We start from the raw sequence: 265,164 nt of genomic DNA on the forward strand, positions 1-265,164 counted from the left end.
TGTATTGGTTAACTTTTAAATTTATTGGTTCATATTTATTTATGATTTAAATGTGTTTTTAAAAAAAAAATTCTTTTTTTTATATATATATATAAATGCATTTATTGATTGAATTTTGAGTGGCAGTAATCAATTAAATAACAATAAAGGCAGTAATTCGCTCTCAGATGAACGTGCTTTTGTTAAGATTCAGAGTTTTTGATGAGCAACCGGCAGAATGTACTGTACTCCTCTGATCATCATATTACAATTTATTACTGATGACCATTAGAGGGCGCTGTGACCCATGCTATGATCCCTGTGGACGGACCGAGCAGGACAGTGAGATTTAACCCACTTTTCAAACTTTCTAAAATTAGGAAAAGATATTGTAAACAGATTTGTGATGATTACCTGTCCATGTCAATATGTGTATTATTCGACTAGATTCAACCAAGAAATAGACTTTGACTGGACACATGACTTTTGTTCGTGTGTTGTTAATATGTGGTTGCCAGGGTGTTGTTGTGTGGTTGCTAAGGTGTTTTTTTGTGGTTGTCAAGGCTTTGTCATGTGGTTGCTAAAGTGTTCTGCACGGTTGTTGTGTTGCTATGTGGTTACTGAGTGTTGTGGATGGTTGCCAGGGTGTTAATATGTGTTGCTAAGGAGTTCTTTGTTTTTGTTGGTGTGTTGCTAAGTGGTTACTGTGGTATTTTGAGTGGTTGCCAAAGCATTGATATTTGGTTGTTAGTATGTTGCTAATGTGTCTTGAGAATAATTTTGTGTGTTGCTAGAGTATTTGGTTTCTAAGTAAGGTGTTGTTGGTGTGTTGCTATGTGGTTGTCAGTGCTCTGCCATGTGGTTGCTAAAGTGTTCTGAGTGGCTGTTGTGTTGCTATGTGGTTACTATGGTTTCCTCGGTGGTTGTATACATATCAAAGAACGGCAAACTCCTAGCCTGACTACGTCAGACTTCCTACTTCCGCTCAATTTCATTTCGCTTCTGTACTTCTGTCTACGAAGCAAAGTGAAGTAGCAGAGTCTGGTATTACCAGGCTAGCAAACTCCAGCTGCAAGATAGAAATATGAATCACAGGAATTATGATGCGCAGAGAGACACAAAGTCTGATTTTTATTTGAACTTAGTACACTTAGTAAACAAGCAAAACATTAATGATTATAATGAGGATTCTCACTGCACGCACATCTATTTTTCAAAACCAATCTTTAGGACTGACTAATGAAATATATATATACTAAATATTAAATGAAAAATATTTTTGCACATTTACACATTTATGCTTATGGTGGGACTGATGCTATTTGTAAAATCCAATCCATGATTTCAGACAACTGATTTATTATTATTTTTTTATATATATATATTTATTTATTTTTTTCATGGAGAAGGCATGTCCTGCTGTTTCATTATGAATCTATTGTGAACTGATGAAAATGACTGAAGATCTCACTGTGCTGTTGATGGGAAATGTTGTTCTAATCTCCTGTGCAGTTTAGTCATTGTTAATCATTTTGCAAGTAACTCCCAGGGCAAAGTCCTCCTGAAGCCACACAAACACACACACACACACACACACACACACACACACACTTTATTCTGGGCGTCCTGTGTTTGTCTCCAGTCTTAGGAAACCTTAGAAAAAATGTATTTGGTGTTTGGTGCCATGTGGTTTCTAAGGTGTTGTTTGTGGTTGCGTGTGTTGCTATGTTGTTGCCTAGGTGTAGTTTCTAATGCCCTCTGTATGTTTATTTTTAGTTGGTGAGTTGCCAGGGTGTTGCTATGTGGTTTCTAAGGTTATCTTTATGGTTGTTGTTGGTGTGTTGCTAGGGTGTTCTTGAAGGTTGCCAGGGTGTTGCTATGTGGTTTCTAAGGTGATCTTTATGGTTGTTGTCTGTTTTCATCTTTCAGATTTCAACTTCAGCAGTATTATTAGGGTAAATCTCACAAATCTGAATAATATTTTACCTTTCTTTGCCGAAAGAATATATTCTTTTAATATATTTTTTTATTATTATTTAATATTTCATGTTTTTGGTGGTTTTTAAATGTAAAATGTAAAAAGTAATTTTTTCAGCAATCTTATATATGTCCATTTGTCGTCATTAAATTGTTTTACACGAAAACGGGCTTCAGCCACCCTGCTCCCTCCGTATTTGCATTAATTATTTGCATAACAATAAAGCATATTTCAACCCCACACATTTTCATTAACATAATGCAAAATTACTGTAATGTGAAAAAATATGATATAGTATTCATAATTTAAATAATGTATACATAATGATGGTTTTGATGTACTACCTTTAATTTATAATGATTTAAATATTAAAATACTTTGTGTAACCTACAATTACTGTATTAAAAATAATCTCATGAAAAATACAGAAATACAACAACAACAAAAAAATACTGTTTTAAATTGTCATGAAAAAACACAATATATATATATTTTTAATTAGAAATTATTATTGTAATTATTAGATTTTTTTTTCCTATGTAAATCCTTTTGTAAATCCTAAGTAATTCCCTCCTGCTCGTTTAAAAATCATTGGATCATTGGAAATGAATCATTGGAAATGAATAAATTGTGTTTCTTGCATTGCATTTCTCAAATTTCTATGATTTACTTGGCTTCTATGAGCTCTTGGTACAAATGCAGAAAAATCCTTTAAAATGATCCCGCCAGCTTCTTCTTTAACTACATCGTGTTGCACAGTGCTTACATTTTTAAACAGACCTTTGCTTTTGTCTTCCGTCTCCCTCTTTTCTTCTCTGTTCCAGGAGGTGGATGGTTTCAGAGAAGCATATAATATGAAGAGGCCTGCCACTATTATGATTACGGCTGTAATGGACTGTTTTTTATTCAAATAACACCAAAGACATCTCGTTTGCACATCTCTCGCTTTCTCATGCTGATGCATGGAGGAGGAAAAGGTTAGCGCTGACCTGACATTGCTAATTAAAAGGGACAGAATTCAGTGTTAATATAACAAGAAAACTGACAGTTGGCATGGAAATGTGCACACCACCAGACATGTGCCGCTTTCTCACATCCTTTGTTAAGACAATATATTGTTTGCACACACAATGACAAGACAGATTTTACTCGTCTTGAAAAAGGTGGTTGTTGACAATAATGTCTAAATGGGACTACAGAGGTTGTTGGGGACATTAAACCCTCTGGTGCTCTTAGGTCCTTTTTTGGCATTACGGTTTTTAACCAATTTTTTACTTTAACGGAATGGTATCTGTTTCACTGAAGTAAAAAAATAATAATAATTTTGAGCACCATTCACAGAGGATCAGAGACGTCACTTCAAAAAGATAAACCCATCTATTCACAAGTCCACATTTACAGTTTATAATTGTGCCCATGCAAAATATTCTTATTAAAATAATGATTCAAAGGTTGTCAAAGCTTAATGGTGCTGACGTCGAAGTCATGTGATCATGGAGTAGTTTGTTTATAGCCAAAGTTTAGCTTTTTACTTCCGCAGATTGTGTTTATGTTTTGTTCATCCGTGAAGATTATCACGACGAACGAAACACGCAAGAATCGTAAACTTCTGTTGCTCCCAGATCTTTTCTGTTCCCTCTGGATTGTTCTACAAAAACACATAACTGCAGAGTTCTATAGATATCATATATATGCATACAGATACAGCTAATCAGGACATGTTGAAATGTCTCAAACATTTTCCGCTCGCATCTGCTCTTTTTGTTTCGTTTGGTTGAGCTAAACTGATTATTGTTTCCTAACAATTGTGATTCTTTTTCCTTTTGTGCTGTTCTCGTTCTCTACCGTCTCCGGCATGGCCTTGATTTGTGAGCATGCTCCAATTATCAGAGCCAAAACCAGCAGGACCATTAAGAAGGCCGCCCTCTGGAGGAGCCACGGAAGGAACCGAGAGGCTGCTGGGTAATACAAGTCCTGTGATCCTGCACTCATTCGTCTTGTCAAATCAACACTGCCCTCGCTGTTTGCTGGATGATATGGGTTTCCTTAATGGAGCATTCTTTCTCAGGTCTTAATGTTGCCTGACAGAAGCCGGAGATTTCCCAGGGTCATTTGATAACACTTGATTCTCACAATGGCTGGACTGTTCTCTTGATTTGGAAGATTAAATAGGTTGCTTGGTCTCAATATTGTTCAGTTGTGTGTGTGTGTGTGTGTGTGTGTGTGTGTGTGTGTTCCCAGGTAACATTCTAGCAACCTTCTCTTAAAGTTAAGAACTTCCAGTAGGGTTAATAGAATGTTTGTTCAAAGTTATCTGGTCTTTAATAATGTTCTCACAACATAATCATAAAAACATCATTAAAATTGTACATTGTTCATGGAATGTTTTTTTTCTTCTGAAAGGTTTTAGTTGGACTTTCATCGTTTCATTTCGTTTCGTTTTTTTTTTTTTTATCTTCTTACAGATTAAAGAACAGAGAACATTCAAAAGTAACAATCCCATAATGTTTGCAAAATGGAATGTTAAGAATTTTTTTTTTTTAAAAATAAGCATTTTTTTTATATTTAAAAAACCTGGACGTTGTGAACATACAAATATAGAATAGCATTCAGAAATAATATGTTCATAACTTAAGGGGAACATTTTTGAAAAATAGATTTTTTTATTATTATTATTATTTTCAGCTGCCTTAGTTTTCCATGGAAAAATGAAACAAAACACTGCTTTCCAAAATGGATTCAGTTCTGGATTATATATTTAGAAATATAATTGCATGCATCTTGATTTAAATATCATCCACCAGTGGTCACTCATGCTTTTTGCTCTCAAATAATACACTGTAAAATGTGGCAATCTGCAATTGTTACTTTAATAAAAGCTATTTCTACTTGATTTAACCCATACAAATTTATTAAATGTATTAAGGTGAATTCAGTGATGTTGAATGCTATTTTTAACTTGTTAGTATTTTAAGGTTACACATTTTTCAGTGTAAGATCATTTCATCTGATGATTTATTTAATTGTTTAGTGCATTTGGGGCCTGATCAACCTTTTAGTTTCTAACGATGACCGGCTGACTGTACATTCTCTTACAGATCATTACAGTTCGACATTTCTGTTCGTATTACAAGGTCAGAATCTGTTTCTCTGTGTTTCACACACTGTTTTGTGTAATATAAATGAGTAATAATGTTATTTATCAAACTCAAAAAAGTATTTTTTCTTTTAATGCTCATCCCTCTTTGATGCCCAATCAAAATGTACTGTTTTTTGTTCGTTTTCAAATGCATGAATTATTAATATGCATACGTAAATTGTGCAGTGAAATAAAAGGGTATTTTTTATTTATAAACGCAATCTGACAGTAATTCATTCCTGTTGCTGTCAGATTCATCTGCACTAAAAGAGCAATTACTCTATTTAAGAGAACATTACAAAGCCATAATTAATCTTTCTTTAATTTAATGCAGGTTAATAGCATGATCGTAAACAAACAGTTTGATTGTGGGTTTCCCTTTTTGGGTCAAAATTGTAACAAATGAAATCCAATTTATTCCAATCAAAACATGATTTCCTGGGAATATTGTTTTAATTCCTAGAAATATTAGAAATATGCATTATTATGGATTATCGACTCATATGTTGGCCTTAATCATAGATTTGTTTCTTACAAACACTCAGCTTTTCACTTCACTTGTGGATTATTGTGATTTTTTTTCCAGCTGTTTAGACTCTCATTCTGACGGCACCCATTCACTGCAGCGCATCCATTGATGAGACACTGATGCAATGCTATTTCTCCAAACATGTTCTGATGAAGAAACAAACTCATCTACTGCTTGATGACCTGAGGGTGAGGACATTTTCATCAAAGTTTTATTTTTGGGTGAACTACTTCTTTTAAGGAACAAAGTCTTGTGTTAACCAGTATCATCAACATCATGTGAAATATTGTCAATGAACTTGATTAAATATGCAATCATTTTAGTGTGAGTTGTTTTGTGCCTGTTATTCAAATTACTTTTCATAAAAGGACAAAATGTTTGGAACAAGAATAATAATTTCCCTTTTTGTCGTCTTCCTTTTTTTGTGCTGGATGGCTCTTGTTTTTGCAGGAAAGAAGAGATTGCTCTCTGCATTCCCTTGATATGTCTACAGAAAATCAATAACTCTGACTGCATGGGCTCTGGTGGACAATGATGACAAGTCCTCAGGATGCACCGCAGACTAATGTGGGAAAAATAGGAATTAAAACAAAATAGCTACATTAATTTGTTTTCCATCTGCCTCTGGAGAGATAGTGTGCAGTGTTGCTCTCAATCTCATTATACTTTCTAATCAAGACTCTTTTAAAAATCCTTATTATATTAAGGCGACAGGCAGATCTCACTGCACCTCGCTGTCATTGTGCTTCTGCTTATTACTTTACAAATGACTGAGGTGTGGATGACATTTTCACTGCATGCAGAAAAGCTCGGTATGCACGGCTTCTGCGGTAATGAATTTGCTTTGAGCTTTCACTTCCCCCTCTGCTTTTCCCAATCAAGATTCCCCAATACAATCAAAATCACAGCATCTCACAGCTGTGGCAAATGCATCTGAAGAAAGGCGAGCTGGTCCCCGACGCCACTCCAGAAGCAACACACAAACCTCAGTGAAAAGCATATGAACTCGCAGGACTGTGCACAGCCACGGAAACCTGCTTTCAATTCTGTGAGCTGAATAAGGATTTTTCTTTTTTATGTCTTTAATTCAGGAGTGACTTTCAGTAAATTGGTCTCTTTCTGTTAGCAGGAGCGAGGTGTGAGATCACAGGCCCCGTGGATAAAAACACAACATCAATAATATTTTAACAGTTAACTTGGTCACCTTTTCATAAAAATATATCGACCAAATCATTTTGTGCTGGTAAAAAGCAGTCTAAATTTATGTAGGTGTTCTTGTGGACACAAATGATATTTTCTCTCCAAGCAATGGTGCTTTTTATTAATAATATTTTTATTAATTCACAAATCCAACTCCCAGCTTGACTATGGTTTTAGAGGGGTTTTAGACACTTGTCAGCTGGTCAGGTTGGTTTAAGACATGTAATCTCAATGCATGACTTTATGACATATCACATCCAGTGCTGAAGTCAAGTATCTGACTGATAGATTTATTTTATTTTATTTTATTTTCTCCATGTGAACTTAAGCATGTGGCAATTTATTAATTTATTATTATTATTAATTTTTTTTTTCGTTATCTGAAATCTGTGGTTTAGGCATACACACAAAACTAGCAGGCTGTAAGTGTGCCACTCTGCCTAAATGCAAATAAAAAAAATGAAATATTTCAGTTTAAATGCGTTTGTAGTGCAGCAAATTCATTTAAATTAAGGAATAATTATTCACCAAAAATGAAAATTCTATTAATCGTGACCACGTTTATTAAGCAGTAAAAATACTAGTTATATATATATATATATATATATATATATATAAGCGTTGACTTTTTTTAAGTCCGTTTGCTAAGGAATACACGAATCAGATCCATAATGAATTTTCTTTTTCTTCTTTTTCTATTTTTTTTTTTTTTTTTTTTGCCATTGCCGTTTTTCTTTTGTTTCTGAATTCTAATAATAAAAACCTAAGAGTTAAAACTAAAAATAAAATAAAAAAATTTAAAGAGCTATTTATTCTGCTTACTCATAAACCAGTAATATCAACCTATCAAACGGAGAGACTGTGATGGTGGCGCTTCCGGATTTGTTCTACATGTAACCAAAGTGAAAATGACACAAATGTAGCGCTGAAACGCTGATCAAAGCGCTTTGGTGACGTCACGCCGCTGCCGTCAAGCGCGACCGTGAAGCTTCTTCACTTCTTCAGATTCACACACACTCACACACTCACAAGTCACTCAGGCAGCGCTGCTGTGCTCTGCTACGGCTCCTCAAACTGCTGTCGGACTCTAAGAAACCTCTCGGAAATCTTCCGTCTCCTTTTACGAGGTCTCTGGATGATTTATCTCAAAGTGAAGGCAGAAGGTGAGGGAATTATTTCACTAATCTGAAAGAGACCGCGCGCGCGTCCGTCAGCGTGCTGGTGTCCACTTGCTGTTTGTTGTTTGCTCGCTCGCTGAATCAGGTCGAAAACGGTCACAAACTCACCGACAGACGCGTTTTTTATTTTAATCTGTGGTCAAAGCCATCAGGTATAGAATGCATATGAAAGCGGCTTTTCAATCTTAAAATCGTGTGTAAAGTAGTTTTCTGTCATGACAGTCCCTTTGTGTACACTAGCATTACCTGGTCAGTCGGTAGTTGACATATTAATGAGGTTTTTCTTATTCAAACCTGAACATTTATTAATAAAATCTATATATTTTATAAGGAACAATTTGATGTTGGACCGTGAACAGTTAAAGGGTTAGTTCACCCAAAAATGACAATTATGTCATTAATAACTCACCCATATGCTATTCCAAACATGTAAGACCTCCTTTTATATTTGGAACACAGTTTAAGATATTTTAGATTTAGTCCGAGAGCTCTCAGTCCCTCCATTGAAACTGTGTGTACGGTATACTGTCCATGTCCAGAAAGGTAAGAAAAACATCATCAAAGTAGTCCATGTGACATCAGAGGGTCCGTTGGAATTTTTTTGAAGCATCGAAAATACATTTTGGTCCAAAAATAGCAAAAACGACGACTTTATTCAGCATTGTCTTCTCTTCCGTGTCTGTTGTGAGAGAGAGTTCAGATCAAAGCAGTCTGGATATCCGGTTCGCGAACGAATCATTCAGTTCACCAAATCGAACTGAATCTTTTTAAACGATTTGCATTTCTAATACGCATTAATCTACAAATTACTTAAGATGTTAACTTTTTTAATGTGGCTGACACTCCCTCTAAGTTCAAACAAACCAATATCGTATTTCGTATTGCTTGGCGGGAAAGTAACATATCCTACAGAAAAGCATTAAAAACTGCTAGATCCGATAACTTTTATTCTCTTTTAGAAGAAAACAAACATAATTCCAGGTATTTATTCAATATAGTGGCTAAATTAACGAAAAATAAAGCCTCAAAAAGTATTGACATTTCCCAACACCACAGCAGTAATGACTTTATGAACTACTTTACTTCTAAAATCGATACTATTAGAGATAAAATTGCAACCATTCAGCCGTCAGCTACAGTATCACATCAGACAGTGCACTATAGACCCCCTGAGGAACAGTTCCACTCATTCTCTACTATAGGAGAGGAAGAATTGTATAAACTTGTTAAATCATCTAAACCAACAACATGTATGTTAGACCCTATACCATCTAAGCTCCTAAAAGAGGTTCTTCCAGAAGTCATAGGTCCTCTTCTGACTATTATTAACTCCTCATTGTCATTAGGATATGTCCCCATAACCTTCAAACTGGCTGTTATTAAGCCTCTCATAAAAAAAAAAAAACACAACTTGACCCCAAAGAACTAGTTAATTATAGACCAATCTCGAATCTCCCTTTTCTGTCCAAGATACTAGAAAAGGTGGTATCCTCACAATTATATTCCTTCTTAGAGAAAAATGGTATATGTGAGGATTTCCAGTCAGGATTTAGACCGTATCATAGTACTGAGACTGCTCTCCTTAGAGTTACAAATGACCTGCTCTTATCATCTGATCGTGCGTGTATCTCTCTATTAGTTTTATTGCATCTTAGTGCTGCGTTTGACACAATTGACCACAGCGTTCTTTTGCATAGACTTGAACACTTTGTTGGCATCAGTGGAAGTGCATTAACATGGTTTAAATCGTACTTATATGATCGCCATCAGTTCGTAGCAGTGAATGAATATGTATCATATCGATCAGTGCAGTATGGAGTACCTCAAGGCTCAGAACTAGGGCCACTACTCTTCACGCTTTATATGTTACCCTTGGGAGATATCATCAGGAAACATGGTGTTAGCTTTCACTGTTATGCTGATGATACTCAGCTCTATATTTCCTCGCAGCCCGGTGAAACACACCAATTTGAAAAACGAATGGAATGCATAGTCAATATAAAAAATTGGATGACGAGTAATTTCTTACTGCTAAATTCAGAAAAAACAGAGGTGTTAATTATAGGACCTAAAAACTCTGCTTGTAATAACCTAGAACACTGTCTAAGACTTGATGGTTGCTCTGTCAATTCTTCGTCGTCAGTTAGGAACCTAGCTGTGCTATTTGATCGCAATCTTTCCTTAGAAAGCCACGTTTCTAGCATTTGTAAAACTGCATTTTTCCATCCCAAAACTATATCTAAATTACGGCCTATGCTCTCAATGTCAAATGCAGAAATGTTAATCCATGCATTTATGACCTCAAGGTTAGATTATTGTAATGCTTTATTGGGTGGTTGTTCTGCACGCTTAGTAAACAAACTACAGCTAGTCCAACATGCAGCAGCAAGAGTTCTTACTAGAACCAGGAAGTATGACCATATTAGCCCGGTCCTGTCAACACTGCACTGGCTCCCTATCAAACATCGTATAGATTTTAAAATATTGCTTATTACTTATAAAGCCCTGAATGGTTTAGTACCTCAGTATTTGAATCAGCTCCTTTTACAATATACTCCTCTACGTCCGCTACGTTCTCAAAACTCAGGCAATTTGATAATACCTAGAATATCAAAATCAACTGCGGGCGGCAGATCCTTTTCCTATTTGGCGTCTAAACTCTGGAATAACCTACCTAACATTGTTCGGGAGGCAGACACACTCTTGCAGTTTAAATCTAGATTAAAGACCCATCTCTTTAACCTGGCATACACATAACATACTAATATGCTTTTAATATCCAAATCCGTTAAAGGATTTTTAGGCTGCATTAATTAGGGGAACCGGGAACACTTCCCATAACACCCAATGTACTTGCTACATCATTAGAAGAATGGCATCTACGCTAATATTAGTCTGTTTCTCTCTTATTCCGAGGTCACCGTAGCCACCAGATCCAGTCTGTATCCAGATCAGAGGGTCACTGCAGTCACCCGGATCCAGTACGTATCCAGACCAGATGGTGGATCAGCACCTAGAAAGGACCTCTACATCCCTGAAAGACAGCGGAGACCAGGACAACTAGAGCCCCAGATACAGATCCCCTGTAAAGACCTTGTCTCAGAGGAAACAGATGATTCTTCTGCACAATCTGACTTTGCTGCAGCCTGGAATTGAACTACTGGTTTCGTCTGGTCAGAGGAGAACTGACCCCCCAACTGAGCCTGGTTTCTCCCAAGGTTTTATTCTCCATTCTGTCACCGATGGAGTTTCGGTTCCTTGCCGCTGTCGCCTCTGGCTTGCTTAGTTGGGGTCACTTCATCTACAGCGATATCATTGACTTGATTGCAAATAAATGCACAGACACTATTTAAACTGAACAGAGATGACATCACTGAATTCAATGATGAACTGCCTTTAACTATCATTTTGCATTATTGAGACACTGTTTTCCTAATGAATGTTGTTCAGTTGCTTTGACGCAATGTATTTTGTTTAAAGCACTATATAAATAAAGGTGATTGATTGATTAATTGATTTTCATGCACTTAAACAATTAAAATCTACTTTATTCCAGCGACTGTTTGATTGAAATTATGGTTACTTTGAAATTATTGAATATTGAAAATATGAAGTTTATATTTTCCAACCTGACCCAACAAACCTGTTTTTCGTGCTGTTTGTGTTGTAGAGATGTTGACTGGCTGGTGGAAGGTGACGGACATCGAGGAGTTACACTCCCTAGAGAAAGCGTGCCATTCCCGAGGGATCCGAGAGAAACCGCTGCAGAAACACATGGGTTACATGGGGCAGGTCTGCAGCAGGAACAGAGAGGGTAGGTGCTCGTCGTGTCTCTTTAAACACTGTTTAATATTCCTAGAGTGCAGGGCTTTCAGCTTGCGCTCTGTGTCCAGTTTCTGTGATTGATGTCTCTGAGCTGGAGGAGAGTCAGGTCTCCGAGGACACCGTCCAGAGCTGGTGTGTGGAGGAACAGGCCATGGACATGGACATCTGTGTCCTGCATGTTTAAGCTTAGCTCATTTTATTAATGCTTTTCAGCAAGAGAGATTAAAAAAGGAAAAAGACAATAAATCAACATTTTATGTTAACAGAAATATCAAGATTGAATCTGACAAAAATATTTCTTATTCTTTGAAACAGTCACACATTACAATTAGTTTTATATATATATACACACATACATTTACATATATGTATGTATATATGTATATATATATTAGGACCGGGACTTTAACGCGTTAATTGAGATTAATTAATTACACAAAAAATTATGCGTTAACTAAGATTAATTAATTACAGAAAAAAAATTCCCGCATTTTTAATAACTTATTTTTGCACCGCGGAACGTTTCTCACTTTATGAGTTTCGGCGGACCGATTATACTGGAGCACCAACTAGCGTTCGCATATCACCCATAGACAGTAAAAGATATCACCGCAGCACATCGAGCCTCAAGTATCACCTCAACGCAAAACATATAGCAGCTAGCGTGGACTTTAGCGTGAACTATGTATTATTTTGTTGGTGCAACAGTTTATGTTGAACTCTTTATTGTTTTGGCCAAGGTTATTGAGAGTTGGACTTAGTATGTTATGGCCTCTGAAGCAACAGAGAGATGTTTTCTAATAGTCATGGTTTCCAATGTTCTGAATGTAATTGACAGTATTGTGTTTTACTTAAAAAAAAACACTTTACAGAAGGTTCCAGCACCTATAAGCTTCCTGAATTTCTGAAATGTACTATTTCTAAATTGTTTCTAAATATGCTATTGCTACACTTCATGGCAAAAATTGCACTGGTCTGCTAGACTTGGTTGAACAAAAATAAACAATATTTTGTTGCTTAAGCTTATGTATTCAGTCATTATTCAATGGTGTACTATAAATCCATGTGAAAAAAAATTACTTCTCAATGTTCTCAGGTCAAATATTTATATGCGATTAAAATGCGATTAATTTCGATTAATTAATTACAAAGCCTCTTATTAATTAGATTAATTTTTTTAATCGAGTCCCGGCCCTAATTTATATATATGTGTGTGTGTGTATATATGTGTGTGTATACACATGTATGTATGTATGTATGTATATGTATGTTTGTATATGTATATATACACGTGTATATAATGTGTGTGTGTGTGTGTGTGTGTGTATATATATATTTGATCCGATTGATCTTTTTCAGGATACTGTTGGCTGAGCTGGAAAGCCATCAGGATGCCGGACCGTTTCTGACACCCGTCAACCCCAAATCTGTCCCGGGATACCACAAGATCATAAATTTTTTTACCAAACAGTCATTGTTGTAAAGTTGAGTAAAACCAACCAGTAGCTGTATTTTTTTTTTTTTTTTTTTTTGTATCCACATTTTTTCCCGTTTCTTGCAATGTTTTTCTCTAAATGAACAATCTATATGCAGTAATATAATCGCAGGTGAACCACAATATTTACCAGCAAAATGGAGTACAGGGACAACTGTGAGAACAGGAATGTTTTCCAAAATAACCTGTAAATATGAGTTTCTTTTTTTTTTTTTTTTATAAACGTTAACATTATAGTACTGTGTTTAAAATTGCTTTAAAAATCTCAAAGAATGTTTTTTTTTTTTTTACAAATAATGGGTTTACGTAATTCTGAGCTCCTAGAGAACATAACATCCATTATCGGTTACGTTATAAAGCTGCATTTATGTAAATGTGTATGTTTAAAATCACAAACGCAAAAACACAGTCCATCTTGACACATATAATCATTATTATTGCTTAATATCGGTTCTAAATATTGTATTCTGTGCACACAAGACTAGAGCATCGGTTATGCCTTTTTAATAGTTTCTTTTTATGTGTTTTAATATGACACATTCTGACATTTTTACAACTTCTCAAACCTCAATCCATCTATTCTGATGCACAAGCATTCATCCAGTGTTTGCTGGAGTTTTTACACCATTATTGCTATTGCACATAGATGATGCAACAATAAAACCGAAGTCTAGAAATCAGAAATGTTTTTTTTTTTTTTGGACTTGGCAACCGCATAGCAAACATTCTTGAATTGTAGCAGCAATTTTGCATGTGCAAAAAAATGCTGTTGCATTAAAGAAATCTAGTTTACATGATAATGCAGTGGTTTTTATGGTACTAAAGTCAGAATACTTGAATGATATTGCAATAAAGGTGTAGCGTTCTGTTTTGTAGGAGTTTTATTTTTCTCTAGTTTGTCGAATACTTATTAATGTTTTCAAGCAGTCTGGTTGTGTTTGTACTGTTGATGCTGCGTCTTATGCATGAGAAGATCTTACCGTTTTTATGTCTAAATGACTTTCTGTCATTTATTACAGCTGTATTTCTGTCAATCTGTCTCTTCTTTTCAAATCTACTCTTGCAGTAGTCTCCCCATTGGTTCACTCAGTGATTCTTTATTCTTGTGCCCATTTATATATATTTTTAGTTTTTATTTTTATTTTAAAACATCAACATTTGCAAAAAAAAAAAAAAAAAGCTATTTCAATTTTATTTTATAGTCCCCTATAGTTTTTATTTAAATCAATAAATATAATAGAAATAATATAATCAAATAATATTCTTTAAACAATAATTCTTATAAAAAATATTTAAAGTATAACGTTGAAATTAGGTATTTCTACTAGTTGTTTTTATTAATAATTTGAATTAGTTTTTATTATTATATTATCCCTTTCGTGTGTGTGTGTCTGTGTCTGTGTCTGTGTGTGTGTGGATGGGAGTTTTCAGATGGCGAGACAATCAAGTTTGGATTGGCCTCTGGTGGACTGGATAACAGACTGAGGATATGGATTATTTCCCAGCATGCAACAGCAGGTACTCACACTCTCTGTCTCTATCACTGCACCCATCATTCAAAGTTTAAACTGAGGGAATCACTGACTGAAAATATCCTGCAGCAGGACTGACTGAACTAATATCACATTCAAAATGGATCAGAAGTGAAGCCAGTGTTAGTGTATTGGTCTTATACTCAAAAGTCGGACAGTTTTTTCACGGGATGAAAAAATTAAAAGTGTAACTTTTTGCGACTTTCTTTCTCACAGTTATTTTTGTCTCACAACTCTGATTTTATATCACAATTTATTATTTTTTTTTTTTCGGAAACAAAGTCAGAATTGCAAATTATTATTATTATTATTATTTTATTTATTTATTTATTTAGTTTTTTGGACAAACTGTTTATGCAACCGAATACAAATTAAATAAAGGATGAATTCAGCTGTTTATTTCACAAGTCTGACCTTTTTTTCTAGCAATTGCGAGTTTATATCTTGCAGTCCCAAAAGAGAAAAGGTCAGAATGTTTAGATAAAACAGTTGCAATTACTTTTTTCATCAGTTCACTCATTCAACTTTATTTCCAGACTTAATGTACATTACAAAAATCACTAAAACAAGCCATACAAAACAGTACACTACACATTCACAGAGACAGATATCCCAATACACATTACAGTACATTACAGTACACATTTAATAGACTATTGACTGAGAACTTTATTTTCTTTGGTTCTGTATATCATGGCAACACTTTATTGTATTGTATTGCACATCATATCTATTCTCATAATCAGAACAAATATTTGGCAGCTGTTGAAAAGCAACACTACTCGGGGAAAAAGCAACTAGATCATCAGCATACATAAAATGATTGACTATGGTATTACCAAGCATACATACAATACATACGTCTTAATACTTAAAGATAAAAACCTAATCGATATAATTGGATTCTTTCCAGGACCTTTGATAAAACACTAGCTGATGCAGTTGGCCTATAGTTATCCAAACGTTATGTCTTTAATAAAGTCAACAAGGTTACCGACAGCGTAGACATGTCTCATAAAACCAGTGAAGCAAACTGTGAGAAGAACTGCAAGCCTAGGGCTCGCAAATGTTAAATGTTCAGCTCTAATTAGATCTAAATTGGATTATGTGAGCGGCAGTTTTCCTATCTTTGAGCTGCATTATTGCTTGATGTACCTCATTTGTTTAACGCTCACTCATAAAACCAAGCAGAATAATGTTGTCTCCAGGGCTCTGCTATGTTCTCCGCTCCAGAAACACACTCTATAGAGAACGCTATTGTCACATTGCTCCTATTTGATGATCTTACATCATTTCTGAAATCATTCACATTTCTTTGAAGCAGATTTTCCACAACCCTCATCACTTGTTCATCTTTACAGATATAATGAACTGCATATTTAGATTTAGCATTAGTTAACTTTTTCTGGTCCAGAAGTGTCCCATGCCTTAAATGCTTCCTTTGCTTCATTGTGAAACGCTGACACATGCTTTATCCACCCTGGATTACTGTTATATTTCTTGTCAAGGCGTTTAAGATGAGGTCTGCTGGCCTCTTACACTGATCCCACAATATCATCCAATCTAATTTGACCAAGCCAAGTCTAATTTTACGCTCATAATTCATCTCAGACAGACTTTCAGAATCAACAATCATTAAAACTGGTCCATGATCAGACATCGATGCCCAGTAGATGGATGAGTCTCAGCTTTACTAACACACGAGGTTCTGTGCAAGGCTTCTTTTATACAAGTACAGCTATCCATTGATAACAACAATTTACTAGATAATCTAAGATTATTATCCTGACTAACATTCATTCAAACGTTTTCATTCACTCAAACATTGATACATTATTTTGCTTATTCAAACATGCATTCATTCACACATTCATTGATTCAATCATTCAAAAATTCATTCATTCATACACTCACCTACATACATTCATTAATTCATTCAAATATTGATACATTCATTCATTCACACATTCGTTCATTTATTCAAACATTCATTCAAAAATTAATTCATTCATTCAAACATGCATTCATTCACACACACATTCATTCGTTCATTCATTCACGAATTCATACGTCCATTCATTCATATTCAAACATTCATTCATTCATTCATTCATTAATACACACGTACATGCATACATTCATTAATTCAAATATTGACACATTCATACATTAATTCAAGCATTCAAACATTCATTAATACACATTCGTTCATTTATTAAAAAATTCATTCATTCAAACATTAAAGATTTATCAGTAATATCTGCATTTATATCCCCAACCACAAAATCACTTGCAAAATGATTTTCATTAATAAAAGAGCTAATAAAAGCAAGTCTATTCAAATATTCATCGTCATTTTGTTGAGATTCATATGGTGTGCAAACATTTAGGATAATTAACTCTTTATTTGAACAACTTATCCGTGCTGTGAAACACCAGTCAGCTTCAACCTTAATGATAGTAACCACTGAGTCCAATGTTTTCTGTCACAGGGTAACACTTCCTCCTGATATCCTTCCTCTCACTACACCCATCCTAAGATCAGTTGTGCATGTGCCAGCCCCAACAAAACTGTCATAAAAGAGTTCAATTTCCCCCGAGTTTAGATAGAAAAATCTTTTTATATATAATGTGTGTGTGTGTGTGTATATTGGTGTATATATGTATATATATAGTTATATATAGTTATATAGTTATATATAGTTATATAGGTGTATATATAGGTATATAAACACATCTTAAGCATTGTATTTACATGATCTAAAATGTTAAAAAGTTGTTGAAATACTCCACTTTAAAATTGTTTTTAATTAATTTAATGTATTTTTTTATTTTTGCATTACTTGTAAACATCTCTCTGCTCAGTCTTCTGCTGTCCTCTGATGTGTGCAGTTCTCATTTGATGGACAGCTGCTCGTCTCTGGGTAAGCCCCGCCCACTCGTTGCATCTTTGCTGCTACTGGCTTACTTTAATAGAATAGAATGAATAATTAATGCTTTTGTCATTGTATTTGTTTTATGTATTTATATTTTTCCATTTAGCTTTATTTGTATTTATTTTGGCACTTCAACATAAACTTGTTTTAATTAGTTGACTAGGCAAAATTAATCTAATTTCTATATTTTTTGTAATTTTTATTTTTTTATTTTTTTAATTTAAAGTTTCTTTCACTTTTTTTTTTTTTGCACAGTTTGTCCAGCAGGTGGATCTGTGGTGTCAGATTCTGATCTCAGTGTATGATACAGCAGTACATAAAAAATAAATCCATAACCTGCTGGATCTGAACAGATTTAAAGAACAACAGTCTGTCTGGGCTCAGATGCTAGTTATATGACACGGTGAGTGATTGACGTCTTTATTTTGATGTTTTGAGATTATTGCATCGGAAATATGCTTTACAATATGGTTCTTTGGTTAACATCTATTAATGACACTGAAGAAGAAATGTGACTTGAACAGTTCTTTCTTTCTTTACCCTGGGTATAGAGCATTTTAAATGAGCGATCATGCATATTCATTAACCACCAGTGCATTGATATATGAACCAGAGTTCAATTAATGGAAGATTATTTATGATTAGGCTTTGGAAAACCATGCGATTTAGCGATCCAACATGTATGCTTTGCCAAACTGCAATTAAGATTTGTATTTAAATCATTTAATATCAATTGTATGGGGTGATTATAGATGACATATATGCGCTGACAGGTTTATAAATCAAAAATCCATCGGTCACACCACATAATAACTGAAATTAACTAGTGAAAAGAAACGGCTTGTTAACCGTCTAAGCAAGACACAGTAGCTGTTTCTGAAAGAACAAATCAGTCAAGAATTTTTGAATGAACTGGCTGAACGAATGATTCAGTGAGTCTTTTGATTCGTTCTTGAATATATTTGTGTTTTGAACAAATTGTTTGAGTGAACTATTCAGAGATTCTTTCAGTAGAGTGACTCTTTTCAGACGTGATGTTCGGCATTGAGGATGATGATAATAAAGCTCTTCCTGTTTGTGTGTGCGGACAGGAAGGAAGTCCCCGGGTTACTCCAGAACACTGCTCAGCGATTGGTCAGAGGAGGATGTGAGCGAGTGGCTCTGTGATGAAGGATTTGAAGCTCTGATGGACACGTTATCATCTTAAACACAGAGACACTGAGCATTGAATCAAACACTGGTGAGGAAACACTGACAAACCTGCTTCAGACGATGTCCTTCATGATTTATTAGGAGTTCTAGAAAACTAGAAATCACATTTTTATTAGTTATTTTACTATTATTATTACTATTATTATTATTATTACTACTAAATAAATTTACCATGCAACATGCTTATAACCTTTCAGAACAGCTTACAAACCATGTAGCATTCAAATGATACTTTCACTCCTGAAGAAGAGCGTCATGGACACCTACATATGATTATCTTTGAGCAAGGGACCCCCATTCTAAAATGTAAAATTTATATATTTATGTATAAAAAAATAAAAAAATAATATAATGAATATTCTTATTATTTAGAAAATATGTCATTTCTGCCACATATAAATTTTTTTAAATCTATTCTCTATAGTACTGCACTGTGAAGACGTATTATGTAGATGTCATTTTTATTATTTACACAAATGATTTTATTATTTGTTTATATACAAATGTATGCAATTAATTTTTCATTATTTATTTACAAATTTTATTTATTTAATATTTGACAGTTTGTCTTTAAATTAAATAGTTAAAATCAAATAATTTAAAATATAAATGTAAAATGCATATATACATATATATATGTATATGTGGCATGCAAAAGTTTGGGAACTACTTGCTTAGAAAAGATTTCTATTTTAAATAAAGGCTGTTCGTTTAAATTTTCTATTCATCAAATAATCCTCCGAAAATTATCTCAGTTTCCAGAAAAAATATTAAGCAGCAAAATCTATTTCCAACATTGCTAATAAATCAGCACACGTGAGACAAGACTGGAGTAATGATGCTAAAAATTCACAGATCACAGAAATAAATTCTATTTTAAGGTACATTAAAATAGAAAAACATTATTTTAAATTACAATAATATTTCTGTATTTTTTATCAACTAAATGCAGCCTTAATGAGCAGAAGAGACTTCTTAAAAAAAGAAAAATAAACTGCATATCTTACAGATCCCAAAATTTTTAAATGCAGTGTGTGTTATATATACATTTTGAATGCATCAAATTGCCTGAAACAGCGTTTGGATGATCCTGACTGTCTGTAGGGAGCTGATTGATTGGCTGATTATTTCGATGAGTTGAGTTTAACACCTGTGGGTGATGCAGCCTGCGGGTCGAGCCAATCAGATGCTTTTGTCAGTCTGGTGGTGTCACGAATGTATTTAGAGTCATCAGAACCTGCTGATGCTGTGATTATTAGATTGGAGAGTCACGGATCACACACGAATCCCGGGCAGCGTCTGATTGAAAACAGGATTCTCACGTCTCTCTCTTCCAACATCCATCATGCGTGAAGTCCAGCTAGCTGCGTAATAAAATTAATCCTCATGCTGTATTTGCTAAAAATAAGCCTATAACAATATCTAGATATTAAAATAGCACTGTCAGCTGCTTCAAAGTTATGGAAATTAAAGGAATAGTTTAAAAAAGCATCATATGACCCCTTTAAAACTAGCAGTTATTTTTGTATTCAACATAGATTTATCTTCAATTTAATGTAACTGAATAAAAAAAAAATGTCCTGTCTTATTTAAATTTTGATTAGCTAGTAAAAAAAAAAAAAAAGTGTTCAGCACACATGGAAAGTTCAGTTTATGACGTTAATATTGTTTGAGAAATAAAATGCGATGTTAAATGTGGACTGTATAACATATTTGATTTTGGAAGTTTTATTTTCTTTTTATTTCCTGAAATGCAAAATGTATTTTAAATACAGAATGCTATGAGACATAAAAAGATTTTTCCAATTGCTATTTATAAAAAAATAAAACCAACTCCATAAAATGTAATATTAAATGTAATGCTCATGTGTCCAGACCTTTCTCATCCTTTATTAAAGGATGTTCTCCAGATCATGACAGTTTATCTTAATTAGCGTGTCCAAATTACAATCTAACATGTAACAGTGATTAATAATAATGAAGAAATACTTTTTTTCCTGTGGGATTTTTTTATTTCCCATAAACGGATCATGGCAGAAATGTATTTTAATACAGAATGCAGTCACAACTCTGAAGGCACCAATTGCAGAAAAAAAATATATATACACATTTCAAATACAACATCTGCCCATATCAAACTTGATTTTTCATATTTTTTCTCCACTTCCTTCACATAAACTTTAGCAGGCGCTCGTATCAAGATGCCTTCAATAGTTTTGCAAAACATCTCGGTTTCATATTTCTTTTAAAAGTAGCTGTGCAAAAATAACTCTATAAAATATATTGCTTTGACAGATACCAAGCAGGAAGCGCTGTGAATAAATTAATCTAGACAGGAATAACAAGCAGGAAAGAACAGACTTCAAATGTAATGTACAAACAGACCAGCTACGAGTTTAACAACCGCAAACATGACATAAACCAAAAATGCATGAAAAACTCAATCCTCTTTCCTTTTTTTTCTTTTTTTATAAATGCTCAAATACACCATCTTCACACACAAGGTGGTAAATACACATTGCAATAATATTTACAGTACATAGTGGAGGGTCTGATCTGGCAACATTAACCCTTTATGCACAGGATCAGTTCTCAATGGGATCCTCAGATTCAGTGTGACGCAGTGATCGAGCCCCGCTTCAGGTGTTTACCATCTGTTATGGTCTTCAGAAGGGCTTAAAAAAATCAATAATAATAATCCTGAAATATTCCATGTTCAAAGGGCTTAAAGAAAACACGAGTAGGAACAGATTCATAATCAGTTTGAACTTAACTTACAGAAGTCTGAACTTCAGAATGTACATTTAATATATTTCTGAGTGAATATTGTGTTTATAAATGCTCCAAATCTTTTTAGATATAAAAGCTATATATATATATATATATATATATATGTATGTGTGTGTGTGTGTATATATACGTGTATATACATATATATGTGTGTATATACATACACATATACATACACATATATACATACATACAAACACAAATACATACACACACACACACATATATATTATGTATTACATACATATATATTTATAGACAAATGTAAATTGTCCTTACATATGAATTTCTTTATAAAACTTACATTTTAATGAAAATGGGTGAGTTGAAACTATTATTCTACAACATGGAAAATAGAGATTAAATGTGTGTAAACGTTTTTGACACTGTATTTTGTATCATGAACTTTTTTTGATTGATTGTGTTGTGTATTGTTTTTAATATCTATGATTTATCATATTCATACAACTAACTTTCAAAAGTTTGGAGCGCCAAGGATTTTTTTATTATTTTTGAACGAAGTCTCTCCAAAGCTGCATTTATTTGATCAAAAATACAGTTAGGATTGTGAAATATTATTACAATTTAAAACAACTGTTTTCTGTGTGAATCTCTATTTAACTCTAATTTATTTCTGTGATGCTACACTGTATTTTCAGCATCATTCCTCCAGTCTTCAGTGTCACATGATCTTCAGAAATCATGAAAATATGTTGATTTACTGCTCAAGAAACATTTCTGATTATGATCAATGTTGAAATCAAAGGACGTGTGTACATATATATATACAGGGGCTGGAATCGTCCTCAGATCAGATCCCTTCATCTGAAGGGTGTTTTCTAGGGTCACTGCATATAAACGTCCTAAACATTGGACTCTATAAAGGATCTCTTTGGTTTGATTGCCACTACATGACTGGAGTGGTTTTCTCGAGTTAAGCTGGGCTGTTTGCTCACACTGTCCATGTATGAATGTGTCATGGCCGGTTTGCTTTCTTTATGGCAGAACTCTTTAGCATGCAGACTCCCGTTGTGCAGGGCCGGACCCTTGAGCGGCTCGTAATAAGCTCCGGACAGTTTGCCGTACACGATGTCACCCGTCAGACCCGCAGAAGTCACAAGTCCTTCAGTGGAGTGACTCTGCCAGCCTCGAGACCCCACCGGCTGCTGCTGCTGCTGCTGAAATCGAGCCGTCTTGTGCATGATTCCCATGAACGGACGGGGTTTGTACTCCACAGAGCCGGTTTGGCTGATCTTAGGCTTGTCCGATGTGGTTCTGGTGCGCACGTCCGGGCCTTGCGCTTTCCCGCTGTCTGATAAACTGCTGCTGGACGCCAGGCTGCTGGTGGAGCTGGAGACCCTCATGCTGGGATCTTTTCTCAGCTCTTGACTTGGAGCTCCAGAAGTCGTGGAAAGCGTCTCTTCTAGAGACTGAGTTTTGGAGGAGTGCACTTGGATGTCTGTGTGGTTGTTTGCAGGCAGTAAAGGGCTGATGTCGATGCCTGGTCCAGCCTTGAGCACAGTGGATATGTGGCGGCTGGGAATGGGGCTGGACGGAGCATACTGTGATTGGTTTTTTGTGTGTGTTGGTCGTGTGGATCCTGCTTGTAAGGAGCCCAGATGCTGATTGGTTTTGATGATCTGTGCCTGTTTGCTGGGCTGCAGGACGAGGCTCTTCTGGTGTCTGTGAGGCGGTGAAACCGAGCGGCCGTTTGATGTCCGGTTTAGTGAGTAGATGTTTCGAGACCAGGCTTCAGAGTCGTCATCCTCCTCTTCCTCGTCATGGATGCACTCCGTCCTGTCGTCCTGCTCTGGATCGGCGTGCTCTGGGCTGCTCAGGTATTTGCTCTGCATCTGTTTACACTCGTCCTCGACGCGCGCCAGCAGACGACTGATCTCGCGGTTGTTGGGACAGATCTTCGTGGCCTCGTGCAGGTCATCTAACGCTGCGCTAAACTGTCTGAGAGTACAGCGTTCATAAAGAGATGGAGAGAAAATCACAAGAATAACTGAGACTGGAAACACTAACAATTGTGAAAGGAAAAAGAACCATAACTCAAATCAAAACTCTACGGACATTTTTTCGAGTTTTGTAAAATTATTCTATACTTATTTCTCTATCATTATTTAGAAACTACCAAAGAAATTTTACAACATTTAGCATTATATTTCACCCTCCCACTCCAGCCAGGGTCTTGTATTTGCTGAATTACATATAAAAAAAAACCTTTATATATATATATATATATATGTATGTATGTATGTGTGTTTGTATGTATGTGTATTTATATGTATGTATGTGTATGTAAGTACGTGTGTGTATGTATATGTTTGTGTGTGTATATGTATGTATGTGTGTATTTATGTATATATGTATATGTATGTATGTACGTATGTATTTATATGTATGTATGTGTATGTATGTGTAAGTGTATGTATGTATGTGTATGTATGCACGTGTGTGTAAGTATATGTGTGTGTGTGTGTGTGTGTGTGTGTGTGTGTGTGTATGTATGTATGTGTATGTAATGTATGCACGTGTGTGTAAGTATATGTGTGTGTGTGTGTGTGTGTATGTATGTGTATGTATGTATGTGTATGTATGGCCTAATGGTTAGAGAGTCAGACTCCCAATCGAAAGGTTTTGAGTTTGAGTCCCGGGCCGGCAGGAATTGTGGGTGGGGGGAGTGCATGTACAGTTCTCTCTCCACCTTCAATAATGTATGTATGTGTGTATGTGTATGTGTGTGTGTGTATGTATGTATGTATATGTATATATATATGTATGTGTGTGTACGTGTGTGTGTATGTAATTATGTATGTATGTATGTATATGTACGTGTATGTATGTATGTGTATGTATGTATGTTTTAGTGGTGGGCCGTTATCGGCGTTAACGCAAGACTCTTATCGGGCGATAAAAAAAATATCGCCGTTAATCTATTCTAAAAGTTGGGTTGGGAGCTGGGTCCATACTAAGCAAGCTATGGTGACTTTCACATTTTATATAACCGACTGGCTGAGGCCAGCCTAAAAAGATGCTCAGGACAGTTGACGGGCCACTGCTGAGAGAGAGAGCCGCGTATCACGGACAGTGACACTGAACCGAGCTCTCTTCTGCGAAGAGAAAGGCGTCTCAAAACACTTGAACATCGAATTTGCTTATTTTTGCTCTTGTGCCGACAAATACATACAAAATATGTCAAAATATCCACCTTGGAAATTATGCTCGAAAAAATTTAACGTTATTTCTTAAGTGAAAGTAAACAGTTGAGGAAAAAAATGGGATGTGTATTATATTGGATGCGTTCACCGTCTCTTAAAGTGACCACGCCTAATTTAGCGACTGGCTGCTGTAATGTTAATCCAAGAAAATGAAAGAAAATCACTCACTGCTCTTGACTGCATTAACAGTCAAACCAAAAATTATTCAGACACCAGGTATAATTTTTGATATATATAGCAAAACTGTAATAATGTGAGAAATGTTGAAGGTGTCTGAATAAATGTAGGTTTGTTTGTATATTTCATTTTTACATTGAAGACTCTCCAGTGCTATTATTTGGTTTCTGTACCTTGACACCTACAAACTTGGAAAAAACTTAAACATTGGTGTGAAACAGGAGTAATGTTGTTTGCACCTTGTGCAATGTGGAATTAGTTTACAGCTTTTTCAAGCACCTAGCTTGATGAACCCATTCTCAAAGACTTACTGTTTGTCAATTTTATTTGGGTAACACACATATTCTGAATGCCTTCGGCAGAATTCGAATGAGCCATTTTAATCTAGATTAATTTCAAGATCAAAGTGAGATTAATCTAGATTAAAAAAAAATATCTATGCCCACCACTAGTATATATATGTATGTATGTATGTATGTATATATATATATATATATATATATATGTATGTATATGTGTGTGTGTGTATGTATGTATATATATGTGTGTATGAATGTGTGTGTGTGTGTGTGTATATATATATATATATATATATATGATTAGAAATATAAGTCATTTAATTAAAATGATATATACATAAGAGATTACAAATAAAATTAATTTGTATAATTTAATTTAAATTAAAATATAATTGTAATCAACCAAATTAAATAGGTGAATGATGTTTCAATATATTTTTTTAAATAACTTCTTATAGATTTGAATTATTTTTTATTGTTATAATCAACATTTAGCATTCAGTTTGATATTTAATGCAATTCTGACTTGACCAGAACAGTCTCTGCATGTAAAGTGCACTAGTGATGCCTTATAATGCTGCCTAAGTAGGCGGCTCACTAGGTTTGGAGCAGATGAAAGTGCATCCTGGTCTCACCTGCTGCTGCGTTTGGCTCTGGCTCGAGCATAGTACGCCTCATATGATCTGGGTTTGAGCTCCAAAGCCTTGGTTGCGAACTCCTCCGCCAATCCAAAGTCCTGTCAGAGAGAGTGAAGTGAACATCAGAGAAGCAATCATCCACTCAGACAGAGCTGCACGGCTGAATAGCTGTAGATTGGTCCAAGTAATTAATCAACTCTTCAGCTCTTGTTCAATGTGTCATCAGTCAAAGGTGATAAAGACTGGAAACTGGCTCTGGATTGTGTCGGGAGACCTTTTGGAGCCGGGCTATTACTTCTGAACAGACCTTCAAATCAATTCGAGCCCTCGGAGTAATCTGCATCTTTCTCTTCTTGCCGTGTTTGACATTTTGAGCAGAGAAAAACCACAATCTGATTGATCCAGATCAGCAGAACCAGCTCTAAACCCTCGCTAAAATCACATTTAAATATTATAGAACATATATTATGAATTGACAATTAGGGATATCAAGTATTTATAGTCTCGATCATGATTTAAATAGGGATCAATAAAAACTTAGCATCAATAATAACAAATGAAATAAAATGTATGTGCAAATTTGTTAATAAATAATGTGATTAATGTAAAAATGTATTAAAAGGGAAATATTATGTGTGCAGTACTGTTGACTAAAATAAATCAGGAAAAAATTTATATTTATTATATAATTAGATTATAATATACACAGTAAATCCAGAGAAACTTAAATTTGTCAATAGCTAAGTATGGATTTGAGTAAAATATTAATATTTGTTTTATTCTGAAAAGGTATGATAACATTTTATATTAAAAATATTAGTCATTAATGTTAAGAATTTAAAATAAAATGTTTTCATTTGTTGAGATTGAAAATCAGTGTTATTCCACCAAATATTTATTAGTTAAATCATTGGTAAAAACTGAAAATGTAAAATAAAAGCTAATTCAGAATATGAATAAATTGTGTATAAATAATCCTAAAACAATAATGCCAGTCTGTTGTATTTTAAAACTATGGTGTGGATTGTAAAACCTTTTTTGATGCACGATGTTAGAAAAACCTGGATATCAACCATTATTAATAGATGAATTCAAAATCTGACCATTATACTGTATGTGTCCAGCTCCTGATGGATTTCTATGTCACAGAATGCTATCTAAATCAGCTGACTGTACAGAAGAGGCAGAAGTGAAAGAGAGCACATTACGTTGGTTTTCCGGCGGCAGCGGGAGAGATTGAGGTACAACGACACACGCAGCTCCTTAAAGGCCTTGAGTTCATCAGCGAATCCCTCTCTGGGAAACTTCCGGAGTGCGTACTGATAGCGCTGAGCCGCTTCCTTCATCTTCCCCCTCTGAGAGAATCACACACACATCAAGTCACTCAGTAGTGATACCAGGACAGTCAGGCACAAGAACAGTTAAATGTTCCCCACTTACGCAATAAAAATGTGCAATATCCTTATATTTATTTGTTACCCCTCCATCCTAGTACATCCCTGCATCTTACTCAATTCTATTCCATTATCATCTATAGCACAATCGGTTATACAACTTATTTATTTGCTACTAATTTTTTTGTCTGTGTTGTCTTCTGGTTTTATACTTGGCAATAAAGCTCTTTCTGATTCTGTTATGTCATTATTTCCTCCCTGGATTCAAGCTCAGTGATTTGATTAGGCGTTTGGAGATAATAATTCCCATTTTATTTTAATAAGTGTTCAGACATTAATATCACGTATCAAATCTCCAGAATTCTTGATTATTATTAGTCAGACTCAACACTGATCTCTCACTCTCTCTATATGTGTGTGTGTGTGTGTGTGTGATATATATATATACACACACACACACAGGTGCCGGTCATATAATTAGAATATCATCAAAAAGTTGATTTATTTCACTAATTCCATTCAAAAAGTGAAACTTGTTTATTATATTCATTCATTACACACAGACTGATATATTTCAAATGTTAATTTCTTTTAATTTTGATGATTATAACTGACAGCTAAGGAAATCCCAAATTCAGTATCTCAGAAAATTAGAATATTGTGAAAAGGTTCAATACTGAAGACACCTGGTGCCACACTCTAATCAGTTAATTAACTCAAAACACCTGCAAAGACTTTAAATGGTCTCTTAGTCTAGATCTGTAGGCTACACAATCATGGGGAAGACTGCTGACCTTACAGTTGTCCAAAAGACGACCATTGACACCTTGCACAAGGAGGGCAAGAGACAAAAGGTCATTGCAAAAGAGGCTGGCTGTTCACAGAGCTGTGTCCAAGCACATTAATAGAGAGGCGAAGGGAAGGAAAAGATGTGGTAGAAAAAGTGTACAAGCAATAGGGATAACCAAACCCTGGAGAGGATTGTGAAACAAAACCCATTCAAAGATGTGGGGGAGATTCACAAAGAGTGGACTGCAGCTGGAGTCAGTGCTTCAAGAACCACTACACACAGAAGTATGCAAGACATGAGTTTCAGCTTCACATTCCTTGTGTCAAGACACTCTTGAACAACAGACAGCGTCAGGAGCATCTCGCTTCAAAAAGGACTGGACTGCTGCTGAGTGGTCCACAGTTATGTTCTCTGATGAAAGTAAACTTTGCATTTTCTTTAGAAATCAGGGTGCCAGAGTCTGGAGGAAGAGAGGAGAGGCACACAATCCACGTTGCTTGAGGTCCAGTGTAAAGTTTCCACAGTCAGTGATGGTTTGGGGTGCCATGTCATCTGCTGGTGTTGGTCCACTGTGTTTTCTGATGTTCAAGGTCAACACAGCCATATACCAGGAAGTTTTAGAGAACTTGATGCTTCCTGCTGCTGAAGGCAGAACAGCTGAAGGCCACTATCAGAGTAACCTGGTCTCTCATAACACCGGAGCAGTGCCACAGACTGATCGACTCCATGTCACGCCGCATTGCTGCAGTAATTCAGACAAAAGGAGCCGCAACTAAGTATTGAGTGATGTACATGCTAGGGCTGTAGTACTCGAGTCCGGTCTTGGACTCGAGTCCGGACTCGAGACATTTTTCTGTCGTCTCGGACTTGTCTCGGACTCGTTGAATTTGCACTCGGACTTGTCTCGGACTTGGCCATTGGACTCGCCAAGTCTTCTAGTTGGTCTTGACCGAGTCCAGCAAAAAAATAAAATAAAAAATTTATCCTTCATAACAAAACCACATTTGCATGATGTCGCGACTGAAAACGTGTGGAAAACGCTAGGCGCGCCGCTCTCCTTATTTCCAAAGCACTCTGTAGCCTGCACTTGCGCTCCAGTGGCGTCTGCTGTTGCTGGGCAACCATGACCCGCTCTCCATGATGACGCAGAAGTTTCAGCAAAGAATAAATGGAATTCCAGCACTTAAAATCACTTGCAGTAGCTCTGCTAATAGATTCATTTAAAAAATGGCTATCCTTGTACAACTATGATCATCTGTTTCTCCATCTTGCCTTAGCTTTCAGTATTGTTCCGGGAAAGGATGTGCATGACCAGCAGTGCACTTACTGCGACCTGAAAAGTTTAGATGTTTCTAATTTAATTTTCTACCTGTTAGATTGTGTTTTATTTACGTCTACACCTAGATAGCCTTTTTTTATCAATAAACGCGTATTAATGTATAGCCTTATGCAACAATTACATATGTAAATTTTAAAAACTTTATATATGACATTACATATTTACATTTTCATGTAACAGCCAGTATTTGTATCTGTAACAATCACAATTGTTTTCCTATCTGCATTCGGATACAACATCGTACAGTTACTTGATAAGACTGTTATGACTTTTTATATATTTTTTCGTAGTTATCACTGAACAAGTATGTCGTGTTAAACTGAAATAATTATTAATTTCTAAAATAATATTTATCATGCAAGCAGAGAGATGTCATGACAAACGTGTCATAGTGATCATTTGAACACGACTGAATCCATTCAATGCACACATTCTCATTACGCAGAACACTTTGAGCGAGTCTTAATGTTAATGAACTTCACTAAACAGATGTGTGTGTTCCGCGCAAACCAGCAAAAGGTAAATATGCAAACATGTAGGACAAGTAGACAATGTATCCGTATCTAAGCTGATTATTAGCCTACTCTTGAGAGAGAACTGGTTTGGTTTTTGAGAGACTGAGACACGAAACGCTGCTGTTTGATTGGCGAGCGCGCTGTGCTTATTCCATTCATTCGTATCATGGTAGCCTAAGCTTTCAATATTTGCCTTTTAAATATATGCAAATAATATAACGTGTAGCTATGATGTATTATTATAGGTAAAATTACTCTTGCAACGCTCTGATTTCTGAGAGATAAACAGAGAGGTGACAACAATGCGGTGTTTGATTTGCGCTCTTTTCACTCATAAAGTTTACATTCATTAACTTCTGGCGCTGATGCCCTGGCTCACCTGTTATCTAGGAAACACCAGACTCTGTCAGCTTTAGCCGAGTATTCAGGCAGAATTATTCCTTGAGCGTTATTCGTTTTTTAAGCCATTATCCGTGCCATTCCGAATAAGGTATTCGGCTTCAGGCACAACCCTAATTATTACATTACGTATTTTATTTTTACATGCAACATAGATAAGGTCATATAGTAACAGCGCCACGCAATATTGTAATTCTAAAATTCACGTGTTACTTGCAATCACTTTGTATTCATTATGGTTAATGCATGCTGGAGTAGTCGATTGTTTCCGACAGAGCTCGACTAGTCTATGCAAGCACTAGCATAGTATGACAAAAATGTCGCTGTATTTATGTGCGCATGTCCAGTAGAGCCAAACGTATCCATTCTAGCCTTGCTGCGCGCATTTGTCATATATCCCGAGCTTTGCGTGTGTCTGTGCACTGTGCCAATTAGGCATCTGTCATATACATTTTTGACCACAGATATAATGTCAACAAAAAATAAAGTACATAAAAATTATTTGACCTTACAGTTCCAAACTTTGTTTATCCAAGTTTAGCTCCCAGGGTCGGACTGGGGGTAAAACCAGTACTCATTACCAGGGCCCCAAAGGAAGAGAGGGCCCTTGAAAAGTATGAATCTGAAATATATATTTTTTACCTGGATATTTTCATGGGTGGGGGCCAAGGGGGCCCATCAGGACTGCCTATGCATAGGGCCCAGGATCTTGTTTAACGCCCCTGTTAGCTTTAACCCTAATTATACACACTTGAACCTAATCAAGCTCTTACTAGACACACTAATCTTCCAGGTGTTTTAAGGCCAGTTGGAGCTAAATTTTTCAGAGTTGTTACTTTGTACATGCTTTTTGATCATTACAAATAATAATGTAAAATGATTTTCTTAGAATAGGAGATATGCTTTCTCTTGCATCACAAACATTATCAGTAGTTAAGTATGTGGTCTTGAAGAGGACCCTTTTTTCTTTCATTTGGACTCGGTCTTGGACTTGGACTCGAACCTCTTTGGACTCGGTCTTGACTCGGTCTCGACTAGTCCTGGACTTGGACTTGACTTGGACTCGACAAAGCCGGACTTGACTACAGCTCTAGTACATGCTCATACTCTTCATTTGGCCAAGATTTCAAAAAATCCTTTATTTTTATTGGTCTTAAATAATATTCTAATTTTCTGAGATTTTCCTTAGTTGTCAGTTATAAACATCAAAATTAAAAGAAATAAACATTTGAAATATATCAGTCTGTGTGTAATGAATAAATATAATATACAAGTTTCACTTTTTGAATGGAATTAGTTAAATCAATTTTTTGATGATATTCTAATTATATGACCAGCACATGTATATACACAATTTATTTATTATTAATAAAATTTTTATAATCAACATTTATCTTGCTTCATCCACCCTAAAAAAATGCAATAATTTTATATATTAAAAATGCATAGTACATTTACTTATTATAATTTATAATTCTAATCCACATATCCACCCTACCCTCGTTTTGAATAAATTATATTTATAATTATTTATATTTATATATCATTTTTCATTTAAAATGTTAAATTGATAAGGTATGTAATAATTATATATTATCTTGTAAAGAATAAATTACATGATCCTGTATTTAACATATTTTATATATATATATATATATATATAAGTTTAAAAATTAAAATGTTATCTCTCTCACTCTCTCTATATATATATTTAATTAAATGGATGGACTGAGTGAAATATTGAATGTTGGTTATAATTGAATGTTGAATGTTGAATGTTGGTTATAATTATAAATTAACATAATTATAAATTAACATATAATTATATAATTATTATATATTACCTTTTATTGAAAGGTAAATATATAATATTTATAGATAATATTTATATATGTATATTAATACATTTTAATTAAAGTTATATGCATAATAATATAATTAGAATATTAGAAGATTTATATATCATTTTAATGATAATATATATATATATATATATATATATATATATATATAATATTATTGAATTAATAAAAAACATTATATTATGAAATATTAAATAAAATTATCAAATATTATTTATAACTGTAATCAACATTTATTTCATGTTAATCATTCCCATGTTTATTTGAATAGGAATTCAGTGATTAATATATCACATATCAAAACTTCCCTGAAATATTCTTGAAGAATCTCAACCTTGAGGTGTTAAGTGTCTTCATATAATCACTCTGAACTTGAATCTGTCCTGACCTTATACAGCAGGTTGCCTTCCTCCATCAGCTTCTGCAGGAGGATGAGGAGGATGTCGGGTTTGGAGGTCGCCATCGCCCAGGCTGCGTTACCTTGAGAGAGAGTGGGGGGGGGGGGGGGGGAGATATAGAGAGAGAGAGAGAGAGAGAGAGAGGGGGGAGAGAGAGAGATAGAGAGACACACAGAGAGAGAGAGAGAGAGAGAGAGAGAGTGAGACAGAGAGATAGAGAGAGAGAGAGTGAGACAGAGAGATAGAGAGACACACACAGAGAGAGGGAGAGAGAGAGATGGAGAGAGAGAGAGGTGGAGCGTTACAACTGATCCTCAAGACACAGCTGAGCAGAAATATTGAATTGGTGTAAAACAGAGTTACCTAAAGAGTGTACCTGTTCGATCATAAGGTGATGTTCTGTAGCCTGACGAGGGTTTTAATGAAAGCAGTTCAAGAGAGAAGAATGAAAAAGAGAGCAGAAAGAGACATGCAGAGAGGACATAGAGCATCACACATCCACAGCAGACACACAGCAGCCTTCAGACCTCACGTGTTTCTCTCGGCTTGCTTCCACTGAAGAAAAGAAAGCTCCGGACCCAAAAACGGGCTCATTTTTAATACATTTACATCTTTTCATTCTCTCCCAAGCTTTAGATTGGGAACGCCTGCTTAATATTATTGAGACCTTTGTCACACTGAGGTGTTTGTCTTCTGCATGTTATTTTTGCATCATTAGGATATTATTATATTTAAAAAAAAATATTCTGAATCAATATTTTTTTTTTTAATTCTTAACATTTTTATTTAAACTATTTTAAGACAAGAAGTTAAACTATTTCAAAGAAGTTCAGCAGGAGAAAAAAGTCTGAAAATCACTGATAAATAAATAAATATGGAAACAACTTCAGCCACTTTATTTTCATTTATATTTTGATGACTATGATTATTTGGTTATGTATTTTAGTTGATATATGTGAAGTGTAGTTTGTGTCATCAGTAAGACTGAAATTAAATAACTAAGTAATGACTTTTTAAACACCTTTAAATAATGTGTGCATCATCAAGGCAAACTTTGGATATCAAGAATTTCTGAAAATGAATATGATTCATAAAGATCATGACACTATGGCACTATGTGTGCAGATGATGGGTTTAATCAGCTCAAGTCAGTGGAAACACACACACACACCCACACAAACACACACAACCTGTTTTTTTTAATGGTTTACAGGGACTCCCTATAGGTGTGTTGGTTTTTATACTGTACAAACTGTATATTTCTATTATATTTATTTTATTAGTATGTTTTTTCAGTTTTGAATTATGGGGACACAGGAAGTGTCCTCTTAAACCACCTTCACATTGTAATACCTATGTCATTATACAAGTATCCTCATAAACCACATAAACACGCACACACACACACACACACACAAGGAGGAGGCAGGAGGGTCTATAATGTAAGAGCTTCAGGAGAAAAGAACCGATTGGCTAATGCTCTATTTTCAGTGAATCAATTCAGAAACCACATGTAGTCTACTCAGACTGAAAACCCCATCGTGCAAACACATGAAGATTTAAATATGAAAAGGCATGGTTTTCATCCACAGGATCTCACCTAGTTTGGCTCCTTTCTTCAGTAAGGTCAGCACCACTGAGGTGTTTCTGCAGCCGATGGCTCGATCCAGCGGCCTCATGCCACTGTAGTCCACATGTTCAATCACAGCCCCCTTCTCAACCAGATAATGAACCTGCAAACACACACCTCGACTCATCAGTGACCGGGACTCTGAACTAGAAGGACAAAGAGGAATTTCCTACACTTTGTGCTAAAATACACTGCTGTTCAAAAGCTTGGGTTAGTAATTTTTTTGTTTTTTTTAAGAAACAAAGTCTTTAATTCAACAAGAATGCATTAAATTAATCAAAAGTGACAGTAATGACATGTATAATATTTCAAAACATTTCTATTTCAAATCAATGCGGTTCTTTTGAGCTTTCCTTTCATCAACGAATTTGGAAAAATAAAATATTGAATGTTTTCTACAAAAATATGAAGCAGCACAACGGTTTTCAACATTGATAATAATCAGAAATGTTTCTTGAGCAGCAAATCATCATATTTTCATGATTTCTGAAGATCATGTGACACTGAAGACTGGAGGAATGATGCTGAAAATGCAGCTTTGATCACAGAAATAAATTATATTTTACAATATATTCACATAGAAAACATTTCATTTAAATTGTAATACAATTTCATAATTTTGACTGTATTATTGATCAAATAATTGCATCCTTGTTGAGCAGAAGATTAAAAACCTTATAAGTAGACATCTTTAATTTCCATTTATTGCCTTTATTTCCTGATTTGTTATGTTTTATGCAATCAGTTTCTCATTTGATTAGACAAATTAGATATTCAACAAAGTCAGTGTCCATAACATTATTTACCGTAAACTCAAATTATGATTCTGCATCCAGTTTATTAACTCAATCTAAAAGCATCAAGCTACAGTGCCAAAAACTTGCCAAAAACCCTTCGATCTCTCTCATGATCCAATGCATCAGTCCTGCGACTTCACACACCGATCTACATCAGAAAGAGTCCTGCTGAGCTCTGTCTACAAAACACTCTTCACTCACGATGTCTGCGTCTCCGTAGAAAGCCGCCAGGTCCAGCGGAGTGCGTCCATTCTTGTCCGAGTGGTCAATAACTGCACCCTTCTCCACCAAAAACTGAACAACGTTCTTGTGTCCTTTTAGACACGCCCAGCTGAGCGGAGTTAACCCTTCCTTATCCACCGACCCTAAAGAGGCTCCTGGGAAAAGCAGAGGAAGTCTTGCTGGAAACCTGCCACTTTTATACTCCTCTACTTTGTTTGCATTATAAATGGCAAAAGATTACGCTGATAAATGAAATGCATTAGTGCATGTCACTCACCTTTAGACAACAGGAAGTCGGCCGTGCTGAGATGCCCCTCACATGCGGCCACCATCAGCAGCGTTCGGCCCTGCTTGTCACTTACATTCACATCCGCCCCATGCTGCAGCAGCAGATCTGCAATCTGAAAGAGGGACGTTCCTACATTAAACATCTTTTCTGATGAGGAAGTATTGCTGTTTGTGTTGTTGGGGTGGTTTGCAGGGTCTCACCTGCCAGTGTCCCTGACGGACGGCGCAGAACAGGGCACACGCTCCTCTCCTGTTCACCTGCTGAACCTGCGCCCCCAGCTCCAACAGAAAGCTGCACACCTCCATCTTCCCCCGTCCTGCGGCCGCAGTCAGAGCTAAGACGATAAAGAGAAATGCAAAGACGCATTATGAGTTCTCATTGAATGTTACAAACTATTTAAAATAAGTAATAAAATGAGGCACATATAATGCATGCTATATTATTTTGGGAGAAATTCAAGATGCAAGATATTGCAGATGTGATTTCACTCACAAAAAAGTACAGAAACCATCTTGAAAATATTTAATAGAACCATATAAAGGAATTACATTAATAAAACTGGACAAAAATACATTCATCAGTCATTAATCACAAAATGAATTCAACGGGTCATCTTGTTAATGCTATAAATTAAATGCAACAGTAAAATAAAATTTCATCATGAACTAGGAAATGAGCAACAATATCACATTAGACCACAGAAATTCCAAAATGACATTTCTCTTACATTCAACTTCAAAAAGTGCATTCATCTTTGCCATGTTACATTCATTTAGTTGACTAGTGCTATGTGCTGTATTAACAAAAAAATAAATGGCATTATAAAAACACTAACACTGACAAGCTACGCAATATTGCGTTCATAATCGAATGTGATTAGTCTGCGAGCATGAACGCAATATTGCGTAGCTTGATCTACGACTCTTTGTAGTAAATGCTGCTCCATCTGAAAGCACATGATGGAGATTTACTACTAATCACAGAACCGGCTTTACTGACGAGATGTGCATAACAATCACATGCCATTCATCATGCAGCACTAATGTTTGTTGATCACAAAGTACAAAGTAGATGAGGAAAACTAAGATGCCGCGTGTATACAAAGCGCCGTCATTATGGTTTATAATGCGTGGAATGGTGAGTTGTGATTGGTTGAGCGGATGTTTAACATTCTGCAGAGAAGGGTGACTGGTGCGAAAAGATAGGGAGAAAACATGCCAGAATAACAGTGTGGGTATCACATGAAACTATTCAATACTTTAAAAACAGATTATGTATATATATATATATATATATATATATATATATATATATACACACACACACACATATACATACACATATACATACAGTACAGACCAACAGTTTGGAAACATTACTATTTTTTATGTTTTTGAAAGAAGTTTCTTCTGCTTCTCAAGCCTAATAATACAATATATTATTACAATTTAAAATAATTGTTTTTAAATGTATTATACTTTAAATGATCATTTATTTCTGTGATGCAAAGCTGAATTTTTAGGATCATTATCACATGGTCCTTTAGAAATCATTCTAATATGATGATTCATTATTAAAGTTGGAAACAGTTCTGCTGCTTAATATTTTTTTCAGAAGTTGTGATACGTTTTGAGGATACTTTGATGAATAAAAAGTAAAAAAAAAAAAAAAAAAAAGCTATGTTTTTAAAATAAAAATATTTTGTAATAACAATATACACTACTGTTCAGTAATTTGGGGTCAGTAATTTTTTCTTTTTTTAATAAAATCAATACTTTTATTCAGCAAGGATGTGTTAAATTCATAAAAAGTGATAGTAAAGAAAATATATTATTAGAATTTTATTTTATTTGGAATAAATGCAGTTCTTTTGAACCTTTTCTTCATCAAATATATTAGACAGCAGAACTGTCTCCAACACTCATAATAAATCAGAATATCAGAATGATTTCTAAATGATCATGTGATCGACTGATGCTACATGTGACACTGAAGGCTGGAGCAATGATGCTGAAAATTCAGCTTTGCATCAAAGAATAAATTATTTTTTTTAAAGTATATTCAAATAGAAAACTATTAATTTAAGTTGTAATAATATTTCACAATATTACAGTTTTTTTCTGTATTTTTGATCAAATAAATGCAGGCTTGATGACGTCTTTCAAAAACATTAAAATTAGTAATGTTTCCAAACTTTTGGTCTGTACTGTATATTATTTATATATATATATATATATATATATATATATATATATATATATATATATATATATATTCAATTTTAATTGATTAACAAAATTAAATAATATGTATTAACTATAAATATAATAATAAAATGATACAAAATATGAATATTTAAATAAATTACAAAATAATATTACAAATATCATTATATTTAATATATTTAAAATATATTATATACATTTAATTGTAATATTCAAATTAATTATTTATAAATAATAATAATTATAAAATATAAATAACATGAAATAATAAAAAAGAACTGCTCTGAGTAGAATCTCATTTTTAAAGTGATTCTAACACAATGGTAACACAGCATCATTGTATTTTGTTTATGGTTGCCTAGCAAAATGGCAACTTGATGTGTTAATATTCAATGTGTAAAACTAAGTTTTAAATTTCATCAAATCAGAATTTAGCACTTGATCTATTAGTTTTATAATCTAAAATACATAATTAAAAATAATACATACAACATAATAATTATACTAACAATATTAGTAATATTAGTACAGCAAAGGCTTTAATTAGAGTGGAATATTTGTGCTCTCATAACGGACAGACTGTGTTCAGGCTAGAACTATCATCCACACAGCGGAGCAACAGCATCCATTTGGAAAAGATGCCAGAGCCATTAGAGGAATGTCTTCAAGAAGCTCAACATCCATCTGGAGTCAAGGGTACTGATTTCTCTCACTTACACGAAAGAGTGACACAGAAACATGGAGAAAGAATGCATCCTAAACTAATCAAAAACATGTTTTTAAGGGGTTTTAGTGTTTTCAGATAAAAGCTCCATTGTTATTCTCACAGTTTCCACACTAATTTCACAGAGCTGAAGGCAAATCATTTCATCCGTGTTTTCTGGCTGGGGTGTTTTGGTCATGTTTACCTCCAGCAGAACCTGTGAGCTCATACACTCGCTTGTTTTCTGCTCGAGAAACAGGACAGAAAGGAGCACGGACGGCTGCTTATTATATCCGTCTGAGTCTGTGCATGCCCACAAACCCTACAGTGATCATCACAGCTCAAGAACATGGCTAGATCACTTTTGACATCAAAAACAAGAAAAACAACATCAACAGATTAGATTTTATAACCCTTCAGTAAATTATGACCCTTGTGCTGTGCTGAAAATCCAAATCCAAATCCAAATTAGCTCTTCCCAGTCAAAAATGACTTCTACTACAACATTACAAATATCCTTGATGGCAATCTTTTTATGAACTTTTTTTTTTTGGTAGGTGTTTTGTTTGGTTTTTGCCATATACTCGATAAAGTCAAATCACACATAGTTTAAACAACAATTATGATATAATCGTAGACGTATTTATATGTATTGTATTTATATATATTATATATATCGTATGTATTTATATATATTGCGTAATGAGCAGAACCACACGATCCCCCACAATGCATCTGTAAACCCTGTGAATTTGCAGTCTGGATCCACACAAAACATCTGACACACATCAAAGAGTGTTGATTGTGCTGAGAAACAGGAAATCTATCCATCCATCCATTATCATCTATCCATCCATCCATCCATCTATCTATCCGTCCATTCGTCCGTCCATACATCCATATATCAATCCATCCATATATCCATTCATCCATTATCATCCATCAACATCCATCACTCCATCCATCCATCAATCCATCTATCTATCCGTCCATTCGTCCGTCCATACATCCATATATCCATCCATCCATCATCATCCATCCATCCATCAATCCATCTATCTATCCGTCCATCTGTCCGTCCATACATCCATATATCAATCCATCCATATATCCATCCAACCATATATCCATCCATCCATCAATCTATCATCTATTCATCCATCTATCCATATATATATATATATATATATATATATGCATCCATCCATCCTTCCATCCATCATCTATCTATCTATCTATCCATCCATCCGTCTGTCCACCCATCCATCTATATATAAATCCATCCCTATATCCATCCATCCATCATCATCCATTCATCCATGCATCCATCTATCCATCCACCCATCCATGTATCTATCCATCTATCCATCCATAATCCATCTACCTATCTATCTATTAGGGCTGGGTATCAATTCAGATGTTCCAGATCGATTCAATTTCGATTCAATTCGATTTTCTATACTCGATTCTCGATTCAAGTCAATGAATATAGATTTAAAACAAATACTATAAGTATAAAAAAGAACAGTGAACATAAGTTTACAATTGGGTAATTAATAAAAAGAAATTAAGAGCCACAAACCTGTATATTACACTCTTTTATTTTAGGTGCACTTGGGTACATTAAAACAGAACCCATCTCTAATTTTCAAATGCATACAATTATGTTAAATAAATACAAGTTTGATGCAAGATGAAAAATGCTTTGTTCTTGTCCACGACACTATCGTCGTTGTCTTACTTACGAAATCTAAAATGCTTCCATACCTCTGACTTTTTACGTCGACAAAGCACCTGAAACCAAGCCAGTGGTTCTCAACCTTTTTTCCCACCGGGCCGCATTATGGTCCAAGTACAAGTCTCGCAGGCTGCACGCACATTTCGTCACCAATACAAACCAACCTGATTTATAACATTATAGCCTAAATATTATGGTATCTAATTGATTAGATTCATTGAAATAAATAATTCTACTCCCCATAAATAAAACACATGATTCTGTCAGGAGCTGAAAAATTTGTGAAATTCGGCTCGATGTAGTAACAGCACAATGAAGTTGCGATTGTAAAGCCTGTGTTATACTTTCCGCATGAACGATCTGGACGCAGACACGGCCAGCGCTGACGCGGACTTCTTCCATTTATACTTCCGAAAGCGCACGCTGATGGTCCGCTCTGCAACAAACATGTGAACAAACAATTGCCCAGAATCATTGCACATCGCTGTCTTTATATTCTTTATTGACGGATTGCACAGGTTCGATTGGCAAAGGGCTTCTTCACACTGCCTGAACATGTGCAATTGTGCACCTGTCCGCGCGGTCATCTGCTCAGAGCCTCGGCACACACTCTCCGATGGTGATTTTTACGTCAAGCTTACCTAGCGGTCCATAGCAGACTCGCGGACGCAGAAAGTATAAGAGGCTTTAAGATGCAGTCTGTAAGACGCACACGGGAGCATGACTTGACGCGCGTCATTGCAGAAAATGTGCGTTCACAAATGTAGCCTATGTTGATGCAAAAAAGGAAAGCACTTTTGAATTTAATAATATGAGGTTCTCTCCAGAGATGTTTTGCCACATTTCTTCAATTAACGATGATTGCTGCGTAGTGTATGGTGTTTCTATTTGCTTGAACTTCCTCAAGTGAGTTGCGTGCGGGGCAAACCGAAAATAATCCTTCACTACTGATACTGCGACTATTCTTGTTTGTATGTGTTCATTCGCTGGCATTCTCCACATTTATTTTTTTCTCCCTTTTATCGAACTAATGGCTGTTGATGACTATTTGAATTGAATTCTGCCAAAGTGCGCTTATATGTGTTCGTAATGTTAAGTCTGCTCATGTCTGAAAATAATTTATGAAAAACTAAATTTCACATAAAAACATTAAGCTATAGCTTATATTTCTTTAGTAGCCTACATGTGACATCTAGTGGAGAAGATTTGTAATTAGATTAACGCTAATCTTACGTTCAATGTCTGCGGAAATAAATATGGAAAAAAATTGAGTCATGGCCTTTGAGAATCGACTTTGAATCGACCACATTTTAAAAAACGATTAATCGAAAAAAATTTTTACCCAGCCCTACTATCTATGCATCCATACATATCCATCCATCTTAGCAGCCAATCAAATGTCCTAGCATCAATTTAATACATTAGAAATATTACAACTTTATCTGATGACAACACAGACACTCAATTAAGAAACACAATTATGGGCTTGTTGATCAATAACACAAAAACAACTGACAAAGTTCACTCAGGGAAATACACATCTGAACAGAGGAAAACAGGAGGGAAAAAAAGAGATAACTGCTGAGATGCACACAGTTTGTTTTTAAGATTCAATCTATGATTTTTTCACAGTCTCTTCTGGATAATAAACAAAATCTCCCTCTATCTCACAATAGATACAATACAGCGGTATCTCTTCCTTTACAGCCTCACATAAAGCCACTGAAGGTCACACCGGATGCAGAGATGTGTAATTAAATGAGATGAATGTCCACATCTGACCTTAATGGACTCGTGACTGCAGCCACATCTCAAACTCTCAATCTACAGCAAACCTTCAATTGGGCCGGGCGAAGCATTGAATAATCATAATGTAGAGCGGCATCAGACTGATGAAGACAGCTGAGTCACTCATCACAGCGCTAGACTGTCACAAACCCCTTCAAACAGCACCTGAGATCACAATAACAGTTTATCCGACAAAATCGCTCCTTCCGATCTTCCTATAAAAGATTGTGCATTTTTATATGATTTGACATTTAATGACAGATTTTGTGAAACGCCAAGATTGTGCAGCCTTATCCCATCACTCATTTCTGATGATGTATGTATCTACAGACACCCACAATCAGTGGTGGACGAAGTACACAAATCAAGTACTTGAGTAAAAGTACAGATACATATGGTAAAATATTACTCCAGTAAAAGTAAAAGTACTCCTTTTTCAATTTTACTCAAGTGAAAGTACAAAAGTACTAAATTTTTTATGTACTTAAGTAAAAAAGTACTGCAAGATAGATGTTTGCAATGTTATATAGACTACTTAATTTAATTTTATATTAGCACATTTTTTTTATAATCCTACTGCTCAAAATACCTGGGATTTTTTCCAAAATAACCACTATATGGAGTCAAGATATTTTTGTTGTTGATATGGACTACGCTGATGAGAGTAATGTTCACTGTGAAGCTTACACTGTGATGTACCCGAGAGAAAACAGAGATGACCATCTGATCTTCACCAGTAAGAAAAAAGTATTTTAAAGTTAGTTGTTTTACAGAACATCAAAGTTACAGTACAGACCAAAAGTTTGGACACACCTTCTCATTCAAAGAGTTTCCTTTATTTTCATGACTATGTAAATTGTAGAGTCACACTGAAGGCATCAAGGGCTATTTGACCAAGAAGGAGAGTGATGGGGTGCTGCGCCAGATGACCTGGCCTCCACAGTCACCGGACCTGAACCCAATCGAGATGGTTTAGGGGTGAGCTGGACCGCAGACTGAAGGCAAAAGGGCCAACAAGTGCTAAGCATCTTTCAGGGAACTCCTTCAAGACTGTTGGAAGACCATTTCAGGTGACTACCTCTTGAAGCTCATCAAGAGAATGCAAGAGTGTGCAAAGCAGTAATCAAAGCAAAAGGTGGCTACTTTGAAGAACCTACAATATGACATATTTTCATATTCACACTTTTTTGTTATGTATATAATTCCATATATAATTCCACATGTGTTTATTCATAGTTTTGATGCCTTCAGTGTGAATCTACTATTTTCATAGTCATGAAAGTAAAGAAAACTCTTTGAATGAGAAGGTGTGTCCAAACTTTTGGTCTGTACTCTATATATGACATGATAATAAGGCCTGAAGTTAGGAAGAACATTTTAAGGAAAAAAATAATAAAACAAATTTCATAATGATTTTTTCCTTCTCAAATCTTGTCTGTGGTTTAAAAACACCCCTAGCCAAACGGGGTGCATCTCTTCCCACTGATAATTACTGTAGTTACCATGTTCTGAACATCACATCCTTTATGTGGCTGAATAAAAATATTTGGACATTATAAAAATTACATCAACTTAGCACTAACAAGCTTGTTAGCTAGACAGTTAGCATCAGCTAACAATATTTACTTATTTTCAGTACAATGAACATTCATGTCTGTCTACTCGTCTAGTTAATCCAAACAATATACGTATAACGTTACTGTCGATAAACAATATAAAAACAGACGTAACATAGGACATTTTAATAAAACTGTTAACATTGCGGCAGCGGTGAATTTGAACGTGCATGAGTTATTGTATTTAATCTGTGTTATTTTATGGGGTTTTTTTTGTTGTTGTTTTTTTTTTTTACCTAAAATTGATGTGTCTGCATCGTCTGCACTCGAGCATTTCAGTGGGCTTAAATAGATCACTCTTTACAACGGATTTAGTTCCCAAACAACTGACAGTTTTGACCTAAATATGATTTTCAGTTACAATAATTCATCCAAAATTTCGACATAACTTACTTTTAGCAACATCAGACGCACGCGCGCTCACAAGATCTCCCGGTTCTTACTTCTGGAGACTCGCACTAAACGGTTCATTTGAATCAGTGAGTGGTCGACTCCAGAACAGCTGCAATCGGATCATTCTAATTCGTAAACGAATCGTTTGTTGCGATTCGCGATCCGATTTAAAAGTTTATTTTGAAAGGACTCACTTCGTTCATGATGAATCAGAAACCGCTTCTGCGTGTCGGAGCACGTGATATATTATAGGGAGTAACGATATGTTTTATGAAATGTAGTGAAGTAAAAAGTACGATTTTATGCTTTGGAATGTAGTGAAGTAAAAGTAAAAGTTGCTAAAAATAAAACTACTCCAGTAAAGTACAGATACTTGAAAAATGTACTTAAGTACAGTAACGAAGTAAAGCTACTCCGTTACTGTCCACCACTGCCCACAATTCACTACAAGCTTCCCACTGACTGCAATTCTGACACACTGTGAGAGAGAGGAGAGATAAAAACATTAAGAAGAATTGAACATACCTGTTTCGCCCCACAGTGTGTCGTGGGCATCAGTCTGCACCTCCAGTTCATTATTCAACGCCAACAAGGCTTCCAGCACCTGCCAAAAACACCAGCTCACATCAGTCAAACGCAACACTAGAACAGATCGGCAAATGAAGCCAGGGTCATTAAATGCCACATGTGGGGAAAAACTGGCTTTGGTGAAGTTATTCTCCAGTGACTTAATTTAATGAGGCACTACAACATGGTAAAAACAAATTGATTTTAAGAATGAAAGTCTGAAGGAGTTATTATATTTAACTAAAACTTAAACTATACAAAACATTTTTGTTACTTGAAATAAAATCTTTAGCTGAAATAATAATAATAATAATAAAAAACTTTACCCTTATTTTATTTTATAAACATTGATCTTTCTTTTTACTATAACAAATAACTAATAAACTAATAATACCAATACAAAATTTTATACAAAATGTTAAAATTATAAAACACTAAGAAAACAACAATACAATAAAATTAGAGGAAACCGAAAATATAAAATAAAATAAACTTAAAATTATAAAAACACTAATAAAATTGTTTAATTAAACTAAAATTAGAGAACACAAAAAAATATGAAATAAAATGAACTTTTCAAATGATAAAAGGACTAATAAAACAATAAAATTAATATTTAACAAATTATAGAGAAAACTAAAAATAATATAAAATAAAATAAACTTAAAATGATAAAAACAACAGAATTGAAATTAATTATAGAGAAAACAGAAAACTGATACACATAAAATGATAAAAACAATAATAAAGAAACAAGATTAAAATAAATTAGAGAAAACTGAAAACTAATAAAACATTAAATTATAAAAACAATAATAAAGAAACAAAATTGAAATAAATTAGAGAAAACTGAAAACTAACAAACATAAAATTATAAAAACAATAATAAAGAAACAAAATTGAAATAAATTATAGAGAAATTATAGAGAAAACTGAAAACTTAAAATAAATTAACTTTTAAAAAATGTAAACGTTAATAAATCAACAAATTAAATTAAACAAATTATAGAGAAAACAAAAAAATTACAGATATTAAAAATTTTAACCAAACAAAAAAACAATAGTAAATCAATGGTAATAAAATAACACTGCCATCGATAAAGTGATTAAAATTAAAAAACATTCATGCTGGGTACAAGGAAAAATGCAAGGAAAAAACTGAAAGTTTGTCATAAGGACAAATAAATGTGAATGTTAAATGTTAAAAGTTAGCACCAGCAACAAAGAAAACTATCTGGGTCAATCAACAGGAAGTTGAATGAACAAGTTCAGACTGAAGCTCAAACAGCTTGACCTCAGAGACCAGCGTGTTGCTATGGCTGTTCTTCCATGGCAACCGCATCCTCACAGCATCTTAAAGATTCATTATTCTTCAAGGCCTGGGTCTCGTGTTCACTGCACATACATCCACTTAAACTCCTTTTATGTGAACAAATACGGGAGCACACTAGGGTCAGAAAATAACCAGGACTTGTGACCCTGAACCACAAAACCAGTCATAAGTGGCAAAGGTATATTTGCAGCAGTACGTTACAATACAATACACTGTAAACAATGCTATATGATACATTGTGTGGGTCTAAATGATAGATTTTTCATTTATGCCAAACATTATTAGGATATTAAGTAAAGATCATGGTTCCATATTTTGTACATTTCTTACCGTAAATATACTTTAAAAAAAAAAATAAAAAAATATTATCATTAGTAATATGCATTTCTAAGAAGTTCATTTGGACAACTTTAAAGATGACTTTCTCTATGTCGTATCCTAACAAACCATACATCAATGTAAAGCTTATTTATTCAGCTTTCTGATGATGTATACATCTCCATTTCATAAAATTGACTCTTATGACAGGTTTTGTGGTCCATGGTCACAAAAGACATTGATGGCGATGGAAATGTGTCCGATTTTGTAATAAATTCCTATGGGTTTTAAAAAAACAATCCATATTTGGACATTTTGTTATATTTTAGGTTTAATTATGGGTTTAGTGTGGTTGTTATTCGCACATGCTACTGTCAGACAGTTAAAGAGGAACAACTTAATCTAAAATCAGCTCTGAAAACACTGAATGTCAAGAAGAAATGTAATAAATCAAAATCAGCTGCTATGGTTGACCGTATCGAGCTGTATTCTAACAGATGATTTATTGTGCATCTTGTGCATTATTTACTCCTGCATTTGTTTTTGAAGCTGATTTGATTTTATGAGTGCCAGATGCAATTTTTCTGATTATTTATTGTTAATTAAATAACTGAACTGAATCATTTGACAAAAATTGATGACACAGTACGCTTTTAGGGGGTTAGTAAAACAGTTAAAAGCTAAAAAATGCCCCTGTAAATTTCGCACCATAATAGAAAAGTTCTGACAGCAGCACGTGTGTGTGTGAGTGTGTGCATGAGTGTGTGCGTGAGTGTGTGTGTGCATGAGGGTGTGTGTGTGCATAAGTGTGTGTGTGCATGAGTGTGTGTGTGCATGAGTGTGTGTGAGTATGTGTGTGTGCATGAGTGTGAGTGTGTGTGTGTGTGTGTGTGTGCATGAGTGTGAGTGTGTGTGTGTGTGTGCATGAGTGTGTGTGTGTGTGTGTGTGTGTGTGTGCATGAGTGTGTGCATGTGTGTGTGTGTGTGAGTGGGTGTGTGTGTGCATGAGTGTGTGGGTGTGTGTGTGTGTGTGTGTGAGTGTGTGTGTGTGTGTGTGTGTGTGTGAGTGTGTGTGTGTGTGTGTGTGAGTGAGTGTGTGTGTGTGTGCGTGTGTGTGTGTGTGTGAGAGTGTGTGTGTGTGCGTGTGCGTGTGTGTGTGTATGTGCGTGCGTGTGCGTGCGTGTGTGTGTGTGTGTGTGTGAGTGTGTGTATGTGAGTGTGTGTGTGTGAGCTCACATGAATGTGTCCCATACTGCAGGCGGCGATGAGCCCCTGCTGCAGGGCTCTGTTCTTCAGGCTCAGGTCGTGTTGACCCTCAGCGCTCCAGCTCAGCTCCAGCAGACACTCGATGACCTCTGAATGACCCCGCAGGGCCGCATGCACCAGCGCACACTGGCCACTCTTATCCACGTGATCCACCTGAAAACAAAAGACAACATGTGTAACACTGTGTAAGTGACTCCACATGCACATGAGCGTGGTTTTTACAGCAAACTGCATTTCAAATATTTTTTTTTTTCAGGGTTATTATAGTAAACCTAACCTATCAGAAAATAGATTTCTGTTAGTTGAAATAAAAAATGTTAGCCACACACTGGTCAAAGACAATCTTTTTTTAATTAGTAGATAAATTAATAAACTATAAGTTCCATGTTGGTCATCTGCTGTTTAATTATTTTATGTTTTGTAAAAAGGGTTTTTAATGACACTTCATTCTGACTTTAAATTGTACTTAAATAATCATATAAAAAAGAATTTTTAAATATGAATAATACTAATTGCATAAATTAAACATATCTGTATAATTTATATTTATATATATATATATATATATATATATATATATGATAAATAAATATAAAATAAAAAAAATTATAAACGTATTACTATATATATATATATATATATGTAAATACTGACCGTGGCTCCTCTCTTACAGAGAAGGCTGACCAGCTCCAGATGACCAGCGGCTGCTGAGTAACACAAGGAGCTCATGCCGTTCTCTGAAACCACATCCACGTTTGCTCCGAACTCCAGCAGCAGGCTGACCATTTCCTGATGGCCCAGGTGAGCCTGGACGCAGAGGACCGGGGCGTTGTTCAACACCTCCGTACGGTAATTGACATTGGCTCCACCCAGCATCAGCAGACGGCTCACCTACAGACAGATACCAGACCCTTCAGAGACAGACCAATGATGCTAGAGAGCCTCTTCAGACTCTTCAATCAGGTCCTTAAAATAGAGAGTGATCTGCAGCAATGAGAGCTGCCAGTTGTCATTTATCTTCCTCCAGCCCTCATATTGTGTCTTTCTTTGAAAGAAAGCCTCATCCTGTGTTTAAAGTTCACTAAGAACAAACTGCTGATTGGTAAAGCATGCTGATCACAATTCACGGCTCATTAAGAGCTCTGGCGCGCGGCGGCACATCGTGTCCCGGTCATTAATCAGCCTGGATTCGGCTTTTGAAGAGCGAATGAATAACAAATGTTTAATCAGCAGTGGCTGCGCGGCTCCAGAGGCCCGGGAACGCCTGGAAATCAAATCTGTTTTATTTACCAAAACCACATGAGAATGTTTAGATACCACCTTGAGGGAGAGAGAGAGAGAGAGAGAGAGAGAGAGAGAGAGAGGGGGGAGGGGAGGGATGGAGAAGAAGAGGCGAAAGATAAATAGAAAATACAGCTGCATGCAGAAATCACAGGGCCAAACTCACTGAGAGCAATTTAAAGAGTTCAAGGACGACTTGTTTACTCTGAGAGGAGAGAAAAACTGTTAACTGTCAGTGCAGACTGAAAACACCCCGTTTAATCCACACAAGATGAGGAGAGAAAGGAATCAGTTCAAAGGTTATAAGCAAAAAATAAAGAAAAAATCCATTCATCCATAGCTGCTTATCCAGGACCAGGTCCGGAGATTACAATTAAAATAAATAAAAAAACTGATGACTTACTATGTTTTATATATATTATTTTCTCATTATTTTTTTATTGATTTAGGAGTGAAATTAAAAATAAATAAATAAAATAAATAAAACAATATATATCTCATCAGTGTAGATACAGTTATGCATCTACACCATGTTCCATTTGAGAAAAACAGCTACAGACGGTCTAAATGCATTAAAAAAAAGACATTTTGAAATATCTATGGAGAAAATAGAGAAGGAAAACATCTGAGAGCGAGACGACTGAAAACACTAAGTGCTGACCTTGACATTGGGTGTGTAGAGGTTTCTAAGAGAGGCCAAAGCAGCAGAAAGACCATCAGTGCTAGAGCTGATCCATAAAGCCTGAAGAACACTGGACGACACACCGCTCTTCTTACTCAGACCCTGCACAAAAGCACACACATATACAGTATTACTATGTAGCGTCTGGACCAGTCAGACACACAATTTCTTTAGCTAGATTTAACAAATACTCTGTACCATCCTTCATTTAACAAACCAACTATGAGGGTCTATGGACCCTTCCCCTGAAATGCATCTAACACCTGATTCCATTGCAGCCGATGATGATGATGTCACTGGTTTTATTGCCCAAAGAAATGCGGGCAGAGCACAACTCACAATTGATTTAATCTTAGGAAAGACACAAAATGCCCATAAAAATGGACTCTTTCCTAATTAGGTGACAGGAAACCTTACTTTGAATGAACACACATATCCTTCAGGTCACTGTGTATAGTATTGCTGTTCTTGTATAGTGTATTTTGTATTGTATACGAATGCATGCTCATTCATGTTACCTTACATATACCTTGTTTGGTCTCTATGAATTCATCTTCTGATGATCTAATTGAGAGTGTATATTACATGTTTATACCTATGCAACATATTCGTACTAAAGAACCTTTAGTAGTTTATGCATCAACACCTAATCAAGTTCTATATGCAAATTACCATGTCCTCACACAAAGGGTCTTAAAACTCTCCTGTGTTTCCAAACTCCCGCTGGGAATTTCAGCATTTCTCATTGGACAAGCCCATCCTAAGAGGTGTGAATGTTCTCAAACCTTAAAGATCTGTCTCCTCCACGCTGTGCGCGCATGTTAATCTGAGTGGAGGCGCGTGAAGTGACAAGGTTTCGCGAGAGATTGAGGATCCAATGGCGTTACGAAGTTTTACAAGCTCCTGTAAATACTAATCATTGGTTAAATATTTCTAAAACCCTGTGATTTAAAATAATAATAACGAATTATAATAGAGATATGAATTTTGGATAGGTTTTCACATATCTGGCTATTCTCTGTCTGCCATACTGAAACGCTGCCCCTGGAGGAGGGGGATCCGCCAAAATCAGGTGCCGGATCGGATTTTGGAGGTTCCGGATTCAGATCCGGCTTGTTCTGGCACAAATTGAGCCCTGCTAATAGGCCTAATATAAAAGCAATCGTTATAATACTTTCTGTATACATTATTTTCTTTGTTTAACCATTCTATCTGAGTATTAGACAGACTTCTATCAGTATCAGACAGAACTGTTAATGACAACGACAAACAAGCAAAAGAATGTGAGCACTGTGTCAAAATAAAAGTCCGGTCTCGAACACATCTGCCAAGCAGAAAAACTTATCGGCCGATAATCTGAAAAATGCAAATATCGGCCGATATATCGGTCTTGGCGATATATTGGCAGACCAATATAAATAATTGTAATTAATCATAATTAATTGTAATTATTTATATACATTTCCCTTAATTTACTACAAGCATTATTATATCATAAATGCATATTATAGATGTATACATTTGCACTATATTTAAATGCATATAGACATAAATAAATAAAAATGACATGCCAAGCATCTTGTAATGAGACTCGTTTAGAAATCTGTAGCTGTTTTCAAGCAAGAAAAATTATCTTTGATTTAATGACTAAAAGCAAAAAATAAAGCAGCCAATCATTTTAGTACTGTTAATCGATGTCATAAAAACATTGTACATGTTTACAGTACAAATGAATTACAGCTACATTATCGATTTGATAAATGTGCATAATTTAAGTGAATAAAAAATAAAAATGATCCTACTGATATAATCAATACAAGTATTAACATTATTTGCATTATTATTATAAATATTTTTTATTTCTTATGTTTGTTTTTAAATTATAATTATATTTGCTATTGAATTAAAAGTACTATATTAAATATGGTTGATCAGAAGGTGAACTGCTTTGTCATGATTAGTCCCAGTGGTGTAAATTAATTTGTCATACGCTCTGTTTCTTTGTTATATTTCAACAGTGCTCCTAATTTTTTAACTGTTTTATTAATATTTTATTAAACTTATTTAGCTGTACGCATAGATCTCTTCAGACAGATGCATCAGGTACCTTGAAGATGTGTGCTTTCAGGATGTGGTGTCCCAACTCCATCGTCTGCTGCCTGTTTAACTTTTCCTCCTGCCTTGACAACATGAAGGCCATCAGTGCATGTCCACTCCTGCAGAGAAACACATGCGCTTACGAAGGAAGAAGACGAGAAACAGTACTGACACACAAAAACTGACTGCAGAAACACTCCTTCCTTTATATCATCTGCTCACTCTTGGTGTTCATCACACGGGATTTTCAGCAATTTAATCTAGCAATTATTCCCATTCATATCCTCGCTGACAGCAGACGGGTGAAGGGTGAACTTGAACGGCCTGTAAGCTTTTCAAATATAAGAGTTGTGGTTTTTAACATCAGGTTCACTTTTCATGTCAGTTTCTGCCTTTATAAATTCAGATTTCTTTTAATGAAGGATCCATCGTATGTAACTAGGGTCAAACATTTTCATCTCTGAGACCAAATGAGCTTCTTGTGAGGTAAACCTCTGATTAAAAATCTCTGTATAATGTAGTATTTGATGCAAGGCGCTGAAAGCTGTCTGGAACGGCGCCCTTGTAAAACACAGGAGAAGGGTGGAATAGACTCTGTCGACTGGTGTTAATTAACTGAGCTTCATTAAAAGGCCATGCATGAATGCAGCTGGCTTTGATCAGCACCGCATCTCCTCTACATTAAACTCAATCCGTCGCCTTTCTTTTCCCCCTCATTCAGCAGCCGAATAACGAGGCAGGGAACTTTTTAGAAGCAGAGCCAACTTTTCTAGTCTGGACTGCGAGACGGTTCAGAGAGGAGAGGGATCAATAGGACACAGATGGACCAATCAGAGCAATGAGAACAGGAGAGGAACAGAATCCCAATGAGTTTACGATCACCATAGCTTATCAGCACCTCTAGAGAATGAGTAATGAGTGCAGTTTCTTATTCTGTGTTGACATTTTCCAGCAGCAACAAGACTTTTCTTTACTATAACATAAAAAAATTACATTTATAATGTTAAATATGTGCACATTTATAATTAAAAAATGTGCACATGCAAAAACATTTATATAATGTGCATGTGTGTGTGTGTGTGTGTGTGTGTGCATATATAATTGTAATAGTATAATTAACACCCAATGTAATCATTGTATTATATCGTATATACATATATGCATTATATAATAAAAATTATAATAAATAATATAAAATTATTGTAATGCTAATTTAATGGTAATGACCAATAAAAAATAAAGATAAAGTAAAAATCTTTATGGTTTTAAAAACTGCATTGTGTTCTTGCAAAATATTTTTATTTTAAATTAAAAATGTTTTTGTAAGATTCACCTCTTTTTGACTATATGCATTAATTTATGCATTACTGCATATAATGTATATTACATATATATGTAGTAAATAATTATATACATATGTAATTTATATACAAGTATAAATTATAACAGTATACTTTATCCATTATTTTATGCATTAGCATTACACACAAACATACAAAACTAATTGTATATAATAAGTAAAAAATAAGTAAAAATATATACATAAAATAAAAAATACAATTTTAAAAATGGAAATTGAATGACAAAAAGCTAAAAAAAAATGTAATGAAAAAAGGTAGTTAAATAGTTAAAAAAATCTGGATTTTTGTGTTTTTTATTTTACATACCATTTATTTTTTTCAAGGATGGTTTTTCTAAGTTTGTTTTACCTCCTTCTGTCTGTTATCAAAACTGGAGTAGTAATATATTTCAAAGTAATGAAATGAGAGGAAACTGGATGTTGCACAGGAATCTAAAATCAGCACTGGCTTTCATCATCTCCTCAAGCAGATCATGATATTTCATTAGCTGACTGTGAAGACAGATCTGGCATCTCTCTCTCTCTCTGTCTCACACACACACACACACACGCACGATCTGGTTGTGTCCAATCAGGAAACTCCTGCTCTTATTTTAATGAAGTCAGTAAATTCAACTGTGTGTCTGGAGCTGAACAGAGATAAAAGAGAACAACATCATCTTATAAATGTCAAACATATGAAAGAAATGAAATAGCTTTTTGTAATTTTTCAACTTTATCGGGGGGGATTTGATCTTTAACTTGTATAAAAATGCAGACCTGAACACTCAGTAAGACGTAAGCTTCTAGCTCTTTATTAAACTTCATGTCATTAGATCCTTCACAGTGTCATTTCAATGATTCTGCAGGTGATGTCAAATTAGGCAGCATCGTGAAGATTGTAATGATTTTAATGTGCTTTCTGTCTTGTCTTTGAGTTGTCGAAAGACTTTTTCATTAGACTTATGAGTACAGATTTCAATTTAACCTCAGTAACACAGACAGCATTAGTTTAATTCATTAATGAGAATCAGTTTAAACTTCTACAACACTTGAGTCATCAATCATTTAACTAGATTCATCTATTTGGCTACAATGACTTTGATATGATGTGTTTTTATTTGTCAGTGTGTGTCTCTCTCTCTGTGTGTGTGTGTGTGTGTGTGTGTATATATATATATATATATATATTACCATATATAACAACCATGAATTCATAATTGATATATATCAAAACAATATCATCATCATCATAATAATTACTATTAAAAGTATTTCAGTTTGAAATTATAAACTGATAGTTCCTATTAAATTGTATTAATTGTATTCAATTATTTATAATATATCTGAATTACTTTTTTGTTTTTTACAAACATTCATTTATTTATAAACTTTATAATATAAATAAAAATATATATATACATGTAATCAATATAATATTTTAAATATTATAACTTCACATTTATTAGTTTATATTATTCAAATATAATATGAAGTTACAAAACGTCAACATTACTGTAATTAACTATAATCTAGATGCTGAAAACTGTACTCAGTTTTTTCCCTCCACTTTCTAAGACACTTGTTAAAGGTAGAGAACTAGGTATTGCAGTCCAAATTAAAAATATTGGAGGGCTTTTTTTCTTTCACCCGTCCCCTCCTCCTCAGACTTTACACACAGGCAGTTTGCCAGATCGACAACACAAACAGGAATGAGTGCACTCGACGATGAATGAAAGGAAATAAGATGTGTTTTCAGCCAACTGGTGACCTGGGGTGCTGAAATACAATTGGGTGAACTGGCAACAAAAACAAAGACTGACATTCCGGCCCAGAACGCACACTTTCAAAGCTGAATAACTGACTGTAGCATTGTTTTTCAGCTTAACAAGTATGATAACCTAGCATGTTTCTGAAATATCTGCAAACATATTATCAAAAGAGTCCAAATCTTCTTTAAGACACAGGACTGAAGCTCACCTGGGGTCACACAGGAAGTCGGAGCTCTCTCCATCCGCTCTCCACACCAGCCACTCTCTGAAGGACGGGTGGCAGAACATCCGCGTCTTATCCCTGCGTTTGATGAGGAAACACGAGAGCGTCTCCATCCTCTGCTGGAAGTCGTCCCACAGCAGCTCTCCTCGCTCGCTGCCCGCGTTCAGCGCCTGAAACAGCTGCTCGTCCGTCATGGGGTGAAGGGACGCCAGCGCCACGTTGAGAACGGGAACGGCGCGCTCGAACGCAGAGATGCTCATGAACTTCATGTTGCACTGCAGCAGGTAGAGCTCCGACAGAGACACGGGCACCACCTTGTAGCCGGCGCTCTTGATGACCAGATGACCCTTCTCAATGAGGTCAAGGGTCAGTTTGAGGTACAGGTAGGAGCCCTGGCTGCGGGAGATGAGGTGGGAGCTGACTCTGCCCACGATGACGGGGTCTGCTTTGGCGTTGAGGGAGATGTTGTTGAGGATGTTCTGGCTGGTGTTGATGCGGTGCTGGATGTAAGCGTTCAGGTCCGTCCCCATCTCCTTGTTGTCTGGGAACTCGTCCAGACTGATCTTGGAGAAGGGCAGCAGACTGGTGATCTCCTGAAAAGACAAGACGAAAAACTCTTCGTCTTACTGGTTTTCTCTAAAGAGGACAATGCTGAAGGTTTGAATTCAGTTGAATTCGCTTTTTTTCTCCCAAGAAAGTAGTAATTTCAGCATATTAGAATGATTTCTGATGGATCATGTTACACTTTATACTGGAGTAATTGTTTGATGGAAATTCAGCTTTGCATCACAAATTAAATTTGAAAGGATATTAAAATAGAAATCATTCATTTACATTGCAATAACATTAATAATTTCTTTCAAAACAAATGAAAACTTAATGAACCCAAACTTTTGGAAGTAGTTCATGCAAACATTTGTTTATTATATGTATTGTAATATCCGTGCACATGAATAAAAATATGAGTAAATATGAATCTTGCTTGTCTTTATTTGGTTAAAATAAAACATTTTTAAATATTTTAACTATAGTAGTTTTTACTCTATTTAATTATTTTAAATCACTAGTCTCCAGTAGCTGACTGGATATAAAAAAATGTGAATTTTAAATCATTTCAGAGCATATACATTAATCTCAAGATATTTATATAATATAAAAAATATTGTCAAAAGGATGAAAAATATTGTAAAGCCCAAGAACGCCAGACTAACTCTCCTCACTCAAAGTGACAGCTGAAGCAGAACGCATTAGGAGGCTTTGACGAGTACACACACACACACACACACACACACACACACACACACACACACACACACACACACACACACCAATCTGTCGTCTGACACACATCAAACACTAGATGATTGTGCTCTGCTCGTCGAGCTCTACCTTTCAAACTGACAAAACACACAAACTATAACAATGTAAAAAAAATGCATTTATAATGTAAACATTTTATGGATCATTTCTATTTTGGGGTGAAATATGACAAGAAAAAAAAAGTATCTTAGAGTTTCAATAATAATTCACTACGGTAAAACAAACCATATTTACCCTTACTGCGGTCAAAGCTGTATTTAATGTCATCTAATTTATCATATCATCCATCATGTGTAGTTTTGAGGATGAGGTTGTCACTCAATCTGTCCATCGCTCTGATTGGACTAGACTCTCTTTTCAAGTCAAGTCTATTATTTATCTCCATGTGATTTGGTGCATTGTCACTTGTGTTTAGGTCTCACCTGAAGGCTTGTTCTCACAGTGACGATCAGTTTGAGCCAGTTGGGGAACTTGGAGACGATCTTGATGATGAAGGAGGCGACGGTGTCACCATAGTCTGGTTTGTGAAACTCCGCCTCGTTCAGCCCATCAATCAAGATGATGCAATCTTCCTCCGCAATCTTCCTCTCTGATAAATACATTCAGACACAGGATTTGAAAATATCCGTTAATAAATGGTCAAATGCCAAGAAAGAGGGGCAACAGCTGGTTATGTGCTTATTATTTCTATTCTGCAAATGCTAAAACTCAAGGAGGTTTTCCATGCAGATCAAAATTACATATTCAAACGAATCCATACATTATGAATCGCCATGCAACATGATACGAGGGAGACTTCACCATTAAACTCTTCAGATGAGGCACGTCTTTTGTTTGGCCTCACATGAAACATCACCCTCCAGATCTGTCAGGAGTTACTTTAATAATTCATTACACACGGGATCTGTCGCAGTGGAATAACAGAGACAGAGAAAGAGTTCTGCAGCGAGCAACACATCACGAGCTGCACTTCTTCAGCTTTGAGATATTATCAGAACGAGGAGCATCCATAAAGCATCTCTGCTTTTAAAGCTCCACCACAAATCTCTGCGCTGACTTCTTCATGGCATGAGAGAGAGCTTCAGACAGAACACTTCCCCCACAGACAGTTTCAACAAGAAACATTCAGAAAATAATAATAATAATAGTTCCTTATCAGTAACACTGGCTTATTTTCCAGTCTAAAAAATCTTAAAACCAGATCCATTTACTTGAAGCAAAATTGCATGACATATTAAGGCTTGTTTTTAAACAATTAATCAATAAATTATAAATTGATTTACTGAAAATTGTATTTTTACCTTGTTATTAGCATAGCTATTATATTATCTAATATGTTGATAAATAAATATGACTATGTAAATATATAAACATATCAATAAGGATATACATTTTCTATACTGTCTCTTAAAATACTAAACTTAAAATATGAAAAAAATTATATATATATATATCTGTATTGAGCTGTAGATTGGTTCCTGTTTTTTTATTTTAATTTTAATATATATTATAATATGTGTATTAGATTTAAGGCAAAAAATCCCAATGGAGAAAAAGAAAAAAAAACTTAATACAAAAATAAAAATTACTTAAAAAAACATATATTATATACATACATATCAATAATAATATATATTTTCTATACTCTCTCTCTCTTAAAATAATAAACTTAAAATATATATAAAAAATACATAAATGTATTTATTTTGGGGTACTGAGCTGGAGATTGTTTCCCTTATTTATTTATCTATTTAACTATATATTATGAGTATAACGTGCGTCTAATGAGGCCAAAAATCCCATTGATGAAAAAAAAACAACTTAAAACAAAAATAAAAATTGCTGAAGAAGTTTGGGGGTGGGGGGGGGGGGGGGCAGAAGAAGGTTTCCATTAGATTTGTCGTCTCTTCTCTTGAGGCTGTATTGATCCGAAGCATCTTCCATTTCCCTCACACAAACACAGGGTTTGTTTATCTGCGTCTGAAAAGCACGCTGCTACCATAAAATATTGATCAAGCCGAGCTAAAGACTGGACCGCCACATAAAACAAACCACAATGACCTTGAGTTCTCAGAGATTTACAGAGAGCCTGAAAAGAAATGCACAGATGATGGAGGAGAAGCATTTAATTCATCTTCATTAACAGGTGAGAGATGGCAATAATTAAGATTTCATTCTGTCTGCATGACCTTCTCTGAATTGTAATGGACACCAAAACATTCATCACTCAATCATGGAAATAAAATCAACAAGAAATGACATTCGCAACCTATTTTAATTCCATAATGTGATGCATTTCTGAGTGAAATGTGTGCAAGGACTGTCTGGAGGCATTGTTTTCTTTACAATATTGAACAACTGACATGGGGGAAAAAGAGTGAGAAACTAGCTTAACTAGAAGATGGAAATAACTTTAACTGTTCCTTCTGATCACATTGCACAAATGATGTTCTTCCTCAGCAGTTTTCTCTTGCTTTCCAGTGTACAGGTTCTTGAATCAAGATATGAGAAAATGATAAATATCCGCCATCGGGCTCAGAAAAAGCTACTTCATTCAAAGGCAAAAACCCATTGACAGATACTTGTTCTTGTTTTACAATTTCTCAGAAAACTGGACTTTATCTTCATTTTGCATCTCAGGTAAATGTATATTGTTTTAAGGAAGCTTAGATATTTGTACTGGAAAATGGGACAAAAATACTGAGGAAGTGCATTCAACATGTAACTAGGAATTTAAGACATTCTGCTCCAATTTAAGACCTTAAGGAGGAAGAATTAACACTTTTATACCTGCAGAAACCCTGTAATATTAATTCCAATAAATACTAATTACATTCATGTTTTTCTATTAAAAAAACAAGATGTTGCACACCTGCATTTATTTGGCAGCCACAACTGCAACAACATAGTCGAGATGTGTTTTTGGATTTATTATTATCTCAGTTTGTCACCGAGAAGGTTTGATGGCAGATTTCTGCAGCAATCAGCTCAAGCAACTATGAGAAGGAACACAGACTGGCTCTTTCACGCTATGACGTTTGTCGGTCATCAGTGCTCTTCTGTATTCATTTCATCTCAAGCATGGAAAAAAAGGTTGCCAACTAATATTTTTAGCCATAGTTTTTGTTAACGAAATAAACACTTCCCATAACCTAATCTGTAAGCTGTTTGAAGCAGGTAGGTGGGGTTGGACTGTGTTTGTGTACCTTTGCGCAGGTTGACGAGGGGCTGCAGGATGCCCCTGCGGAAGGCAGCCATGGGGTCCTGTACACAGGAGCGCAGACTGAGCATGCTCTGCAGGTGAGGCTCTTTCAGCAGCAGCTCTCTGTATGCGCTCAGCTGATGCGCTCGGCACAGGAGAGCAGCCACGCTGTGCACAAACTCAGGAACCAGACACGTGTACGTGTTATCAGCCTGACAGTAATGATATGCCACCACCTGCACAGAGAACCAGAGACCTTAAAAACCTCACATGCATCTAAATTACATTCAGAATCATGCAACAGTTCCAAGCATGCAATATTTGCTGTTATTTATATACAATATATTGCCATTTTTACTTTAAGCATTTTCTCTGAAATTGAGAAAACAAAATAAACAATGCATGCGCTCCACAGTTTCTCCACAATGTAGTGTATCATTGCATAGTAAAGTGCAGTGAAGTATAGTATAGCATAGTATAGTATAGTATAGCATATGCTATAGTATAGTATAGCATAGCATAGCATAGTAAAGTGCAGTGTAGTATAGTATAGTATAGTCAAGTGCAGTGTAGTATAGTGTAGTATAGTATATCATAGTATAGCATAGTATAGTAAAGTGCAGTGTAGTATAGTGTAGTATAGTATAGTATAACAAAGTGTAGTGTAGCATAGCATAGCATACCAAAGTGTAGTATAGTATAGTATAGCATAGCATAGTATAGTATATTTGTTCACCAAATGAAAAAAGGAGATTGATATTTCATCACTGCACAAAATATTCAGTATATTCAAATTTTATTATATGCTAAAAAACAACAATTATCTTGTCCAAGTAAGAAAATAAAATAAAATAATTATGTAATGTTTTAATTGGTACCATATTTTACTTCCAAACGTGAAGACGTTTTTCTTTTTCTTTTTTTAAATCAGAGGAAAAATTATTTTAACCAAACAGAAACTGTAGTCAAATAGATTCAAATGAATATTTAATGTAAGAGTTGTAGTTAAAATAAACAATGCATGTTCTCCACAGTTGTTCATGAAATAAAAAATAATTTCCTGTATATGCACAAATACAGCAATACATGGTCAATATAGCAGACAATTATCATGGACCAAGTTTATGAGCACACTGACAAGAATATCTTTAAATAAGTGAATAAAATAAAATAATAGAATAAAACTTTTATGGAATTTAAATAAAAATGAAGCAATATCCGCACTACATTTTACTTTCAAAATGTATCTTTGGCTAATATAAGTTACTTAAAATGAGATAAAAAATGCATGGAATAACTAAATGGAAAAAATAATATAATGTATTAAAATGTATAATAATATAATATAACAATCAATATACTGTAGTTGATGCACAACTTTACAAATAATAAAAGTTAACAAAGGGAACATCTTAAGTAAATTCAGATGAGTTCACAATGATTTTGCATTGGTTTTCTTATTCTGTGGTAAAATAAAATATGAAAAATACATAAATGAAAAAATAAATGATAATAAATAAATATCGAATGAGGTTCTAATCAATATAAAATAATATAATATAATGTTTGGGCTACACGATTGCTGTCAGGAGCAGTGCAGTATAGTGGTTGATAGATCAAGCTCTTTTTCAAACTTTTGGTTTTTATAACAGGGCTGCCATCATTGGCTGCTGAACTCGAGCTCATAACAGAGCAGCAGGAGGCTTTGAGCCCTTGAGGAGCTGCTCTCAATCCATGTTGATCTAACACTGAAGCCCAATATCATGCCGCTGTTTGAACTTGATAAATAATGCAAATGAGAGCTTTTCTGACCCATCCAGTCATCCTGGAGTTATAAATGATAAAAGTTCAGCATCTTAATGGATAAAAACATGAGGATCAGAACACAGATGGACAGAGAAATGGACAGAGATCATTAAATGAGGAATATCTTAGTTATACACAAAATAAAAACCGGGAACAGGGAACATCTTACGTGAATTCAGATGAGTTTACAATGCCCTAATTTAATTTGCCCTAATTTATTACTGAAACCTCTGTTTGACAGATGGGGATGTTTTCCATTTGGACAGGTGGGGTTAATAGGAATGGCACACTCCTCACCCTGATATGAGGTCTGAGAAGAGAGCATCAATCTAAAGGGACAAACTCGCACGCTTTGAGTCAACACTCCAAACTCCAAAGCGCACATTAACTGACTCAATCTCTTGATTGCTGTGTATTTCCTTCGACCCTTCGACATGCTGATTAGACCATCATCACGAAGGATTTAGACAGCAAAATAAATCTTTGGTTTGAGACAATGAGCAGCAACTAAACCAGGAGAAGAACTGTATATACTTTTGGACGAAAAAAATCTTACCACAAAGTCTAAACAAATGTTCAACTACTATGAATATGATATAATATAATAGGACATTCAAAAAAAAAAAAAACTATGCCTGATGGAAGTATCATAGAGAAGAGTATATAGCATAGTATAGTAAAGTATAGCATAGTAAAGTGCAATATAGTATAGTTTGTATAGTATAGTATAGTATAGTAACATATCATAGCGTAGTGTAGTATAGTATAGTATAGCATAGTAAAGTGCAGTATAGTATAGTATAGTATAGTATAGTATAGTATAGTATAGCATAGCATATCATGGCATATAATATAATGAATATAAAATAATATAATATAATAGGACATAAAAAAAAAAATTGCCTGATGGAAGTATCATAGAGAACGGTATATAGCACAGTATAGTATAGCATACTAAAGTGCAATATAGTATAGCATATCATAGCATAGTGTAGTATAGTATAGCATATCATAGCATATAATATAATGAATATAAAATAATATAATATAATAGGACATTAAAAAAAACTATGCCTGACGGAAGTATCATAGAGAAGGGTATATAGCATAGTATAATATAGCATACTAAAGTGCAATATAGTATAGCATATCATAGCATAGTGTAGTATAGTATAGTATAGTATAGCATAGTAAAGTGCAATATAGTTTAGTGTAGCATAGTATAGTATAGTACAGAATAGCATAGCATATCAAAGTGTAGTGTAGTATAGTATAGCAAAGTGTAGTGTATCATAGCATAGTAAAGTGCAGTATAGTATAGTATAGTATAGTCAAGTGCAGTGTAGTATAGTGTAGTATAGTATATCATAGTATAGCATAGTATAGTAAAGTGCAGTGTAGTATAGCATAGCATGGTAAAGTGTAGTGCAGTATATATTATAGCATAGTATAGTATAATAAAGTGTAGTGTAGCATAGCATAGCATACCAAAGTGTAGTATAGTATTGTATAGTATAGTATGGTATAGCATAGCATAGTATAGTATAGTATAGTATACTATAGTATAGTATAGCATAGTATAGTATAGTATAGCATAGCATAGCATAGCATAGCATATGCTATAGTATATTATAGTATATTATAGTATATCATAGCATATTAAAGTGCAGTGCAGTGTAGTGTAGTGTAGTATAGTATAGTATAGCATAGCATAGCATAGTATAGTGTGGCCTAGCCTAGCCTAGCATAGCATAGTGAAGTGAAGTGCAGTATAGCATAGCATAATGGCAGAAATAAAATGAACCTAATATCCGAGTGCAACAGATCATTAAAAAAATGTAGAATGGAACAAATATATAATTAAATTACTATATAAAAATGATGAAAGGAAATGTAATATAATGTAATGTAGTATAATTGAAGTTAACATGAAACCACCCATTTTACTTCAGAAATGTGATTCATTTAAGTGAAATTACTATATAAAAAAATTATGAAAGGAAACATAACATAACATAACATAACATAACATAATATAAAATAACATAACATATAACATAACATAACAATGTATCTGTCTAAGTGGGCAGAATATATTGAAATTAAATAGTCTGGTGTGTCTAGAAGATTTACTGCCTGTATGTATAATGGCAAAAAGGTATTAAAAAGATAGTTAATCAATCTGCATCAGCACACCACCAACTGCAAATATGTGAATTAATTAGTCAACAAACTAATGGAGAGAGCTTTACTAATCAGCTTGCACTTAAGTGACAGATGCATGCAGGGATTGATTGGAATACAACCAATTTCGTTTCCAAAACATCACACACTCATTTGTTAAAAATGTAGCGATATGCTGTAAACTGATTAGTGATGAGCCTCTAATTAAGTGTTTTGTCTTATCTATGGATGTGTAATTTGCCGCTGTCTGCTGCGTGTTTGCCGTCCCTAAGCCTCGGTGCCCATGTGGGTCCAATTTTCTTTAAATGTGACTAAATGACCACCCTGCTCACCTGTTGCCATAGTAACTCGCGAGGGATGGCAGGTCCCCCGGGAAACAAGGTAGATACATCATTTAGCTCACATTGTGTTTGACAGAGGACAGCTTGGCCTATTAAGACAGAGACTCACGGAGCTCGACTGAAATCAAAAGCACTTTGCTTGTACTATGCCTCTACACACTCTGTCTGACGCCACTGGAGAATCTCACATCAGCATCGCAACAGTCTGTTTATCACAGTGTCTTTCATAAATAATGCGTTCCTTTACCTGGGATGACATAGATCTATCAAAATAATAATATTGTACATGTTGGATATACTAAAATAGGTAACACCAAATTGTCAGCATCCATCCAGCTGTATAACTAAAAGGTGCTTAATCAGATGAATGGATGCTTAACCTCTTAATTCACAGCCCTAATCGTATGTCATATATTTGGCATTTGTTGATAGAGTTTTTTAATAAAAAAAACATAGATTTAAACTCTTGCTCCAAGTTTGTAAACAGAATAAAAAGTCAACTTAAATAAAAGGAATTAGGGTTGCACGATCATGATTTTTCATGGCCGATTCCGATACTGATTTTTTACGAGCAAACTGGCCGATTCCGATACCGATTTCTTAAAATCTTTAAGCAACAAACAAGAAAGAAGGAAAGTGTGCATAAACAATGTGTTTATTTGGTATTTAATAGGCCAAACAAGCTTTTGGCTATTGAAAACAATAACCGTAACCATCTGAAATTAACGTCAGTACCTAGACTAAATAAATGTATGCTATATAAATACATAATTCCAAAATGTTAAAATCATATAATGTTGGCGCGAATAAAACAAAGATGCAAACTGTTTCATTCATCCAGTAAAAAAATAAAATAAAATTTGGGTAATGATTAACATCTATATTTTTTTTTAATTGAGCCAATGAAAAATAAATAACTATTTTCTCAAGTAAAAAAATACAGATGTTAATCATTACCCTAAAATGTTTTAATTGGATGAATGAAACACTTTTTTGCAGTGTGCTACAGCAGGTGAATTTAAATCAAATTAAGTCCATGTAATTTTAAGGTTTACTTCTGGCTTTTCAAACGTGTATGCAAGTTCTACTTTACAAAAAAAAAAAAAAAAAAACATTTCAGTTTTGTCACAGTTTAGTCCGTTTCGTTTCTCATCCAGCTCGCGAGAAGATGATCTGAACATCTCTTCACATTCTATTTGTGTTCAGGGTGCGGACCGGTACATTATATCCTCGCGCAGCTTCAGTACGCCAAGGAAAGGCTTTTATTTGTGCGTCAGTACACCAGGGGCTGATCGCTTCCTGTTATCTGTGCCTCAGACATGAAACTCTGCACTTCCAGTCCTGAACAGCTGCCCGTGTCCTGCTCCTGCGCACAGATTTCGAAATACTTACACACAAATGACATAGTGAAGGATTACATTGTATTCTGTGCATGCGGGCGTACTTCCGGAAAAATCGTCTGAAAAAATACCAAAAACCGGCCAATTGCCGATCGCGTATTTTAAGCAAAAACCGGCCCGTTTCCGATTTATGACCGGTCAACCGGTTCATCCCTAAAAGGAATGATACATTTAAAATTATAGAGGATCTAAACTCTTGGTTCAAGTTCTACATATAATATAAAATTCATGTTTTTATTATTGAAGAAAAATAAAATATTTCCTTTGCAGAGTATCAGTAAAGGTCAGGGGTTCTAGTCCCAGGGAATGCAAACACTTATAGCGTGTATAATCAAACGAAAGCAACCTAGGCTCATTTGAAATATTTGACTCTATAAATATATTTCTGCAGTGCCGTTAATATGTACCTTACTGCACATTTCGTGGGGGTTTCAAAGCGAAATGTCCAGTGAGTAGCACTAAAACATGCTTTCAATACGTGAGCCTGGCACTTTTTTTCCCCCACTGATAAAACTACTTAATATTGTGTTTTTATTACGCTGCTTCAGGCACATATTGTGGCGGTCCATAATTCAAATATCCGGGGAGTGTCGCTAAAGGTTAATGATCTATTGTGTTGGAAATATGCCCTACTACACCAAACTCAACCCTAAACCTACCCGATAGTGTTAACAAATGCAAAACTGATATAAAAATGCATTTGTTGATGCAACCGTGCTGCTAACTTATACGCAGTTTTAAACTGATTTGACAAAGCATAGTTTTCATGGGATTCATACCGGAGCTTTCAAGTGCAACTCCATACTGCATGATCTACCGATTAAACCTACCGAATATGAAAACCCATACATATGAAGCTGGATATGTGGCACTAACGTTCAAAAGTATCAGTTTTGAAATCTCGCAGCATGTTAAAATTGTCTTGAAAATAGAACATAATATTCCTCAAGCAATTAAGCAAAAATTAGGCTTTATGAAAAAAGGGGAAAAAAATGTTGGAGTTTAAATGCCACTAGTCTTTATTTCAACTGGAAAGCTATTATTATGCATAGGTAAGTTTTTTTCAGTTTTGAAGAAATTTATTTAGTGGGACGCATTTCCAATGTTGGCCAAAATAAAATTATAAAATACAATAATGTTGCAATTGTTGGAAAATTAAGCATAATGTATGTTTTTACAGTTTAAAGTGTTAGTTCACCCAAAAATGAAAATTAGGCTGTGTTTTACTCACCCCCGAGGTATCCTAGGTGTATATGACTGTCTTCTTTCAGACGAATCAAGTCGGAGTTATTTTAAAAATCGTCATTGATCTTTCAAGCTCTATCGTTGCAGTCAGCAGGTGTTGCATTGCTTCAGTCCAAAAGAATCAATGTGTTTTTTTAAGAAAAATATCCATATTCAAAATGTAATAATCACTTGAATCTAGCTTGCACTCACTGAATGAGGTATGAGCTCATCATGTGCCGGTGAGTCTTGTGAAAACCAAAGTCTGTTTATACAGGATCAAAATAAGCAAAGTATCCTTATTTCATTAAAGGAAAACCAGTCTCCTCTTTGGCTTTTATCGAAATCCTCCGATATTCTTCTACAAATCCTAGTTTTGTACTTCTAATTAGTGGCCGTTGTTTTGTTTTGATCTCTCCGCTGCGTTTCCTCATGCGTCACTTCTGAGCTGTGAATGTGTAATTCCCCCAGAGCTGCTTCTGTTTACAAAAGTGAGCGCAAGCTAGTTTCAAGTGATTATAACAATTTGAATATAGCTCTTTTTTTTTTACAAAACTCTTTGTTCACTCCCCAGAGCGGTGTAAGACACTTTTTTTTTTTAATGGAAGGGTGCTTTTTATTTCACGTCTTTTGGACTGAAGCAATGCAACACCTACTGACTGCAATGATAGAGCTTAAAAGATCATACAACATTTTTAATATAACGCCAAATGGATTCGTCTGGGGTGAGTAAAAACGGTATTTTTGTATTAACAAAGCCCTTGGCAATAAATCCTGTAGCTCATTTGCATAATGTTTAGTGTGACTGCACCATTAGAACTAGATGAAGAACGTTACACAAAACAATTTTCAAAAAGCTGGATCAATATGGAGGAGGTCATTGCACCAGAACTAGTTTAGTTACTCAGAGATTTAATGCAGAGGTCGTGACTTCAGCAAGAGCAGAAGAAAGCAGGTCTTTGGGTTCATGGCATCTCAACTTCAGTGCTCTGCATTTCAAAAGGGTGAAACCCGGCGTTCCAAACAACAGCGCTGGCATCGCTCCAGTCCCTCCTCTATGAACTTCAAAAGCAGAAGCAGACATATTGAAGCAACGCACATCCTAAGAAACACAAGCTGCCATCGCCGGGATTCTCTCGCTTCACACAACCAACACTAATGAGGATCCTGAGACTGCATTCACACTGCAGGATCTGCTTCACAGTTATGATATTTTTCCATATTAGTGATTCTTTTCAATCAACGGAATAAGATGACCTTCCCCACATGATCAACAGACGAGGGACGCAAATAAATCTGCTCGGATCTGTCTGATGGGGACTGATGAATTGGCTTCCTTTGAATTCATCAGTGTTAATTTGAACTGAATTTGCCAAAAAAAAAATACATATTTGAACTGTAATGATGGGAAGAGGAATTACAGCACTGAAATTCAACACAGGTAATGCATTATGGGAAATCAAGTGTCTTCCACAAGTTAATTTCAAATAAAGTTTTATATACACTATCACTGAAAAGTTTGAGTTTTTGAAAAAAAATTATACTTTTAATCATCAAGGATGCATTAAATTGGACAAAAATAAGCGTAAATACTATATAACTTTATAATATATTACAAAATATTTATATTTCAAATAAATACTGTTCTTTTGAACTTTATATTTATCAAGAATCCTGAATAAAATAAAAGCGTCATCGTTTCCACAAAAATATTAAGCAGCACAAAACATTAGCATATTATTCTGATTTCTGAAGATAGTGTGACACTGAAGACTGGAGTAATGATGCTGAAAATACAGCTTTGCATCATAGGAATAAATTACATTTTATAATATATTCAAACAGAAAACGTGTTGTTTTAAATTGTAATAATTTTTCACAATACTATTGATTTTACTGTATTTTTGATCAAATAAATGCAGCCTTGGTGAGCAGAAGAGACTTGAAAATCTATCAATATTAATCAGTGCTCAATGCTGGTGTGCAGATCTCAACACTTGTGTTGCTGTTTGCACAAATCTGTGCCAGAAGTCTGTGATAACAAGCTGTAAATGAGACCTGAAACACAGACACAAAGCAACACCTGACTGATTCTGCATCCTCCACCATAAACATGTCAGTCTGAGGGGAAATAGATCATAAGACTGCAGCATGGGTCCTCCATTAAAACTGTGACATCACCACATATTCATCTCAGTCCATTAGCAGCCTTGTGTGCTCTTCATACAAGACACATGAACACGAGTCAGTCTACGCCAAAACAAGCTGCATGTCTGTCTGAGGCCGTCTGCAAAGAAACAAATCCCCAAATCTATCTGAAAGCAAAAAACAATATTTAATTACCAGTTAGTCTGGTCTTTGCAATGCGCACGGAGAAACTTTGGTCTAATAAACAGACAATATGCTAGTAACATGCATGCTGGTTAATAGAGAGATCTGGTCCTTAAAATTTAGAGATCAAATAAAGAAATTGGATACACTGTCTCTGTTTTAGTCCACTTGTTGAGGAATATTATTGTCCAGCTATAGTCTGATAAATCCAACTATAACAAATTAATATATTTTAAATATTAACTTTATAAACTTAAATGATACAATGTTATTGTGAAAGCACTATATAAATAAATGTGACGATGTGAAAAAGCATTCTAGAAGGCCACTCACATTTAGTATTCTCATTAAAAAAATACGTTGCGTGCAAAACATTGATGCAAAAATTTAGTAGACGGATTGAAGCACCTGGTTTTCTTTGAGATGCTCTTAAAAACATTCAGTTGACTTTTATTCCATCTTCGGTCACAAAGGAAGCCCAATAATTTTAAACGCATCAATATTCATTGATGTTAAAATTAGTTTTTAAATTAACTGTATATAGAAAAATATACTGTATGTAGAAAAAAGGCAAACTATGAAAAACCCACCCAGGTAATCAAAGAAATAATCAACATATGCATCTTACATAAGGCACAGGTGTCCACACAGTTTATCTACTAATCAACAATCAATGCTGGAATGTGTCCGATCATCAAGACCTGAACCAGGAAGTTGGTCACCAGATGACACGGTAACCAGTTAAACTGTAACACCGGAGAGCGCCAAGATGTGTTCCTCTGAGGTGCTCGCGCATCGCAGTTGTGCTGCCGTGGTACACCATGTCGGTTTTGCAAAGGGAACAAAGGGCCATTTTATTTGTCCTCTGTTTAAAGTATTCACATACTTTTGATAACAGTGGTCTCTGTTTTTGTGATAGAATGCAACTTTCTCCATTCCCAGTATGCCGTTACGCAAGATGTAAACAAACAGTGTGGATGTGCACATCGATGCTGCAGTATCGATATAACGATACTCAGAAGCTTCTATTTTGGTATCGATATTTTCTGCAAAGTATCGATACTCAATTATATTTAGAATTTCTTTATAACTAAATGTTCTAAGCAGTGTGTGCAGGCCAATCGGGATGGTGTGTGTATGATATAAAAAGAAAAGGTCTCGCGGACGTGGTGGTATGACGTTAACACCGATTGGTCTGCGGCTGCACGCAGTGCAATGTGCCATTCACCATCACAACACGGCATGCACGGTCGCGACTTGCGTGAAAGTTAACTGCAGTACCGCCGCTCCCTATATGCAGAATACACAGTCTGCATAGGGCACCAAATCCCAGAGGGGGCACCATCCCAGTTGCTCAAAAAAAAAAAGAAATCCTGCACCATTCTCCCATCTGCGCTCGCAACCGCTCGCACCTCATGTTTGCGGCTGAATGTTCATAATTGATGGATGGACATCTATGCCTGGGTAAAGGGCTCACATGGGCTCAAACACTAATTTGAAGCTCAACAGCATTTGAGGAGAATATTAAATATATATTAAAATAAATTATAAAACATTTAGGTAAAAATCAGGCCTGTCAATATATATATATATATATATATAATTTTGAAAAATCACATACACTTTTAAAATTCTAAGCAGTATCGATACCGGTATCGGTATCGTTAAAATTGTATATTGTATATTGTATAAAATTGTATCGTTAAAAATATCGGTATCGTATCGCATGGAAAAAAATTGGTATCGCCCATCCTTAAGTGTGACGCATCGACGTGTATTTTTGTAGTCGACATCATCGATGACGTCGACGCGACGTTGCAGCACTATGATGCAGTGCTACATTTCCCTAAATCTGATGAAGAAACAAACTCATCTACATCTTGGATGGCCTGAGGCTGAGCATCATGAGAAGTGTGTGCATGTACCTTGGCAGCCAGGCGTGTGACGGCCTCCTCGCGGCGCCGCTGTAGCTCAGGTGTGTCGGGACAGCTGCTGGATCGCAGGGTGTTGGTGGTGCTGGGTGAAGGGGTCGGCTGAGGCGGCTGACTCAGAGGCAGATCTGAACTCAGCTCCCCATCTGGACATATCCACATGAACACAAATATCACCAGCTGCTGGGATTCTACTGAGACTATCTTTGAATATACAAGCATCAAAGCCCTTTTCCTCTCAATTATGCATGCATGTCAATATTTAAACATGCAATTTAATGTTTCTTGCATTTAAAAATTAAATGCACAAATGTTAATTAGATACAAAAATCTAATATGAACTAAAGATTTTTATTTGTTTTTTTATTTATTTATTTCAGAACTTTGGAGTCCGATTTTTTTATATATATATAAAATGATTCTATTCAGCAAGGACATTTTAAATTGATCAAGCGTGACAGAGAATATATATGTAATGTTACAATAGATTTCTATTACAAATAAATGCTGTTCAGTTGATATTTCTGTTCATAAGAAATGATCACAAAACAATGTTTTTGCAAAAAAATGAAGCACACAAATGTTTTCAACATTGATAAATGTTTCTTGAGCAGTAAATCAGTATATCAGAATGATTTCTGAAGATCATGTGACACTGAAGACAGGAGGAATGATGCTGAAAATACAGCTGTGCATCACCGAAATAAATTACAGTTTAACAGATATTCAATTCGAAAGCGGTTATTAAAAATTGTAAAAATATTTAACATTACAGTTTTTATGTATATTTACAGTATTTATGATCAAATAAATGCAGCCTTGGTGAGCAAAAGAATGCATTAATAACTCTTACCGACTACAAACTTTTGACTCTCATTTTTTGAATTTAGTGAATGCATAAGAAAACTGGAAAATTGTTCATAAAACCATTCTTTTTTAACAAATCTTCGATGCAACAATTAACATAGAATGATTTGATGAACATTTTACACAAGCCTTCGCTCTCATTGTGTCTCATGCCTCTCATTCCAGATTCAGTCACGTGTTGAGAAACAGTGTACCAAACTCACTTTTGGGAGATGCGCTCGGGCTGTTGGATGCGATCTGTCGCATGCGGCCGCCATGGCAACTGAGGGCCACCAGGCGGGAGATGATGGCCGTTTTGCCGAAGCCAACATTGCCTACAATGATGGACCCTAGGCTCTCGCCCGATTCGCTGGGCCTCAGGTCATCCTCCAGCTGCTGGAACAGCCAATCACGGCCCACGAACACAGAGTCAGTGGTGATGCTGGGAACCTCAAACAGCAGCGGCTTGAGCATGATGTCAGTGGGCTTGTACGGAGCAAAGCGGGCTGCAAAAGACAAAAAACACACATGCAAACAAATCAAACAGAACTTGTTTAGAGTTTAAGCTTAGATTTATAGGAATAAAGTAATACTTAACAATAAAGCTATTTTACTTCAGAAATTGTGATAAAAGATTGTAAAGTATGCTTTAAACACCTTCAGCATCACCCCAGAGTGAGTTTTTATTGTGCACGGGACAAAATATGTGTGAATAATTCAAAAAGTCATAATTGGATGCTGGAATATAGTGCTGTGACATTAAATCACAGACTTTCATCACTTTTAGGAGCTGTGAATATAAATAAACACGGCTGTGTTATTTGGATTTAAATATTTTTATCATATTAAATCTATAACATAAAATAAATATATTGTGCTTGAAAAGTAGCTTTTTTGGGTTAATCTCACAAAGGACAAAGAGAAAAAATATTAATTGAATTTTGCATAAACGTCATATAAAATATTGAAGAGCATTTTAAATCTTCTCTGGATTTTTTTTTTTAGAAATAAGATATAATATTTAATAGTTCTGCTGCTGATCATGCTTAAATATGACTTCAATAAAATACTGACATGTACAGTACAAAGAGTGATATTAACTATGTGTACACAAATAAACATGTCAGTACTGCATTTCAGATTAAACTGACTCTCTACCCTCAGACTCCTGAGACATGGGCTGCAGAAATGAGCTGATCAATCTCTGCTGCCACTGGCTGTGATTGAATCAAACCTCTGATGTTCCTCATTATTTATCAGAACAAGATCAGAAAAACAGCTCAACACTGACACACACACACACACACACACACACACATCAGCTCGACCCTGCAGCATTTATATTAGAGAAAGAGACAGATAAACAGAGAGGACAACATTTAAACACACACCTACATGTTTAATACCCTTAAAGAAAATCTAAAGATGATTTAAGAAGATGATGATTTTTTACATAAAGAAAATTAAGCTCAATTTAAACTTTTTTTTTTTCGCAAGAATTTGAGGTGAAAATATCATGCAAATTATACCAGACTAACAAAAAATATTTAATATTTAAATGAATATTTTCTTTATGCTTTTTAGGGGGTTGGGATGTTTCATGAGGTTCCTGCATCATTAAAGAGCAAAACTAAGCACATAGACACAACTGCATGATGGGATTGAGGATGTACCTTTGTCGTGAGGAGCTCTGCCCCCGGTGTTGTGCCAGGGCAGGCGGATGGACGTACGCAGGGGGGTGTTTCTCTGGTCATCAAGATAGCTCAGATCCTCCAGCTTAGTGGAGCTCGTCGCTGCACGAAACAGAGAAAAACAGGAGCTTTGCATTATGGGTAGAATCAATGCATAACAATAAGATCAAGATCAAGCGTTCAGTAGTGCTATCTTAGTCTTTTTTATTATCTACTGTATATGTATATATATGTATATATATATATATATATATATATATATATATATATATATATATATATATATATATATATATATATATATATATATATATATATATATATATATATACACACACACACACACCATTATACATATATTTTTATTTTATGCTTTTATTTTAATTAAGTTTCAGCGATTATTTGCATGCTTTTTTAATACTTCTTTTTTATTTATTTTTTCAATTTTAGTAATTTTATTACTTAAACTATTTTAGTTAGTTGCCAAAGCCCTTTTTTTAAATTTGGTATATATGTCATTTTTATCTGTTATAATATAAAAAGATTATAAAAAGATTCTTTAAATGATTGAGATTTGAAAACTTTTTATTAGTTCTAGTTAACAATAACAAGTAGTAAAATCATGAGCCCTGCTTTTTAAAAGTGACCACTAGTGGAAAAACTGAACTGTAATAATTGCTTAATTTCTTAAAAAAAAAAAAAAAATCTATATTTAGCTTAATTTTTATTTGATTTTTTTAAATTTGATATCAGTTTTAGTAATTTTAGTACCTCGACATAAGCTATTTCAGTTAGTTTCCAAAGTAATATTTCTATTTCTAATAAAAAAAGATTTTAAGCATTATTTCAAAGGCCAAACATTTATTTATTTACTTGGTAACTGAGATTTGAAAACTATTTTTTTTAGTTTTAGTTAAGTAGTGAAATCAACGGCTCTGCCATTTATACAGTCTTGTTCAAAATAATAGCAGTACAATGTGACTAACCAGAATAATCAAGGTTTTTCGTATATTTTTTTATTGCTACGTGGCAAACAAGTTACCAGTAGGTTCAGTAGATTCTCAGAAAACAAATGAGACCCAGCATTCATGATATGCACGCTCTTAAGGCTGTGCAATTGGGCAATTAGTTGAATTAGTTGAAAGGGGTGTGTTCAAAAAAATAGCAGTGTGGCATTCAATCACTGAGGTCATCAATTTTGTGAAGAAACGGGTGTGAATCAGGTGGCCCCTATTTAAGGATGAAGCCAACACTTGTTGAACATGCATTTGAAAGCTGAGGAAAATGGGTCGTTCAAGACATTGTTCAGAAGAACAGCGTACTTTGATTAAAAAGTTGATTAGAGAGGGGAAAACCTATAAAGAGGTGCAAAAAATGATAGGCTGTTCAGCTAAAATGATCTCCAATGCCTTAAAATGGAGAGCAAAACCAGAGAGACGTGGAAGAAAACGGAAGACAACCATCAAAATGGATAGAAGAATAACCAGAATGGCAAAGGCTCAGCCAATGATCACCTCCAGGATGATCAAAGACAGTCTGGAGTTACCTGTAAGTACTGTGACAGTTAGAAGACGTCTGTGTGAAGCTAATCTATTTTCAAGAATCCCCCGCAAAGTCCCTCTGTTATAAAAAAGGCATGTGCAGAAGAGGTTACAATTTGCCAAAGAACACATCAACTGGCCTAAAGAGAAATGGAGGAACATTTTGTGGACTGATGAGAGTAAAATTGTTCTTTTGGGGTCCAAGGGCCACAGGCAGTTTGTGAGACGACCCCCAAACTCTGAATTCAAGCCACAGTACACAGTGAAGACAGTGAAGCATGGAGGTGCAAGCATCATGATATGGGCATGTTTCTCCTACTATGGTGTTGGGCCTATTTATCGCATACCAGGGATCATGGATCAGTTTGCATATGTTAAAATACTTGAAGAGGTCATGTTGCCCTATGCTGAAGAGGACATGCCCTTGAAATGGTTGTTTCAACAAGACAATGACCCAAAACACACTAGTAAACGGGCAAAGTCTTGGTTCCAAACCAACAAAATTAATGTTATGGAGTGGCCAGCCCAATCTCCAGACCTTAATCCAATTGAGAACTTGTGGGGTGATATCAAAAATGCTGTTTCTGAAGCAAAACCAAGAAATGTGAATGAATTGTGGAATGTTGTTAAAGAATCATGGAGTGGAATAACAGCTGAGAGGTGCCACAAGTTGGTTGACTCCATGCCACACAGATGTCAAGCAGTTTTAAAAAACTGTGGTCATACAACTAAATATTAGTTTAGTGATTCACAGGATTGCTAAATCCCAGAAAAAAAAATGTTTGTACAAAATAGTTTTGAGTTTGTACAGTCAAAGGTAGACACTGCTATTTTTTTGAACACACCCCTTTCAACTAATTGCCCAATTGCACAGCCTTAAGAGCGTGCATATCATGAATGCTGGGTCTCATTTGTTTTCTGACAATCTACTGAACCTACTGGTAACTTGTTTGCCACGTAGCAATAAAAAATATACTAAAAACCTTGATTATTCTGGTTAGTCACATTGTACTGCTATTATTTTGAACAAGACTGTAAGTGTCCACTAGCGACACCAAACTTAATTGCAATAATAACTGTTTTCAAACGGGTTTCCCTCTGTCTGATGTTAGAGGGAAAAATAAGACATATTGATGCCATATAAAGAGGATGAATGGAAAACAGATGCCAAAAGCAGTTCTCTTCAGATTCAGATCTGGGTTAAAGGTCTCTGAACGAAACGTGGAACTGTGGCGAAAGAACGATGACATCATCCCGAATGCAAACTACCAACAGCCAACGTGATTACCACAGTAAAGAATGAATGGGGAACAGAACCAGGTCACTGAGCAAACACACACACAGACAAACAATTAGAGACATTTCAAAAGTAATACAAACCATTTAAATCAAAGAGAAGTGAAAAACTCGAAAAAATGCCAAAACCAAATCCTGCGATATTTCACTTTTTTCAAGCTGTGTGTCAGAAACATGTCATTTCAGCGAACTGCCTCTAATGTGCATCCATGCATCACTACTGAAACTAATGCACCAGCAACCTGTTTGCTCTGAAACTTCTTTTCCCAGTCGCACCGAAGCTCTTGATACTCACAGACTGACGCGTTCTTCAGGCAAAGCAAATCTTTGCTTTCCTCTCTCTCTCTTCAGGGCACCTCCATGTTCATCCACCGCGCTTTCATTCGCATTCAACTGGTGAACGGCACCACGGACCGAGTCTCTCTCTCTGGCTTCACCGCATCGCTGAACACATCCACAAAGAATCAGCGAAAAATCACAACCGCAGCGCTGCACTCTGCAATCCCAATGAAAGAGTGGACGGAAAAAAGTAGAGAGATAAAACGGAGGAGGATAAAGAGGTCTCTATCTCTCCTCTCCTACACAGAGGCTGACTGCAGTTCGTCAGAGAAATAATCTATGATCCTCCCAGAGAAAATGATAGAAAGCTAATAAATCAGAGCTGAAGGAGAGTTTGGGCAGGAGGGAGACGGGTGACGGAGGGAGAAGCAGAGCGAGCGAGTGAGTGAGTGAACGAGTAAATCAGCTGCTCCCCTTTCTGATATCAGTGAACTGCTGTATTTCCCAATCACTTTCAGCTTTAAACAACCTCACTGTGTCACACGCAATACTACAGACTAGGGTTAGGCAAAAAATAAAATAGTCAGAATATCTGACCTTTTCAAAGTTTCGATTCATTTTATTTCATTTTTTACATTTAAATAGTCAACTTTCTAGTTAACAATCTAGTTAAAGAAAGTTCTATTCCAGGTTCACCACACATTAAGGTGTCAACATGGTGTAAATATAACACAAAATCACTTGTTAAATATCTTTGCAGAAGAGATGTATGAAATATGAAAGCATGTGTTGTAGAAACTTGTCTTAAACCTTCTCACTTTCACTTTATTTAACATGTCAAACGTTCAGAAATAAAACAAGAAAATTGCTTTAAAAAAAGTCAAATTAAAAATGACTACAAATTAATAAAGATACAATGGAGTTTCCGGTTGAGCAACTGCATCAGTATCATCCTTAGACTCGGACTCGGATTGATTAAGATAATTGATGCAATTTTTGTAACCTTATAGCATCTTTGTTTACAAGTAACCCTAATAGGTGTGGGATGGTCGGCTGAAATATATCGAACTGTTCAGATCGCCACGTTTGTCAAATAACACGTAAAACAAACTGGGTTCAGCTAATATGTGTTTCTGTTGATGGATGCGCATTCTGGCTACCCAGACATTACACCAACAGCGATGACAGATTTTTATTTTAACTACCACATTCCTATTCATGATCATTCTGATAGCATGTGAAGCCAGCATTAGTGAAAACAGGCCGAGACAATGGTAGCTTTAACATCATTAGCCTTACAGAGAGCCAAAGCTTTTTTAGAAAACAAAATATGATGCGTGATGCTTACTTTGTCTGGAGTCTGGACGTTTGCGCACGGCGCGCTGCTATCGATCCCTCTTTAAGAAGCAATCTTTGCATAACTCCAGTGCTGAACTGACCCTCGTTTGTGAGGCAGTCGAGACCGGCATAAAATGTAAGCACAAACGTATAGGACTTTTCTGTTTTTGTTCCACAACATTTACTTCGAAAATGAAATGTAACCACTGTGTCCTCAGCGGTTTATGGAGACTCCTATGTTCATTGGTGCATCCCAACACATGACATTTTGAATGGCTCTTTGGCGTTGACATTGTACCTCCATCAGCTACAGCAAGAGAACAGTAATGACGGACCGCAGCTTCTCACTTTTAGGGATATTTATATGCTAACAGGGCAGAGAGCGTCACAAATGGACAGGACTTTCCCTGAGTTTGACATCAAGGTAGTGAGAAATCTGGAACTGCTAGTGTGGAGAGACTGACAAAACTCCATCATTGGGAGAAACCAGGCTTTGTCGGGGGTCTCTGTGGTCTAAAAGATATTTAGATTGACAGGGACAACATACGTCCGTCAACGTCTTCTCTTATAAAAGGGCACATTGGCTGCAATTTGGAGAAGGTTTTTAAACGTTTGTGTTGCAGAACCGATTGCTGTCAAATGTCTATAAAGTTGTTTTGCACATTTACAGTCAGCCAGTTCCTATAACTGAACTAAAGCCAGTTCTAAGCAGCCAAAACCTTCACCCATGTGTTATCCGTTTGTCAACAGCACTCATGAATGATGGCGTTTCACAACTCTGAGTCCTGGGGGTCTGGCTGTGTGTTTGTAAGATCGATTAGCGTCATCCCAACGGTGCAGTGAAGGAGCATCTCAACATGAATCAAGAGTGTTAGCTAACATCACCCGCTTCAAAAGGCCCACTCATCTGACCTCATGAATATTCAAGCCATGACATCATCTGAGTTTTGCATATTCATCGGTGGGGTCCTTTATTTAAGTAAACAGACAGCAGATTACTCGGCGAACGCAGGGGAATAAAACAAAATCTGTCCAGTCTGCTCCTAAACCTGAACTGATTAGGTTTCTCTCTCAACAAGGTTTAGCTCTGCCACTGAGGAATGATTGTCTGCGCATCAGCCATTTGCACTGGAGCTCACACACACACACACACACACACACACACATGCATGCAGATGTACATCAGACATCAGATACACACTGCTGCTTTGACAGGTGGAGTCACTAGGAAAACTATACTGATAAAGTACATTTGAGATTCAGTCTTTGGTTCTGTGTAAATGAAATGCTGTATCAGAGACCCTCGTTGTCTAGGAGCATCTTTTCACCCACGTCTCTGTCGGACGATATTTAAATATGTACAGTATCGGTCTACTGTACTTTTCTTGGCTCCCTGTAAAACCACATTTATTGATGTTATTTTCCTACAATTAAATGAAGACAAGACTGAAGTTATTTGAGAAAGATATGGTTAAAAGCCACTGGTCATTCCCTAACGATTCATGTGGTTATGTGAGGAATTTGGGAGTAATTATTGATTCCTGAAAACTGTCTTGGCCAGTGTTGAAAAAACATCTCTTTTTCAGTTAATTAAAATGAGGGAACTAATTAGCACTAACCCATTATTTACTAAAGCAAGGGAATGAATTGATACAAGGCAACAATATACTAAAAACAGGAAACAAATGTGACAATGAAGCACAAAAAAATCAGTCTTCAGTTGCACAGGTATGTTTTTAATATATTTGTAGCAAAAGTAAAAAATTACACTGTATGAGTTTTCTTTTATGCCAAAAATCATTAAGATAAAGTAAAGATCATGTTCCATGAAGATATTTTGTAAATGTCCTACTGTAAATATATAAAATAATAATTGTTGATTAGTAATATGCATTGCTAAGAGCTTCATTTGGACAACTTTAAAGATGATTTTCTCAATATTTCGATTTTTTTGCACCCTTAGATTCCAAAATTCCAAATTTTCAAACAGTTGTATCTCGGCCAAATATTGTCGGATCCTAACAAACCATACATCAATGGAAAAATGATTTATTCAGAATAATTGACACTTAAGACTGGTTTTGTGGTCCAGGGTCACATATGAGTAGGCTACAATTTGGCCACCATTTACAAAAACGAAGGAAACATCTTAATTTGTTGCCACAATATAGATACAGTATTTTTTTTTTTTACATATTTCATAGCGTCATACTATATAATTAAATGTGACTTGATTTCTTCTACTCAGAGCTTCAGCTTTAAAGAAGTACTGAAAAAAAAGCATGACAGGAGAAATGTTAGATGTTTCTTTTCCCATTCCTGAATGTGTTTAGATACTGATTTTTAAAGAAACTATCATCCGCCATGTGTGGAAAGATCTGCACAAAATATTCCTAGTTTCTATAAGCACTGTTTTAGACACTGTTATCATGTCTGCTGCTTCAGTGCTTGTTTTGCAGAAGGTAAGCACACTTGGCGTTCTGCAGACGTGCCCTGCTGTGTGAAAATACACTTATAGATTTATGTCCGTTATATTTGGAGGCTAACTGGTATTGAGATGGCAATTGAAGTGAGTCAAACGACCTCCTTCAAGAGCAGACACGACAGAGCATGCCGTTATCTGACAGCACGTCCAGCTGCAGTGTGCTCATCCTGTAAAAGACTTTATTTTTCATTTTCCATATTAAATAGCAAATCGGCTTAATTAGTTTGAGCGCTATGCTTTCTGGAGTCTAATTAAACTCATGCAGCGCCGCCAGTTGGTGTGTGTATTCTCTGTTTAAGCTCATTAGCACTGTTTGCAAAAGCGAGAATCACTGACTATTGCTCATACGAGAGGTTACAGGGTTTCTACAACAGCCGATGCTAAATATTAGACTTGGGCTTTTCTCTAAGACTTAGGATTTTCTTTTAGGATGCATTAAATTGAACAAAAATGACAATTTCAAATAAATGTTGTTCTCTAAACTTTCTACTCAAAGAATCCCACAAAAATATGAATTGGTTTTTTAACACTGATATATTAGAATGATTTCTGAAGATCATGTGACACTGAAGACTGGAGTAATGATGCTGAAAATACAGCGGAGCATCACAGAAATAAATTACAGTTTACAATACATTTACATAGAAAACAGTTATTTTGAACTGTAAAAAATATATTTTACAATATTAAAATTTTTACTGCATTTTTGATCAAATAAATGCAGCCTCGGTGAGCAGAAAAGACTTCTTTCAGAAACATTAAAAATCTTGCTATCCTAAAATTATTCAGTCTTATGATCTAAAATGGCTCAGAGAAATAATCGTAATAAACGAACAGCAATCAATCATTGATTCGTTTTAAATGGACAGTTTTGAACTGACTCACTGAATCAAACTTACCAATTCCAGAACTGTTTCTACAACTGAAGCTTCAATCAGAGACACGAAAACTGTTTCTTAAGCTATAAACACACTCCACACAAGCACACAAAGACAGATGAAAATGTTAAGTCATTATACAGCACGTGCACTAACCTGCTGAACAGACTTATCATGCATTAGAGCCCGACTGTGGCGGTAAAAAACTTCCGTCTCAAGGGAAGATGCAAACCAGATGTGCTATTATTCAGGGAATAAACTGGTACCTGTTAATGCTGACAGCTTAATTAATTTTAACTAACTTGCACAGCAACATTCTTTTCAAATTTGCTTGAGCTGAAAGACAAAAATGACAGCAGAAGCAATGAAGTGTGACTATATTGCCAAACTTTACATTAGATAAATGCATTTTGTACACAAACTCAAGTTCTCATCTGTAAGATAAAAAAATCACATGCAAAAAACAAAACAAAACATTTGCACATGCTGCAACATATCTGAGATTTCTGCTGGATAGACACGGGTGAGATTTTCTGAGCGGTTGAAATGGGGTCTTTGTTTTCTACGAGAGCGAGAGACAGAGAGTTCAGTGTGGTCTTAATGAGCTGTCCAGTTAATGGATCGGTTGCCTGGACACAAATGAAGTCTCAGAAATTAAATGCAATGATTATTCACTGAGGTGGAGAATCCCAGACAGACTGAAGACTAAAGCGGCAGCATCTCCACTGACAGAACCATTTACTCCACAACACAAACATGGATGATGACTTTCCAAACTGGATGCTGTCAACCTCCAAAAAGGAAAATAAATGAGATTAAAATGGACCAAGATATATAGATCAACGATTAAAATACAGTGCGGATGGAATTTAAAAACTTCCAGGGAACTGTTAATTGGTTCAACCAATTCAGCTCAACAGAACAACGTGTTTACAAATGACTCATTTGAGCTGATTTGTTACCTGGTTCAAACAACTGAAAAGAAATGAGTCAAAAGAATCATTCGTTCACAAACCAAATACCACTATGGCTTGTGACTCCAAATATAAGCAGCATATAGTGGACAAAATATTAAATCAGACAAATTTGTTAATTAATAATTGTTTTTGATTTTTGATTTGTTACTTGGTTCAAACAACTGAAAATAACAACTTGTGCAAATTTTAATAACTTATGTTGATTAGTCAACTGCGTTGATTATTTGAAAGTAATCAATTCAAAAGAACAGTTCATTCAGAAATGAATCAATGAGGATGATTTAGAAACTGGTTTAGCTAATGAATTAAAAAGAATCAACAAAAAAAAAGAACAATTGATTCAGTTAGTTCATGAATCACTTAGATTGATTCATTAACTGCTTAACTGGTTCAACCAACTGCTGCAATGTGCAATGTGTTTTGCACACATACACACACACACATTTGCTTCAGAAAATACATTAAACAAAGTTCACTACATGCATGTTTGGAAAAGTGCTCTATCATGCTGTTTTAGAAAACAGTAAGCATCCCGTTGAGTGTGTCTCACTCTCTGGTTCATTTACATAAATTCGGCACACATCCAAAGTGTGCAAAGCAAGTGGAGACTGTGAGACACTGCGTCCCGTACCTGTCCTCCGAGAGCCTCATCTAATGATGCATCATCTAATGATGCTCCACGAAAACCAACAGCAATCCAGCAGCAGAACTATGATTGACTATCATTACGCCAGGAGTCAAACAAGCTAATCAGATGGATCGAGAGGGTTTAGGAAATATCTGAATGAATGAGTGAATGAGGACTGTAGATTCGATCAATCAGAATGGCATATTACAATACTCAGACAGTCTTTACTGAAGCACTGGATCTACAATCAATCAATGCTGAGTGCCATTTGAATCAATCTAATGATTCATTACTGATTGAATCATTCAGACTGGTTCTGCACTATTTCAAAACAAACCAAAAACTATTTCAAGCAAACCAAAAACTATTATGTTGAATTTAAGAGTTAAAACAATATGGCAACAGGTTGTTCATATTACAATGCGTAGTTCAAGATATATTTTCAGAAGAGGGCTTTGATAATACTTTTAATAATTAAATTAAATGTAAAAAAAAAGAAAATAAATAAGAGGAGAGCTTTAATGGTACTTAAAATAAAATAAAATTCAATTCACTTAATTTAAATAAAATAAAAAACTCTGCAACCCAATATTTTTAGAGGAAAGCTTTCTTTTTAACATACATAAAAGCAATAAATACTTTTTAAATTAATTTAAAAAAAAAAAGTTTTTGCAACCAAAATTATTTTAGAGGAAAGCTTACTTTTCTACAAAAACAGAAATACTTAAAAAATAATAATAATTCAATTAAATGAAAATAAATTATGCAACCAAATATATTTTGATAAAATAATAATTAACGGAGATATTACAGTTTTATAATCTTTAAGCAGAATATAAATTGGAAGCGGAATCTTAAAATTCCCCAGTTGCCATCTGTGGCTGAATTGTGTGTGTGTGTGTGTGTGTGTGTGTGTGTGTGTGTGTGTGTGTGTGCAGCTGTGACAGCAGTGAAGTTACAGATCTATCAATCGCTCTGTAAAGATTAATGCTGTATTCACCGAGGCCAAACAGAGTGTGAAATGAGTAAAAGCAAGCAGGTGTACAAAATGAAAATGCAAACACACACACACACACACACAGTCTAAAGAAAACCTACTCTAACCTTGACAACTGCACATGCATTATAATGCCAACTGGTTTTTATTGTTTCACCTCAACTCACTTAGTTTAATGACTGGCGGCTTTTTATGAGAAGTGTTTCTGGACTTTATCTTGCACAACGTACACACACATCACAATAAACCAGAACCAACACACACACACATTCATCTCTCACACAAACACCTCAACAGCTTCTGCACACTTCAAATCAAAATCTTCAAAAACATGGTTATGAAATCCATCAACAACACTTCAAGGTCACATCAAAATAAAATTATTATTAAGAATAATAGATAAAAAAAATATTGATTTCAGCCTTTTTTATGATCATTCAATTTGTGAGAATTGTGACATTATTTTCATAACAAGTCTGCCTTGAATTCTTATTACTACAATGCATAACTTTAAATATATAGAAACTGCCTTTAATTAACAAGCATTTAAATAAAACAGAGTAGAATTTCTATTTTTGTAGTTATTTCAGTGCAACTAATCAGTGCCTGGTAGATCTAATTCACATTTAAAAAAAAAAAATTCCTGGTCCTGTTCCTTTGAAAAAGACAACAACTTCTTAATACTTCATAACATTTGTATTGTGTATGTACTTAAATATGTAAATAAATTAAATTAAAATATGCAATTTTTTTGTTTTGAATAAAAATGTTCAATATAATCATTTTCTAATGGTTTATCATGTTGAATTTAAAGGTATTACAATGAATACTACCATGAAATATACAATTTAAAGCATATATATCAAATTACAGCAAAGAAAATTAGATTTCCTTGCATTACAGTAATGACAATTGTGTTTAATTGTCATGAAAGGAATGTCACAATGCGAAACCTTAATGGTCAAAAATGTCTTGTTTCTTTCTCGTTTCAGTGTGAAATACAATGCGTTTGTGTTAGATTCACCCGACGGACAGAGAAGTGGGAAAGATCACGTGACCATGTGAATAGACAACGACCAACACACACACACACACACACACACACACACACTCAACAGCTGCCTGATGTATCTGCTTCCTTAAGGAGCAACAGGAGAAAGAATGTGCTTCCCGATAATGAGCTGTTTTACAATCTACATCACACACACACACACTCTTGAAGTGGTGTGATGTCTTCCCATGAGTCTCTGCTCAGCTTCATTCCAGCGATCACGTGTCAGTCACCGCCTCAGGGATCACTAGACGATCCTGAAGGTGTGTGTTCTGCTGGTAAATGCATTGATTGCTCTTACCTGCCACTGAGTTCGGCCGAGGCATCATCAGACTGGACGAGTTCTGCATGTGATACAGGACAGGGCCCTCAGATTCTGTGGCTCCTGAAGTCTTCTTAGCCGTGGAGATGCTCCGTACCCCTGTCCCGGATGCTGACACTTCCTCCTCGGCCACCGGAGAGCACGTGTCTGGCCGCACATGCTGAGCGCAGCTCCTTACACTGCCCTCTTTACCCCACTCCAGACTGGAGCCGCTGCGCTCCTCATTCTCTGAAGAGCTGGTGACGGTGGCTGGAAGAGAGGGAACTGGATCACTGACACTGTGTGCACACATGATTCTGATGCATTCATTTAAACTGATTCTATTCAATTCAAATCAACAGTGTACACTAGATTTCTGACAAACAATATCACAGTCTTTCATCTTGTCTAGTTAGAGATACAACATATACTCTCTATTTTGAATTTACATGACATGTCTAATATGTAGCACTCACACACGCTCACACAAACACACGCTTACAGTGTGAAGATGCTTATGCATTGCATTCATGTCTGCATTATAAATTAGATGATCTCTATTTTGAGTGACAAGCGTGTCAGTATTTGGTCTCGTCTGCTGTAATGACAGCATCACTGGAGCCATATGAACTAAACCTGATGATCATGTTCTCCAGCATGATTTCAGATGATCCAAAGAGCATCAACAACATCTGACCATCTCTACAAAGACACACGATCGAAGCACTCATTTACTTACAAATACAACTAGGGAACACAATGAAACGATCACATTTTTTAGGTTTGCTTTTATGTCCCTGATTTTTCCAGGCATTCTTAAAAGCCCAGGGTTTTCGTGTCTTCTTCATAGTTTAAATGTTTAAAAATGTTCTTTCTGGGTTTAAATAAAAGAGAAGCAGCCAGATGTTGAATGCTAGTGTCAGATGTATCGGTGCACACGTGTCTCAGTGACTGCATCTAAACAGCTTTTCACAGCAGCATTACACTCTTTTCTTATTCATTCTGCAGATTCTTCACAAACTTTAAAGTCATGAGAGCATTCATCACATCCTAAGTGGACCAAACACACTCCTCTACATCAAGGAAACATGTTCTCTGATGTAAACAATTTAACGGTAAAAGACTGTAAAAATGTTACAGTAAAAACCTATTAACTGGTTAACGGTGAAAAACTGATTTCAGAACTTCAGAACTCAGTATATTAACATTAAATCAGCTGAATCAATAAATGTAGAACCAAAAATGCTGCTACTGTATTTTTTACAGTAAAATTCTGGCCATAAATTTTACTGCATTTTTTTCAGCAAGTCTGCTGCTTTCTCTCATCCTAAAACTCTGCGTTAAGAGTGCATTAAACACCAACTGAACCCATTTCTGTGTAACCTGTTCTTGCAAGGATGGCCTTTACAAACAATATATATATATTTATATATATATATATATATATATATATATATATATATATGCATATTTTCCCTACTTTTTAAATTCATATTTTTGTTAATACTACCAAATACTATCATGATGCATACTTACATCTTTACTTTACAAAATTAAATAAAAAAAATCTCACACACATACACACACACATATATATATAGAGAGAGATATTTAGCTTTTTATAAATATTTTATTTGCATATTTTCAATTTTCATTTTAAAGTTTTAGTAATCTATTGTGTTTTTGATATTTTTTGTAGTTTTTGTATATGTCTACAATATAGAATGTCTATAATTTACTGTATATTGTTGATTGTGTAAAATTGTCTATTGTGAGAAATGTGTATATTGTGTAAAATCTTCATATAGTTATTTATGTATATTGTTAATACATAACATTAATCTTGTGCTTGAGTCTCGTACCTAAGATTTTCACCATCGTTACACGTGTACACAATGTATGATAAAAAAAGAGATTTGAATGGATCTGTTATTTTTTATTTCAGTTTTAGCTTTAAGTTAAATTAAATAAATATTTGAAATGTTGCCTTGGCACCTAGGAGCATTAAAAGTTTTTTTTAATATATTTTTTTCAAGAAATGGAAACTTTGTTTTATGGTTTTAGTTTCCGTTAACTATAACAGTCCTGGTCCAGATTGGATGATGGTCATTTAAAGAGTTAGTTCACTCTCAAGTCATCCTAGGTGTATATTACTTTTATTTTATTTCTATTTTTTTAGATGAATCCAGTCGGAGTTATATTAAAAATAGTCTTTCAAGCTGTTTAATGGCAGTCAGCAGGTGTTGGAGTGCATCAGTCCAAAAGAAGTGAAATAAAAAGCGCCCATCCTTAATCAGAAGTGACGCATGTGGAAACGCAGCGGAGAGATTATAACAAAACAACGATTAGCAATTAGAAGTACAAAACGAGGATTTGTAAAGAAGAATGTCGGAGGATTTCGATATAAACCAAGAGGAGACTGGTTTTCCTTTGCTAAAGTAAGGAAACTTTTCTTCCTTTGCTCTTGTAAACAAACGTTGGTGTACAGCCGTTGGCGCAAGCTACATTAAAGTGATTATTATGATTTGAATATGGATATTTTTCTTACAAAAACACTACAGGAGGCCTTTGTTCACCCCATCAGAGCCGTGTAAGACACTTTTTTTTATTAAAGATGGGCGCAGGATCTTTTTATCTAACTTCTTTTGGACTGATGCACTACAACACAGGCTGACTGCCATTAAACAGCTTGAAAACTCAAAGACCATTTTTAATATAACTCCAACTGGATTCGTTTGAAAGAAGAAAGTCATGTACACCTAGGATGACTTGAGGAGGAGTGATTTTTATTTTTGGGAGAACTAACCCTTTAACTAGATTTTACAGTACTGAGTTCTTTCTCATTATTCTAATGAGGATTTGTGGGGAAGATGTGGATGTTGAGTGTGTGTGTGTGTCTCACCGATGATACCGCTGTCTTTGCTCTCGAGGGTGGAGCTGGTGCTGATGATGGTTCCACACACTGGACGGCCGCTGTTACTGTTTAAGGTGGAGCAGGGACTGTCCGTACACGGAGACGCTGTGCTGCTGGTCAGAGTGGAACATGGACTGATTCCCTGATTTATTACTGGACACTGTAGAGAGACAACCGAGAGACACGCTGATGTGCTTCAGCAGAAATAACAAGAAAAAACTGTTACCTGGATTATATGACGAGTCTGATGTTTCTCTTCATACAAATAAAACCCACCAGCAGAAATAAACAACTAATGAAGCAAGAAGCCTTGACATGTCACCAAAACTTCATCAAATGACCCTTCACATGCCTCAAGCCAGATCTCGGTCTTTCTCTCCTCTCCACCTGTAGCTGGTGTGTGGTTGAGGAGAGACCCCTCATACGACTGGAAAGTGCTTTGGGTGTACATCAATAGGGGCCGTTCACATATCGCGTCTTTTGCGCGCTCAAATTAGTTATTTCCAATGTAGGCACGCAGTATGCACGCTCATAATGGAAGCGACACGGTCGCGACACGGATGCGGGGCAACGCGCCAGTTTTTCCAGGTGCGTCCACACCATATCGAGTTAAAAACATTTAAACTTTTCAGAATGCCGCAAGCGCACCGTGGGTCATGTGACAAGAACTAACCAATCAGCTTCATCCTTCACCGTAACAACATTAAAAGCTCAGCCAAGATGAAAGGAACAGCTGATTATAGTTGTATATGGATTTCCATTTGGAAATAAATTTAGTAGCAGAGCTACTGCAAGCGATTTTTAGTGCTGCAAATCCATTTATCCTTTGCTGAAATTTCCGCGTCTTCATGGAGAGAGCACATCATGGTTGCTTAGCAAAGGCAGACGCCTCAGGGGCGCTTCTGCCCGAGCGCTTTGGAAAGAAGGAGAAAGCGGTGCGCCTAGCTTTTTCCACGCGTTTTAGGTGCGATATGTGAATGGCCCCATACACACACATACAGTGCTGCTATATAAATCTCTCATTCATTCATTCATTCATCATAGTGTTTGTGATCTCATTCGCCGTCTTTGTCAGGGCATACTTGGTTTTACTGGCTTCATGCTTCTTCACCATATTCATAAAGAGTGTTGGGGAAAGATACTTTTAAAGTAATGTATTACAATATTGCGTTACTTCCTAAAAGAGAATCTAATTACGTTAGTTACTTTTTATGGTAACTAATGCGTTAAGTTACGTTTGCGTTACTCTTTCTCATCTGCCTTGGCCTCATTTTTCTTTTTAAGAAACAACAACCATAAAAAATTAAACACAAATATTATGTTTATCTAAAGTAAGGCTGCATGATTACAAAAAAATATATATCTTAATTGTCGATTATTCCCTTTGAGTTGTAATTGTGATTATAAATAACTATTATCACAATTTACATTGAATGATGTTTATACCATTGTATGATTTGCTCATTAGTATAGTTGAACATTGAATAATTCCACTAAATAAAATGGAATGAAATGCGTAAAGGATATTTGTGTTATTTAACATGTTTGTGTCATGTCCTGCGCTTGCATTTGAAGGTTTTTATTCATTCGGAGGAATACTGAATCAGGTTTTGTGTGAATGAGATGAGTGAATGAATGCATGCATGTTCACATTTAGTCTAGAACTACAGTAACATGTTCTCACAGCGAACACAACAACTCTGCACTCACTCCTGATTTCACTCAACATGAGGACAGGAGAGCTGTCAGTTAATATATGGAAAATCTTGTATATTAAAAAAGTAATGCATTGCTTTACTAGCTACTTGAAAAAAGTAGTCTGATTATGTAACTCGTGTTACTTGTAATGCATTACCCCCACCACTGTTTTGGAGCTTGTCACTATTGCACTCAAAGTATTTGATAAGGCAGACGATAGCGATGTTGTGTAAGCCCGCTTCTATTGACGTACAATCGGTCCGTGTCTGCTTTCGGATGCTAGCAATTTATCGTTAGCAATTTCCTCATCGTTCAATCTTCCTGATCTCTTCCAGTCCACCACGCTGAAGCTGTATGTGGGGACAGGGACTGCTAAACTGTTGATAGCACTGATCTTGTTCTTGGCATTGCACTTGCCCCTAAGTGCCAGACAGACTCGGCAGCAGTACTCCTTGGTGAGATTACTCTTCATTTCATTGTGCTGAATACCATCACCTTCATTGTACACTTTGTCCTCCTCGAGGTTCTTGATGGACGAACCTCTGCTCCGCTGGATGTTCTGGCTATTGACTTATACGCCTCTCTTGAATTTATTGATTAATTATTATTATTATTATTATATTTAAATATAAAACTGCTTCACTGTAATTAATTATATTAGTACTACTAAGTTTTTCAGATTTTAAATGGTGATTATTTGAAATGTATATTTTTTTTATATTCTTTACTTTAAAATCAAATAAAAAATATCAATATTACTGACCCATCACATGACATGATTACACCACACTGATATTTACATTTTAACCCCTTAACTGTCACTCACGTTTTTGAAGATAGACTTGAATGTGCATGATACAAACCTAAATTTTTATAATTCATGACTGAAAACATTTTGTAACATGATTTTGATGTACCATTTACATGGTAATGCAATGTCTGATTTTAAAATGGGTTTTAAAGGATGAATTTTGAGATTTTATGTTTTCAAGTGATATATAACTTCTGATGATTTCTAAAATATGATAGAGAAAAAGGCAACGAGGAAGTCTTTTTTTTAAACAAAGGTCAAAGCTCCTTTTGTAATGTAGATTTCTGAGGGTACACTCTTGTCATAAATTCATCTATTACTTTTGCTACATAATGTTTAACAAAAAATATTGGTAAAATATATATTTGGGAGTCTTAGACCTTTCCAACGATATATAGTTTGTCAAGATTAGATTAGATTTGATTGTAAAATAGTCAACGTAGGCATCCCGAACAGGTTAATACCTCAATATAAAACTGCTGAACTGTTATTATTATTATTATTATTAATACACATTTAAATATAAAATAATTCTACTGTTTATGATGATGATGATGATTATTATTATTATGCCAATAATTATGCATTTTTTAAAGCATTTTAGCTTTTAAATGTTAATTATTTTCTGACACCCAGACATAGACATTTTTTACATATAGACCCACAAAAATATCAATTTCAATTTAGACTTTGAAAACATGTTCATCATAGGAGAGTTGCTTTCATTTCACTGTCTGGGTGAATTTATTTCTGAACACATTTTTGAATAACATAACAGGCCTAGACAAAATAAAATGAAACGGTCTGAATTAAGCAGATTGTTTCTATCCCTTTCTCTCAGACCCCAAACAGCAGCAGCCCCTCTGAGTCATCGCTGGTTTTTGAGTCAGTCAAGGTCACAAAACCAGATGAAAGTTCAATTAAAACAAACTTCCAGACGGCAGCCTGATGAAACAGATTAAAGACCTTCACCGAATCCCACTGGAAGACGTCGTCCAAGAACACACGACGGAGATCATTACCAACTCTCAAAGACACACATTGTTGCTTCCCTCTTCATGCAATTCCCACAGACACTCAGAGCGACGAAGAATTATGTTTTATTAAACAAAAGCATTGCAGATGAAGAGCGTTCGGACCACAGCCTCAGCTTAATTATCTCATCATCTGAAACCCAGACAGAACTAAACTATTTCTGGAGCAGACCTCAAGTTTCTGATCATCGACTCGGGAATGACTTACTGTGGTCGCACACAGACACACTCCTCATCGTGTCTCACACTGACAGACGGCAAACACGCGGCTTTAATCCTTGAGGTTTTCTCCCGTCTGTCTCACCGTCTCGCTCTCTCACTCTAGCAGCCGTTTTGGAAAATACCTTTTTTTCATTCTTGTCGTCCATAGGTATGCGTGTGGAGCCCGGGATGCCTTCGCCCAGCAAGAACCCCAAGCGTGTCATCAACTCCTGAGTGGCGGGGGAGGGGCCTGAGAGAGAGAGAGAGAGAGAGAGAGAGAGAGAGAGACCTTACAGGATCTGCACAGATACACACCAGCGACTGCAACACATTCATTCACAGCCATTGACTGGAACAAGCACACGATGGGAATCACAAGGAATGTCATGATTCAGGACTCAAACTGACTCCATGTGCTCCTGACTACAATAGAATTGAATAGAGTAGGTTTTTTGTCATTGTTTTTGAAACAACGAAAGGCTGTTTAGCAGCACACAAGGTTTGGCATAATAAAAAAAATGTAGATACAAATAGAGATATTAAATTAGAATAGAGATAATCCAGTAGGTAACAGTGCACTATAGAATATATACAATGGCTTGTACCAGAAAGAGTACTTTGTGCAAATGAACAATCTAGAGCTGTAATTAATATACATGTGTAAACTAAATATTAAGGATATATATATATAGTACACTCACACCCTCTCTTACACACACGCACACACACACACATATATATAATTTCCTGACAAATAAAATAACATCCTATCATACAATTTCCAATACAATTACATTGAATGAGACTGTGCACACAGAAGAGAAGCGAATCTGGTAACAGCATGTTGTCATTTTGTGAAGCCAAAAGCTGCATGTTTGTAAGAAACAAATCCATCATTAATTAAGACATTTCAACGTTGCTTTCACCCAAAATAATCCATAATAATGCTTCTTCCAGTGAAAAAGTCCGTCTCCTGTTGTCTCTCACATCAAAATCTGTTTAAGAACGGTTTTAGACTGTTGCAGATCTGTGCAGACTTCTCTCCTGATTCAATATTTTGGATAGAGGAGTCATACTTTAGCTGGAAGCAAAGGCTTGATTCATCATTTTGTTTTCAAACATGCAGCTTTTCACTTCTCCAGATGTGAACTGATGGACTGGAGTGGTGTGGATTATTGTGATGCTTTTATCAGCTGTTTGGACTCTCATTCTGACGGCACCCATTCACTCCATTGGTGAGCAAGTGACGCAGTAATACATTTCTCCAAATCTGATGAAGAAACAATCTCATCTATATCTTGGATGGAGTCATTTTTCAGCAAGATTGCATTTTTGGGTGAACTATTGTTTTAACAGAGAGAAACACCGACGAACAAAACAAAACAGTGCAAAGAAATTAAAGATAGAAGTGTCTATAGAGAGTTTATGAGCAAATAATGACTAAAATGTCAGTCTCTTCCTCAAACAACTCACACGACTGAGAAAAATAAACACTGTAGCACAGAAAAAGATAAAATGCATGCATGAAGAAAAAAAATAAAATAAATAAATAGACAAAATTTTCAATGCCAGCGAACTATTTCTTCAGTCTGTATGGAGTGAAAGCAGGTATGAATATGTGATCATGGGAACGAACAGATGAAGGGGTTTGTTATTAATTTCCATTTTCTCATTACTCTTTCATCTCTCTCATCTCAGTGCCACACATATTAATAACAAGCATTCCTGCTCACAGAAAACTCTCTCTCAGCACACAAGTCTGGAGCTAGAACAGCCTCAAAGTACATGTTTTAAAGTTTGATTCCTAAACCTGAAAGCTAATTCACATTCACAAACAAAAGCTAATTTTTATTTATTTAACTCACATCTGATTTGCTAAAGAGAATGTTTAAAAAACATAAACTTGTAAATCTGTGCCTGGCAAGAAAGTCAGCAAATACACACGTAAATTTGCAGGCATCAACGATTCAATGATTCAAAATACAAACATTCAGAAATATTCAAACATACTTGGATTTTCATGAATTGTTTTGGCATTTGAGAATCCTATTTGTGGTATTTTGTTAATATGAATAAGGTTTTGAGTTATATGCAATATCTAAACGTTTGTTTGTGAGTGTGAATTAGCTTAAACATCACCCATATCCGCACATGAACACACGTCTCCATTATTGATCTGAGCCTCTGCTGCAGGATTTACCCAGAGATCCACAAACACCATCACACACAATACAACAGCCATGCTGAGCTATTTCTGGAAAAACACCCCTTTAGGACATCATGGCCTGAGATTCATTTCACAAAACACAAGGTATTTCAGTTCTTTAGATCGATTCACTTTGGAGGAAAAGCAGCACTTGTGATACTAAGGCCTGGGACACACTAGACAACTTTTAAATGTTAAAAAACTTTGGGTGACCAGAGAGATAATCATCTGAATGCACACAGAGAGCATCCTGTTGATCGTAGGAATGGTTTTACAGTGACACAAGATCTCACAGAGACTCGCTAGATCAAACGGGATTTAAGAAGAAAAACACACAGAGGACAATCGACATTGTTAGATGGCTCTCCTGGCGCTCGTTCTGTACAGTGAAAAACAAAGGAGGAAAAAAAAGAATATCTGTGATATTCTCTCAATACTCCACTGCCAAGTTTCAGCTACAGAAGCATGCAACATCTCGCTCTCACTGGCAACCGCAGGGATCACATCAGAGTCAGCCCCACAGGATGTGAGATGTGTGAACATCTCTTGGGATCATGAAGGGTCTGATGTGATCAGGAGCATTCAAGTAATGTTAATTCATGACATCACTCAATTGAGGATATTTTGCACAAAAGGTTGATTGCGACAAGCCTCGATTATCCAAAACATGCAACATTTATAGTTATTAGCTGATTAAATCTAAGTCAATTGGCCGTGTTATCGTGAAAATAATCTGAGCGTAAATAAAAGATTGAAAAAAAAAAGTTTATCAAATCTAATTGAAAGATAAAACCACTACCACAATGATTTCAGTCATTTATAGTTATATTGAGACTAACATAACTAAACTACTATCCAAAAGTCTGGGATAAGTTATTTTTAAATTATTATTATAGTTATTTAATTTTTTTTTTAAGAAAGAATTTAATATTTTTATTCAGCAAGGATGAATTAAACTTATCAAAAGTAACAGTAAAGATATTTATAATATTAAAAAAGTTTTCTATTTCAAATAAATGTATTTTTTTTTCCAAAGAATCCTGGAAAACAAAATGTATCATGGTTTCCACAAAAATATGAAGCAGCAAAACTGTTTCCAACACTGGTAATAATCCGAATTTTTTTCTTTAGCAGCAAATCGGCATATAAGAATGATTTCTGAAGATCATGTGACACTGAATACTGGAGTAATGATGCTGAAAACACAGCTTTGATCACAGGAATACATTTTACATCATTTTTTATCAATTAAATGCAGCCTTGGTCATTCAGAAATCCTACCGACCTCAAACGTATGAACTGTAGTGAAAGTCAATGGGATTTTTCAGTCATGTTTTCATTCATCTTCACAAATCTTACTAAAGGATCAACCAAAACCAATTATAATCAGTCAGGTTTTTTTTGGTTTTTTTTAAATGACTAAACAATAAACAATAGTAGTGCTTGTCATAGTGTGGTTTGGTGATGCTGACCATCAGTAAGAGGTTGAAGAGCACAATTACTTCCACAGATGTCATCTTGACATTCAAAACCAACACTCGAGCCAACATCCCTCTCCAACATGTATCCATGTCTCTTCACCTCCGTCTGCTTTCATTCATGCTTGAGCATTGATTGGGCTCATTTACATGCTCCCCAAAACCACAGCTCAGCGCCAGGGGAAATTTCAGCGCCGCTCTCGCCTTCCAGAGAAGAGCCCAACAAACGCTCGCTCCTCGTTCATTCAGGCAAAACATCTGTTACTGTGAATGCCAGTGTCACAGCAACAAGCTGTTAACAGGTGCCATTTCCACTGCCCGCGGCGGCCCACACCCAACATCCCAGCAGACCGCCATCTTCAGAATCAATAATTAACACTAAACTCATGTGCTTTTCTTCACTTGTTAGCTGTGAGGTCTTACAATGACATTTAGTTCATATATCCAATTTCTAAGTTGATTTCTGCTGGGTAATATACATAAAAATTCCTATCAAACATTTCAAGCATAGATTTAGTCATTTTGCAGACTCTTTTATCCAAAGCAACTTACAGTTGGGGGGATACAATTTTTCTTAAAGAGGCAAACAGACACAGGAAGTAGTTGTAATACCAAGATTTAGAAATATAATTAAATAAGTACAAGCTAGAAAAATAACTAGAGTTTTTTTTTTTTTTTTTATGATGAAGCCAAGTAGTTTCTAAAGAGATGAGTTTTCAACTGTGGCTTGAAAATTGTCAGTGATTCATCATTCCGGATAGGGGTGGGAAGATCATTCTACCAGCCAGGAATGTTGAATGAAAATGTTCTGGAAAGTGATTTTGAGCCTCTCTGTGATGGTACCATGATGTGTCGTTCACTAGCGGATCTCAGACTTCTGGAGGGGATGTAGATTCGTAATAGTGAGTGGAAGTAGGTGGGTGCTGAGTCTGTGGCTGTTCTATATGCAAGCATCAGTGTCTTGAACTTGATGCGAGCCACAAACTGGTAGAAATTGCAAAGAGATAAAGAGAGGTGTAACATGGGCTCTTTTGGATTCATTGAAGACTAGTAGTGCCGCTGCATTCTGAATCATTTGCAGAGGTTTGATGTAGAAGAGCCTAGCTGGATGGAGAAATCGTACTGTAGAGTTGGAGTGGCAGGGAAGACAAGAAGCTCAGTCTTTGCCAGGTTGAGCTGTAAGGGATATTATTTCATCCATACCAAGGCAGTCTGAGATCCGTGCAGCTACCATTGGATCATCTGGTTTAAATGAAAGATAGAGCTGCGTGTCATCAGCATAGCAATGGTAGGAGAATCCATTTGCCCCTATGATGGGACCCAGTGATTCTGCATATACGGAGAAGAGGAGGGGTCCAAGAACTGATCCCTGAGGGACCCCAGTGATAAGTTGATGTGCTTTGGACACCTCCCCTCCCCAAGCCACCCTGAAAGACATATCAGTAAGAAAGGATTCAAACCAGCCAGGTGGTGATGCCCAGTGATGAGAGGGCAGACAGGAGGATTTGATGATTGACAGTGTCAGAAGCAGTAGACAGATCCAGCAGAATAAGAACTGATGATTTGGAATCAGCTTTTGCAATCCGCAGGGCTTCCGTGACTGACAGTAGCGCAGTCTCCGTTGAATGGCCCTTCGTGAAACCTGACTAGTTAGCATCCAATTTGTTGTTCTGTCAAAGAGACAATGATATCTGGTTGAAAACAACTCTTTCGAGGGATTTCGATATGAATGGTAGGAGAGAAAACAGGTCTGTAGCTAACAGTCACTGTAGTTGAGTGTATTCAAAAGAATTACTGTAATGTAAGCCTATTCACATAATTAAGTCATGTTTTTCACTAAACTGACACAAGGAAGAATCATATTTAACCATTTTCATTTATATATACAACAATATAACAAATCAAACAGCAATATTTACGGAGATATCCATGACAACTAAAGTGATGGTTTAAATGAATCAGATATAAAAATATAGGAAATAAGAAAAACATCACATTTAGAAAAAGGTTTCTGAAACTATAAATATAACTAACATTTTGGCCTTTCAAGTTTAAAAAACCTTAACATGACCAAATTCTTCGTAAAACACAGTTGTATGAATTGCTTGCGATCTTATTACCAATGGACTAATGGTGTTTGATGTGGATTAATGAAGCTCTACAGAGCACAGCTTCACTTCCAGGCAGAAGCCTACAAACAACTGCTAGTAATCATGGGAGAAGAAGCAGGATAATCTATCAGAAACCTTTGAACATGGAGGTCTGAAGCAGCTAACATTTACATCTTAAGGAGCATTTGCTGCCGCCATGATGGAGTGGCTAAAATCTTCATCACATCATCAGCACTGAAGAAGCTTTTTCTGTCTCTCTTTTACAGCGGCTAACCTGATTAGGTCTGCAGCGCTGACTTGGTTTAATTTCCACCCATGTGACACGACTCTGTCTGTCTCTTTGAGATTCCTTTGGGCTGATGGCAAGACAGGCAGAGCCGTGCTGGGTGTGGCAGAAACAGGAGAGAAAACAGTCAGTATATACACCTCACTCGACCAGAAAACCACAGCAATTTACTGACACTAAACAGAAAATGAAATGAGCTGCCATCAGACCTAAATACTACACACGCTTAAAAATAAAAGACACAGAAGCAGTTTCTCATTTCTAAAGTTCTTTAAACACATCAAATATTATCATAGCCTATCAACAAAGTCCGGCCCACAATGGTTTAGTTTTACATGCCATTTAGGGACAGGTTTATCTAAAAGAGATGAAACCCCAGTAGACTGAACAAAAATCTTCTGTAGATCTGAAGCTACTTTCATTCAGAAATCCTCAGTTAATTTTAAAAACAATTACAAAGAAATGACAAGTAAAAAAGCCAAAACTGTGGAGTAGAAAGATTTTTAAAGGATTTTTCTTGAAAAAAGTACTCCTATAATTGTTGCTTTATTTACAAATTAATATGCATTTTGGATGAACCTTAAATTAATTATAAACTAATTCTAATATAAACTTTTTACTAAATATAATAATTATTATTATATTATTATTAATATTATGATATATAATAATGGTTCTTTTAATTGTGATGATTTTGGCTCACATTTAACAAAAACCCACCAATCCAATCTCAACAAATTAGAATATGGTGACATGCCAATCAGCTAGTCAACTCAAAACACCTGCAGAGGTTTCCTGAGCCTTCATAATGGTCTCTCAGTTTGGTTCACTAGGCTACACAATCACGGGGAAGACTGGTGATCTGACAGTTGTCCAGAAGACAATCATTGACTCCCTTCAGGAGCCACTAATATTCATTGCCAAAGAAGTTGACTGTTCACAGAGTGCTGTATCCAAGCATGTTAACAGGAAGTTAGGTGGAAGAAAAAGATACACAACCTACCGAGAGAACAGCAGCCTTACGAGGATTGTCAAGCAAAATCGATTTAAGAATTTGAGTGAACTTCACAAGGAATGGACTGAGACTGGGGTCAAGGCATCAAGAGCCACGACACAAAGACGTGTCAAGAAATTTGGATACAGTTGTCGTATTCTTCTTGTTAAGCCACTCCTGAGACGTCTTACGGAGAAGAAGAACTGGTCCATTGCCCAGTGGTCCAAAGTCCTCTTTTCAGATGAGAGCAAGTTTTGTATTTTCTTTGGAAACCAAGGTCCTAGAGTCTGGAGGAAAGGTGAAGAAGCTCATATCCCAAGCTTCTTGAAGTCCAGTTTTAAGTTTCCTCAGTCTGTGATGATTTGGAGGTCAATGTCATCTGCTGGTGTTGGTCCATTGTGTTTTTTGAAAACCAAAGTTACTGCACCCGTTTACCAGGAAATCTTGGCCTGACCAGCCTTTTGAAGATGCTGATGTCATTTTCCAGCAGGATTTGGCACCTGCTCACACTACCAAAAGCACCAAAAGTTGGTTAAATGACCATGGTGTTGGTGTGCTTGACTGAATCTATGAGCTATTGTCAAGAGGAAAATGAGGAACAAGAGACCAAACAATGCAGATGAGCTGAAGACCACTGTCAAAGAAACCTGGGCTTCCAGACACCTTCAGCAGTGCCACAAACTGATCACCTCCATGACACACTGAACTCAGGCAGTAATTAAAGCAAAAGGAGCCTCTAGCAAGTATTGAGTACATGTACAGTAAATTAACATACTTTCCAGAAGGCCAATAATTCACTAAAAATGTTTTTTTATTGATCTTATGAAGTATTATAATTTGTTGATATTGTGAGTTGGTGGAAATTATTTCCTAATTTGAGTTGAATTACTGAACTTTTTCACGACATTCTAATTCATTGAGAAACACCTGTGTGTGTGTGTGTGTGTGTTTGTTAATATATATATAAATTACATATTTTCAGTTGTTTCACACTTTTTTTGTTATGTATATAATTCCATATATAATTCCACATGTGTTAATTCATAGTTTTGATGCCTTCAGTGTGAATCTACAATTTTCATAGTCATGAAAATAAAGAAAACTCTTTGAATGAGAAGGTGTGTACAAACTTTTGGTCTGTACTGTGTGTGTCTATATATATATATATATATATATATATATATATATATATATATATATATGTATGTATGTATGTATGTATGTATATGTATAGCCCTTGTCATATGCATATTGGGTGAATGGCTCAGTTATGTGCAAATGTGCAGTTATGTGAATGGACTGTGGGTGGTCTGGGACGAGCCGCCTGAAACTGAGACACAGTCTCCACATCACTACTCCATATTCTAAACAACTGACACTCATACACCAAATTTACTTTGAAAAGCCATATGAAGAACACACCATTACTGTACAGGGTGAAACAGATTCAGGATTTACTGAAGGAACATTCACTCATCATTTACTTACCTCGTGTCATTAAGAAGTGCACTTATTTTTCAATAGTGACACAAAAAAAGCTTTTCTATAAAAAAAAAATTATGAGGATGCTGTCAAGCAACATAATGGCAAAAAAATCCATTAAAGTTTCATAGAAGCAGTCCATATGAAACCTAATCAGGTTTGGAAACAACATTAAATGATGACAAATCTAATTTTAAGAGAACTATTTCTTTAATACTCTCCGTTTGCTCCCGGGGACCCGCTGTAAAATGCTTTCATCAGACAGACGTATTAATATACAAACATCTTCATAAAACAGGACTATTTCTTAACATTATTAACACAGAGTAGCCCATAAAACTAAGCACACAAGAGCCATGAACAAACCACACGTTTAACCTACCGCAGGCCCCTGGAGCATTTCGGGACGGGGCTAAAAATAGTATATTGTGCAGCAGAGAAAGCAAACGCGTGGCAGGTACCAGTCATGGCCTCGGGGAATGTGACAGTCAATGACATCACACATGTCCACCGGCCCGCAGGCAAACAAGGACCTAATTTATCCACATCAGATTTATATGAATGTACTATAGGGAGGACTGGTGGAGGACATACAGTATAAAGATGCAAATGCAACTCTCTTACTCAAACATCACTTGTGTGGGTTTTTTTTAACACAGTATCCCATTGTCATAAATCACTTGCATTCACTGTGCATAACTTGATCACAGTGTCTCCACACACTTTCATTCACACAATCTTCCTCTCTGACCATTTTAAGAAGGCAGTGCCGTTAAAGGGTTAGTTCACCCAAAAATTTCATTTAGCCCATTATTTACTCGCCCTCAAGTCATCCTAGGCGTGTATGACTTTCTTCTTTCAGATGAATTCAATCAAAAAAATTTACTTTGATCTTACAAGCTGTTTAATTACAGTCAGCTGGTGATGCAATTCATCGGTCCAAAAGACATGAAATTAAGTGGATGCATCCATAATAAAAGTTGCCTCACACGGCTCCGGGGGGTGGACAAAGGCCTTCTGTAGCAAATCGATGCGTTTTTGTAGGAAAAATATCCATATTCAAAACATAATAATCACTTTAAATGTAGCTTGCGCCAACAGCTGTACACTAGAGCTGTAATCGGGCCTTAAAAGTTAGGACCCGATAGGACCCGAGCCCCACAGGTTTTGGCCCGAGCCCGACAAGTACATTTTGATTGACAGCTTTTTAAAAGCCCGAACCCGTTTACAGCCCGACATTATTCAAATGTGCGCACACACACAGCTCTTTTGCCTCTGTTCAAAATTAGTCATTTATTCATGTTTTAACATAATTTACTAACGTAGACTACACCACTTGGAAGTTGGAATAAAGAAATAAAATAAGTCCTCTGTAACATCGTAACATCTCAGCACTCTAAATAGACATAGGCTCCTTTAGCCTATAGACCAACGCACCAATAAAAACGAGTCTTTTTTAACAAATTAAATTAAGATACATTTTTAATTAAGATGGGTATTTGGCAATAACGAAATTAAGATAAAGGCTCTGGATTTGCTTCGCCACTATCAGCTGACATTTAATAAAAGAATAATGCCAACATTAGCGTAAATACTCTGTCCACATTATGCACTTTTAAGACTCAATGAATATTTAGTTTTAATTTTAAAAAACTTTATTACTCACAGCGATTAGGCTAAGCCTACATGTTTTTGGAAAATTATTGAATCCACTGTAGATGGCTTCAGCGTGTTCCTGCGCTCACTGATGGTGCGTCATTATTGGCTCATTATTCTCATTATAAAAATGGTCAAAACATTTCCACACCTCAGACTTTGCTTTAGTTGCTGGTGCAACCAAAACTTAATCGCCAGAGGCAGGCCTCCGTTACACCTACTCAGCATACATTTTCGCATCTTTCTCACGCTAATCGAAACAAATCACATGACCGCTCGTTTACCTCGCAAACCTGAGTGCAAGCCCGAGCCCGACCCGAGCCCGCGTAAGATGATATAAATGAACACCGAACCCGTCGGGTCCCATCGGGTCCCGTCGGGTTCGGGCAAAGATCTTAAGCTCTACTGTACACTGAAGTAGCTCTGGGAGGATGAAGTAAGATGTCAGCATTGGTGAGTCTTGTGAAAACCAATGCTTGTTCATAGGAGCAAAGGAAAAACATCAGTCTCTTCTTGGCTTATATCAAAATCCTCCGACATTCTTCTTTACAAATCCTCGTTTTGTACTTCTAATTCATGTCCGTTTTTTTTTTCTTTTTATCTCTTCTGCGCTTCCATGTTAGTCACTTCTGAGCTTCACATGCGCAAAACCGACCTCATACGTCAATCCCATGGATCTGCTTCAAGGGATTATTAGGTTTTAAATATGGTTATTTTTCTTATAAAAAAACAATCCCTACAGGAGGCCTTTGTTCATCCCCCAGTGGCATGTGAGACACTTTTTACTATGGATGGGCGCTTTATTTCACTTCTTTTGGACTGATGCACCAAAACACTAGCTTAATGCCATTAAAGAGCTTGGAAGATCAAAAGACAATTTTTTTATATAACTCCGACTGGATTTGTCTGAAAGAAGGAAGTCATATCTAGGATGCGTTGAGGGTGAGATATTTATGGGCTTATTTAAATTTTTGGGTGAACAAACCCTTTAACGTAGGTTAATTAACGAGCTGTGTGAGGTAAATGGTGGGCGGCAGCTGACTAAGAATTCATAATGACACGGCTCTGTATGTGTAGAAATATTCAGAACAGATAAGCAGTGTAATTTCTATGTAAATGCACTTTCTTTCAGCATGAGCAAAATATTGCTAAGCAATAAATCTCAACTACTCTTGCTTTAGGACATAAAGTGGACGGATTCAACAAAATGTCCTAAAAAAAGAATGACATTTTATAATATTAATATTAACAAGCACAGCACTGGCCCAGCAACATGCAAATTGATTAACCTGACAGACTGAACAGAAAAATCTCTTGAATGATGATAGTTTCATGCTTTTTTCATAAAATAAATCACTGCATTGTGCTAAATAAGTCCATTAACTATAATTGATAATGTAGTGTTATTATTTGTATTTTCTTATAGTTTTTTCTGCTGTCTGTGACAAATTAGAACACATCTGAACCTATGTTTGGGTCACGACTAACCGGTTAAGAATCAATGAACTAAAGAATTAAAGCAGTAGAAGTTTTTGATTATATCTGGGGCTGCTCATTATGAAAATCCTCACGTTTATGACACATTTCAGCATTGAAATGGTTTCAAACAGCCCTGAAACACAGAGAGCTTCATAACCTTTTGAAGCTCTTACATAAATATTACATCATCTGAAGGACATTGTCAGATTTTAACAGGAGTTTTCAAGAAAACGAACACAGTCTACCTGCGGGACAGGAGTTTGAATGATAAACTTTGTTCTGAAGCATCGCATGAAGCCTTGGAGGTTTCATTTCAAGATCTTAAGAGGCAATCTCAACTTTGTAAACAATATTTATGCCCTTCATTGGATTGTTTTTGATGGTGTACCTCTCAAAGTAAATCTTCTACGCAAGAGCAGACCACACAAGAAACTCAATTACTGAGCTGAAATTAAGTTTCAGCACAGATATGAGGAAATCAAAGTGACCCAAACTTTTTTTTTTGTATAGCACTGACAAGAACGCATCTGCGCTACTTCCTGCCTGGAGATGCCGGTCAAGGAAACCTGTAAATGTTTGTGTATGATCAAACACACAAACCCTTGTATGAACTACAGTTCATCATTCAAAAACAAGAGGATTAGGAAATTACTAGAATATTAAAATAAAATAAAAACAGTTAAAAGCCCTTGAATGCCCTTGAAGTGACAGACAGACAGTAGGGGTGGAACTGTACACAGATGACATGGTTCGGTATGTATCTCGGTTCAGGGGTCATGGTTCAATACGATTTTGGTACAACAGAAAAAAAAAATCTACTGTGCTTGATTTCTTTTAATTTGTTTTGAACAGACAGTGGTACAAATTACTATATTTTCCACCTCGATGTGAAAATACTAAATATTATTAAATTATGTTAAATATATATAATCTGCAGTACATACATGCAAGGAATACATTTATGAATATATTTGTTTTCGTTTACAGATAAACAAGGGAAAAAATGATATATCCTATATATGCTCAGTTTCAATACATTTTTGTGACAGGCTTCATTTGTTCACAGAAAGGAAACTCAAATGGAAGAAAGCAACATCCTATTTGTTTTCTTTATTTTACAAAAGCACAATGATTTGTTTTCATTGTGAGTGTACACAACTACAAGCAGAGCTTTATACAGTGATGCATTATTAATAAGACAATACGTTGATCCTGCTGGTATAAGAAAACAATTGAAGTGATCGCGCCAGTGCTCACACACACAAAACAAACCAGTTCCAGCATTGCTAACTTGACAGCGCAGTTTTTACTTTATCAAAATAAAATACAGTGTACCAAACATCAGCACGCCTGCCTCTGTGTCACCACTGGAACTGAAGTAAAAGGCCTATAATTTACATAATAAATAATAATTAACAGCGTCGCATTACTGCAGGCACTTCTGGATTGGGGGTGGATTGCGTATATTCGTTGTAAGGCCTCATGCATCGAACAGAGAGTCTGTACCGTGATGGTTCGGTATGAATAGATGTATCGTTCCACCCCTAATAGATAGACAGGTAGACGGATGGGCGGATGGATAGATCCGACATCTAAAACATCAGACATCAGATATATAAAACAATCATCACAAACATGGGAACTCCACAGGGCTGCGTATTGAGCTCTGCACACTTTTCACCAACGACTGTGTAGCCTTTATTACACACTGGTCACTTTATACACTTATATAAACTCACAAATTGCAAATTGTCCTACAGTCATTTTTAGAAGGTGGATGATCCTTTTTCCAAGGTTTTTTTGTTTGTCTTTCACTTGGATGTTATATACAGGTAATACAGCTGGTGAAGAACAAAAGCTGAGTCTGTCTTTATTTCAGGCTGCAAAGCAACAAAATCTAATTATTTTAAAGGGGGTTGATTATTTTCTATACACACTGTATGCATGGTAAATATCTTCCATCTGCAGAAATCTCCAGTTAGCCGCTGGATATACATCAATTGACTCTGAAATAACTCTGCGGTTTAAATAATGTCATGACCGAAGGGCAAAAACCAAAGCAACATCCTCACCCTTAAGAGAGATTTACAGGCCATCAAAGCCCAACAGGACATGTGTGAGATCTGCTGGAGTGTTTACAGAATGTGTGTGTGAAAGCTGCTCTCATTAAGAGCTGAACTCGCTCACACACACACTGTGAGAGCTGTAATGCACACTTGATGAATGCAGACCTTTCCACTTTAAAGCGCTGGAGCAGAAAACATGCACAGCTTCAGCAAGAGTGCTCAGAAAGAGTCCAGACATAGCTCTGTTGGCATTTCTGGTCCTAGTTGGAATCAGTGTTGAAGTTTTGCTTGTGGTTTTAGTCTCAAGACTGGATCTGGACTGTGAACACAAGTGCTTCAAGCTATAAACAAGCTCATTTTGGGTTGTTGTGTTGCTAAATCTGTCAGAGAGCAAAGCGTAATGCAGTCCGTGTTCAGGGATGAACAATATTACAATTCTGCTTATAAGCCAATAAATTCATAATTTTTATCAATAATTATGGTGGCGTATTTCTACCCTATTTTGTTTTAACTTTATTCAAATTAATAATCATTCACATAACATTGATAAACATACACATTTAACAGTGTTTTCTATTAAATAGTATTAATGATTAAACAGTACTATTACATTTTATTTTATTAATAGTACATTCTAATATTAAAGTTTTTAAGTCAGTTATGCATAACTCAGAATATAGCATTTAAGTAAATATATAAAAAATTTATAAATATTCATTTTGAGATTTGCTAACGATCACATCTAACAGTAGTTCTTCTCGATTAAACATCTAATGATTTATTAATATTAATAAACATTAAATTATGATGGTTTTAAATGTGTCATGCAAAGGTGAATGTCAAAATTTGTACCAAAAAGATCCAAAAAATTAATGAACGAATTAATTAATAGTTCATTTTGAGATTTGCTAAAGATAACATTTAACAGTGTTTTCTAATACTTTTAAATTAATATGAAATAATTTGTGTTTTAATTGTGTGATGCAAAGGTCAGGTAAACTATGCTGCATCTCAGTAAAAATATGCAATAATAAATACAAATAATATACATAAATATGTATATTTGGGATTTGCTAAATATCACGTCTAACAGTGCTTTCCTATTAAACATTTAATATGTTTTGTATCATTTAATTATGACGTCATTCAATTTAATTATTAATTATTTTATTTTTAAATATGTTACACAAAGGTAAATGTCTAAGTAAAAAGCAAAAAAAAGACTGAAATAATTAATAATTAATGTCTAATATCATACACCATACAACCAATCTGATTCTAATAAACAAAAAACACAAAATCTATAATATCAAACAAAAACTAGTACAGCATCTAATATATTGGAGCAACAGTTTGTAGAAAATGCACTTTTCTTCACTGCTTTACGGACACATGATTTGCTCTTGGCAGCAGTTTTCAGACTCAACTGTTTTTGAGCGCTTTGACTTCAGGTGATGAGGAAACAAGTGCGTGTTAATAACTCTTTCAGTCAAGAAGCTGTAATTAACAATCATTATGAAGTACACACACACTGGGGTTAATTATGTGTTATTAATGCTATTAGTGAAGCATGCTGACTAATTCCACATGGCACTGTTTGCTTTCTTCCTTCAACTACACTTTTACTGAATGTTTGGGAGATCAGGCGTGAGAACAGGACAGAGCCGCCACATTCCCGGGAAGGTTGGGAAGTCTTGGGAATGCCGGGAGCTGTTTTGTGTCCCGCTGATAACCATGAGTTCAGGAGTTATAAAACTAAAAGAACTTTTGAAAACAATTAAAGCGAAAAAGCTAAACCTAAATAAAGCACTAATAATATAAAGCCCTAGTAATTTCACCAGTGCATGTGTTAACACTCCTCTCCTGCAGATGGCGATATGGAGTTAAAGTGGCGATAATGCAAATACACAACGCTTATGAATTGCTTCTTCATTGGGATTCTATTGTACATTATTACATTTAAACATCTGTGTAAATGCAATTAAAGTGTAAATAAGGATTTAAATTCAGAAGGTTTTGCTAAGTTTCAATGTCAAGCTATGAATGCTAACTCCTCAACTGCTTTTAAACAATACAAACTAAAACTTATAAAAACTATATTTTTAAAAATCATAGTGATTTGTATCTAAACTTATTAAAACTAAAATATGAAATATACATATACACAAAAAATATAAATGAAGCAAATCTTTTTACAAAATATATACAAAAACGCTCATGAACTGATGAACTGTAATTGCTTAAAAAAGTATGTATATATATATATATATATATATATATATATATATATATATATATATATATATATATATATATATGTATATATATATATATATGTATATATATATATAATATTTGTATAATTATTAAAATAGAAAACAATTAAATACCTGATATATAATAAATATATAAATATAAAATAATATATAAAAATATTTATTACGTTAATGAACTGATTGTTATGTTCATGAACTGATGTATTATAATTGCTAAATACATGAAATGAAAAATTATAAAATCTAATTATTAAATTACTAACAATAAATAAAATATTTCGATAAAACTTAAAAAAAAATTTAATGAACAGATTCTTAAACTACAATTGCTAAAACTAAGACTGAAGCTAAAACATTGACATATAGATACATTTATAGATACTGCAATTATCTTCCACCATGCAGATTTAACTGACATAAACCTAACTTTGATAGTCAGGGCTGACAGAAAATCTTGTGTTCATGAATATGATCATTTCAACATGACTTGAAGGCGATGTTAACCTGGAGCCTGTGGGAATGAATGGAGATGCTGCTATATATAAACTCTCTCAGGGTTAAAATAACATGTGACAGACCCCCATGTAAACAGTGTTGACCCTTATATGTGTGTGTGAAGGTATAGTTGAGCTAACTGGGCTGTGATTGAGATTTGAAAGGTATGCAGCACATAAACCAGCTAGAAAACAAGACCTACTTCAACACCCTTAACTATTCACACTATCTAAAGCATCTCACTTACAACAACTAACCAACACAAACAGCATGCTCAGAATGCCACATCAAATATTTCCCAAGGAACGAATATGTGTTATGCAAACTGCAAAAAAGAATCACTTTTTTCCCCTGAGATGAAAACTGGTTGGAGCTTGCTAAAATTACATTTATATATAAATGTAAAGGTCAGGGTGGCCAGTAATAAGTTCATATATCAATTAATTATTTTAATAATGCAAATTTAATGCAAAAAAATTAATAAATTTATATGAATAATAAATTAGTTATATATTTATACATTAATAATAAACTTTAATGATAGCAAATGTAATGCAAAAACATTGCTTAAATGTACCCAGTAGTCATTCAAATGTCAATACAATTATATACAATTATTTTATATATTTTAATAATATTATATTAATAATGATTGCTTGATAAAAAATAAAAAATAATAATAATAATAATAAAAATCCTAGTGCATCATTAGTTGTGAGACATCAATGTGAATGTCCAGCACCACATCAAGAAGAATCCCATGTTATACGCTACTTTAGTTTTTTTTTGGAAAACTCTGATGTCTCACGCTCTCCTGTGACCAACACAATCCAGTGTCCAGTGATATGATCTAAAGATACACACAGACAACACTGTTAACTCTGTGTCCGCCCAGCACAGAATCTGCACTACACACTACTGACAACACACGAGCACACTCTACACACACACACACACACACGCAATTATCCCATGAAGCAATGCATGAAGCAGATTTAATGACACACATACTGCTTTGCTTACATACATAATTTAACATAAAAACAGACAAAACATGACATTTAAGTAAATAAATGAAAGTTTCTCAAATGTTTGACCAACGAATTATGACTGCTCCAGAGTTGTGTATTTACAGCAAAAGGATTTCGACAATGGCACTATTTAGACATCAGGGAGGCCAATATTATGATCATATATCAATAATGCAATTTAATGATACCAAATGTAATGCAAAACATGTTTAATATAACTGAAGAGTAGTTTTATCCAATAAAAATAATAGCTTGGAAAAAAATAGATTTTTATTATGCATTTTACATAATAATAATAATGATAATATATTACACAATAATAATAGATTTTAATAATATTAAGAATGGATTTTGCCAATTTAACTCATGAAATGTGTCATTTTCGAGTGAAAAAATAAAAATAAATGGACAAAAATATATATTTAAAGATCATGTTGGCCAATATTATGTTCGTGGGTCAAATATGTTAAGATGTCCACATCAAAATACATTTATAAAAGTGATTTTATGTCCATAGATGTAAGTAAATTCTACTTTTAAGGTTTCAAATAAGTTTTTGGAGAATAAAATGTCAAGATTTGGTTTAAATAGACATTGTCATTCAGTGTAAAACAATATTTATGTAAAAATCAAACAACTTGCTTATTCTGATGTGTACATATACATAAAACAATAAGGGGGCATATTAAATTTGATTGTGTTTTAAATTAGCAAAAAAAATGACTGAGCAATGGGCAAAACCCAGGATAGTGGCAAATGTAAAAAAAAAAAATAATAATTAATTAAAACTAATTAGTATTTGGGGTGAAAGTAATTAGTCTTTTAATATGTCATAAATGTATATTTGTTGTAAATAGGCCTGCAAGATTATTACACTGAAAGATATTTTAGTTGGTCTCTTCTGTAAATCATAGCAAATGTACTGCAAAAAAAAAAAAAAAATTGACTTCAAATAAAATATTATAATATTATTTCGTTTTTTTATAATAATAATAATAATGTTCAGAAATGAATTATTAAATTATAGCAAATTTAAAGAAAAACTGCATTTTACCCAATACTCAATTATTATTATTTTTTATCATAAAAAAAAAAACAAAAATCACACAATATTATGATAATATTTAGAATAGATAATGGAACCAACAGAACATTTTAAATCTGAGCCTAATTAAAAATATGTATGTATTAAACCAATCTCCTGGTCATCTGTGACTGTGGGAGCACTGACGTCATCAACAATCTTCTACGCTATCCAATAAAAACAAAGGTTGATTCTGAAACACACACATCTCTGAGCTGAATCACAGCATGTGTGTTCACTCACCAGTCGCACCGTCGGGAAGCTTCCTCAGCGACGGCGTGATCGCATCTCCAGGAACGCGAGGACTCTCCACATACTTGGGCTTTCTGATGGGTCCTTCACAACAGAAAGAGACGTATGGAATCAGTCCAAGCTCAATTAGAAAGAGTCTTATGTAAAGAGTAAAGAGCGGGTGAATTCAGCAACAATCTCCACAGCTCGGGGAATGTGAACTACAGCAGGAAACCAGCGCTATTTAACTCTGAAGAGACGGGTGTGAGATCTTTGTGTGATAATGAGTGCGTTTCTCTCCGTCTACTCGTGCATGCACACATTATAAACACATTCCTCTACAAGAGACTCTATTTAAGGCCTTGAAACTGCAGTCCCAAACTATTTTACTTACATAATGTGAAGCAGACTTGATTTTTATTAATTAATAAATGCAAAGCTTCATACCAGAATGGAGACAGCTGATTGGAGGCAAGGGTTGGAAAAATAAACCGTTGTTTAAAAGTTTGGGGTTTTGAAAGAAGTCTTTTCTGACTGCATTTATTTGATCGAAAATACAGTAAAAATTTTGAAATATTATTACAATTTAAAATAACTGTTTTCTATGAGAATATATGATAAACTGTAATTTATTTCTGTGATGCTCCGCTGTATTTTCAGCATCATTCCTCCAGTCTTCAGTGTCACATGATCTTCAGAAATCATGCTAATATACTGATTTACTGCAAAAAAAAACAAAAAAAAAAAACATATTTGATTATTATCGTTTTATTTTTGATGAAACTGTGATACATTTTCTTTCAGGAGTTTTTGATGAATATAAAATAAAAAATTAAAAAACAATGACTAAAATTTTTTTAACAGTAGTCGTATGATGGAATTAAATATATTTTAAAAAGCATATTTTGGAAACAACATGCATAGATAAATCGAGCACAATACAACCAGAAACACATATTGAGTATGTAAACTGGGACCATTTTCATTTCATGTGTTAGCTACTGTACATTGTTTGCAAGCTGCAGCTAGTTGTCACTGAAACACTAATGTCGCTAACACAAATAATGTGTATAAAAAACAGCCTCAGGTTTGAGATGAAAGGCATCTGACACACAAAAGGTCATGCCATCCTGAAATTCCTCTCCGAAAGCGTCCTTCAGATCCCGCTCGAGCCCCATAAAGCTTGTAGGTTTTGATCAGGAGATCACAAATGAAACAGACACGTGTGTAAAGACAGACAGAAATCAGAGCTAGATGAAGGGATGATTCAAGCGAAGAAGTCCACATGAAATCATAACTGACCCGGTTTATTTTCTTCATGCACATCGCTGCTCTTATTGTGAATATTATGATGCAGTGAGATCAACAGTCTTCGTAATCATTTATCTCAATGCAATTACTTGCTTCATCTTTCGTTTCAGATGACAACCAAATCCTCAATTCTGATATGAAACACTCACTTATCAAGATCCAATAATAAAAATCCCAGATGCAAATGAGATTAAATAGAGAAGTTTGCTTAAGACTTCTTAGCAGGCTTCTTACCGTTTAATACAATTTAAACTGAGAAAAAAAAAAATTAATAATCACTTGAAATAAAATAAACATAAACAGTAAAAAAAAATATTATTCAGCAAGTTACCAAACATTTAAATTTTTATGTTAGTTTAAATTTAAATTAAATAAAAATGATACAATAATATAATAAAAACACAATGAAAACAAATAATACAAATTAAAACAAAAACTATAATATTGTATCAATGATAGTAAATTAGCAGCCCAAAAAACTATTTTAGAAACAACCACTATAAATAAATATTGGTTAAAATAAACACATAAATTTATTTATAAAATTAATTAACTACATAAATTAATGCATGCATTTATGCGTTTATACATACATTAAAAAAAAGAGTAAGTAACATACAAGTGATGCTTGAGTGTTCAAATATGTTTTGGGGCTGTATTAAAGCAAATTATGTTCCTTTTACACACTAAAACATTTAAAGACAGATTTTTACTATCAAAATCACTTTATATTTGAACATAATGTTAGTGGAAACAGTGGAAGCTGTGCATCTTGAGTAGCCTTTAATGCATCTCTACTGAAACACACACACACACACACACACACACAGACTGATAGTTAATGCTCTAATAGCTCTCTCACAGTGATGTACACTGCCATCTATTGACGCCTGCAGTGAAATGCAAACAAATGTTAAACCACATGACACAGAAGTCCATTTCTGTTGGTAATTCATATGATATTCATGAAAACCCTTTTAAAGTTGGCATCAGTGGCAGTGTGACAATTCATATATTAGTTCTGCCACTGAGTTGAAAATGGCACGGCTGATTCATGTATTCGTGTGGAAGAAAATACTCATATATTTTATTCCATAAAGTTCTTGAACAGGTTTTGGCTTTAGGGGAGAGATAGTAAATCCACACACACACTAACATCACCGATCAACATGAACCCAGCCGGATCATACTGGTTCTGCAGGACCTTCTGGACTCTGAAACGCTATTTCTTTAAAAGGCATGATCAAATCATGTTCAGACATGTTCTCATCAAACTCATCTAAAGATGAGGACATGAGGATCATCCTCAGATTTTAAATCAGTTTCTGACATTTTTGTTCAGACCAATGTGAAAACTGGACCAAATCTTTTAAGCAGATAAAATGCCTAATTTATCATTTTGACTCATTCTTTTCTTAACGATTACTGAAATGTGAGGTGTGTCATTTTATAAAACATTACTTGAACATGTGGTTCATGTTAGTAGATAATATATTTAGTTTGTTTTAAAGTTATTTTTCATTTATATGCAAACAAAGAGTGCATGGAGTGCTTCATTAATTGCTGTTTGTTAAATTGGGTGAAATGATTTCAGTGTGAGTTTTTGAACACTTCTAGCACATCATTTATTAGTTAGTTAGTTAGTTAGTTAGTTAAAGGGCTTTTACAAAGAAAAAAAAAAGATGTTTGGTTTAACATATTTTGATTAGACAAAGTAACAATTATGAAAAACCTAGAATATTTCAGAATACATTGTCAGGTTAGCACCTGTAAAAACAACAAAAACTTTTAAAAAAATCAACCCAGTGTTCAATTCATTGTGAAAAGATGCTAACTAATATTATTGCCATCTTAACAGATTTATATTTTATAGAGTAAAAGACTTATAAACAGGATATTTAGATAATATATTTGTCAAGAAATATATAATAAATATAAATATAAGATAAGATTCACAATAAACAAATACAAAAATTATATGAAAATGAAAAAATATATATTAAAATAAAATATTATTAAATACAAAATATAAGAATACAAAACAATAATAAAACTATTACACAAATAGAATACATTCTATTTTATATTAAAACAAAAATATTATAAAATTAATACAAAATATAATATGATGCTAAAAAAATCTAAGAATAAAATGTAAAATACATTTTATTTTATAATAAAATATAAAATACAATTCACATTAAAAAACATTAATATAAAAATGTAAATAAATATAAATTATATTTTATATTAAAACAAAATATTATAAAATAAATATAAAATATACCAATACAAAACAAAACAAATATTATAAAATAAATAAAATACAAGACCATATATAATCTAAGAATAAAATGTTAAATAAATGTTATTTTATAATAAAATAAAAAATAAAATTCAAAATAAAAAATTATAAATATAAAAATTAATTAAATCAAATAAATTATATTTAATATTAAAACAAAATATTGTTAAATAAATATAAAATACAATACAAAAGAATAATAAGAAATATTATAAAAATAGAATACATAATATTTTATATTAAAACAAATTATTATAAAATAAATATAATAAATACATAAATAAGCTAGGAATCAGCTTCCCTATAAATCTCTCTAATGTACATCTGTTTTAGAAATTGGGATGGAAATGCATTTCTGGATCCGTCTCAAAGTACACATGATAGCAGAACACGTGTAAGACATGGTAAATGGATTAATAGCTAGACAGATGGTTTTAGTGTAAATGTCGACAGGGCATGAGGACCTTCAGGACGTTTAAAGTGAGACTAAGATCATTGCCCTCGATTACAGTTTAGAGCAGCGTTTAGAACGCTTCTGTCACACACATTCATATAAAAACACAAACACACATTAAACACTTTAAATCAGATCTGTCGTGACAGTCAAACATGCTTTATTAATCCAAGCTTTAAAACAAAAGAGTATCTTAAGGCACTGAACCCAACATCCTGAAAGATACTCCATCTCCCATCTCTCTGAAGACATCTTCGTCTCAACATCTGCTAACACCATCTACACTATATCACTGGACAGCCTCGCTGTTACTGAAACAACTTCAGCAGTGCGCCTGACCTTTGACCTTGAGAGGTAATGACACAAAGTCTCCAGTAGAGGTCAGTTATGAGGCAAAGTGTCGCTCTCTCTCCTGATTAAAACAGCACATAATATGTGTCAGCGTCATGTGACAGGGCTTTAATAGGATCAATAACCCGCTGGTTTGAGGAAACAGTGCTTTAGCTCAAAAGGAGACCGCCACAGTTCGGTGTTATTCCTTCAGCATTTACACTCTGAGTTTTATAAATAAATATTATTATATATCTAAAAAATGTTTGAACTAAAAAAAAAATACACACACACACACAGACACACTTTTCTCACCATATGTGGCTGCTTTGAAAGGAATAGTTTCTGAACAGTAACTGATTGGTTAACTTCATTACCTGTTCTTTTTTAAATGAGCTCATATCATATTTTCCTGTGGTCAGCAAAGACCACACACTGTCCACACGAACCTCATCACGCTCCGAACAACAACAAGCATCCCAGAGTCCCTTCGGCACAGTCGAATAAGGATCATTCGGTCATGATCATCCAGGGTTTAAGACAATAACTTGAATACTATCCATGTTATTACTTCCACAATCTAAAAGAGGGGGGTGTCCATGTATCAAGTCCACCTGAACCTAATTCTGATCATTTCTATAATTCCTCCATGTGAAGATTTTTCCAGAAAATCCTCTGCTTGAATAGATAAACAGGTTACATGATATAAACACTGATGTTTAGAGTAAGTCATGCATGACTAAGATGGTTTGAAGGGTTAAATTATAGATTCATTTTAAAATGACAAAGTTTTTGATTCATCAGAATTAATTATTTATTTTTTGAAGAATTCTTACTCTTTTTTTTCTTTTTTTTAAATGTTTTTTTTATGAAATTTTAAATGTTTTTCTAAAAATACATGAAAAAAAACTATCACTGTTAATGGATATCTATTGTTATAGGTGATATACACTACTGATCAATCGTAGAAGTCTCCTCTACTCGCCAAGGCTGCATTTATTTAATCAGAATTACAGTTAAAATTATAAAATATTATTACAACTTAAAATAGCGGTTTCTACTTGAATATATGTTAAAATGTAATTTATTTCTGTGATGCACAGCTGAATTTTCAGCATCATTCCTCCAGTCTTCAGTGTCACATGATTTTCAGAAATCATGAAAATATGATGATTTACTGCTTAATAAACATTTATGATTATTATCAACGTTGAAAACAGTTGTGCTGACAGATATTTGGGTGGAAACTTGATTCTTTGATGAACAAAGTAAAAAAAAAAAATTTTATTTGAAAACGAAATCATTTGGGACATTATAAATGTATTGACTGGCACTTTTGATCAATTTATTGCATCCTTGCTGAATAAAAGTATGAGCTTTTAAACAGTAGAGCAAAGGAAAAAATGGTTAAATATAATTTTTTACTTTAGTTCATTTAAAACTACATGCAGCTGTCCCAACCAACATTTTTTGAGATTTGCAGAGGTCCAAACAAACCCTCAAATCTCAATGTTTCCCACATCTGTAATAAATCCCTGCTTGAGGCTCTGGTACTCCAGGCAGATCTCATTTGGACGTTTATCCTTCTTTAATTGTCAGACTAATGAAATGTGCAAAGGGCAAATTCGTCTGAGTGTGTCGTCTGTTTCCGGTGCCTTCAAAGCATTGATCCCTTCTTCAAAGCGAGCTGCTGAATCCACAAACACGAGGAGCAGATGTGAGCGAGAGGCCAAAGTGACCACTGAAAGGATTTCAATCATCTGTGCTAAATCCTCCAAAAACAAAGTCCAGAGACACACTGCAAACTATTTGAAGATCTCAGCTGCTCATGGCCTTGCCCTTAACACAGGGATGGTGTGAAAACACACACACACATACACACACACACACACACACACGTACACACAAACTAAATCAACGTGCAAATTAACTTCAACCTTACATACAAAATACAAGGAGTCAAAGCTAAACGAATGCACGAGAACACACAATAATACAACTTGACGAACTTGAAATTTGAAATGCAGAAACACAAAAGAAAACAAAAGTCTAAATCTAAGATCTCAGTATGAACCTAAATGATTTTTTATGATAATTAAGCACATTTTCCAACAATTTGTTATCATAGATATAAGGAAAAAATCTTGTTACTGTGATACCAAAAATAAATAATATAATATAATAGTGCTGTCAGTCAAAAAAAAAAAAAAATCAGAAATTAATCACAATTGAATTGCAATATTTTCACATTCAATCTTCAAATTCATGTAGAAACAATATAAAGACAGTATATTCGTTATATTAGTTTAAATAGGCGTTAGGGCTGCACGATATTGGAAAAAAAAGACATTGCAATATTTTATTTTTCTGCTATATATATTGAGATATGAAATCTAATCTAATTTTTTCTTACAAACAAAAATGGGGTGAGCACACTTACGTTCTCATTTTAAATGATTGAAACATCGACACCATCGTGTCAACTGATTAATATGCGCGAGGGAGAGAGAGCAAGACAGCGCTCGTGTTGTTTGAAGACGGTGAGTGTGCGGCCGGGGCCTCGCTCGCTCGCTCTCTCTCTCTCTCTCCCACTCTCTCGCGCTCTCTCTCTCTCTCGCGCTCTCTCTCGCGCTCTTTCTCTCGATCCCTCTCTATCTCCCGCTCTCTCTCCCTCTCGCACGCTCTCTCTCTCTCTCTCGCACGCTCTCGCGCTCTCTCTCTCTCTCGCGCTCTCTCTCTCTTGCGCTCTCTTTCGCGCTCTCTCTCTCTCTCTCGCACGCTCTCGCGCTCTTTCTCTCTCTATCCCTCTCTATCTCCCGCTGTCTCTCTCCCGCTCTCTCTCCCTCTCGCACGCTCTCTCTCTCTCTCGCACGCTCTCGCGCTCTCTCTCTCTCTCGCGCTCTCTCTCTCTTGCGCTCTCTTTCGCGCTCTCTCTCTCCCTCTCGCACGCTCTCTCTCTCTCTCGCACGCTCTCGCGCTCTCTCTCTCTCTCGCGCTCTCTCTCTCTTGCGCTCTCTTTCGCGCTCTCTCTCTCCCTCTCGCACGCTCTCTCTCTCTCTCGCACGCTCTCGCGCTCTCTCTCTCTCTCGCGCTCTCTCTCTCTTGCGCTCTCTTTCGCGCTCTCTCTCTCCCTCTCGCACGCTCTCTCTCTCTCTCTCGCACGCTCTCGCGCTCTCTCTCTCTCTCGCGCTCTCTCTCTCTTGCGCTCTCTTTCGCGCTCTCTCTCTCTCTCTCGCACGCTCTCGCGCTCTTTCTCTCTCTATCCCTCTCTATCTCCCGCTGTCTCTCTCCCGCTCTCTCTCCCTCTCGCACGCTCTCGCGCTCTCTCTCTATCCCTCTCTCTCTCCCGCTCTCTCTCTCCCGCTCTCTCTCTCCCGCTCTCTCTCTCCCGCTCTCTCTCTCCCGCTCTCTCTCTCTCGCTCTCTCTCTCCCGCTCTCTCTCTCCCGCTCTCTCTCTCTCCCGCTCTCTCTCCCCCGCTCTCTCTCCCCCGCTCTCTCTCCCCCGCTCTCTCTCCCCCGCTCTCTCTCCCCCGCTCTCTCTCCCCCGCTCTCTCTCCCCCGCTCTCTCTCCCCCGCTCTCTCTCTCTCCCGCTCTCTCTCCCCCGCTCTCTCTCCCCCGCTCTCTCTCTCTCTCCCGCTCTCTCTCTCCCGCTCGCTCTCTCTCCCCCGCTCTCTCTCTCTCTCTCTCTCTCTCTGTGTGTGTGTGTGTGTTTGCGCGCGCATGCATGAGCGTCTGAGCTGAACGAGCGTGGAAGGCGAGAGCGCTGGCCTGCGGGCTGTGTGAGTTTTTCTATCTTTTCTTTGGCAAAGTTTTTTTGTGTGTATTTGTGGAGGTTTTTGCTTGGAGCTAGGGAGAGCGTTCAGCGTGCGCTGTCGGAGATGGCAGCAGCGGAGAGCGTACAGCTTGATAAGCTAACGCGACGGAATGGCATTAAAGTCATCTCCGCGGAGCGCTGCTCTATAGAGGGCTGCAGTATAGCAGTTGCTCAAGTTGTGGGGTATAACAGTATCTTGTCGGCATCTAGGATGAACAGTGCATTTGTTTTATTCCTAGATGACGTGAACAAGGTTAATGAGATAGTCGCTAGTGGAATTGTGTTGAATGATTCGTACACACCGGTAATGCCTTTGATTCAACCGGCGAAAAAGATCTTGTTGTCTAACGTTCCACCTTTTATAAAGGATGAAGTGATCCAAAGAGAACTGGTCAGGCACGGAAAAGTTGTTTCGCAGTTTAAAAAAATCAATTTAAATTGCAAATCGGCACAGTTGAAGCATGTTGTTTCTTTCCGGCGGCAGGTGTATATGATTCTGAATAATGAGAGTGCGGAGTTGAATCTCGCTTTAAAGTTTAGAATTGATGATTTTGATTATGTGATTTACGTTACATCGGAGACAATGAAATGTTTTAAATGTGGACAAGGAAGACATCTTGCTCGTGAGTGTCCTGAAAATGTGGAACACGATGCAGGCCAACGGAATGGTATTGAAGGTGAGGGACAGAAAATTAATGTGGAGAATGGGAATCAGGAAAAAGGAGGGGGAGTGCTTGAGAGTGGTGAACAAACTAATCAAAAAGAAACTGTAAATGGAACTAATGAGAAAGAAGTAGAAGGGGAAATTGAAAAAGTAAATGATGCTGCTGGACCTTATGTGAATGTAGAAGTCTCAGGAGACATCGATATGGTGGAGGATGACAATCTGTTTAAAACACCGACTTTAAAGAGAAAAACAAGTGAAATTAAAGCTGCAAGCAGCGATGAACGGGCCCTCGCACACGGGCTCACCGGCAGCGAGTGGCTTTAGTAAATAGGTGAACGGTGAGAAACATGCTTTTAAACTCATAAATATAAGTGGAATATATCAAAGTTAACTCCATATTTGTGCCAATCTTTGTGTTGCCAGCAGGTGGTGCTCTCATTATAATGGACTATTGGCCTTCAGATGTGTTCAGGGCAGGACTCTTATCGAACATGTGAAGTTTGGGGAAGATCGAACAAATTATGCCTGAGTTACAACAACTTCTCTTGCTGTGGCGAGACATCAAAAGTTGTCATGACCCCATAGACATGCCCTTTAACAAAAACTCAAGATCTCCACAAGTAAACATTGCACAGGCCTTTAGATTAGACTGACTACAAAAAATACATTAATCTCAAAAAAATTCTAGGAGTAGTTTGTCACAGCATACAACATGTCACTTCCTGTTGCCAGCAGGTGGCGCTATGACTATAACTGAATATGGGCATGTAGATCTGTTAAGGGCAGAAGTCTTATCTAACATGTGAAGTTTGGGGCAGATTGGACATTGTAAGTCTGAGTAACAGCAACTTCCTTTTTCATGGCGAAACATAGAATTTTGTCAGGCCGCCATGGACACGCCCTTTAACGAAACCTCAAAATCTTCGCAATTTAACATCGCAAACGCCTTTAGATTTAACTGACCAAGTTTGGTGTTGATCTGAATATAACTCTAGGAGTAGTTTGTTAAAGTACAACCCCTGAAAATGGCAAAAACAATGCCAATTTTGCAGAGAAAATTCTAAATAACCGACTTCCTGATGGGATTCGGATTTCGTAACATGGGACTTTTTTGTAGGTATTGGTGTGTTACATGTGTGTACCGATTTTTGTACATGTACGTGAAAAATAGCTCGAGGCGCACTCCATTGAATGTGCATATGCACTCCATTGAAAGTTTATAGGTGGCGCTATCGAGCCATTTTGCCACACCCAATGGAATATTGGCCTTCAGATCTGTTCAGGCCATGACCCTTATCACACATGTGAAGTTTGGGCAAGATCGGACACTTTATGCCTGAGTTATAACATCTTTTATTCCCATGACGAGACATCGAACTTGTTCATGGCGCCATGGACACGCCTTTTAACAAAAACTCAAGATCTTCACAACTAAACATCACACAGGTCTTTAGATTAGACTGACCACATAAAAGACATTGATGTCATAAAATTTCTAGAAATAGTCTGTCACAGTGTAAAATATGTCACTTCCTGTTGCCAATAGGTGGCGCTATGACTATAACTGAATATGGGCATGTAGATCTGTTCAGGTCAAGAGTCTTATCCAACATGTGAAGTTTGGGGCAGATTGGACATTGTATGTCTGAGTTACAGCAACTTCCTTTTTCATGGCGAAACATCGAAATTTGTCAGGCCGCCATGGACACGCCCTTTAACGAAACCTCAAGTCCTTCGCAATTTAACATCGCAAATGGCTTTAGATTACACTGACCAAGTTTGGTGTTGATCTGAATAAATCTCTAGGAGGAGTTCGTTAAAGTACAACCCCTGAAAATGGCAAAAACAACACCAATTTTGCAGGGAAAATTCAAAATAACCGACTTCCTGTTGGGATTCGGATTTCGTACCAAGAGACTTTTTTGTAGATATTGGTGAGTTACATGTGTGTATCAATTTTTGTACATGTACGTGAAACATAGCTCGAGGCACACTCCGTTGAAAGTGTATAGGTGGCGCTATCGAGCCATTTTTGCCACACCCGATGGAATATTGGCCTTCAGATGTATTCAGGCCAGGATTCTTATCACACATGTGAAGTTTGGGGAAGATCGGACATTTTATGCCTGAGTTATAACATCTTTTATTCACATGGCGAGACATCGAACTTCGCCATGGTGCCGTGGACACGCCTTTTAACGAAAACTCAAGATCTTCACAACTGAACATCGCACAGGCCTTTAGATTAGACTGACCACAAAAAAGACATTGATGTCAAAAAATTTCTAGGAGTAGTTCGTCACAGCGTAAAATATGACACTTCCTGTTGCCAATAGGTGGCGCTATGACTATAACTGAATATGGGCATGTCAATCTGTTCAGGTTCAGAGTTTCATCAAACATGTGAAGTTTGGGGCAGATTGGACATTGTATGTGTGAGTTATAGCAACTTCATTTTTCATGGCGAATCATCGAAATTCGCCAGGCCGCCACGGACACGCCCTTCAACGAAAACTCAAGATCTTCGCAATTTAATGTCGCAAAGGCCTTTAGATTAGGCATACCAAATTTGGTGTTGATTTGAAGAAATCTCTAGGAGGAGTTCGTTAAAATACAACACATGGAAATGACCAAAATTGCACAAAATTTGCTCATAATATTAAAAATAACCGACTTCCTGTTGGGTTTAGAATTTTGGTCCAAGAGTCTTTTTTGTAGGTATTGGTGTGTTACATATGTGTGCCAATTTTCGTGCATGTACGTGAAACATAGCTGGAAGGCTGTTGATTTTCTTAGTATAGGTGGCGCTGTCGAACCATTTTGCCACACCCTCTTCTGAATCCTATATCAGACGAAAATTTTCACCAGGTTTGACGCGTGTGCAAAGTTTCATGACTTTTTGAGCATGTTAAAGCCCTCAAAAATGCGATTCATTCGGGAGAAGAAGAAGAAGAATAATAATAATAATAATTAAAGCTGCAAGCAGCGATGAACGGGCCCTCGCACCTGGGCTCACCGCAATCGTGTGGCTTTAGTAAAAAGGTGAAGGTGAGAAATATGCATTTCAAATCGTTAATATAAGTGTAATATGTCAAAGTCACTTATATGTGCCAATTTTCCTGTTGCCAATAGGTGGCGCTATCATTATAATGGAATATTGGCCTTCAGATGTGTTCAGGCTAGGAGTATTATCGAACATGTGAAGTTTGGGGAATATCGAACATTTCAAGCCTGAGTTACAACAACTTCTCTTGCTGTGGCGAGACATCAAATTTTGTCATGGCGCCATGGACACTCCCTTTAACAAAATCTAAAGATCTCCACAATTTAACATTGCAAAGACCTTTAGATTAGACTGACCAAAATAAAATGTTGATGTCATAAAATTTCTTGGAGTAGTTCTTTGCGGTGTAAAACATGACACTTCCTGTTGCCAGCAGGTGGCGCTATGACTATGACTGAATATGGGCATGTAGATCTGTTAAGGGCAGAAGTCTTATCTAACATGTGAAGTTTGAGGCAGATTGGACATTGTATGTCTGAGTTACAGCAACTTCCTTTTTCATGGCGAAACATCGAAATTTGTCAGGCCGCCATGGACACGCCCTTTAACGAAACCTCAAGATCTTCGCAATTTAACATCGCAAAGGGCTTAAGATTACACTGACCAAGTTTGGTGTTGATCTGAATAAATCTCTAGGAGGAGTTTGTTAAAGTACAACCCCTGAAAATGGCAAAAACAACACCAATTTTGCAGGGAAAATTCAAAATAACCAACTTCCTGTTGGGATTCGCATTTCGTACCAGGAGACTTTTTTGTAGCTATTGGTGTGTTACATATGTGTACCGATTTTCGTACATGTACGTGACACGTAGCTCGAGGCGCACTCCATTGAAAGTGTATAGGTGGCGCTATCGAGCCATTTTGCCACACCCAATGGAATATTGGCCTCCAGATGTGGGCAGGTCAGTACTCTTATCAAACAGGTGAAGTTTGGGCAAGATCTGATATTTTATGCCTGAGTTACAACAACTTCTACTCCCATGGCGAGACATCGAACTTTGTCACAGCGCCATGGACACGCCCTTTAACGAAAACTCAAGATCTTCACAGTTTAACATTGCACAGGCCTTTAGATTAGACTGACCACAAAAAAGACATTGATGTCATAAAATTTCTAGGAGTAGTTCTTCGGAGCATAAAATATGTCACTTCCTGTTGCCAATAGGTGGCGCTATGACTATAACTGAATATGGGCATGTCAATCTGTTCAGTTCCAGAGTCTTATCAACCATGTGAAGTTTGGGGCAGATTGGACATTGTATGTCTGAGTTATAGCAACTTCATTTTTCATGGCGAATCATCGAAATTCGCCAGGCCGCCACTGACACGCCCTTCGATGAAAACTCAAAATCTTCGCAATTTAACATCGCAAAGGCCTTTAGATTAGGCATGCTAAATTTGGTGTTGATCTGAATAAGTCTCTAGGAGGAGTTCGTTAAAATACAACTCATGGAAATGGCAAAAATTACACAAAATTTGCTCATATTATTAAAAATAACCGACTTCCTGTTGGGATTCGGATTTCGTACCAGGAGACTTTTTTGTAGCTATTGGTGTGTTACATATGTGTACCGATTTTCATACATGTACGTGAAACATAGCTCGAGGCGCACACCGTTGAAAGTGTATAGGTGGCGCTGTCGAGCCATTTTGCCACACCCACTTCTGAAACCCATATCAGATGTAAATTTTCGCCGGTTCTGAGGTGTGTGCAAAGTTTCATGACTTTTTGAGTATGTTTAGGCCCTCAAAAATGCGATTCATTTTGGAGAAGAAGAATAATAATAATAATAATAAACGGAGCAATTCCAATAGGGTCCTCACACCATCGGTGCTCGGGCCCTAATAAACAAAGCAGATACAAGAGGGTCCTCACACCATCGGTGCTCGGGCCCTAAAAAGTAGAGGAAAAAAAGCTAGGAAAGAGCAGGTTCAAGAAGATCAGATAAATGAAAAGATGGTTCAAGAAACCATGCCTGACATTGAACAAAATAACTCAGATGACTCTGTGACAGAAAGTGATTGTGAATCCGTAAGTTCAGTTGACTCAGTTTCTCAAAGAAGATCTGGGAGGAGTGCTTACACCCTTGAAAAAATTAAATCTTTTTTGCAGAACACAAAAGGCATGAAGGGTGTTCAAGTACAAGAGTTTTTTCCTGATACTGAAATGTTCATAGAGGCTGCAAAAATGTCAATGAAAGAAATTGGTTTAGGGGGTCTCACAGAGCAGGAAGTATACAGGTTAAAGAAATTTGTTCAAAAGGTGAGATCCAAAAGATTAAATGATGAAAAGGAAGTGTTTTAATTTTTCTTTTTTCTTTGTCAATTTCTTGTTTTTGTTTTGCACAGTTTCTTTTTTTTCTCATTTATTTATGAGTAATTTAAGACTGGGCAGCCTGAACATGAATGGTGCAAGAGATTTCAGAAAAAGAGCAATACTTTATGAGTTGATAAGGCAAAAAAAGATTGATGTCATGTTTCTTCAAGAAACACATAGTGATTTAAAAAATGAAAATGAATGGATGATGGAATGGGAAGGAAAGGTGATAGTGAGCCATAAGACTACCACTAGTGGAGGTGTAGCAATTTTACTAAGAAATAATATAAATCCAGTCTCTTGTGAAGTAGAGCATGTAGTCGAGGGACAGTTACTGAAACTACGGCTTGTGTTTGAACATTTTTCTGTTGTATTTATAAATTTGTATGCCCCAGTATTGGGAGGTGAAAGAGTGCTGTTTTTAAACAAAGTTAGAGATATGGTAAAGAGTTGTAAATCTGAAGAGTTTTTATTTTTAGGGGGTGATTTTAATTGTACAGAAGATGATAAAATTGATAGAAATCACAAAGAACCACATATGCCTTCGCAGTGTGTCTTAAAACAAATTCTGAAAGAATGTGAATTGTATGACATTTGGAGGGTTCTAAATAAAACACAAAGGCAGTACACATGGACACAAGTGAGGGAACTTTATGTGACAATGGCTAGACTAGACAGGTGGTATTGTTTTAAACATCATTTTAATATTATCAAACAATGTGCAATTTCTCCTGTGGGCTTCTCAGATCATGGTTTAGTCAGTTGTAATGTTTTTATCACTAATGTAAAGCCAAGAAGTGCTTATTGGCATTTTAATACGGTTTTATTGCAAGATAAATTTTTTTGTGAGGTGTTTGGCCATTTTTGGCAACAGTTTAAGAATAAGAAGTCATCCTTTGATTCCTTGCAACAATGGTGGGACATTGCAAAAATAGAGATACAGCAACTGTGCCGTATGTATACACTCAATGTTTCGAGAGACATTTCCCGATCCCTGAAAGATCTAGAGAAAGAGATAATTGAAATACAAAATTTAGTGGAATCTGTTAGAGACAGAGAATGTGTTAAAATTTTAAAAGATAAAAAGAAAATTTTAGATGATTTGTTGGGGGTTAAAGCACAGGGTGCTCTGGTACGCTCGCGTTTTCAGAGTGTAGCACTGATGGATGGCCCAACCAGTTTCTTTTTTGGACTTGAAAAGAAAAATGGCCAAAATAGAACTATGCATTCCTTGTTATCTGAATCTGGTACAGAAATTACAGAGGCTAAGGAAATAAGAAAAAGAGCAGTAGGTTTTTATTCCGAGTTATATAAGAGTGGTCACGTGGAGGTGAAGGATATAGCCAGTAAGTTTTATGTGAGTCTGCCTAAAGTTTCGGATGAAGCAAACACTGAGTTGGAAAAACCTTTTACGAAAGGTGAGCTGTACAACGCCCTAAAGAGTATGGAGTGCGGGAAAGCTCCAGGGATCGATGGAATTCCTGTTGAGTTTTATAAATCACTTTGGCCAGTTTTGGGTGATGATCTTCTGGAGGTGATTAATGACAGCTTGACTAGAGGGTCGCTGCCGACAAGCTGCCGGAGAGCAGTGATCACCCTGTTACCGAAAAAAGGAGACCTCAGAAACATAAAGAACTGGCGACCTGTGTCACTCTTATGCTCTGATATAAAAATCTTATCTAAAGCCTTAGCGTTTAGGTTGAGAGAAGTGATTGGTGGGGTCATACATATAGACCAGACATACTGTGTTCCCAATAGATCGATCTTTGATAACATTAGTTTAATCCGAGATATTTTGGACGTCTCTGGATCATTGGGTTTAGATTTTGGCCTTATTTCCTTAGACCAGGAAAAAGCTTTTGACCGGGTTGAGCATAAGTACCTCTGGAAGACTCTGAGTGAGTTTGGTTTCAGCCCAGGTTTTATCAAAATGATTGGGGTGTTGTATGCAAACATTGAGAGTATACTCAAAATTAATGGAGGGTTGAGTGTTCCTTTTAAAATTACAAGAGGTATTAGACAAGGGTGTGCACTTTCTGGCATGTTGTATGCTTTAGCCATTGAACCTCTGCTGTTAAGGATTAGGGCAAACATTGATGGGTGGAGTATACCGCAATCTGAATGTAAGATTAAGTTATCAGCTTATGCTGACGATATTGTGGTTATGATAAAAAATCAGGAAGAAGTAAACACTTTACAGGTAATTTTAAATGAGTTTGGTCAACTGTCTTCAGCTAAAGTAAACTGGTGTAAGAGTGAAGCCATTGTAGGAGGAAAATGGGAAGGTAGATGTCTTCCTAAACTACCAGCTGGTCTTGAGTGGAAGAAAAGTGGTTTTAAATATTTGGGTGTTTATCTTGGAGATGATTCAATGTGGCAAAAAAACTGGGAAGGGGTTTTGGAAAAAACAAAAGGACGTCTGGAAAAATGGAGATGGTTGTGGCCAAAAATGTCTTTTAGAGGACGTGTGACAATTATTAATAATCTGGTGGCTTCGACGTTCTGGCATCGTTTGGCTTGTATTGAGCCACCAAATGGACTTCTCGCAAAACTGCAGACAGTAATAGTGGATTTTTTCTGGACTAAACTTCACTGGATACCGCAGAGTGTACTCTATCTCCCTAGAGAGGAAGGGGGACAAGGACTGATACACCTGGTCAGCAGAGGAGCAACCTTTCGTTTACAGTTCATTCAAAGACTTTTAACAGGCCCAGAGGATCTGGTTTGGAGAAATGTTGCTGTATCTATTTTAAGACAAGCTGGAGGTCTGGGATTGGACTTTAGTTTGTTTTTAATGGATTCTAACAGAATTCCACTGAATGGACTGACACCTTTTTATAAGGGGATTTTTAGAGTGTGGAGCTTTTTTGAAAAGAGAAGAGTGGTTTCTGGGTCTTCTCTGTTTTGGTTACTAGAAGAACCGACTGTGTTTGGAGCCAGGTTGGATGTATCCAATGAAATTGCGTTTGGGTTTGAAAATGTAATGTGTACTTCAAAAAAGGTGAAGTTGTGTGATCTGATAGCTGAGGGAGGGACTGACTTAAATAACTCGCAAGGGGTAGCATCTGGTCTAAAATTAAAATCGGAAAGATTGGCAAGAAAATTTTTGAAAGTTTTAAAACAGAGACTTACGATAGAAGAAAAATTTCTACTTGTGAAGTATGGGGAAGGGAAAATTTCTCCAAACAATAAAGATCCTTTTCCTGAAGTTTTCTTTTCTCCTGATCTTAAAGGAGCTAGTGGGGGGATGTTGGAGAACTTGGAAGATTCAAGTATTCACGAGGCTGACCGTAAGAAATTGTATCGAAACTGTGTTAAAGTTTTAAATAAGAAAGTGTTAAATGGAAGAGTAGACACTGTTTGGAGAGACAAATTTGGCTTGGATCAGAGTATAAAACCGGTGTGGAGAGTGTTGTATAAACCTCCTTTGGGAAAAGGAGTGGGGGATCTTCAATGGAGGATTTTACACGGGGCAGTTGCTGTTAATGCTTTTATAAGTGTTATTAATCCTAATGTGTCTAATGGGTGTCCTTTTTGTAAAAAAAGGGAGACAATCTTTCATTGTTTTATGGAGTGTTCAAGGTTGGGTTATTTTTTTTATTTTCTTAAATTGTTGTTTAACAGTTTAAATGAAGGTTTTACTGTTCAGAGTTTTATTCTTGGTTACCGATATGTAGCAAAAAAAAGAATAAAATGTCAACTTTTAAACTTCATTTTAGGGGAAGCAAAAATGGCAATATATTTAAGCAGGAAGAAAAAAATTGAAGGATCAGAAGGATGTGAAGTTGTGTCTATTTTAAAAAACAGGATAAAATCAAGAGTGTGGATTGATTTTAAATTTTATAAGATGATGAAGGACTTGACGTTTTTTTTCAAATCAGTGGTGTTATAATGATGCAGTTTGCTCTGTTGTAGATGATCTTTTAATTTTTTCTTGTATGCTACAATAAGTATCACCATGTGATGTGAATGTTTGTGGTTATATTTATATTGGAATTGTGTTGTAATGTTTAAGAATTGTAAAATAAATGTTTTGTCAAAATTCAAAAAAAAAAATTCTCTCTCCCGCTCTCTCTCTCCCGCTCTCTCTCTCCCCCGCTCTCTCTCTCCCGCTCTCTCTCTCCCGCTCTCTCTCCCCCGCTCTCTCTCCCCCGCTCTCTCTCTCTCCCGCTCTCTCTCTCTCCCGCTCTCTCTCTCTCGCTCTCTCTCTCCCCCGCTCTCTCTCCCCCGCTCTCTCTCCCCCGCTCTCTCTCTCCCGCTCTCTCTCTCCCGCTCTCTCTCTCTCCCGCTCTCTCTCTCCCGCTCTCTCTCTCCCGCTCTGCCTTGTTAAACTGACAGGACTTAAAAACACATGCAAATGATAAACTTTCACTCTATGATGGTTTAGCTGTGCAATAAATCCACAAATCACATTCGTCAAGGACCGGGGAGCAGCTGGACTGTACAGTTAATGAATAACGGATCAACTATGACAGCCCACATCACACATCCTGCGATGTGACTATCGTGGATTCGTACATCGCGATATCAATGCTTAAACGACACATTGTGCAGCCCTAATACCCGTTTTGTGGCATTTTATCCTGATAACCCCGAAAATAACTTAAATTACACTTTCAGTTTTAATCGTACAGATAAGAGCAATACATCAATCGAATCTGTAAAGGGTCTACTTTTTTTGTATACAGATATAATAACAACAAAACTTTATGCATTTATAAAATAAAGATAAAAAACAAGGTGTGCTGTCTGCAGCCTTTATCTGCGCTGATCTTCATGTACAAACACGTCATTAAAATGAACTGTAACTCAGTGAATACTCAACGAAGAGACATGAGAGAGATATCTATAGAAAGATTGACGTGTCTGCTTTTAAACTAAACAAGTGCTGCCGAAAACAAATATTCTGTGATAAAGTAATCCATATGAAAACAACATGATGTCCAGTTTTTTACGTCTCCCTTCATTATCTTCTAATGCGACCACACACCCCAGAGATGAACGCCCTATTCAGATTATAATAGACAACGTGAAGCTCGCAGCGTGTTAACGCCCACATTATTTTTATTTCAGGGCGACCTCGACATGTTCTTGAGAGATTCACTCAGAAACTACACTGATCACGGTTGTTATTTATGCACTGCTAGAAAAACCAAAGTGAATTACAGAACAGCAGCTGTTGCCAAACCAGAGCAGCCCATCACTCAGCCAAAAAGCTGCTAAAGTACAGACAATTCGATGCTTTAAAACAGATTAAATGATAAATATCCCACCTGGAGACTTCTTGCACGGGCGAGCCGCCATCATATTTGTCTGTCGGGGCAAGAGAGGGGATGATGGGAGGGACATGGAGACCCCTTTAGCCAAGCCGAGTCTGAGGACTTCGTCTGCGGGCGGGAACGGACGGACACCAGCGGGATCCTGCATCCCACCGCCGGGATACCTGCGCTGGGCACTGAGGAGGTACGGCTCTCCTGATCAAACACAGAGATCAAAACTTGCTTTAAATGCCCTATTAGCACATGCTGACAGTAAAATAAATGCAAATATATTACAAATCCTCTAAATATTGTCCATCGGCAGCAGATTGATTCTTTATGGAGCAGGTTGATAAACATCTGAAATAAATCATGTTCACAGCCCCAGTGGAAATCGACAGGCATGTTTAGCATTAACATGAGTTGACTGACACTCTTTTAACACAAGATTGATTCAATCATCTTAATAAAAACAAATAGAGCCACTGAGATTGAGTTTAGATTAAAAATGTGTCAGAATCCACAGGCGGTTTTCACTGTAAACCCTGAACGCCATCAACTCAAGAACCCAAACTAATTAGCAGAGCACTATGATAATACAGAACATGGCTCTCAGATGTATTTTCACAACACTGATTAGACACTGCTTCTCAAGTCTTTCTTTTCTCCATCACACTGATTTTATTACATTTTCTTGTGTCACTTTAGGTGAAATAAACTACAGGCTTCAAATGTTATGTGACTACTAACATTTTTGACTGTAGTATTTCTACATTTTGGTCACATGACCTCATCAGCAGAACCATAAAACTATTTATTTATTTTTTTTGCTTGAAATATCAAGTTGCCAAGACAACATTTCTTATTATCATTTTGTTAAACCTGATGTAATTAAATAACTACAACAAAAAAAATTAATAAATGTATATACATTCAAAAAAAATTACAAAAACACCCAACAAAATTGCCAAATCTTTTATGAAAATAAAAATGAAAAAAGAAAATATGAAAATAAAAACTAATTCAAAATATGAATAAAACCTCTAATCTCATTGATACTAAAACAACTCTAACCAGCACGCAGTTATCTAATAAAATAGTTTTTACTTTAATTTATTTTACTTTGTATTACTTTTATTAATACATTTTATTACTTTAAAATTACATTCAAAATATGAAATGAAATTTAAAATGTCTTAATCAGCAGTCAGATCAAACAACATGTATTTTCTTCCAGTTAATTCATCACAATGGAGATAGAAGGTTGAGTTGAGTTCACTGCATTATGGGATACAGAATCTCATGCAGTGTGCTTTATTGCATGGTCATCTGACATTCAATGCATTCAGTGCAAGTCCTATTTAATGTAGAAACACACAGTATGATAGTACATTATTATCAATAGTGTCTTTCTCTGACTTCCTCTCTTCTCCCACTCACTTTCTCACACTGATGAAGAGCAAAACAGAGATGTCTAGTGTTTGAAAAGACTAATAAATAGTGAGGAATGCCAGAAAACAGGAAGTAAGAGACAGTCACACCTCCGCTCTCTTTCAACACCCACTGGGGTCATGATCATCTGGTCAGAGTGACCTGTGACGAGAGCGATGACCGATGAGGTCACAGCAATAAACAAAAATTGTGTATGCTGCAGTTTATTCTGGCCAAAATCGCCCACTTAGACAGGAAGAGCTCATCTGACCGACATGCAAAGTAATGGGTTTTGTCTTTTAGAGGCGAGTATAGGCAAGCTATCACATTTATTTCTATAGAGCTTGATTCAATACAAACAGCTTCAGTGTTAATGTAAAAAAATGAATCAGTTATGAAACAGTGGTAAAGCATTTTATACAATTCAATAGCTATGTTTCCATCCACCTATTTTATGCACATTTTGGATGATCACATAAAAAAATAAAAAAAATAAAATTCTAAAAAATGTGCATAACAAATGTATCTTTATCCGATAAGAAAACTAGGATGGAAACACATTTACCAAATAAATTCCACCTGTGCATTGAAAAAGTAATGTGACTTTGCGATATAAGACAGGATAACTTGACTAACCAGAGGACCGATCTCGTTCAAAGCATTTATATGTTGTTCTGGTCTTTCTGAAATGCCTGAGGAAAGTCTGTCAAAGTATTTCTGTTTAATTACTTTCCTACATGACTGCATTTCCTAACAGAAAGCATCCACCTCTTCAAGCAATGACCACATTTATTGTGTCTCTCTGAAGCACAAGTAACTTATTACATATGAAAATTATTATATTCAGTGGCTTCTCTTAGTTTTCTTGGAGATATTTAGTGCCAGTTTATCAGGAAGTGACAATTTTGTTCTCTTTGACTCGTTGGATGGAAACGATGCTTTACTCGCTAATGTTTTATGCAATATTCCAGTTTGAGTTAAATTTGCACTTTTGGATGGAATCATAGCTAATGTTGCAAATAATTATTCATACTGACATTTAATTCACAATGGTAATTGAACAAAAGTAATGAAAAAAAGAAGTAGATAAAAATGAAAATGACAACAGCAAATACAATAGTTATAATAAAGAGAAAATTTAAATTTGGAAAAAAGTCAGAAATGCGAGATGTAAACTTAGAATTCCAAAGAAAAAAGTCAGAATTGCGAGACGTAAACTCAGAATTCCAAAGAAAAAAGTCAGAATTGCGAGATGCAAACTCAGAATTCCAAGGAAAAAGTCAGAATTGCGAGATGCAAACTCAGAATTCCAAGGAAAAAGTCAGAATTGCGAGATGCAAACTCAGAATTCCAAGGAAAAAGTCAGAATTCCTAGATGTAAACTCAGAATGCCAAGGAAAAAAAAAGTAAGAATTTGCAAGATGTAGTGACAAGATCAGTGACAAAAGTCTGGATTTCATGATGTAAACTCAGAATTTAAAGAAAAAATATGTAAACTTGGAAAAAAAGTCAGAATTCTTCAATTATTTTTCACAAATCTAATAAATTATTATTATTATTCTAATGCCAGAGCATGATGCACATAATTTTGCTACCATCAGTCAGATATAAGGCAAACAGGTGTTAGCAATTGAACAGTTGTATTTTAGCTAGTTTGCAGTGCTGTACTGATCTAACTACACTTATCAAAAATTATAGTTCTGAAAGCTTTAAAGTGTTTTGAGTGATAGCTGGCAACAAGCAGCTCTCAAAAACAGATACAAATCACTTTCAATCCTCTTTCATTGAGACAAAACAAAGCTGAAGTCAAGCCTGACATTTGAAGCATTGAGGACAGAGATCTTTTGTGAGTCATTCTTTCTAGCAACAGACCACAACACTAAGCGTGCATATTTCAGACAGAAGGATGTACTCTTCATGTCACATGCTAGACGGATATCTGGACTGCTCTGTCATTTCCTACAACCACAGGCTGGAAAACAAAGGACAAAAAAGAGCCCACAGAGGAGAATAAAGCAACTGAGATGCTCTTATACCAAACTGCCTACATGTCTTACCTTCAAAGACAACAACTAAGCTGAAATTAACCCTTGTCAGGGACTATTTGGAACGCACTATAGTCTTACAAATATCAATCCTTACGCATAACACACAGGAGACTCAACGCAATAATGCCGAAATACTAATGTCTAATATATGCATATATTCTCTCACATCATTGGCTGATTATGACATTTTATTTTTACATAAATGAATGCTTTTGTTCCTCTTTTTTAAGTTGCTTTGGATAAAACTGTCTGTTAAAAGTCTAAAAGTGAATGTAAATCATTTAAGTAATTTTAGAGCAAAAATCATACATCATACATGCAGCCCACCTAACATGCTATTGGACAACAAGCTAATTTATGCATGTATTTTCACTCATCATTGGCTAAATAAGACATATTTCTTTTTTGATTGCTATGCATCTTGCAGTGACTACAAAGCATTTATTAATAATCTGAATTACCTCTATTTTAAAATGTTAAGTTAGTCATGATAGTTTACATTTGAGTAATTGTGTGTGCAATTGTTTCTTTTAGTTTTTTTGTAAATAAATAAATAAATATATATATCACACACACATATATACATAAGTGTATTTTTGATTTAGTTTAGTGTACTTCAAAGTTATCGGAGTTAAAACAGTTAACATTTTTGTTTGAATTTTTATTCATGTAATTTTTCCATCTTTTCCATATATAAATATATATAAATAATTTTATAACAACATTAACAACAATTTAACATTTATAATACACTGCACACAATAAAAAAAAAACTAAACTAAGTTTGTTGCAATGCATTCTGGAATTGTCTTCTCCACAAACATTACATGAAATGTAAAAAGGTACCTTAAAAGCAAGCATAACTTCAATGACTTCCAGTGGTATGCCTTAAAGGTGGCCTTAGTAGGCAGCATGCTAGATTTTGGAAAAGCCCTGAGACAGGCTGAAACTAAAAACTAAAGTGGAACACAGACTGAAGCAAAGAGACAGAAAAGTAGAGAGAAAGACAGTTTGAGTGACACTAAAGTAAACTAACTCAACCTACATTTGTTCTATGTGTCCAAAGCTAACCACACACAGCAGAATTTCAGCTGTTATTATCTTTCATTTCTATATTTTCCAGCCTTTGTGAGTTCTCCTAGTTTATTCTGAGGTGAATATATCCTCAGATCAGATGTAGATGAAGGTGTATCTCTGGCTTCTGTGAGTCTGCGAGTGAAATAAATCTGGCCTCAGGAATGTGAGTCGTCATTGTTAAAGCCTCTAAACGCTGAAGAATAAAAGCCCACCAGCCCCTGCTTCACCTCCCCTCACACACACACACACACACACACACAGGACAAAGGGATGTAACCTTGAGAGGGATGAGCCCTATTCAGACAGAAACAGGCGTTTAGTATTCAGTATACAGTAAAGCGTCTGAGTCACAGACTGTGTTTGAGTTTAATTACGGACCTGTGGAGAGCTCAGATTTACTTGAATTAATGCATTCTTTTTGTGATCATGGGCTCTGCTCTGTGTGTGTGTGTGTGTGTGTGTGTGAGAGAGAGATCAGCCAATAATGTGGGAATAATTAATGCAGATACCCTTTGTTAAATCTACAAGAGAGATTGAATGAATGACTGAAACCCTGCAGATACTGAACAACAGCAATGTTAGAGAGAGAGAGAGAGAGAGAGAGAGAGAGAGAGACGCAACAGGATGAGAAACACAGAGGAAAATAGAATTAAGAAGAAGAAAACAAAAGGAAGGCACATTTGTGATGGAAAAACAGTTGCAAAAGATGAAAATAAAAGAAAAAGAGGCAGAGGAGAAGGAGGAAGAGAAATAGCAGAGGGCAAAACAATTATAAGAAGAAGAATGAAGAGAAAGAGGAAAAGAAAGAAGTGAGAGGCAGAGAAGAGAAAGAAAAATGAATCAAGAGCAAGAGGAGGAGAAAAGGGAAAACAGGAAAATGAGGAAAGATAATGAGAAAGTAGAAAAAAGTGGAAAAGAAGCAAAAGAAGAAATATAGAAAAGAAGAGGAAGATGAAAATGATGAAAGTGAGTTGGGAAATAGAGAAAAATGAATAGAATGAAAAGGGAGAAAGAAGAGGAAAGAAAAAATAAAGAGAAAAGATGAAAAAAGATGAGAAAAAGGAAAGAAAAAAGAGGAAGAGGAAATGAGAGAGGAAGAGAACAAGAAGAAAAAGTGGAATGAGGAAGAGCTGAGGAAGAGAGAGAGCGAGAGAGAGAGAGAGAGCTTCATTCACAAACTCACAGCGCTCTATAGAGATCCACTCTGTCGCTTACACAACAACAACAACACACCCAAAGACACACCACTACATTCTATTCACACACACACACACACACACACACACACACACACACACGGAGAGAGAGATGGCTTCAATCAGTGTGTCACATCCATTCAAAATTACTCTATGCTGATGTTTGCTGATGTTTTCAGCTATATACATGACACCTGTGCACTGCTCCCAAACATAGTGAGTGGCCTAGTATGAAACATCAGTTAAAATAGTCCAATCTAAAAGAGTTTTACACAGCCGCTTCTTCATGTCTGCTGCTCGTGTTCTGCACCTGAGCCACACGCACCCCAAAACTAATATGCTTAACCCACCATCAATGGCTTTAATTGATCACTGATTAATCACTGACATCCCTATTACACACGCAAAAAAACATAAAAAATATAGTAATATAATGAGCAGATGCACAACTGAACTGTCAGCATCATTACTCATCAGTGTCACAATCTTCAGAAATCATTCTGATATGATGATTGCTACACAATTATTATCAGTTATTAGAAAAGGGCATTTTATCTGAAGTGCACATATACTGCCTAGGTAGGAAGCTCACTAGATTCTAGAAAAGAGCAAGGGAGACAAATTCATTTAGCAGAAAAGAGTTGTAATACAAAGACCAGAAAGCCAGGAGCACGTCACTGAAACATCCTCTCGGGGAACATATTAGGAAGTTAATGGGACGGGATGCCACAAGCAGACAGACTTCTGAAGTCAGAGCAGCTTTTTCCCAGAAGCCCCATGGGCTCCGAGATGGAGGGGCACGACATGTTCCAGTTCTCTTCATCAACACACCGATGGGAAAAGAAACTCAGTCCAGAGTGAAGCTGTATGTCTTTATATGAGAAAGAATGTACAGCTCTGACTTAAAGTTAGAAACCTAACCCATTGTCCAGTAGCTCAGCTGTTCTTTAATAGAGCGACATTTACAATATCATGCTGCTGCTGACTTATAATACAGATATTCTCTTACATAGCAAGCAGCTCATGTAAGTTTAGCCGTTTAAATAATAATTCAGTCATATTTAAAGCTTGTCCGTCCACACTGTGGCCATCATAGCTACATACTTTTAAAAAAATGTTATGTAGAAAACAGGCATACAAGTACAGCTCCAATCTACCTTAATATTATTATGGATAACCATATTGATAGCTATCTCAGATATTTCAATTGAACCATTTTTCTATTTAATAATTACAAACAATATAGAATGTTTTGTTTTTGTTATGAACACTGGCAGAAACGTTTAATTAATAATTAAATTAATCGTTTAAATAAAAACGCAAATATTAATAGATTTAAATTAATTCAATACATTTAATAAATAAATGTTTTCTTTTATATTAATATAATATTTATGATATAAATTCTATTTATAATATTATTGGGTGGTATGACGTGGTGAAGGTATAAAGTATCTATCGTTAGAGATTTTGCTACATACATATTTTATTTTATTAAAATGGCAGAACAGTTTAGTTAAGAAATTACTGTAAATATTTATAGATGTTTTTCTTATATATACACATATGATATTACTGTTAATATATAAATATTTACAGTAATTTCTTACATATATATATATATATATATAAGAAATTTGAAATAAACATATGATAATCCATGTTTTTCTCCAGTGTACAGAAGTTATTTTTCTTTTCTTTTTTCTTTCCCCACAGTGGATGTATAAAAGGCTAGTATTTCAAACATTGCATACCTCCTGATAAAAGTCTTTGACAGTAATTTTTATCATAACAACATCATATGAAGTACAGTTAGAGGCCTGCATGTTAACAAGTAGCACTGCATTTTTCTCTAAAACAATAGTTTTCAGGAAAATAACATTTTATTGTAATTATTTTATCAATAACATTAATATTTAACTAATTATCATACTGTTATGTTTTTGTTAATCTCTTTTATAAATCACATTTAAAATCGCAAACTGCAATTAGATTGTTTTCCCCACATTGTGCAGCCCTAGTGTGTGTGTGTATATATATATATATATATATATATATAATTGTATGTATGTATATATACAGTACATGTATGTCTTGGACAGATTTTCATTTAACCTGAAATCTGCACAGAAAAAGCAGAATAAGTCAGTAAATTCTCCGCTCTGTGAGGATTCGGGAGATCAGGGAGGTTAAACCTCAAGCTATCATCGAGACTGAATGCAGTCTGGCACATTTATGAGTCTCAGGGCTTCGATGAAAATCATTCCACTACAAAACATGACCTTACTTTACTGATGATCTCCACACGTCTCCTGTAAATCTCACTGAAATCTCCTGTGCATCTTAAAAAGATGCTGCAATGCGTGACAGAACAGATATCCGCAGCTTAAAAGATTCCTGCAACCGAAAAAAGAAAATCACTTGAAATACACTTTCAAGTCATCCAAAACCCATATGATTCTTATTTCTGTGGAATCCGAGATTCTTATTAATGATTCATTCAAAAGAGTCAACTCTAAAGAATGATTCATTCATGAATTTGACATTGTAGCTTCCAAGGACAGCAACCAGGGCCGTCGCTAGTGGGGTGAAAGGTGGTGAGGATCTCAGCCGTTTGGTTGAGGACAGCCTAAAAAGATGCTCAGGACAGTTGACGGGCCACTGCTGAGCATCGTCACGAAAGCTAATCTTTTTCACGTGTTTTTAAGCCAATTACCACTTGTCGATTTAAACATTAAAGCATCCAAACACAAGACGCGGAAAAGCTGAACAGAGTAGCTAGTTACTCGCGCTGTGTTCGGTGCTGAGAGAGAGAGAGAGAGAGAGAGAGAGAGAGAGAGAGACGCGTATCACGGACAGCGACACTGAACCGAGCTCTCTTCTGCGAAGTTCTCCTCGAAGTTCCTCCTGCACCTGAACGAACAAATACAAATCGCAGTTTGAACAAACAAAAAGATGTGAAAGAGCACAATTCAGTTCTCGCGGTGTTCTGGTGTTCAGGGCTCGCGCAGAGAAAAGCGTCTCAAAACACTTGAACATCGAATTTGCTTATTTTTGCTCTTCTGCCGACAAATGCATACAAAATGTCAAAATATAAAGGAAAAAAATGGGATGTGTATTATATTGGATGCGTTCATCATCTATTAAAGGGACCGTGCCTAATTTAGCGACTGGCTGCTGTAATGTTAATCCAAGAAAATGAAAGGAAATCACTCACTGCTCTTGACTGAATTACTTTGTAGTTTTAACAAGAATTTATGCATAGTCAAACCAAAAACTATTCAGACAGCAGATATAATTTTTAATTTTTATATTTTACCAGTAGTAGGTACAGGACACTAATTCATTCATGTAAGTGAGTACAGCAAAATTACTGTGACATATTATACCCAAAGAATCTTCATACAGTGAACTACTAGTGAAATTGATAAAAATCGTATATCTATCTATCTATCTATCTATATAAAATTGGGACCAAAAATTATTCAGCACTTTATAAAGCACGACGTATTGCTTATGTGTTTCTTTTTCTTCTGAATTGCTAATGCAACCTTTTCACACCACAGTCTGAACAAAATTAATTATTGCTTGGTAATTGGTCAACAAAGTATTGATAGTAGTGTAAATATTGTCATAATAACAGTTGTCTGTAGTTATGGTTGATTGTAATCAATTACATACATTTCTAAGTCAAAACATTATCAAGACAAATTTGTTCTAACACAGTTTAACTAAGTTCTTGTCATATTTTATAACCATTTTCAAGCGATAGCAAATAAACTGTAATGTAATGTGAGAAATTTTGAAGGTGTCTGAATAAATTTTGGTTTGATTGTTATATTTCATTTTTACATTGAAGACTATCCAGTAGGGCTGCACGATATTGGGAAAAAATGACATTTCGATATTTTATTTTTGTGCAATATATATTGCCATATGAAATCTAATCAAATTTTTCTTACAAACAAAAATGGGGTGAGCACACTTACGTTCTCATTTTAAATGATTTAAACATCGACACCATTGTGTCAATTGATTAATATGCGCGAGGGAGAGAGAGCAAGACAACAACTCTCTCTCTCTCTCTCTCTCTCTCTATATATATATATATATATATATATATACCACCACCGACGACTATATAAATATACATGTTATGACTTAAAAATGTGCATGTAATGCCTGTTTTCCTGCTTGTTTAATGATCACATCTTTTGTTATGTTGACGTAATAAACAGAGCTGTGCAGCATAAGTTCTGTCAAGTTTATAACAAAATTATAACAATTAGCAAACACATGACGACACGTGGCGCAATTATTTATCTATTTATTTTTTCTAATAGGAGCCAATGGCCTGCAGTTACACTGTAGGAATTCTGTTTTGCATTATGTCAAATCACATAACCCACAAAATAAAACTGTAAAACTACCGTCACTAGTGTCCCAGCCCGAGCCACACATCAGGACGAGTGTTCGCAGGCGGTGAATGTGAATCAGAGGAACTATTAACCCCCCTCAAGTGTTTGTCATCAGGAAAAGCACAATGACGAGGGGTCAGTAGTTCAGCCTGGCCTCTGAACACTACACAGACTATTCATCAACACACAGAAGCACTGAAACACACACACACACACAAGCACTTCTACGCATGGGAACTGAGTGATTCTTTTCTTAGCGATTCCATTAACGATTCTTTTATATACGAGACCAAGGTTTTCAAACTGGGGTTCCCTTAAAAAAAAATAACAGCACAGTAAATTCTGCATGAGCATGCACGAGTCATTTCAACACACTCCTGAAGTGACGTTCTCTCCGTTCCGGTTTCCCTAAAGAAAAGCATAATGCTTTGCAGTTCAACCTCCCACGGTGGAGCTGAGCCAAGACACCCGTCTAATCCTGATCAGGGAATGACATCACTCCCGTCCCCTGCCGAACATGAGCTGGCCTTATTTGTTTAGCTTCTTTTGCTCTCCCTTTCTTTTATTCCTGGGTTTCAAAGGTGTTTCCGAGGTCATGGACACCGACGGGGCCTGAAGAAGAGACGTGCTCCACCAGAATGGATCTGGAGGGACTGAAAAGAGCGTGATTAGGAAGTGAAGCAAGACAGTCGGCTATTGACGAAGTCTGGTGAAGTTTACAGTTTATTCTGTATTTAAAATTAGATTTAATTCAAATTAATAGGAGTTTATTTAAAACCATAACATTTTATTTTGTTTTATATATTATAAGTTAATACGTTTCTAAGATAAAATCTTTATTTATTTTTAAATATATATATAATTTTATATTATCAAAATAAATCATAAAAAAGAATAAAAAAAAAATATATATATATATATATAATTTAATTCATATAAATTATTAATATTAGGGCTTTTAAGATTTATTTATTTTTTAATAGTGATTAAATCACTCCCTTTTGTGTTTTGTGTGATTAATTACAATTATATAAATACAATGTAACATTGTCATGAAAAAAATAAATGTGGGCTTAAATTGTATAAAACAAACTAACAGTAAGTTTAATTCTAATGACCAGAAATAGATTGATAATTTATCATTATAAATAAACAAATAAGATAAATAAATAAAAGAGTGTAATATATAAATCCGACCATCGGGAAAAAAAATAAAGTATGATCAAGAATTTTAAAATGCCAGGTCAGATCTCGATTGTATTATTTAACATTACAATACCATACAGCTGTCATTATGAAAGAGATTCAAAACAAAGAAGGATTTTTAATGTGCTAATATTTGTACAGTTACACACACATATTACAACAGGCGTATGAGCTAACGTTTATCCTGTATTTTTTAACGCAAGTGAAAATTTCTACTGATGTGTCACATAAGGGTTAACATGTAATATAGTGCTGTTTTTGATTCCATGTCACTTTCACAGTTTTGACAATGAGTCAGAAGCCTTTAGAACGATTTAAAATTCAATTACCAAACAAATTATGAACATAATATCTTTACCAATGAAATATATTGAAACAGTGCATTCTCTTTTTATTTAGAACTTAATGGACTCAAACCAAAAGATCACAATATTGTGAAAGTCTAAATGCATCAGAGCAACAAACAAAGCACTCAAAGCGATAAAACATGGAATGAATAAGAAGTATTTAAAGCTGCTGTAAAAACACATGATATTCATACACCTCTCTAATTCTAGATTACTACACCATGTAACCTGCAACCTGCAATTACGCTCTGCATCATCACATCGAATCACTCGCATTCAGTGGAGCTTTGTAGACTAGAGTTTCTGCTCAATGTCAGACTATTAAAAAAAGGATTGTGTCACAGAAATGGTAAAGCAGACTCTCTACCATTTCAGACACCGGCCAGACTGAGATGCAAGTAAACAAAGCTTAAAAATACCCAGAAATCTTTTGAAAAAGACCTGCTGAAGCAGCAGAGGTCTCTGGACACCCAAGATGCAGCTAATAGCTGGGTGCTGCTGTAACCACACACACACACACACACACACACAAACCACCGTGACACAGACGAGACACAGGTACAGGCTGATGTTAAAGGACACAGCGGGGTAACAGCACCAAGAGGTGTCCTCTTTATTATCATTGGATCAGTGAGCTGGAGAACACGGGATGCTCCGATGTAAAGAAGAAAAACATTCAGGTCCAGAAATATCTTAAATCAAGGCTACAGTCAAGTACGGCTTTATGTCAACCAGCAAAATACACAAAATTATACCGAAATGCTTTGCTTAACTCAATGGAACTATGCTTACTATACTATATACCACATGCATCACCCTGTAAAACACAGTTTATATCTGCTCTGCTGGAAATACATTTAATACCACAATAACAGTATATCAACTTTCAGTCACACAAAACCCAGGGGGTATGACATTGGCATTTTGTCATTAACAAGAATTAGACGATATGTTTCTGAATGTTTGTACTGGTGGCTGCTCACCAAAACTGGTCATATTCTTCATATTTTCCTCCATTTACTAATTTCTAGGGGCAATTTCTAATCATATCCAATGAATGCATCATGTTTAATGTCAAATTCAGACATTTCATCAATATATGTTCCCAATCAAATAAAATCATTATCAGAAAAATCCATTTATTCACTGCAGAAACAGCATCTCAAGCAACATTTATATAGCGTTTACACTGCAATTACAACTGCATAAAGAATGGTGTGAGATTAGCATTTATATAATAAAAAATATATATTTTAAATACTGAAATATGAATATTGATGTTTTCATTATAACCACAATTTTCCTCAAATACACTCTCTCTCTCTCTCTCTCTCTCTCTCTCTCTCTCTCTATATATATATATATATATATATATATATATATATATATATATATATATATATATAGAATATTATTATTATCATCATCATCACATTTTTTCACATCTTAATATCATTACAATGACTTTACATTTAAATTAAACAATTAAAATAATAATAATAATAATAATAATAATAATAATAATAATAATAAATTATATAAAAAAAAAAACTGTCAATTATTTTTCTGTAATGAAAACAAATTCTTTATACATATTTCATTAAAAAATGCATTAAGGTCATTTTTGTTTTGGCTTTGTTTAGACTCAAAACAGAGCAAAAACAGACTTTACTGACAATATTGTTTCTTAAATGTCATCTGGTTTAGCTGATTCAGCGTCAGCTTCCACAATGTTACAATAACAATTACGATATTATCACGGATGAAACATATCACACAGTCCTAATGCATTCAACAAATGTTGCATGGGAATGATTTGATGATTAGACGATTTTAGATACCAGTTCAATTTTACAGTTCTCGATTCCACAGCAAAAACACTAGCCTAACAAATATTATAAACAGTCATGCAATAAATGACGAGCAATACACAGAACACAGATCACAGTGCTTTAAGTTTTTAGGTTTGTATGTGTTCATTACAAGAAATAGGATAATTAAAAGAATATTGCATGGAATATTCTTGTGAGAAAAGAGATAAAAAGTCACAATTTCCTTTTGATTTTTTTATTCCACGAAGAGAAAAAAAAAGTTTAACTTTCGCAATTCTGAGAAACAAAGTCTTAACTGTGAGATATAAAGTTTCATTTTAGTTTTTTTTAATGAGCGTATATTCTGTGTCTGAGGAATTCTGAGAGAAGCGTTGGAGGTGAAAGTTAATACTCAAATGAATGAGTCATGAAAGAGCAACATCTGAGCTCTGAGATCTTTCACTAATAAACACTACATATCTGCTTCATTTCACAGAACTTAAATTAGCACGTTAACATGCTGCCCCCTCACTGTCCTTAGCAAGACCAGAAGAAACTGAGAAGATCCAAACCCATCAATCTGAGCACACACACACACACACACACACAGCTGAAACAACAGTGATAGTGAAGCATCCACTGACTGCATCCAGGTCACCAGAGGTCACCAGAGGTCAGCAGAGGTCACCGTCAGACAGACACGGCTACACACTGTCCTCTGCTCCGAATGTTTGAGCGTCCCACTTTGAGCATTAAAATATTAAGAATATTAAAGAATATCACACTATCAAGAGTTTTTTTCCCCATTCATGTTTAATTTGTGCAGAAATCCTCTGATGCCGAACTTTACGGAAATAAAAAACTGTGTGGTGAAGGAATTGTTGTATTTTAATTTGATTAGATTATATTGATTTCTTTATTAAATGTTTAATAAATAATAAAACTGCATAAAATAACAACGTCATTTATGTAAAAATAATAGTATTAATAGTGTTGCTTGCATGCTTCGCTCAGAAAGCACCACAGATGAATCCTTGGTTCTGGTTTAATATGAACACAGTAATCTACTCCGTAGCTCACAATGTGACGGTCAGAGAGCTGATCAAAGACAAACACCTTTAAAACTCAAAGCCACTACCAGAAGACAGAAAAACAGGAAGAAAAAGACGAAACCACAGACATGTGTCAGATGTGTGTGGATCAAAATGGAAAAGGATTTTAAAAAGGCAACCTCGTGCAAGCACAAAGAAAAATGCATGATCTTGTTCATAACAGCTACACTAGGAAAAAATTCAACACAGACACAGAGATTTTTTTAATAAAGCACAAATAAAAAAAAAAGTAAAATTCAGCTTAACCTAAACAAATATTAGAAATATAGCAACTAAAATAAATTGAATAAAAAAAAGCCAAAACAAATATTTTGAAAAATTTTGAATTTATAATTTTTTCCCCTATATTTGCTGTTGTTTTGGTTTCCACTTTGTGTTGCATGTTGTTTTGTAAGTTTAAAAAGGTGATAAAATAACAACACATTTTATATTTAAAAAAATTGTTATAAATCCATCAGATTATCTGATGACAATTCATGATTTTTTTATTAAATAATAAATGCATTTTTTAAAATCTAAAGTAGGGCTGTACAATTATTCAGATTCAAACGGCAATCTTCACTACAAAACTTAAGAAATTATGACAGAAAACTAAGCTTAAGTTACTAAGCTAAGAATCTGAATTAAGTCAAATTAAAACTTTTTTTATTGTTAATTAAAATATAGCAGCATTAAAGCAAAATATAGAAATATGCTTAACTTAAACTACAGTAAATTAATATTAGAAATGTGACAACTAACTGAAATAAGCCACAAAGCACTAAAATAAAAATTACCCAAATCATATATTTTTTAAACTCACAACAGAATTTGTTTAAAATATACTAATGTTCAATTAAAATGAAAACTGACAATACAATAAATAAAAGCATTTCAAAATATTAATAAAAAATATATAATATTGCTTTAATAACACTTAAATAAAATTTTAACAATGTAATAATATGCATAAACATACATGGCAAATATTTAATCTATATTATTTGACTAAACTACCGCTCACTAACACTTATTTTTTCTTGTATGAATTTGATTGATATTTTCATATATGATGCAGAGAGCGTGTTCTAGTGCATTATGGGATTGCTTACTTTTCCAAAGATGTGATGCTAAATAAAGCTGCATGCGTTTTAGGAGTGTGCCTATGAAAATGCTGCCTATGTAGACAGCTCACTGGGTTTTTGGAGCAGGCACAGATGGAGAAAATAAGAGATTGAAGGGTTGAATCTGAGATTGGAGATGGCGTGGGATAATGGCTGTGGTCTTTGGCATCAGGAAACAGTTTCCATTAACCCTTTCAAACTCTCTAGAGCGCTGCTGTGGGGCAAAACGCCATCATTTACTCCTCAATCATCTAGTTAAAAATTGAAAAGGGCTTTCTCCTTCACCCAGAATCGTTACAAATCACCATGGGCCTGTAAGATTTAAAGACAAGGCGAACAATATCCCAGAGACACTGTCTATTAAACCTGTGAGTCCCATTAGTCAAGAGCTGAGATCTGCTCCGAAACCTAGTGAGTGTTTTTAGGCACACTTCCCACAAAAGCTGTTCCAAAAGGTAGACTGCTTTTTACGATCCTAAAGAAATAAGATTTGCAAGTTAGTATAAATGTAGTTCAAAGAGTTGAGCATGAGGCTTGCAAGGCTTCACAAGAAAATGCATGAACTGAAAAAATGCATTGCAATGTAAGTCGCTTTGAATAAAAGTGTCTGCCGAATGCATCCTGTAAATGTAAAGTTGCATGTATCACTCATATAGGAGGCAATCCCAGAATGCATTGTGATTAGTACAGCGTTCATACTTTTATAATATATATATAATATATATAAAACATGCCACTAATTCCCCACCGGGACATCATCAAATGACAAGACAGCAAAGCGAGTCCAGCATCAGCCACACCAGGAGCTGACAAAACATGCTATTTCTCATTCAAGCCAACAGCAGAGAACAGCTGGAACCATCAGGGATCGAGAGAGAGGAAACAGACAGACACAGTGACTTCATGAAGCTTTTCTGACTGGAAGATGGGGTGGGATTTCTGTCCGAATAATTAGTGCAACTAATACAGCAACAAATGAAAAGGAACCAGAGGACAAGTATAGACCAGTGTTTGGGATACGCATTATAAGTAACGCACGTTACATAATCAGATTACAAGTAACTAGTTAAGCAATGCATGTCAAGTAAACACAGATATGCATGACTGAAAGGCCGTTAATGCTCTCATAACGTCTTTTGACGCATGCTGTGGCAAGTTAAACAATCAGAGCTCAGGGCGCCGCCCAAAGTGCTTCTATAAAGAGAAAAACAAAAGATTTGGATCATCGTTTACATGATCGATCGTCGCTGTCACGCTTGAGTCCTCTATCACTGCTGCACATCTCTAATATAGAGACATAAAGACAGACAGACAGGGTGTGTAAAACATGATTCAAGCATGTAATGTTGTCTTATGAGGTTTCAAGAGCACTGTGATGGACTGCCAGTGATGTCATTAGGTGACAGCACACACATTCTTCACACACGTTTGAATAGGGCTGCATGACTGATCCAGACTTTGAGATGAATTACTTAGATGAACCTCCACTGGTGACATCACTTTACAATTAGTGAGAAATGCATGTCATGTGTCTGGTAACACATTAGGCTATAACAACTCATTATAAAGTTAGACTTAGGAAAAGTACATGTGCATGCTCCTGCAGAGCAATCAACCACTTACCAGTTAACAATCAATTTGTGCTTTTGTTTTCCTGTAGATTGTTTTAAATTGTGATGATTTATGATTAGTAAAAAGGATGTGGATTAACATTTTTAAATGTGACAACTAACAAGATAATATGTGCACATTTTATGCAATCAATGAAAAATAGATTAATTATCAAAATAATTCTCAGTTGCAGCCCTAAGTTTAATTGATGATTCTTTACAACATCGATTAAAGAAAACCACATTCACACATCAGTTCAATACAGGAGTCACTGCTCTACTGAGTGACAAACACACAAACAAATTTGCATTAAATCAACCAATCAATCACTTTCGAGTGGTGTGTGTTGGAGGCGGAGCTACAGTATTCTGAACCAATCACCTGAGAGCTTTTATTTATTTATTTTATCTCTAGGCGTGTGCATAAAAGTTCACCAAAGTCTTTATTCACAAAAGAGAGTTCGGTCATAGCTAACATGTCACAGCCTGATTTAAAAAGAAGCTTTTAAACTATAAAAGCGGCCCTGGATAGCAACAGACACAAAACAGAAGTGATGACTTCACAAAAACATGGTTTTATCATCTTACAGTTGTCGGTTATCAATGACACTTGTCTGAACTCTGGGGCTCTGTTCTAGTGAGCTAAGATGCTGTCTAGATAGTCAGCTGCCTTCTAAAGCAACTTCATACAGCACTGAGTATGATGTTCACATGTGTTTAAGATAATAGCGAAATATTCTAATAAGTATAAAAAAGACATAACATACAATTCTCAAGCCTCATATACCATTTTAAGTTTTTTACTTTTCATATGATGTTAATGTATGTTTTATTTTAATCTGAATCATCAAAATATATATTTTTTTAAGTTGTAAGACTACAATAGTCTAAATAAATAAAACACTGAAATGAACAAACAAATTTCAATATTTCTAAAAAATAGTTTAAAAAAAAACAAACATTTTAAACAAATTTCGAAAGTTTATAAATAAAACATAAGTTATATTTCTCATGCCTCATCTGCCATTTTAGATCTGCACAAGAGACATGCAATGCTTTCTATTCATTTGTCCGTTCCCTAACTTCTGAAAGAGCCTTAATGTTCCCTATAATGTTGCCTGCATAGTCAGCTCACTAGGTTTTGAGCAGAGCCGCTGTGTTCGGTCTTCCATCCTAATTCTTGCTTTTCTGTTGAGCCCAAATCACCATAAATATTTCTGTAGCAACATCCCATGATCCCAGAGAATTCAAGGGTACACATGCACACTCATCTCCTCCTAATTCTCTCGCACACCTGTTTCCACAACAGTGCCATAAACCAGAAACCACATCAAAAATCCCAGTAAATAAATCCGACACTTTGATCAGCTACATGCATGACATCATCAGCCAACCTCAGGCTTCCCCAAGTGATCGTGCTCATGCATCGCCGCAATTAGTACATACTTACAAGTCTAATATCTTCTGATGGGCTTTAATCAAACAAATTAAGCTGCAAATGACTCATTTAAAAGCAGAACATCAAAGGAGGGCTAAAAGAAGTGGTATTTCCAAAGCAGAAAAGCTATTAAATTTAGGTGGTGTCATGATTTTCAGACCCATAAATCACAAATGTAAAATTCTCTGATTTGTTCACGACCGAAGCAGATAAGGAATCGGTTTCTTGTGTTCATACCTGCATCCTTTCTGTTTTTCGCACCATCTCTGTTCTTCTTCAGCACGGCCTTGAACATGGCTTGACTCCAGGAATCCCTTCACGAATACGCTGTGGAAACAAGAGAGATTTTTCACATGAAGCAGCAGGTTCGTACGCAGTTGGTTTGGTAAAATGAGAAGAGTTACACTCCACCAGAGAGAAAAATATGCACAGACACCTTTAAAAAAAGCATACTGTGTGTCAGTGTTTCTTTGACTATTTGACTACATGCTCTTTAAATCCCAGGGGGTGACTTTTATTACAACTAACAGATGCATACTTTCTTTAAATGGAGGTCACATTGCTTATATCATTGCAAAATGTAAACTATATCATCATTGCCCAGCTCTGATCTAATCTGAACTAATAAGGCATTAACGTATTATAAATATTGTAATCTTCTATAAAGCTGCTTTGAATCATTTGACTTAATTTAAACACTGCATAAAAACTGCGGTATAGAAACAATTTGCACTCAGAAATTGCTAGTGAGTTTTATAAAGAAACAGCAAGCAATACATTGAATTAAATGTGAAATATTGAAGTAGAAAAACTGATAAACAATCATTACTGTAGTTTTATTTAAAACTTTTTATACGGTGTAGAAACTTTTTTATTTACCATCCATTCATTGTTTACTTTTGCTACTTGTCAAATGTCTTTAATGAATTTTATTTATTTTATTTTATTTTTTATTACAATTACAATTGGATACAAATATTAGAATTGGAATATTTATGATAAAATAAAAACTAGTAGTTTAAAACAAGCCTTAAAAAACAATTTCAATATATGTGGTGTGAAAATGTTGGGGAAAACATGTAAAAATGTTTACACAAATTATGTTTACACGAATTATAAAAGTCCTTCATTTCTGGCATCGTTTCCAAGATGACCAACAATTCTGTCACTTTCTTAAAAATGCACTGGTTATGAAAAGAATATTTTGATTGTACATCATTTCCATTTCAGATTAACTAAAATGAATGGCTTGTTGCATCCTCATTTGCAAATCACTTTAGATAACAGTATCTGCTTAATGAATGAATGCAAATGTAAATCTAAGTAATTTTACCAAATGTCATTCGCACAACAGAATGTTATCAAACACTGTTGATATCTGAAGTTGTAACAGAAAAGTGATGGTTTAGAACTGTTGAATTCCCAGCATTCCATATTTAATTAATGCAGTTATTTCAAAATTATACATGCAACATTACAATACATCTATTTATCTGGTTAAACGGTTTCTGCAGGGTGCCATGGAAAACCGTTTCAGCCAAAGAATAATAAAAAAAAAAAAAATTCAACGATGAGTCATGATTTAAAATGTTGCAATTCTGACTTTTTTTCAGAATTGTGCATCATAAACTTGCAATTGTAAGTTGACAATTCGCTAATTTTACCTTTTTAATCGGTAGATCAGTTTATCTCTCACAATTCTAACCTTTCTTCGCATAATTCTGAACGTCCATATTACAATTTCTCTAAACTCTGGAAGTAAAATTCTGTTTCTACAAAATAAAAATGAAGTAGTTGCACTTTTTAATTTCACAATTCAGTTTTTTTTCTTGCAATTGCAAGTTTACATATCACAATTCTTTTCAGCTTATATCATATTTCTGTTTATATCTTAGGAAGTTTACGCTGCAATTATCAATTATCTCTCGATTCTCACTTTCTTCCTCACAAATCTGTTTTTATTTACAGTTCATAGTTTAAATCTCAGAATTATAACTTTTTTACTTGCAACATTAAGATTAACTAAATGTCACAATTTTGAGAAAAAGCTAAAAACTCAGCATTATTATTTTAATTAGTTTGTTTGTTGTTGTTTTTTACACATTTTTACTTGTGGCAGAAACAAGCTTCCATATGGTACATCCTGCACCTAGTTTGTGTAAACTGGCAGATGACTAAAGATTATTATTACTACCACAATAGAATTTTCTTTCAATAGCAAAAAATGAATGCTTCACACATTATTTGATCTCATATTTTGTTCTATTTGATTTTCGTACTACAAATGTGTCACGTTAGGTGTTTTTTTTTTTTTTTTGTTTTTTGTTTTACTATTCTCTGAGTGTCTTTTGAGTTATTAGACATTCAGCTAGCAGTATTTACATTTTCTATTTTATGTTTATTTCATTTATTTCTTTTGTGAGATTAATTCTATTGATTCATGTTCTAGATTTGTGTGTGTGTGTGTGTGTGTGTGTGTGTGTGTGTGTGTGTGTGTTTGGGCCTTGGGTCTTCAATTCATGGTGTTTTCTTTAGTTTCATTTTTGGTCTGATGGCTTGAAGAACATCTTTATTCGTTTTACTGTCTTACCCCTAACGGACAAATTATATTCTCATCATCTCCTGAGAAAATGGCCTTTCTAAAAAGAGTAGAAAAACGAAAAATAATGTTTGCCTGACTGCTCTGTTCAGATGAGACAAGACAAGGTGAGCGGTCCTAATCTAGAGCCTTGCTGAACTCACAGCAGACTCCAAAGCACAAATCAAGCATGAAAAAAGCATGCAGCTCTCCCCTGGAGGCGAGCAGACGGTCCGATCCACATCGATCACAGCTCTTGGATGAAGAAGACCTGCTCCGGCATCATCCAGAGTAAGAAGTCAAAAGTTGAGGAGAGAGACCCTCGACATACAGTACAGGAACCAAGTTGAAAAGAAACACTGAACCCCACAAGAAATAAATAAAACGGTACACATTTCTTATCGGAGTCTAAAATAATAATTGTAAATAAGCTTGAACATTATTAGAGACAGCTTGTACAGCACAAAACTTATGAAACAAAAACCTCAGAGTTAAGATGTAAATCTAATAAATTTTGTACAATCACACAATCCTTCCACTTCCCCCAGAAATATACTTTAAATGCAAATTAAACAATGCAGATGCAAATCTGAATGCAACCTGCATCATGTTACAATTTCTACCACCAAAATAATATCTATTATTTTACTATAAAATGTAAAAAAAAAATAATAATAATAATATTTATTATTTTTATAAATATTTTACTAGGAAAATTCAAATCTATAATAAAAATAATAATACAATTATTATTAATATTATTATTTAAGTAAAACTTCAATAGTAACATTTATGCTTTTATTTATGTTTGTATTTTCACAGATAAAGGCAATTCACATGGGTTACACTTTTTAGGTCGCAAAACATGAAAAAAAAATATCACATTTAGAAAGTGACAGATGGTTTCACTAGATAAGAAATGTATTCCTCAGCTGGGATCGTATCGAGCCTTTTGAAGCTGCACTGAAACTGTAATTTGGACCTTGAGCCCGTTGGTCCCCATTGAAGTCCATTGTATGGAGGAAAATCCTGGAATGTTCTCCTCAAAAAACTTAAATTCTTTGCGACTGAAGAAAGAAAGACATGAACATCTTGGATGGAAGTGGACATTTTTATTCTGGAAGTGAACTAATCCTTTGACTATAATAACCCTGACTGAGTCGACCCCTGGTTCCAGAGCAGATTCTAGGTCAGGAGTTTCTAAAGGGTCTAAAGACTGCACCATAATAGAGCAAGATATCCACATGTCTTGTCATCGCTTCCCTCACATCTGAGCCGACTCTGACTGAACAAAGACTTCAGGAGAAAAATCTCAAATGTACAAGATGAAGATGCCGTGTCCTGAGGAATGAGCGCACTGTGTGAAAATAAAAGTCCCGCCTCGAACACAGAAAAACATTCTGCTAAGCAGAAAAACATATCAGCCGATGCCAATATTTGAAAAATGCCAATGCCAATACTGATATATCAGTCGACCACTATTTTATATATTGCTGAATAAACCGACGGAGCCGGCAAGGAAAAAACAAACAAATCAAAAAAAAAAAAATTATATACCAATAAACAGTATGACAGGCTTTTTCTCAGGTCTTTATCCCTTTATTAACATTATGCAAAACAAAACAACAATAAAGCTTTTATTGTTGTTGTTGTGGAAATAATAATTCTTATAGTGGGGAGAATTTTTACGGTAATTCACAAACAATAAACTATCGCCCATTCCTTTTTACAATAACTATTTCTTGAATATCGCTGACCTATTACAGAGATCTCACTTCTAAACTATTATGCATGTTTCCTCTAAAGAGAAAATGATAAAGACATTTAATAGAGTGTATTATTCACTATCGCCCACACCCAAATTAGCCAGAATTGTAATATTAGTGCATCCCTATGGAAAACATTACACACTTCACGGTTTATTTTATTTAATATTTTTTTAATAATTAGTATTTTGGAAGCACAGAGTAAACAACTGTTTAAAGAGTCTTTCCCTGGGTTCCCACAGTGCACCGGTGATAAACTTGTTTCTAACTAGTCCAGAATAGTCAAAGATCTTGTTTCCGTGTCACATTTCTACAGCACCTCAAAAACACACTATTATGTTGATGGTAGCATCTGCACAGCGCTGTGCAGGAAGTGGACGTGGCCTCTGGCTCGTTCCACTCACACAATGAAGCTTCAGAGCACAGATGAGTCCTCTAGACTTTCACAATTACAGCAGGTCAATCTCAAGCTGCCACCAAGAACCACTTATTTACACACTTACTCATTCTCTCGCTCTCCAAGCAACTCTTTTCAGTGAGCTATTCACATGAATGATTCCTCAGAGTTCATCTCCGGTGTCATGACTACCACAAAACTAACAGAGTCAGGCCTGCTTCTGCGAGCGGGTCGCGTCTACCAAACTGGGGATTTTTATATGCCAAATCACAGGGTTTCTGTAGGTTTTATGAAGGTACATTTAAAATACCTTTTTAAAAGGAACACTCCACTTTTTTTGAAAATAGGCTCATTTTCCAACTCCCTAAGAGTTGAGTTTTACCATTTTCGAATCCATTCAGCCGATCTCCGGTCTCTGGCGCTAGCACTTTTAGCTTAACTTAGCATAGATCATTGAATTTGATTAGACCGTTAGCATCTCACTCAAAAATGACCAAAGAGTTTCTATATTTTCTACATTAATTGTAAAAGGTTTGCCTTTGTGTACATTAACAAATGGTTTCCTTTCACGCAGCACAAATATTAACCGAAACTATGCATACCAGGCTACTTGTTACACTGTTTTTTGTAAATTATCTTAAGTAAAAATATATTTCTCATATTGGCCTATTTATTCATTATATCTATAGGCTGCCTTGGCTATATATAGCCTAGCTTTATTATGTTTTTCCTCCCCTCACAGGAAGCGCTGCAGTTACATGATGTGATATGAAGACAATGTGAATCCTTTTGCTGCTTTTAGCACATGTTAAATTAATTCATGGGAAATGTTAGTGTTTTTAATGGATCTCAGACACTTAGCTATCCTTTCTAATTTAATTCAATTCTTATTTAAAATAATCTTGTCAGTTAACGGTTAATAATCGGTTAACGAGTATCGGTTATCGGTTAGGAAAAACAACCGATATGAACATTACTACTTCAAAGTTTCCAAAGAATGTCAAATAGAACCCTTACTTTTCAATTCACTTTACAAAATAAGTTTAAGGCTTGAATATCTCTGCTCCCAAGCACTAGAATATGGAAATCTAACATAACCTAACTGACCATTCAGCAAAAAAAAAAAAAAATCTAGATACATTTGCTTGAGAAGCAAAATCTTTTCTTTTACACAGATCAGATTAACAGATAATTTTTCTTGCTGCATAATTTCAGATAACAAGACACGCAAATGAAATGTTTAGCTGACAAGGCTCTGAAGCACATGCAAATAATGTACTTCTGTGATTGAGAAAGTATAGTGGCTGTGAGTGTAACTTTACCATTTTAACTTTTGATATGAATGAATGTAGTGTTGTATAGTATATTGAGATGGAGGAGCCAGAACTGCAAGAATGTGCGTTGTTGCATGATACATTGTTTATCTTCAAAAGCAGATTGTGGAGATGTTTTAATCATCAATGATTGAAAATCGTGATATCGTATATCCTTAAGGTGAATTCAGACAGAGAAAAGGTTCACATTGTAACAGAAAATAGCAATAACAATAGCAGCCAGACCGGGCAGTATAACGGCTTTTTTGGCTTTATATCTTTTGCTCTATAAAGCAGTAAGTACTTGTTTGACCTGGATCTGTAAGCACGTGAACTTAAACCAACCTGTGGAAAGTCAAAGTTTCCCCTTCACATATAACAGGAATGATCACAGGTCTAAACAGAGCACAGACAACTCAGAAACAGACAGTTTTCAACACCCCGAGTCAAGTGACTCACTCGCTTCTTCAGGGCAGAAAATGAAGTCATGCTGACGCTGGTGAGTTTAGATTTGACTCAGGCAGAGTAACAGCCTCCCCTGCACGAACATCCCTCTACTTATCTCCATTCGAGAACAGAGACTCTGAGAGTCAATGACAAACATGTTAATTAGGCTCCGCTGTTGTTCCAGAGGACAGACAGGACATATTTTAGGTTATATGAGGGGCCACTATTTTTGAAGACAATAGACAGCATTGAAAGTAAACATTTTGGACCATATCTCCAATAAAATAAAATAAAAGATATGAAACCATACTTTTTTAAACTGGGAAACATTTTTCTCTTGATGTATTTCTTAATCTTTAGTGTTCATCTGAATTTAAGCAGGTAACTTATCTAAAAAAAAATTTGCTTGATAACTTGATTGCTGATTTAAGCATCAGTAGCACAAACATCCATATTAGTGGTCGACTGATATTGGTTATTTTGAGAACCATTTTTTGCTGATATCTTGGAAAGCAGGGGGCTGAGACGATTTTTTTTTAATTATTATTATTAATATTTAAGAAATTTAAAATCATTTGACAATGGATTAAAAAAAAATTGTAAAATAAACATACTTATACTTTAGATGACAAAGTATTTTTCACAAATAAATATGTAATAAAAATATAATTAAAAAGGACAGTGTGAGGAGATCCCTCAGCAGGATCAATGCATGCAACATTTCTGGGCATGAACTGAGAGACTGTGAAGCAGAACTCACTGATGTCTTCACAGACATTTTTAACACCTCGCTTAGTCAGGCTGTGGTTCCCACATGCTTCAATCAAATCTACCACCATCACTCCAGTCCCGAAGAAGCCTGACTACCATCCAGTTTCACTTACACCTCTTCTCATGAAGTGCTTTGAACGGCTAGTCATGCACCACATCAAGTCCAGCCTCCCCCCCTCCCTGAACACCTTCCAGTTTGCATATCGGTCCAACCGGTCAACCGATGATGCCATCGCAACTGCTGTCCACTCAGTGGTCACACATCTGGACAAAAAGACTCATACGTCAGAATGATGTTCATAGACTTCAGTTCAGCATTCAACACAATTTATTCACAAACTGGTCCAGCTGGGGCTCAACACTTCGATGTGCAACTGGCTGTTGGACTTTCTGACTGGAAGACCTCAGGCAGTACGGGTCGGCAGCAACACATCCAGCACCATCACACCGAACACTGGGGTCCCCCAAGGATGTGTGCTGAGCCCCCTCCTCTTCACTCTGGTGACCCATGGCTGCACACCATCACACAGCTCCAACCTCTTCATTAAGTTTGCAGATGGCACAACTGTGGTGGGTCTCATTAGCAACAAATATGAGACAAACTACAGGAGTGAGGTGAGCCGCCTGGCCATGTGGTGCAGTGACAACAATCTCTCTCTGAACATGGAGAAGATGAAAGAGATTGTTGTTGATTGTTGACAGGCTTACACTAATACAAAGTTGCAGCTGTTAATGTGTCTGGATTCACTTTAAACCAGACTTTCACATTTTATGATTTAACAAATTAAATCTGTGTGATATACTATAGAAATATATATATATATGTGCATTGAACTTATATCCTACTAAATATCTACAGTATCAGTAATACTTTACAGTAATGATGTTTGATTTATAGGAGCCTGTTCATATGAATGACCTGAAAAGTGTGAGAAGAATCAGATACGCTTCCCTAAACAAAGTTGAGACTTGTTTTCACTGCAAATTTACAGTTTCACCTGAGGCTGTGGAAACTAAATCAACCAGACAAGACAGCATTCATTCACTCCAACCTACACACACTCAGAAAAACAGAGCACTTCTTCCTTCCTTCTCTCAAAGAACACTAGAACTCAATCAATACAGTCTCCACCTGCATTAATGCTTCAACATCAGCAGAAGAATCAAGGAAACAGCTACAGAAAGGAAATCAATCATCATGACTTCAGGCCTTCAAATGGATCAGCTACAGAGATGCAGGTTATTTTTATCTGACTGAAGTCAAATATTAACTTACCCTGTAGAAAGTCTCCGGGCAATCTCTAACTTAAGCACGATAGATACAGCCCCTTAGTTCAGAGAAAAAAAGGTAATGTCTCAATATTTTTCAGGGTATTGACAATATATCAAATGGAACTGGAAATGCAAATAAAATTTTATTTGGATGACTATAGTTTTTGATAATGCATACATAAATAAATTCAGCAAATCATACAGCTCCACCTAAAATCTGCTTTCAATGATGGAAAGTTTAGCAATAGTGCCATAAATGTGAGAATTCCCACACATTCCTCTTTGAAATTCCATGAGTCTGAAGTGTAAGTGAGTGAATGTGTGACTGGCAAACACATCACACGTGATCAGCTATGACAGCATTCAGATAAGACCATGGGAACTTACCAACAGGTCAAGAGCGGAGGATAAACTGTGCAAACAGGAAGGCATTGAGAGACTCAGAAGAAGAGTAACTGATATCTGTAAATCTGAAATGAAGAACGAGGTTGCACATGATGCACTGTAAATGTTTTACATCTTGGCTGCATGTCAAACATGACGTGAGGTTTCCTCAAAAAGCCCTCTAACGCAAAAATCATGGACATCTAAGCGCTTGTATTGAGTGATTCATAACAGATCTAAGCAAATGTATTATGACAGATGTTGAAAAGCAGATGAGTTCTGTTGTGAATAAAGAATAAACATGTCTTATACACAACACTTGACTTTTGCGAGTTCGGCTTTATAGAACTTTCACATTTGGTAGTAAATCTACACAGCAATGACAAAATGAAAAAAGTTTCACCATCAAAACTTTTGTCAATTATGTTCAGAAAACTGAAATTTAAATACAATTTTGAATAATAAGCATGTCAAAAAAAAATTGCTAGAAAACAGATTCACTTCCCAAATTCAAAGCTGTGCTTGCAGACTGCAGAATTGTTTTGTTTTTGTTTCCAGTATTAGATGAACATGATGGTGGAAACTTACTATATCAGTCAATTTGCTTCTTTCAAGAATTATGTTGGCTGAGAGATCTCCAAATTGGTCAGAGCTCAATTCAGATCATCACCAATCACCGTGCAAAACGTCATAACTTTCCTCCAAACGGCTCTACATCATAGCAGTGCTCTACATTTCACAGCCTGGTACAGTTTATTCTGCACATTCCCACACAGCGAGCTCACCGCACGTCCAAAAACGACAGCTCAACCAAAGCTAACAGAGATCTGTGGTTCAATATAAGACTCTGAGACCTTGTCTGAGACCTAAGTGGTTCAAAGGAGTCTGTAATTCTAAGAGTAATAGACCCTTGACTACACTTTTGGAAAGTTTTGTCCCCAATGTAGCTGTGAGTCAAGAACTGCCCAATTAAAGTGAGATCTGAAATGACCAACAAGTGGTTTAGCTGGAACGAACCCCATCATAACAAGGGGTGTAGTGATGCATCCATCAAATGACTAACATCAATTTATAGTAAGATGTACAGTATAAGAAGACTTGTTTGACTGTTCGAAAGATAAAAATGTCAAACTATCACTGAGCTGCCATCAAATAAGTTATAACAACTTTTAAAAATATTTTGAGTTTTATTGTTCTGTATAAATGTTTTTTTTTTTTAACAACCAGACTACTTCATTATGTTGAGCATGTCTTAGATTTGCACATTTTAGAGAGCACAGACAACTAAACAACTAAAAGTATTTTTGACTGTTGCCATTGCTTTCATATCGTTGCACAAGACAAAGATGATTTTTTATAAGACGACTGATGACCTCATGCGTGACATGATTTTTTTCTTCATTATTTTTCTATGTTATTTAATAAACTAAAAAGTTTGTGTGTGTGTGTGTGTGTGGATGACAGTTGGAATACAAAGTCATAATTTCTAACCAGACATAACAACAACAAAAAAATAATAATAATATAGTTCTGTTTATGCATGTCAAATTTACTTGCTTTAACCTTACCAATAACTCCTAATCAGAAAGATATCGTCATCATTAGCATCATTTAGATAAACATAAACTGTGCTCAGAAATACACCACATTAAAGCATTCCAACCTCCCACAATGCACTAGAATTAGTTTATTATTTCCAGACTGACAGACACTGAAACAGACACACAACACAGCTTTTGTTTTGGACGTAACACAACCCTCTCCCTGGCCACTTGCACAATGTTATTAAATGAGCATTTCCCTGCAGGCCACCAGAGTCACCCCAGCAGCATAAAACCGTCCCATCATGATCTACAACCCTGACAACCAGTCGCTGATGCGGATGGAGCCAGTGAGGGCAATTAAGAAATCTCTCTGATTTCAGTCGGCACCGCAGCACCACTAGCCCAGCGTGACAGAGAAAACGTCATTTTCCGACATTAGTTTCAAGCTTCAAAATGCATTTGCAGCTTTACTTAACACTGTATTTACTTTACTTAAAGGCAATCAGAGATAGAAGGATGACTTTTGAACCTAAATCCCTACAGGTGTGTCATAATGTGAGTCACACAAACTCATTCATGTATTTCCAAATCACTCAGGCAGCTATTTCAGTGAAGCAGATGTGAAACATAATGGACTTCTTGTGATCAAGGCACTCAGGACTAGTGGACTTCTCATGCCCCTCTGTCTCTACTACATGTGTTTAACATGATACCAGCACCTGTTATTTGCCAGCTGACTATAAACCAGTGTTCTCACACTTTTTGGCTTCCCATGACTTATTTGTTATTAGCAGATGAGAATCGCTTTACAGAGATTGCATTGAAAAAAGAGACGAGCTGAGCGTAGACTCTGTAAAGTCAAACCGTGGTGAGCTTTTCTACGGCTAGGAGTGTCCTCGGTCAACAGCACATAACCAACCCACGTGACTGAGCTCCATACAGGAGAACAGGCCATTAAATCTCCATCTAAACGCTGCTGATGAGGGATTTCTATCTCTCTGTGAACCTAGTTTAAACCGTCAGGAGTGGAGGGACATTTATAAATAAAATACAAAATAACATGAGAATATTTCTAGTACTAATCATGCAAATAAAAATCACACAATGCAACAAAATATGTTTTGTTTCAGACAACAGACCTAAAAAAAGAGGTGTCATAATTAAAATGAAAAAATAAAGGATTTTCTTTTATCCAAAATGTGACCTGAACATGATTGACCTGTAACCCCAAAAAGCACTTTGTAAATAAAATGTACTTACAAAATAGTAATAATACTTTATCTAAAAACAAGGAATCTGATTATGTAATCCAGAATACATGTAATCAGTTACTACTCAGCTAATCAGAAATTACTGATTTGCAAATAAATCTATTTAATTTATTTTGACCTGCAAAAGTAATTCCAAACCTATGTCTTAAATCAAAGTGTGTTATTTTAGATAAAAGTTTCTCAAAGGAATGGAAACCAATTAATTCATTCTGAAAGCAGTGTTTATAATCAAAACTCACATCAACTATGTGGGAAAAGCACATTATGAACTCCTAGAGAGATTCGACATGATAAATGTGATGATGCTTCCCACTACGATCCATATATCCCACAGATTCATGTAGCAACAGCCAGAATTCCCACTTCTGGAGAAGATGATCCCAACAGTAGTCCAACTACATGTGCCAATGAGTTTCAGCCTACATTTAAACAGTTCATAGCCCACATCCACACACCACACACCGCCGGTATCCCGGGACAGAGAAGCGGACAAGCCTCGGCGCATTCCCGTTTGATCTGAGAGAGCTGGATACAAACTATCAAACTCCAGCCGAGCTCGCGAGCCTTTGAAGCGGACGCGGGGACTCTTTGAACACTTCGTTAACATCCACCAGCGGCTACTGAAGATGTAAATGCTACTTTACCTTGTTTATGTCATGAATTATCCGTCAGGGAAAAGTTTTGAGGACGCCGCTTCTCTCTCACAGACAGTCCGGGTCGGGAGCGCGCACGGCTCCTCCGTCCGTCCCTCCGCGCGCGTGCACTGAGATCATCACGACGTATACCACAAAGTATGTTTACTAGTAAGTGAGGTCTCTTGCTTTAGTGGTGCTAGCACAGATTCTGAACAGGAAAACACTGTCACACGAATTATATCAGTGCTGCTCAGTAATTTATTACTAATCTAGATTACGTAATCAGATTCCAAAATTTGAGTAAATTAGACTTCAGACTCCAGATTCCATAAATTCAGTAGTTATTTGTTATTCGATTCAGTTACATTTTAAAATACTCGTAATCAGGCTACAGTTACTTTTTCTTGTTATTTACACAATACCGATACTTTATAATAAATTTTCATCGTTTTGTGGATAAAACACTAGATTTACAATATATATATATATTTTAAAACAAAGCAAGTGTTTCAACATTGCATTAACTACTGATGAACACATCCATTTTTATTTGAAGTTATTTAACCATGTATTACTATCGCTTTGGAAGGCTTTTATCTTTCAAACACATTAAAATCCACAATTTCCCAACTTTTTTTGTCATCTGAACCTCTTTCACTTAATATATTTACTTGATTTACCCCTGAGATTAAAAAAAAAATATATATATATATATATACAGTGGGGCTCGAAAGTTTGGGCACCCCTTGCAGAATCTGTGAAAATATGAGTAATTTTCAAAAAATAAGAGAGATCTTAGGAAGTTTACGCTGCAATTATCAATTATCTCTCGATTCTCACTTTCTTCCTCACAAATCTGTTTTTATTTACAGTTCATAGTTTAAATCTCAGAATTATATAAGAGAGTTTTATTGTTCTGTATAAATGTTTTTTTTTTTTTTAACAACCAGACTACTTCATTATGTTGAGCATGTCTTAGATTTGCACATTTTAGAGAGCACAGACAACTAAACAACTAAAAGTATTTTTGACTGTTGCCATTGCTTTCATATCGTTGCACAAGACAAAGATGATTTTTTATAAGATGACTGATGACCTCATGCGTGACATGATTTTTTTTTTTTTATTCATTATGTTTCAATGTTATTTAATAAACTAAAGTTGTTGTTTTTGTGTGTGTGTGTGTGTGGATGACAGTTGGAATACAAAATCATAATTTCTAACCAGACATAACAACAACAAAAAAATAATAATAATATAGTTCTGTTTATGCTCAGCAGTGGCCCGTCAACTGTCCTGAGCATCTTTTTAGGCTGTCCTCAACCAAACGGCTGAGATCCTCACCACCTTTCACCCCACTAGCGACGGCCCTGGTTGCTGTCCTTGGAAGCTACAATGTCCAATTCATGAATGAATCATTCTTTAGAGTTGACTCTTTTGAATGAATCATTAATAAGAATCTCGGATTCCACAGAAATAAGAATCATATGGGTTTTGGATGACTTGAAAGTGTATTTCAAGTGATTTTCTTTTGAACACAATGAAGATGGCCAAATTTGTCTTATTTTGTTGAAATATAATTTTTTTCCATTTAGTTCTGCCCTTCGTAAGCATCAGAAGATACTTGTATGTTTCCCGGTACACAAATTAAGTACAATTTACCTTGATCTTCAAATTCCAAAAGTTTTCACCCCCCAGCTCTTAATGCATCTTGTTTCCTTCTGGAGCATCAGTGAATGTTTGAATCTTTTTAAATAGTTGTGTTTGAGTCCCTCAAATGTCCTCAGTGTGATAAGATGCATCTCAAAATCATAAAGTCACTGCTGGAAAGGGTTCAAATATGTAAAGATGCTGGAAAACTGAAGAATCTGCAGGACCTTAAAGATTTTTCTGAAGAACGCTGCTCAGTTTAACTGTTCAGAACAAACAAGGGACTCATGCACAACCATCACAAAACAGAAAGACAGTCGAGGATCATCAGGTAACAGAACACAGTATTAAGAACCAAGGGTTCCCAAACTTTTGAGTGGGGTTATTTTAATCATTTCAGCATTTCTTTTGTCTTGTGGACTAAATGTTAATATCTTTTATGTACAATATCTTACTCAGGACAGTACTAAATAAAAAATAACATGCATTTAGTATGATCTCTCTTATTTTTTGAAAATTACTCATATTTTCACAGATTCTGCAAGGGGTGCCCAAACTTTCGATCCCCACTGTATATACATCAGTTGTCTATTAAATCCTTTAGGGATATAGTAAAACATTTTGGTTTATATAATGCTACTAAAGTACAGTTTTCTGGCTCAATGCAGAAGAGAAAAAAACTGAGAAAACAGCTTAAAATATATGTATTGTAATTGAAAACTACAAACATAAATAGATGAAGTGCAATAAAATAAATACTGTTTGGAACTCCACTAGTATGAAAAAAAATTGGTGTTTTGCCTTTTCTGAACATAATGAAGAAATTCAGGTGCAGGTTGTAACCTAAAGCACCAAAAGAGGTGGTGCAATTAAGAAGATGTGTACTATGGCTAACAGTGCAAAGTTGAGAATTTATTTTCTTTAAAGAAAAAACAAAGAATGACATTAAACCTTGTGTTTTGGAAAATGTTTAATCAGTCTGAAATGAACCCTAGACAGAGATTTAGCACAGGAAAGACATCTGTGTAGAGATTCCTGTGACAAATCTCACTGCTGTTCCTGAGGTTCAGGCTGGCAGTGCATTAATGCAGTTTGACCTTTGCTGACCTCATGTGCTGAGCCTGATCTCCACAGAAGATGTTTGTTATAATGAGAGGTTTAATTACAATTTAAAGTGAACTGGATATGCATGCTCTTAGCCCGAGTGTGTGTTAATATGAATGTTTTTTTTTTAAGAATTAACTCAATGCTGACACCATCTGGTACAGAGAGAGCTATTGCAAACATTGCTAAAATACAAAACCCGAATATTTCTGCAATTGACATCATTCCAATATGTTGATTTGCTGCTCAAGAAACAATTGAAAACAGTTGGGTTAAATCATTTTCAAGATTCTTTGATGAATACATAGTTTCAAAGAACAGCATTTAGCTAAAATAAAATGTATTTGTAACATTATAATAGTGGTTACTGTCATTTTTGATCAGTTTAATGCATCCATGCTGAATAAAAGTATTAATTACATTTGGAAAAAAAAATTCTAACTGACCCCAACCTTTTGAATGCAGTGTTACAACAGCTGTACATTTCAGATAAATGCTGTTTGTCGTGCAAAAAAAAAAAAAAAAAAGTACTTTAATGAACTATTTAATAAAACTAAATATATATAAATTAAACACAGATGCCTATTGGGGTCATTTTAATCTTGAACATTATTTTTTTGTTTCAGGAAATAACTTTTATGCTGAGAAAAATTAAGCAATAGTAATTTTTCATTAAATGCGCTCCATTAATATTTATTTACTGCATTGAAAAGCCTTTTTTTTACCACAGTGAATGTTGTATGATGTTGTCTTCGAGTTGTGTTTGTACAGCGGCTCTGACTCTGCAGACATTGAGTCAGATTCATTCAGGTAGTGATAATCCCACACACACACACACACACACACACACACACACACACACACACACCTGTTGGTGGCCGTGTCTCTAGATGTGAATTCTCTGCGGTGTTGTTCTGCTCAACAGCTGCTGACTGAGATGATTTGTGATGTGGTTGAGTTCCCACATGAAGGCTTCTCCTAACAAATGCTGCTTTTGTAATGCGTAACGGTAAAGAGGCACACATCTAAGAGCTCTGGAAGATGTTGAACACATGGTTAGAACACATTTAAGGGCCTGTGAAATCGAAATGAGAGTTTGTGGCTTTTAGTCCAAGTCTTTTAGCTCTGAGATCTTTGTCGGCGATCAGGGAACGTCCTAGAAACGTTCTGGCAATGTTCTCCCAACACTATGAATAAAGATCTACTTTCAGTGTAACTTTGATAGAACGTTTGTTATCTGTTACTTGTTATCTCATCTTTAATGATGTTCTCAAACCATTACCATAAAACATTATTTACACATTGTTCATGGAACTTTTTTTGTCTAATATTTTTTCAATGTTACAACTTTAGAGAACATTCAAAACTAATGTTTCCATAATGTCTGCAAAATTCTAAAATGGAACGTTCGCATTAACAGACGTTTTAAAACATTTAAATAAATGGACAATAAATAGTCCGACTCTATAACCTTCGGGCCTTTAAGTGCTTAAGTGTCATAAAAATAATAGTTCAATGCATTCAAACATAGGCAACATTTATATTTCTCAACAAACTAATTTTAATCATTCAATGAATCAGAATCTTTCAGATCAAAAGCTTTTTATGATTATGAGCAACATAAATTCAGTCAAGCATGTCCAAACTTGGATGGATATGGTTTAAGATCCTCTCTTCTTGTCTTTATTCTTCTGGTATGTGAGACTCAAACACACTCTCATAATTGTCATTTTGTCTTGTAAACGGTGCTTGATCTGTGCAGACCTCTTTTTCACTGGAGGAAGCTATATTAGACTCATATTTTAGCTCAAATCAATGGTTTAATGCTGGATTTGTTACATCTTCTCCAGATGTTAACTGATGGACTGGAGTGGTGTGGATTATTGTGATGTTTTTATCAGCTGTTTGGACTCTCATTCTGACGGCACCCATTCACTGTAGGGCATCAATTGATGAGACACTGATGCTACATTTCTCCAAATCTGTTCCAGTGAGGAAACACACTCATCTACATCTTAGATGGCCCGAGTGGGAGTACGTTTTCAAGATTTTCTTTTATTTCTGGGTAAACTATTCCTTTAACATCCTTACATAAGTTTACAGTTAATTCCTCATTGAAAGAATCTAACACTTTGTGAATATCCAGTTCATTTTCTTGTCACTGTATAAATAAGATAATCAATTTTAAGTGTCTGAGCTCTGGTCAAATAGAAAAAAAAATGGCTTTATAAACTACAAACACTTTCTTTTCCTACATGAACACAAGCATGCTCATTTTAGGTCACTGAATTTAAAAAGTTCAATAGTCATTGTAGCACTTGTTTCAATTGGGTTTTCATTAAATTGCATGCCATTTCTTTGTTACTGTACTTGTGCATGCATTGTTTAGGAAGGGTTTTACACAAAAGCAAAGTCTGCTGACTGGATTCTACCACCACCTAACATTCACGAAATGAAACAACCAACATTTCATTTGCTGGAAAAGTGAATTTTACTAGTATGAAAGGCTCATTTTGAGAGTAGGAAAAATAGGTTTCATTAATTATCAAAAAGAAGTTAATGAAAGATTTCACAGAGTAAATGAATGTTCCACAGCACGAGAACACATTCCACGCAGGAAGAAAAACCTTCAAAAGCTGCAAAGCTACAACAACCAACCTAAACAATCACATTACAATAACTTCATAACAAGTCTACTAGCAAATCACCTCCACGAGTCACCTACAGAAATCAGATCCTGGTTGTCTTTTGCACCTCATGTTGTCAGAAGCTCAGCAGCACAAGCTCTTTTGGCTCAAAACCTGCGTGGCTGTTGAATGCAGATGGAGATGCGTGGGACGTGAGGTTTCTCCACGCTCGGTCGGACTCGGCTGTGTCGCACAGAAACTGGAGTCTCGGGGAAATCATGACCCAGCTGCAGGAGAGAAACCGTAATCTCAAATACAACGTCATTTCTAAGAGGAAGGAGTCTCTGGACTCAAATTATTAAGTTTAATGGTAAGACCCAAGATTTAAAATATATAAAATAAATAGATAAACGAGCAATACAAAAAAAAAAAAATCATAAACATATATAATTTTTTTTTTAATAAAGTAAAATAAAGACAATGCTTGTAAAAAAATAAAAAGTTACATTAAGTTAATCTGAAATTAAACTACAATGATTAAGTTAAATACATCAAAAATAGATTAAAGAAATGCATGGTTAAAATGGTAAAAAATTTTTAAAAAAAATTCACAAAGAGACAAAAACAAAAAGGTACTTAAATGCTTCTAACACTTTTCAGCCGCCACTTTTAGATATCCAACTAAACTAGTAGATATCCACCGTTTGGACACTAACATGCACATCCTAGTGGGACTAAACTCAACTGAAGTAATGGTCCACGTCCTAGTTTCCACTCTCACTCCAGTTAAAACTTGCAGAGGAGAGAAGACCAACACTTAACACAGGAGCGCTCGAAGTGGTTTCAAACACAGAAGCTGCACTACCTGGCTTCTAAACCACAGACCAAACAGCAATGCTCAATGGGATTGCATTCTCTTTTATAAGGAGGACAACAAACCTTCTCAAGTGGACCAGAGAGGAGAAGACTCAGGTGCTGCGTTCTGGAAGGGGTCGGCAGGGACCTGGACAATAAAGATTAGCATGAAACACTGCATTCATCACATGCTGAATGAAACTGCATGATTCACTGCCTTCATGCATAGTGCTGAAGAACAGGTTTCAGACGGACTACTTATTAGATATCTGCAGTCAAACCCACTAATAAACAAACACAGCAACTTTGCATTTACTCACTTGATGTATTGTTGTGGACTAGAATGCAACACTAAGAAATAAAAAATAAGAGCCACCGATGATATCACTGTCAGCAAAAAACTGCATGGTTCATTTATTTCATGCAAACCACAGATGCACCACTACTAATAAATATACAAATAAATAAAAATGCATGGAGAAAAAAAAAAAACTCATTAACTTTGCATTTTATCACTTTTGGTATTTTGGTGCGAACTACAATGTAAAAAAAAAACAAAAAAAAACAATGAGAATCACTATCAGCACCTGCATGATTCATTGATTTCATGCAAAGCATCGAAGCACTTTTAGTGACCGGTTTCTGCCTCATCACTAGATTTCTGCTGCAAGACTAAAACCACCATAGATTAAAAAAAATTACCTATCAACTTTGCATTTAAATCACTTCTGATATTTGGGTGCGGACACCAAAAGCAACATTAAAAAAAATTTTTTTTTTAAATAAAAATCCTGACAATACGAATGTCACTTCATGCATGCAACTGCATGGTTTACTGATTTCATGCAAAGAAATGAAGCATTTTTAGCAACACTTTTCTGCTTTGTTAACTTTTAAGATGTATGCAGTAAAACTAAAATCACTTAAAGAAATATAAAAACTAAATTTTGCATGTAAATCACTTGCTGCAGACCAGAATGCAACTTTAAAGGAAAAGAAAAGCACTGGCGATATGAATGTCACGGTCAGCAGTTCAAGTAAACCACTGCATTCCTTCAAGGCAGCAGAATTTAACCTTCAGCCTTCATTAACTATTGACAAACTGCAAGAGAAACTGAACGAGACTGAAAGAGACTTTTAAAACCATCTGAAATGAATGAAAACTCAGCTGTAGGATCGGAGAAATGAAGAATCCAGCTGGCTCAGAAAACACCGTACCTGGATTTATCCACTTTCTTGCCCTCTTTCTCCACATTGGTGTTATCCTCCGCACTCTTCTTCACCACTCTTTTACCTCCAGCTTTCACTAAAGAAAAAGCACAACTTCACATATCAGTTCTGTATAAATCATTTGGAAAAGGTTACACAAATGTGTTTGTTCATTCTTGATCAGCTTCATAGGTTAAAGTCACAGTACATGCCAGATACTAGACAAACTTTCTAAAATATTTTATAATACTAAAAATCTACTTTAAAAAAAAAAGTGATGTAAAAATATTGTAAAATTTTAAAATTTGTTACATTAAAAAGCACACATGCATAAAAACTAAGCAGTTTTAAATAACTCCATAAAACATACTTGTGATAATTGAAAAAGTTGTTCACTTTAATGTGATCAGCGGTCATGCAAACTTCACTAAAAATAAAAGCAGATAATGATTTGCGGTTTCACACTTCATACACTTTTTCCACAACTTTGCACTGATTATACTCCGCTCATTAACCAGTTCATTTCTATAGGAATTTAAGAGCAGCAAAGGGTCAATGTTTTTCTTATTCGAGTCCAATCTCTCAAACCCAGTCCCTGTAGATGTCACTACATCATCTCAGTCCACTGGCCTGTTGTTCTGAATATTTGGCAGGTCTGTCTAGGCCTGAGGGCAAGGAGTGTGCAAATATGTGCTCAATAAAACGCTCCGTCGGCTCACATCGGTCTAATAAAGTCAGTGTGCTCCAGCGCAGCATAATAAAGGGAGTGTTCAGTTTCTCAGGTTTAAACCGTTCAGAACATTGTGTGAAGTGGTCCGGAGACTACACTGCACGCTTCTGCAGAACAGAAGTGGTTTGTGATGCAACATTTACACTAGCACAGGTGATCTCTCCTTTTACTTTTTAAAACTATATGAATGTCATACTTGTAGGAGACTATTTACCATTGGGATAGATCACCCCAAAGTTAATATGCTGTCATTTATACACCCTTGAGTTGTTACAAACCTGCATGAGCTTCTTTGTTTGAATACTAAAGATGATATTTGAAGAATGGTTTCTGGTCTCCGCGGACTTCCATCGTATGGTTAAAAATTAAAAAGTGGCTGCCAACAACTGCTTGGTTGACCACATTGTTCAAAATCTCCTTTTTTTGGAACAAGTTGAGGTTGAGTAAATGAGAGTTTTTATTTTTGGGTGAACCATCCCTTTATATTCAACATAAGTGTCGATGCACAAGATCCAGAGGAGTCACCAATGGATTAAAAAAAAAAAAAAAAAAAAAACTAGCTTTAAAAAAAAAAAAAAAAAAAAAAAAAACACCATCTCATTTTATGCTCATTATATTGGAGCATAAAATAATGTCAAAAAAATTTAAAGTTAATTCGTTACATTATATTAGCACATCACACAAAGTTAATCATTTAAAGTGCAATAAAAAATGCATTCAAACAAACTATAATTGCATACATAAGTGATACTAAAATAACCAGACTTTAAACTGTATTTTTTTTTTTTATCAAGATTGCAAACAACTACAAGCAAGCGTAGCTACTTGCACAATCTCTCCTCAGGTAAACTCATAAACAGCTAGAATAGTTTGAAACGAGTTTGTTGCGGTGATGACACACTAAGGAAGGTTGCACTAATCGTATAAAGCAGAAATTGAAAGTAAAGTCATCTGAACTCACATCCTGTGACACCTAGTAAGAAAACAAGGGCTGGATGCTTGGTTTTCTCTCACTGCAAAACACACTAGCATGCACACGCACAGAAACGAGGTAAACAGTATGCAACGCAATATGCAACATCTAAAATACATCACAATAACTAAAGCTGAAGGGTTACAATTAAATCTCAAACGATTTAAACACCGCAAACAAAACAATATATATATTTTTTTTAATTTAAGTCTTTCAAAGTGTGGGATATAACTGAAGTCCAGACCTGCAGGAGGATGACCAGCTTTCAGCGTGTCTCTTGCTCCGGTTTTAGAAAGTTGCACCATTGTAACGTTTTCTCACACAAGCAGCAACACAAACACTCTACTACTCGCTCAGTCAATCCGCCCACGCGCTCCCGAGGCGCGCGCTTTTATAGTCGCCAAACCTCGCTGACGTCAGGGAGCAGCGGGAGCGCGCACTGCTGTCTGAACGGAACCACAATAGCATGAGAATCAATGTGGACGTGTTGTGTATCTTTTTTTCTCAATTTGTGGTCAAATAGGCATAAAAAAATATTATGTTTGCATAGACCTATGTGAATAATGCATTTTCTAATTAAACATGCATAAATGTACATAAAATCCCAGAACAAACATCTAAAGATTGCTTAAAGCCAGGTTCAGAATTATTGATTGATTTTGCTGACTTATTAAATATTATAATATTATATCTTATGATATATCATGTTATATGTTATCACTTCATAAATCAGAAAATACTTTCAATTTTTTTTCCTTTTTTTTTTTTTTTTTATAAAATGTTTTTATATACCAGGCAGGTCAAAACCTTCAGAATATTGATATGAATAAAATTGTAAAGTTTTTTGAAAGTGATGCTAAAATCATTTTAAGAAACAGCGTTTGACATAATGTGTTGTGATGGAAATCTACAGACTCAAACATCGAAAGTGCAATAAAAATAAACACTTAAAAGTTTATTTTGGGATGTTTTCTTCCCACTGTAGTCTGAAAGAACACATGTTATGGAAGCAAAATAGAGCAAAATAGATTTGACTGAAATTAAATTAAATTGTATTATTTTGAATGAATTTTTCTTTTGTTTCAGAGCCAGTCATATTCTTACCATCTTAATACTTTTGAACAGATGCATGCTGATTCAAAGCAATTTGAATACATTTTTGCAAATATGATCCAATCAAATAGAGTTAATAATAAACTTTTCATGTTTCATTACTGACAAATATGAATCACATGACAAACATTTTATAATAGATTAAATACATAATTGTTCCATATAGGCCTAAATATTTAAGCTGGGAAACAAAAGACAAATTATTTAATATGAGACACATCTGTTGTTTAATTCTGTATATCTGGAATCTGCTGAGCTTTATGCTGCTGAAGCTGAATGCGTTCCCTGGATAAACATTCAGTACCATGGATTTACCATCTGCTGCCATCAAAAACATATTTATAGTTACACAAACGTGTTGTGACTTAATAATAAACACCGCCTGCAATACCCGCAGCGTCCAGCGGATGGTGGCAGTGAGACGCTTGATAAACGGTTGCTGAGCGACGAGGACGCAAAACAGTCCGTACTGCGCATGCGCTGAAACTATCCGTCGAAGAGACTTTTTGGAAATATAAATAACGATTAATAACAGCATTACCGTCAACTGGAGTAACAATTACCCAAGCGCCTCGTTATTTTTTATTCCTAAAAGGGCATTTCCATGGCTGGTAAAAAGAAGGAGATCAGTTTACAGGTATGTAGTATGTAGACTGAAATCAGCGTTAAACTGTAAACGATGAAAATGATGGAGAAGTGGGTCAGACTGTAGTTTTACAGTTTGTTTATTTGTGTCAACTGTAAAATCCCGGAAAAACCTTGGAAACTTTGTCTTGCAGGTAAATATCAATACTGACGATCAATGGAGTGACATTCTGGCAACGAAAGGGTTAACAGGTGAGTGAATTATTACAAGTAGTTTTGAGAATTTCATTTCTGATTTGAGAAATGCACCAAAGTGACTGAGAAAACTGTAACTAACGTTACTGGTCTGACTTAAAAAAAATTAAAATACCTTCACAATGTCATGTCAAAAAGAAATATGGGCACAAAGATGAAAATAAACTTAAGTGTAACTTTGAGAAATGCACTAAAGCGACTGAGAAGAACTGTTTAGTGCAGCATAGATGTTCAAATACTTCATGACTCTCTGCTGGTCTGTCTGTCTGATTTATTATTTGTCGAGCAGAGCTACAGAGTTCTGTAAATGCGGGCTGAGTTTCCCTGTAGTGATTGTTGTGTGTGTGTGTGTGTGTGTGTGTGTCAGTGGTGGATGTGTACCAGCAGTGGTGTGGACCCTGCCGCGCCGTCATCAGTCTGTTCAGAAAAATCAAGAATGAGCTGGGAGACGAGCTGCTGCATTTTGCCACAGTAAGATAAGCCACTCTGGAGATCAGATTGCCCACAAACAATCATTTCTAAATGTCACCGTTTCTGTCACGCCGTCTTATCCTCCCTGCAGGCTGAGGCTGATGGGATTGAAGCTCTGGAGAAGTACAGAGGGAAGTGTGAGCCCACCTTTCTGTTTTATGCGGTGGGTTTGAAATTATACATCTCCTTGCAAATTCTTACTGTTCTTAAAATTAGTATTAATTTAAAAAGAGCAAATAGTTACATGAGTGGTTTTTTAAAACCTGTTCTGGACATTTGTGAAATTTCACTCCAAAATAAATGCACAAAAGAAGAAAACATATTTTGAATAGACAAAGAACCCTATTTTAGGTCCATTCAGATTGTATGCATTATTCAGCACAATACACAGTTAGGTACAAGTAAGCAAACGGTACCCAAATCTCATTACTGTGATTTATTATGTATTCCTTAAATTGTAAAGGATTTGTAAATCATGCAGGATTCAGTTGCACTGCTGCTAATTTATACTGGTGTAAGTAAAATACTGTTTTAGAGGAATTATAATCTAATTAGAGTTAAAATAATCTACTTATTTAAAAACAAATTTAAAAGGAAAACATCCAGATTCATCGTAATATTTGGCATTTGGGGGAAAATTGTAGTTAATTGTCATGGAAATAATTCAAAAACAATGCAAATGCAAAAACAAAACATGAATGAATGTATGAATGAATGCATGAATGAATTAATTAATCAATTAATTAATGGGTGCATGAATGAATGAGTGAATGAATGAATGCATGAGTAAACGAATGGATGCATGAATTAATTAATGAGTGCATGAAAGAATGAATGAATGAATGAATGAATGAATGAATGCATGAATGAATAAATAAATGAATGAATGAATGCATGAATGAATAAATGAATGCATGAATGAATGAGTGAATGAATGCATGAGTAAATGAATGAATGCATGAATGAATGAGTGAATGCATGAATTAATCAATTAATTAATGAGTGCATGAATGAATGAATGAATGACTGAATGAATGACTGAATGAATGCACGAATGAATGAATGCATTAATGCATGAATTAATTAATTAATTATCCTAAAAATATGAAAGCTTATTTTAGCTGAGGAAATAATTTTTTTTACAGAATTGTTAGATATAAACTTGCAATTTGAAGAAAATTTTTGAGTAGATTTTGAATAGTAAAAAAAAAAAAAAAAAAAAAAAAAAACAATATATATATATATATATATATATATATATATAAAGCATAATATAGGCTTAATTTAGAAAAATGTGATGTTGTGCAGAGTGACATGTTCCTGTGAGATGCTCTCAGATATGGTGTCATCTGTCTGGTGTTGTTGTCCTGCTGTAGGGTGGGGAGCTGGTGTCTGTTCTGCGGGGGCCAAACGCTCCTCTCCTACAGAGGGTGATACAGGAAGAGCTGAGCAAAGAGAAAAACGTCCTAGAACACGGCGCCGCACGCAGGGTGGTGAGTTACTCCACACTCCTGCCTCATCATTACTGTGTGGATGACAGATGACGCCTGAGTCTGGAGGGAAAAAGATTTGGAATAGAACTATGGAAAAGTTGTTGAGTATGAGGACTACAGCGAAACTACTGCTTGCTAAATAATGCATTCATATATATATATGCATTCATAATATATAATCAAATTATATATATATAATGTGATTATAAAATCTGAATGCATTATTTAGCAAACAGTAGTTATATAATATGAATGCATTAGTTAAAAAAAAAAATACATATATATATATATGTATTATACACCAGAAATATATATATATATATACACACATACATATATTATACACCAGAAATAATTATGACTTATTGTTAGGCACTTTTTGTACAAGTAAAATTTTAGAGATCATAATTTCTCCTGTCCCTCCAGGTGACAGACGAAGGTTTAACTGAGGAAGAGGAGGTGAATGAGGACTTTAAGGATCACGCACATGATGAAGATGTGAATGGTAATGCTTTTCCCTGATTAAATGTCATGTGTAACTGTTATTTCCCAGTTGACTGAATTGAGCTGCTCTGGTTGGTGTGTTCAGTTCCTGCTAGCGAGTCTTACACAGTGGCGATAATAAAGCCAGATGTGGTGGCACAAGGCAAAGCAGATGAGATTATCATGAAGGTAAGAGCTCAGTGATATATCAACCAGAAGATGATATATTTTCACAGTCAGTCATTTGAAATGTTTATGCTGTTAATATTTACACAGCAATATGAAGGTGAGCTTACATGTTTGCCTCCTTTTAAGTTGCATATATTCATATGGTAGCCTTTGCACACGGATAAACAGCTGAACTCTGTTTATTCCTGAATGCATGTTTTGTTTCTAGATTCAGGATGTGGGTTTTGTGATTTTGGCCCACGAGGAGAGAACGCTGAGTGAAGCAGAAGCTCAAGACTTCTATAAGCACAAAGCCGAGGAGGTAAAATGAAGAAAGGTCTAAAAATAGCATGTGTTTCTGAATATTTCTGCTGATGGTGTGTAGTGGCGGAGTGCCAGATTGTCATGTGAAGCGTGTGTGTGTGTGTTTGTGTGTGTTCTTCAGCCTTACTTTCAGGAGCTCATCCAGTTTATGTCGAGCGGCCCGTCGCATGTCCTGGTCATTTCTAAGACGGAGGGCACTGAGGACGTCATCCCAGCCTGGCGGGAATTCATCGGTCCTCCGGATGTGGAAGAGGCCAGGAGGACGCAGCCGGAGAGGTACATCACACCCAGGAAAAGAAATACAGAGACTTTATGTAGGAGAGACACATGAACACAAGCAGTCTCTCTCACATCTGCATTATGGGAATGCAAAGAAAGATCTCATTCAAAAAATCTAATCTAAAATCTATTTAATAATGACGTTTTATCAAGGTACTATCTATCTATCTGTCTATCTATCTATGTATATATACCTATCTATATATATATACAGCACTAAAATAGTTAATTAAAAATAGTGCTGGTATTGTTAACTAAAACTAAAGCTATTAAAAAATATGTATATTAAAAAAAGTAGTAAAATTCTTTTAATAAAAAAAGTTCAACATTAAAAATATCTGAAAATAAGTGAAATAAATATATGTAAGTAATTAAGACATACTTAAAATTACTAAAACTAAACCTGAAATAAAAATAAACTAAAACTAAATAGAAATGTTAAAACCCCCAAATCTAATAAAACTGACAAAAGCATGTAACAAAGTTACTAAAACTGAACATATAGAAATACAAGCTCATTTTAAATATTAATAAATAGTGTGTGATATATATATATATATATAAATTGAAAATGAAAAACTTAAATGAAAATTAAAAAATAACTGTAAATGTGAAATAAACAATGCATTCTATAGTAATAAATAATTAATAATATATTTTTTATCATGTATATATGTATACATCATGTATGTTGTTGTTGTTGTTTAGGTACATTTTTATTGAAACTCGCTGATATTGTTGTGTCAGTCATATATAATGACATCATAGGCCTAATACAGAGGCTCAGTGCTTCCCTGATGTGTGTCTAATGTAATTGTGTAATTAAATATAATCTACAAGTGATATGAGGGCGTTGCGTTGTCGATCTCAGATTTGAGCTCTAACAGTTATAGCACAACACCAGCAGCGAGACCATCTGCTCTTCTCTTTCTCTGCTTCCATCCCTTCTTCCCTGCTCTCCTCTCTGTTCTTCAGCTTGCGGGCTCAGTATGGCACCGAGACTCTTCTGAACGCTCTACACGGCAGCGGCGACCGCGAGCAGGCTAGCAGGGAGCTGGCATTCTTCTTCCCCAGCTTCAGGATGGCGATGGCCGGGCCGGAACAGGGGCGTGTGGAGAGGACGCTGGCGCTCATCCGTCCAGACGCTGCCAGGGAAAACAGAGGCATGTGCCAACATTACGTTTACACTGTGGCCTCGTGGGCACAGACCGATAATCAACGAGAGCTTTAAACTGAAGAACCGGTTACAAGTTTGGACACACATGACTCGTCTGATCGAAAGAACACAATGTAACACTTTGAGTTACCTACATATGACAGCACTCCCATGCTTCCATCTCAGTGTGATTATAATAGTATTACTATTATAGAATCATAATTTGAATTATTTCATTTAAAAAAAAAATGATTTTAAATATGATACTATTTTATTTATTTATTTATTTATTTTTGTAAATAATCCTATTTGGCTTTTTTCCATTTCAGCAATGTTTTAAGCTTTGTTTTTTGTAGTTTTTCATTCGTTTTTTTAATTATTATTATCATTATTATTATGTGCTTTTGCCATTTTTAGTAGTTTTTTAATTTTCTTTTTTTTTTAATTTGGCTTTATTTCCATTTCTGTATAATTCTAGCATTATTTATATGCTACTTTCATTTGTATTAATACAATAATTATTAATATTTTAATAATATGTTAAATATTATATTTTATATGAGTTTTTATATTTTTATTTTAGCTTTAACAATTTTATTAAGTCCTTTTTTTTAGATTTTCTAAATATTTCTATTTAGCTTAACGTTTATTTCAGTATTATTTTGTATATTATTTATATGCTATTATAATTCATAGCATATAAATAATTGTAGAATTTATATTTTATTGCATTTCAACATTTTATTTCAGCTTTTATATATATATAACTGATACAAGTTTTAGTTAACAATAAGAACGCTGTTCGATGACTTTACTGTAATTCCACAATGTGTGAAACTGTCATAATAGAGCCTGAGCAGAAGTGTCCGAGCTTGTGACCGCTGGTGCAGAGTAATTGGACTGGAGCGCTTACGGTCAGGAAGTAAAGTGTAGATGTGTTTGTAGAGGAGATTCTGAGCCGGATCCATGAAGCAGGGTTCACAGTGGCCATGCAGAGAGAGATGATGCTGTCTGAGGATCAGGTCAGACAGTTCTACAGCGATCACCTGGAGCAGGAATATTTCCCCAGTCTGCTGGAGAGCATGACCAGGTGAGCGATCGCATACATCACACATCTGATGCTGCGGAAGAGCAGTAAACCACAAGAGGCTTTGCCGAGACAAGCGGTTAATGACTTAAAACAGCATCATCAGTGATATGATAACAGATACCAGTTTTCATCATATACTGTAAAGGATGCATTATTAATAATCATTTGAATTAATACCATGCACTGTAGCTTATGTAATTTTTTAGTGGTTTTAAAACCAATCAGAACCCTTCAGATTCATCCAATTAGAGTACAGAATTAGCATTATCAGTGTTCACCCAAAAAATGAACATTTTGTCATCCTTAACTCTCCATCATGTCGTTCCAAACCTCTCTGAATTTCCGTATTCTGCTGAATGGCTACCAGCAACAGTGGGTAACCTAACAGCTGCTGGTACCCATTGACTTCCATACTGTATGTCTATTCATTATCATTTTGACACAGTGCTATTTCACTATCACTGATATACTATTGTAGTTTTTGTTAATGTTTTGAATTAGATTATATTTGTAGATTTTGTTTTCAATGTAATTTTAAAATTGTAATAATTTTGTTGATTTGATTAAATGTCTTTATAGTATTTATTCATTTGTATGTATTAGCTTTAGTTTAGTTACAAGAAAAGTGAGAAAGGATGCTGAAATACTACATTTATTTAAAGTAAAAAAAAAAATTATATATATATATATAAAATACACACACACACACACACACACACACACACATATATATATATATATATATATATATATATATATATATATATATATATATATAAGAAAAAATATTTATTTATTTATATTTATTTGTAAAAATATGTAAAAAAAAAAAAGTTATGTATATATATTTTTTTTATACATATTTTTTAAGTCAACAATAATAACTATGTTTTGACATCCAAAAAATGCTGTTGTGTGCTGTTTAAACTCTATTCAATTTTTGTATTAAATTATTTTAAAGGGATAGTTCACCCCCCCAAAAAAATGATGTCATCATTTACTCACCCATAAGTTCTTACAAAAAAAAAAGGATATTTTAAAGAATGTTAATAAACAAGTGACTTATGTCTTCATTTTAAGCATTGGATGCATAGCTGCTAATTGCATATAAATGCTGTGTAAATGACATAAAGAAGCCAGAAGCCTCACATGTGTCTCTGCTGTCGTTCACAGCGGGCCTGTGTTAGCATTAGCGCTAGTGAAGGAGCGAGCCGTGGAACACTGGAGGAACATCCTGGGACCCAAAGACCCCATCCAGGCGAAGACTGAGCAACCCCACAGGTTAATGATGTTTGCTCAACTCAATGTGTTGTTATAATTCATGTTTATTCATCATACACGTGTTTAAATATGTGGTTCTGATCTAGTCTGCGAGCCCAGTTTTCCTCTGGCCGCTCCAGTATTAATCAGCTTCACGGCAGCGGAAGCTCAGAGGAGGCGGAGAGAGAGATCGGCTTCTTCTTCCCACCGGAGGACACGCTCGCCGTCATTAAACCTGACACTGAACACAAGGGTATGACATCAGCCGTCCAAAGAGTGGAGAGGGATATTAGCTCACGCTCCACACTTTCAATGCAGCTACATCACAGCAGAGCTGACGAGAGGGGAGATTTACTTCACATTGTAGCGTTTGGTTCTCTGTAAATCAAATACCTTATCAGAAACACACAGAAATGAAAAATGTAAGACATTTAAGAAGGATGCTAATATGATGCTAGTTAAAAAAATTTAAAGTTGAAACGATGCCAATGGGAGATTTAAAAGTTTTTGTTTACTTTTTGAAAAGTACTGCTGAAATATAGTGCAAAATTAAAGTTTTAATGTTTTTGAAAGAAGTCTCTTCTGCTCACCAAGGCTGCATTTATCTGATCTATATATACGGATTATTCCAGTTCAAAATAACTTTTTTTTGTATCTGAATACATTGTAAAATGTAATTTATTTCTGTGATGCACAGCTGTATTTCCAGCATCATTCCTCCAGTCTTCAGTGTCACATGATCTTCAGAAATCATTCTGATATACTGATTTACTGCTCAAGAAACATTTCTGATTATTATCAATGTTGATTGAATTAACTGCTTAATTTCTTTGGAAACAATGCTGCATTTCAGGATTCTTTAATGAATAGAAAGTTCTAAATAGAACTATTTTGCAACATTTCAAATGTCTTTATTTTAATGCATCCTTGATGAAAAAAAGTGCAAATTTATTGCCAAAACTCACAAATGGTGGTGTTTATGAAATGAAAAAGTAAGATATGAATTAAATGAGGAACTGGCTGTTTATGTGTCTGCTTCTGCTCATATCAGAGGAAATCCTGGAGGAGATTCGGGCCAGAGCATTCACCATCTCCCGTCTGAAGGACACGGTTCTGTCCAGAGAGATGGCGGAAGAGTTTTATAAAGAGCACCGAGACAAACCCTTCTTCAGTCAGCTGGTGGATTACATGTGTCGGTGAGTTCAGCTCAGACTCAACGGGAAGGTTTCACGCAGGACATCGGTAAGATGAAATGTGGTTCATGTCTCTGCAGCGGCCCGTGTACGATGATGGTGCTGACGAAGGAGAACGCGGTGGAGGAGTGGAGGGCGGCCATGGGCCCGACGGACCCCAGTGAGGCGAGACAAACGGCCCCGGAGTCTCTGAGAGCGCGCTTCGCTAAAGACATGCTGGAGAACGCCGTCCACGGATCCTCCAACACTCAACACGCACACCAGAAGATACAGTTCATCTTCGGAGACATCAGCTCTGAGAGCGTGATCATCGACGGAGCCGCTTCTCCTCTGTTAGGTGCGCCAAATGATCAAAAGCTCCTCCATCTGTTGAGATCAAATTCATATTGTACTGAGAAACTAAATCTAAATCAGATGTTTTCATGTGGTGATAAGTTTTATAGAATTAAAGACGTTTATAGGACCAATTTTAAGGGGAACACGATACTGCAAAATCTTTTCTAAATGGAAATGTCTAAGCAATAAACAATGAGTTGCATTAGCAGCACTGTAAAGTTTGATAATACAACACATAAAAACAGCTTGAAATAACTTTTACTGTAGCGTCTGATCTCACTGATCTTGTTTTCCAGAGTAAATGTCTAAAAGATGCAAAAATGACATTTCATAAAACGTCTTGTTTTTTTGAGAAATGTATCAAAATGAACTAAGTTTGTGTTTAAAAAAGGGACAAATATCTGCCATTGGGCTCAGAAAGATCAACCTAATTCAAAGGGAAACCAAGTTTTCATTCCTCAAAGACAGATCTTTGTTTTTGTTTTAAGCATAAACTCACTTAATTCCAGTTTCTCAAAAAAAAAAAAAAAATGGGGGATCTCATGTCTTGATTTAAGGATGTTTGAAAATTTGTATTGAAAAATCAAAACAATAACAAAATAGAGGCGGATAAATATTTTATTAAGTTACGTTTTCAAGACTTTCTACTAAAATATAAGACATATACACTGTATATATATATTTATTTACATGTGTGTGTAAATGTATATAATATTTAAGAATAACATTCAATGAATGTCTTGCTATCTATAGAAACAGAGGAGAGTTTTGCAGAGCTCAAGAATCTACAAGCTTCCAGATCTCCATCATTTAATGACGCGAGGAACCAGACAGAGCCGAGCTCAACAGGTTCAAAACTGAACAAACACATGCAAACATAGAAACTCTCTCACCCTCATGTTGCTCCAAACACATACTCTGATATTTGCCCGTCACTATGAGCTGTCGTTGCACATACAGAATGAACCGGTGAGTTAATAATAACAGAGATCTGATTTTAGGTCAACTGTTCCTTTAGACCTTTAGGGTTTCCGAAACGGGGGTTCGAGAGTTGATGAAAAGCAAATCAACCGGATAATTTGAAATAAAACTGAAATCATGATAAATACAACAAAAGTACTTTTAATCCATTAACTTGAAGTTAAAAAGTCATATGTATATTTACATATATCATTACCCTTCCTCTCCACATCCAGAAGCTGCTGAAGAAATGAAGCCGGAGTCAGAGACTAAAGAGAGTCATTCAGCTTCTTCTGATGAGACTGAAACACTAGAGACGCCCACATCCAGCCCACAGGACACAGGTCTTTATGTCAATGAGTGATGCATAAGTCAAGAACCGAATGGATAATTAAAATAAATTAATTAGGCTGCACAATGGATCAAACTGAAATCATGATATAGTGTGATAAAGTAGTGATTATAAAGTCTGTTGCGCTGTTTTATCATTTCCAATATTCATGTGGAGAGCATTTTATTTGTATTCCACCAAAATAAAAGCTTGATGATTTAAGAAGTAAAAATCTCCCTTTTTTAATGTTTTAAAGGAATAGAATTAGTATTATAACATGTTGTCACACCCATGTTCTGTGTTGTGTTTTGTTCCCCATGTGCTCCCCGTGACCCAGTTTCTGCTGTGTGCTCATTTGATTCACTTGTGTCTCGTCTGTTACTCCTTGTTTGGTTCTGTACTTAAAGAGTTGTCTGCCCAGTGTTTCCTTGTCCGGTGTTAAACGTTGAAGGGTTACGTGTGTTCCCACCTGCCCTGTGTTTCCCAGGTTGTGAGTTATTAAAGATTGTCAAGTTGAAACCGTTCCAACACCTTAGCAACTGTGACCACATGTAGCGTAAAATAAAATGACTATAATTAACACTTTATTTTACAGTACAATTATAATGTACAACAGTAATATAGATTACTTCATTTTAAGATGTCAAATAATACTACTACTGTACCTAATAATAATAATTATCAGAATATTATATTTGCAACATGACAAAACTAATAACCATAAATGTTTAGCCAAGTTGTGCAGCCCTATATATAAAAATAAAACACAATATTTAACCTTTTCTATGTTTACTTGAATGTCATGTGACCATTAACTAACACCAAAGACCGTAAACGTGCAAATGTGTTGTTAAATGACTGAAAACATGTACTGGTGAAATAAAAACATCAAGTAAATATTTGACTTCTAAAGTGTTTGGCAGATAAAATTTTTTTTGGGGAATCTCTGCTTAGGTGAGACAAAAGTCAGCATTACCCTTCCTCTCCACATCCAGAAGCTGCTGAAGAAATGAAGCCGGAGTCAGAGACTAAAGAGAGTCATTCAGCTTCTTCTGATGAGACTGAAGCACTAGAGACGCCCACATCCAGCCCACAGGACACAGGTCTTTATGTCAATGAGTGAACTCAACAAGTTTAGTCACTGATCCTTCAGACATGTTTTGGAAAAAGCAACATTTCCACTTTGGCATTAACTGTGAGATATTAAGGAAACATTCATAAAACGATAGTTAACTTTCATCCTGAAGGTCCCTGTGACCCAGTTTCTGCCGTGTTCTGATTGTGCTTATTTTATTCAGGTGTGCCTTGTCTGTTACCCCTTATTTAGTTCTGTACTTAAAGAGTTGTTTGCCCTGTGTCTCTTGTCCGGTGTTAAGGTCTCTGCACACTGATTCAGAATTTTTTTTAATGTGTTTTTTCGTATTCGAAATGATAATTATTTCGTATTTGAGTTTGATGCATATAAATTAATACATTGTGAAAACACAAAATCGCAAGAAATTTAAAAAAAAGAAAAAGAAAGGAAATATGGGGTCCATCCAATCCTGAGATATAGAGTTCTCCCTCCTTGTTATGGAGCTGCAGGACTATTCCGGGGCGATTCAATGTTTACTTCAGGATGTCAGTGGCTCAGTTTGATGCTTTTGTTAGCGATACTAGCGCCACATATTAAAATGAAGACCACCAATTTCTGTGTGCAAGGATCTATGTACAGTGCTTTGTGCTGCGAGACTAAGTGGATGAACTTGACAATCGGCATTCAAAAGTCTTGCTACGGATACAAAAAAACACGATCAAAATCGAACCCAGTCCAAATTTGTTTTGGCTGGATGATACAATCTGCTGCAATCTCCCCACGTGTGATTTTCCCGATTTATCTTGTGCTCTATTTAAATTGTTCCGATGTCAAAGTAGAAGGAATAAACGAGAATTTAAATTCTCTTCATCCAGCCCCTTCTGGAACACACCGTGTCTCACCAGCTCACCCCAAGCCAGGAGCCCCCACATACCTAACAAAGGGTTCTGAACACCTGTCACCTCCAAAGTATCCCTGAGAACGTAGGTCTGAACGGGCAGACCCAACATCCCTGTCGGGCAGGCCCGCACTCCTTTCAACTACCATTTTCCCACTCCAGCCCCAAGATTAGTCTCAGTCCTCAGCCCAGGATTGTTGGTCGCTCCGAAGCCAGGATCGCTGGCTGCTCCAAGGTCAAGACTGCTGGCCGCTGCGCTCTCAAGCCCACCAGCCATTCTGAATCCAAGCCTGCCGGCTGCTCCTATATTGAGCCCAGAAATGCCGGCCTCTTCACAGTCAAGCTTGCCGGCCGCTCCAATGTCAAGCCTACTGGTCAATGCTCTCCCAAGCTCTATTATGACTCCAGCATTCTCTTTTAACCTTAAGCCAAAGGAGGAGTATAAAGAGAAATAAACTGTTCTCAACCTGGATCTACACTCTTCTGAGTCCGCTCTAGTGTCTGCTCCAGCCCCTGAATCTGCTCTAGTGTCGGCTTTAGCCCCTGAGTCCGCTCTAGTGTCGGCTCCAGCCCCCTGAGTCCGCTCTAGTGTCGGCTCAAGCCCCTGAGTCCGCTCTAGTGTCGGCTTTAGCCCCTGAGTCCGCTCTAGTGTCTGCTCCAGCCCCTGAGTCCGCTCTAGTGTCGGCTCCAGCCCCTGAGTCCGCTCTAGTGTCGGCTCCAGCCCCTGAGTCCGCTCTAGTGTCGGCTCAAGCCCCTGAGTCCGCTCTAGTGTCGGCTCCAGCCCCTGAATCTGCTCTAGTGTCTGCTCCAGCCCCTGAGTCCGCTCTAGTGTCGGCTCCAGCCCCTGAGTCCGCTCTAGTGTCGGCTCCAGCCCCTGAATCTGCTCTAGTGTCGGCTTTAGCCCCTGAGTCCGCTCTAGTGTCGGCTCAAGCCCCTGAGTCCGCTCTAGTGTCGGCTCCAGCCCCTGAGTCCGCTCTAGTGTCGGCTTTAGCCCCTGAGTCCGCTCTAGTGTCTGCTCCAGCCCCTGAGTCCGCTCTAGTGTCGGCTTTAGCCCCTGAGTCCGCTCTAGTGTCGGCTCAAGCCCCTGAGTCCGCTCTAGTGTCGGCTTTAGCCCCTGAGTCCGCTCTAGTGTCGGCTCAAGCCCCTGAGTCCGCTCTAGTGTCGGCTTTAGCCCCTGAGTCCGCTCTAGTGTCTGCTCCAGCCCCTGAGTCCGCTCTAGTGTCGGCTCCAGCCCCTGAGTCCGCTCTAGTGTCGGCTCCAGCCCCTGAATCTGCTCTAGTGTCGGCTTTAGCCCCTGAGTCCGCTCTAGTGTCGGCTCAAGCCCCTGAGTCCGCTCTAGTGTCGGCTTTAGCCCCTGAGTCCGCTCTAGTGTCTGCTCCAGCCCCTGAGTCCGCTCTAGTGTCGGCTCCAGCCCCTGAATCTGCTCTAGTGTCGGCTTTAGCCCCTGAGTCCGCTCTAGTGTCGGCTCAAGCCCCTGAGTCCGCTCTAGTGTCGGCTTTAGCCCCTGAGTCCGCTCTAGTGTCGGCTCCAGCCCCTGAGTCCGCTCTAGTGTCAGCTCCAGCCCCTGAGTCCGCTCTAGTGTCAGCTGTTGCCCCTGAATCTGCTCCAGTGTCGGCTCCAGCCCCTGAGTCCACTCATTTCTTCAAGTTCAGTCCTGAATCCATTACAGCCCAAACTAATTCAGAGTCCGTTTCAAGCCCCAAGAGTGCTCCTGTCCCCATGTCCAGCCCAGAGAGGTCTGCAGTTCCAAAGTTTAGCCCAGAGAGGGCTCCTGCTGCTGCCCAAAGAGAGCAGTGATTCCCAAGTCCAGCCCTGTTGTTCCCACGGCAGGCCCAGAGAGGGCCTCAGATCCTGAGTATAGGCCAGAGAGGGCTGTTGTTTCCACGTCGGGCCCAGGGAGGGCCTCAGTTCCCGAGTCCGGCCCAAAGAGAGCTTCAGTTCCCTAGTGCAGCCCAGTGAATGCTTCTGTTCCCGAGTTCTGCCCAAAGAGTACTTTTGTCCTCAAGAAAACTTCTTTTTTGTTTTTTTTTTGGGGGGGGGGGCTATACGTCTCCGACCAGAGTGGTCGAGGAAAGTTCAAAGGCAACTGTCTGCTCCGCCATTGGTTCCGGAACTGGTACCACCCTGGAGGCCTTTCTAGATCCCAATAATTATTATTATATTATATTTGCAATAATGACAAAATAATAACTATAAATGTTTAGCCAAGTCATGTAGCCCTATATATAAATTATATATACATTTTTTATGTTTACTTGGATGTCATGTGACCATTAACCAACATCAAAGATCTTAAACATGCAAATGTTTTGTTTAATGACTGAAAAAAAATGAACTGGTGGAATAAAAACTTCAAGTAAATATTTTACGTCTAAAGTGTTCGGCTGATAAAAAAAAGTTTGGGAATCTCTGCTTTGAGTGAAAAGGTGAGACAAAAGTCAGAATTACCCTTCCTCTCCACATCCAGGAGCTGCTGAAGAAATGAAGCCGGAGATGACAGAGAGTCAGCCAGCATCTTCTGATGAGACTGAAGCACTAGAGATGCCCACATCCAGCCCACAGGACACAGGTCTTTATTTCAATGAGTGATAGACAAGTTACTGTAAGAACTGAATGGATAATTTAAATAAATAAATTAGTCAGCACAATTCATCTAAATGAAAATGAAATCATGATAAAGCCTATAAAAGTACTTTTAGTCCATTAACTTGAAGTTAAAAAGTCATATGTATATTTACATATATCATTACCCTTCCTCTCCACATCCAGAAGCTGCTGAAGAAATGAAGCCGGAGTCAGAGACTAAAGAGAGTCATTCAGCTTCTTCTGATGAGACTGAAGCACTAGAGACGCCCACATCCAGCCCACAGGACACAGGTCTTTATGTCAATGAGTGATGCACAAGTCAAGAACAAGTTTAGTCACTGAACCCTCAGACATGTTTCGGAAACAGCAACATTTCCACTTTGGCATTAACTGTGAAATATTAAGGACATTTTCATAAAACCAAAGTCAACCTTCATCCTGAAGGTCCCCGTGATCCAGTTTCCGCCGTGTTCTGATTGTCCTTATTTTATTCAGGTATCTCGTCTGTTACCCCTCATTTAGTTCTGTACTTAAAGAGTTGTCTGCCCCTGTGTTTCCTTGTCTGGTGTTAAACATCGATGTGCATTATGTGTTCCTACCTTCCCTCTAATTAAAGATTTTCAAGTTGAAACTCATTCGTCCTTCGTTTCAAAGTATCGGCTGTGGTGTCTCCGGCAGGGTGGCCTGCCTTTGGGGAGGTATGTGGAGGATTTCCTCGAGCTGTCTGACCGGGTGAGCTGGCACGACGAAGCACTTGGTGCTTGTTTTTAGTTGGGAATGGATGAAGATACGAACCTCTGAATCCCCATGTTTGATTTTCCCTTGATTGAGCCAATTAATCTTGTCATCTATTTAAATGGTTCCAATTTTGAAGTAGAAGAAATAAAGGAGAATTTAAAAGTCTCCTCATCCAGCCCCTTCTGGAACACACCGTGTCTCACCAGCTCACCCCTCGCCACGAATCCTCACATACCTAACCAAAGGATCGGACCACCTGTCACCTCCGAGGTACCCCCTGAGGTCGTAGACAGAGATCTGATCTTGTTCCCACAGAGATCTGATCTTGTTCCCACATTCAGGCTAGAGAGGGCTCCATTTCCAAAGTCCAGCCCAGAGATGGCTCCTGTTCCTGTGTCCTGCCCAAAGAGAGCTGTGGTTCCCATGTCCAGCCCAGAGGGAGCCTCAGATCCCAAGGCTATCCCAGAGAGCGCTCCTGTTTCCACATCCAGCCCAGAGAGGGCTGTTGTTACCACGTCGGGCCTCAGTTCCAGAGTCTGGCCCAAAGAGAGCTTCAGTTCCTGAGTGCATCCCAGTGAGGGCTTCTGTTCCTGAGTCTGGCGCAGAGAGTGCTTCTGTACCCAATAATTTTTTTTTTGGGGGGGGGGGGGGGGGGGGGGGCTGGGGGGTGGTCGAGGCAAGTGCCGAGGCAACTGCCTGCTCTGCAATGGGTCAGAGAACAGGTACCACTCTGGAGGCCTTTCAAGTTCCCAAAAATTATTATTATAATATTATACTTGCGAGATATATGACAAAATAATAACTATAAATGTTTAGCTAATTCACGCATCCCTCAAGTCAAAGACCGCAAAAATCCAAATGTTAAATAACTGAAAACGTGAACTGGTGAAATTAAAACTTCAAGTAAATATTTTACACCTAAAGTGTTCAGCTGATAAACAAATCTCTGCTTTAAGTGAAAAGGTGAGACAAAAGTCATCATCAACCTTCCTCTCCACATCCAGAAGCTGCTGAAGAAATGAAGCCGGAGTCAGAGACTAAAGAGAGTCATTCAGCTTCTTCTGATGAGACTGAAACACTAGAGACGCCCACATCCAGCCCACAGGACACAGGTCTTTATGTCAATGAGTGATGCACAAGTCAAGAACAAGTTTAGTCACTGAACCCTCAGACATGTTTCGGAAACAGCAACATTTCCACTTTGGCATTAACTGTGAGATATTAAGCTAATCATCATAAAACCAAAGTCAACCTTCATCCTGAAGGTCCATATTTCAGCAAATGTTTCTAGGTAATTATGCTTATATTTTTGGGGATGACAACTATTATACAGTATATCGGTCCTGTCACCCACTGTAAAGAAATATATAATTATTTAATACATGCAATAATTTCACTCGTCCTATTTATAGCTAGCAAAACCAGAAAACAGAATGGTGTATGCATTTTAATACACAGATTACATGCAAAATACTGTCAAAGTGATCAGATTGAGGTACAGCATTGAAAAACTGATTAAAAATAGAAGAAACATCCAAGCCTAAATAAAAAGGATTAATCATAAAGAAATCCTTTGGTGAATTAACTTTCATTTATTTCGGTTCTGTATCCTTTTTTTTTCTTTTCTAATGTCTCAAGATTAGACAAATATAACAGATGAATTCATGTCAAACACGTGATTAACATTAATCACACAAAATCAGTAATGATAAATCCACTTTATTTCAAGTTTAACTTGAGATGTAACTGTGATTGTGATGAGAAGTTTGTCTTCTGTATTTCAGGGGATCGGGAAAATGTATGAAATCTGTACAATCATCTGTCAAAGAACCAGACGGATCAAGGTGAGTTTACTTCATTTACTTGCATCAAAAACATTCACGAGAAGAACCAGTCTTACTATAATTAAACAACAGGGTAATCTGATTCGCCCAAAAATGACTCGTTCAGAGAATTAGTTCATATAAGGTCTCAAACTATATTTGATGAAATTATGCTTTAAGTTTTTTTTTTTTTTTTTTTGTATCAAATGATACACTTTTTGTTATGTTTTGAGTTATATTTTAGTTTTATTATCATTTATTTCATGGTTTGAATTATTTTAGCACTTCAACTTAACCAAATTAAAATTAATATTGAAATGTATATTTTTTATTTTATTTCAGTTTTTTATTTTGTAATTGTAGTTAATGATAATAACCCTGTTTGGGAGACATAATGATGATATGATGGTTTCTTTTGTTCTCCATCAGTTTGGATCTGAAGGCAGCTAGAAAACATCTCTGAATCACATGAATTAAACACTCGGAGCACAATCTTGTCTGTTTTTATTCCTTATTAATTATTTGGTGAAAGGCTTATTAGTTTGGTTGAATCTGAAAGCTGTTTAAAAAAAAATGAGGCTTTATTTAGTCATTTTGTCACAAACAAAAACTCCAGTCCGGTGATTGGTTTTCAAAACAACTGAAACATTTTTTTATGCAAAAACTATGTGCATTCTTACTGATCTTGATCAACTAAAGCAAGCATCTCCTCCTCATCGAAGGACCTCTGGAACATCTCAGTGATGGTCAGCTGATGAGGATCCTGACGAACAGGGAAAAAAAAAACAGTTTTCTCCAGCGATGGCAGATGTGTTTAATAACTATTTCAATATGCAATATTTATGCAGATATTGACCAACTTTGATTTTGAATTTATTTTAATGTATTCTTAAAGTTAAATATGTTTGAAAGCATTCAACATGAAGCGAAAAAAACTTGTGCAATGGAAGTCTACAGTTATTTTTTATCGCTGGTTGAACACGACTGATTTTTAATAGTTCTAATGTTAAATGCAGATGGTAAAAAGACTGCAGACTAACCTTGCTGTGAAAGCTGGCAGATTCTGCCTTCTCTGAAAGGTTGGATTCAGACAAACCGACCTGCTCCAAAACATTCATCTTCTCCTGTATCATGGGCCTGAGAAACAGAAGAAAACATGAGAAAACAGAAGTAAAAAACTCACCCAAGAAATAAACTTAACTTAATTAGAAAGTTAATTTGAAAAGAAGTGTTAAAATAAATCATTTACTAATAACAAACTTTTTTTATTTTAAATATTATTATTATTATTATTATTATTATTATTATAGTTAATATTGAGAAAATTTGTCCTTTTGGGTAAACAAAATTTTTAATTGTTGTTGTAAATATTTAAAATGAGGGCACAAAGTGTGATTTAAAATTGAAAAACAAATAAAAGAAGACCAGTTACAGCTTGTAATGTATATAAGATATACAAAATTCACAATTATTGGAAACTAAGTGAAGTTAAAATAAAAAATAAAAAACAAGGTTGGTTTTCAATGTTTTGCAACAAAACCAATAATTTAATCATTCTCTCCCAATAACTATTGTAGAAATTAATAATAAAAATAAAAAAGAATATATATAAAATTTTAAACATTTAAAACTAAATTTAAATAAATAAATATAAATAAATATATATATATATATATATATATATATATATATATATATATATATATATATATATATATATATATTCTTTTTTATTTTTATTATTATTATTATTATTATTATTTATAACTGAAAGAGCTACAATTATTGCAAATATTATGAAGCAACCAATAAAGAAAGATGTACTTAAAGAATTGGAAATTTCTTTAAACAGTTATTCTCTACCGAAGCCAATATCTCAGTAATTCTGTCTCAACACCTGATGCTGGATCTGAAGAAATGAAGTGACAAGTTCTCTGATATCAGCAGATGTCCTCACCAGAGGTAATCGTCCGCTGTGCCTTTAGCCACCAGGTAATGAATGTCCACATTACTGGTCTGTCCGATCCTGTGCACCCGGTCCTCCGCTTGAATCAGGACCTGAATCAGGGAACAAACAAACTCTATCAAATAAACAAAAATAATAACAGAAAGTAAACTAACACTAAACCTAAACACTAAAAAATCAAGTTGTGACATGACAGTGTTAGATTATATTGACAGAGTCATGACTCTGGTTCATTTGGTGATTTCACCAAAAATGTAGATAGTGAAAAATTTAATTAAACGTATGCATTTAGCAGACGGTTTTATCCAAAGCGACTTACAGTGCATTCAGGCTATACATTTTTTACATATCATAAAATCCTTTTTAGATGCAAATATTAACTGATTACTTACAATTACTTAAAAAAACAAAGTGTCCAGGAAATAAAATGCAACTGACATTTTATTAACAATTCATATGCAAAAATTTACAAAAAAATTAATTTTAAAGTTAATTTAATAAAGCTATTAAAATAAATAATAATTTACTAATAAATGAATAAAAACACAACTTTAATACATTGTATGTTCCATGTTAAATTATTTTAAACAAAATTTAAACTTTAAGTATTAATTTAATATAATAATAAAAAAGTTGATCATCTGATAATACATTTATTTTATAATATTTTTTTTTAAATTCCTAACTAAAACTAAACTAAATTAAAGTTAATAAAATATTAATTATTCATTGAAGTATTCAATTAAAATGATAAATAGGTGACTTTTGTACAGCATCTGATAATACATTCATTTCATTATAATATTTAAGAAAAATTTATAAATGTATTTATATTCATGAAATAAAATAATAAGAAAAAAATAAGTAAAAAGTCAGCAAATGAACGAATTAAAAGTCTTACATTTAAGTCTAAATTCAGGATTCCCACACCTTACGACCAATGAATTCCCATCACTTTAAGTCACAAATACTAAATATATAGTATTTTTAGTTTTAATTGTAATATTTTATGGAGTTTGCTTTAACAAATAGCAATCTCAAGCCAATTAAATATTTTAGTTCATGACTGTGTCAGGTCTCCAGGCGTGTGGGAAGCCTGTAAATGTGACTGAAGATGTGAGCGTCTCACTCCGGGGTTCCAGAAGAGCTCGGCGAACACCACGAGGTCGGCCGAGTGCAGCGTGAGCCCCATGTTAGCGGCGGTGATGGACAGAACAGCCACGCAGCTCTTCTGTGTCGACTGGAACCGCTCACACAGCTGCTGACGCTCCGCTGACGCCGTCGAGCCGTCGATACGAATATAACTGATGCCCTGCACACAGACAGCATCTATTCAACCCAAACTATGATTACATTTATTAAAGATACTCAGGGTTGTTGTAGTTTTTTTTTTTTATGGTGCACTGTTTATGTTTAATATTGTACATGCCCCCAACTCCCAAACAAATCAATAAAACACCAAATATATATATATATATATATATATATATATATATATATATATATATATATATATATATATATATATATATATATATAATATGATATTATATTATACATAAAATACATTTGTTCAACATTTTTATATCACACGTCGATATGGCTATAAAATAATATAAATAATAAAAAATAATAATTATTGTTATTACTAAATAAAAATATACAAATAGTACATTAAAAATAAAGAATGAAATAAATTACTTTCAAAATGTTAATTTGTAAAGTTTTTTTTGTTTTTGGTGTTTGGCTTAGTGTTATGTTAGAATCATTATTATACTTTTATACATTTTTAATTGTTTTTAGCTTTATTTTTTGTTTTTCATTTAAATGTCTTGAAATTTTGTTTTGTCATTTTATTTGACATGTTATTTTTAAAATGTCTATATATAAAGTTTATTTACATATATTTACACACACACACACACACACATATATATATATATTGTGTAAGTGTATCTGTGTACATATTTTTTTTAAAAAAAAGTATTTATAGTATTTATACAGTTTTAGCTTTTAGTTTTGGATCTATTTTTAGTTGTTTTAATACTACAATTGATTGTTTCTGTTGTCCTCATTAGTAAATATATAAATAAATAATATAAACAAAACATTAAAAATGTAATACATACAGGTTGATACCAATTATGCAGACTAAAGAAATATCACACATATGTCACAACATTATTTTGCATAGACTTGAACACTTTGTTGGCATTAATGGAAGTGCATTAGCATGGTTTAAATCGTACTTATATGACCGCTATCAGTTCGTAGCAGTGAATGAAGATGTATCATATCGATCACAAGTGCAGTATGGAGTACCTCAAGGCTCAGTACTAGGGCCGCTACTCTTCACGCTTTATATGTTACCCTTGGGAGATATCATCAGGAAACATGGTGTTAGCTTTCACTGTTATGCTGATGATACTCAGCCTTATATTTCTTCGCGGCCCGGTGAAACACACCAATTTGAGAAACTGATGGAATGCATAGTCGATATAAAAAACTGGATGACGGGTAATTTCTTACTGCTTAATTCTGAAAAAACAGAGGTTTTAATTATAGGACCTAAAAACTCTGCTTGTAATAACCTAGAACACTGTCTAAGACTTGATGGCTGCTCTGTCAATTCTTTGTCATCAGTTAGGAACCTAGCTGTGCTATTTGATCGCAATCTTTCCTTAGAAAGCCACGTTTCTAGCATTTGTAAAACTGCATTTTTCCATCTCAAAAATATATCTAAATTACGGCCTATCCTCTCAATGTCAAATGCAGAAATGTTAATCCATGCATTTATGACCTCAAGGTTAGATTATTGTAATGCTTTATTGGGTGGTTGTTCTGCACGCTTAGTAAACAAACTACAGCTAGTCCAAAATGCAGCAGCAAGAGTTCTTACTAGAACCAGGAAGTATGACCATATTAGCCCGGTCCTGTCAACACTGCACTGGCTCCCTATCAAACATCGTATAGATTTTAAAATATTGCTTATTACTTATAAAGCCCTGAATGGTTTAGCACCTCAGTATTTGAATGAGCTCCTTTTACAATATACTCCTCTACGTCCGCTACGTTCTCAAAACTCAGGCAATTTTATAATACCTAGAATATCAAAATCAACTGCGGGGCGGCAGATCCTTTTCCTATTTGGCGTCTAAACTCTGGAATAACCTACCTAACATTGTTCGGGAGGGAGACACACTCTTTAAACTGGCTTACACATAACATACTAATATGCTTTTAATATCCAAATCCGTTAAAGGATTTTTAGGCTGCATTAATTAGGGGAACCGGGAACACTTCCCATGACACCCAATGCATTTGCTACATCATTAGAAGAATGGCATCTACGCTAATATTAGTCTGTTTCTCTCTTGTTCCGAGGTCACCGTGGCCACCAGATCCAGTCTGTGTCCAGATCAGAGGGTCACTGCAGTCACACGGATCAAGTACGTATCCAGACCAGATGGTGGATCAGCACCTAGAAAGGACCTCTACATCCCTGAAAGACAGCGGAGACCAGGACAACTAGAGCCCCAGATACAGATCCCCTGTAAAGACCTTGTCTCAGAGGAGCACCAGGACAAGACCACAGGAAACAGATGATTCTTCTGCACAATCTGACTTTGCTGCAGCCTGGAATTGAACTACTGGTTTCGTCTGGTCAGAGGAGAACTGGCCCCCCAACTGAGCCTGGTTTCTCCCAAGGTTTTTTCTCCATTCTGTCACCGATGGAGTTTCGGTTCAACTCGGTTTAACTATCATTTTGCATTATTGACACACTGTTTTCCTAATGAATGTTGTTCAGTGCTTTGACGCAATGTATTTTGTTTAAAGCGCTATATAAATAAAGGTGACTTGACAACTGTATGGAGAATAGCATTACTGCAAATCAAATCATATTAATAAGCAATAACTGATGAGACCATGATATACTGAGCAGCTCACATTTCGGCGAAGTAGTTTTCTGCTGTTTTGAATTCATTCTAAAAACTCTAACTGAGCACAACCATCTTGGCCTGCTGGTTAAATGTTAAAAAGTCTTTTGATTTTTGTGAATAGTAGGTTGATTTGGACAGACCTTCTCAGCGAGCTCTTTGGTTATACTGTCCAGCACCAGTCTGTGATGAGCAAACACCAGAAACTTCTCTCGTCCGCACTCCAGCATGTCTGAGATGTACTCCCTGAGCAACAGACGCAAGCAGTCTTACTTTACTAACTCGTATACCATTATATCCATTTTTTATTACCATTTTTTTTAAAATAAAAACTAAATATATTTTATAGAAAAAACTGCAGCAGAACATTGTTGTCTGTTTATGTCGTCGACGCTAATATAGTTGTCATTATTGGTGCCACTGGTGTTAATAATAATAGAGAGGAACTGCATGAAATAGTTTTTACGTACATGATGGCTCTGATCTTGGCCTCGGCTGTGTGGTTGAAGAAAACCAGGAGAGCTTCCTTCTCTTGTGACTTCTGCACATGAACACAGAAAAGCTCGTTCCAAACCCATATGCTGTTATGATTTGTTTTTGTTTTTCTGAAGAATGACTCAAGATGAGAGTGAGTAAATATTGACAGAATTCCTTAAACTCAGACTAGTTTTGGCGGCTGTGTTGTAGTTGGCGCTCACGTTGTGGCATCCTCTGGCGAGCTCTTTGGCAGCGGCGTTGAGAGCGGCTTTGGTGCGGGAGTTGATGCCGTCCGTCGTCACTGTGACCACCTTGCGCTGTTTGGCGGGAAGCTGCGAGAGCACCTCTGATTTGAGCCGGCGGAGCATCAGAGACTCCTCCAGCAGCAGCTTCAGTTCACTCAGATGAGACGAGCCGGAGTAATCCCAGCCCCACGGCAGCTGCACACACACATCCACACCGCCTTCACACTTACAAACGCTTTGCTCTTTTGACATTATACTGGGGCTGCACGATTTGGGGAAAATATCAAAGTGGGGTTTTTCTGATAAACACTGTAATTTAAAATGCTGTGCAGAATTTGGCCAAAACTGTGTGATTATTTCTTAACATGGCTATAACTAATCAGAATAACTAAAAAATTTTGATTATTAATATTATTATTACAAAATTAAAAAATATATATAAATTACTAACTAAACAACATGAAATACTGTTGTAAAATTTCACTGTAAAATTGAGTATTTAATAAAAAAAAAAAAAACATAAAAAATTAATATTTTTTACAACTATAATAATATTTATGGCTGTATCAGTTTGTTAATTTTCACATTTTTCCTGAACATCGTTAATATACTAGGGCTGCAATGTTTGAGCGAAAAAAAATAAATCTGATTAAATATGCTGTGCTTTTATGTAGCTATGACTATAAAACAATAATTATAATAATAATTATTATTATTATTACAAAATAAAAAAATATATAATATACTAATACTGTTGTAGAATTACACTGTAAAACTGAGTATTTAATAAAAAAATATATATATTTAAAATTATTTTATTTTTCCACTATAATACTAATATTTATGGCTGTATCAATTTCTTAATTTTTAACTTTTTCCTGAACATCAATGTACTAGGGCTGTAATTTTTGAGTTAAAAAATATGCTGTGGTTTTATACAGCTATGGCTATAAAACAATATTTATAATAATTATTATTATTGCAAAATAAAAATATAAAAATGACTACATTAAAACAAAATCCGAACTAAAGAAATTACTGTTGTAATATTTAATTGTAAGAGAAGGTATTTAAGAAAAAGTGGAGAAAGCAAAAATAATATAAATAATTATAAATAATATTCATTTGCTATTACTATTCTATTAATATGAATATACTATATTTTATGTGACATTACCAAACAAATATTTATGGCTTTCTTAATTCCTCAATTTTCAAATGTAAAACGTAACTTGTATTTTGATGGAAAACCACGGGAAGACAAGCACTTCTCATTACAAGTATGGGAAGATCACTTGGTGCCTGTTTCATTCCCAAATCAATGTTAAAGTGACTCAAACTCAGCGCAGATGCAGAGATGGTGTTTGTGTGGAGCAGCATTTACTGTGAACCGAGTAAATGAACACAGTGCTCCGCTCCACTCTCAAACACGCACTGCATGTATCTATTTAATTCAATCACAGCCGTTGTGGTTTAATCAGTGAGTTAGTTTTTACTGAAATGAACTGTTCGACACCTGTACACAGATGGACGCACCTGTTTGGCGTCACAGTAGCGTGTGCCGAAGTCATGGAAGCGTGGAAACAGGGAAGGCTTCACAGCCAGGATCTGAGTGTAGAGCTCAGCCGGTCTGGACATGGCAGGCGTTCCTGACAGCAGGATCACTCTCTTCGCCGTCTAAATGGAAAAAATTTGATTTTGAGACACGGCTAATTACTGTGCAGTCTAGACAAACTTTAAACGTTAATAAACCAGGACGGGATCAACTTCAGCACTATGAATAACAGCTAAAATAATCCTGAATCAGCAAACCTTCAGCAGAGGAAGAGCCGCCCGACAGCGAGCTGTTTTTATGTTCTTCAGGAAGTGAGACTCGTCCTGTACAACAAACAGAAAACAGCGATTAAATCCATGCTTGAAGAGCTCCAACAAAACCTTTAAAAGGTTTTACACCGCTACATGTTACTAGGTCTCTTTTGTTAACCAGCGCTGTGTTTATTTAATTAAAAAATACAGTAAAACACTAATGTTCTAAAATATTATTACAATGTAAAAGGTTTTCTATTTTGAACATATAGTAAAATATAATGTATATTTTCTATGAACAGAGTTTAAAAAAACAACAATTTGAAATAGAAATCTTTTGAAACATTATAAATGTCTTTACGCTCACTTTTGGTCAATTAAATGCATACTTTATGAATAAAAATATTAATATATATATCTTAGTGGTCCCAAACAAACAAAAAACACAGGCATAAAATGAGTGCATTTTATGATTATGTAACTAAAGTCAGTGAATATTTTATTAATTAACTGCATTCAATATATTAAAGCACAATTTTGTCAGGCATTTATAAGTGAAGTAAATAACATTTTTTGGCAACTACATATAAGACGTATTGTCATGCACAGCATCACAAACAGCATTAGTAACACAAACGCTGGACTCTTACTAAAGCAGTGAGTGAATGAGAGAACAAGTTCTCACCATAATGATGACACTGAACGGGCTGGACGGCTGCTGTTTGTCCATCCTGTTGAGCAGGTCATAGCTGATGATGTTGATGAGGCCGGAGCGAAGGCTGTCTCTGCCTGTGACCACCACATTAATGCTGTCGGCTCTGACAGACGGCAGCCAGCGGCGGAAAGCCTGAGGGAACAGAGCCAGAGTTCACTTCGTCTTGAAGAGCCTACTTCTCAAATGTCTTTCAAGCTGTTTTGAGGAAGGTTGAGTCGAGAGAGGAACGCTGGAAACATTCCCGGTTTCCCTTTAAACTTTCACACAATACAGAATACAGAAGAGAATGTGCACTTCCTCAAGGGTGCAGTGATGGAAAATATGAATTAATAAATCGGATTCCACATCATGTGGACTTAAAAACATTGTTTAAAAAACTGGTGACTGGTGCTTTTCAAGAGAGAAAAAACACATGCCATTTATTTTCAACAGAAAAATGTGTGCAGATCTTATTTATATATATATATATATATATATATTTTGGTGTCTGCAACTTTGACAGAAGTTGCTTCATTAACTGCCTCTGATATTACAAATTAAAAATTAATGATCAACGTCAGAACTCAGTTTCTACATTATTAACCAACAACTGTTGTAATGCAAAAGGCAAGCGGGTTCTGCTACTTAAACTAAAATATTCAAATGCAAGAAAAAATATTTTTAATATTTAGGGCTTAGGTAAACACGTGACCGTTGATTTACTTTATCATAAAGGTTCTGAATCTCAGCCAAAAATTGTTTAGGACGCAGTGCTGTCAAAAGTTTGAAGACTTTTTGAAAGTAATTAATACTTTTATTCGTCAAGGCTGCTTTAAATTGATTAAAAGTCACAGTAAAGACATTTACATCTTACAAAAAATTCATATTTCAAATAAACACAGTTCTTTTGAACTTTCTATTCATCAAAGAATTCTGAAAAATACAATGTATCAACCTTTCCACAAAAATATGAAGCAGAACAACGAAGAAATCAGTATATTTTCATGATTTCTGAAGATCATGTGACACTGAAAACTGGAATAATGATGCTGAAAATTCAGCTTTACATCACAGAAATAAATTACAGTTTAAAATATATTCAAATAGTAAACAGCTATATTCATTTGTAATAATATTTCATTGTTTTTACTGTATTTTGATCAAATAAATGCAGCCTTGGCAAGGAAAAAAATTGTACCGAGTCCGACCCCAAACTTTCGAAAGGCAGCATAGGTGTGGAACCAACTATCCACCAGCTAACACATCCTCAAAAAGCATCCCTGTAAAGAGACGTGTGTACCTCGGCCCATGTGAAGCGCACAGAGGACGGAGCCACCACCAGCAGAGGCCACTCACTCTTGTAGTAAGCAGCGATGCAGATGGCCTGGACCGTCTTTCCCAAACCCATATCATCAGCCAGGAGCAAACGGCCCTCTCTGGACACTGCAAAACTGAGACATCAGCAGACATCACATTATATATATATTAGCATTGCTTTTATCCAAAGCAAGCAAGTACAAAGCTAATAACCTAGAATTAAAACGGTTCTTAACAACAGAACTGATATGTTTGAATTCATCAATCTCCAGTACACGCATTTCCTGGGAATCGAACCCGTGACCTATGCATTACCTACTGACTTCTAACCATGGAACATTAAGACACCAGTAGAGGAGACGTACTTGACCCCGTCTCTCTGGAAGGGCATGAGGCTGCGTGTGAGCTGTGGATCCACGTGTGAGAGATCGGCTTCAGGAGGGACTGGAGCTCTGGACTCGCTCTTCTCAAACTGAGCGGAGAAGGACTGCAGCACAGCGGGAGGCAGAGGCTCGATCTCCACCGTCGGCAGCTCACCCAGATCCGTCACTACACAGAAGACATCACCATCAACCACATCTACTGTATTCACCCCCAAATAAAAACACATGACTATATGTCCAACCCGGTCAAACTTGCATTACTGAGAGAAGAGAACACACATATTACTATGTTCAGAAATACAGTTAAATATTATAACATGACGCATAGAAAGCCAGTTCCACCAAGAAATTAAAAATAATCTCACCTTTTTTTTTTTTTTTTTTTTTTTGTGAGACAAACTCAGAATTCAGACTTTTTTTTCCCCTCGCAATTCTGTTTTCTATATAATGAATAAAAAAAGTTATCCTGACTTCTCCATTTCATAATTCTGGCTTTTTCTTGAAATTGAATTGTGTACTTTTATTTAAGAACTGCAAAATGTATTCGAAAAATCCCTTAAATTTAACTGTATTCAGAAGAACTAACAAATGTGCACAATTCATAAGGGAACACAAGTATTATTCATTTTGAAGGTAGAGAGTTACGAATTCGATTTTTACCAGTACAGTAATACATGAATGGGCCAAGCATTCTCTGCATTTGCCTACTTGAATAAAAATGTGTCTCAGCGTGAAATGTAAACTTAAATTTCTGTGCATAAATTACATTTATGCTCTTCGAAAAATAATTAAAGTGAACAAAATTAAAAAGACTCACTGAGCTTCCCGTAGTCCTCAAGAAGGAAATTCCACTTTCTGGTCTTCATGTCTAAAAATGAACAAAGAATAAAATGTGTGCATGATACATGTGAAAGCCTTCTGGAACTTTCCACACAGTTTGGTGACCCGTCATTTTTTAAAAGCATTAGAGGAGAAATCCTGTTTTTAGTGTAACATGTACACATTAGATAATCCATAATAATATAAAAATATAATAATTTGTATATTTTTTTAAATAAAATTAATTAATTTTAATTACTAAAAATATAATATTAAGCTCTGTCACACATTTTGCATCCACTTTTTTTCACAACAATATAACTTTAACATATGCTTTAAGATTGTGTCACCCAGGAAGTGACATCATTTGTACTCTTTCTACAGCATGGCAGGAAGAGAAGCAAACCACCTCTTTCACACAATTCATCAAACTGTACTGTGATTAATGATGAAATAAACATCTTTAATTTATGGGAAATATAAGTTTGTCAATAACAAACTGATTTAAATTATCTAGTCCCTAGTTTAAATTAAAAAAAAAAAACTTTTATAATTCTATAATTTTTTAGAATTACATTTTTTATTTATTGTTATATTGTACATTTGATGCATTTTGGTTGCAAAAATTGGTTGATGCAATTTAATTTTGATGCACATTGGTTGCAAAAAATAAAATTACTTAATATTTAAAAAAAAATAATTTAAAATTAAAAATTAAATTAAATTAAATTAAATTAAATTAAATTAAATTAAATTAAATTAAATTAAATTAAATTAAATTAAATCAAATCTACAGGTCAACAAAGTCACATTTTATGATAATGTACTTGACATGACTTCCTATTATAGGCCCAATTTTGAACCCTATTGAAGTTTGTGTTAAATCTATTACACTCACCATAATTTTTTGACGGCATTTTCTTGAAGATTGCAATAACATCGGTCTGGTATCCGATATCCACCTCCAGCCGACAGCGAGACACTAAAATGCACTTCCCCTTCACCACGGCACCTGGTTTCTGCCAACCCTGACAGAGCTTCATCAGAGCTGCCAGAGCTGCTGCATCTTTGGGTCGACTGCTGGACGCTGAAAAGCTCAGCGCTTCCATCCCCTCCAGAGGTTTGAGAGAGACGGAGGGGACACTCGCTGCCTGCTCCACTGAAACACAAACAAACTCGGTTACACACCGTGCGTCAGGAAACTGCTTGAGCATGCTTAGTAACGTTCATGATGATGACATACTCAGCATCTGGTAGTCCTCGAGGCTGAAGTTCCACATCCTTGTAGCAGGATCTGTGACAGCAGATAAATGACAAATGCATATATGTTATAGGCCTTTAAAGCGATAGTTCACCCAAAAATGAAAATCTGCTGAGGATTTACTCACCCTCGGGCATTACAAGATGTAGATGAGTTTGTGTCTTCATCAGTTTTGGAGAAATAGCATTGCATCACTTGCTCACCAGTGGATCCTCTGCAGTGAATGGGTGCCGTCAGGATTTGTTTCTTACAAACACGTAACTTTTGTCTTCTCCAGATGTTAACTGATGGACTGGAGTGCTGTGGATTATTGTGATGTTTTTATCAGCTGTTTGGACTCTCATTCTGACGGCACCCATTCACTCCATTGGTGAGCAAGTGATGCAATGCAACATTTCTCCAAATCTGATGGAGAAACAAACTAATCCTAATCTTGGATGGCCTGAGGGTGAGCACATTTTCATATAAATTTTTGGGATTCCTTTAAGCTTTATTAGCACACTTATGCACACTAAGCTCTCTGTAAACAATGACAGCAGATACGGTGTCTGTGCTCACCGTAGTTCTTCGAGGGAATGCTTTTGAACACAGTGATGAGGTCTGCATGGTAGCCGACTTCCACTCGGAAACGATTCTCTGAGTGTGACACACATTTCCCTTTCACGGACACCGCTGGCTTCTTTGTAGGGACACTTCCTCCTGCCTCGGGGATGTTAGACGCTCGCTTTTCTCCTGCGGTGGGTTTACTTGACTGTCCATAAAAGCTATGAGTTGCAGAAGAAACGCTGGACGACGGAGCAGATGTCTTTGTACAGGGTCCCTTGGTGTCTATGAGCTGAGTCTGCAAAGATGAGATAAAAATCAGTAATATTGTGAAATTTTATTATGACAATTTAAAATAACGGTTTGCCATTTTAATATACTTTAAGATATAATTTATTGCTATTATTATTTAGCAATAATATTTGTTTGAAACCTGTGATTTTTTTTTTCAGGATTCTTTGAAAAAATAAAAAGTTAAATATGATACAGTAGGCTTATAGGGTTAATAATATAACATTGTATTTTATACAGATGTTCAATCTTCTATCTGGTAACTAATTTTTTATAGAAACTTTACTAGCAAAAATGGTATCCAAAAAACGTAAAAAGGACTATTATACAGTACTGTTATTTGCATTTATGTTTATTCATTTAGCAGACGCTTTTATCCAATATTTATTTACTGCTGAGGAACACAACAAGTGATTCATCACAGGAAGTGCTCGCAATACAAAGTTTTAGACACCGCTTGGATTCGTTTAAGTACTTGACTAGTTTATGGAAGAAGAAAGAAAAGGATGCAGTCATGCTATGTATAGCACAATTTAATCATAGCAATCATGTATACACATTTTTTAAATGATCACTTTTTCAAATAAAACATGGACAGAATTGCACAGATAAGGAAATAGGAGTTATGCACTTTTGGTTGAAGCAGTCAGTTGGTTCTTAAAATAGCCTCACACACATTATCTGACACTTAAACATAAAAATGAAGGCCTGGACAGACCGGTTTTTGGTGCACACCGGTCTTGTGCATTGACCAGGGGCCCCTGGATGTACAACGTGACCAGGTGCACACACGTGTCTGCTCTTTACCTGGCTGTGTGTGTGTGTGTGTTTGTTTGGGGCACATCCGGGTCTCACCTGCGCTTGTCTCTCGGCTCTTCTGGCCAGAGCGCGCTTTCTGTTCTCCTCGATCCTCTGCTGCTGCTCCGAGGTCAGGTTTACAGACATTACTGCACTTTCTGATTTCGACTGAGCCCTTCCTAAGACGCAGAAGAGCAGATCACACACATGTCGTATGTTAAACGGTCACATATATTCACATATCAGCTCTAGATCCGGTTGCGCTCTTCTCACTGTTTGTTTACAGTAACATCTTTTCAGCAGCCGGTCGCTTTTAAATGCTGTCACGCACCGTTGAGGGTTTAACAGTAGAATCAAGTTATCTAATTCAAATACGAGTCATCAAATGTTAACATTTTCCTACCGGAGTAATCTAACAAACTCGTGAAAATGCGATTTATTAGTATTGGCTACAGAGATCAACTTTACCATCTAACGTTACTTCAAACGGAGCGCTGAAGAGGATATGACGCCAGGGCGTAACGTCGCGCTGCTGGACGCACTGTGATGGACGCTAATCTCCTCCAATGGGAAGGCTAGATGTGACACATGGGCGGGACCAAGGGTCAACGCGCTTAGTTTAATACAGTAATAATAACATTGTTGGTAAACGCACTTTGGTTTAAAAACAGCGAGATTGAGCTCTTTTATAACCGAAGCTTAGAAAACAGCTTAGATTTTAGTCTGGAGCAAGTTATCACGCTTTCTCCATGAATATTTTAAGGGTAGCCTATATTATTTTTAAGGCTTAAAATATTATTTTTAGTGAATATTTGCATCTAGACACAAGCACCTCAAAGTGTTCGCTGCAGATGATATTATTTGTATATATTTATATATTATTATTATTATTTATTTATTTATCAAAAATTAACACCTATAAGGTAATCGGTTTTTTATATAAACTTTATTGGCAAATTGAATTGGTAACTTAACACAAAAACACTATTAGCCTATACAATGATGTAATGCAATGTAATACGCGGACACATTTTAAATGAACACTTTTTGAGATAAATATATTTATTTAAAACAAGCAAAATATTTCAAATTTAATATTTGAAACAGGAGCATTTGGTACATTTTTCAGGCATGTCATTAATACAAATAATGAATTTTGCATTGTGGTCAATTAATTAGTGACTGACGTAAATCATACACACACACATTTTTTTTTTTTTTTTTACTCATATTCACACCTTTCTACCAGGTAAATTATTTTTTATATATAGATATTTACATTTATGCATTTGGCAGACGCTTTGGAAGTGACTTACAGTGCATTCGGGCTATGCTTCTTTCTTTTTAACAGTATGTGTGTTCCTTGGGAATTGAACCCACAACCTATTGCGCTGCTGATACAATGCTCTACCACTGAGCCATGAAGGCTTGACATCCTTGAGTGAGTGCTAATATGTATCCGGTTTAAAGATAGTCTATGGGTACAAATATAATGAACTTTGTGCAACTTTTGCACCATTTCCATCGTGTTCATGTTCTTGGCATTGTGTAAACAATTGAAGTAACACAGTTCACAGCACACTGATGGGCGACCTCAAACCCAGAGTCAGCATATCTCTCTCTCTCTCTCTCTCCCCGCGCGTGTGACGTATGCTCGTGCGCTGTCCCGGGAGTCACGGTGCTGAAACCGCCGCATCAGCCACACGGAGCCACTCCAACACCGTCCAGCGAAACCCGAACTCACGGAGGGATCGGATTACACATCTCCGAGGAATTATCTTTAGGAATCGCGCGGACACGACGCAAAAAGCTGCAGCAGAACAACATGCTCTCGAAGCGACCGAAGACATGCGACGTGCACAAGAAGAAGCATCACCTGCAGAAACATAACCTTTAGGTGTAGATGCCTGAATGATTTCACACCGCTGAGGGATGCTTTAACACATGTGGCATGCGACTTTGAAGCTTTTCTTCACAGGTGGACACATAGATCTCAAACCCAATGGAATGAATCGATCTTATGGCTTCTGACACCTGTTTACTGCCTTTTCATTATTATTATTTATCTAATTCAGGATGCAATAGAGATGCGCACTTTTCTCCGTTTACCTTGCAATACATTTTAAGCTAGATTCCAAAAGTGCAATGGACTTAATGCAGGTTGCCACTTTAATGCACCTCTTAAATTCTCAATTGTAGCGTGTTGCAATCATTCCGGATTATCATGGCTTGCATGCATTCGCTTTTCACAGCCTAAACTAAGAGGGAGTCGATAAACGCGCGCTAATTGATTCCGGACGGTCTCGATTCTCCCCGTTCTTGGATGCTGCGCGGTCACGGCATGCTGAAGAGCCGCTATTGCGTTCTCTTCAGTGACCTCAAGGTGTTTCTGCTCGGGCCACAGGCTCCTACAAACCCCATGAGCGGACAAACAGCCAGAATCAGCCCGTATGCCAAGGATAACAACAATACCTTACGAGCCCACCGGCTCCGGGACTGGAGTGCGCCGTCCACAGAGGAGGAGGCTGCGGACGGATGCGCGTGGACGGGTGCCGCGGCGGAGGAGTTCCCCAAGGACCGGAGGGATGACAGATTCTCCTTCATCAGCTATGCAGAAGGAACCCCGGTGTGCAGGATATGCTTCCAGGGGCCGGAACAGGTAGAAACCGACCCTAGTTCAATAGCAAGTAAACAAATGTAGTCTACATGATACATAAAGTCATTTAACCATGTACTTAAAAATGTTGATTTGGTTCCATTACATCTAATAATGTTAATTTCATTTCTAATTACAGTTTTGCATTAGGACTGTCCAGTTTGTATTATTATCTTCCATCTTTTGAATGTAGCCATTATAACCAATTATTGTTTCGTGTCATATTATTTTAATATATTACCTTATTTATTAAAACACTGGTAGTTTTACTTTTACTGCGCATTCAGCGATTAATGAGTCTGACTTCGAATATTCACAAATATTGAAAAATAACAATCAATCAATCAATCGATCAGTCGATAAATAAATATGCAGCCGTTTTCTTGTGTTTTTAGCATAGCAAGTTTAATTATTATTGCATTATTATTATTATTATTATTATTATTTCAGCATTTCTACTTTAAAATGTCACGTTTAGTGATACTCGGCATTTCTTAGTAAATGTTTGTGAAATTTAATTGCAATATCTCATTAAAAATTCTCAAATTCTACACCATTTTATGTCGGTATCCATGTGTGTGAACAGAACCTAAAGAGACTACAACTTAAATTACACAGTCAAACAAAAAGAAAAGAATGGTCTTATTGTAATTTATAATTGACCAAAATATGAACATGACTTAATTTTTTTATTTTTTTGGCATATAAACAAGGGTGAACTCATTTACTGCAGACACTCAAACAATACAAAACAGCATAACAGCTAACATAACTGGAAACACACACAAAACACACAAACAAATCTATAATAATTACCAACAACAATTATTTGAAGTCCATACACAGCCATTCCTTGCATGGGCCTACTTAATTAAATATTCATGAGCATGAGCCAATGGCCACTCCCCTAATCAAAATACACTCTTATCACTCAATATCACGTCTTATCACAGAACATCAGATGAAACGTATGTTTTTATGATGTACTTTAGTTACATAGGGTAATGTATATTAAAAGCATTATTTAGTAAAAATGTAATTAAAATTAAACTGCAATTCACATCAAAATCATTTTGAAGATTTAAAACATTCAAGATAAGGATGCCCTCAGTTGGCCGAATTAACAAACTTTAATTCAGTGCAAGTTTTAAACAAAATTTTGACCAATGAATTTCAATGACATATTTTCATCATTTACAACATTTTATTTTCAATTAAATAATTTCTCCTTTATTGGCCAAATTTAATTTCAATTGTAATTTCATAGACTGCATTTGCAAAGAGATTATTAAATCAGTCAGTTCAGAACTAAAACTCTTATTCACTAGTCTCTAGAAAAGTTTATGTTTATAAGGTTTTAATAATTCCAGTGAGTCCTGTTTAAATAAACCTCATGGTTTTTAAGTCTCGCTCCTGCAAATGGCAATGGAGTATTAACTTTTCTTAATGTGCCTTGCTTTAGTATGAAAACTGTAGCTCAGAGCAGGCCTCATTAATTATTCATGATCGTATGCAAATAGCTTCCACTTCAAAAATCTCAGCAGCGTCTTCACCCAAAGGAAAGGTGATTCACCAGAATTTACAACAGAACAACATTTATTTCACACTTGTTTCACTGATACATTTGAGCTGGTGCATAGTCAGAGTAAATAAAAAACTGGAGTGAGAAGAGTGCGAGAACCTTAAACTCTCATGTTACCTGAGCTGACAGAAGGAAACCTGAGACGAGTCGGCAGAGAGGGATCGACTCTCTTCCTCAGAGGGTTACAACCAAAGAGCAAACACCTTTAAACACTAGTTACAGCGGAGACCGGGGCTAGTTGTCACAATTATAAGATGCACAAAAAAAGTTGCTTTTGCTTCTTTGTGCCTTTTTGGAAGTAGTGAATAAAACAAAGACTATTAGAGGAGAAAATACTATTTCAGACTTTTCTCTTGTCGTTTCTTTGTGCTTGTTTGTTTGTATTGTTTCAAAGTAAATGCACCAATTGTTTTAGTGTAGAATATAGTTTTTGCTTTTAATAAATAATCAGTTATTTGATTCAGTTTATTAATTTCAATATCTATTGGCCCAAATATATTACATTTCACAAATAATTACAAAGAAGCGGCAGGTAAGACATTAAATAAAACACAGCCGTTATGAGTAGAAAGACTGAAATGGTACGTTATTGTTTAAACACTCTCCAATTGTTTTTGTTTTATTTACAACTTCGAAAAATATATTTTTAATGTGTACCTCTTACGTTTTTGCTTTGTGTTTTGTAGTTGTTTAAAATGAGCTTTCTAAAGCGTATAATATGCTGCGTTTCCTCCGCAGTGGGGCATGTTGTCACAGTGGAAACATGCTGTTAGAAAGCTCATTTTAAGCTTTTCACAAAAGGTCCATGTGTGTTAAATGAACTACATCTCTTTTTCTTTGACAATAACAGTAGAAATACTCAGAATCTGTGTTTACTGTGTTCACGAATCAGAGAAAGTTCCTCTGAGGCGTTCAGTGTTTTTATTAACCGCTCCATAATAACAAAACTTGAATTCAGATTTAAACAAACCCATTGTGCTTATGCAGTTATAAGATAGCTGCCCCATAGCGACCAGCGTGGTATCTTTGAGAAGCTCTGCTGTACGTGTAAAGACCGCAGACGAACCCCAGGGAATGATTTCAGATGATTGTTCCAGTTAAACGGTGATCAGATCTTCTCTCAGGCTTTTTGTGTGCAGAGACGAAGCAGAACTGATGTCTTACAGATACTACATGATGTAAAGACGTGTCTAGATGAAGGTCTTTTGTTTCTGTCTGACTGATTCATGCATGTTTTCTGCTGATTCAGTTGTTCAATGGCACTGTAAAAGCAATGTTTAAATGTTTAACACTGAGTAATGTGCTGCTGCAGACATCTTTTCGACTAGATCTGAAGAGCACTAATTAATGGTTTCTGGGTTCAATGCAAAATCAGTTCTAAAGCATTCACAGTTTCTCTCAAAAGACTTAAACGTAAAGACTGCATACACACACTGTACAGTAGGTTTTCGTATTGAACTAGTGTAGAATTAGTGACATTGTGTGTCTAAGCTTTTAACTCAAATCTCAATGTCACAATCACATGATTCCGGTACAATGCAAAAATAAATGCTTTTCTTACTTTGTTTTTGTCTTGTTTTCTTGTATGAATATCTAAACATTCTCAAATCAAGATACACTTACTTGAGAAGCAAAATGTCTTTCTTTTTACAAAATATGCCAAATTTAAAGGAATTGTTGACCCTAAAACTAACATTTGCTGGACATTTACTGACCATCAGGCCATCCAAGATGTAGATGAGTTTGTTTCTTCATCAGATTCGAAGAAATTTAGCATTGCACCACTTGCTCACCATTGGAGTGAATGGGTGCCGTCAGAATGAGAGTCCAAACAGCTGATAAATACATCACATTAATCCACAGCACTCCAGTCCATCAGTTAACATCTGGACAAGACACAAGATGTGTGTTTCAAAGAAACAAAGCCGTCATTAAGATGTTTTTAACTTTTGAATCAGGACTCAACACGAAGACATTAACTGATGGACTGAAGTGATGTGGATTACAGCTCTCATTCTGACGGCACCCATTCACTGCAGAGCATCCACTGGTGAGCAAGTGATGTAATGCCTTTTAATTAGTTTATGCTCATAACACGAAAGAAAGAAAAATCTGCCAATGTGGTGGGAAAAATGCATTTAATTCAAACGGAAAACTGCTTTATTTTTCTTACCCCATTGGCAGATTCTTTTTTTAAGCAAAAACTCTTTGATACACTTTTTCAGAAAACAAAAATGTATATCTTAAGTCATTTTGTTTTATAAGTAAAAGTATCTTGATTTGAGATTGTTAAGATATTTGTGCTTTTTTTTTTTTTTGCTGTGTAAATCCAGTAATGTTTATAATATGCATGAGTATAGATAGAGACTTTTTACATTTAGCAAACCAGTGAGGTCTATAGCCTCTCCATCTTAGCTTTGTTTTGATCCACTTTGATCTAGTAAATTCATGCATCTAGAAAAGTAACTCCACCTTAAAAAGGACAATGCACTTTAAATGTCAGAATAAATACAGGTTTCAGTTTCATGCTTTTTTAAACCCTCTGGAAAACTGGCTCTGTGCATCATTGTAACCATGAATTTTGCTTTTTTAAACTAGGAACTCGTGTTGAACCCGTAAGATTACTTTCATCTGTGGCGTTCACTAAGTAGTGAAGCTTCTTTGCTGTTTTCAAAGACCTGCAGAGGCACAGATTCAGACAAGAGAGATGTATTATAGTCACAGAATCAATCTGCTGTTGAGATCCCTGTAGTATTACTTGCCTCACATACACTTTACCCCAGAAAGTCTTCGCTTGAGCATCTGTACTGACATTTTAGCAGGCGAAGAGATTTATGAGGAAGCCATGGAAGAGTTTAACATGCAAGAATGTTTTTCACTCATTTAAAACAACAAACAAATGTTACATTGCATGACACATTAGAAACGGCTACATAGATACAGCCACAGTGCAAAATTAAACAAATAGTTCATCTAAAAAATATAATTTGCTGAAAGTGTACTCACCCTGAGGTCATCCAAGATACAGATAGTTTTTTTTTTTTTTTTTTTTTTTATCTGAACAGACTTGTAGAACATTCCTTCACTTGCTCACCATTGGAGTGAATGGGTGCCGTCAGAATGAGAGTCCATACAGTAGATAAAAATATCACAATAATCCACACATCACTCAAGTCCATCAGTTAACATCTGGTGAAGACAAATGCTTCGTGTTTGTAAGAAATAAATCCATTATTAAGATTTTTTTTACATTAAACCATCAACTCCAAAACCAATATGTGGGTGGATTTTGATGTGAGAGACAACAAGAGATGGACTTCTTATTGCAATGTTTTTATCAGCTGTTTGGACTCTTCGGCACCCATTCACTCCAATGGTGAGCAAGTGATGTATCGATTAATTTCTCCAAATCTGATGAAGAAACAAACATCTTGGGTATTCCTGAGGGTGAGTAAATCTTCAGCAAATTTAAGAGAACTATTCCTGTAAGCAACTAAAATGAAAATACAAGGACACAAAATCACATTTTTGTAATTTTAGACCATGCATACAGTCAGTTGATGAAAGAAACCGCTTCAGAATCAGTATGAAGACAAATGGCCAGCACAGCTCTTCTCTATGCCTTTATGGCCAAACCGGATAAGGACGCATTATTTTGCATGTGTTAATCCTGTGGAGGCATTCACAATAACACAGGTCTACACTCCACTTCTCTGCCACATTACATTCACATCACACTGAATGGAGACTCAAATACTCCGTGTCCCTCCAGCGAGCCAGTGATGGGAAATGCTATTTCAGAACGGCTTAAGGCTGTGCTTTTGCGCCGCCTTTTGTTGTTCTGTACATTCGTGCATCATTAAGAGTCAAAGGCAGCCCCTTTCCTGGCATATATTTTGTTATTTATTACTGATTCAATTCATTTTGCCTCTTTGGTGCCGCTCAAATGTTTCTGAAAAATGGAAGTAGTTTGTAAACCATCACGCCGGGCTTTCAAAAGAACTTTGAAGGCATGTAATAAATATAAATGTGAAGGAAGCACAATATTATAAATTCAGGTTTAATGTTGGTGTTACTTAGAGGTTTACTGTTCTCTCATAATATTTGTCATTTTTAACATGCAAGTGGTGCTTATGTGGAAAAGTTGTTGTTTATCAGCTTGTTTTGCTTACATAAACACATTTAGTAAATACACTTGTATGTGTGTATATATATTTACCGCACTGTATAGTCTGTCCTCTTGAGGTTGATGATGAAGACTGAAGGTTAAGCTCGTTCTTGCACTGATCATTTGTACTCTGTTGCAGTGCAGTAATCCAAACGGAGATATCCATATCAGACCTACTTTTCAGATTAATGGTAAGTAGGTCATTTTACTAAATGAGTCAGACTGATTCCTTATTTGGTTCTGTGTGAATTAAAACATCAGGCTTAGATTTCATTTCATGTCCTGAGTTTATGCAAACAAAACAAGCTGATGAACTACAACTTTGCCATGCATGTAAAACATTATAGATATACACTGTAAAAATATATTTTTCAAATCTGTAAGATTATTGGAGTACATTTTCATTTTACAAAACACTAAGTAGAAAGACTGAAATAGTATTTTCCTATAAAAAGCACTCCAATAATCCTACAACTTTGATTTGTTTATATATATATATATATATATATATATATATATATATATACACACACACACACACACACACACACACACACACACATATATATATATATATATATACACATATATATGCATATATAAATTAAAAACATAACCATATAATAAAAACAGTGTTTTTGAAAAAAAAAAAAAACTATTATTCATATACACACAATTTTATAAATAAGTATATGTATATGTTTCTATTACAGTGATCTAAACATCTATTCAACAAACTCTGGAGGTGGAACAGGCCAAAATGTTAGTTGATAACAGATAATTAAACATATCTAATAATTGTCTTTAAAAGAAATTAAAAACTAACTTATGATTTTTGGTAAATAAAAAGTAATGGGACACCAGATTGTTGAAATGCTACTTTCTTGCTTACATTTGAATGTTTGCGTTGATTTTACAGTTGTTGTTAAAATGTTTCTTAACCTAAATGCAGCTTTATATCAGACATCCTAAAGCATCACATTTCTGACAGGAGCGGCCGTTTTTAATCACGCCAGCTAATTTAATTTAAAGAGTGTCAATCAGTGACACGGTTTCTCTCTTTCCTTGAAGTCTAGCTGAGAATCTCCCTGGAGTCACCGTCTCAGATGTTTATTTATTTCTGAGTCATACTTATTCATAATTCAGAGCGGCACACGACTGACTGACACAGTTTTACAGGGGAGCTACAATCTGACTAAGGTACTTTGGGATCTTCAAACCCTTGCTGCACACTAACCGTGACACGCTTTTTCACACCCTTCAAGATAAATGGCCGCTTTTCACAGGAACGCATTAGAGCCGGAAACCTTTTTGATGTGACATGCAGTTTTTTTTTTCAGCTGCTCTCTGATCTGTTTAAGACATCTGACATAAGACATATATATGAGGTATGAAATCATCATCCTGTTTTGTAACAGAAAGTCACATTATGATTTGAAACCCCGTAACATTTTCCTGAGATGCTGATTTGTGACGTACTATTCAAAAATAAGTCAGATTTAAATGAAAATTACAAAATATTATCATATTTCCTTAATTTCCTGCTCACCTGATAACAAATCACACCATGCACCTGAGACCAAACACACACAGCACAAGCAATCAGACACTCTTTATAAGCGTCGTACTTCTTTTCACACAATGCCGAGTATTGTTCTGCACATATCCCTTCCCTAGTGATAGCAAGCCATTCTGTGTTTGTTTTCATTGTCTTGTCTTAGTTTAAAGTTTTCATAGTCTAGTTTCAGTTTATAGTTTTCACAGTTTAGTCTTTTCCTTGTTTTGCCCCGTTGCTCTGGATTCTGGATTAACTCTCTTGCTTACCCTCTGGATATTGTTTGTTCATCGTAGACCCAATGTCAGTGTTTGCTTTAGGATTATTCTTGTCTTGCTCCATATATACCTGTTTGCCAGTGTTTGACCCAGGCCTGTTATGTCCATGTCTCTGTCCAACAAAAGCTTGCACATGGATCAGCCCCGTAACACTCAGAGAAATCCACTAAAATATAATGTCCTCATATGAGGCCGCAGAGTCTAAAGAGGTTAAATTACCCCCACTGCTGATCGTTACACCGTGTGCGAGTAAAGTCAGTAAGTGTTAGTCCAATGCGACTAGAAAATGACAAATACAACAACACGAGAGTTAAAACTCACACCACTTCATACGCAACTCTGTTCACATTATATACATTTACTGAATGTGAACAGGAGTGCGATAAACAGCATTAAACTCTTTATCCGCGGCGTGGCTCTCGATGGAGTCAGTGAAACAGATTGTCACAGTTGTAAAGGCCGTCTGATTTGTGCTGCTCTGAGAACACGGAGGTGGATAAGGCTGCAGGTTTGGATGTGTTCCCCGTCTCCTCCTGTGCCGTCCTCCTCCCATTGGCTGTTCCTGCTCTCCTCATACTGTCCGGCCAAATCGCTCCCACCAAGTCCATCTGTAGACAGGCCTGTGTCTGTACCAACACTCCCGCTCTATTTCCTCTGGACACTGACGGAGGTAGCGCTCCTCTTGGATGAAGGAGCATCAGGTGGTGTTTATGTAATGCTCATGTTAAGTTGGATTTTACTCCGAGCTCCACTCTTTTGCAGAAGAAGCACTGATTAGATTTCTTGACTATTTTGATTGTTTATCCCAGACAGCAATGAGATGAATGGAGAATTTGAGGTCTTCTTTTTCACATTATTCCTCAATAATGTCTCAAACTGTGTTCGGATATAAAAAAAAAATAATAATAATAAAAAAAGAGATCTCAATTTAAACTCAAATATTTATCATCCGTGTCTCCAAAGATCAAATAACCTGAACTGCTTTTCATTATAAGCTATTTTTCCCAACTCTATGAGAAATAAAGTTAATACTTTAATGAAACATAACTCACTTGTTCCGATCTCAAACATTTCTAATCAAATATTACCCTCCACATTCAGTGAGTGCTACTGGCTCATTTGTCTATTCTTACTTTTAATAATTTTATGAGAAATATCTGAGATAAAGTTAATATTTTATGGAACTCCATTAGGTTTTCTGAGCTCTGAAAGAGCAAACAATGAGCAATGTTTCTCCTGAGGAAAAGCCCTCAGTAATCTCAAGACGGTCTCAAACAGTGCTCAGATTTGTCACAATGTCTCCAATCAAAAGTTGAAGTTCTCATTATGAACTCATTTCTAAACAAATCCATGTTACTTTTTTAAAGCTGATTGTGTGCTTAGAGGTCGCTCATTCATTGCCCAAGAGACTTAATTCAGTTCATGTTTTATTCAAGTATCAACTTGGTCTCTGTTTGTCAGTACATTGTGTCGATTTGCATTTCTCTGGATTAAGTTTTAAAGTTGATTAATGAAACACAACTGAGCAATCCATCGTGTACCCTGAGGTTTGAATGAGCGAGTAACTTCAAGTGCATTAATGCATCAGTTTAACCTCAGCTGACCTGATCTGTGTTTTGGGATTCTGACATGAGAAACGGTTTTGAAACGTTTAACTGGTGCTCTGTTTATGTTCTGGAGAGAAGCGAGAGGGTATGTTGTGTGTATGAGTGTGGATGTCTCTCAGCGTGGATCTAGAGTTAGTGTTCGCCTGTTTGCACGAAGGTGAGCGCTCACACTGCGCTGCACCTGTTACTGTGTCTGCTCCTCAGTTACACTTCACACACACGACAGTCAGTGTGTCTACATCCATCCACATCCGATTAACACTGTCATCTACATGAAGCAGAGCAGGAACAGTACTACAACACAGTCCAGGAATAAATATAACACACACACACACACTAGAGGATCTGGTCCAAATCACAGAGAGCTGAGAAAAAACAGATTCAACCAGTTCAAATTTACTTATATGCATACAAATAGACAGCATACATTAATATTGAGCATAATAGTCGATTTCTAACGAGAGCGAACAGTACTTTGGTAGTGAATTATTTCTTTTTATCAAAACAAGGTGCATAGAAATTATTCACTGACAAAAGATCTTCTATTTTCCTAATTGTTGATTGCCATCCCAACACAACAATCCCAAATGCAGATGATAAATAAAATAAATAAAAAGATGAATTCTGATAATATATAAATATACAAGTATTCACATGATGGTTACATTAAAATGTAAATTAGGGAAAGAAAAAGAGAGAATAGTTTAAAGAGACAGAGAGAATTAATAAATATATTAATATAATAAATTAGATTATGTATTAAATTAAAATGAATTAAAAAAACAGTAAGAACAAAGTACGTTAATATATATATGTATATTTAAATATACGTCTAATATGCTAATTTTGTGCACAGGGTTAGGTGCCCATTTCTTATTACTTTTTATTTGCTTTTATATAGTGCAGCTCACAAAAAAAACTATTTTTTTAAATAAAAAAAAATACAGAGTTTTTGATGATCCAATAACTAGCATTCTACCATATATAGAGCACTTTTTTATCACTCTTACTGAATGTTGGGCTTTAGTTCTCTTTTTCTATTTAAATTTCATATCATGTCCATAAGGAAAATCAATTATTTGCTCTGAGATTGTCAGTTCACACACTTCATTTTTCATTATGCCTGAACTGTCAACTGCAGCTTCTAATATTCTAGATTAAACACTGAATAAGTGCTTGATAATGGGGAAAAAAGTGCAGATAACAAATGCTTTTTAAATATGTTCACAGCAAACAAAAGAAGAAGAAGAAAAAAATACAATTAACCCTTTAAAGCCTACTGTATCATATTTGATGCATGAATTTCTAAGACTTCTAAATGATCACAACTTTGCTGTGAAACCTCTTGCACACAATCTACTCCTTCTGTCGTCTGTTTGATAGTTTAGACTTTTTTTTTATCAAGTAAAAGGTCTTTTAGCTTAATTGTACAGACGTCCACCATCAGCTTGTGCCTCACGTGTCTTGATGTTACATCTTTACTGATTTTTATAGAGTAAACATAAGAATATCTTTGATATTGTTAGTAATATTTCACTGGACTGAAGAAGCTTAGCTTTACTTGATTATCCAGACATCATCCTTTTCAAATATGAGTCTCATCAGGCTTTTGTGGAATGTTTATTTGTTCATTTCTCAATCATAATCATATTGCATTGCATAATATTAAACTAAGCGTTTGAATCTCATCTTACTAAAACATATTATTGGAGATATAAAATAATGACTGATATTAATCAGTGCTTTAAGTGGCCCAAAAGAGGTGCAGGTACTCTATTATAGCCACAAAATGTTTTTTTTTTTTTTTTTTTTGATGATTCCCCTCGTCCCCTGAGGTAACAACAACTATATTGAAGGGCTTTTATATACAGCAGTCAACAGGCAACCTTAATAATAAATCATTTTATTAGTTTGAAAAAATACTCTTAGAAACTGACTCAAATGAATCACGCTCCGAACTCCCGAACTGATTCAAATAATCTGCGATCCCCAAACTGACTCAAATGATTCGCGAACCCGCTTTGAACTCTCGAACTGACTCAAATGATTCGCGAACCCGCTACGAACTCCCGAAGTGATTCCAATGATTCGCGTTCCCCAAACTGACTCAAATGATTCGCCAACCTGCTACGAACTCCCGAAGTGATTCCAATGATTCGCGTTCCCCAAACTGACTCAAATGATTCGCGAACCCGCTTTGAACTCCCGAACTGACTCAAATGATTCGCGAACCCGCTTTGAACTCTCGAACTGACTCAAATGATTCGCGAACCCGCTACGAACTCCCGAAGTGATTCCAATGATTCGCGTTCCCCAAACTGACTCAAATGATTCGCGAACCTGCTACGAACTCCCGAAGTGATTCCAATGATTCGCGTTCCCCAAACTGACTCAAATGATTCACGAACCCGCTCCGAACTCCCGAACTCATTCAAATGATTCGCGATCCCGCTCCGAACTCCCAAACTGACGCAAATGATTCGCGAACCCGCTACGAACTCCCGAACTGACTCAAATGATTCGCGAACCCTATACGAACTCTCGAATTGATTCAAATGATCCGCGAAGCCGCTACGAACTCCCGAATTGATTCAAATGATTTGCGATCCCCAAACTGACTCAATGATTCACGAACCCGCTCCGTACTCCCGAACTCATTCAAATGATTCGCTATCCCGCTCCGAACTCCCGAACTGACTCAAATGATTCGCGAACCCGCTCCGAACTCTCGAATTGATTCAAATGATCCGCGAAGCAGCTCCGAACTCCCGAACTGATACAAATGATTTGCTATCCCCAAACTGACGCAAATGATTCGCGAACCCGCTACGAACTCCCGAACTGACTCAAATGATTCGCGAACCCGCTCTGATTTCTCGAACTGATTCAAATGATCCGCGAAGCTGCTCCGAACTCCCAAACTGGTTCAAATGATTCACGCTCCATACTCCGAACTAGGAAGAATTAGGAAGTGTGCATTGTGAAGGGTGCTCTGAAAAGCGGCAGTGAAGGCAAAGGATTAAAACCTCTATTAAAAAAGATGTCCAAATGAACATACCGGTACGCTAAAAGCACGTTCTGGGCGCACGGAGAGGTGGTGGTACGCTCAATGGGCGTAGGTTTAGGGGGGGACGCTAGGTAGTCCCTATCAATATTTTGAGATGACAAATTTGTCCCCACCAATATTTAGTAAGCTCCTTTGAACTGCTATTTGTATCTTTGCACTGCTATTTGGATCGATTCTAACGGCCACGACGACAGTACAAGAAACGCTGTAATTTGATTGGCGCCGGGGTATCTGACAGGCTACACGCGCGGGCCGGGACTACTTTTGTGCTTGCTCTAGCAGCGAGCTGGTGGTGTGTGTGTGTGTGCGCGCGCACATGTTGACGACTGCCGACGGTAAGTTACCAGGGCTGTCTCTGTGCCACATACAAAGGCCAGTAAAAACATTTTAATATTCAGTTTTATTCTACTGTGGAAAATAGTATTAACTGGTGATAGTATGTGTTACCCAGGATGATAGAATGCTACGTTAGCAAGTAACTGAATGTCAATGAGCCTGTACCTTAACCTGGAATCTTGCAGTCAACATAAACGTGAGTGTACTGGAGGGTAAATAGTGTTTAAAATAAAAAAGGGTTATTATATTTATATATTTAGATTTGTTTCCTTGTTTCCATTTTTTGTTAGTGTAAATACTAATGTACATAATTTATGTTAATGAAACGTGTGGTTGTTCAGCATTACACAGTCTCAGGTTTTTATTTTTATTTTTTGAGAGTACATTTTTGAGATTATACAGTTATACTAGCTCTTTAGGGACAGTATACAGCATGGTATATCGGGGTCAGGATACAATATAATGAGATGAAGTAGATTATCTTCTGTATTGTGATATTCGGGGGGGGGGGGGGGGGGTGGGGGGGGGGGGTTCCCGGGGTGTCCCCACCAAAGCTGAGACCAAACCTACGCCCATGCTCAAGAACTACATTTGGACCGGTGCGTACCGGCCCACTTAAAGCACTGATATTAATATAATATTATGTAATATTATGTAAGTATCTGCTGTACTGTTATAAAGATATCATTGGTTTACTTTACAAGCATCAACATTTCCTCACTTTTTGGTCATATAAACATCAGCAACTGCAACAAATTGTATAGTTTTTCTCAATTTGGGCTGGAAAGAAAACTGAGCTGTATTTTCCTCCTCAAGTACTTTATGATCTCCAACTTTTGTGTGTGTGTGTGTGTTTCAGGGTGAGCTGCTGAGCCCGTGTCGCTGCAGTGGCTCTGTACGCAGCACTCATCAACCGTGTCTCATCAAGTGGATCAGTGAAAGAGGCTCGTGGGCTTGTGAACTCTGTTACTACAAGTATCAGGTGATCGCCATCAGCACCAAGAACCCACTGCAGGTACAACACCTCAGAACCACTTACAAGACACAAAATGAGCCCTGAATTTAATTCTGTTTCTCAATTATTCCATCAATTATTCTTTGACTTTTGAGGAAGAGCCCCTTCATTAATGTGTATTATGCGCATACACTAACGTTCAAAAGTTTGGTTCAACAAGGTGGAGGTAAATAAGATATTAAGAAATATTTTTTCTTAGGTCAATAAGAAATATTTTTGGAAAAAGTCTCTTCTGCTCACCAAGGCTGCATTTATTTGAATAAAATTGCAGTAAAACAGTTAAGTTGAGGAATATTATTACAATTCAGAATAGCTATTTTCTATGTGAATATCCTGTAAAACTTAATATATTGCTGCTCAATTTTCAGCATCATTAATTCAGCATATGTTTTCAAATCATAAAAATGTTTGGGTCATTTAGATCTAGCATTTAAAAAAAGGCATTTCTGAATCCTTTAAATACAACAATTTTTTTAACCATTTAAAAATAGCATTTAACATGGAATGCTTGGATTATTTAAATGTAGCATTTAAATTGATTTTTTTAATAATTTAAATTTAGGATTTAAAAAACTTTAATCTTGCATTTTAAGAAAGGCATTTCTGAATCCTTTAAATATAGCATTTACATTTTTTTTACCATTTAAAAATAGAATTTAACATGGAATGTTTAAATTATTTGAATGTAGCATTTAAATGGAATTTTTGAATCGAATCGGATCTTGAATCTCAATTCTTAACAGTAGAATAGAGAAATACAGTAGCACTGAAATCCCCTGCTCTCTCTGTCTCTTCTGTGTTTTAATGAAGTGGCAAGCGATTTCGCTCACCGTCATTGAGAAGGTTCAGATCGCGGCGGCGATCTTGGGTTCGCTCTTCCTCATCGCCAGCATCTCCTGGCTGGTCTGGTCGTCTCTCAGCCCTTCGGCCAAGTGGCAACGGCAAGACCTGCTCTTCCAGATCTGTTATGGGATGTACGGCTTCATGGACGTCGTCTGTATCGGTATGTACAGTTCGCTTGGGGTCAAAGATCACGTTAGGTTCATCTTAGTTGGATGTTGAGTCAGAATGGGTCTTTTACACAGTTAAGTTTAGTGCTTGTTTCACTGGGAAGGAAGTTTTAAGTTCTGAAAGTTACAGTATGTTTTCTTAGTATCATATAATACATTTAAGTTCAAGGAGAATTTTAATATGAGATCTTCAGAAAAATTCCACACAAAGTATGCATGTTTAAAATCAGAAATCCTTGACATACTGGGTCTGTAATGAATTGCTTTTAACCATAGACACCCAACATGCCTCATATCGTCTTCTGTGATTCACAACGTACACCAGTGACCATGAGTCCAATGCACAGGGATTCAAATCTAAAGAAAAAGAAACAGAGCCAAGGATTTAGATATCATATTATGCATGAGAATATGTAATACCAACTTGTTAATATTAACACACTGAAAAGATTATTCATTGAATTTACTTAAAAATGTTATGGTAAGTGGTTGCAATCAATTTATTTTAGCTATATTTAAGTAAACTAATTTAGGTTATTAACTTTCAGAAAAATGTATTTAAATGTAGCTAAAATAAATTGATTGCAACCACTTACCATACATTTTTTTAGTAAATTCAATGAATCATTTTTTTTTCAGTGCAGCTTCCATTTCAAAGATTGACTCACATCAGGGTTATTATTGTTAATTAAGACTACAACCATCAAAGGATATTTTTGTTACTTTAATCCAAATTAACTAACTAAATAAAAAGAATAAATAAATAAATGACTTGTTTATATCAGCTAGTTGCCAAGACAATTATTCTCATTAGTATTTAAAGTCCTAAAGTTCTAAATAAAAATTAAAAATTATAAAACGTATATAGACATATTTTAAAAAACTACAACAATAAAATTACTAAAACTTTAATTAAAATTAAGCTTAAACTTTAGAATAGGTAACACCTATTAGTTGCTTATTAGCATGTATATTTCTAAATTAGCCATGTATTAGTGCTAATTAAGAACATATTAATGCCTTATTCTATTTGACCTTATTCTAAATTTTCAAATCTAATTTAAAATTTGAACAAAATATATATTATATTGATGATACTGAAATTACAGACTCACATGAATGACTGTAAAAATCAGAAAATTAGAAATAAGTCACTTGCTCATCAATGGATGCTCTGCAGTGAATGGGTGCCGTCAGAATGAGAGTCCAAACAGCTGATAAAAACATCACAAAAGCACTCCAGTTCTTTATTTAACATCTGGAGCAATGAAAAGCTGCATGTTTTTAAAAAATAAACCCGTCATTTTTAACTTCACATGGTTCCTTTCAGCTTTCTCCACTAAAAAAGTAATCTGTTCTGAATCAGCAGTGAAATCTGCACGGATCAAACATCATTTACAAGAAAAAAAACATTTAAAAAACACTTTACTCGCTCAATTAAGAGCTGATTTTAAACGGCTCTAAACAAATATACAGGAAATGGGACTTTTTCACTGGAGGAAGCGTTATTATGGATTATGGACTCGTATTTAGCCAGAAGCAACATTTTGAAATTAAAATGCTTTAATTATGGATTTGTTTCCTACAATCACACAGCTTTTCACTTCACAAGATGTTAACTGATGGACTGTATCAGAGTGGATTACTGTGATGTTTTTATCAGCTGTTTGGACTCTCATTCTGACGGCACCCATTCACTGCAAAGCATCCATTTTTCAGCAAATGATGGAAATTTTCATCAAATTGTCTTTTTTTTTGTGAACTATTCCTTTACATGTCCAAATACAGTGCAAAACATTATAATTAGATTGGGAATGTAGAAATCAATACCAACTCTAAGCCTCATTCACAAAAAAAATACTTCCCAGAAAGACATTAACACAACATTAAAGAATCATTCAGCTTTCTGAATCACCGAGCATGAAGAAGAATAATGCAACAAGCTGTAGCAAAACTACGTAGTAGATACAGACACTTTAGACACAGATCTTTGTCCTTTTCCTCACAGAACTAGTATAGTGTATAGTATAGTATGTGGTTTTGATTTAACACCACTCTGAGTTTGCAAACTTAACATTGCAATCACTGACAATGAGAACAGACGGGCAGCAATGGTGTGTGTTTTCAGCTGTCTATAGCCTGACTTTATTAAAGCAGTCAATTCATAATATTTGGTTGTTTATCTACCTGAGGTTCAATTATAATGTAAGTAAAGATTTTTGCATTTAGATTCTTCCACCCTTTCATCTCAAAATTACTTCTCTCTGTGAAGACTCAGACTCAAAATTGCAAATAGAATGCAGAATATAATCTAGAACGGTGAAAAATAAACTCCGAATTATGAGACATAAACTAGAATGGCAAGATTGAAACCAGAATTGCATGATATAAACTAGAACTGCAAAATATAAATTTAAAATGCGAAATAACTCAGAATAGCGAGGTATAAACTAGAATTGCAAGATATAAAGTAGAATTGTGAGATATAAACTCAGAATTGCAAAATAACTCAGAATAGCGATATATAAACCAGAATTGTGAGATATAAGCTAGAATAGCGAGGTATAAACTAGAATTGGTAAATATAAAGTAGAATTGCAAGATATAAACTAGAACTGCGAGATATAAGTTAGAATAGCGAGATATAAACTCAGAATAGCAAAATATAAACTAGAATTATGAAATTAACTCACAATTGCAAGATATAAAGTAGAATTTCAAGATATAAAATAGAATTGCAAAAAACTCAGAATAGCGAGATATAAACTCAGAATTGTGAAATAACTCAAAATTGCAAGATATAAACTAGAATTGCGAGAAGCGAGATATAAAATAGAATTGTGAAATAACTCACAATTGCAAGATATAAAGTAGAATTGCAGAAAAACTCAGAATAGCGAGATATAAAATAGAATTGTGAAATAACTCAATTGCAAGATATAAAATAGAATTGCAAAAAAACTCAGAATAGCGAGATATAAAATAGAATTGTGAAATAACTCACAATTGCAAGATATAAAGTAGAATTGCAAAAAAACTCAGAATAGCAAGATATAAAATAGAATTGCAAAAAAACTCAGAATAGCGAGATATAAAATAGAATTGTGAAATAACTCACAATTGCAAGATATAAAGTAGAATTGCAAAAAAACTCAGAATAGCAAGATATAAAATAGAATTGTGAAATAACTCAAAATTGCAAGATATAAAATAGAATTGCAAAAAAAACTCAGAATAGCGAGATATAAAATAGAATTGTGAAATAACTCACAACTGCAAGATATAAAGTAGAATTGCAAAAAAACTCAGAATAGCGAGATATAAAATAGAATTGTGAAATAACTCAAAATTGCAAGATATAAAATAGAATTGCAAAAAACTCAGAATAGCGAGATATAAAATAGAATTGTGAAATAACTCACAATTGCAAGATATAAAGTAGAATTTCAAAAAAACTCAGAATAGCGAGATATAAAATAGAATTGTGAAATAACTCACAATTGCAAGATATAAAGTATAATTGCAAAAAAACTCAGAATAGCGAGATATAAAATAGAATTGCAAAAAAACTCAGAATAGCGAGATATAAAATAGAATTGTGAAATAACTCACAATTGCAAGATATAAAGTATAATTGCAAAAAAACTCAGAATAGCAAGATATAAAATAGAATTGCAAAAAAACTCAGAATAGCGAGATATAAAATAGAATTGTGAAATAACTCACAACTGCAAGATATAAAGTAGAATTGCAAAAAACTCAGAATAGCGAGATATAAAATAGAATTTTGAAATAACTCACAACTGCAAGATATAAAGTAGAATTGCAAAAAACTCAGAATAGCGAGATATAAAATAGAATTGTGAAATAACTCACAATTGCAAGATATAAAGTAGAATTTCAAGATATAAAATAGAATTGCAAAGAAACTCAGAATAGCGAGATATAAACTAGAATTGCAAAATATTAACTCAAAATTGCAAAAAAAAACTATAAACTAGATATAAACTAGAATTGTGAAATAACTCAGAATAGCGATATATAAACCAGAATTGCGAAATAACTCAAAATTGCAAGATATAAACTAGAATTGCAATATATAAAGTAGAATTGTGAGATATAAACTCAGAATTGCAAAATAACTCAGAATAGCGAGATATAAACTCAGAAGGTAAAAAGTCACAATAACCTTTTCTACCTTCAATCTCTTTTCCGCAGCTCTAATCGTCCACGAGGGCCCATCCGTTTTCCGTATATTCCATCGCTGGCAGGCCGTCAATCAGCAGTGGAAAGTTTTAAACTACGACAAAAAGCAAGACAGTGAGGAGCAGAAGAATAATGAGGAATGGACGCGTTCGCTGCTCCACCAGAGAGAGCCGGCGGGAGCGGACGTCTCTCCTTCACCGTCTTCACTCATGGCTGCTGCTGGGACGCAGACACTCACAAACATTACAGCGGCCGCGCAGGACTCCTACCAGACTAATGCTCTCGCTGACGGACCAGCTTTACAAGACCAACACTGTCCCTATAACCTCCTGCATTTACTGAGTCACCTACGGCCACACGAGGCACGAAGCCCTGCCACTAACATCAGCACAAACACCACTAAACCTAGAGAAGTGGTTATGAGAGTCACTACCGTCTGACTGGAGGCCCTCCGACTCTTTTCAGCACAGAGAAACAATATGCACAGTGTTGGAACTGTTGGATTATTTATGACTTTTACATTCTGATACTGATAACAAACATGTGGGTTTTTAATTGCAGATGCTGAGATCTTAAAAGCAGGTTGGACTGCTGATGAATTTAAAGGCACAGTTCACCTAAAAATGGACATTGTCATTCTTTGATGTTCTGAACATGTATCATGTCATTTTATTTCCTGTGGAACACGAAAAGAGAATTCATGAAGAATCTTCACACATACAACAACAACTGATTGTGAACAATGTCAAGCTTCTAAAAGCACCAGAAAAGTTTTTTTTTTTTTTTGTTATTGAGAATTTTTGTTCTACAGCAAAAATAAAAAACTTTGTACAATTGAAAGTCTGATATCATTGAAATGCTATTATACTTTTTCTATTTAATTTTTTAGTTAAAGTTCTTGTAATTTTGTTGTGTTTTGTCAGCTTTATTATTATTTTTAATTTATTTAGTTTTATTCCATTTTAATTGAAGTTATTTTAGTACTTGAACATATTTTTTATAATTTAAAAAAATATATCTATAAAACATTTTTTTTTATTTTTTTTTATTTATTTCAAGTCAAATTAAATGACAATTTAAAATGTTGCCTTGGCCACTAATTGAAATAAAATATTTATTTTAAAACTTTTTTTTATTTTATTCTATGTTTATAAAATAAAATAAAAATAAATGAAATAAAAATATATAAAAAACATATTTCAGAAAGTTGCCAAATAGACATTTCTCTCTCTAATTTAGTTTAGCTTGAAGTACTATAATAACTTAAACTGAAACTTAAATAATAATAAATAAAAAATAAATAGATTTTTAAAAAACTACTAAAAATGACAAAAACACATAAGATTACTAAAAATGTAACAAATTAAAATTAAATAAATAATAATATAATTAAATAACATATTTTTCAACATATTTCAAGAAATTATAATATACCTCAATGATACTAAAACAACATTTTATTTTAGTTTTTGGGTGAACTATTCCTTTAAACAAACACTTGTTTTAAAAGAAAATCACAGAAACATCTGAAAACCGAATATGTGCACAATCCATTGAAAAGGCTGATGGGATTTAAATTAAATGTTTAATATGTTTACAGTAACGTTACCGATGAGGTCACACAGAGACGTCATATGAAGCCCATGAACCATTCATTGTCCATAAATAATGAGTGACAGCTGTCAGTCATCATCACACAGACAGATGCAGCACAGCAGCTCAATCAGTTGAAAAGCACAAACTCTCTCGCACTTTTTCTCTGTTCCTTTCGTGCTTGCTGGTTCTGCATGTTTTCATACTCACAACCTTTGTGACAATATCATTCATCTCAAATCATATAATATGCACAAAAATTAGTGCATGTAAAGATTTAAAGGTATAAAGATATATTTTCTCATAATAACGAGATGCTGTCATTACAACATTTAAAATGTTAAATCTACATATTTTCTTGTGATAACGAGATGCTACATTGTTAAAACAATATGTTGAAAAACAATTCTTCTCATTAAAACAAATTTATGCCATTAAAACAATAGATCCTGTCAGAGTCAATAAACCATTTTTCTCATTAAAATTACATAGTTTCTCTCTTATGTTGTTTAAAAAAAATTTTTTTTTACAATAACGAGATGCTCTCATTAAAATGAATATTTCTTGTAATAATTAGATGTCATTAAAACTATATATTTTCTAATAATAACAAGATGTCATTTAAATTATATTATTTTTAGAAATAATGAGATGCTATGTTGTTGAAACACCATTTTGATATGTCGTTATTACTAATAAATGTTTTAAAGAGGAAAATATTGTTTTAAAGACATACCATCTCGTTATGTTGCTTTAACAAGAAAAATACAGTTTTAACAAAATTGCATTTCTTTATTATGAGAAAATATATTATTATAAATAGCAAAACGTTTTTCATGTTGACTTTAACACCAGGAGGATTGTCCCTTCAATTTATAACAAATACAATTTTGATAAAAAATTAAAAATAACTAAAAAACATTATATTTACCATCTGTTTGTGAAGACAGAATTGTCATTTATGAGTGAATTATAATTTCGATTTTTAAAGTCCCTGCTTACTGATGCAGTTTACTCGTTTCGCCGTTATATATTTCTATCAAATATATCTACTTTAACTTGGTGTGTTGACATCCATATTTTTGTCATGTTGCAATTTACTGAAATAAAATGAACATATGAAATGACAAAAATCTCCATGAAGCCTTCACTAAAATATTTTTCAGAAGTGTCTAATAAAATTAAATAAAGTAAGGCATAAAAACAAATGTTTAGTTTCAGATGAAGTACTAAAATAAAAAACTTAAAGAGGGGTTACAATGGTGTTTCGTGTATTCAGAGTTGTTCACAGTGTTAAAGAGATGGATTCTCATGCTAAACATGGCCAAAGTTGTAAAAAATTATTTAGAAGAATGACTGAGAATTTCTGTGCCGAAAATCTTACTTACGGGTTGGTACAAGTTTTGGCGGTTTTTTTTCGATCGTGGATCTAATGAAGTAGACGAGAACGGAAGTCCTTATTGAGAATGAGAAGTTGTCGTCATAGCACAAAGCCCCTCCCTCGATATCACAGTCTCCGTCATGTTGGCAGGATACCGGCGGCGAAACAGGATTGTTTACATGTGTTGTTAACTCGGTAGTAGAGGAGGTTCTCGCAATTCTGCACTGTTTTACCATGCCTGGAAGTTACTGCTGCGTTAAAAACTGCTCCAGTACCTCCCACGATACATATGGAAAACATAGGAACAATGGAATGCAGTTTTTTTTAGGTTACACCAAGAGACCTGGACCATTTACCTCCATGCACACATACTGACATTGGGAATTATATATTATTTTGGTTTAAGTTACTACACAATGCAGGAGTTTAAAAGCCACAAGTCTTTGGAAAGTTACGAGGCTTTCTGCTGTGGCTGGGTCCATCTACAGCAGGTGATGAAAACTGTTGTACTGGACAAAGTAAGTTTATTCACATGCGTTTTAGCGTATTGTGATTACATTGCATTTAGAATGCACTTCTTGACCAAAATGACAAAGTAATTAACTGTGACTGAACACTAGATTGTAACGAGATGTTCAATGTATACGAACGTTTCCAACATGTTTTGATGTAGGCTAAAGCTGTGTATGTTTAGTTATCATTTGATTTTAGCCCAATGACACATACTGTACCAGTTTTTTTTTGTTGGGGGCTGCAAAGTGGACAAACCAGTTCTGGGTTAGCTAGGGTAGTTAAATGTGTGATTGCGAGATGTAAATGTCCGGGTTAGATTAAAGCCATTAACAGCGTGAATGCAAAGTGACTTACATTGTAAACAATATAATTCCCAATGTCCATATGTGTGCACTGAGGTAAATTGTTCAGGTCTCTGTGCCGCTGCAGGGAACTGCCCGAGAGCTTCTCCAAACACCGCTGTTTTGCACGTGGTGTGAGCTTGTTCCTGTAAGGTCCCCTTTCTTTCACCTTATGTTTTTGCATTGTTTACTTTCTTCCTTTTCTTTCGCGTATTTGTAGATCCGTCTCGATCTGTTCCGCCGACAAAATAAATGCGCAAAAATGAAAGCGCTCTGAAATGTTTAGTCGCGCCTCTGTGAAGTTCTGAAGGCATTGCCCCTGGCAACAGATAGCGTATCCTGCCATCAGGGCCGACAGGCTCAGACCCCTCCCAAATCGGCACGTGACCCCTCAAACTCAATATGACCATTTCTCCCGGAAAAGCGTTCCCGCGCACACACATTGATCAGAGGAGAGCGAGACCGCGCACATCAACACGCTTCAAAATAGTCGGCAGCGCTGCATAGGATTTGTTCGAGAATGCCTCCAAATCATAGACAGTAAAAGAAATGAACACAGCGACCCCATTGGAATTTAATTGAGACAAGTGAAGCCCATTTTTAGCGTTTTTTAGCACTTCCGTTTCTGACGCGCAGACTCAAATGAAGCTTGATGATGTCAGCAACCTGTCTGACAGATGTAAATGTTCTAGTAGCTGTGCGTGCAAACCAAGGGGCAAGGAACTCGACCGGAAGTTGAAGTCGGGTGGGGGCTGCCATCTTTTAGCAGAACTTCACTTGCGTTAGCATTCCCATTGACTCCCATTCATTTTGGCGTCACTTTGACAGCGAATAACTTTACATCTGAGGCGTTTAAAGACTCTGTTTGTCCATTATTTATTTCTAAAGATACACAACAATGTATAAAGGGCTCCATTACCTTCTATGTTACATTATGGCCCCGTATAAACAGTTTTTGTAAAAAAATAGGCTAACGATTGCGTCATAACCACTCGGCTCTCTGTCGCATTACCGTACAGACAGGAGGAGAAGCTCGCAGGCAATTAACTTAATATGGCGTACTGGCGTTACATTTTAAAATACTATACAAAATAATTAATCAGAATACTTACTCCTGCTCACTCACGACAAAGAACTCCCCGCTCAAGCTCGCCGTCTCTGCAAGATTAACGATGGCAGTTTGCACGCACAGCTACTAGAAGATTTACATCTGGCAGACAGGTTGCTGACGTCGTCAAGCTTCGTTTGAGTCTGCGCGTCAGAAACGGAAGTGCTAAAAAACGCTAAAACTGGGCTTCATTTGTCTCAATTGAGTTCCAATGGGGTCGCTGTGTCCATTTCTTTTACTGTCTATGGTGCAAACTGGGTGGTGTCTGCACTTCCCGGTCAGAGAGCACCTGTCCATCAAAAGCTCACTATCCAATCAGAGTAGATCACTGTTAAGCCCGCCCCCACGAGATGTTTGTGTCAAAACACCAAACGAAAAACTGCGAAACGTAAGGGAAATCTGCGGCAATGCATTCAGAATCCATGATTAGCGAAATCGAATCTTTGAAAAACATCAACAAAGAATGACAAATATTTGAAGAGCCTGTTAAATTTGTGCGACTGAGTTCATTTTTGTGTTTTTCTTCTTTTGTAATGGCATATTTTTGATTTTTACGTGCAATTGCATCAGATTTGTGTATTTTGTTGGAAATCAGCACATAAGTGAAGATATGTTAATGGAAACAACACGAAACATCAGTATTATAGCTCCACTCACGGCACGCCTCCAGGAGCTCGGCTTTTTCCGGGAAGAATCGGAAAGCTGTATTTTTCTTTTATAAATATGATCAAACTAAAGACTTTTTTGATATATTAAGGATGCAGTACTACTCTATAGGTACTCAAGATTAACATGTGATAATTGTGTTACGTACCCTTTAAACTAAAACCAAAATGGAAGAATATATTTTTACATATTTATTTTAAAAAGTATATTTATATGTGTATATGCTTCATGCAAATGGAACTGCTCTGATTGGTGGATCTCACCAAAAATCAAAGTCTTTCTGGAAAAACCATGATTTTACCTCCGTAACAGAAGTGAAGTAATAGTATTGTGCTCCACTGACACACACTCATCTGAAATACACTGTGATCAGAAAAACATGCAATTCGTTTCCTTTTATCTTCCCTCTCATTACTAGAGGTGGAAAGGGGAAAGAGCTAGATTGCTTCCCGGCTCCTGTTTGAAGTCTGAAATGACAGTCATTTACAGGCTGATGCAGTTTTTCAATCAGGAAACATCAGAACGGAGCGTCAGAAACGAGTGCTGTGCTTTTAATCAAACGCTTTGAGCTCTGACACCCATACACAGAAACTATTACAGTCAGCTTCACACAGACCCGCCTGAAAACATCCGAGATCTACATCCATGTGGGATCAGGAGGATTGGTGGAAAGATGGCAAGCGTTCCCTGGAATACTGAGTCTGATTATGTAATGGCACCATTATTATGTTTGTGACACTGGAGCACCAAATTCTAAATTGAGATTTATACATCATCTGAATAAATAATCTTCCCATTGATTTATGGTTTATTAGACAATATTTGGTCGAGATACAACTATTTGCAAATCTGGAATCTGAGGGAGCAAAAAAATCTAAATAGCCTACTGAGAAAATCGCCTTTAAAGTTGTCCAAATGAATTTTATTTTTTTATGTATTTGTGGTAGGAAATTTGCTAAATATCTTAATTGAACATGATATTTATTTAATATCCTAAAAAGAGGGTTTTCACGACGCGTCATCAATCTGGAAGTCGGCCATCTTGGATGCACAGAACGTAAACAATGCCATTGAAAGGACTGGCAAATTTGGCTGATTATTGCTGCTGAAATTTTTCTGAGTTTTGTTCTGTACTAATCGGTTGCATAGGTTAAAAACATAACGAGTTCTGTCAAAAGTTAAAGAGAGTTAAATGGCATTGTTTACGTTCTGTGCCTCCAAGATGGCCGACTTCCGGTTTGATGACGCGCCGTGAAAACCCTATTGCTTCAAATACACCCCTTCTTTTTTCCTCGAGGGTCACAAATTATTGCATAATGACACTAAACTGTTTTAGTGATTTTCTACCGTATTTCATTCCCAGCTCTCTCCTCTCAGAAAATCTTTTACACTCAAATGTGATAAGCAGCATGATTTTGTCAATATCACAAAATGAACATGATGCAAGACTTTTGCATGTATGCATTACTGAAGTAAAGAGCTGAAAAATTAAATATATAATAAATATAAAATGTATATAAAACACACGTTTTCAAATATATAATGGTAATAGAAATTCATAATATAAGATATATATGATATTAATGTGTGTCTATATAAATATTCAACAGAACAAATATATTGTCAGATCTGTGATAAATTAAAATTAGTTTTATAGACCAATAGAGATTGATTTAACATATTTTTTCATAGACCTCATTTACATGTGACTGTTTGTTATCTGATCACCTGAGACGGGTGTAAACGGGGCCTGTTTTTGGCACTGTTTTTGCATGTGTACATGCATGATATCAGTTTGTTAGTGTTGGATTTGAATGACTATGAGTGCATGAGCTCAGACACATGTCCTACCTAGTGAGTTGCCTTCATAGGTAGCTACCTTCTTCTGAGGGAGCATCATCACAGAACCTCATACAGTATGTCAGTCATTTGGATGCTTCGCAGAAAACCACACGTGATTGATTTCTAAAGAGGCTGATGCTGACATGTCGCTATGCTAATGATGTAACACTCGAATGAGCATTAAAGAATACATCACACACGAAAAAACAAAAAGCTTAGTGTAACTATATTATAGTCACTATAGAAAGTACAGTTTATAAAAATCAAGGTTTACATGACCTGAAGAAAAAATGCACATGTTTGGAAAGAGAGCCATCTACTGGAGAGCATCTTACCACTTCCTGTTTCGAGAAGCCGAGCACAGAAAAACACTTCCCATCAGTCTTAGATTTCATCTGGTCCTCATCCACCTTAGAAAATGGCACGATGTCTCTTCTGTAACAGAAACCTGTAAGAAAAATCATAAAGTTATTGACTTTTAAGTCACATTTATTTACATGGCAGTTTATTCAATATCGACTCAGCCAAAACACCTAATAGAATATATTTGTATTAATATTTAAAATTATATATATATATATTTATTTATGTATGTATGTATTTATTTATAGAATAAATGTTTATAAAAATATTTATAATTGTTATATATATATATATTTACAATGTTTTTACTTAAAAATAACATTTAATGATTTTTTTTATTATTAAAATAAAATATATTTTATTACATGTGCACATATTTATAGACTAATATATTTTATAGACTAAAGAGATTTTATAATGCAGATCAGGGTCTTTGGACTGCTATATCACAAGAGGAAGAAGGAAAAAGGAAATAATAATAATAATAAAATAAATTAAATTGAGGAATATCATCATTTTTTATTTATATATTTTTTTTAATTATATTTTACAACATATTTTTTCAGTCATCTGTGAAAATCAATGCAGGGTGTTCAACGTGTTTTGTAGATCACAACAGACACACAAACCAGATGTTAATACAGAAATATTAATTTTATTCTCTTTTGAACATCACTGCAAAATAAAAATGCGAGTTAAAGGATTAAATAAAACAGAAACAATGAAAAAAATCCAAACACTTGTGAAAATGTAACATAGATTTCTTATAAAGCATATCATATGCAATGATTTAAAATGTTCTTTGCACTGGTTATGAAAATAATATTTGGGATCATTGTCAGACAGCACACACGCACATCATATGTCCCTTTAGTGTTTGTTTATTGACTTCTCTGGGGTTTCTCATCTGTAAAACTACTCAGAGAATATGCAGGGCTTCTCACAACCTCACAAAGAATCTCAGTTTATTTGCATATATTTATATATGGCTTAATTTTACAGGGTTTATGAAAAGACTTTACTCCCGAGCTCTTTCCTTAACCCATCTACTTTACAGAAAAACTTCTTTGATAAAAATAAAACATGCACGCTGTTAAAATAAATACATAACAATATTTTAAATGTATGTAAATATTCAATGTCTGACATACAAATGCTGTTAAAAAAACAACTTTATTGGTTGGAAGAGACTCGATAAGTAACACAAAATAAAAGCTTGGCCCAGGATCTAACATTTATACTCAAACAAATATAGTGAGAAAACAGGACCTATAACACCGCCCTGCATCAGATTTTTCCTGCTAGTGGTCGACCGATATATTACCAGATATATCCGATATACACCGACAAGTTTTTCTACTTGACCGATGTGTTCGAGGCGGGACTTTTATTTTGACGGCGTACACACAGCGCTCACTCTTTCTCTTGTTCGTCGTCTTCTTAATCATTTCTGTCTAATGTGGATAGAAGTCTGTCTAATAATACGATAGAACGGATAAAGAAAGGAATTAATGTATACATAAAGCATTATAACGTTTGACAGTCAGTCCGTGTGAATTGAATGCTTTATAATTAAAACTCGTGATTTCAAATTATGCCGTGCTTTATGCATTTACCCACTGTTATATTCATGTCATTTTCACTGTGTGCTGTATGTAAAATGAGGGTTACAATTGCTTTATTTTTTTTTTTACAAACTTTACAAATACAGAATACTGAGTGCCCTGTTGGTTAGGGTGTTTCCTGTTTACTTCCTTTTTAATTATATTTGTATTTATTTATTTGTGAAAAATATTGTTATTGTAAAGTATAAGTATGTTTCTTTTACACATTTAATTTTTAATCCACTGGCAAATGATTTCAAATTTCTTAAATATTAATAATAATTGTATAAAATTATATCGGCTATCGGCCCCCTGCTTTCCAAGATATCGGCATCAGCTGTCAAAAAAAACAAGAAAAAACAACAACAACAAAAAACTAAAACAATATCGGTCAACCACTATTTCCTGCTATATCTGTGAGAGTTTAAAGAGCCGCAGAAAATTACAGATTTTGAAAAGTTCTTTGACATTAAATAGAGTATTTGAAGGGACAATGTAACATTTCTTACCAATGGATGCCCTGCAGTGAATGGGTGCCGTCAGATTGAGAGTCCAAACAGCTGATAAAAACATCACAATAATCCACAGCAGTTCATCAGGAAACATCTGGAGAAGTGAGAAGCTGCGTGTAGGATAATGCTTTGAATCAGGAGATATCATATGTTCAGATCAAGCACCATTTACAAGCCAAAACAGCTCTAAACAAATACCTGAGTTGATTTTGATGTGAGAGACGACAGGAGATGGACTACGAGTGGTTTAAAGCGACGGTTTAAAGTTAAAAGTTGGATTTGTTTCAGCTTGTGTCTTCTCCAGATGTTAACCGATGGACTGGAGTGATGTGGATTATTGTGATTTTCTTATCAGCTGTTTGGACTCTCTTTCTGACGGCACCCATTCACTGCAGAGCATCCACTGGTGCAATGCTACATTTGTCAGAATCAGATTTGATCATTTTAATTAGTGCATTAAACCCGATACACACACCTGTATAGTATATATATATATATATATATATATATATATATATATATATATAAATATATAAATAATGGGGAAAGATTTTTGTGAAAAAAAAACAGCACCATCAAATCAGCTAATACCAGGCATTTTTGGTGATTTGGCAGAAGATGCAGGGCTGTGTAACCAGTGGAGGAAGTCTCAGATGATTTCTATATTCACACCGAGGACGTCTCCAGTGACTTTCCCCACAGACTCCCAGAAAGGGTGTCCGAGTCCAGCAGCTCGACTACGCTGTACGGAGAACAGTCCTCCAGTCCCAGCTTCCCACAAGCCCATCCGCAGAAACCCTTCTCCAGATCCCTGACCGACAGCCACCACTCGCTGAAGACCCAGGACACCTGCACCACGGCCGAGTACAAGCCCAGAGACAGCGCCAGAGCCACGATGAGCCCGGGGTAGAAGACGATGAGGAACGGGCACACCGTGATCTTATGGCAGAACGTCCGATCCTCGTTGTACACCAGGAATATATTGTACCAGGTGAGAGTACCGTAGTAAAACGAGGTGATGAAGGACAGGACGAAGACGAAGGGAGCACAGGAGAGGCTCCACAGGACGACGTGGGGACCCTGAGAAAGACCGAAACCACACGAGCGTCTCGATCCCTCGCGAGCGTCGCATTCGGCATCCAGACGCTCCTTTGACCTGGCCATCTCCTGCAGCTCTCTCTCGCTGAGCGTGACGTGGATGTCCACCATCTGACCTTTCTTCTTTCCGCGCGTGATGGTCCCCGTGAGCGTCACGTAGCGGCTGTCTGGAGGCACGACCCGACCTGATGAAGCCAAGACATTTCATTTAGGATGAGAACGAATCCAGAGTGCTGTGGGCTTTTAATGCATTCCTTATTACTGGTGATGACACCAGTATCAGAAAAACTAAAATATGTTCGTTTTTGATGCATTTACTAACTTTAGACTTCATCAATTAAAAATTTTATGTTGGTAGGATTTTTTCATGTTTTTGAAAGAAGTCTCTTCTGGTCACAGTGGCGGCATTTATTTAACCAAAAATACAGTAAAACTAATATTGTGAAATATTACAATTTGAAAGAACCGTGAATATATATAGTAAACTGTAATTTAAAAAGAGTTGCCGTCTGAATTTAATAATATTAATAATAATACATTTTATTTAAAATGCACTTTATATTTCAACAAAATCCCAAAGTGCTACAATATAAGAACAAAGAGAAATCTGCGAAGAAGTCTGTGCAAAAAAGATCACAAACTCTAATATTTAGCTTTGGACCGCCTTTAGCTTTGATAGAGTTGTGCTTACTTTGTGCCATTGTTTCGACAGTGTTACGCAACATCACCACATTTGTCCTGTGCAGTACATATAATCTATATGGGATTATGCAATATACTCTATTTTTATGTTTGGTATTCTGCTTGCTGTGTGTTACTTCTACCACAAGGAGTTGCACTGAACTTCATTACACAGCTGTGCAATGACAATAAAGCCATTCTGATTCTAAACCATTATTTCCATCAGGAGTGGCATTCATTTTTGGCAGAGATCTTGCATTGACATTTTTTCCTTGTATTAAGCTCAGGCCTGATGAATCTTGACATTGTCATTCATGGGTACATCTTCTGACACTCTGGTTTAAGAAATGAAAAGCTATGCACTGCATCAGATAGGGTTAAAGGATTTGTTGCATGTTATATATTAATCGCTGTAATAACGATTCGATCCTCTATCCTAGTATTTGTGGTGTATATTGTTGACTGATTTAGAATTTGGAAACAGACTTATTTTTGTGAGCTTATAATGCAAAGACATTGCTAAGAGGCTCATGTGTCCAAATCCTTTTCTTACTAGATTGCATGAGATTGCATGCTTCACCTTCACTGCTGGGGTTGTTCAGAAACGTAGCTCCCTCTTCAGAGTTCCTCTCTCCACCCTCGCTATCTCCTCCATGGTCTTCGTCACCAGCGGCTCTCTCTGGATCCGAGCGGTAGACGATGATGGACTCTGGCTGCTGTTCTCGCTTTCTCCTCTTCTTTCGAGTGCTAGTGCCGCTGCTTCCTTCATCCATCTGTCCCTCGGAGACCTCTGACCTTACAGACTCCAGCTGAGGGCTGGCAGACCTGAGCTGCTCCACCTGCTCCATGTTAATGTCTCACGAGATTTGGGAGGAGCTACAACTTCAGAGAGACTAGAGAAGGCTATTTACTCCATCCAAACATGATAAGCCTGTGAAATTGAGAGAGAAACATGATGCACAGCCGATTTTTGGCGTGCATTCACTCAAACAGGAAAATAAGGAAAACATTACATTAAGCATATAAATGAATACAAGAGAGCATATAAGAGTTTATTAATTATGAGGCAAGATACACATTTTTTTTTTCCTGAGCAAGAACAGCAGATGTGTCTCAGTTTCGTCATTGTTAACTAAAACTTAAACTATGAAAAATGTTTTTCTTGATTCAAATGAGGCCTAAAAATATAAATATAAATATATATATATATATATATTAGTTGAAAAGTTTAGGTTGAAGTTATTGTATTACTAAAACAAAAATTAAGCCACATAGAAATATTAAAACAAATAAAAATGACAAAAGCACACAAAAAAAAATTGAAATGTTTTGGAATTAATTAGAAAAGTTTAGGTTGAAGTACTTAAATTACTAAAACAAAAATAAATTAAAGCTAGAGAAATATTAAACAAATATAAATTACAAAAGCACATTTTTTAAAATGTTTTGGAATTAATTAGAAAATTAGGAGTTAATTAGAAAAGTTTAGGTTGAAGTACTTAAATTACTAAAACAAAAATAAATTAAAAGCTACAGAGAAATAGTAAAACAAATAAAAATCACAAAAAATCACAAAAAAAATATTGTAATTAATTAGAAAAGTTTAGGTTAAAGTTACCATTACTGAAACTAAAATAAAAAAATAAAGAAATAAAGAAAAACAAAAACAAACAAAAGAAATTCTAAAGAAAATTACAAAAGTACATTTTAGAAATTACAAATGTTGCCTTGACAACTAACTGGAAAAAATATATATTTTAGGTTGAAGTACTAACACGAGTTAAAATAAAGATAAATCAAAGCAAAATGGGATTTTTTGTTAAAAAAATTAAAATAAAACTTACAACAACAAAACTAAATTACTATACACAATACTATGAAACAAATCAAAATGAGCACATAACAAAATTACTAAAAACTTAAATTGAGAATTAAACGAACTCTGATAATATAAAAATAAAAGCTTTTTTATACAAATTTTCAAATAACACTGACATGAACAATAGTTTTTGTTTAGCCAACAACACCCTTCCTTCCTTCCGTCCATCCAGCTCTATTATCCGAGACACAAAGACATGCAGAAGACACACGAGTAGAGCTAATCAGAAGAGTGTTTTAATAAAGCAGCATCTGAAACTGAATGTAAAGATTATTCCGAATCAGTGCTCGGTAATAAATCTCGAGCTCCAGGCGGAGGATGTTTCCGCTCAGCTGGGTTCAATCACACCCAAACCAGGCTCTGTTGTGACAAACGTCTTATCGCAACCTCCAGAGACTCCAGCTCAGTTATTAATAACTGCATTCTTACCTGCCAGATGCAAATACATGAAAGAAGAGCGGTGAAAAGTGAAAACTCTCGCGATGAAACGCTCAACAGAAGACGCCATACAGATGCGCCTCGGCCACAATGACCGCAAGCCCCGCCCACTGAATCTGGAACGTCTGTCTCGTCCAATCAGATGACGATCAATCGAAGCCCCTCCCCCAGTTAAAGCAATGACAGAGTAAGTGAACAATAGCGTCAACATTTTACTCTAAATATTACTTTTATACATGCATTTCTTTATATTAAATATGCATTCATTAAAAAAAAAATCTGAAGAAAACATATATTTTTATTATTTTAACTGTCAGAGGGTTATTTAAACATATATTATTAAAGTATGTCTTTGGAAGGCTTTTGTATTTCAAACGTGTTTTATGTAATTTCTTATTCCCATGTAATTCAGAAATGGCCAACCTTTTTTTTTACATCTTTCACCTTAGATTTTTACTTGAAGTATTTTAATTATTATTATTTTATTATTTTAATAATTGGTACATTTGCATGTTCACGCTGTCTGACGTTGGTTAATAGTCACATGACATGCAGGTAATATATATATATATATATATATATATATATATATATATATATATATATATATATATATATATATGTTATTTTAAAATGATTAATTAATTGTTTTTTTTTTATTAAACTCAATATTTTACTTTTATTAATCAAAATATTGTTTAAAAAAAATTCTGTTTTACTTTGTGTTTGTATAGACCATAACGCATAAAAGCGCATTAATGGGAACATTAAAGAAAGTTCTTTAAAAAGTAACTAAACTGTAACTGTAACTAGTTACTATTTCTTAGTAACTAGCACAACACTGGTGTTGTCATAACGTTCACCTTGGAGATTGAAAATGTTTCTTTTTTGAGACCCCAGGAGCCCAAATTCAGACCCAGAACAATAAAACCCACAGAAGAGGTGGGAGTTCAAAGTAGGAATCTTTATTATTACCAAACTGCAGGGAGAGGAAGAGTAGATATAAGTCATGATCTGCAAGATTAACCACAATCTGATGTGATCTGACCAAGATGTGATCAATCTCCAAGGTGAACGTTATGACAACACCAGTGTTGAGCTGCAGCAAGAGCTTTAGAAGCACAGCAGCTGTGGTCAAATAGTTCTCCTGTGTTCTGATTGGTGGATGATGATGATGATGATGATGAGTGGATAAAGACCAGAGCAATCAAATAGTGAGAGAGTGATCTGCTCACCTGGTCATGTTCGTGGATGTTTCGACGTGGAAAGCAGCTCGGAATGGAAATGTTGATATTTTATTTGTTAAGAACAACATACTTTACGTACCTTAATTTCAGTTAACTAAGCCAATAGCAGCGCTGTCATATGGCGGTGTCATTTGATTTAGATGGGAACTTCAAATGATAATTTGAGTCAGTTTGGGAGTTCCGAGCGGGATCGCGAATCATTTGAGTCAGTTTGGGAGTTCGGAGCATGAATCATTTGAGTCAGTTCGGGAGTTCGGAGCGGGATCGCGAATTTGGGAGTTCGGAGCATGAATCATTTGAGTCAGTTTGGGAGTTCGGAGCGTGAATCATTTGAGTCAGTTCGGGAGTTCGGAGCGTGAATCATTTGAGTCAGTTTGGGAGTTCGGAGCGTGAATCATTTGAGTCTGTTCGGGAGCTCGGAGTGGGATCGCGAATCACTTGAGTCAGTTTGGGAGTTCGGAGCGGGGTCGCGAATCATTTGAGTCAGTTTGGGGATCGCGAATCATTGGAATCAGTTCGGGAGTTCAAAGCGGGTTCGCGAATCATTTGAGTCAGTTTGAGAGTTCGGAGCGGGATCGCGGATCATTTGAATCAGTTCGAGAGCTCGGAGCGGGTTCGCGAATCATTTGAGTCAGTTCGGGAGTTCAGAGCGGGATCGCGAATCATTTGAGTCAGTTTGGGGATCGCGAATCATTTGAATCAGTTCGGGAGTTCTTAGCGGGATCGCGAGTCATTTGAGTCAGTTCTGAAGTTCAGAGCGGGATCGCGAATCATTGAGTCAGTTTGGGGATCGCGAATCATTTGAATCAGTTCGGGAGTTCAAAGCGGGATCGCGAATCAATTGAGTCAGTTCGGGAGTTCGGAGCGGGTTCGCGAATCATTTGAGTCAGTTTGGGGATCGCGAATCATTTGAATCAGTTCGGGAGTTCTTAGCGGGATCGCGAGTCATTTGAGTCAGTTCTGAAGTTCAGAGCGGGATCGCGAATCATTGAGTCAGTTTGGGGATCGCGAATCATTTGAATCAGTTCGGGAGTTCAAAGCGGGATCGCGAATCAATTGAGTCAGTTCGGGAGTTCGGAGCGGGTTCGCGAATCATTTGAGTCAGTTTCGGGATCGCGAATCATTTGAATCAGTTCGGCAGTTCGGAGAGGTTTGGCAAATCATTTGAGTCTGTTCCCCAGCTAACATGTCCATGTGGGCATGGCGGGGCCCCATGGTTGGGGCGGCAGTGGCTCAGTGGTTCATGTAGGTTGTCTACAAACCGGAAGGTTGGTGGTTCGATCCCCGGCTCCACCTGACCAAGTGTCGAGGTGTCCTTGAGCAAGACACCTAACCCCAGCTGCTCCCGACGAGCTGGATGGCGCCTTGAATGGCAGACACCGCCGTCGGTGTGTGAATGAGTGTGTGAATGGGTGAATGTGAGGCAAGTTGTAAAGCGCTTTGGATGGCCATGTGGTCTGTTGAAAGTGCTATATAAATGCAGTCCATTTACCATTTACCGAGCATGGGCTCAGATTGGGGACTTTGATGGGCTGAATGTGGGCCCCAGCTTGGATACAGTTATGGGCCCTAGTTAGGCTGCCCATTATTGTTTATTTGTGGGTCTCAGATGGGCCACATTTGGGAATATATTTATAGTTACATTAATTTACTTTTTTTTTTGCAGATTATTTATTTTTATGAAGTTATGGGTAGCTACATAACCCTAACAATTAAATTGATTTAATTTTATGAATTATTATATCATAATTTAACAATACAAGATTATTTATTTTATGAATAATCCTTTTTTTTTTTTTTTTTTTTTTTTTTTAAGAAGTATCTCAAAGGGTTTTTCTTCATTTGCTGATGTTTTTTCAAGCATGTGTTTTCTTAAGTTGCCGCGCGTTGAGCTGTCTCGGCCACCGTATATATTTCACTTTATATTAGCCGAATTACTGCTGCTGTTATATAATTTGATGTACATAAATTATATAACAATTTATGTACATCAAACAGACAGCACAGAGAGTGTAATTAGTTGCATTTTAGGTGTTAGTAATTTATAGGTGTTAACACACATCTCCCCGTGCGATGGTATGACACCATAACAGATTTATTGTGAAGATGAAAGCCCACAAGAGTGTGGTAAGTTAACTTTAACTTTATACCTTTTATTCTGATGATGTTTGCTAGATATAAAGCTACATTATTTTTATAAAAATATAGTGTGAGCGAACTCTGTAAAGATGCTGAAAATACAGCTGTGCATCAAAGAAATAAATTACACGTTAACAGATATTCACATTAAAAAAACTTTTTTTACATTATAATAATATTTCAAAATTTTTACTGTTTTTATTAATCAAATAAATGTAGTCTTGGTAAGCAGAAGAGATTAATTAGTCCAAATGTTTAACCGCTATTCTTCTGATACCTGTTTGGATGAATGCTGAAGGGGAATATGAATGTTTCATGTGCTTCTGAGCTCATGGTGGAAATGTCAGAGGAGGAGGATCATTTGATGCATTGTTTCATCAAAAAGAGTTTCATCTTTTCATCTGTGTGTGTGTTTGTGTGTCGTAGGCGTCTCCATTTACCCTCACAAGCTCCTATTTCAGCAGCAAGGTTTGCAACAAGCATTGATGTCTGTGCTTAACGGATGAACCTTTCAAATGACTGAAAGCTGATTTTGTGTTTTTTGGTCACCAGGATCAGCCCCCAAGTTCTCGGGTGAAGTATGAGTAAAATATAACATCCAAAAACCTGTTAAGAACACAGCCGCACTCTCAGAAGAAAATAAAAAAAAAGGTACAAAAGCTGTCACTAAGATGGAATCTTTTCAAAAGGTACAACTTTGTACTTGAATGAATAATGCTGGGTGTTTCAAGGCACTTCAGGGGACCTTTAAAAATATTTTTATGCAAAAATACATGCATTATATTAATAGAAAATTAATGAATGTGCTTCTTATTAATGAAAATACAACACTTTAAAGTTCAAAAATCTTTCTACTCGTTTTTTCCCGCTACTTACAACAAAGCAAAGTATTTTAAATATATCTTTTTATTATATATTTTTCTCAAATGACAGGACAGTCCTTTTAATTATAGACATCCGGCTACATCATTACATTCATTTCACATGTAGTTTTTATGGCTTACATCTATTGACAGAAGTGAATTACTTACTGCACACTTCGAGATCTGCAGATGTCAGAATGGTTTTACTGTAATACAATGTGCTAAAAATACTCTCTAAGGTGCAAATCACAAAAGTTGCATAAAAGCACAGCCACTGTTTTAAGGCTGTATTTTAGGAACTAACCTGCACAACTAGTAGTTAACCAAGCTGTACAGTGTGTATTTTATTGTTCAAGTTCGACCAATCTATGTTCATGTAGCAGCCTTAAAATAATCAGTCTAAGCAGTTTATGCAACCGGCCACACCAGGCCATATTTCACCCCAAAAGCAGAAGAAAATTATGCTTTGCAAAAGAAAATGAAGCTATAATTACTGCATTGTGACATTATTTTCCTGACAAGTAAACATCTTTCAGGCTTCCATATAACATAGAGTATTAAATACTGGAGTAAAAGTAAAACATGCTGCACTAGAATCTAATCGGCACACAATAAAACAGTCACGTTACCGAAGCTCACGACAGCAAAAGACACGTTCAGACATTTAACAATCAAAGCACCAGGTTCATAATCAGCACCTGTGCTTCATCACGATACATCAAACCATTTCCCTCACGGAAAGCTGCTTGAATAAAGATCTGGTAGAGTATAATGTTGAATTATCTACGAACAGCAGCAGGTTTAGTATAAAGTATAACACAGTGTTTTCACTGGAAGTGACTGGTGTTGCAATGCACCATGAAAGAAAATGCTAAATGTACTTTGCATTAGTTGTTTTGGAACAGCAATAATTTTAAATACTGAAATCGTGCATGAACAATGCAGTAAAATTGTGAAATATTATTATAATTTTAAATAGCTGTTCTCTATGTGAATATATAGTTAAATGTAATTTATTTCTGTGATCAAAGCTGTATTTTCAGCATCATTCCTCCAGTCTTCAGTGTCACATGATCTTCAGAAATCATTCTAATATACTGATTTGCTGCACAATAAATTGCATTTCACAATATATTCACATAGAAAACAGTTATTCTGAGCTTTAATAATATTTCACTATTTTTACAGCATTGTTCATCAAATAAATGCAGCCTTGGAGAGCATTTATTCAGACTTCTTTCAAAAACATTTGAAAATCTTAATAATTTCATACTTCTGGCTCCCAGTATATATATATATTTATGGTTAGAAACAATGTGATTTTAATTGAAGACCAATGCACACATATGATATTTGCAAAGGGAAATAATTTGTCAACTTATCAGAAAGGTCTATTATAAGCGAAGTGATCTAATTTTGACACTGCATGAGTTCAGTGTAAACATGGTGCAAATACAGGCCTCTAATGCATCAGGTTCAGGCACAGATCTGGAGTTTTAGCCTCCTGTACTCACTAAAGGATCAGGTGTCTACCCGTTTTAACAGAGGAGTGGCAGTTTAGTGTGTTTGCAGAAGGATAGTGTGTTTTTAAAGCCCAGTGTCTATGCTGAGAGAGCGTCGGGTCACGTGTCTGATCTGTCCCGTCACATACTCATCGAAAGGCGTCTGATACTTGGCCAGCATCTTCAGCATGAGTCTGAAGTTCAGCCACCACTGCGTCTTGGGCATCCGGTGTCTGCAGGGCGAGAGGAACGCTTTATTGATGATAGTTCGTCGGTAACAAAGCATGTTATGATGGAGCCTGCTATTACTGTTTGTAAAATACACTGAGAACTGGAAAAGCACTATAGAAAGTGGAATTATTAGTAGCAGTATCAACAGAATAAAACAGTGTTTTCTTCATCTCGTAGAATGTGCATTATTTTTTACTTGAAATAACTTAAATCAAATGATATGTGCATGTATTCAATTATTTTATGTTGGCTACTACTTGTCAAGGCAACATTTCTCATTTTCATTTAGTTTAACTCAAAGTATTAATAAATATATATAAATATATATATATATATATGTATTTATTTATTTATTGTAGAACATTATTGTTAAATAATATAATTATTATATCTAAAATAAATAAAATAAAACAATTTATGAGGAAAAAGTTTATTAGGCTATATCTTAGCTTAAATCAATCTAATAAAAATACTACTACTATGTAGAGATATCTAAAAGTAAATAATACAATTTACAAAAATACACAGCAAAATAACTAAAACTTACAGTAAAAATATTAAAATAATATCTAATTTAACATTTTAACAAAACTCTGAATTATATAAAAATCACAGTTATTTTATTAATAAGGAAAAAAAATATTTTAAGATGAGTCCATCTTTGCTTAAATTTAAAATTATGATATTATTGGTTTATATTAACCTGGTTGTATAATTAGTACGTGTTGTATGCACAGTAAAAAATCAAACAAAATACGTTGCACCGCTCCTGTTTATATTATATAGTTTTGCATAAAATATATCTTGCATGTTTCTCTACTTTATTCTATTTTCACATCTTTCTTGATTGTTTACTCTATTATATTACTTATACTGTGCACGTTCTTGTTTCTGTTTGTTGTTGCACATTATAGCACACATATGTAAGATGCATGTGACAAATGAAGAATGTGATCGTTAGAGTCGCTCACTCAAAGTCCGTCTGCTCCTTCAGCTCGGTGACGGGACTGAAGGTCAAAACCTTCTTATACAGGCCGACCACACAAGCTGTGTCCGGGGTGTTCACAAACACACGCCCTGCAGAAACAAACACACAGTTTTACAGGGACTTCATTCTGCTGATTGGCTTCTGCAGGATAACAACACTCTCACCTTGTCTATAATTGTCGGTCATCTTCTCGGTCAGCCACTGCACGGCTCGGACGCCCAGTTTAGTGCCATAGTTTCTGTCAAAGGGTGTTGGTACTCCACCCTATTGAGATAAAGGAATACAAATCTAAAATTGACACTGTTATAATCAATGCATGTTTAGAAATGAAACTCATATTTGATGCACTAATGATTTTTGAATACCTGATGATTATGAACGCTGGTTTAGTTGCGAGAAATAAAATGTAATGAAAGGAATCAGATGAGTTTGTACCCCAGTATTTGTGTGTTTTCTGTACCTGCTGCAGGTGTCCCAGGACATTGACCCTGCAGTCGAAGACGCCTTTACCCTCGGCGGAGTACAGCTTATAGATGAAATCCGTGGTGTAGTACTCATGACATTTCTCATTCCTGTAAACAGTTCAAGTTTTACATGCACAGTCTCATTAAGATGATGAATCTCAAGCGTAAAGTCACAAAATAAAGGAATTGCATCAGTGTCTCATCAATGGATGCTCTGCAGTGAATGGGTGCCGTCAGAATGAGAGTCTGAACAGCTGATAAAAACATCACAATAATCCACAAGTAATCCAGTCCATCATTTAACATCTGGAGAAGACGAAATATGAAACAAATCCATCATTAAGTCGGTTTAAACAGTTGCTTCTGGCTAAATATGAGTCTATAATGAAAAAGTCCATCCATTATTGTGATGTTTTTATCAGCTGTTTGGACTCTCATTCTGACGGCACCCATTCACTCCAATGGTGAGGAAGTGATGCAATGCTACATTTCTCCAAATCTGATGGAGAAACAAACTTATTCTAATCTTGGATTTTTTGTGTATTGAAAGTATTTAAATAAATACAAATTGTTTCATTATTCATACATTTTAATAAGCTGTCATGAATAGATTCTAAATTTTAGAATCTGACGTAAACATCATTCATACTGTATGAGTCATTCAGAACTAAAAGCCTTGCCATTGTATATTACAAAAATGTTTTGATTTATCTTTGACCAATTGCTTTTGTTTCTTTTCTATAAATTGCTTTGAAAAAAAAAAAAAAGTAAATGTAAACCCACGAGATCGCCAGAGATATCAACGAGATCAGGGATGTATCTTATTTAATACTATTTATAGTATTTAATAGTTTTTTTTTAGCCTAAATTAGACCTGCATATAAATATGTAAATCATTTTGTGATTGCAATGATGCAACAGTTACAATTCCTAGTCATTTTATAGAATTAATAATTATAATAAAAATGTAACTAACAGTCAAAAGTTACAATTATTTTCATGATTTCTGAAGATCATGTGACACTGAAGACTGGAGGAATGATGCTGAAAATACAGCGGAGCATCACAGATATAAATTACATTTTAATTGATATTCACATAGAAAGCAGTTAATTTAAATCATAATAATATTTCAAAATTCTTCACTTTAGTTTGCTCAAATAAATGCAGCTTTGGTAAGCAGAAGAGACATAAAAAAGCATAGTTATTCCACGTCTACTCCTATTTTGACTGGTAGTTTAGATCCTTAGAAATGTTGTGATGTAGATAAAGATGCAATAATTTAAAAAACCTACAAATATGTTGCAGACCATTCAAAGGTAGACAGATTTACCTCAGCACCAGACCTCTCTGAATGTCCTTCTTCATTTTCTCGGTCAAATGCTCCACATTGGTCTAAAATAAAGAGAGAGAAACTTTCTTAATCCTTTGGGGTTCTTCGGTCATTTATGACCCCCCAAAAAAATGTTAAAAATTGTAGCTTCATCGGAATGGTCCGAAACTTGGTGACTTTATTGGTACTTGGTATATGAACACAAAAAAATTGGGGACAGGATTTGAAAAGTCTAAGCGGTCGTAAAAAAAATAGTCACACTCGGGGTCTTCGGGTCAAAAATGACCCGCCATAGGAAATGAATAGGAAATTGGCATAAATAGTTTTTTTGTGTGTACAATCTACAAATCAGCCACGATTCATACTTGACCAAAATAGTCTTTGAGAATCTGTGATTATATATTAAAATCCACAACCTGAAATAAATAGGCAAATATGTGCAAAAATCCCTAGAATTCACAAGCCTTTCTACAGAGAGCTCTAGTGGTAAAAATGTGCTATTGCATGATAAAAATGCTTAATTTGTCCACCAGATGGCACCAATCTAATTTCAAAAATATTTTTCTATAGGCCTTGGCTGTACTTTACAAATAAAATACAGCATTAATAAAAAAAAAAAAAAAAAAAAAAAAAACATATATAAATATAAATTTTCTATTATATTCAATGGGAAAAATTTATCATAATTATTGCATAAAAATTCATTATTATCATAAAATTCTCTCAAAACACCAAAAAAGAAAGAAAAAATATTATTGAACAAAAATACATTTGATTGACTTTACTGAAAAAATGTATACCTGAATACCGCCCTCCGGGTCATTTTTGACCCGAAGGTCCTGAGTGTGACTCATATATGAAGAACCCCAGAGGGTTAATATCCCAAAAAAACTGCATTTCTTCTTCTAGGATGAGCAGATGTGAGGAGCATCAGGAGTGTTACTCGCCTTGAGGTCACGAATGTTGAATGGCTCCTCAAAAATGTAAGAGGCGTCCGCACCGACGGCGATTCCTGTGGTGGTTGCCAGATAACCGCAGTATCCCCCCATCGTCTCCACCACAAAGACCCTCCTCTTGGTCCCTGTGGCCGACTGCTTGATCTTATCACAGCTCTTTATAAAACACAGACACACTTCAGATCAATAACTGGAGACTGTATGCAGTGAATCAATGACACAAACTGCATCTTTATTAAAAGCGATAAAGGGAGTAAGATTTGACAGATGAACGCTCTGCTTCAAATACTCTAATGTGCATTAAAGTATATTTACATTTGACATTTATCAGATGCATTTATACAAAGCGAATACAAAGCATACAAAAACGGTACTTTAAAACTTCATGCATTACCTGAGAACCGAACGTATGACTTTGCAAAATACACAGGAACTATTTTATTTATGTGTTTATTTATTTATAATTTTACGCTGTGTCAGCAAACTTCATGGCAAACTCAAGAATAATACAATTTAAAATAGTCCTAATAACAATCCTTTGATAAAAATACATAATAAATTAAACAAAAATTATATAAAATCTTTCAAATTGATATTTAATAAAATACAAAGGACATAAATATTTACATTTACATTGAAGCATTTAGCAGACGCTTTTATTACCAGTATGTAAGACATATTGTCTATTTTTTATTTATTGTTTTTGCATTTATAATTGCCATTACTCTGATTCTGTCTGTTATTTTGTGTGCATTTTTTTCTCAGTGGTATTGCATTGCATCACTGTCTGAAAATGATGCATGCATAAGGCAAAAGAAAGCATCATAGACAGCATCGTATTCATGCTACCTATTTCTGTGGAAAAGCATTTGTATTTAATGCATCTATGATGCCCTAAAATGCTGCCTATGTAGCAGGGTTATTATAGTTAACTAAAACTACATTTAATTTGGAATTAAATAAATATTAACTGAAATAAAATAAAATATTTACATTTTACAATTATTTCAGATGTTTCCAAGGCAGCATTTCTCACTTTTATTTAGTTTAATCTGATGCTCTAAAATAAGTAAAACTCTTATTTTAATAAATAACATTAAAATAACAAATAAATTAAATGAAATTAAAATAAAATAAATTAATTATTTAAAAAGAATAGAAAACTATATAGACATATTCAGAAAATTCATAAATAAACAACAAAATTACCAAAAAATTTAATTAAAAGTAAAATGAAAACTAAATAAACTAATTCAAAAATATTTATAAAAACGTGTTCTGTCTGTATTTGGAAAAACATATGTGTTCAACATAAAATGTTGAATATGCAGCAGGATAATTAAGTAAAAGTAAAAATAATAAGATAAAAAACATTTTAAATTAAAGAAATGTTAACCGAAATAAAATATAAATAAATGTACATTTAATTAATTTTAGATAGTTACTAAAGCAACCTTTATCATATTTAATCAGTTTAACTTGATGTACTAAAATAACCAAAACTGAAATAAAAATAATAAAAACTATATAGACATAATTAAAATAAAATAAAACGATGACACTCAAGAAAATTATTTAAAATGTAACTAAAATTAAAATGAAAACAAAAATTGTAATAAAAAGTATAATAGTATCTCAATGACAGTAAAATAAAACTGACGGTGATCATCTAAGAGTGAGCTGTACTCACGGCCATCGCTGCATTCACCGCTGTATCGCTGCCCAGACTGAAGTCCGTCCCTGGCACGTTGTTGCTGATGGTGGCAGGGATGATGCACATGGGAATACATAATTCATCATAGCGTCCTCGTGCTTCCACCAACTCCAGTATTCCCTCATACGCCTGGACGTGACAGAAAATACACTCAGACATCATCACGAGCAGCTCGGACACTGTCTAAGATCTCATTCTGTGTTTCATGGAAGATTACACAGGTTGGAAATGATGACAAAACTGTCATTTGTGACCCTGGAGCACAAATCCTTAAGTCTTAAGATCATGTTCCATGAAGATATCTTGTAAATGTCCTATTGTAAATATATCAAAACTTAAGTTTTGATTAGTAATATGCATTGCTAAGAATTCATTTGGACGACTTTAAAGATGATTTTCTCAATATTTAGATTTTTTTGCTCCCTCAGATTCCAGATTTTCATCTAACAGTTGCATCTCGGCCAAATATCGTCCTCCTAATAAACCATACATCAATGAAAAGCTCATTTACTCAGATTTCAGATGATGCATAAATCTCAGTTTCGAGAATTGAGTCCAGTTTCTTGTTTTGACCATAAGCTTTTTTAATTTTGTTCAATTTCTCAAAAAACTAACCACGAAAACGAACAAGACGTCACATCTTCATTTTGCATTTAATGATGTTCTGATATTTGTATTGGAAAACAAAATAAAAATACGGACAAAGATATCAAATGTTATGCAATGCATGCAACATTTAATGCATTGACTGAATTATGAGTTTAAGACTTTGTGCTGTGATTTGAGACCTTTTTAGGTCTTAATTTGTACAAGAAAAAAAAAGCCTTAAAAAGTCTTCTCTGCAAGCCTTAAAAAGTCTCCTAATTTGCTCTTCCATTAATTAAGAGCTTAAAAAGGTCTTAAATCAGAATACAAAGGCGTTAAATATTGCATGTGCTGCAAAAAATGTATATCTCGCTGTATACTTTTGTGTTGTTTTCCAGTATATCAAAACATGCTTAAATCAATATACATTCACTTGAGATGCAAAATGAAGATAAATATGAAGTCTTGTTTCCTGAGAAATGTAGCAAAATTAAGTATATTTATGCTAAACATAGAAAAAAACATGATAGGGATCAGAAAAATCAAGTTAGTTTCCCTTTTTTTCTAAAAAAGGGTCTTCAAAAGTCTTAAGTTTTGCCTTAAAACCTCCCCCACTAATGCAAACTACGTGGGAGGGGTTTATTTTGTGATTGACCAATCAGAATGAAGTGTTCCAAAGGGGTGTGTACTAAATGATTTAAGCACCGCCCACTCAGAGTGTTTTCAGCGTCAGTGATGTCCTCATACTTTTAAGGTTTATCTTTCTTGTATTTTTTACTGTTTGTAATAGAATGATGATTCGTTATGTGTGAGTGTATGACGTGACGGATGACGTATATTCAAAGGCGATCAATTTCTCAGCATTTAGATTTTTTTTTTTTTTTTTGCACCCTCAGATTCCAGATTTTCACATAGTTGTGTCTCAGTCAAATCTGATCCTAACAAACCATACATCAATGGAAAGCTTATTTATTCAGCTTTAATATTATATCATACATCTCAGTTTCTACAAATTGTGCTCCAGGGTCACACTCATTTAAGTGCATCACATTGCATCACCATTTTTCTTCTCTGTACCTCAAAACCACCAACGACGAGCAGTGACTGGATCCTGAACTTCTTGAGATTTTCCACTAGCTTCTCCATGCAGGTGCTTGGGAGGGTTCTGGACAATATTGCAGGCACAAAAGCATAGTTTCAAAATGAAAGATCGGGTGAGAATGCATTGATTATTTAAGGTGACTGACCGTTTAGTTCCCAGCAGAGAGCCGCCCTGACCTGTCCAGCCGGCCACCTGACTCCACAACGCTTCATTCACCTGAGACACCACAGCGAATTCATGCTGTTACTTCATTCATATTAATATAATCATTACTGTTACTGTTCTTTATAAAAACAGACAGAGATGGGGAGAAACAGCCCGGATTCATTCTTATTTAAAGCCTTGCAATGCAGGAACCGTCAAAATAAAAGTCTGGTTTAACTTGGAATGTGACAGAAATAAACTGCTATTTTCCTGCAGAATGTACTTCTCAGTTATAATAATAATATTATTATTTATTGTTTAATATCAGAATCTTTCGTTCAGATTTTCATTTTAACAGCTGTTTTTGTCGTAAAACAAAAGGAACGGCAACTTTTTTTTTTTATCTGATTATATTGTAAAAGATTAATGCCTTAATTTGATTACCAACTTTTTCATAATAAATTTGTAATCATAAATCATAAACCCAGAAAAATTAAAACACAAAAAAATTTCTGATTTTTTTTTTTATTGTTTTATGAATTCACTTGATTAGACGTGTTTTAACAATTGATTTTAACAAAAATCTAAAAACAATTATAACAGAAAAACAAATGAAATTTTTTGAAAATGTAATTAAAAATGCAATTATGCTGTTAAGTTTCAAGATTTTAATTAATTAGACATGCTTTTTGATTACTAAAAAATTTATTCCAAACGGAATCCAGTACAATAAAAACTGAATTTGGGAAAAAAATAAATGTATTTCCTAGGCCCTTACATAAATTTGTATATATATTTTCTGAGCACTTTCTTTGTATAAAGGACAACGGTAAGCAGTATTAAACTATACTATATATATACATACATCTGCTAAATGCATAAATATATAAAAATATAATTTATTTATGTGATGCAAAGCTGAATTTCCATCAACCATTACTCTTATGTACTTATACAGTTAAAAACTACTAAAATGTCAAAAAATGTAAATTAAAATAGGAAATAAAAAAATAAATCTTTAAAATATAATTTTAAAACCATAATAGTATCTAAATTATGCTAAAATAACCGTTTATTAATTAAAACCATAATAGTATCTTTTTTAAGAATTAAAACCATAATAGTATCTTTTTTATTCATTAACACCATAATAGTATCTTTTTTATTCATTAACACCATAATAGTATCTTTTTATTCATTAAAACCATAATAGTATCTTTTTATTCATTAAAACCATAATAGTCTTTTTTATTCATTAACATCATAATAGTATCTTTTTTATTCATTAAAACCATAATAGTATCTTTTTTATTCATTAAAACCATAATAGTATCTTTTTTATTCATTAAAACCATAATAGTATCTTTTTTAATAATTACAATCATAATAGTATCTAAATGATGCTAAAATAACCATTTGCTAATTCAAACCATAATAAATGATCCTAAAAAAAAAGCGTAAAAAAAAAGAAGATAAAAACAAGATAAAAGATAAAGATAAAAGATTAGAAAAACAAGATAAAAGCGTCTGCTAAATGCATAAATTTAATTTTTAATTGAATTTAAATTCATGTCATGGGTCAGTCTCTCAACACTAATAAACTGATAGAGGATAGTCTGTTACCGCTCCATTGGCGAGACCATCGAAGCCATCGTTGACGATGTAGACCCGGTGTCCTGAGGCCAGACCGACCCTCACAGCTGACCGCACCGCAGCGTTCATCCCCGCGGCCGGAGCGCCCACGTTCAGGATGGCAATGGAGTACTGGCTCTGAGGGAAACACATTTACAGCTAACCAACCCCACTCTCTTCTAATGGATGTCTATGTGTTTGAAACAGAGTTATCCAGAAGATACGGGAAAACACTGTTGATACGATATATATATATATATATATATATATATATATATATAATAGTTACACCATGTCCTCGCTCATATATGTGCCTCTCATTCTCAAATGAACATTATAAATGAAGTTTAAAACAATGTAGTTTCAAAACTAAGTATAGTGTGTCCAAACAACTACAGAGCTCACAGAATCCTCGTGCAAGTTTAAGATTAGGATCCATATGTGACCCTGGAACACAAATTTATTCATAAGGGTAAATTTTTTAAAATTGAGATTTAGGGTTTGTACGGATCGGACAATATTTGGGTGAGATGCAACTATTTGAAAATTTGGAAAAAAATATATAAATACTGAGAAAATCACCTTTAAAGTTGTCCAAATTAAGTTCTTAGCCATGCATATTATTAATAAAAAATTTAGTTTTAATATATTTACAGTAACATGATCTCAATGTATTTTTGGCTGTTGCTACAAATATAACCCGAGACTTAAGAACGATTTTGAGCTCTAGAGTCACATTTATCCTGCTTTTTTTTAATGTGAATATTTACAGTGTACATAACTATTAATAAAATATGAATTAAGGAATATCACACAATTTTTCTTATTATGTTTAAATTTTAACAGTAAAACTTTACATTTTCACAGTTGTGCAGCACTTTGTTTGCAGAAACATACAAATTGTTACATTTCGATTACATTTTACAAAATATTAATGTTATATAAACAATTTAAATATTAAGGTTTTTGATAGGAAATTTGTATTAGATCATCAATACATATTTTTTTTTATTAGAAATTAGTATTCTTTCAATACAGAAACAATACAGATTAAAATGCTAAATGTAATGAATAAAATTAAAATTAAATAAATATTTTTTTTACAGTATAATATATTTTTAATTTTGTAAAAATTATTTAATGTTTAATATTTTATGAATTCCACTGATTAGACATGCTTTTGAAATATATATATATATATATATATATATATATATATATATATACTTTTGTGTGTATAATGCTGTAAAATCAGGGTTAAAGTGTTGATGTGTTACCGGGACTGTAGCAGGTTTCTGATAAGCCAGCAACTTATAAATGTTCCAGTTGTTCTCAAAACTCCTGTAAACAACATTATGTGATTCTTCATTACTCATTTATGTGGAAATCAATCACCTGAAACTCTGACCTCTGCAGGTTTATCTATTAATAAACACGTGTAATGATCATATGAATCTCTCACCTGCCACGTAACTGGATGGCATCTTCAAAACGCTTTTCATTCATGGCCTTCTGAACCTCTTTAGTCTTTAACAAACAATAGAGTTAATTACTTGAGATTAAGGCAGTTTGTCAAATTCATTAATGTGTTGCACGTGAACCGCTTCGTATATTAAAAGACTTCCAGAATATATTCAAAGATGATCTTACCCAACTTAAGTAATTGTATTATATTAACAACTAATAAAAGCACATCACAAAAATATTAAAACTTAATCATTTTACATGGATATTAAATAAAAACTTAAATAAACAGTTTCATTTGTTAACATTAGCTACTTACATTCATTAACATGAATAAACAATGAAAAGCATTTATTAATCTTAGATAATGTTAATTTTTAACATTTACTAACACATTATTAAAATCAAAAGTTGGATCTGTTTTGTTTATCAAAATTATTTTAATTTTTTGAAGATTATCTGACCCAATTTTGATGAAGTTTTCCCATAACAATTGCAGTAAACATGAAGAGGGGAAAATAATAAGCATTAAAAAATATATAATGTTCGGCTGGAAATGTTCAAGTTAAAAGAAATAAATAAATACCCCCCCCCCCCCCAAAAAAAATACATTTAAATAAATTAAAAAAATAATTATAATAAAAAAATAAAACTAAACTAAAAAAATAAAATAAAATAAAAAACTATATATATAATATATAAAATACATTTACTACACTGCTGAAGACTCACCATCTCCACTGCCTCTATTAGCGGGAGATGCACAACCTGGTTTCCTGATTGGCCGATCACACAGGCAGGAGTGTCTGGCCCCGCCTCCAGCAGGGCCACCACGGCCTCGACACCCATCTTACTGCTCTACAGAACAAAAGACAGAGGATCAGAACACCCAAAACCTTTCTTCAAGATCATGAAAACTGATGATTCTGCAGGTTTAATTGAAATGCTTTATTTACCAGCACTCTGTCGAAGGCTGAGGGCGTCCCGCCGCGCTGAACGTGACCCAGAACAGTGACCCGCGTGTCATATCCCAGCCGGGACACCACCAGCTGTAGCAATTACACGTCACATGCTCATTCATAATCAAACACACTAGCTACATTCGTCTAATGTGAGTAGCCTTATGAGAGTGCAAACGCTTTTTGCTTTTTTACCAATAGCCTTTTTTATTTTTTTATTCGAAAAACTCAAAATTCCGAGAAAAAGTAAAATTGCAACATATAAACTCAAAATTCTAAAAAAAAAAAAGCGAGAAGTAAACTCAGAATTCTGAAAAAAGTTAAATTGCAATATTTCTGAGAATTTCAAGAAAAAGTAAAATTGAAAAATATAAACTCAAAATTCTAAAAAGAAAAAACAAGTCAGATATAAACTCAGAATTAGGGCTGGACGATTAATTGAAAAGTAATCGAAACCGAAATTTAGAACCTCTAACCGACGTAATTTTCAGTAAAAAGGTAAAATTGCAATATTTCTGAGAATTTTAAGAAAAAATACAATAGCAAAATGTAAACTCAAAATTTGAAAAAAGCGATATAAACTCAGAATTAAAAAAAATATATATTTGCAAGATTTCTGAGAATTTCAAGAAAAAAGTATAATTGCAAAATATAAACTCAAAAAAAAAAAAAATACAAAAAACAAGTGAGATATAAACTCAGAATTAGGGCTGGACGATTAATCGAAAAGTAATCGAAACCGAAATTTAGAACCTCTAACCGACGTAATTTTCCCATGTTGGTTATTTCCTGTTAATACTTCCCCCTTAAAAGCGTGTGTAGTCACATGACTCTGCCCCGTCCAGTCAGTGGCATAAAAGCAAAACACGGAGGTGAACGCCGGCTCAACACACAGTGATGGCGCGCAAGCTGTGAGCCTTACGTCTTTACTAAACTTTCTCAGTTGTATCTGTTTTATGGTTTGGACGTTCAAGCGATTAGACGATCGGATGTTTTTTAATATATTGAGCTCCCATGTTCGCGCAGCTGGATTGTGGCATGAAAACTCATAGCTATGAAGATCGCGCGCACAGAGGAACACAGTTGTCAGCGCTGTCCTGTGATTTATCACTAAAGTATCTTAGAATCTCAAAACTTATTATAGCATATTTTTCTACTTTTGAAGGAACTAGGCTATTTACAACCCCGAGCTTCACAATAATATAGAGACGGTATGACTAATTCACACACGCAATCACTCGTTCTGGTACTGTTTATCTTTAATCTTTATTTATCTCTTACACCGAGCAATAATATGTAAGAAATGTTACGAACATAGATAAAATAACTGCTGATAGTGAGCTATGATGATTCGAGTCTCATTTCCACGTTTTATTAAGCAATGCAAATGTAACCATTCAAAAGACTTTAAAGCATTCAAACACAAGACGTGGAAAAGCTGAAGAGAGTAGCTGGTTAAAGAGAGAGCAGCGTCTCACAGACAGCGACACTGAACCGATCTCTCGTTTGCAAAGTTCTTCTTTAAGTTCCTCCTGCACCTCAACGAACAAAAACAAATCGCAGTTTAAACAAACAGAAAAAGATGTGAAAGAGCACCGCGGTGTTCTGGTGTTCAGGGCTCACGCAGAGAAAGGCGTCTCAAAACACTTGAACACCAAATTTGTCTGTTTTTGCTCTTGTGCCGACAAATACATACAAAATATGTGAAAATATCTGTCCTGGATAGTATGTTCTAAAACACTGTCAGTTATGTCTTAAGTTAAAGTAAACAGTTGAGGAAAAAAAAAATGGGATGTGTATTATATTGGATGCGTTCATGGTCTCTTAAAGTGACCGCGTCTAATTTAGCGACTGGCTGCTGTAATGTTAATCCAAGAAAATGAAAATGAAAATCACTCACTGCTCTTGACTGCATGACTTTGTAGTTTTAACAGTAAAACCAAAAATTATTCAGACACCAGATATAATTTTTGATATATATAGCAAAACTGTAATAATGTGAGAAATGTTGAAGGTGTCTGAATAAATGTAGGTTTGATTGTATATTTCATTTTTACATTGAAGACTATCCAGTGCTATTTTACATGTAATTATTTGGTTTCTGTACCTTGACACCTACAAACTTGAAAAAAAAAACGTAAACATTGGTGTGAAACAGGCGTACGGTTGTTTGCACCTTGTGCAATGTGGAATTAGTTTACAGCTTTTTCAAGCACTTTGTGATGCATTTTGGAAACAGGAGATGAGCCCCTTTTCTAATGCGAAATATGTCAAAATATCCACCTTGGAAATTATGCTCGAAAAACTGTCAGTTATTTCTTAAGTGAAAGTAAAAAGTTGAGGGAAAACAATCGTATGTGTATTATATTGGATGCATTCATTGTCTCTTAAAGTGACCCCACCTAATAGGGCACCGCGTTGCATTCTGGGACATGGCGGGCATGTTGACGAACAAATAAACAGAACGAACATACAAATTAAACACTTTTAAACAGGGCCCACTGGCCCCGCAAACCCCAACTACGGCCCTGTTTACAGTACAAACCTTGTCAGTGAACTATGAGGGCAAAAAAACTAAACCGAAACAAATTAATCGTTCATTAATCGTAATCGAGATAAAATGTTCAATTAATCGAGATTTTGACTTTAGGCCATAATCGTCCAGCCCTACTCAGAATTCTGAAAAAAAGTAAAATCGCAAGATTTAAACTAAGAATTTCAAGAAATAAATACATTTGCTAAATATAAACTCATACTTCAGAGAAAAAAAGTCAGGATTGCGAGAAAATGCATAAAAAAAATAATATTCCAATAAGCTTTCATACAAACCAGCTTCAAAACAATACAGTACACAAAAAAATAACAGTGTTGCAAAATTCACTAATTATAAATGACTTCAATTTCAGCTGTAAAGCAGCTCTACAGAAGACAACTTTATATGACTTTATATCAGGCAAATCAATACCACTTCTTTTCTTTTTTTCACATTTAATGCGAGTGAATTGATGGTGAATCATATGAAAACTCTGATATAAACTCACGTCTTGTACGTAGTTGGAGGTGATGGGTTCACCGCTTTTGTTGATGGCTCCTTCAGCGATGATGATGATGTTCAGTCTGGATCCTTTACGGCGGCTCTGTTATACATTAATAAAACTGGACTGTTGTTATCGTCCTGGTTATTTCTGCCTGATCTGACCTTTAAACATGTTTTCCTAAAGCAGTCAGGCTGATTCATTCATATTAAATTATATTTTCACTTGCATAAAATGGATTCATTTAGATTTAGATGTTTTTTTACTAATAAAAATAAATTTAATTAATTGAAATAAAGCTGAAATAATATATATATATATATATATATGTATCTGATGTAAACTTTAAAAATATATAAATTCGACAGATTACGAAAAAAAGTTTAAGATACGGTACTATATTACTAAAACTGAATATAAAAAAATAAAGCTCAACAGAAATACACATAAGAAACTAAAACTAATGCAAATGACAATAAAAAATAAAAATAGAATAAGGTACATATTTATAAAACACATTAAGTAAAATAAAATAATAAAAAAGAATAAAACTGAATTAAAAATATATTAAAGATCAATAGAAATATACATTAAAAAATAAAAAATGTATGTAAATGACAAAATCACATAATTATATAATTTAAAATACGCTGATGAAGACTTGCCATCTCCAAAAAATATTGTAATTAATTAAAATAAAACTTAAACTTCAGAACTTAAAAAACTAATTACAAAAACTTACAAAAAATCACTGAATTAAAATGTACACTACAGTTTAAGATACAGTGCTAAAATTACTAAAACTTGCACAAAAACCAAAACTAATAAAAATGACAAAAGGACATAAGCAAATTAAACAAAATATAAAAATAAAGGCTACTACAAAATATTAATAAATATGACTAAAATCTAAAAAAATTATAATAATAAATTCTATGATAGCATTTAAATAGCACACAAATAACAGCGCTCTAATAACCAATGACCAATTAATTACATGCATAGCTGTTGCCAAGCTTTGAACATTAGCGACGTCTGGTCTTTATTATTCATGCAGCAATTCATACTACTGTTATAGTTTTCGCTAATAACCATTGCTATATAGATGATAACTAAGTCTAGTGCCTATGCCTATGACTTTGTGAAAATGTAACTTCTATACTGAAGGAAAGCGTAGATTTCTTCATGGCTAGCGTTTTCACATTTCATTCTCTAAAACCACAGATCTGTCTCAATCCTCTCAAGCGTCTCGCAGCTATCATACCACGGACGCTAAACATTCTTGCAATCTGTCCTAACATGCAGACGCTCAAATGAGGAGTTTTAAATAACAAATTCATCATTCAGAGAACGGATTTTATTTCTGAGCAGGAGAACTGTACTGAGGTCCAGAGCTCGGTGAGCTCATAGCTAGCTGGCTACAGGCATGATTACATGCTAACTGATGGCATTGATAAATCCGCTCATGTTCCCCGTGTCTCACCTCTCCCAGCCGAGCGCACATGAGCTCTTCCCAGCCGTCCTCAGGAGGGGCTTCCGGGATAAAGAGCCAGTCGGCTCCAGACGCCAGAGCTGAAACCAGCGCTAGATACCTGCAGCACAACACACACTGCACTCAAAGCTTTGTTTGGTCAGTTATTCGTAATCGCTGTGAGAGAAAACGTCAGTGTGAGTTAACAGTGCTGGCATCAGTCATTGACTCTTTCCTCGAGATATCTCGTCATTTAGAAGACAACGCTTCCCCGCCAAAAATGCATTTTTGCGGCTTTCCGCGTTTTCACTGTTATACACTTGGGGGCGCTATTTCACATCTTGTGAACGAACAGGACTGAGAAGCGAGCGGTCTGTTATGTTTACAGATGCATTTGATAAATAATGTGATCATCAGCAATAGACAGCATATAAATGAAAACATGCATAATGTTATGGAGTTAAAATATGGTCCAAGAAGTGGTATACGAAGTGATTTACTTTGATAATCGCACTGAATCTTATCCAGATGTAGTTTTGACAAAAATTAGATTTCTCATCTTTTTGCTCAAAATTATAAAATTTTATGAAACCTACCTATATTTAAGTGTTGATAAAAAAGAATGCTTTAAGATAGAATAAAACTGATTATTTTGTTTAAAAGTAGAGGCTTTGGTTTTTATTTTGGTGTATTGCATATTCAAATTTTCATACAGCAAAATATACTACAGGCCATCAAATATGAGCGAAAATCTAAACGAATTTCAAAATCATTGGTGGTGGCTGGCAACTTTTTTCAGAAATGCTGGAGGGGAAAGAGTTAAAATATGAAGCTGAAATAACAAATATTAGACGAACTTAACAAATGTAAACAAAAATTAGAAATGTTGCCTTGGCAACTGAGTGAAATATAATAAGTTTAAAGTAATAAATTACTAAGACTGAAATACAAATTAATTAAAGCAATACAAATATATATATATATATTAATTAAAATTATCAAAGTAATAAAATGAGCAAATTAGTCAATCGTTTTAGGTAATAAACTTAATAACACTTAAACGAAAAGTTAAAATTAGATTCGAAAAATTTTAACTTGTACATTAAAATGTACATAAAAACTTACATAAAATAATAAAGTAATAAAAGTAAAATGGAAATAAATATGAAATAACTATTTAAAATATAATAACATGAACTTACTAAAACTTCAATTAAAAATGTAAAAATAAAAGCCCAAAAATAAAAACAATAAAATAAAACCATTGCTAATATATTCCAGGTGGTTGGAAGGAAGGATCCTCGGAAGCCAGAATTTCGAGGATGCTACGTCATTGACATCTGTCGAAGGACTGCTCCAATGTCAAGGATCCTCGGGATTTCAACCAAGGACTGCATCCTTCGTTTGAAAAATATCCCTTATACAGGAAAGGATGCATATGTGTAGCCTTAGCGCTCTTCAAGCTCTCAAATCACCCACAATCCTATGCGCGCAGCTTTGCTATATTGTTACAAAAATTAGTTGAACTCGCGTTAAATCCATGATTTATCTTTCTGTCTGATTGATGGCCGTCAGCGGTTGGACAGAAGACAACAAATCCCATCATTACACGCTCCTTCTTAGCGTAATCAAACCACACGATTGTTATTGTTTTGTTAGTGCGCCCTCTAGTGGCAGGTCCTACAACCGGTACCTTTAAGAAACGCCTACTGTCTCAGTATGTGTATATGTTTGTAATCTCACCCGCAGTGGCGACCCATGACCTCCAGCACGAACGTGCGCTGATGACTGAAAAACACAATCAAGAAAACAACATGAGCACAGAATCTGGGTGAAATATACTGTAGACTGACTCCATGAGTGAGACACATTCCCTCTGTGTGTGGAGAGAGAAGAGACGAGCTGAGACAAGAACTCAGCACATTCACTGCATTCCTGAACAAATCCTGAAGAACGACAGGAAAACACTGCGGCCATCAAGAAACCTTTCATTAGTTTATATTCTCACTGATATCTCAGAGTCTTGACATCACTGAGATAATATTATAGTTTTTATCAGTATTTTCATTTAGTATTTAATTTTATATATTCCATTTTCATTGTCATTGAAGCTAATTTTTTTATTTTTTAATGATTTTATTTTTATGTTTTCCATTTGTTTTAATTGTAGCTAAAGTTTTAGTAGCTTTAATTGATGTTTTATTAATTTTTTGTTTTTGAATATGTCTATTGAATATGTCTATATGTATTTTTGGATTTATTTTACATTAAACAAAATTAAAATACAAAATGAAAATGTTTTTTAATATTTTATTTTAATTTGGTTAACATTTATTTTATTTAGTTTTAGTTTTAGTAATTTTGTTGTGTTTATTTTTAGGAGTTTTTGTAAACGTATTATATATAGTTTTTTTCAGTTTATGATTTATTTATTTTAGTACAGGTTTAACTAAATTAATATAATAAAAAAATGCAAACATATTTTAATATTTTATTTTACTTCCTTTAATATGCATTTTATTTCAAATAATGAATTTAAAGGTTACATTTTATTGTGGAATTTTGTCATGTTTAGAAGTTTTTTTTTTAATTTGTTTATAAAGTATAATTTTTTTATTTCAGTTCTTATTTATTTCATTCCAAGTAAACATTTTTTTTAATGGTTTTAGTAAAGAAGTTTTAATAATGTTTTGTGGATTTTTGTCATGTTTAGTAGTTTTTGTAAATGTGTTTATATATTTATTATTAATTTTATTTCAGTTTATAATTTATAAACTAAATTAAAACATATTTTATATATATATATATATATATATATATATATGTTTTCTTTTCAGTTGACATTTATGTTATTGCAAGTAATCATTTTTATTTTTATTTATTTTCTGTATGGTTTTAGTAATTATTAAAGTTTTTGTCAATTTGTTTATATATTTATAATTAATTTTATTTCAGTTTAACATATATTTATTTATTTAAGTACATCCAATTAAAATAAATTAACATGAAAATTTTTTTTTTTTTTTTTTTTTTTTTTATTTCAGTTAGTGTGTATTTCATTTCAAGTAATAAAGATGTATTTTGTATGGTTGTAGTTTCTGGTTGTAGTGATGTCTAGTAAGTGCAGTGTTGGCTGTGTTTCAGACCTGGTGGCTGTGGTGGTGATGGCGTCGATGAGCTCAGTGATGCGGTTGAGGGCCGAATCAGCGCCGATGGTCATGTCTGTCCCACAGAAATCATTATCGATCGATCCCACCAGTCCCACGATGTTCAGGTGTCCGTGCTTCTTGGCCATTTCCTCTGTGATTCGACCTGTGAAGAAGAAGAGGAAGATGTGTTTGTGTACATGACCAGCTCCTTCACACCCAAAACATTACACAGACATCCTCTTTGTGGCAAAATATTAAGTTAAATGCTGCTTTTCATCAATATCAGTAACATATGGTTATATAAATTATTAGTGCTATTGTGTCCATTTGTATTAATTTCGTATTAATTTTAAAGCAAGAATATAAAAATATCATATAAATAAATTAATAATATTATTATTAATATTAACTGACTAATTTAAAAGTTTATTAAAAATAAAATAAAATAAAAAATATTAATAATTTTAAAAGATAAAAAATTATTAAAGGAATGGGAAAATAAATAAATAATGATAAATATAAACATTATTAATACTTAAAATGAATTATAAAAAAATAATAAATACATTAATAAATGTAACATAAAAATATATAAATATTTACAACATATTAAAAATTATTTAGGTGAATGGGAAAACTACATAAATAATGATACAACTAATAAGTAAGATAATTAAAATTAAAATTAAAATTAAATTAAAATTAAAATTAAATTAAAATTAATTATTTAAAAATGTAATAAATACATCAATAAATGAAAAAATATATATTTGTAGTAGATCAAAAATTACTTTGGGAATGGGAAATATATAAATAATAATAATAATAATAATAAATAAGATCATTATTAATACTTAAAATGTATTATTTAAAAAAATAAAATAAAGTAGATACATCAATAAATATATATTAAAATAAATAAATAAATAAACAGGAAGTATTTATTACATATTTAAAATGATGTGGCTCCTACAGTGGAACGACTTCAATGAAGTTGGATA

The 265,164-nt window shown here is 35.3% G+C and overlaps 7 protein-coding genes and 2 long non-coding RNA genes across 13 annotated transcripts in view; 4 read left to right on the forward strand and 5 right to left on the reverse strand.

Moving 5' to 3' along the window:
- The first annotated feature begins 7,710 nt into the window (after positions 1-7,710).
- Positions 7,711-14,174, forward strand: LOC113053719 (uncharacterized). Its single transcript, XR_003277284.1, has 3 exons — positions 7,711-7,988; positions 11,674-11,817; positions 13,188-14,174. It is a non-coding gene; the product is annotated as an uncharacterized LOC113053719 (long non-coding RNA).
- A 575-nt stretch (positions 14,175-14,749) lies between these two features.
- LOC113053720 (uncharacterized) lies at positions 14,750-18,187 on the forward strand. The gene is made up of 3 exons (XR_003277285.1): positions 14,750-14,841; positions 17,721-17,779; positions 18,056-18,187. It is a non-coding gene; the product is annotated as an uncharacterized LOC113053720 (long non-coding RNA).
- Positions 18,188-22,463: 4,276 nt separating this feature from the next.
- LOC113052916 (protein TANC1-like) lies at positions 22,464-161,527 on the reverse strand. 2 transcript variants are annotated; one of them, XM_026217394.1, is made up of 26 exons: positions 161,393-161,527; positions 149,243-149,332; positions 130,224-130,424; positions 110,700-110,792; positions 91,956-92,062; positions 88,057-88,228; positions 85,155-85,424; positions 73,366-73,485; positions 71,917-72,198; positions 70,841-70,992; positions 59,634-59,865; positions 56,850-57,016; positions 55,093-55,700; positions 51,784-51,892; positions 49,656-49,778; positions 48,368-48,604; positions 47,684-47,866; positions 44,755-44,833; positions 35,967-36,100; positions 35,755-35,878; positions 35,457-35,632; positions 34,429-34,561; positions 32,819-32,910; positions 27,340-27,486; positions 26,129-26,229; positions 22,464-23,752 (listed from the first exon to the last, which is right to left on the reverse strand). In XM_026217394.1, the coding sequence occupies exons 2-26, from the start codon at positions 149,298-149,300 to the stop codon at positions 22,657-22,659; spliced, it is 5,196 nt and encodes a 1,731-aa protein (XP_026073179.1). In that variant the 5' UTR covers positions 149,301-149,332; positions 161,393-161,527; the 3' UTR covers positions 22,464-22,656. The 2 variants fall into 2 exon arrangements, with proteins under 2 accessions (XP_026073179.1, XP_026073180.1); XM_026217395.1 differs by lacking the exon at positions 22,464-23,752 and having other exon boundaries at positions 26,125-26,229.
- A 5,077-nt stretch (positions 161,528-166,604) lies between these two features.
- Positions 166,605-170,925, reverse strand: LOC113052917 (death-associated protein-like 1). The gene is made up of 4 exons (XM_026217396.1): positions 170,776-170,925; positions 168,838-168,925; positions 167,704-167,767; positions 166,605-167,051 (listed from the first exon to the last, which is right to left on the reverse strand). The coding sequence occupies exons 1-4, from the start codon at positions 170,834-170,836 to the stop codon at positions 166,932-166,934; spliced, it is 333 nt and encodes a 110-aa protein (XP_026073181.1). The 5' UTR covers positions 170,837-170,925; the 3' UTR covers positions 166,605-166,931.
- A 1,160-nt stretch (positions 170,926-172,085) lies between these two features.
- nme9 (NME/NM23 family member 9) lies at positions 172,086-189,713 on the forward strand. Of its 3 annotated transcripts, XM_026217397.1 has the most exons (23): positions 172,090-172,281; positions 172,424-172,481; positions 172,852-172,955; positions 173,047-173,118; positions 174,332-174,448; positions 174,875-174,953; positions 175,038-175,120; positions 175,329-175,421; positions 175,545-175,699; positions 176,678-176,865; positions 177,804-177,948; positions 179,122-179,229; positions 179,316-179,461; positions 180,260-180,404; positions 180,482-180,738; positions 181,491-181,586; positions 181,934-182,041; positions 183,024-183,131; positions 186,469-186,570; positions 186,771-186,878; positions 188,330-188,437; positions 189,110-189,169; positions 189,578-189,713. In XM_026217397.1, the coding sequence occupies exons 1-22, from the start codon at positions 172,249-172,251 to the stop codon at positions 189,127-189,129; spliced, it is 2,433 nt and encodes an 810-aa protein (XP_026073182.1). In that variant the 5' UTR covers positions 172,090-172,248; the 3' UTR covers positions 189,130-189,169; positions 189,578-189,713. The 3 variants fall into 3 exon arrangements, with proteins under 3 accessions (XP_026073184.1, XP_026073183.1, XP_026073182.1); XM_026217398.1 differs by lacking the exon at positions 186,469-186,570 and having other exon boundaries at positions 172,088-172,281; XM_026217399.1 differs by lacking the exons at positions 186,771-186,878; positions 188,330-188,437 and having other exon boundaries at positions 172,086-172,281.
- Positions 189,029-204,222, reverse strand: LOC113052920 (SWI/SNF related, matrix associated, actin dependent regulator of chromatin, subfamily a-like 1). The gene is made up of 19 exons (XM_026217400.1): positions 204,155-204,222; positions 203,744-203,865; positions 202,613-202,895; positions 202,037-202,087; positions 201,692-201,952; positions 200,792-200,842; positions 199,957-200,140; positions 199,575-199,725; positions 198,266-198,427; positions 197,587-197,652; positions 197,311-197,451; positions 195,751-195,969; positions 195,523-195,593; positions 195,196-195,298; positions 192,244-192,426; positions 191,106-191,206; positions 190,189-190,285; positions 189,829-189,911; positions 189,029-189,144 (listed from the first exon to the last, which is right to left on the reverse strand). The coding sequence occupies exons 2-19, from the start codon at positions 203,831-203,833 to the stop codon at positions 189,141-189,143; spliced, it is 2,301 nt and encodes a 766-aa protein (XP_026073185.1). The 5' UTR covers positions 203,834-203,865; positions 204,155-204,222; the 3' UTR covers positions 189,029-189,140.
- Positions 204,223-206,006: 1,784 nt separating this feature from the next.
- On the forward strand, positions 206,007-225,931 carry LOC113052921 (E3 ubiquitin-protein ligase MARCH4-like). 2 transcript variants are annotated; one of them, XM_026217403.1, is made up of 5 exons: positions 206,043-206,345; positions 212,232-212,283; positions 219,795-219,950; positions 220,761-220,953; positions 225,179-225,931. In XM_026217403.1, exons 1-5 carry the CDS (start codon positions 206,137-206,139, stop codon positions 225,604-225,606), a joined length of 1,038 nt encoding a protein of 345 aa, XP_026073188.1. In that variant the 5' UTR covers positions 206,043-206,136; the 3' UTR covers positions 225,607-225,931. The 2 variants fall into 2 exon arrangements, with proteins under 2 accessions (XP_026073186.1, XP_026073188.1); XM_026217401.1 differs by lacking the exon at positions 212,232-212,283 and having other exon boundaries at positions 206,007-206,345.
- Positions 225,932-235,656: 9,725 nt separating this feature from the next.
- Positions 235,657-239,599, reverse strand: LOC113052922 (transmembrane protein 169-like). The gene is made up of 3 exons (XM_026217404.1): positions 239,177-239,599; positions 237,449-237,799; positions 235,657-236,372 (listed from the first exon to the last, which is right to left on the reverse strand). The coding sequence occupies exons 2-3, from the start codon at positions 237,714-237,716 to the stop codon at positions 235,756-235,758; spliced, it is 885 nt and encodes a 294-aa protein (XP_026073189.1). The 5' UTR covers positions 237,717-237,799; positions 239,177-239,599; the 3' UTR covers positions 235,657-235,755.
- A 5,080-nt stretch (positions 239,600-244,679) lies between these two features.
- Positions 244,680-265,164, reverse strand: part of pfkla (phosphofructokinase, liver a) — a 27,476-nt gene continuing 6,991 nt past the window's right edge. Inside the window, exons 5-22 of the mRNA XM_026217408.1 lie at positions 264,161-264,326; positions 262,758-262,802; positions 261,027-261,135; positions 259,550-259,645; positions 256,506-256,598; positions 256,282-256,407; positions 255,548-255,612; positions 255,363-255,426; positions 254,077-254,223; positions 252,455-252,525; positions 252,285-252,372; positions 250,599-250,751; positions 248,900-249,064; positions 247,953-248,014; positions 246,616-246,727; positions 246,320-246,419; positions 246,139-246,244; positions 244,680-245,169 (exon numbers count right to left, since the gene is read on the reverse strand). Of these exons, the coding sequence (XP_026073193.1) occupies positions 245,022-245,169; positions 246,139-246,244; positions 246,320-246,419; positions 246,616-246,727; positions 247,953-248,014; positions 248,900-249,064; positions 250,599-250,751; positions 252,285-252,372; positions 252,455-252,525; positions 254,077-254,223; positions 255,363-255,426; positions 255,548-255,612; positions 256,282-256,407; positions 256,506-256,598; positions 259,550-259,645; positions 261,027-261,135; positions 262,758-262,802; positions 264,161-264,326 (1,916 nt within the window). The 3' untranslated portion in view covers positions 244,680-245,021. The remainder of the gene's footprint in view (positions 245,170-246,138; positions 246,245-246,319; positions 246,420-246,615; positions 246,728-247,952; positions 248,015-248,899; positions 249,065-250,598; positions 250,752-252,284; positions 252,373-252,454; positions 252,526-254,076; positions 254,224-255,362; positions 255,427-255,547; positions 255,613-256,281; positions 256,408-256,505; positions 256,599-259,549; positions 259,646-261,026; positions 261,136-262,757; positions 262,803-264,160; positions 264,327-265,164) is intronic.

This window comes from Carassius auratus, chromosome 34 (genome assembly GCF_003368295.1).
Source record: "Carassius auratus strain Wakin chromosome 34, ASM336829v1, whole genome shotgun sequence".
NCBI classification, from domain to species: Eukaryota; Metazoa; Chordata; class Actinopteri; order Cypriniformes; family Cyprinidae; genus Carassius; species Carassius auratus.

What these genes read in the sequence shown, in the direction of transcription:
- LOC113052916 (XM_026217394.1), bottom strand. Translation starts at nt 149,300, where the DNA reads ATGTTCAAGGCCGTGCTGAAGAAGAACAGAGATGGTGCGAAAAACAGA. An exon ending in ACGACAAGAATGAAAAAAAG is followed by an intron (nt 88,229 to 91,955) that starts GTATTTTCCAAA and finishes GTCTCTCTACAG; the next exon opens with TGTCCAGTAATAAATCAGGG. An exon ending in TCGGCCGAACTCAGTGGCAG is followed by an intron (nt 73,486 to 85,154) that starts GTAAGAGCAATC and finishes TGTTTCGTGCAG; the next exon opens with CGACGAGCTCCACTAAGCTG.
- LOC113052917 (XM_026217396.1), bottom strand. Translation starts at nt 170,836, where the DNA reads ATGGTGCAACTTTCTAAAACCGGAGCAAGAGACACGCTGAAAGCTGGT. An exon ending in AAGAAAGTGGATAAATCCAG is followed by an intron (nt 167,768 to 168,837) that starts GTACGGTGTTTT and finishes TTTATTGTCCAG; the next exon opens with GTCCCTGCCGACCCCTTCCA. An exon ending in TCTCTGGTCCACTTGAGAAG is followed by an intron (nt 167,052 to 167,703) that starts GTTTGTTGTCCT and finishes TCTCTCCTGCAG; the next exon opens with CTGGGTCATGATTTCCCCGA.
- LOC113052921 (XM_026217401.1), top strand. Translation starts at nt 206,010, where the DNA reads ATGCTGCGCGGTCACGGCATGCTGAAGAGCCGCTATTGCGTTCTCTTC. An exon ending in GCTTCCAGGGGCCGGAACAG is followed by an intron (nt 206,346 to 219,794) that starts GTAGAAACCGAC and finishes TGTGTGTTTCAG; the next exon opens with GGTGAGCTGCTGAGCCCGTG. An exon ending in GCACCAAGAACCCACTGCAG is followed by an intron (nt 219,951 to 220,760) that starts GTACAACACCTC and finishes GTTTTAATGAAG; the next exon opens with TGGCAAGCGATTTCGCTCAC.
- LOC113052920 (XM_026217400.1), bottom strand. Translation starts at nt 203,833, where the DNA reads ATGTCTGTAAACCTGACCTCGGAGCAGCAGCAGAGGATCGAGGAGAAC. An exon ending in TGCGCTTCACATGGGCCGAG is followed by an intron (nt 198,428 to 199,574) that starts GTACACACGTCT and finishes CTGTTCCCTCAG; the next exon opens with GCTTTCCGCCGCTGGCTGCC. An exon ending in CGGCTCTTCCTCTGCTGAAG is followed by an intron (nt 197,452 to 197,586) that starts GTTTGCTGATTC and finishes TTTTCCATTTAG; the next exon opens with ACGGCGAAGAGAGTGATCCT.
- LOC113052922 (XM_026217404.1), bottom strand. Translation starts at nt 237,716, where the DNA reads ATGGAGCAGGTGGAGCAGCTCAGGTCTGCCAGCCCTCAGCTGGAGTCT. An exon ending in GAACAACCCCAGCAGTGAAG is followed by an intron (nt 236,373 to 237,448) that starts GTGAAGCATGCA and finishes TGGCTTCATCAG; the next exon opens with GTCGGGTCGTGCCTCCAGAC.
- nme9 (XM_026217397.1), top strand. Translation starts at nt 172,249, where the DNA reads ATGGCTGGTAAAAAGAAGGAGATCAGTTTACAG. An exon ending in CTGGTGGATTACATGTGTCG is followed by an intron (nt 180,405 to 180,481) that starts GTGAGTTCAGCT and finishes ATGTCTCTGCAG; the next exon opens with CGGCCCGTGTACGATGATGG. An exon ending in ATCCAGCCCACAGGACACAG is followed by an intron (nt 188,438 to 189,109) that starts GTCTTTATGTCA and finishes TCTGTATTTCAG; the next exon opens with GGGATCGGGAAAATGTATGA.